General features: G+C 40.4%; 1 protein-coding gene and 1 long non-coding RNA gene across 5 annotated transcripts; one reads left to right on the forward strand and one right to left on the reverse strand.

Annotated features, from left to right (window-relative positions):
- The first annotated feature begins 40741 nt into the window (after positions 1-40741).
- On the forward strand, positions 40742-180118 carry IGSF11 (immunoglobulin superfamily member 11). 4 transcript variants are annotated; one of them, XM_043875168.1, is made up of 7 exons: positions 40742-41157; positions 162306-162469; positions 164436-164643; positions 167181-167336; positions 175066-175188; positions 176220-176370; positions 177799-180118. In XM_043875168.1, exons 1-7 carry the CDS (start codon positions 41106-41108, stop codon positions 178256-178258), a joined length of 1314 nt encoding a protein of 437 aa, XP_043731103.1. In that variant the 5' UTR covers positions 40742-41105; the 3' UTR covers positions 178259-180118. The 4 variants fall into 4 exon arrangements, with proteins under 4 accessions (XP_043731103.1, XP_043731105.1, XP_043731104.1 ...); XM_043875170.1 differs by having other exon boundaries at positions 176304-176370; XM_043875169.1 differs by lacking the exon at positions 40742-41157 and adding an exon at positions 65367-65458.
- Positions 158952-168384, reverse strand: LOC122675950. The gene is made up of 3 exons (XR_006335374.1): positions 167492-168384; positions 163058-163062; positions 158952-158963 (listed from the first exon to the last, which is right to left on the reverse strand). It is a non-coding gene; the product is annotated as an uncharacterized LOC122675950 (long non-coding RNA).
- Positions 180119-288358: the final 108240 nt, after the last annotated feature.

Raw genomic sequence — 288358 nt, forward strand, 5'->3', positions numbered from 1 at the left:
CTAATTAATAAATCTCCTGGATGCTGGTACCCTATGAAGGGGCCAGGGATGAAGGAAATGCTTCAGTTCAAACCCTTTAGCTGGCATTCTGGCTTGTTTGATAAATGTGTGCTCTCATTGCACAAAATGCTCATGATTGTTCTAAACATCCTAAACATAGTACGCTAACAAAAGAAACTATTAAGCATAGGCCCCTTCGCGGGGTGAGAAAAGCTCCACAAATATTATAGCCACAAATGTGCCTAATAGAAAATAGATTAGATAGAGATTAGCTGGCGACTTCTTGCAGGTAATTAACTTTTAGACTAAGAGCCTGTTTTGTGCCACATCTGCTGTTTTTGAAATCCTTTGCATTTCTGTTCTGTAAAAAATGTAATCCTATCTAGTTCCCTTGGAGATGACACCTAACAGAAAGAAAATAGATTAACCACAAATAAGACAGGGTCGGCTACTGAAGTTGCTTAAAGTTGCACCAGGTCCAAGCCATAAATTGTCAACAGGCCTGAAAGCCAAAAGATATTATACATAGAGATTAACCATAAAAAAGGCCCTAATAGGCACAGAGCCCTTTGGGGGGTGAGGAAGCCCTATTAGAGAATACAAAAAATATTGTTCTAAAAGTTGTTATTAGATCAACATTTGATTGATGTTAATGTGCTGAGGTTGTGCAGTGGAAACTATTGTTAATATAGTTAAAGATATAGTAAAATAAGAGTTTAGCCCTAGTGTAAAAACAATAAGATAATTGTTAGTTTTAACCAGGAGTGCTAAACAGGGGCTGCCACTCCAGAGCCACAGAGTCTTTGTGTGTTAAACTTTTTAGATAAATTTAGCTGAGAATTTCTGCAAAAAGACTGACTTTATGTTAACAGGATTGTATTTCTATTATGTTACAACTTGCTGTACCATGAGACTGCCACTTTTCTGTTTTCTGCTAACCTCAAGGACAGAAGATAATGTACAAAAAATCTATGGGAAAAGACTCTCATAAACAAAAATATACAGAACACACCTGGTTTCCTGAAGGACAAGCTGATATAATGTTAAACTAAGTCTGTATGCTTATCTGCCCCTTAGAAATGTACCAACTTAGGGTATAAAGGCTATGGTGAAAAATAAAGCAACTGCCAGACTCTGCTGCATATTCCTGGTCTGGTCTCTTTTTTTCTCTCTCTCTCTCTCTCTCCCTCGCAGACTTGGCCCTATCAAGGCCGGTCCTACGTGTCTCTCTCTCGCCGACGCCGTTCATCCTGAGGGTTCCCCTGGATCCTGCTGGGGCTGGACCCTGGCACTACAAGGTCAGGAGAAGAATATTCCAGGCACAGAGAAGAGAACGTGGCTTGCCTGGAGAACAGATCATGGAGAGTTTGAGTAACTAAAAGAAACTCATTATGCTGTAATATTAGGTATGAGAGATTGGAGAAAAACGGACAAGGCAGGAGACGTGGACAGAGGCCTGATCATAGGCATGTTTGGCCCTTATCTCCAGAGTATACAGTCATGAAAGGGTTTCTTGCAGGACACTGATAGGATCTGATCTGAATTTTAGGTCATTCTTATTATAATTGAAAAATGGGTTTAAGGATAAGATCAGAAGTAGGGAGACTAATAAAACTTTATTATAGAGGCTTCTGTTATGGCCAAGTAAAGATGGCACTAAACTCTTCTTCTGTCAGAAATCAATGCAAGATAAGAACAAAAAACAGAAATGCAAATGAAATCTTTGAAAAAAAATTAGATGAAATCTCTAGCCCTGAACCATAATATATGAGGAAAAGTTACTGAGAACAGCTGTGGCCAAGTAAGAATATGAATAGCTATAGAAAATTGCTGCATCTACATATTTCAGACAAAAATGACAAAATTTTCCAGAAAACACGCTATACCCTACGGGGAAAAAGCCCCCAATATTTCTGTAGTTTAAGTAATGGGAATGTGCTGTTATTGGGGTAAAGAGTAAAGAGGAGCATGAAAAAGAAATGGAAATATATAAATGTAATAGTTGCTGATATTATGGAGTAATAGATACTGTTCAATAAAATAGATGATTAAATACATTACAAGTTTGTAGTTATCCCACAGATACACTTGCAAATGTGAAAAATAAAGTTTGTGTTATTGAGGGGCAAAACAAGGTCCCGAACAGAGTGAACAGAGGGGAAAGAAAACCAACATGAATACATACATGCTTGTGTATGGATAAAATGTCTTTGAAAGGACTTACACAACTTTGGTTAGCTGGGTCTCCTCTTTTTAAGAGAATTATGTCCCTGGGGGCCTGGGATGGGAGAGAAATGTTTATTGTACACCTTTGGGAAAGTTTTGAATTTTTTAACATTACTTTCAAAAAATAACATTTCTTAAAAGGAAATATTTAATACATTTTTTTAAACTTGAATATAGTTGTTTTACAGTGTTGTATTAGTTTCTGCTGCACAGTGAAGTGAATCAGACATTTGTGTACATAAATCCGCTCCCTCCCACCCAACTCCCATCCCACCTCTCTAGGTCATCACAAAGCACCAAGCTGAGCATCCTGTGTTTTATAACACGTTCTCCCTAGCTATTTATTTTACACACAGTAGTGTACATATGCCAATTTCAATCTTTCATGTCATCCCACCCCCCTCCCCCCTTGTATCTGTATGTCTTGTTTCTACATATTAAAAATAAAAGAGAGAGAGAGTATTTAAGTCACGTGTGTAAGAGAAGATGGTAGCCTGAGCTGGCAAAATGGCAGTGAGGATGGAGAGAAGTAGATGGAGTGGCAGTGTTATCAGTTGGCATGGTGGGTGGTGAGGAAGAGAGGTCAAAGATGGCACCTGAGTTTCTGCTAGCTTGGTAACTGGATAGGTGTGCCATTCCACAAGATGAGATACTCAGGTTCCCTAAAGATCTGTCCACAGGCTTTGTCCTTCATTTTTATCTGTAGAGTTCTGTTATGTCATGCCTTTCTGCCTCCCACCACTTCAATTTGCATGTCTTTGTGAACAATTTTTGTATCTTTTATAAATTCTACATTACTTGGATTGAAGGTGTTGTCACTCAGTTGTGTCCCACTCTTTGCGACCCCATAGACTGTAACCCAACAGGCTCCTCTGTCCATGGGGATTCTCTGGGCAGGAATACTGGAGTGGGTTGTCATGCCCTCTTCCAGGAGATCTTCCCAACCCAAGGATTGAACCCGGGTCTCCTGCATTGCAGGCAAACTGTTTACCATCTGAACCACCAGGGAAGCCCTTTACCTGGATTATCAAGTGCCAACTAGATGTTAATTCAAATACATATCCTTAACTAATTTTTGGACTAAAGAGCCATCAAATTTAGATCTAAAAAGGACCCTAGAAATTCATCCTGATCTCATCATTTTATTCTACCAATGAAAACCCTAAGGCACAGAAGCAATATGTGACTTAGATTTTTGTTAAAAATTTCCTTATTTAGAACATGAATTTGCATGCTTCTGATCTCTTCTCTTTATCTTTCTTCTTTTAATTTTATTGAAAATAGTTGACATACAATATTGTATTAGTTGCAGGTGTACAACATAATGATTCAACATTTATATACATTACAAATTGATCACCATAAGTCTAGTAACTCTCTGTCACCATGCACATATATTGCAATATTATTAACTATAGTCTCTATCCCCATGACCTACTTATTTTATAATTGCAAGTTTGCATCTCTTAATCCTTATCACCTGTTTTGTTGAAACTTCAAGCCCTTTCCCCTCTGGTGACCACAGTTTTTTCTCTGTCTATGAACCTGTTTCTGTTTTGTTTTTTAGACCCCACATCTACATGAAATCATGCAGTATTTGTCTTTCTCCATCTAACACATTTTTCTTAGAATAATACCTTTTATGTCCATTCATGTCACATAGTCAGAGCTATGGTTTTTCCAGTGGTCATGTATAGATGTGAGAGTTGCTCTATAAAGAAAGTTGAGCGTCAAAGAACTGACACTTTTGAACTGTGGTGTTGGAGAAGACTTTTGAGAGTCCCTTGGACTGCAAGGAAATCAAACCAGTCAACCCTAAAGGAAATCAGTCCTGAATATTCATTGGAAGGATTGATGCTGAAGCTGAAACTCCAATACTTTGGCCACCTGTTGCGAAGAACTGACTCGCTGGAAAAGACCCTGAGGCTGGGAAAGATTGAAGGCAGGAGGAGAAGGGGATGACAGAGGATGAGATGGTTGGATGACACCACCGAGTCGATGGACATGAGTTTGAGCAAGTTCTGGGAGTTGGTGATGGACAGGGAAGCCTGGTGTGCTGCAGTCCATGGGGTCACAAAGAGTTGGGCAAGACTGAGTCACTGAACTGAGCTGCACTGAACTGATATCACAAATGGCAAGATTTCATTTTTTTTCTTTAATGGGTGCCTAATATTCCATTGTATATGTACCACATCTTTATCCACTTATCTATTGATGAACATTTAGGTTCCTTCCATAAATAATGCTGTTATGAACATTTTAGTGTATATGTCCTTTTCAAATTAGCATTTTCAGTTTTTTTTTTTTTTTTTTGTATAAATACTCAGAAGTGGAATTGCTGGATTGTATGCCATTTCTATTTTTAATTTTTTTTAGGAACCACCATACTGTTTTCTGTAGTGGCTGTGCCAATTTACATTCTTGCTAACAGTATACAAGGGTTCCCTTTTCTTCCCAACCTTATCAACACTTGTTTTTCATTGTCTTTTTGATGATAGTCATTCTGATAAGTGTTAGGTGATATCTCACTGTGGTTTTGATTTGCATTTCCCTGATAATTAGTGACAGTGAGTATCTTTTCATGTGTCTGCTGCTCTGTTTGGGTGAATTCCATTATTCTGACTTCCAGATCACTTACGCATTCTTCTGTGTTACTTAGTCTGCTATTCATTCCTTCTAGTGTGTTTTAAAAATTTCTGACATTGAATCATTTATTTTTGATTCGGTCATTTTTATATTTTCTAGATCCTTGTTCACATGATCAGTGTTTAGCTCAACTCTTTCCCCTAAATCAGTTAACATTTTTACTATCAATGTTTTGAATTCTTTTTCTGGCAAATTGTTTCCGTTTCATTATCTGTCTCTTCATGGATTTTATTTTGTTCTTTCAATTGAGAGAAGTTCCCCTGGCTTTTCATTTTACTTGACCCTCTCTGATTCTGTGAATTAGGTGAAACCGTCACCTACTGTGGACTTGAAGAGGTGTTCTTATGTGGAATGGCTCTATACAGACTGTGTGCCCAGGGCCTTTGGTGGGAGGGCTGTATTAGATGTGGACATCAGTTGCGTCTTTCCTCAGGGTGTGCTGGCAGCTGTCACCTTGGTAGGAGGTGGGCTGGAGGTGGAGAGGCTAGAGCTGGCACCGAGTGTGAGGAGCGACTTCCTCTCTTCACAGGAGTCGTCACCACCCTGTGAAATTGCTGGAGCAGAAGCCCTGAAGGCCAGGCTTGAGCTGGCTCCACTCCCCATCCCCCGCTCCCCCCGCTTGTTTTCATGGTGTGTGTTCTTAGTCGCTCAGTCATGTCCAACTCTTTGTAACCCCATGGGCTGTAACCCACCAGGCTCTGTCCATGGAATTCTCCAGGCAAGAATACTGGAGTGGGTTGCCATGTCCAGGCGATCTTCCCAACCCAGGGATCGAACCCAGGTCTCCTGTATTGCAGGCGAATTCTTTACCATCTGAGCCACAAGGAAAGCCCTTTTTCATGGTAGTCATTTTATTTATTTATTTTTTTTGCTTAAATTTTTCTTGCACTGGATTTTTAAAAATCCTTTTATTTTGTATTAGAGTATACCTGATTAACAGTATTGTGATGGTTTCAGATGAATGGCAAAGGGACTCAGCCATACATACACATGTATCCATTTTCCCCTGAACTTCCCTCCCATCCAGGCTGCCACATAACAGTGAACAGAGTTCCCTGTGCTGTATAGTAGGTCCTTGCTGGTTATCGAGCATGTGTTTTCCCCTCTCCCTGCCCTTTCCTCAGAGGAGGGCAGTGCTGAAGCAAATGGGGCTCCTGGGCATACAGAGGTCCTCTGCGCTGCCTGTGTAGGCGACTGTGGTTCCACCTAGACACAGCTTACAGCGGAGTCTTCCCCCAGTCCTAGCTGCCCCAGATCCAGTGCCTCAGCGCTGGAGTGTTCACTGGGCTTGGGCTGGGGCAGGAAATTCGGCAGCTGCAGGACAGATGTCTGTCTGCCCTGCCTTGGGGACAAGACCCCTTTGTGTCTCCCAGCTGGTCCTTGTTTGCAGCCTCTGCTGTTGCTGATTGTCTTGAACCTGCTCTGCATGGGAGGTGAGGTCTGTGTGGTTTCTCTGTATTAGGGAGTGAGCTGTGACAAAGTGGCTGCTCCCAGAAATCTGGACTGCCTCTAGGGTGCTGCTTGAAGAAGCGCCAACAGTGGCCACTGCGGCCCCACCTAGGTTCCACCATGGGACTACGTTGCCTCCTCTGAGTCCCAGGATTGAGTATTTCTCCCTAGTTCTCGCTGCCTCAGGTCCAGCGCTGCACTGTGGCGTGAAGTGAGCAGGGCAGGAGCGTTCAGTCAGTTCAGGCTGGGGCTGGAGGTGGAGGTGGGAAGCCCATCACCTGCTGGAGCAGACCTCTCTTGTCAAGTCGTCTTGTGCACACTCTTCACAGGTAGAGCTTAGGCTTCTCCAGCCTCTCTCTCTGTCCCAACAATTCTCTGACCAGACAAGGGGGCTTGTCTCCTTCACACAGGACCCCAGGACTGGGATGCCCAGTCTGTGGCTTGACCCACTCACTCCCTGGGGTGAGTCTCAGCCCATCTGATCTCCCTTTTCCTCTGAGACCCCTCCTAGGGGCACAGGTCCTGACTCGTCTCTTCTTCTGTCCTACCCAATTACATGTGTATCTTTCTTACAGACTTGATTGTATAGCAGCCCTTCTGTCAGTTTGCGGTTGGAATTGCTCCACCTGTAGATGTAGCTCCGATGTGCTGTTTGTGGGGGTGACCTCCATGTCCTCTTGCTCTGCCATCTTGATAGCTCTTTTCCTGAAACATCTTGGGTCAGTGTCTCTTTCTCTATTGCCGTTATTCCAGCTGGAGTCCAGATTCTTTGGCCTGGACTCTAGTGGTGGCCTTAAAACTGATCTCCTTAGCTTTAGACTTTCTCTTTTTTATCTTCTGAATTATAGTGAAATGTTTATTTCTAAAAACGTGAGTCTTATTGTGACCTCTTAATTTTTTCACTAACTGTTCTTGGAGATATATAAAAAGTACAAATTTCTTGGAAGGCATTCACAGCTTGCATAATTTGTAACTAATTCATGTTTCTGATTTCATTTCTGAATATATCTGCCATTGCATCCATACCTGACTACTCATCTTTTCCAAAATTCAATCTGTGCTTTTCCATTAATGTTTATTAGTTCACTTTTCCCTTCCACCTGAGGTAACTTTTCCCTTGTTTATTTTTATTGAAGATTTATTTGTCTTTCAAGAGCCTATTCATTTACTACTTACTTTAGGAAGATTTCAGGGCAAAGTTTTCCCTTACTTTCATGTCTTTGAGTTTGTACCACCAACAGAACAGTATTCTGACAGATTTCTTTCCAGTTTAGTGGTATATGTGTATATGTACTTCTCTCTTTACATGCAGAGACTATTTCTTTTTCATTTTGGTATACTCCACCAACTTTTTCTCTTTCCTAACTTTTGCACATTCTAGATGCCCAGAAAAAAATTTGGATTAAATTTGAGGCTATTTGTGTCTCCTCTGCAGAGCTTCAGTGATCTGGAACTGGTTTGAAAACTGAGGTTAGAAACTGGAGGGATTAATCATGAGTATTTAAGTAATAACAGACTAGAAGTACTCTTGAGTGACTTGTTATACTTCTAAATGGCATTCTTCACTTTCGGCTTTTTGTTGAAATTTTCATATGTCTACTTATTTTGAAATGTATTACACTTGGTGCAAATTTTTAAAAAGTGAAACATATTTAATATGACTGACTTCCCAGATTGACTAAATTACAAATGCAAATAAGTTTGCTACAGTAGATATTAATATAAAATTTGAAATAAAATGATGAGTATTTAGAAAAATATTTGAATGAAAAATTGTTTTATTGTTTAAGAGGATGAGTCATTTAGCTGATAAGAATATGGCCTTTATGTACACTACATAACTTTTTCCACTAGAGGGCAGGAGTGACTTATGATTGCACCAGTTCAGTTCAGTTCAGTCACTCAGTCATGTCCGACTCTGTGATCCCATGATCTACAGCAAGCCAGGCTTCCCTGTCCATCACCAACACCCGGAGCTTACTCAAACTCATGTCCATCGAGTCGGTGATGCCATCCAACCATCTCATGCTCTGTCATCCTCTTCTCCTCCTGCCTTCAATCTTTCCCAGCATCAGGGTCTTTTCCAATGAGTCAGTTCTTCGCATCAGGTGTCCGAAGTATTGGAGTTTCAGCTTCAGCTGAAAATGATTGCACCAGGCAATAGTAAAATGCTTTGGGATTATCTTGAAAGACAGTTTCCAATGCAAAACTGGACAAAATGCATTTGCAATTAATTTAAAAACCACATATTCTGTTGACTTTCTGGTTAAGTGGAAATTAATCTCTAGTATTAGCTGTTAAGCTTAGTAGACAAATTGTGCTTTATTTTAGAACATTTCTCTCACCTTAGTTTTCAGTTTTATTTCTCATTTCATATATTGATGTGTTAAGTTCTGTTCTGTGGTAGGCTCTGTGCTTTTCCTGGGAATATAAAGTCAATTAAGACATACCCTAGCTTCAGAAAACCCCGTTTCATTAAAAAAAGTTTTGAGGTACAAATATGTATATGACATAATGCATTGAATGCGTACAATGAATGAGGCACTGTTCTATGTGTTTTACTTCTGTTGTCTGACTTACTACTCACAACAATTCTGAGAAGTATTAGGCATTAGTATTCCTGTTTACAGGTGTAAATGGAGGCTCAAAGAGGTTAAGTACCTTGCTAAGTATCACACAACATTTAAATGGTGGGGCCAGTGTTTGAATTTAGGTAATATAACATGACACCTGGGCTCCTAATCATTGTGCTACTAAAGTATTTCCCGCAATAAGTTCTATTCTCAGAAAATAATCACTTGTGGAGAAATGAGACATCCTGGGGAAATAAATAGTGTCTTATGAATTAAGTGCTTCCTCTTGAGGTCTATGATAGAGTGTCAATAAAGGTACTTATCTTTCTCACCTGGATTCTGAAGTTTAATGAATAAGACGAGAGTAGGGGCCAAATAAGACAAAAGATGAGGCCAAAATATCACCATTATCACTGATAGAAACCAAATTGCAGGATTTGGCTTTAGGTCTCTTTGCCAGGTGGGCCTGCTGATGCTGAGCTCAGGACTGGCAGTTTCTCCTTAGCCCTCTACGAAGGGGAGCCCAGGCTTAGTAAGCCTCACCCGAAGCCTTCCAGTCAGTGCTTGCTCCCAGAAGAACAGAGTCCCTAAAGGAGCAGTGATGAGTTTTTCCTATAGATACCTCATACCCCCCAAAAGAAGGCAGACTCCAGTTCAAGCATGCCTAATTTATTCTTCCCAAATTGTCTAACAGATAAATCACTCCATCTCCTTGGAGCAGAGAGACACCAGTAATTACAGTGAGTGAATTTTTTTCTGGGAAGTAAATACCAGAAGTAGTGGCAATGCATGCCTCTAATATTTTCTACCTCCTGTCAGCGACTTACTAGTTACTTTTTTTGTGTGAAAACCATTGAGTTCCCCCAAATATGTATACATCCCAGTCCTCAAGCCTGTGAATGTTAGGTTATACACGGCCCAGTGGTAAAGAATCTGCCTGCCAATGCAGGAGACATGGGTCCAATCCCTGGTCCAGGAAGATCCCACATGCCATGGAGCAACTAAGCCCGTGTGCCACAGCTTTTGAGCCTGTGCTGTAGAGCCTGGGCGCTGCAACTACTGAAGCCCACACGCTAGAGCCTGTGCTCTGCAATGAGAAGCCAGGGCAATGAGAAGCCAGTGCACTGCAACTACAGTGGGGCCCGCATTTGTTGCAACTAGAGAAAGAGTCACACAACAGTGAAGATCCAATGCCAAAAATAAATAAATAAATACATCTTTTTATTTATTTATTTATTTATTAGTTGGAGGCTAATTACTTCACAAAATACATCTTTTTAAAAGGAGGAATTATTATTTTTTTTTTAAATTTTTTTATTAGTTGGAGGCTAATTACTTCACAACATTTCAGTGGGTTTTGTCATACATTGATATGAATCAGCCATAGATTTACACTTATTCCCCATCCCGAACCCCCCTCCCACCTCCCTCTCCACCCGATTCCTCTGGGTCTTCCCAGTGCACCAGGCCCGAGCACTTGTCTCATGCATCCCACCTGGGCTGGTGATCTGTTTCACCATAGATAATATACATGCTGTTCTTTTGAAACATCCCACCCTCACCTTCTCCCACAGAGTTCAAAAGTCTGTTCTGTATTTCTGTGTCTCTTTTTCTGTTTTGCATATAGGGTTATCGTTACCATCTTTCTAAATTCCATATATATGTGTTAGTATGCTGTAATGTTCTTTATCTTTCTGGCTTACTTCACTCTGTATAAGGGGCTCCAGTTTCATCCATCTCACTAGGACTGATTCAAATGAATTCTTTTTGACGGCTGAGTAATATTCCATGGTGTATATGTACCACAGCTTCCTTATCCATTCGTCTGCTGATGGGCATCTAGGTTGCTTCCATGTCCTGGCTATTATAAACAGTGCTGTGATGAACATTGGGGTGCACGTGTCTCTTTCAGATCTAGTTTCCTCAGTGTGTATGCCCAGAAGTGGGATTGCTGGGTCATATGGCAGTTCTATTTCCAGTTTTTTAAGGAATCTCCACACTGTTTTCCATAGTGGCTGTACTAGTTTGCATTCCCACCAACAGTGTAAGAGGGTTCCCTTTTCTCCACACCCTCTCCAGCATTTATTGCTTGTAGACTTTTGGATAGCAGCCATCCTGACTGGCATGTAATGGTACCTCATTGTGGTTTTGATTTGCATTTCTCTGATAATGAGTGATGTTGAGCATCTTTTCATGTGTTTGTTAGCCATCTGTATGTCTTCTTTGGAGAAATGTCTGTTTAGTTCTTTGGCTCATTTTTTGATTGGGTCATTTATTTTTCTGAAATTGAGCTGCAGGAGTTGCTTGTATATTTTTGAGATTAATCCTTTGTCTGTTTCTTCATTTGCTATTATTTTCTCCCAATCTGAGGGCTGTCTTTTCACCTTACTTATAGTTTCCTAAAAGGAGGAATTATGATGCAGGTGGAATTAAGTTTGCTAATCAGCTGACTGTAAAATGGGAGATTATCCTGGTTTATCCAGGTGTGGTACGGACTGAGTGTGTTCCTCCACAATTCCTGTGCTGAAGCCTTAACCACTAATGTGATAGTATTTGAAGGGGCCTTTAGGCAGTAATTGGTTTTAGATTAGGCCATGAAAGTGAGGCCCTCATGATGGGATTAATGCTCTTGGAAGAAGAGGAGTATCTCTCTATGAGCACCCATGGAAGAAAGGCCCTGTGAGCATAAAACAAGAAGGCAGCTGTCTGCAGGCCAGGAAGAGAACTCTCATAGGAGCTCAGCTGCACTGGCACCTGATTTTAGGCTTCCAGCCTCCAGAGCTGCGAGAAAACAAATGTCTTTTGTTTGCGTCACATAGTGCACATATTTGGCTGCACTGCTCAGCTTGTGAGATCTTAATCCCTCAAGCAGGGATCGAACCCATGCTCCCTGAAGTAGAAGCATGGAGTCCTATCCACTGGACTGCCAGGGAAGTCCCTGTGGTACTTTGTCACCACAGCTCAAGCTACGACAAATGGGTACGGTTACCCTTAAATGTCGAAGCATCACACAGATGGCAATGTGACAGAGTATAGGCCTCCTAATTGTGGAAAAATAGACTTTTTGACAAAACAGTGTTTGATGCAAGTGGGACTCCTGGTCCAGAGGAGGGTATGGTGTGGATCGGAAGGAGTGAAGCTCAGTGAATTAAAAAGCAGGAACTCCACAGCTGTCTGCCTTACCTGAGGCCCCAGGAGACGAAATGAGGCCTGTGTGACACAAACTTGTAGCCCACCAAGGTAGATGCCACTTTCTCTGTTTCCCTATTATATGCCCTGGCATTTAACAAAGGCCCAAATATCCAGTCTTTCCCAGCTATGCTCATGGGCATAAAGAAAAGAGACATTGTGCAGCTTGGAAATATAAAGTAGCACAACTTTACTAGCACAACCTAGAGGCAAATGTGACTAGGGCATTAGTCATCTACAAGGAGACCCAAAGGGAAGAAAGAATTTCATACAGGGTCAGGAAATCTGATCTATCTAGTCCCTTTCTCCATTCGGAGAGTCCTCGGAGTTTCTGGACTTTATTATCATCAATAAAAGTTGTGTTTCCTTTTATGAAGGGAAAGCCATCTATGTGTTCATTTGTTCTAGTGGCATATTTATGCCCAAGAGCTTGGGCCATGAGGAGTAGGCCAGTTAAGAAAGCCTTGGGGACAAGCATGTCCACCAAGAGGTACTTTCTCACCAAGATGAGTGCTTGAGAGATATGACCGTTTAACCATGGTAGGTTTAATTTAATACATCCATTGCTCATTTGGTGACTCCTTTTTAAGTACTAAACATTGCACTTAGGTAATTGCTAGAGATAAAATATGTAAACATATAGTTCCTGTCCTTAATAAGCTCAAAGTGTACTTTGAAAAAAAGACATGTACATGGATAGCTAGAACACAGTATGATATAAGTAAAAAATAAAGATGTTTATGAAGCAATCTTCAATGACTCAGAGCATCTCCGTGTGCTCTTGGGGATATGCCAAGAATACAAGGCTCTGAGTTCCCTTTCCTCAGGATTGCGTTTGCAGCAGGCAATCTTGAGCATAAAGGAATGTCTCCCCGAGACAAAAAAATAGGCTTGCTGCCTACTCACTGTAAAAGTGGTGAGTCTCTGAGTGTAGTGTTCCTGTCCTGTGATGCAGCCCACTGCATATGTGAATGACTCTCCAGACCATCCTGTGTCATCCCTGTGAGCCTTGGAGGACCCAAGGACCCAGCACATGGGAAGCTTTGGCTACCACTTCTGTCGTCATGAAGTCCTCTGTCTTTGATCTAGACATCTCATGTCTTCTGCCAGCACCATGAAATAGTAATAAGCTAGTTTGTCAGCTTGTATGTAGACACTTCGCAATTTCTTACTGCCTTGGGGAAGTAACCTGAGACTTGAAGAATGAATATGCATTGTCTAGGTTGACAAGAAGGTCACATGTACCACTTAGATTAGTGAGTCAGGCAGAGCTGCCCTATGATGGCTTTCGCTCTCTTTAACTCTGAGCCTCATAGATCTACCTGGTTCATTGGTTCTGTTCTTGGAAAAATGATGTGCGTATTCTCCTTGCAATAGATCTTTAATAGTTCATGGTTCCTAGTGTAAGGGAGAGGGTATCTCTGATCTAGGCATGAGCCACAATCTGAAGTGTGTGTGTGTGTCTGTGTGTGTGTGTCTGTGTGTGTGTGAGAGAGAGAGAGAGAGAGAGAGAGAGAGAGAGAGAGAGAGAGAGAGAGAGGTTGATTCAGATCCTTGCTTTTTCAAATAATTCTGTTTGTTTTGACTTTGATACTTTTCTTTGGCTCATTTTAATGTGAAAATTTCCTGAACCTTTAGAATGAAGAGGGTTTGGGGAAGAGTTTTTGTTTGTTTGTTTAATTTCACAGAACTTTGTCTTTTGTGTGGTGTTAAAAATATGGTGGCTTGCATTCCAGGGTTTTCTGGCTTTGTTTACCTGTACTACTTTGGCCCAGACATTCTTACTCCTTTTCTCACATTCGGCTCCAGTTTGATTGCACCCCCATCTGTTCTCATTGTTCTGCCCTTCCCTTGCACTCCTGACTCTGTAACAACTTCTCCTTCCTGAAGGATCTGACTGATAAAGGGGTTCTGTTGTCAAATCCATCAGAAGATGCCTTTGTTTCCTCCACAAAACAGGCACCAGTACCATACAAGTTTTGTGGCTATTAAACACAGCCATTTGTGTTTTGCGGTTTGTAAGCAGTATCTTGTTATTCAACTTTCAAATAAATGTTGTTCTTGGGTTTTTGACTTTGCTATCTAGTTGCCTTCCAGTTTTCATGTGAAGATTTGAAAAAATGAAAAAATTATGCTGCCTCTGCCCCTTCTTCTTAGGATCCATATTAAAATTCTTATCAAGTGTAACTATTTATAGCATTAGCTGGGCCACTGTAATCATGCCACATGCTGTCCCTGACGCATCTACCTGAGGCATTTTACAAGAATACTTCAGCTTTATGAAGCTATCCTTGAAAATGTCTTCAGATCATTTTCCCTATTGTATCTAGTATATCTTCTGATCTTAATTTGATTCCTCTCTTGGAGGCAATCTTGTTAATTAGCTGACATGAATAAATACCCTTGGTAGTTCTACTTATCATGATAAATTATTTACATATTCAGTTCAGATTAACCCTTATTTTGGTCCCATTGTTTGTGCCAGGCACTGTTAGCTAGGCATCAGAGACACAGAGTTGAATAAGCTGTAGACCCTGCACTGAAGGAGCTCACAGGTACATTTGTTTGCTGGTGTTAGGGATGTGTCCTCACCTCAGATGATGTCAGACCCCTAAAAGCAACCTCTGATGTGGAGAAGAAATTTGGACATTCTATTATAACTAGTAAAATTTCCGGGAGGCAAAAGAAACAAAGAATGTTACTGAACCTCGCGTTATTGTGGAGGACAAGACTCTGAGTACTGATATTAAAAGCTCCTGGTGTTTGTTAATAATCTCAAAATATATTATGAACACATACACCTGGAGAAGGAAATGGCAACCCACTCCAATATTCCTTCTTGGGAAATCCCATGGATAGAGGAGCTTAGTGGGCTACAGTCCATGGGGTCACAAGAGTCAGACACGACTTAGTGATTAAACAAAAAATACATACACACACGCATATATATGATTGAATGTTTATGTTCCTCCAAAATGCATAGGTTAAAACCTTAATTCCCAAGGTGATGGTATTAGGAAGTGGGATCTTTGGGAGATAATCAGGTTGTGAAGGTGAAACCCTCATGAATGGGATCAGTGCCCTTGTAAGAGAGGCCCCAGAAGAGATCTCTTGCCTCATCTACCACTGAGGATACATAGTGAGGGATGACAGTCTACAAGGAAGGGGTCTCACCAGACACTGAATCTGCTGACACCTTGATCTCTGACTTCCCAACCTCTAGGCCTGGGAGAAAAAAATTTCTGTTGTTTATAAGCCACCTAATCTATGTTTAAAAAAAAATTTATTGGAGTATAGTTGCTTTACAATGTTGTGTTAGTTCTGCTGTACAGCAGACTTGAATCAGCTAATGTATTCACATGTATCCCCTCTTTTTTGGATTTACTTCCCATTTAGGTCACCAAAGAGCATTGAGTAGAGTTCCCTGTGTGATACAGTAGGTTCACATTGGTTATCTATTTTTTACATAGTAGCATATAGATGTCAATCCCAATCTCCCAATCCATCCCACCCCCTTTCCCCGCATGGTGTCGATACATTTGTCCTCTGTGTCTGTGTATGGTGTTTTATTATAGCCTTCCAAGCAAAGACTATATATATATATACATGTAAAATTTTTGTGATGAGAGTGCTTATCCTAAAGATCAGTTAGATCACTTATTCCCAGGAAGACTAGGAAGGGATCTGGGAATAAACAATAGAGAAATAGTCCATGAAGTTAACTCAAGGAATTAGAAAAATAATCCACAATTTATAGTGCTACATTTGTGTTTAAATTGTCAATTGAGACTTCGTGATTATAGTTTTATCTTAAAACACAATACTAACAATTTACTTTGAAGCTGTGTTATCCTTACCTGGTACTCTTCTTTTTATACCCCCTTGAGGCAGGATAGTTTTGTTTGTTTACCTTTGAGAACCCTGATTGTTTTTGAAGTTTTAGTCACAGAGGCATGCTAAGTTGACATTTTCAGTGAAAGTTTATCATATCTTCCAGATCCTTCTCTTAGGATTTCAGTAAAATTTAGTTTTCTATGGTTATAAATATTTGAACATACAAACTCTGAAGACTAAACACAGATGAACAGAATTTTATGTTCTGAACAATGAAACTTAAAACTGTTGGTCCTTTAATGGACCGGAACCCAGTGGTCCGGAGTCGACGATGAGAGAGTGAAAGAAGGAGAGAGGCTAGTATTCCTTGAGTTATGCAGCTGGCTTCAGCGCTCCAGGGAATCAGCCAGAAATAGAGAGAGAGAGAGAGAGAAAAGAAAGAAAGACATGGGGACCAAAGCTCTGATGGAGCAAAGGTGTTTTAATCAACATGGTGTGGGTATATATACTGTAGTTATTCTCAGCAAAGATAAAGATTAAAATTCCAAACTTACAAAACACAAGGCGATCCCTATTAAAGAGAGAAGAGGGTACTTATCACCATAATGAGAAACTAACAAAGGAAATGCCTGGATTCCTCAGCCCAGGGAAAGGCGTGCCTCTCCTCTTAATTCCTGAATATTCAGGAATTAATAAGGGCCAAAGGTTTCCTGACAGATCCATAACAGCACATGGGAAGCCTCCTGTTAAATGCTTCCTGACAAAAACAATATCAATTAAACTGAAATATTAAATGATGAGCATGATTACTACTGTGCTTCATGAAATTTAAGGACATATAATAAGTAGTGAAATTTGTCACTGAAGTATTATCTGTTGAAGAATAGTATAGACATAATCCATAAAACATATTATTGTATTAACTGTAAGGATGATGTTGAGATTATGAGATTTAATACATTATACACTATTTTCTGTATTAGTACTCCTAGAAGAAATTTTTCTTTGTTTTTGGCACCTGGAATAGTTATGCTGCTCCTAAACCACTGTTTTGTTTAACTTGTAGGCACTATGGTCTTTCTAACTGATCATGTTTCTATTTGCATTACCTGTCAGGAAGTTCAGAGTCAAATCTGTGGCTGACCCATAGTAAGTTTGAGGGCTCTTCTGGCATATGTTATCTATCCTAATCTGACACCTCATCTTACTTTCACCCTGCCATTATTTCTTTCCATTAATTTCTATTATAACATATTCAGTCAGTTCAGTTCAGTCGCTCAGTCATGTCCGACTCTTTGCAACCCCATGGACTGCACCCTGCCAGGCCTCCCAGTCCATTGCCAACTTCTGGAGTTTACTCAAACTCATGTCCATTAAGACGGTGATGCCATCCAACCATCTCATCCTCAGTTGTCCCCTTCTTCTCCCACCTTCAATCTTTCCCAGCATCAGGGTCTTTTCAAATGAGTCAGTTCTTCACATCAGGTGACAAAAGTATTGGAGTTTCAGCTTCAGCATCAGCCCTTCAAATGAATAGTCAGGACTGATTTCCTTTAGGATGGACTGGTTGGATCTCCTTGCAGCCCAAGGGGCTCTCAAGAGTCTTCTCCAATACCACAGTTCAAAAGCATCAATTCTTTGGGACTCAGCTTTCATTATAGTCCAACTCTCACATCCATACATGACTACTGGAAAAACCATAGCTTTGACTAGAGAGACCTTTGTTGACAAAGTAATGTCTCTGCTTTTTAATATGCTGTCTAGGTTGGCCATAACTTTTTTTCCCAAGGAGTAAGCATCTTTTAATTTCATGGCTGCAGTCACCATCTGCAGTGATTTTGGAGCCAAAACAAATAAAGTCTCTCACTGTTTCCACTGTTTCCCCATCTATTTGCCATGAAGTGATGGGACAAGATGCCATGATCTTAGTTTTCTGAACGTTGAATTTTAAGCCAACTTTTTCACTCTCCTCTTTCACTTTCATCAAGAGGCTCTTTAGTTCTTCACTTTCTGTCATAAGGGTGGTGTCATCTGCATATCTGAGGTTATTGATATTTCTCCCAGCAATCTTGATTCCAGCTTGTGCTTCATCCAGCCCAGCGTTTCTCATGATGTACTCTGCATTTAAGTTAAGTAAGCAGGGTGACAATATACAGCCTTGACGTACTCTTTCCCAATTTGGAACCAGTCTGTTGTTCCATGTCCAGTTCTAACTGTTGCTTCCTGACCTGCACACAGATTTCTCAGGTGGCAGGTCAGGTGGTCTGGTATTCCCATCTCTTTAAGAATTTTCCATAGTTTGTCATGATCCACACAGTCAAAGGCTTTGGCATAGTCAACAAAGCAGAAATAGATGTTTTTCTGGAACTCTCTTGCTTTTTTGATGATCTAGCGGATGTTGGCAATTTGATCTCTGGTTCCTGTGCCGTTTCTAAATCCAGCTTGAACATCTGGAAGTATATGGTTCACGTACTGTTGAAGCCTGGCTTGGAGAATTTTGAGCATTACTTTACTAGCATGTAAGATATTGTTTTAATTCTTTGATGAGCCTCTAAATTTTAATTAAGAGATTCAAATAAACAAAGTGAACAGCTCACATAAATAATTATAAGTGGTAAGTATTTACACAATCTAGCTCAGTTGTGCTGTGTTGGTACTGAATATGAGGAAGCAGGAAATTTCTCTAAACTCTATATGAAGAATTCAGACCCATAATGTAGAAGGAAACAGGAAGTCAGGTTTAATAACTTCTCTCATTGGAGCATCTCACACCTTGTATGTTCTGAGGACTGTGACTTCAAGCTCTCTTCCTTTTCTTCGCTGGTCTCCGTGTTCAGTGCTTGCCTTACAGTACAGATTCAAGAAATGTTACAAAGGGAGACTTCTTGCCCCCACATATCTTCCTTGTTGCCTAAAATTCTACCAGACATAGGTTTATTTGGACAGCCAGCAAATGCCTGTGGATGAGTACAGCTTTATAAAACTAACAGAACTTTAGAGAGCCCAAACAATTCTCTTTTTTATAAATGAGGAAATTGAGGCTCCTTGAGGTAAAGCAATTTGCCCAAAGGTGTACAGTTTATAAATGGTAAAAACCAGGAGTGGAAGTCTTGACCCAAAACCCAAAGTGTATCAGAAAATAGATTTTTAAAAGAACTGTATGGCATGGTATAGTTCGTTATATACATTTGGTGTATACTTGGGCTTCCCTGGTAGCTCAGTCCGTAAAGACTCTACTTAGCATTTGTTACATTCTCTACTGAATGAGTGTTGCCTCTGGAGCTGGTGGGGAACCACCTAGCTCTTACGGATTCAGTATTCATCTAGGTATGAAGGTCATGAAAATGAGAATGGAAATCCAATAGAGCAGGAAGAGGCAGACTGGAAAAATGAATATGTGAGAACAAGAAGCAATAAACCAGAGAGGGAAAAGAAATAAGGGATAAGACTGTGAGGAAAAGCAGAGGCAAATGGAAAAGATAGAGACAAAAACAGCAGTGAAAGAGACAGAAGAAGGAGAATAAAAGGAAGCAAAATAAAAACAGACCAGAAAATGGGACTATGAGAATGAAAAGTGAGTAAGAAAGACACAGTGAAGACTTATAAATGAAAGCGATGAGGAAAGCCCCCCATAGGCAGTCAGATGTTCAACCAGATGTTGTAAATAGCAGATGGAACAGCACATTTAATGCTTAATACTAAAAGAAATTGGATATTTATTGTACTTTCTAAGTTGTGGAAAGGCACCAATATGTTGCCCTAAAATGAAATCAATCCAACGGTTAAAAAAGTAAACCAATAAATAAAAACCAAAACTTTCTGGATAAAATTTTAGAAGGAGGAACTTCATTAATATATTAATAGATTTTTGGTCTACAGGGAAGTAGTTACACTAGGCTATTAAAAACAACTGTCACCCTAGGTAGGGTCTATCTTCCTTTAAAGATGCAAATTAGGCAAGGATTCTCAAATGTTACTTTGGATAAGAAAGTTACAATTATCTGCTATAATAATGTGCTCTTTGGTTCTTGCTTTATTTCACAGTGGCTTTAATTAAAGGCCTAGTGATGTCGGAAAGTCACATTAATTATTCATCTGCAAACATTTACATAGACTTCCCTGCTCCCCTTCAATAAATTATCAACTTCACATCTCCATAATTTAATCAAAATGACTAAAAATACACCATCTCCAGTCCCTGCCCCTCCTCTCTGGGCTTTGTCTCTTTAGCATTATTTGTTACTGGAGAAGACTTCCCACTGTTATGAAGAAAGAAGAGAAGAAAATCTGTCTGCTGAAATTGTGTGGCTAGTGTTTAGTTTTTTTCCCCACACTGTCATATTGATTGGAATAAAGCTGTGGTTTGCAAACGTCCGTAATTTTTTTGGAGCAAGATAAGAGGTACTGTGGAATCATGCTATTATTAAAAGACAACATGATGTTGGGATATATTAATAGAAGCATAATAATTCAAGAATAAAGCAGCAGTTTCTCCTATAATTCTCTGAGTGTGAAGAATCAAAGCTTCAGCCACTAAGCATGTAGAAAACTCTTAAAAAGGGAAACTTCTAGGGGTTACAGTTGAAGGACAAGAATAAGTACAGTTAGACAGCCAAATGTAAAATTAGAAATACCACTTAAACTTTTCTCAAGAAGGCAAAATGTGTGATTTGATAAGTAGTTACTTAGTAGGTCTACAGTTTGGTCTAACTCTTAAAGGTATGTTGGCAAATGGTTAATTCCAAGGACTCACAAAGGATGGTAACGGGAAGAACATGGACTTTGGAGTCAGCTGGACCTGAGTTCAAATCTGAACTCGGCCATTTATGAGTGCTCTGATTTCAGACACTTATTGAACTTTTCAAAGTCTTATTGATAATGCCTTGGCCCAGAAGCATTTACTTGATCACAAGGAGCAGAAATCCATTCAAGCCCAATTAAGTATAGCAGATTTACTAAAAGGAAACAAAGGAATCCCATGAAACACACATACACTAAATAGAGCCCAGCTTTATAGAATTGGAAAGTTTACAGACAGCTTTTATTTTTCTCTGGATATTCTCCTAGATTCTCTTATTTATGATTCCTGTCTTAAGATTTGTACTTCCTGAACTAAAAAGGATCTAGATAAACGGAAGTACATGTTTGTGGATCCAAAAACTTAATATTGTTGAGAGAACCATACTTCATAAATTGATCTGGAGAGTCATACAGTCCCTATCAAAATTCCAGCTCTTTTTTTTTTCCTTATGTACATTGTTAAGCTGACTCTAAAATTCACATAGAAATCCCAGGAGAACTAGAATGATCTTGAAAACAAAGTTGGAAGACTCACACTTCCTGATTTTAAAACTTAATACAAAGCTACAGGAATCAAGACAGTGCGGTTATGGTGTGAAAATAGACCTATCCAGTGGAATATAATTGAGAGTCCCAAATAGATCCGTACATTTAAGGTCAGTTTATTTTTGACAAAGATGCCAGAATATTCAATGGTAAAGAATAGTCTTCTCAATAGGGGGCACTGAAGCAACTGGATATTCATATACCAAAGAATGAAGTTGGACCTTTACCTGTAGCACATGCAAAAATTAACTTAAAATGGATCAAAGACAGAAAGTTAAAAGTGCAAAACTCTCAGAAAGGAAATTAGTCTATATCATTATGACCTTGGAGAAGGCAATGGTTTCTGAAATATGACACCAAAAGTGCAGGCAATAAAAGCAAAAGCAGATAAATTGGATTACATCAAAACAAAAATATTTGTATATCAAAGGACACTATCAAAAGACTGAAAAGACAATCCAAAGAATGGGAGGATATGCTTGCAAATAATTTATCTGATAAGGGTCTAGTATTCAGAATATATAAAGGACTCCTACAGCTCAGAAAGAGAAAAAGGCTCAAAATGAAAAGCAACACAATTTAAAAATAGGCTAAGGACTTGAATAAACATTTCTCTGAAGAAGATACACAATTAGCCAATAAATACGTTAAGATGCTCAGTATCATTAAGAATTAGGAAAACACGTGTCAAAACCACAAGGAAATACCACTTCACACCTACTAGGAACTATAATCAAAGAGGTAATAATAATAAATGAGATGATAATAAATGTTGGTTAATATGTAAGGAAACTAGAAACTTGAAACACTGTTAGGGAGAGTGTAAAATGGTATAGCCACTTTAGAAACAGTCTGGCAGTTCCTCAAAATGTTAAACACAGAGTTTGCTATATGACCCAGCAATTCTACTACCAAAATACAAAAACTTGTACATGAGTGGTCACGAAAGCATTATTAGTAATAGCCTAACATGGAAACAGTTGACATATCCATCAACTGAAGGATGGATAAACAAAATATTGTATATCTATACAATGATTTCATAAGAGGAATAAAGTTCTGATACATATTAGAACATGGATGAGCCTTGAAATAAACTACTAAGTGTAAGAAAACTGCCATGGAAAACCACAGACTATATGATTCTGAGTATATGAAATGTCCAGAGTAGAAAAATGGATAGAGACAGAAAGTATATTAGTGGTTACCTAGGCATTGGAATTGGAGAGTGACTGCAGATAAATATGGAATGTCTTTGGAGAGATGAAAATGTTCTAAAATTTACAGTGGTGATGATTGTACAACTTTGTGACTATACTAAATATCATTGAGTTATACACCTTAAATTGGTGAATAATGTGATAGATGAATTCTCAATAAGGCTTTTTAAAAAAATTCATATTTTCTGACCAGCGGTGACTCTAGCTTACTTACTGGGAGCCATGGGGGAAGGATTTAATGTGACATCTAAGGCTCCCAAGCCAGGCTTCAACAGTACGTGAACTGTGATCTTCCAGATGTTCAAGCTGGATTTAGAAAAGGCAGACGAACAAGAGATCAAATTGCCAACATCTGTTGGATCATCAAAAAAGTGAGAGAGTTCCAGAAAAACATCTACTTCTGCTTTGTTGGCTGTGCCAAAGTCTTTGACTGTGTGGACCACAATAAACCATAGAAAATTCCTCAAGAGATGAGAATACCAGACCACCTGATCTGCCGCCTGAGAAACCTGTATGCAGGTCAGGAAGCAACAGTTAGAACTGGACATGAAACAACAGACTGGTTCCAAATTGGGAAAAGAGTACATCAAGACTGTATATTGTCATTCTGCAATAATATATTATTAATAATAAACAATATATTATTTAACTTATATGCAGAGTACATCATGAGAAACGTTGGGCTGGATGAAGCACAAGCTGGAATCAAGATTGCTGGGAGAAATATCAATAACCTCAGATATGCAGATGACACCACACTTATGGCAGAAAATGAAGAAGAACTAAAGAGCCTCTTGATGAAAGTGAAAGAGGAGAGTGAAAAAGTTGGCTTAAAGTTCAACATTCAGAAAACTAAGATCATGGCATCCAGTCCCATCATGTCATGGCAAATAGATGGGGAAACAAAGGAAACAGTGAGAGACTTTATTTTTCTGGGCTCCAACATCACTGCAGATGATGACTGCAGCCATGAAATTAAAAGACGCTTTTCCTTGGAAGAAAAGCTATGACCAACCTAGACAGCATACTAAAAAGTGGAGACATTCTTTTGCCAACAAAGGTCCATCTAGTCAAAGCTTTGGTCCTTCCAATAGTCATGTATAGATGTGAGAGTTGGACTATAATGAAAGCTGAGTCCCAAAGAATTGATGCTTTTGAACAGTGGTGTTGGAGAGGAGTCTTGAGAGTCCCTTGGAGTCCCAAGGAGATCCAACCAGTCCATCCTAAAGGAAATCAGTCCTGAATATTCATTGGAAGGACTGATACTGAAGTTGAAGCTCCAATACTTTTGTCACTTGATGTGAAGAACTGACTCCTTGGAAAAGACCCTGCTGCTGGGAAAGATTGAAGGTAGGAGGAGAAGGGGATGACAGAGGATGAGATGGTTGGATGGCATCACTGACTCGATGGACATGAGTTTTAGAAAGCTCCGAGAGTTGGTGATGGACAGGGAAGGCTGGATTGCTGCAGTCCATGGGGTCACAAAGAGTCAGACATTACTGAGCGACTGAACTGAACTGAAGTCTCCCAAACTGTGTCACAGCTTCTCAAAAATGTAATTTGAGAGTAATTGATGATTATTTTCTAATACAAAAATACCCTGTATATCTCAATATTGGGAGAATTCAATGAGATATAAGAAACACCAAGAAAAGTGCCTAATTATGTTCTCCTTTACCAAACTGATTTACCTTTCACTTCTTGAAAGATTGAAACTACCGTGGTTAGATATATTACAATTCTTTGTGGCATGGTTACCTGGGAAGATGAAGCAAGCTGAATCTATGAAAGTGACAAGGTGAAAGTGAAAGTGTATTCGCTCAGTTGTGTCTGACTCTTTGTGATTCTATCGACTGTATGTAGCCGCCATGATCCTCAGTCCATGGGATTTTCCAGGCAAGAATACTGGAGTGGGTTGCCATTTCCTTCTCCAGGGGATCTTCTGGACCCAGCGATTGAACTCAGGCCTCCCGCATTGCAGGCAGGCTCTTTACCATCTGACATGGCAAATGGTTTTTACATTTGGTATTCTTAGTTTTGAACTTTTGATAGGTGGTGACCTACTGAGTTTATGTAGTTAAATTTGATACTCTGGATTTCTAATAAAACTTTTGCTATATGAGTGTGGTTTTTCAGATAAGGGTTAGTCTGTGGCCTCAGTCTTAATCAGATCTCTCATTCGACTGTGGCATTGTGCTGGCCACGAATAACCATCAGTGTTTCATGTTTTCTTGAACGTTTCCTCTGAGAGAGCAGCCATCAACAGGTAACAACTCCTGCATGGTCACCTCGGGGACTTCTGATTATGCAAACTAAGCCTTTCTCAGAAGTATGAACATTTATTTTGGTATCAGTTTCTTTATATCCCCAGATAGTATAAACTAGATTAAGTAGATCAGATCTTTTTATAATTACACAGTTTTGCTTGGCTCCATTGGTGATGGAGAGCAGAATGCATTGGCACTGGTTACTTTGACATAGCCAGAAGTATCTCTGAATCCTGCACAGTCTCAGAATATACAAAATTGCTTAGCAGTTTGAGAGCCAGGATCCGGATGATACTAAACACTTATGCTGTAGATAAATATAGGGCAGTACTGCTGATACTTCTGCATCTGTTTTATACATGGTTTATTTTTAATAGGCCACTTTCACACTACTTGTTGTCACCACTTCGTGTTATAATAGGTAGAGTGGGAAAGTGGATAGAAGATGGAATTTATAGTCAGACAGACATGTCAACTCCCCATTATTTCTACAAGTAGGAATTACATTCCCTGTATATGTCACTTCACCTTTATGTGATGAACATAATTCTTCTTCCTGAGCTGTGGTGAGGAATAAATCGTGTATGTAGAACCATCCTGCACATATTCTTGTTGAGGACCTAGGGTTAAAAGTTAGACTATTTATTTCTTTGGTCTAGAAGAACTGTAATATAGCGTGTGCTCTAAAGTCAGAACATCTGAATGCCAACTTCACAACATACGTATTCTAGTCTTGGTTAAGGTGCCTTATGGACCTCAGTTTCTGCCTTTGTAAATGGAAGATACTTCCTAGTAGTATTGCTGTCAGGGTTAAAGGAGACAATGCAAAATGCCCTGCACCCAGCAGAGGCTCAACAACGATCACTCCTCCTACCCAGTGCTTTTTCTCCCAGAGTTGTCTCCTACTTTAGAGAATCATTGCTCTATGGAATTGCAGTGCTGGGAAGATAGAGATCTCCATTGCCATTGCCATGACAACAGAATCAGAGACGTGAAAAATTTCCTCCGAAAGCAGTGAGCAACTGTTAACAAATAGCACCTTTTTAATCGGTAGCAAATATGTGATTTCTTTCCTCCTCTTTCCCTCTTTGCTTTAACTAGTGCCACCAATCCTAGTTGTTTACTGTGAAAGGATCAAAAGGAAAGGATGGAGATTGATTTTCTGATTGGGTAAATGTTAGCAGTGCTATCTAATACATTACTATCACCTACATGTTAATTGCTGGCTTCAGAATACTGTAGAATATACCTGGGGTTTTATTATTGTCTGAAATTTAGACCTTTGCAAAGTTAGTATCTACATTTTCAGATGTATTTAAATTATACTTTACAATATTTACAAGTTAAAATAGTTGTCTAGTCTTTCTTTCACCCTCCAAATAGGATTATTTCTAAGAGGAATTTTTCTCCTCTTTGATTTGACATACCTAAAGTTGATTCAGTTAATTTCTGCAGTAATATATTTCACTCCCTCACAGTTGTTATGGCTTTAATTAGCAACCCTGTCTACTAAAACTTAAGCCTCTTCTCTCTCTTACCAATGATACAGATATATTGATAGACTGTCATCACTAATAAAATATATATTTATATGCTCCATTAAGAAATATTACAATTAGAATCTCTTCTCTAAGATGAATAGACTTTTGTCCTTTTATTATGTTACATAGTATAATGCTATTTTAAAACAATATATTCTACATAAAACATATTTTAAAAGATTGCACTGAAAGCCTACTTCCTTAAAAGCAGTTTGGTAGAACTGTGACCAAGGTCAAGTTTCAGGGATCAGTAAAGAAGTTATTTCACAAAGAAGGTTAGATGGCAAATAGTTCTGTCTTAGAAAGCAGAGAGTGTGTCCCTGTATGTTATGGCCCAGCATTCTTGCATCAAACTGATGAAACAAGTGCCAATTCATTGTTCCTGAAATCACCAAGGGTGTCCAATCAATACAGGACCCAAGAAACATTCCCAATAGCTGAGCTTTAGTTTGAAGTACCACCAGGTGGTGCTAAACCACAGCTAGGACAGGAATAGATATGGATCTAGCAAGAGGACCTCTGGAATTCCTGGCCAGTTAGTCAATGTATTGACCCCAGTTTTTTTTTTTTTTTTTTTTAAAACCTCATACTACTGTTGCTATGCATTTTGCATGCTATAATTCTTTATTTTACACTCAACAATTATGCCTGGATTTTTCTATGCCTGTTAAATTGGTGAGGGACTGCATGGAAGCTCTGCACTTTTAGTAGTTGGGGGACAGGGTAGGTTTGGTTGTGAGATAAAAGTATTTGTTAAAGCAAAAGAGCCTTGAAGTCTCTCATTTCAAAGATCCATACACAAGTTTTCTCAGTTTGTTCTATGGATATATCTTGATTCCAAACACTAAATGAATTCAAATATTTGCTTATGGCTGCAAAAAGTTTTTGGTGAAAATATAAACTCCACAAAATGGATATTTTATCCCCATGATGGCAGACTTTCAAATAGAGTCAGTGATCTACACTAATGATAACAAGAACGGCAGATAACATTACTTGCCAGGCCAATTATTTGCCAGCCCCTAGTAGTAGTGGTAGTGTTAATCACTCAGTCGTGTCTGATTCTTTGTGACCCCATGGACTGTATGTAGCCTTCCAGGTTCCTCTGTCCATGGGATTCTCCAGGTAAGAATACTGGAGTGGGTTGCCATTCACTTCTCCAGAGGATCTTCCCGACCCAGGGATCATACATGGGTCTCTTGCTTTGCTGGCAGATTCTTTACCATCTGAGCCACCAGGGAAGTCCCTATAATAGGCATTTTCACATATGTTACCTCATTGAATCCTTACGATAACCATGAAGTAGGAAATAAGACAATTTTTGTAAAGGACACAGTTGAGGCATAGAGAGGTTAAGTGGCTTTCTAAAAATTATTAAAAAATAAAGCAGAGTTGAAACTGAGCAAACCTTTTGTCATTTAGAAGTTCAAATGCAAACTCTACATTTGCATGTGCCATGTTTGATTTTAGATATCAAAAAGGCATATGATAGAAACCTGCCAAGACCCACAGGACAAGAAGAAGTGTATTATTTCCAGAAATTTGATATATAATGTAAAAATATCTGCCTATTTAAAAAGCTACAGTAAAATCTTAGTAAGAGCCATAGTACAGACATATAAAATTTACTTAAGAGTAGGTCTCTTAGCCTGGGTTCCCATGAATATTTGTTTTGAGTCAAAGGCATATTTAGAGTTGGTTTATTTAAAAAGTAACTTCAGAAGAGAGGGTTAATTGATAAGGAAGTGAAAAGGGAGGGAGGAAAAGCCAGTTAGGTTGTGTTCATTGTCAGCTGGTTACTACTGATCATGCCAGGACCTTCTGAGGAGCTTTCGAACTGTAGCTTGTATGCAAGGAAGAAGGATTATCTGTTGGCTCCATCCCACATTGGTCAAGTGTCCCTGTAAGTGTGGGCATTCTTGTGCTGCCAGATTCCTCCTGGTGTCCCAGGCAACAGTGTCAGAGATGCTCCCGAGTAGGAAGGGGTACTTGGTATAGGCCACTGTGAAGCAAGTCACTGTTAGGTTATTCAGTGGGAAGCTGAGCTAAGCCTCCAGCAAGGCTGGAATGAGAGGCAGGGCTGAGAAGATCTAACACAGTGCACGGGAAAGGTCCCTAATACTGGGGGACATTTCCCTTAGAATTATAGAGTGTTAACATGTGGGTTTTGGTAATAATGAGTAAATACATGTTAATTTTTCTAAAATGGTATTAAGGCTATGAACCAATTTATTAGAAGTAAAATATCTTTTAGGCCATCTAACTTTTTCCTTATTGTGTTACTATAAACATTAGTGTGCCTCACTGTTTTTTAATTTGAATTCTATTTTTATGGTTGCTTCTGATTTTACTATTAATGGTACACAAAATCCAGATATTATTGATTCCTTCAAGCTCATTAACTATAAAAGTTTAGATTAATTTTTAAGCAGGATGTTTAACTATGTAAGTTAACTATGTAAGTCTATATCTTTTAAAGGAGAATATTCATGAACAGATTCAGAAAACAGGATAACATCTAAATCAACAATTTTTTAACATTAAAAAGTAGCAGAAGTATTATCAGTTCCGATAGTTAATCAGGTTGCTAATTCAAATAGAGATATCAAGGTCTAGTGGAAAGAACAGTGGCCTTTGAGTCCGAAATGTTGGGTTTTACTATGTGGTTTTTACTACTTAAAGAGTTGAGTGATCTTGACAAAGCAGTTCAAAGCATCTCTGAATCTCGGTTTTCCTCAGTTGAAAACATGAGTAAAACCATGTATCTCACAGGGTTTTTAGTGAGGATTTGTATGAGACTACATACCCTGAAATACATAACATGGTGCCTAGCATATACTAAGTATGCCATAAATATAGATGAAATTAAATCTGAAATGTATGCCCAACTGAGTATACCAATCCATATACTGATATGCATGTTACCAGACCAGAGGCTATCTTTTTGAAATATCTGGTTCTTGTTATGGCTTGTTTCTTCATATCTTTTGAGTACTAGTCTAGAAAGATCTCTGATGGCTCTCATCAAGTACGACTTTCCCCATTTGAAGTATGTTAGTGAGTATCTCTAATGCCCTTCTAGAAAGGAAAAAACCTCAGAACACTTTAATCCTAAAGACAGTGTTCTTTGTGGCAAGCGACAGAAATGGATGGTGATTAGTTAAAGCAGAGAAAGCCTAGGATGTTGGGTAACTGGTGGAAAAGATGGGAAGTCTAAAGGATCAGAAAGGAAGCTAGGGAGCCAAAACGACACTGTGGGAACAATCCAGTGAGGTCTCACTGGGCAGTTCCTGGCACCACCACCACTGCTGGTGCCCTGTACTGGATGCCCCACCTGGCTGCCCTGACTACACGCTGGTTGCTAGGAGGCGGGGAAGCACTTCTGGCTTCTGCAGTGGAAAGTGTGCTCTGCTTCCCATTGAGAATCAAACTTTGGGGAATTCTATGAACACTGGAAGAGGGTCTTCATGCTTAACAGTCAAAAAATGTTAATAATCAAAACATTTGAGTCTATCCCTTCTGATACCCAACATCTGCCCATACATTTTTCTTTATGTTTACACTTAAAAATGGGCTTCCCTGGTAGCTCAGTTGGTAAAGAATCCGCCTGCAATTTAGGAGACCTTGGTTCAATTTCTGGGTGAGGAGGTTCCCCTGGAGAGAGATAGGCTACCCACTCCAGTATTCTTGCGTTTCCCTGGTGGCTCAGACGGTAAAGAATCCACTCGCAATGCAGGAGACCTGGGTTCGATCTCTGGGTTGGGAATTCCCCTAGAGGAAGACATGGCAAGCCACTCCAGTATTCTTACCTGGAGAATCCCCATGGACAGAGGAGCTTGGCGGGCTACAGTCCATGGCGTCGCAGAGTCAGACACGACTGAGCGACTAAGCACAGCACACACTTAAAAACTAGAATCCCCATGGACAGAGGAGCCTAGCGTCCTACACTTCATGGCATCTCAGAATCAGACATGACGGAGCGACTAAGCACAGCACATATTTAAAAACATTCCCAATAGCTGAACTTTAATTGAGGTACTACCAGGTGGCAATAAACCACAGCCAGTTCAGGAATAGATAAGGATCTAGCAACAGGACCCCTGGAATTCCTGGCCAGCTATTAATCCAGGAGAAGAGGGCAGCAGAGGATGAGATGGTTGGGTGTCATCTCGGACTCAATGGACATTGTTGTTCATTTGCTCAGTCGTGTCTGACTCTTTGCAACCCCATGGACTGCAACACTCCAGGTTTCCCTGTCCATCACCATCTCCCCTGAGCTTGTTCAGACTCATCCAGTTGTCATCCAGTTGTCTCCTTCAGTGGACATGAACTTGGGCAAACAGCAGGAGATAGTGAGGGACAGGGAGCCCTGGTGGGCTGCAGTCCATGAGATCTCAAAGAGTTGGACATTACTTAGTGACTGAAAAACAATACTTAAAAAATATATAATGTGCGTTATCTTCCTTACATTCGAAATATAACCCAATTCTTCTCTTCCATTTTAGAAGACAACCCAAAGTCTAATATTAGTTACATTTTCCAGATTTAAGTTCAATGGGTTGTTCTTCTGTCTTGATATTATTCAGTCTGTGGACTGACTGTAAAGTTACCTGCCACCATCACGTCTAAATTGGAATAGTAAAGGAAAAGGAAAGAAACAGAAAGCTAGTTAAAATTGTAACTATATAAATAACACAGGAAAAAATAATGAGATTATTGTGGTTACAGACCTTATTTCTGAAATGAATCTTTATCAACCCTAAAACAGTATTTTAGTACACTCTTAGAAAGCATCTGAGTTTCATTCCATGCCTTGAGCCCAGAATTTAAGAATTTAAGCATGTTATTTTCTTACTTTAAGCAGTCTAGTGCCATTAAAAGTAGTCCTACCCTGTAGTTCTTTATGCTGAGTTTACTGTCCTCCAAGAGTGAGAACCAGCTTTCTCAAAGCCTTGCTTTCATAGGAATTTAATGAAATGGTTGTATAATTTTTTCTCCTTTCATCTCTTAATGTAGTGAATAGCACTATTTTTCAGATAACCCAATCCTACATTCCTGAAATAAATCCAATTGGTGTGATGTATTATCCTTTTCATATTTCACTGGACTTGATTGCTAATATGGATTTGCATCTCTTGAGATGATGAAAGTTGGACCCTTTTCCTTTCTCCCACTATATTTGCCAATATTTGATATTCAGTATAATACTAGCATCATAAAATCAGTTGAGGAGTGTTTCCTATTTTTTCTGTATTCTCATAGTTTGCAAAAGATTGGAAATTTAAATTTCCTGAATATATGATAAAAAGTGCTATTAAAATTGTCTGGATCTGAAGATTTATTCATAGGAAGATTTTAAACTATTATTTTAATTACCTTATTCATATGAGATTATTCAGTTTTTCTCTGCATTTTTGAGCACGAGTTTATAAGTTATATTTTTCTAGGAATTTATTCATTTCTTCCAAGTTTTCACATTTATTGGCATAAAATTATTCATTATTCTTCTTATTTTTAAATGTTTGCAGCATCTATAGTGATGTCTCTCCTTTTTTATTATGACGTTATTTGAGAGCTCTCCCTCTCTTATTTTAATTTTTGATTAGTCTCACTAGTCTAGTTAATTTAATTAAACTTCTCAAGGTACCAACTTTTGACTGAGTTTATCTTCTCTATATGTTTGTTTAATATTTTATTAATTTTACCCTTTTATTATCTTATTCCTTCTAATTTCTTTGGATATATTTTATTTTCCTTGTCAAACTTCTTAAGCTGTATCTTAATTCATTAGTGTTTAGGCTTTCATCCTTTTTTTAAAAAATCAAAGTATAGTTGATTTACAATACTATGTTAGGTTCAGGTGTATAACAAAATGATTCAGTTACATATACTATGGTTTTCAGATTATTTTTCTTATAGGTTATTATAAGATATTGAATATTGTTTCCTGTTTTATTTATATTTTTGACAGTCTCTCAGTCATGTCCGACTCTTTGCGACCCCATGGACTTTATAGCCCATGGATTTCTCCAGGCCAGAATACTGGAGTGGGTGGCCTTTCCCTTCTCCAGGGGATATTCCCAACCCAGGGATCAAACCCAGCTCTCCTGCATTGCAGGTGGATTATTTACCTGCTGAGCCACCAGGGAAGCCCATTTCCTATGTTATACCTTGTGGCTTATTTATTTTATATATGGTATTGTGTATCTGTTAATCCCATATTCCCAAATTATTCCCCTCCCTCTCTTTCCTTTTTGGCAACCATAGGTTTGTTTTCTAAGACTGTGAGTTTGCTTCTGTTTTGTAAATAGATTCATTTGTATTATTTTTAGATTCCATGTATAAGTGATATCTACAATATTTGTCTTTCTCTGTCTGAATTTCGCTCAGTATTATAAGCTCTAAATTCTTCCATGTTGCTGCAAAAGGCATTATTTTATTCTTTTTCATGACTAATAGTCCATCGTGTATATATATATATATACATAGTACTTCTTTATCCAGTCATCTGTTGATGGACATTTAAGTTGCTGCCTTGTCTTGGCTATTGTAAATAGTGCTGCTATAGTCATTGGGGTGCACGTATCTTTTTGCTTTAGAATTTTTGTCTTTTCTGAATATACACCCAGGAGTAGGACTACTAGATAATATGGTAGCTCTATTTTTATTTAAGAACCCTCCATACTGCTCTCCACAGGGCTTGTACTAGTTTACATTCCCACCAGCAGTATAGGAGAATTCTCTTTTCTCTACACCCTCCCCAGCATTCATTATTTGTAGACTTTTTGATGATAGCCATTCAGACGTGAGTGTGGTGCATTATAGCTTTGATTTGCATTTCTCTAATAATTAGTGACACTGAGCATCTTTTCATGTGCATGTTTGTCAACTGTATATTTTCTTTGGAGAAACGTCTATTTAGGTCTTCTGCCCATTTTTTGATTGGGTTGTGCTTTTGTTTTATTTTTGATGTTGAGTTGTATGAGGTATTTCTATATTTTGGAAATTAACCCCATATTGGGTGCAACATTTGCAACTATTTTCTCCCAATTTGTAGGTTTTTTTTTTTTTTTTTTTTCATTTTATGTATGGTCTCTATTGCTATGCAAAAGCCTTTAACTTTGATTAGGTCCCATTTGCTTATTTTTGCTTTTATATCTTTTGCCTAGGGAAGCAGATCTAAGAAAATATTGCTACAATTTATGTCAGAGAATGTTTTTAGGCTTTCATCTTTTTTCATGTAAACATTTAAGGCTCTAAGTTTCCCTCCAAATATATATTCTAGCTGTGTTGGACAGGCTTTGATATCTTTATTATTGTTTTCTTCTAAATGCTTTCGCTTCCTTTATGACTTAATTTTGGGTTTTGAATTATTTAGAGGTGGCTTTATTAGCATCCAAATGTGCGTGTGTATGTGTGTGTATACATCCTGTTATTGATATACAGCTTAATATAATTGTGACCAGGGAATGCATTCTGATTAGTTTCAATCCTGTGAAATTTTGCTTCAATCACTGATCTATCTATTAGAATGGTTATTCAGTGTCAGGTGGCTCCATGTTAAAGAATCTGCCTGCCAAGGAAGGAGATGCACGTTTGATCCCTGGGTCGGGAAGATTCCCTGGGGAAGGAAATGGCAACTCACTCCAGTATTCTTGCCTGGGAAATACCAATGGACAGAGAAACTTGGTGGGCTACAGTTCATGGGGTCGCAAAAGAGTCATATACAACTTAGCATACATTTCTTAGTGATTAAACAAGTGTGTAACAAGCACTGTTAAGGTACCAATATTTCAGCTATAAATGAGACAGATCAAAGTCCCAGTCCTCTTTGGTTCTATTGAGTGACACAGACAATAAGCAAACATGATTATTAAGTAAACTGTAGTGTATTAGAGATGGAGTGCTGAAAAAAGTACAATAGGGAAGGGTATTTTAAAATGTCTTTAAAACTTTATTTTACATAGAAGGGTCAGCTAAGGCCTCACTTCAGGTGACATGTAGGACTTAAAGGAAGTGAAAGGAGAGGTATGCAAAAATCTAGTGAAAGAGCAATTTCAGTGGCCCTGAGGTAAACATTTCCCGACAAAGGTCTGTCTAATGAAAGTCATGGGTTTTCCAGTAGTCATGTATGGATGTGAGAGTTGGACTATAAAGAAAGCTGAGCGCCGAAGAACTGATGCTTTTGAACTGTGGTGTTGGAGAAGACTCTTGAGAGTCCCTTGGACAGAAAGGAGATCAAACGAGTCTATCCTAAAGGAAGTAAGTCCTGATTATTCACTGGAAAGACTGATGCTGAAGCTGAAGCTCTAATAGTTTTGTCACCTGATGTGAAGAACTGACTCCTTGGAAAAGACCCTGCTGCTGGGAAAGATTGAAGGCGGGAGAAGAAGGGGACGACAGAGGATGAGATGGTTGGATGGCATCACTGACTCGAAGGATATGAGTTTGAGTAAGCTCTGGGAGTTGGTGATGGACAGAGAAGCCTGGTGTGCTGCAGTCCATGGGGTAACCAAGAGTTGGACACGACTAAGTGACTGAACTGAACTGAGGTAAACATGTTCCTGCTTATTCAAGAAACACTGGGGAGATCACTGTAGTGAGAGCTGAATGAGCCAGGGGAAAACAGAAGAAGAGATTAGAGAGATAATAGGGGACTAGATCACACAAGGCCTTGTGGTAAACAGAATAACGTCCCTCTCCCCACCAAAGATGCCTACTTCCTAAGCCCTAGAGCCCATGGATATGTTGCCTTACATGGCAAAGGAGAATTACGGTTGCAGATGGAGATAAGATCTTTCTTCAACTGAACTAGAGATGAGGAGATTATCCAAGTGGGCCCACTCAAATCACAAGAGTCCTCAAGTGTGGAGGGAAGCAGGAGAGAGAGTCAGAGGGATGGCAGTGAGAGGTGAGAGGTCTATGTTGATGGCTCTGAAGGTGGAGGAAGGGGGCTGTGAGCCACGGAAAACAGGTAGACTCTAGAAGCTGAAGAGGTAAGGAAATGGATTCTCCAGAAAGGAATACAGCCCTGCTGCCCTCTGTAGATGAGAAAGCTACTGTATGAGACTTTGGACTTTTGACTTCAGAACTATCAGATAATAATTTGTGTGATTGCATGCCATTACGTTTACACTGATTTGTCACAGCAGCAATAGGAATCTAACACAAGCCCTTTTGTTTATAGCAAGGACTTGTACTTTCACTCTCAGTGAGACAGGAAGCCATTGGCAGGACTCGGGTCGAGGAGTGACTTGACCTGACCTAATAGGGTAACTCTGGATGCTCTGTTGAGAATAGCACATACTATTAATAGAGGATTCCTTCTTTCTTCTAGATTTTAGCTTGACTTTTCTATATTTTATTGAGAGCTCATCAATTCATGTAAGATTAAAAAAATAATTTCACCTTTTTTGTAAGCCGAGGTCTCTCATCTATTTTGTTGTCAGCAATTAAAGTCTGATCTATACTTTAAACTTCTATGAAAAACTCATCGAATTTGAAAAACATAATATTATTGGTTGCTAATACCCCAATGTATAGAATCAAGTGACAGAGGTTGAAACAGATTATTTTAGATTCGTGAAAACTGGTAAAGAGAATTTGAAGAATACTTCAAAACTATTTTCCTTATAAGAAAGAATACAAAAAATTTTCAGGTGTCATAAAATGCTTCTTATGCTCCCTTTCCAAGTCCTAAAAAACCTAGTAGTTCTGTTTAAAATTTGCCATTACAATGAATTCAATAGCACTGTTAAACTGAACCCTACTGAGAGAATGACTTTGTCTAAACACAAATGTGTTCATACTAAAATAGTTTCAGGGAAAAGAGCTAACTTTTCTCAAGATGAATAAAGATGTGGAACTTCACTTCGGCAATACTCACCATAGTGATAGGGATTGGCTACAGTGAGGGGGTGGGGGGCGGAGATGCTATTTGCCCTCCTGTAAGTCTTGTCTAGCAAGCATTAATAGAGGCGTAGGCAAAAACAGATATAAGAAAGACTAACCTATTTATCTAGGTTATAAATTGATCCAAAATTTGAGGAGGATGTTTTAAAATAATAAATGATCTATTTATGTCTTAACATACAGTAGACACTTATTAGTTTGCTTGTTGTTTTACTCTAATGATTCCACTGTTATCTTCTCTTCTCCTTTATTATTATTTCAGAGACTTTACTGCCTCTTCACAAAGGGGAATGGGAAAGAATTCCTCTTAAACTTTACTTTTAAAAGGATCAGGCTCATAAGAAAAGAACTAAACAGTGCCATTTGCAGCAACATGGACAGACCTAGAGATTATCTACTGAGGGAAGGAAATCAGAGAAAGACAAATATCATACGATATTACTTATAGGGAAAGTGAAAGTTGCTCAGTTGTGACCAACTCTTTTCAACCCCATGGACTGTAGCCTGCCAGGCTCCTCTGTCCATGGAATTCTCCTGGCCAGAATACTGGAGTGGGTAGTGTATCCCTTCTCTAGGGGGTCTTCCCAACCCAGGAATCGAACCAGGGTCTCCCGAATTGCAGGCGGACTCTTTACCAGCTGAGCTACCAAAGAAGTGCTTCACTTATATGTGAACTCTAAAAAAAATGTACAAATGCACTTATTTACAAAACAGAAATAGAGTCACAGACATAGAACAAGCTTATGGTTGCCAGGGAGAAAGTAGGGAGGGGGGATGAACCGGGAGATTGGGAATGACATATACGCAGAACCGTATTTAAAATAGGAACAAGTAAGGACCTGCTGTGTAGCACAGGGAACTCCACTCAGCACTCTAATTGCCTATATGGGAAAAGAATCTAAAAAAGAGTGGAGATATACATCTATATATCTACATGTATAACTGATTCACTTTGTTGTATAGCAGAAACTAATACAACACTGTAAATAAACTACACTCCAATAAAAATTGGAAAAAAAAAAGGACCAGGCTCTGCTCTAGACTATATATGGTTATAAGCAGTGAGGTTAAAATAGTTACACAATGAGTTATGGGCTCAAACAAGGATCAAAAGGAAATTTTCTAACTTTATGAATGATATTCTTATAAAACATTCCATAGACATTCTCAAAACATAAATTAACCTTTAATTACATACATGAATGAAGAGGAATAGGTGGTATTAATAATTTAAAATAGCTAATTAAAATAATTTATATTTAGCTTTGTAAAGCCTTTTAATTCCCTCCACAGTTTTTCTTTTCTAATTATGTTTCTCCTAAACTAATCATAAATTTAATTTTCTCTTCTTGAATGCAGAGTAACTGACTGTGGAAAGAGATGGTCTTGAATTTTGATGGGTGGAGGAGAAAAACTGGTGTAGGACTAAAATTTGAATTTGGATAACTCCTATTTAAATATTGACAGGTTGACTATATTTGAAGGTCATCAGTGTTTTTTTTTTTTAAGATTTTGTTTTTTAATGTGGACCATTTTTAAAGTCTTTATTGAATTTGTTACAACATTGCTTCTGTTGTTTTATGTTTTGGTCTTTTGGTCATGAGGCACGTGACATCTTAGCTCCCCAACCAGGGATTGAACCTACCCTCCCTGCATTTGAAGGCAAAGTCCCAACCACTGTAAAAAGACCACCAGGGAAGACTAGGTCATCAGTGGTTTTGATCCAAGGTTAATATTCACTATAACATAGTCCCTTGCCCCAGTTGCTTCTCTCTGCATTTCTTCCTTGGTCAGATAGAACCCTATCTGAGTTCCAGAGGTGAGGGCGGTGCTTGTCTTATTCAAATTTTACAGCTATTCCTGTGCTGGTGGGGGGTGGTGGTAGTGGGGTGAATGTTGGGGAGGCAACAGCAGCATTAAGCTTTAAGAAAAATAGCTTTAAGACATTATGGTGGATATAGAATTTTTTAGATGTTGGTCTATAAAGAGATTAAAGAAAGACTCTGTGGTGTGGTTGAAAACTTTTGGGTTGGTTCTGGCTCTGCCCATTGGTGTTCATTGATCTTTTGGAGACTTAGTGTCTTAGTTGAGTGAAGAAGGGGTGATACTACTTGCCTTACATACTCCCTGGGGTTGCCATGAAGATTAAATCAGACAATATATGTGTAAGCACTTTGAAATTTATAAAGTATTATACAAATGAAAGATGCTGTCTGTTGCTTTAGCACTCAGAATAATTAAGAGATTTAAAGAAATCCTACTGTGGTTATAAGGCAGACTAGAATAAAAGAGTTGGTAAAACTCATTACTAATAAAAAATTTACTCAGAGCACATGCCAGGAGAATAAGCTCTGTGAATTAAATAGCACATCTTTTTTTCTTTGTTTCCTGTGAGAGTGTCCTTTTGAACGCCTCTGTGTGCAGCACTTGGAGTTTCCAGTACTCTGATCTGCTTCCTTTGAGTCCACCATCTACCATCTGCCCCCATGCTTCTGGGCAGCCAGATTGCCTCCTGAAATCTGATCGGTCCCAGTCTCCCTTCAGAAGCCACGCTTCTTTTTCAATTAGAAGGACTGCTCCACGGAACTGTGAGCTCTCTCTCCTCTCAGTAACACAGTAGCTCCTGTTTGGGAAGGCAGAAGTACGCTATGGTGACAAAGAGGCAGGACAGTTCTCTTCTGTGCTGATTCATGACACTGTAGATGTATCCCAAGTGCAACTGGAAGCCATGTAAGGGTAAGGGTCATATATTTTGTGTTCAGCCTTCAACCCAGTGCCTTACACAGTGTGCTCAGTAAATATTTACTGAACTGAATTGCTAAAAAAGTGTATCATATCAGGTAACTTGCTTTTCAAGGCTTTTCAGCCTCAATTACTAGATTATTTAATTATAGAATAAGTAGTTTATCTCTGTATTTAAATATAGGATTATAGTGAAGCAAAGTTCTGCCCCAAGTAACACCTTGCTCTTCTCCTTATATTACTGACTCTTTTTTTTTCCATATATTTTTATTAGTTGGAGGCTAATTACTTTACAATATTGTAGTGGTTTTTGTCAATATTACTGACTCTTATACCCTACTTGGGGCTGGGTTAGAATGTAGGAATAAGCACAAGACAAAGTCAGGAACTGAACTGGACGGATTAAAAAGAAATCTAGTCCTTACTCTGGAGTTTAAAAGAATGAAGCAAGTGATGAAATATTTAAAATGTTAGATTTCTGTTAATATAAAAAATTCTACACTGTCATATCATTCATTTCTTGCCATTAGAGATCTAGTCATGGATTCTAGCAAGCTGGAAATAGTTAGCAAAATTGAGGCATTTAAAATTCATAAACAAACTATCTTTTCAGGGTATTCTTGTTAAAAGTGATTGGTATTTCTTAATGTGGTTCTTTTTTAAACTTGAAATTGTAATAGCAACATTTTCAGAAGAGAAAAAATGCATCCCTAATTCCACCATCTTGATACTAATTTTTATGTATGCCTCCCAATCTTTGTCCAAATGTATAGGCATTTTTTTTCGTTTTGTCTTTCTTCTGTGCTTTCTATTTTCGTTTCTGAGTTGCCCTGGGAGGACTGTATCTGCCAGATGGGGGCTCAGAATTTCTGAATGGCTCCAAGAATTCTAATCTATGCTGCTGAAGAAATTAGCCAGGACAGTCTTACATTACAGAGGGCGTTATGTATGTCCTCAAATCTAGAAGGCTTGGGTGAGAGACTGAAGTAGAATGGGACTATGGGCTTTAAGAAAGAGAGCAGCAACCTCATTGTTAGAGAAATGAAGATAAGGTTTTATAAGGAAAGATACAGGTAGATATTTAAGTAAAATAATTTCAGATGCCATGAAGGTCTCTCTTCCCACCCAACCAAAACAATAAACAAAAAAATAGAAACCCAACCAAAGTGATCAACTACCACAACAAAAACATCTCTAGTTAACATGAAAAGAAATTTTTCTAGTTTTACTACTCAACAAATACTTGAAATTAGTTTAAGAAAGCAAAAAGGTTTAAAACAAAAATTTTAAATACTGTTAAGTTGACCTAAGTCTTCCATGGTACAGCCCCTATGCTCCTTTGAAGGGAAAAAAAGGGGTAGTTAGAAAAATAAAAGATATAGGACAAACTTCATCAACTCTTAACTTTGCCAGGGTCAGGTTTTTTTGGACTATTTAGGCTACAAAAGAAAGGACCGGGAGAAAGTGAAAGGGCGAAACAAATGTGAAAATAATCTTGGAGGTTGGGACGCAGGCGGTGGTGAAGTGCCTCGTGGAGCTCTCTGGGGCTCAGGACTGTCACCACGGGTCCTGGGAGTGGATCCGGGCGGGAGAGGGGCCCTGGCTGCCTGCGAGGAGGACGCCCGCCTTCGGTCCCCGGCGCTCGCGGAGGCGTGCGGGGAGCGGGCGTTTCAGCTCACAGGTGGCCACAGCCGCGCCAGCTGCGCGCCGCGCCCGCTCCGCGGGTGGGCCGCCAGGCGTCGCGCTGGAGCCGCGGTTGCCCGGGAGACCGAGAGGGGCGAGTGGGCGGCGCGGAGCCGAGCCGCAGCCGGGCTGCCGCCCGAGTAGCCGGGCGAGAGTTGGGGGGAGTGGCTGTCCCCAGGCGGCGCGAGGGGCCGGCGGGTCCTGGGGCAGTGCGAGGTGGCCGTGGCGCCGCGGGGCGAGGCCGGCGAGCCCGGGACGCACCTGCGCGCAGCTCAGCCTCTGTGAAGCCCGGCGGCGCGGGAGCCGCGCTTGCCTGGTCTGCAGGTCCCACCGTCCCAGCCCCGCCGGGCGGACTGCGGCCAGGAGGCTAGTCTGGGAGGTCCGGGCTGCCCCAAGAGCGCCGCGAGCCCGGCCCGCGCCTCGGCTGCCGCGACGAGGAGCCGGGCGGGCGGCGGGCGCGCTCCCCGCGGCCCCGGGATGACTTGTCGCGGCTCCCCTCTGGCGCCTTTGCTGCTCTTCTCTCTGCACGGTGAGTGGCCCTCCCATCCTCTCCCCTCCTGGTGGGGCCAGGCGGGGCCGGCGGGCCGGGGAAGGCTGTCTCGCCGGGGCGGGTCTTGGGAACCCAACTTTCTCGGGGGCCATATTCGTGACTGTCGGCGAGGCCCCCGCACGGCTCAGGCTCAGGTGTTAACGATCCGAGAGGTGACTGCGCCCCCCGCCCGGTTACCGCTGGTCCTGACAGGACTCCGACCGTGACCGCGCTCTTTGCCCCTTCTAGATAACGAACTCCCTTACTTTCTGGGTCCAGGGAGAAACGGGTTTTAGAATCGTTTCCGTTACCAGGCGGCTGCGGGAACATTGGAAATGTTTTTAAAATAATTGGAACACTTTAAGTTGCGGTTTTCACAAGATCTTTAAAGAGCATGTGCCGGTTATGACTGAAAATGTGATCTTTATTAAAACACACACACAAAAACTCTACAGTACGTACACGAGATTTGAAAACAATTTATTTTTTAATGGTCGAGCTTCTTCCCCAAGGAATTTAAGTCGATTTACAAAAATACATAAAACATAGCCATATTAGAACAAAAGAAATAAACATGTTTAATTTTCTTGTTAACTGTCTTCTAAAAATATCCATTTACATTTTGATTTCTACATTATCTTCTTAAATTTTACGTTCTATGACTAGCTGTCGTGTTGAGACCCTGTTTTCATTTTAGACAAGTGACTTTTTTTTTGTGTGTGTGTGTTTCCTGTCCTGTGGAATCAAGTTTTCTGTTCCATTTAATTCATTGTTGAGATTTACTGAGATTTATTCTGAAGGCTTTTATTTAAAAAGCAGGATAACTGGTTTATGGAGTTTTGTGGTTAATACTGTTTCTTTTTGAAGATACTGGTATGTTTCCCATAATTTATAACCTTATTTGAACTGTTAATGTACTCATAGATCTTGAAGTAACTTAATTTTAGCCGACTTAAATTTGTACAGATTCAGTTTAAGGGCAGGGAGAAATACAAAACTGCATATCTTTTCCATAGGAGCGAGAGAAGGAAATGTTCAAAATTACAGATAACTTTTCAGGACCTCAGTAGGTATATATTTGGTGATGATGTACAAAGTGACATTTGTATGTGCTTTATATAAACATGTACTTCCCAATTAACTTTGTCTGGTCACTACTTTGAGAGGGCCAATATTTTTCTCTGTCCTACTTTCTTTAAGCGTGAAATGAGATAGAGCAAGCGAACTTTTAAATAATCCCTCGGACATAACTGAAACTGTTTTAAATATTACTGTAAGAACAGCTGACTTTTTTGGTAAAAAATACGTTGTTAGCCTTCATCTATTACAATAAATGCCACCTCTTCTTATAAATGGCGTTTGTGTATGGTTGGGTTTTGAATTATTAGGCAGTACTTTTAAAAAATTTTATTTATTTATTTTTTCATTTATTTTTATTAGTTGGAGGCTAATTACTTTACAATATTGTAGTGGGTTTTGTCATACATTGACATGAATCAGCCATGGATTTACATGTATTCCCCATCCCCATCCCCCCTCCCACCTCCCTCTCTACCCAATCCCTCTAGGCAGTACTTTTTAAAAGAGTTGGTGAAATTTTCAGAATCAGCCTTACAAGGTCATCTGATGTGTTTTTTTTCCTTCAGCAGATCTATTCCTAAACATACTGGGATGTTTTTAAAGACTTCCAAGGACATTTCAGCCTTTGTGATAATCTATTTTGTAGAGGTATTTGTGTGCCTCAAGAAACTGTGTTCATTTGTTCAACGAGTGTTTACTGAGCCTCCACTCTGGGCACTTGGGTGGGGCAGGATGGTGTTGGGAGACAAAGATGCACAAGTTTCTCCACCTTCTGTAAAAAATACCTTGTCCACCTCCTGTAAGGAGTTTGCAGTTTTCAGACAAGCTGCAAGCATGCACAAGTGAGTTATGATACAAGGAATGTATGAGTGCCATTTGTTGGTGGTGGTGGTGATATCAAGGGAGACTTCATGGAAAAGTTTACTTTTGATCTGGACTTTGAGTAGGGTTTGAATTGGCTGAGATGGGGGTGTTTGGTTTTCTAAGCCAAAGGAACAGCCTGGCTGTAGGATATGAAGTAGAAAGTGCCCGGGCATATTCTGGAAAGGCCAGGCTATAGCTGCTGGTGCAGGAGATATGTATGCAAAGCAGGAAGGGCTAAAAAGGTAGTAAAAGGATGATAGAGAATGTTGACTGCTGAGTTTAGGTTTTATTCAGTGGGCCATGGACACGACACTGATACTGTTTGCTTAAGAGGGGGAGGGGATAAGGATGAACAGCTGCTGAGTGCCCAGCATAACAGTCTCCAGGAGAGTACCAGGTCCTGACTGCATATTAAATTCTTGAGCCAGGCAATGGCAGTGTTGGCATGGATGGACTAGGGCCCATTCCTAGAATTTACAGTGTGGAAGGAGGGGGAAAGGTAGATTTCAGGTGCAACAAAGTTGGCTCCATTACAGAAGGGCAAAAGGGAAATGGATGCCAGATAAATAACCATGATGGCAGTGGCCACTACAATGGGAGAATAAAGGTAGAAATAGTCTTTTACATTTTTGAAAGAAAATGATTGTCAAGAAATTTCTGTTTTTTTTTTTTAATTTCATTCTCTGTGGAGTAACTTCAAAGGCAATTTAAGTTGAAAAGTTGACTTCTGTTATGTTCTACCAGTGGGTTTAGTTCAGTTCAGTTGCTCAGTCATGTCCGACTCTTTGCGACTCCATGGACTGCAGCACACCAGACCTCCCTGTCTATCACCAACTCCCGGATGCCCTCTAGCCATCCCATCCTCTGTTGTCCCCTTCTCCTCCTGCCCTCAATCTTTCGCAGTATCAGGGGCTTTTCACCTAAGTCAGCTCTTCTCATCAGGTGGCCAAAGTATTGGAGTTTCAGCTTCAGCATCAGTCCTTCAAATGAATATTTAGGACTGATCTCCTTTAGGATGGTCTGGTTGGATCTCCTTGCAGTCCAAGGGACTCTCAAGAGTCTTCTCCAGCTCCACAGTTCAAAAGCATCAATTCTTTGGGACTCAGCTGTCTTTATAGACCAGCTCTCACATCCATACATGACTACTGGAAAAACCATAGCTTTGACTAAATGGACCTTTGTTGGCAAAATAATGTCTCTGCTTTTTAATCTGCTGTCTAGGTTGGTCATAACTTTTCTTCCAGGGAACAAGCATCTTTTAATTTCATGGCTGCAGTCACCATCTGCAATGATTTAGGAGCCCCCCAACATAAAGTCAGTCACTGTTTCCACTGTTTCCCTATCTGTTTGCCATGAAGTGATGCGACCATCGAGGCTATGGTTTTTCCAGTAGTCATGTATGGATGTGAGAGTTGGACTGTAAAGAAAGCTGAGCGCCGAAGAATTGATACTTTTGAACTGTGGTGTTGGAGAAGACTCTTGAGAGTCCCTTGGACTGCAAGGAGATCCAACCAGTCCATCCTAAATGAGATCAGTCCTGAATGTTCATTGGAAGGACTGATGTTGAAGCTGAAACTCTAATACTTTGGCCACCTGATGCTAAGAGCTGACTTATTTGAAAAGACCCTGATGCTGGGAGAGATTGAGGGCAGGAGGAGAAGGGGACGACAGAGGATGAGATGGTTGGATGGCATCACCGACTCAATGGACATGAGTTTGGGTAAACTCCAGGAGTTGGTGATGGACAGGGAGGCCTGGTGTGCTGTGGTCCACGAGGTCACAAGGAGTCGGACACGACTGAGCAACTGAACTGAACTGATGGGACCAGATGCCATGATCTTAGTTTTCCGAATGTTGAGTTTTAAGACAACTTTTTCACACTCCTCTTTCACTTTCATCAAGAGGCTCTTTAGTTCTTCTCATTCTGCTGTTAAGTGTGGTGTCATCTGCGTATCTGAGGTTATTGATGTTTGTCCTGGCAATCTTGATTCCAGCTTGTGCTTCATCCAGTCCAGCATTTCTCATTATGTACTCTTCATATAAGTTAAATAAGCAGGGTGACAATATACAACCTTGACGTACTCCTTTCCCAATTTGGAACCAGACCACCTGACCTGCCTCCTGAGAAATCTGTATGCAGGTCAAGAAGCAACAGTTAGAACTGGACATGGAACAACAGACTGTTTCCAAATTAGGAAAGGAGTACCAGTGGGTTAGGTATATCTAAAGTGGTTTTGTTTTTTTTTTTTCATTTATTTTTATTAGTTGGAGGCTAATTACTTTATAGTATTGTAGTGGATTTTGTCATACATTGACATGAATCAGCCATGGATTTACATGTATTCCCCATCCCGATCCCCCCTCCTACCTCCCTCTCTACCCGATCCCTCTGGGTCTTCCCAGTGCACCAGGCCCCAGCACTTATCTCATGCATCCAACCTGGGCTGGTGATCTGTTTCACCATAGATAATATACATGTTTTGATGCTTTTCTCTCGAAACATCCCACCCTCACCTTCTCCCACAGAGTCCAAAAGTCTGTTCTGTACATCTGTGTCTCTTTTTCTGTTTTGCATATAGGGTTATCATTAACATCTTTCTAAATTCCATATATATGTGTTAGTATGGTGTAGTGTTCTTTATCTTTCTGGCTTACTTCACTCTGTATAATGGGCTCCAGTTTCATCCATCTCATTAGAACTGATTCAAATGAATTCTTTTTAATGGCTGAGTAATATTCCAAAGAAGACATACAGATGGCTAACAAACACATGAAAAGATGCTCAACATCATTCATTATCAGAGAAATGCAAATCAAAACCACAATGAGGTACCATTACACGCCAGTCAGGATGGCTGCTATCCAAAAGTCTACAAGCAATAAATGCTGGAGAGGGTGTGGAGAAAAGGGAACCCTCTTACACTGTTGGTGGGAATGTGAACTAGTACAGCCACTATGGAAAACAGTGTGGAGATTTCTTAAAAAACTGGAAATAGAACTGCCATATGACCCAGCAATCCCACTCCTGGGCATACACACTGAGGAAACCAGATCTGAAAGAGACACGTGCACCCCAGTGTTCATCGCAGCACTGTTTATAATAGCCAGGACATGGAAGCAACCTAGATGCCCATCAGCAGATGAATGGATAAGGAAGCTGTGGTACATATACACCGTGGAATATTACTCAGCCGTTAAAAAGAATTCATTTGAATCAGTCCTAGTGAGATGGATGAAACTGGAGCCCCTTATACAGAGTGAAGTAAGCCAGAAAGATAAAGAACATTACAGCATACTAACACATATATATGGAATTTAGAAAGATGGTAACGATAACCCTATACGCAAAACAGAAAAAGAGACACAGAAATACAGAACAGACTTTTGAACTCTGTGGGAGAATGTGAGGGTGGGATATTCCAAAAGAACAGCATGTATACTATCTATGGTGAAACAGATCACCAGCCCAGGTGTGATGCATGAGACAAGTGCTCGGGCCTGGTGCACTGGGAAGACCCAGAGGAATCGGGTGGAGAGGGAGGTGGGAGGGGGGATCGGGATGGGGAATACGTGTAAATCTATGGCTGATTCATATCAATGTATGACAAAACCCACTGAAATGTTGTGAAGTAATTAGCCTCCAACTAATAAAAAAAAAAAAAAAAAGAACTGCCATATGACCCAGCAATCCCACTTCTGGGCATACACACCGAGGAAACCAGATCTGAAAGAGACACGTGCACCCCAGTGTTCATCGCAGCACTGTTTATAATAGCCAGGACATGGAAGCAACCTAGATGCCCATCAGCAGACGAATGGATAAGGAAGCTGTGGTATATAAAGTGTTTTTTGTATTACTTGTGGTTCCTTAAAATAGCAGGTAAGCTTCCAGAATCTGGAGAAAATATGTAAAAGACAACATGAAATGAAAATGAGAAGAATTATGAGCCTGAGTGTTAGCATTATGAAACATTTACTGTGAATTTCCGCTGCCTACCTTTAACTTTAATTATGGAACTTTTTGGAAGGATTCACTTTTTAGTAAAAATTTGTAGTTTGACCTACATGAAAGGTGACAGCCACTGGGTGAAAATTTTAGAGAAATTAAGTTCAGTATTCAACATGGACTCCTCAGGAAGCAGTTTACCTATTAAATCAGCAAGTGCTTCAAAAATGTGATGCTTAGAACTGTTGTCAGACCCAAGGTAGTGATGCAGTGGGTAAAGACTGCCCCCCCACCCCCAGTAACAATATGTGGCACATTTTCAAATGTGTTTTCACACTTGGACAGAGGAAGCATTTATAATGCAAAGCCTCATCTGAATCTTCATGCTTAAGCCATGTGACTTAGTGTCACACCAGGCAGTTGCTGGTGCACAAGGTTCTTTAGTTGCTCTGTTACACAGAACACCATTCTGGAAGTGAAAATTGGGAAAATTGTGGCGTTCCCCTAAAATTCTCACCTGTAACTGGGTTATTTAGAAAAGGGATTCTGATCTGTTATCTACACCTGTGTATCAGTATATATTTTAGGCAGTTTGAGGAAGGATTGCTGACTTTCTGGTAGTCTGATGACCTCAGGTGAACACGGTCCCCTCAGTTTCCTCCTCCCTTGTTCGATGAGGACTCTCTGGCACTTACACATCTAACTCTGTGTTTTGAGAGCAGCTTCAGAACATCTGGAGGCTCTGAAGTCCTCCCTTGATTGTACTTGGAGAGAAGCTAGTTTAAGAGAGGTTGTCAGTTCTTGGGTGGTATTCAACATACCATCCGATTTGAGCTGATTTTGGTCTTAAAAGTGGAAAGTTAATTAGTTTACTTATTAGTTAAGCTGATCTTACTAAACTGGAAGGATTTCTTTCCATTACTGTTTGGGTAATTGATTTCCTCTGTGCCTGGTTTCCTACCACGTAACAAGGACTGTAGTAGTAATTTGCATCTGTGATGGTTTTAAAATTGCAGAAATGTGAAGTCAAAGAAAGAAAAATCTGTTTCCTAATTTCATAAATCACAGACTCAGTCATTGATCTGATATCAGTTCATTGTTATCATTATTAGGTACTATGTAGAATGCTGTATGGTGTGGTTCTGCCTCATTGATGTGTTATAGGGAGATCATGTTTTCATAAATATCATTAATTTTTTATTTTTGTAGAACAAGATTAAACTAATGCAATTTACCAGTGTGAACAAGAAGTCTATTCAATAAAACATTCTTAGAAGTAGTCTACCTACTGGTTTCTCTTCATTTAGTATTTTCATCTTAAGAGAGGTAACAAACTGACAGATTAGATGCACACTTAATTAGAAGAGCATTGCCTGTGAGGAAGTTGAGGTCTCAGAAGTGCTGAGTTAGGAAACTCTTTTATCACAGAAAGTTCTTTGGGAGAATCTTCAGAGAATTAGGTTAACGTTGTTGTTGTTTTCCAGTAGCTAAGTCATGTCTGACTCTTTGCGACCCCGTGGACTGCAGCATGCTAGACTTCCCTGTCCTTCACTAGGTTAACGTTAGTGGCTAAGAAAGATAGTGGCGGGGGGAGGGAAGGAAGATAGTGGGTCAGGGTTTAGAGTTGGGACGATGGTTAAAGTAGGTTTGTGGGAAATTCAAAATTTTTTTCGTGGTGGATCACAACTATGTAATAATGCAATCTGACATTGTGAATGTAACTCTAATGTAATGGCGCCACTTCTGAGCCATTCTTTTTTTTTTTTTTAAATTTAGTTTTTTATTTTAATTAGCAGGTAGTTACTTTACAGTATTGTGATGGCCTCTGCCGTACATCAGCATGAATCGGCCGTAGGTGTACACGTGTCCTCTCTCTCCTGAATCCCCCTCCCACTTCCCTCCCCACCCCATCCCTCCAGGTTGTTACAGAGCACCTGCTTTGGGTTCCCAACGTCATACATCAGACTCGCAGTGGCTATCTGTTTCACTTGTGGTAATGTATATGTTTCAGTGCTGTCCTCTCAAATCATCCCACCCTCTCCTTCTCCCACTGAAAGACATAAAGTCTGTTCTCTATGTCTGTCTCCTTTGCTGCCCTTCATAGAGGATCGTTGGTATTATCTTTCTCAATTCCATATATATGCGTTAATATACGATATTTGCCTTTCTCTTTCTGACTTACTTCACTCTGTATAAGAGGGTCTAGATTCATCCACCTCATTAGAACTGACTCAAATGCTTTCCTTTTTATAGGTGAGTAATATTCCGTTGTGTGTATGTACCACAACTTTCTTATCCATTCATCTGCTATTGGACATCTAGGTTACTTCCATGTCCTGGCTATTATAAACAGTGCTGCGGTGAACATTGGGGTACATGTGTCTTTTTCAGTTATGGTTTCCTTAGTGTGTATGCCCAGTATGGGGTTGTTGGGCTGTATGGTAGTTTTAGTCCTAGTTTTTAAAGGAATCTCCCTACTGTTCTCCATAGTGGTTGTACCAGTTTGCATTCCTACCAACAGTATAAGAGGGTTTCTTTTTTTCCACACCCTCTCCAATGTTTATTATTTGTAGACTTTTTGATGATGGCCATTCTGAATGAGATGATACCTGATTGTTGTTTTGATTTGCATTTCTCTAATAATGAACAATGTTGAGCATCTTTTCATGTGTTTATTTAGCCATCTATAGGTCTTTATTGGAGAAATGTCTGTTTAGGTCTTCTGCCCACTTTTTGATTGGGTCATTTGTTTTTCTGGTATTGAGCTGCATGAGCTGCTTGTATATTTTGGAGATTAATTTTGACAGTTCTTTCATTTGCTATTATTTTCTTCCATTCTGAGGGTTGTCTTTTCACCTTGCCTATAGTTTTCTTCATTGTGCAAAAGCTTTTAAGTTTAATTAAGTCTCATTTGTTTATTTTTGTTATTTCTGTTACTCTAGGAAGTGGATCATTGAGGATCTTGCTGTGATTTATTAGAAGACTCGTTAATCTGAAGTTTTTTAAATGAAAAGAAATTTAAAATTTCACCAAAGTCTATTGAAGATCACATCAGTGGAAGCTTAAGACATATTCACATTTGTTTTGTCATTAATGTTGTTTCTTTTCTCTCTTTCCTTCCCATCTTCTCCTTCCATTTTGGAGAATGTTATGTTCTGTTAGTAGCATCAGATTCTTCTTAAGTAAATATATCTAGCTACTGGATGTTGTAGTTGCTTCCAGTTATTCTGTTTTACCTATTCCAGGATTGATATCAACAAATAAAACCCCTGTAGCCAACCAGGCAGACCCAGAAATCACCTTAGAAGCTAGAATTGGTGGGTGTGTATGAGATTGTGGACCTGGTTCTACAGTTTCCCCTTGTTCCATGAGGTTAATTTTATCATATAATTGTGTGTGCGTGTATATGTGTGTATATACATTTTCCCTAAAAGACAGTACCATGCCTGGCATAGAGTAAGTGCTCAGTAAATAATTGTGACTGAATGAATGAGTGGTTACTAAAGCAGATGGTACTTCCCTGTGTTTGGATTGCCTGAAAAACATGCTTTTTTTTCTGTTAAAGAAAAATAATTTCTTTAAAATTTTCCTCAGGGATTTGGTTTGTCAGCTTCAGCTGATCCTTAAACCTTGCTATGTGTTTTGTGAAATAGAGGTGAAAGAGTTCTATTTTCACAGTCTTTTCAAATTCTGTGACTTTACAAGTTTATGTAGAAATGCTGTATTTATATACCTTTTTAAAATTGCTTCTTAGCTTCTCTTTAGTCCTAAAACTTTGAAGTTGTCCATCTCAAGAATTTTTTTTCCCCTAAAGAATTTCTAAACATTTTGCTCCATGTACTGAAGAGTGATGTTGGACTTTTGGGAATCCGTTTAGAACCTCGAAGTTTCCCATTCATATAGCTGGTGTTCTTAGTCCTGAAGGCCTGTATGTTGGAACTAATCTCCCAAGAATGGAGATAATTAATTAACATCTCACATGGTCTAAGCTTCCCAGGTGGCGCAGTGGTAAAGAATCTGGCTGCCAACTTGGGAGAGGTGTGTTTGATCCTTTGGCGGGGAGGATTCCCTGGAGGAGGAAATGGCAACCCACTTAAGTATTTTTGCCTGGAAAATCCTACGGGCAGAGGAGCATGGTGGGCTACAGTCCACGGGGGTCTCAAAGAGTCAGACATGACTGAGCGATGAGCATGCACATGGCATGGTCTGAGCCCTCTCTCCCCTTTCCCACGTGCATCCAGTGCTAGAAAAGCTTTTTAGGAATTCGGAGCATTAGCTCAGTCGGCCTCAGTGGGAGGCATTATAACCTCCCCCTGGTGGGGCTTGCTAGTTGTTCTCCCCTCTCATTCCCTTTCCTTCTCCTGAAGTCTATGTACTTTAAGCCACAGTTTCTTCCTGCTGTGATTCATTCCTTTAGGGACCATCCTTTCAGTCTGCAGTGATGTTTATATCTCTCAAAATGTCCAAAGTTGTTTTCTAATCATAACTGCATCCTCTGCAATGTGCTTGCAAATGCCTTGATGTTATCATCATTTAAATTTAAGTATCAACAGTTTTAAGTATCATTATACTAATCTTTGTTTCTTTGGACCAGGCACATCACTGTCAGCTACACAACTTCTGTCAGTCATCATTGGTCAAGATCATTTGCCAGAACACAAAATTTGTGGCAAATGAAAAGGCTGAAGTGTAGTGAACATCACTTATTGCAAAACATATTCAAATCAGGCTGATTAGCATTTGATGTTTTTATTGGTTAAGAAAGTTTGTAGTACAGTTAATTTATGTGTATTGTCCGTGTGTAAATACAGATTGCTGTACTTGTACTTGTTGGCCAAGACTTAAGACAGTATGAAGAACACATGAAAAATATGTTAACAGTACACTACAAAGATTCTCAGACTTTTTGGTGTTAAGGATTATTGGGACCTTAAAGACTATTAAGGGCCAGGAGTGCTTTGTTTATGTGGGTTATGTCTGTCGATATTTACCATGTGCTGTGCTTAGTTGCTCAGTTGTGTCTGACTCTTTGTGACACCATGGACTGTAGCCCGCCAGGCTCCTCTGTCCATGGAATTTTCCAGGCAAGAATACTGGAGTGGGTTGCCATTTCCTACTCAGGGGATCTTCCCAACCCAGGGAAGACACATCTCTTGTGTCTCCTGCATTGGCAGGCTTATTTACCACTAGCATCACCCGGGAAGCCCACAAATTTACTATATTAGAAGCCAAAAGTGAGAAAATTAAAAAATATGTATTAATCAATTAAAAAATAACAGTAATATATTCATTATATGTTGACATAATACATTTCTGTGACACATATGGGTTTTTCTCAAGCCAAAAAATATTAGCAAGAAGAGTGGCTTGTTTTACATTTTTAGAAATCTCTTAAATGTCAGGCTCACTGGAAGACAGCTAGATTCTCCTATCTGCTTTTGTATTCAATTTATTATGATGTTTTGGTTTGGTTGAACGACATGAAGAATATCTGGCCTCTTACAACTATGTATTTGGAAAAGGAAGGAGTATGTTGATAACATTTTCAGATAATTTTATTTATTCTTTGATATTCCACCAAAACACTTTAAGTGGTAGTATCTAAAAGATTGGGCTTCCCAGGTGGCTCACTGGTAAAGAACCCACATGCCAATGCAGGAGACACAAGAGACAGGGTTTCATCCCTGAGTCGAGAAGATCTCCTGGAAGAGGAAATGGCAACCCACTCCAGTATTCTTGCCTGGAAAATTCCACGGACAGAGAAGCCTGATGGGCTACAGTCCATGGGGTAGCAAAGAGTCAGAAACGACTTAGCAACTGAGCACGCATACATCTTAAAGACTGGCTGCAGTGAAGATTCTGAAACCATATCAGTAAATGTTTTTTACTCCGTTATATTAAAGTTCACTTTAATAGATTTTAAACATTGCACTTTAAATGGATCTTATACTCATGTGTTTTTTTTTTGTAACATTATTCATTGATTGTTTGAAAAATGTTGGTTCACTGATGCAGATCTTGCAGATGTTGACATGTATTGCATTTTATGAAACATAAAAATATAATCACATTTAATACCGCCATTGACCTCATCAGCACAGCCTTTTAGTGTTGGGAAACTGTTAAAGTTCACAGTGGCAGATACAAGCTTTCCAAAATTTTAATATTTATTCCAGCTTTATCACTGGCAACAGATAGTTGTTGGTTACTTCCCTCAAAATGAGAGTTTTGCTTTGTTCGGTTTTGAGAAAATGTCATCCAGCTTCCTAAGTCTGACTGATTAGTCTGTGAGTTGTTCTTTCAAGTACAAGGGCTAATTCAGGGGAAAGGGGATGGTTGAGTGAGCCTTGAGCTCTAACTGCTGGCCCAGCGCTTCTCCTTAGGACCCTACTTGACTCTATAGCCGCATATGGGATTCCTATTTCATGGTGCCCATTCTGTCACACAGAATACTAGAAAAGGTCAGGATGCAATGAAACTGCTGTTGTTGCTTCACAAAGACATTAAAAAAAACTGGATTTCCTTTTTTAACCGTGAGTGCGTGATGGTGACGACTGCAGCCTTCTCCCGCGGTTTCGTGACAGCGCCGTGACTTATGCCAAGGTGCCAACAGTTTCACCCACCACTGCTTCTGCACCATGAGTGCAAATGTCAACTCGGGCAAGAAGGCAGATAATACTTTACCAGTATTAAGAAAAAAGCTTTTACCTCTTGGACCTTCTGACAGGATCTTGGAGACCCCCATGGGTCTATTGACTAGTCTTGAAATGCTGGTATAGTGTAATGAGATGTTAGTCTTTTTTTTTTTGAAAAAGGTTTTAGGCACAAATAGCTGCACAATTATTCTATGTTATGGGGGATGGCATTAAATGGAGTATGTATGCATTTTAAAAAATAAATACTATAGTGTAAAAATTCTTTATTTTTGTATAATTTTTTAAATTATAAAAGTAGCATATCTTAGCTGTAAAAATTCAAACATTGCAGAAATGTTTAAGAATTGACTCAAACCCACCTCCACCCACTGAATTCTCTGCTTTTACTGTGCATTGTTCCAGCCCTTTCTTGAGCCACAAACAAAGCCTGCATGTGTATGTATTTTTTTTTTAATAATGCCATAAATACTCTTCTGTAACTTATTTTTAAACCATAACAATTTAATATGGGTATCTTACCACATCTATTACATTATCCTTAGTGATCATTTGGTATTTCACAGCATGTATAATTTATTTAACTGTTTCTCCATTATTGGATATTTATGTTTCTTATTTTTTATATTAACTATGTAGCAGACATCTTTGGACATATAACCTATAAATTTGTGTTGAAATTTTTATCGTCTGGGTTGCCCAAAGTGAAATTTTTTGGTTGTACACGTTTAGCATCACATAAAATAGCATCATGTAAAAGTTTATGGGTTTGTAGAGTCAGCTCAGATTTGAATTCTTGACTTGTCATTTATTTGTTCTGTGACTTTGGGAATGTTATTGATGTCCTGAGCTTGGGCTTGATTATCTTGTAAAGTGGAAATAACCTTCTCAGTGTGTTGAGAAGTACTCAATTAAGTGAAATGACACATCTCTAAACTGTGTAGCACAGTGCCTGGCAAGTAGGAAATGAAAATGCTTGGTTAGTGGCAGTTAGTAATAAGAATTGCTAAGCTCCAGTTTGAGTCAGGAAGCAAGAGTCCTAACCAGGGTTATCAGTGGAGGTGTGACCTGGGACCCATCAAACTGCTAGCTCTCCAGGCCTGCTTGCTTTTGCAAAATGAGGGATTAGGTGGTTAGGTGATCTCTTCTTTTCCAGCTCTGTGTCTTCATCGTTCTTTAACTTGGCTTTCAAGTATTGAGAATATCGGCAATAAGGTATGCTGGAGAAAGCATATGACTGGTGTTAACATATTTATAAAGCTTTTCCTAAAATAGTTAATTGACTTACCTTGCCCTCTCCCCCTATCAATTTAATAAGACTTTTTGGTGATACCTATTCTAGGAAATAAAACCATCTTCATCTGTTGTAGAAAGATTATAAAAAGTGGTTTCAAATATAAAGAATTATATTTTAAAATTAGCTTCTGTTCACTTTAGCTCAGGCTATGTACATACATCTTTATTTTCTTAAATCCTTTGTAGCATAGATAGGTATTGTATGTGCCAGGAGAGGGTTAGTTGCGAACAGACTTATGAAAAAACATTTTACCGTAATCACTGTATCCTGGTCCTTTAACTTGATTTTTAGGACCTTTCTCTGCTTTTATCACATAATGACTGCTCTTGGTCTAAGCCAGGCATTTGTGGTTATTTAGTTGCTGAGTTGTGTCCAATTCTTTGTGACCTCATGGACTGTGGCCCACCAGGCTTCGCTGTCCATGGGATTCCCCAGGCAAGAATACTGGAGTGGTTTGTCATTTCCTTCTCCAGGGGTCTTCCTGACTCAGGGATTGAACCCACATCTCTTGTGTTGTCGTGTGAATTCTCTGTCACTGAGCCACCAGTGTCTAAAATGTATCTGGACTGGGTTACATGATGTATATAGACATTTTTGTAGTGCTGCTATTGATTAAAAGTGAAAAGCCTGTGAGAGTTTTAGTCAAGGAGGTAGTGATGAAAGCTTTGGAGGGGTGTGGTTGGACACGTCTTAACTTTGACTTATGTCATTGATAGTGTTTCCCAGCTGTTCTTTGTGAATTTTCATGAAAGAGGATGTTTGTATACAAAACCAGGTGGTCTCCCAAATGGACAGTTGGTCACATTGACAGAACTTCCAAAATAATTCTAAGATTTTGTAAACTCACTGCCTACTGTGTTTTCTTGGTATGATTTGTTTTCAGATTAAATTGTTTTCTGAAACTAAAACACACTAGTAGAGAAGATTCTTAAGGTTTGTCCTCCAAAATAGTTTTAGAAACAAACATGATTCGTTTTCATAAAAATACTTTCTGAAAATGTGACTTTGAATTCTTGCTAATTTGTGATTTTATTGTCCTCAGAGCAAAGCATGTTTCAATTGCCCTTTGATATCTCCAGTTTCCATGTTAACATTTGCACTTCTTTGGACAAATAAATTGTGCTCTTCCCTCCTCCCTTCCTAGTTACTTTGGATTCACGTGGTTCTCATTAGTAAGAAAGTGTAACGTTGTGAGCCATGGGGAACTGGACCATTGAGGCCTCTTAGAGCCCTTTAATTCCATAATGTCCTTGATCTGACGAAGCCGCTCAGCAAATCTCTTCACAATTTCCACGACCAAGCCATCTGCCTGTATTGAAATAAATCAAATCTGCTTACTCCGTCAGTGTCTAACGAGTTTTCTATAAACTGATGATGTTGACCATGAGCACGGAAATAATTTGCAATCTTGAGCACTTCCTCTTGAATTCTCATCTAAGATTCTCTTGACAAAGTGGAAGTTGGCCTGCCAGCTTTGTCTTTGACTTGAGTCAGAGGGTAACGGATCTGTTCCCCCACTCCCCGTGGTGTAGTTACTCACTCAGGGGCAGTGAGTAAATTTCTTCTTCAGTTTTTCCACATCCAGGTTAAACTTCACAAAACCTGTACTTGCCCTTTTACTTTATATATACTTGCTAATATAGAAACATACACACAGTTATCTAATTTTACATGTTGCAGTTTGCGCGCACACACACACACACACACACACACACATTTATGTTTAGATCTCAGGCAGACTGATTTTGTATGTTGCCCAAGCTTCTGATATTGTCTGGACTTTGGACACTGTGGCAGCATCACACTGGGCAAGTGTATAATCCCATGGCCTGTGCCTAGGCAAAATAATAATAATTATTATTTTTTTCACATCTGAGAACCACCAAATCTAAACTGTTTCTTCTTAGTGTTCTTAATTTCTTGCTCTCCTTTCTTTTCTCACTACCTTCATTAATTTATATCCTTAAGTTTACATTATTCTGACACTTTTCTAGTGGTTCTTTATTTCGCCTTTCTTCTCTTTGATCCATCCTTTATTCTGTGCCAGGTTGCTTTCCTGTCAAACACTGTTTTCATTATATCCCTCCCTTCCTTCAATAGCAATAACAACTGCATACTCTGAAAATCTTTAATATAGTCATTCAGCCTTTTCCTTTATGTGAGCTAAGTTTACAGTAGCTTCCCACTTTCTTCTAACATGTTCCTGCTGCCTTTCTAAAATTCGTACTTTGTTCAGTTTACTGAGGAATGACATACATAATCATTTTGGGGATTATATTTTGAAGTTGCTGTATTTATTAGAAAAGAGCATAGTGACCAGGACTAAAATTTGTTAAACCATAATATACACAAAATAGTGTAGTAACATTGAGTAGTACTTAGTGGATATTAGTTATGTCATACTTAGGTATCATATCATACTTAGGTATCATATCATACTTAGGTATCATATTATACTTAGTGAATAAGTCATATCATACTTAGGTAACCATCATCTAGATCCAAAGGCAGTGCATTGCCCACATCCAATAGCCCCCAGAGACCCTCTCAATCATTCTGTCATTCCCTGCTCCCCCAAGGTAACCACCTTTTAAAAAATTTATTGAAAGTATAGCTGGTTTACAATGTTGTGTTAATTTCTGCCTACAGCAAAGTGATTGAGTTATACATGTATATTCTTTTTATTATTCTTTTCCATTATGGTTTATCACAGGATATTGACTGTACTTCCCTGTGCTATACAATAGGGCCTTATTATTTATCCATCCTATATTAGATAGTTTGCATCTGTGAATTCCAAACTCTTGATCCTTCCATCTCCATCTGTCCTCCCTGTTGGTAACCACAAATCTATTCTTTATGTCTGTGAGTCTGTTTATTTTTTATAGATATGTTCATTTGTGTCATATTTTAGATTTTGCACATAAGTGATGTCATATGGTGTTTGTCTTTCTCTGACTTTGCTTAGTATGATAACCTCTGGATCCATCCATGTTGCTACAAATGGCATGATTTCATTCTTTTCTGTGACTAATACTCCATTGTATATACCTCATCTTCTTTACCTGTTTATCTGTTGATGGGCATTTAGGTTTTTTCATGTCTTGGCTATTGTGAATAGTGCTACTTTGAACATAGGGTTGCGTGTATCTTCCCAAATTATAATTTTGTCTGGGAATATGCTCAGGAGTGGGATTGCTAGGTCATAGGGCAATTCTGTTTTTAGTTTTTTGAAGCATCTCCACACTGTTTTCCATAATGGTTGCACCAGTTTACATTCTCACCAACAGTGTAGGACGGTTTCCTTTTTTCCATACCTTCTCCAGCATTTATTATTTGTAGACTTTATAATGATGGCTGTTCTGATTGGTGTGAGGTGATACCTCATTGTAGAGTTGATTTGCATTTCTCTAATAATTAGCAATGATGAGCATCTTTTCATGTGTCTATTGGCCATCAGTATAGCTTCTTTGGAAAAATGTCTATTGAGGTCTTCTGCCCATTTTTTGATTGAATTGTTTGTTTTTATTTGTTACCAGGTTGTATGGGCTGTTTGTATATTTTGGAAATTAAGCACTTGTTAGGCACATCATTTGCAGGTGTTTTCTCCCAGTTTGTAGGTTGTCTTGTTGTTGTTGTTAGTGGTTTCCTTTGTTGTACAGAAGCTTATAAATTTGATTAGGTCCCATTTGTTTAGTTTTGCTTTTATTTCTATTACTTTTGGAGACTGACAAAGGTAACCACTTTTTGACTTCTAATACCAGAAATTAGTCTGTTTTTAAATTTATATAAGTAGAATAATTCTTATTCAGTATATATTCCTTTGTGTCTGGCTTTGAAAATTCACCACTGATTATGTGATTTATCCACACTGCCACATGTAGCTGTAATTTCTTCACCTCTGTTACAGTATAGCACTTTAGTTTGTGAATATACCACTATATGGATTTATCCATCCTACTGCTCATAGACATTTGGGTGGTTTCTAGTTTTGACAATGAACAGCACTGCTGTGAGCATTCTTGTATGTGTCTTTGGACACATAATCAGAGTTAGGAATACACCTAAGAAACAAATTGCACGTATTCAGCCTTAGTAGATACTGTCATTTTCCCAAAGTGACTGTGCTGATCTTTACACCCTCCTAGCAGTTTATCCATTTTCTCTACATCCTGGTGAATATCAAGTACTGTCAACTTGTTTTACTTTAGTCCTTCTGATGGGCAAATAAAGGTATCACACTGTGTGTGCCTAGTTTGCAGGTATTTTGTACTTGGTTGATTACTAATGAGGTTGCTCACCTTTTCCCCTTCTTATAGGCCATTTAGGTATCTTCTTTTGTGAACTGTCTGTTCAAGTCTTTTGCCAGTTTAAAAAAAATAGCTTTATTGAGATATAATTAGCATACCATATTTTTCACTTGTTTAAAGTATACAGTGATTTTTGGTGTATTAAATTGGTAATTTTTAGGAATTGTGGTAAAATGTTACATAAAATTAGCCATTTTAAATTGCCGACATAGATTGTTGGATCATAGAAGAAGCAAGGGAATTCCAGAAAAACTTCTGCTTCATTGACTATGCTAAAGCGTTTGACTCTGGATCACAACAAACTGTGGAAAATTCTTAAAAGAGATGGGAATATCCAACCACCTTACCGTATCCTGAGAAACCTGTATGCAGGTCAAAAAGCAAAAGTTAAAACTGGTTCCAAATTGGGAAAGGAGTATGTTAAGGCTGTGTATTGTCACCCTGCTTATTTAACTTATATGCAGAGTACACCATGCAAAATGCTGGACTGGATGAAGCACAAACCGGAATCAAGATTACCAGGAGAAATATCAACAACCTCAGATATGCAGATGATACCACTCACATGGCAGAAAGTGAAGAGGAATTAAAGGGCATCTTGATGAAAGTGAAAGAGGAGAGTGAAAAGGCTGGCATAAAATTCAACATTCAAAAAGTGAAGATCATGGCCTCTGGTCCCATCACTTCATGGCAAATAAATGAGGAAACAGTGACAGACTTTATTTTCTTGGGCTCCAAAATTGCTGTCTATGGTGACTGCAGCATTAAATTAAGACACTTGCTCCTTGGAAGAAAAGCTATGACAAACCTAGATAGCATATGAAAAAGCAGAGACATCACTTTGCCAGCAAAGGTCCATACAGTCAAAGCTATGGTTTTTCCAGTAATCATGTCTGGATGTGAGAGTTGGACCACAAAGAAGTCTGAGCACTGAAGAATTGATGTTTTCAAATTCTTCTCCAGAATTGGTGCTGGAGAAGTCTCTTGAGAATCCCTTGGACAGCAAGGAGATCAAACCAGTCAATCCTAAAGGAAATCAACCCTGAATATTCATTGGAAGGACTGATGCTGAAGCTCCAATACTTTGGCCACATGATGCTAACTCACTGGAAAAGACCCTGATGCTGGGAAAGATTGAGGACAGGAGGAGAAGGGGACGACAGAGGCTGAGATGGTTGGTTGACATCACCAAGTCAATGGATATGAGTCTGAGCAGATTCTAGGAGATAGTGAAGGACTGGGAAGCCTGGCGTGCTGAAGTCCATGGGGTCGCAAAGAACAGGACACAACTGAGCGACTGAACCATAGCAAACCTTTTGCCATTCAGTGTGAAATTCAGTGGCATGAACACTTTCACAGTGTTGTACAACCATCATTACTGTCTGTTTCTGAAACATTTTTATCATCCCAAACAGAAATTCAATAAATATTAATAATAGCTGCCTGTTTCTGCTTCCTCCAGGCCCTGGTAACATCTGGTCTATTTAGATATCTTTGAATTTGCCTATCCTAGGTATCTCATATAGATGGAGTCATACAGTATTTGTCCTTTTGTGACTGACTGACTTCACTTAGCATGGTTTCAGGGTTCATCCATGTTGCAGCAGGTATCAGAACTTCATCCCTTTTTGTGACTGAATAATATTTCATTGTTATATATGTGCTACTTTTGTTTCTTTACCTTTTGACAAACCCTTGGGTTTTTGCCAGTTTTTTTTTTTTTTTTTGAGTAAGGCAATCACTTTTTATTATATAATACCAAAGGCATGATCTATGAAAGAAATATTGATAAGCTGAAATTTTAATTCAAAATTTCTGCTCTATAAAAGACAATATTAAGAGAATGAGAAGAAAAAAACACAGACTAAGAGAAATACTTGTGAAAGACACTTCTGATAATGGACTATTGTCCAATATGTAATACAACTCTTAAAACTCAATAATAAAAAAAACAACTGCCTAATTCAAGATGGGCCCAAAACCTTAAAAGACATTTCACCAAAAAGACATTCAGATAGCAAATATACACATAAAAAGATGTTCCACATCATATGTCATTAGGGAAATGGAAATTAATACAGCAATAACATATCCACTACACACCTACCTGAATGGCCAAAATCCAAAACACTGAAACACCAAATGCTGATGGGGATGTAAAGCAACAGGAATTATCTGTCATTGCTATTGGGAATGCAAAATGACATAGCTACTTTGGAAGACAAGTTGTCTGTTTCTTACAAAACTAAGCATACTCTTATATGATGCAGGAATAGTGCTATTTGGGACTTACTCAAAGGAGTTGAAAACTTAGGTAGACACAAAAACTTTCACACAAATGTTTTTGGCAGCCTTGTTTACAAACTCCAAACTGGAAATAACCAAGATGTCTTTCTTTAGGTGAACAGATAAATAAATGGTGGTACATGAAGACAATGGTATATTATTCAGTACTGAAGAAACATGAACTATCAAATCGTGAAAAGATATGGAGGAAACTTGAATGCATATTACTATGTGAAAGAAGTGAATCTGAAAAGGCTCAGTTCAGTTCAGTTCAGTCTCTCAGTTGTGTCCGACTCTTTGTGACCCCATGGACCGCAGCATGCCAGGCCTCCCTGTCCATCACCAACTCCCAAAGATTACTCAAACTCATGTCCATTGTGTCGGTGATGCCATCCAGCCATCCCATCACCATCCAACCATCCAAGCCAGGTTTTAAACTTTGAAAGTCTGTGTGTCTTTTTTCCCCTTGATTTGTTTAGGTTTTAAAAATACTTTTGCCGAAATACAGGCACTTTATTGGTTATATGGGTCACAAAATCTTTTACCTGTGACTTGCCTTTTCACCTTCATACTTTAGTATCTTTAAAGAACAGTTCTTAATTGTAATTTATTTGGTTTTGACACTTTTTTCTTTTTGACTAACACTTTTTGTGTCTTGGCTAAGATATCTCTGCCTGTAATCTTCTAAAAGCTGTACTGTTTATCTTTTATATTTTGACCTGTAGTCCCACTGAAATTGGTTTTTCATGTGTGTGATGAGAATTGGGAGTCAAGGACTAAAGCTTACTTTTTGTGGTAGTTTACTTTTGTACATTTATGTCTAGTCTTCTTGGTTAAATAAGTGCTTTGAGTTGGTCTTATATTTCATTTTACCTCCAGGAGCTAGTATATTGCCTTGCACCTGGTAAAAGATAAGTAAATGGTTATTAATAATGGTCAGGTTGTAAAGGCTCATTTCCCAAAAACACATAGGGACCCATACAGAACAGTATGAAATCTAACTTCTTAAATTGATGTTGTTGTTGTTTAGTTGCTAAATCATGTCTGATTCTTTTGTGATCCCATGTACTATAGCCTGCCCAGTTTCACTGTTGTGGGATTTCCCAGGCAAGAATCCTGGAGTGGAGTGCCATTTCCCTCTCCAGGGGATCTTCCTGACCCAGGGACCGAACCCACATCTCCTGCAGACAGGGAGGTTCTTTGCCACTGAGCCACCAAGGAAGCCCACTTCTTAAATAGCATTCATATGTAAGTTTCCAGCGTTAATTTCTTCTCGCTGTGTTTTGGAGACCTGTCTCCCGCTGCCTCCTCTGTCGCCACTGCTGTCTTGACCACCGTCATCCTTCTCCTTCGTTAATACCATCCTCAGCATCTGGAACTGAAGCTGAGTTCTAAATCTCATGATCTTAATTTCCCCATTATGTGGTACTCTCCTTTTAAGGTAATAATTTTAGTTTTATAATAGTATTTTATATTGTTGAGTACCTTGCATCATAACAACGTCACCTTCCATTTGTTTTGTCCCAGGAATTTTAATCCGTGGTCCAAAAATCGTTTTCAGAGATGTCACAGAAATTTTTGTGTTGTGTTTGGTATTTTCAATGAGAATGTCTCAGCCTTTAAAAGTTTATTCTTTAATTTTCCAATAAACTGTTCATAAACCCATGCTATATACACCACTGTACTTAGGCATTGTGGGTCATATAGAGTATTTGATATGGTACCTGGTCTTAAAGAACCTAACACATGTGTTCAGTTCAGTCGCTCAGTTGTGTCCGACTCTTTGCGACCCCATGGATTGCAGCACCCCAGGCCTCCCTGTCTATCACCAACTCCCAGAGTTTACTCAAACTCATGTCTATTGAGTTGGTGATGCCATCCAACCATCTCATCCTCTGTCGTCCCCTTCTCCTCCCGTCTTCAATCTTTCCCAGCATCTGGGTCTTTCCAGATGAGTCAGTTCTTCGCATCAGGTGACCAAAGCATTGGAGTGTCAGCTTTAGCATCAGTCTTTCCAGTGAATATTCAGGACTGATTTCCTTTATGATGGACTGGTAGCTATGGTTAGAATTGTAAGCACAGTTACAACTTGGAGATTTATGTGAATCAGAAAAGGAATAATTGTGGAACACGCCAGAATCAGGTGAAGAACTGAAGTGCAGATATGTAGTAAAGTGTCAGGTGGAAGAAGATAGAGGCGGGTAGTTAATGGCCGTGTGCACTGCCCATCTGGTCTTCATCCCAGTTGATGAGGCAGAACACCCTTGTGTTTTCTGTACTCAGCAGTTTTTAAAGAGAAAAACAAACTAGAAAAGGGTTTATTATGGTTCAGGCATCTGAGGATAGAAAGATGAAAAAGTATACAGTCTAGTCTTTAGGACTCCATGAGTTTAGTCTAAAAGACAACATTATTATTTAATTTGTTACATTAATGGTATGAATGCAGTCTTGTCTTCTGCTCAGTCCTCATTGTTGTTTTGGCAAACCAAGTCATTTTCTTAGGTGGTATGGTTCTTGTGGTCTGCCAGCTCTGCAGTAAGCCACTTTCAACATGCACTGGAGTGATGGCTTAGAGGCTTTGGCAGAAGGCAGGAGGCCTCTGGGGCAGTGCTCCTGGTCCCCAGGGGCCTGCATGAAGTATGAGAGAGACCTGGTAGTACTTGTGCATCCTGGTGAGGGGACCTTGGAGGTCCTAGGTTAGAATGAAGAGACCTGCATGTGCAGGAATTTCAGCATCAGAGACCAGTGGCCAGTACCCCTGTGTAAGGATGGGAACCAGCACACACGCAGCACTGGTCCCCATTCAGCACCACCACTGGAAAGAATACCCCGCAGAGCATCAGTCTTAACCTGCTACTCCTAGGCTAATAAACAGTGAGTTAAGATACTTTATAGGAGAGAGGCCAGTAAAGACCCAGAGGACTTTGTGTGGCTATGAGGGTCAGCTCTCTTCTCTGCCATGGGGTAGTTTGAGAACTCTCTCCTTCATGCAGTCAGACAGCATCTTGAAGAAAAGCAGGATGAGGGGAAGGAAATCTAAAAGACAGCGTTTATGTGAGCCATCTAAAAGAGACATTTGTAAGATTACTTAAAGAAGTTGTTCAGATTATTGGATCAGCCTTAGAGGAGTAGATTGGGCTGAATTTGGTTCTTCTCTTCATGCCCACTATCCATCCTGTTTTGGGGTGAGTTATTGGGAAGTGAGAAGTGGTAAGAAGATCATCTTAGTTTGAGAGAAAATGTACTTTTTTTTTGCATATGCTTGTTTATTAACAAAGAAATGCAAATTTACTTATTGCTGTCCTCTTGATAACATTAGGTTTAGATGCGTGGCCAATCCCACAGAATCTAATGGCCTCCTCTGGCCAGATGCGCTGGTATTGAGATTTGTCCTAGTTTTTAACTTAAGCTGATGTACCAACATGGTAGCAAATGTGTAAGCAATTGCAGGAACCATACTACAGTGGTTTATTGAATCTCAATAAATGATCTTTTCTTTGAAGAAAAGCCTCTTTATTTGCTTGATCACTTGGAGTGCTTTTTAAAAATACTTGGATTTGGCAGGCTTTTTGGATACTGAGGTGCCCACAGTGAACTGAATGTGGTTAAACAGCTTGGAACGTTGGAGCTGAATAGGCTCTGGGCACATGTGCCAAGGGGTAGCAAGCCAAGCCGTCCTGTCTCCAGAGCCAGCCCTGCCAGGCTTCAGCTCTGCTGCTCCACCACTTCTGGATGCCTCTCTAAGTCAGCACGTTTCTCCTGCTTTTAGTGTCCAAGTTTCCAGTCTAGATGTCAAGTTTCCATTAAGGTTGTAGCTGCCATGATTGGGGACCCTGTGCCATGCGCCATTGCCCAGGCATTTTAGGTATGTTTACTTGGTAATCCTTAAGACAAGCCTGTGAAATAGATGGATATTAACCCTGTTTCCAAGCAAGAAAGTTGATTGTGTGGTTGGAGAGTGAATGAATTTCAGTACGTAGGAGAGTAAGTGCCTAGAAGAGTAAGTAAGATAATATGTAAAGTGCTTAGTACTGTGTCAGGCTCAGACAGTGATTGGATTACATTTTCTCTTTTAAACTGACTTTGTGGTGGTGAAGTCCCCATTCTGTGACTTCACTGGACAAGAAGTTGGGGAACCTCTATTTGAGCTGTGTGAGCAGGACTTAAAACACCGTTAGAACCTAAGCATGTGGAGATTGTGGTGCTCCAGCCTGTGAAAGTCAAAATGAAACCTAAACTGTGACGCAGGCATAAGCAAGTCCAGCACAGCTGTGTTTTTTCCTTCAAGAGGACTGCTTTAGTCTTTGCTCTCATGGATCAGATACCAACCTTAAAAACCCCTTTTTCTGCCTCCTTCCCTCTGTCTCTCTCCCCTCCTACCTTGCTGGTGCCTTATGGATTTGCTTGGTGTGCTGGGTGAATAGTACAGCATGAGCCGTAAGAGTTTAGAATTTTGTTTTTATGTATTTCACATAAGTTGGCATGATGGAAGATTTGTAAGTTCTCGAATTCAAAGGGGAATGATTAAAAAATTATTATTCCAAGAAGAAACTGTGCTTGGCCTGTGGGTTAGACACTGCAGCTGGTAGAAGTACACAACTCCACTCCTGCCTACATTGAGCTGACAGTTTCCAAGGAGGGGAGGGAGGAAACATTTTTTTGAATGCTTACTAGATACTTGCCCTTCAAATATACATGATAAAATTAGTTTTTACTACACTCTTGAATATTTCCATTTTATAAACAAGGAAAGGTTAAATAAGGCCACAGCTCTTATGTCTTTGGTATCCAAAACCTACTCTCTTCTCACTTCAGGAAAAGGAGAGCAAGAAAACACAGTCATTTCAGCTTGAAATCCCCTTTGCTCCTCTTCCTTCTGGGCCTGGAAAATAAGGCTTGTGCTTCTGGACCCAGGTTGGATGTCACCTCCCACGTGGTCTCCTAGAGTTGGCTTTTTCCCTCCCTAAATCCATAGCGTGTCGTTCAGACTTTAGCCCGTCCTGTTATCCTGTTCTCTGTAATCTGCACACTTACTTCTTTGTTTTACCCTCTTCCTTCCTTACCTTTAGGCACTGCACCTGGCACACAGCTAGTGCTTAATAGATATTTGCTTTATAAAAACGAAGTGATGATTGTACAGTTCAAGCTGTACAGACAACTGAACTTTCGAGAGACTTTATGGAGCAACTGGGAACTAGCAGTCTCTCCCAGCGTCTGAGAAGGATTTAGCTGAGCCCAGGGGAGGTGGGGCCCAGTGGATTGGGGAGGGTGGGAATGGGGTGGGGGGACAGCCTTGGAAGTGGTCCCATGTAGAGGAGCATTGATGGCTCCTGTCAGGAAGCAATGTGAGTTAAATTTGGATGCCACATTTATTATTTCAGCTCTTTGAAAACTGCCCCTAATGATATCTCTTTTCTTTTGTTTCCTCAAAATTAATTATCTTTTTGTAGCTATGGCAACTCATTTGAAACTCTATTATGCTTGTAATCTGTACCCATTGAACTATTTGCTTCAGCATTCTAAACATTTTCCTGCATAGTCAATAGTTCTATATTTACAGCGTTCTCTTCCTTCTGGTGAAAATTGGCTTTTCCCTTTAGATTTCTAAAGATGATTTAAAAAAGAATTAGGAATGACAGCCTGACTAATAAATTACCATAAATGACCATCATCTTTGTCACTAATGTTCATGCCATTATCTGCTCCTACTGACATATTTCTAGGTCGTCTTTACTTTGAGGAGCTTTGAACGCATGGCACACACCACCCTGGTTTCCCTGATTTCCCTGGTTCTCAGGGCCCCTATACCCTCACCCCTGGGAGTCACCTCCCACCCTCCCTCGCGGGCTGCAGCAGTGCAGCGGGACACCCTTCGTGCCTCCTTGCCTAGCTTTGGTCCAGCTGGTGACACTGTGTGTGTGTGTGCACACGCGCTTGTTCTCTTCCTGTGTACTGTTCATTCTGTTGCTAGCCTTCCCAGCTCCGCCTTTCTCTTGGTTTCAGACAACTTGTCTTTTAATGTTCTGCCTGCAGGACTTTTGCACCTGCAGCCTAGCTCTCGTGTGTAGACTAGATGGTCAGAGGGTTCCCTGTTTCCTTCTCTTTTTAGGTCAAGTTTGTTTAGCCTTCAAATCTTTTTCTTCATTGGAATGTGAGGCACAAACCAACTCCACCATTGAGTGGCTGACTTAGATGAAGAGATGGCCCTAATGCATGTGGTGCATAGACAGAGTCTGTAACACTGAGTCCCCTTGTCATCTTAAAATGCCTTTTCACTTATAATGCATTGGTAGGCTAAGAATAATGTATTAGTAACTAACAGGGAAAGAAATTATGTTAAGAACTTCAGTCTCCTTAGATCACAGTAAACGTGCTTTTAAAGCTTTTACAACCTTGTGATTGGTGTTTGCGCCCTCCCAATAGATCAGTTTCCTTAGTGAAGTTACACAGTGGTGGTGGTTACAGTCTGTGCTGGGTCTCTGTCTCTGAAACACTTGTAGTTGCGTTAGATAAGCCGAATCTTAACATAAGAATTTGAAGCTGACTCCCGTTAGTTGTATGGTTTTTATCTCTAATTAAGTGACTCCCTGTTGCTAAGAGCAGTAATAAAAATGTTAACAATTTCGTCTGAGACTGTCATTGCTATAGTGTTACTTATACCACAGTAGCTTATGCTGGGAAGATATTCAGGAAAGGTTAATGGACCCAGAAAATGGTTATTTCTCTGAGAAATAAGCTTAGGGGGCTTTATCAACAGTTATATCTGATGTTTATCATCAGTTGTAAACAGCGTCTTGGAGAATGCTTGTTTCTCTTGTCCTCTTACCTTGTTTTTTACTTTAGAAATGTAAAATCATTCTGTTTCAATTGTGTTTATTTTAAAAATGCTTTTAAGCTATTTTAGTATTTGCTGAATATTTACCTTCCAACATATGTGACTTATACTTTAATGGTAATAAAAAAGCATATAAATAAATATTGATTGATCTGCTCTGGAGTTTACTGTTGAACGTTTCATACTAGAAGGGGAGACTTCTTATGCTTTCAGGGGCTTTTTGAGAACATTTCTGCAGCCGTCATACAGTCCCAGAGTGGTAGATCCAGAAAGCATCATCAGCCCCTGGTTTCTTTTCTTTGCTCACCTCTTTCTTCCTTCCCCTCCTGCCTCTATTCTGGCACTATTCAGGTTGTATAATAAGGAACAATAAAGTGTAAGTGGCAGAGTTGAGACCAGAATCTGGGTTAATGCTCTTTCCAATAAAGGCCAAGCAATGTTTCAGTTACTTTTTCTGTCTTGTTCACACTAATTTTAGCTGCTGTAAAGTCAAACGTCATCTCTTCCTAGTGTCTGTCTCTATCACACCACCACCTCAACAAAATATTACACAAGAAAATTGTACATATACCATGAGTGTACACAGGTGCGAATAAATAGCACATGTGTTTGTGTGATTGTGGTAGGGTCATTTAAACACAATGCAGGTGTTGTGTGCACTGTATATAAATGTACATATATATGTGTCTGTATATATATTTTTATATATATATATATATGTATATATTAGATTCCCTGCCCTTAGCTAGTATTATGCTTCTGTCATGTCTTCCTATTCTAGACTGGGTAAGAGGAAGCAGACAAGAAAATACGCAAATTTCATTTCAGAATCTGTAGCAGCTGGAGTGAACGTCAAACAGATGGGCTTTTCCACCCTGATTATCCTAACTTCCTAAATTTAGAAATACATGCTTTAAAAAAATGTAAATTACCCGAGGGGGTGGTGTAGCACATGCCAGGCAGTGCTAACGAGTGCAAATAGATGTCATCTGCTGACTTAGATGAATCTCATCTCTACTTCTGGGTCTCTGTTATTTCATTCCCTTTGGATTTGTTTTATGTCACTGCTTTCCTTTCTGAAAGTGTAGTGTCAAGACTCTTTTCACTATATATATATATATATATAGGTGAATATTATTTTAAAATGGTGAAATTTATATAGTGTCTTAAACCAAAATAGTGTTTAATCTGTTTTATTGCTCAAAATTCTTTCTAACTGGTGGGAAGGGATAGGCAAGAGATGTTAGGTGAGCAGTTTCTTGTATCTTAACTTTGCAGCTAATTAGCCAGGTGAATTTGGACAAGATACTCTGCTATCAAATGGGTGAACTGGCTGGCCTCAGTGGTCCCTTAATGTACCTTTCAGTTATAATGTTCTTTGTTTCTGAAAATTATCTGTATCTAAATTATTTTGTGCAGTGTTGTGGCTGAAAAGTCTAGCTCAGTGCCTGGCAGATAGTAGGTATTTAATAAACATTATCAAAAAAATCAATACAGTCTTACATTTTCAATGTACAAAATTCATTGGGCAAATTATTTCATAGCTAAGTGTTTTATAGCCACCTGTCCCTATTAGAATAACTATATATATTTCTCTTCTTGTGTCTTATAGTTGAGGAGATCAGCAGTCATCCAGGGACATAAAAAGCAATGTCCAAATAAGTGAGGAGGTTTGAATATACACATAACCTCCATTGGAATGTGAGTTGAATGGGGAATCATATTTTATGCAAGTTAAGATGTCGATGGAATCTCCTTTATTCCAAAATTACAGGAGGGAAAGCAGAAGATGATCTGTAAGTCCGCCACCAAGGAAGGTGAATGATCGTTATCAGAAACGACCCAAAAGCTTCACATTCGGGGGTGAGTGGGAGCTCAGGAAGTAGGGGGTAGTGTTGAAGGGAGGGGCACGAGGGAGCCAGCCCTTCTGGCGGAGAGAGTGGCTGAGCAGAGTTACAGAGGCATAGCGTAGCCTGAGCCGCCCGCAGTTCTGCGTGCCCGGAGGGTAGGGTTCCACGGGAGCAGGGGCCAGAGGTGGGCCAGAAGGTTAGGCCGGCCGAGGGATCTGGGCTACCCGGAGAGCAGCGGGAAGCCGTCCCACGTTCTTTAGGAGGAATAACTTGTTCAGCTTTGTTCTTGTGACAGTTTGACTTTAGCAGCAGGGTGGAGGATGGGTTGGAAGTGGACCCGAAGAGAGATGGTGAGGTCAGCTAACAGGTTGTTGTGGTAACTCAGGATCATGTGAGCTTCCTCATGGAGGCTGATAGATGACGTCCAAGAAGAGAGGCACGCTCTCGGTGAATCTTTAACATAAAGTCGACGTTGATCGCTGTTTCAAGCTGTCCGCCTCCCGAAGTGAAGATTTGTAGAGAGAATATTTTTCTGCTCAGAATGATGAAAATGTAAGGAGGAAAAATGTGTTAAGTTTGTGAGAGTTTCATTGGTATATGGATAAATGTGAGTAATTGAAGTATGGAGCCTGAAATGTAGCCATTTGCGACTATGTTCTAGTTCTGTAGTGGGCGCCCAGGCTAGACCTTGGAAATCTAGATAGCATGGTAGACAAAGAAATTCAGTTTCAGTTAAAACAGTATTCATCTGAGCATAAACTAAACCAAATCAGTGATCTCACCTTGCAAATGATCACTCACCTCCCTTGGTGATGGACTTACAGATCATTTCCTGCTTTGCCTCCTGTAACTTTGGAATAAAGGAGATTTCCATTGACATGTTAACTTGCATAAAATGTGATCCCCCTTTTAGCGGGGAGGTACACAATTATGAGGGCTTCCCAGGTGGCACTAGTTGTAAAGAACCTGCCTGCCAATGCAGGAGACATAAGAGACATTGGTTTGATGTTTGAGTCAAGCAGATCCCCTGAAGGAGGGCATGGCAACCCACTCCAGTGTTCTTGCCTGGAGAATCCCATGGACAGAGGAGCCTTGCAGGCTACAGGCCATGGGGTTACAAAAGAATCTGACACAACTGAGGCAACTTAGCATGCACGCACACAGTTATGAGTACATTGAATAAAGCATGTAGAGCCATAGTGTAGCCCTTATTTGGGAATTCTGTAAGGTTTGGGAAATGTCATAGTGAATAATCCTGAGAAATGGCAGGTCTTTGTGGTTTTTCTTTTCTTGAATTTGCCTGGAGAGACTAATCACTGATGGTTTGCCAGGTTCTCTGAATCTCTGACAATCTGTAGGCCTCAAGGCTCTTTTTAAAGATTCTGATTAAGTTGTATCTTGCACTTCCTGGAATGGGTCCTCTCCCATGGTCCCAGGAGGAGGGAGCAGTGTCTCCTCTTTCTTTTTACCTTCGACTCCCCAGTAGTAGTACATTAAACTAAAGTAGGCTTATTAACTCTAGCTTCCCTCCCACACACCACAGTGAAATGGTTTTTAAAAATTTACGTCCCATTTACTTAGGGTATTTTTGGTATGGAAATGGAACATGATTTATTTGTTTAGTTTGGTTGAGGTAATTACAGCCTTTACTGAACCATGATTTTGTGGAAGGTAGTAAGATGGTGAGTTGCCTGTGACTAGGTCACTCATCTTACTGTAGAAGATGAGTGGACATTGATTTTGTTTTTTTAAATCCTCTTTGATATGGTATAGTTTGAGTACAAAAATCTGCATCCATTTTAAAGTATACAGTTTGATGACAGTTGTATATATCTCTGTGGACCCACCACTGAAGTCAGGATATGGAACATTTCTACTGCCCCCTGTAGATTATCTGTCTCATTTTGCATCCCTCCCTCACTCCCTCTGTCTCTTGCCTCAGGAAACTATTGATCTGCTTGCTGCCCCTGTGTATAGGTGTGCATTTCCCGGAATTGTTGTAAATGGGATAAAGCAGTATGTGCTCCTTTGTGTCTAGATTCTTTCACTCAGTGTGGTAATTTTGCCATGTGTTTGCATGCATCGATTTATTGCTTTTTATTGCTGAGTGGAACCCTTTTGCAGGGGTATACTACAACTTGCTTTTCCATTCTCCTATGGAGGAACATTTCAGTTATTTTCCAGTTTGGGGGCTATTCTTGTATGAATCTTTGTGTGAACACAGTCCTTTGGGGTAAATAATTTTTAGTGGAATGGTTGATGTTTAACTTTCTAAGGAAACTGCCAAACTGTTTTCTAAAGCAGTTGAGTCTTTTTTTTTTTTTTCACCCCAACTACTAGTGTGTGAGTTTTAGTTGTTTTCCATTATTGCCAAGACTTGTTGTGGTCAGTGTTTTAAAATTTTAGCCATTCTAGTGGATGTGTAGTGTGTTCTCATGGTTTCAGTTTGTATTTCTACGATGACTAGTGATGTTGAGCATCTCTTCATTTGCTTAATAGTCATTTGTATAATTTCTTTAGGGAAGTGAAAGCGAAAGTCGCTCAGTCATGTCTGACTCTTTGCAACCTCAAGGACTATACAGTCCATGGGATTCTCCAGGCCAGAATACTGAAGTGGGTAACCTTTCCCTTCTCCAGGGGATCTTCCCAACCCAGGGATCAAACCCATTTGTATTAGTTCTTTAGGGAAATGTTTGTTCAAATTCTATTGCCAATTTTTAAAAAAGGGTTTGTTTGTCTTACTATTGAGTTTTAAGAGTTATTTGTGTACTCTGGATACCATTTTTTTTGGTCAAATGTAAGTATTGCGAATATTTTCTGCCTTTTTGTGGATTGCTTTTTTACTTTATTAGTGGTGTCTTTCGAAGAGCAGAAGAATTTTGAAAAGTCCTCTATAATTTTTTTCTTTTATAGTGTTTGTGTTTTGTGTCCTGTCTAAGAAATGTTTACCAAAAGGTGCAGGTATTTTCTCCTCTGTTTTCATCTATGAGATTTATAGTTTTAGCTTTTACATAAATGTCTATGTAATACTTGGAGTTGACTTTTTGTAATTCAAGGTGAGTTAAGGGTAGATATTTACTTTTTTAAAATGCAAATATTCAGTTGTTCCCAATACTTTTTGTTTAAATGATGTTCTTTTCCTCTGTTGACTTATCTGATATCCTTATTATTTCTTTCACTCTATTTAATTAGTCTTTACTCTTCTTTTTCTAGCTTCTTTCAGTGGAACCTTAAGTTACTATTTTAGACCTTTTTTCCTCTCCAACATAGGCAGGTATAGCTTTAACTACTTCCTAGTTAAAGGAGTAACTAAACTAGGCTAAACTCTCTGGCTTCTAAACTGCTTCTCTGAACTGCTAGGGCTTCCTATTGCAGTAGCATCTCTTGTTGCAGAGCAGGGGTGCATGGACTTCAGTAATTGTGGCACATGGGCTCAGTAGTTGCAAGTCTCAGGCTGTAGAGCATAGGCTTAATAGTTGTGGCTTACAGGCTTAGTTGCTCCACAGTATGTGCAATCTTCCTGGACCAGGGGTCAGACTTGTGTCTCCTGCATTGGCAGATTCTTTACCATTGAATTATTAGGGAAGCCATTCCTTTTAAGCTGATTGCAACTTGTTTTATGGGGAACACATGCTAGCTTTTTGCAAATGTACAATGTGCACTTGAAAATAATGTATATTTTGAAATTATTGGAGGTCATGGTGGTTGATAATGCTATTCCAGTTCTCTTTTTTTCATTATTAATATTTTGTTATGTCTTTGAATTGCTGAAAGATGGGTGTTAAAATCTTCTATTGTTGTGGAATTATTTGTTTCACTCTAATTCTGTCTGTTTTTGCTCGTGCTTTTCAGCGTCTGTTATGAAGCTCTTACACAGTTAGATTGTGATGTCCTTCTGATGATTATCTGTTGATCTGATGATTATCCATTATTATCTGTAATAATGTTATCCATTAGCATCCATGCTAGGTTGCTCAACTGTGTCCTATTCTCTGCAACCACACAGAGTATACCCACCAGTCTCCTTTGTCCGTGGGACTTTCCAGGCAAGAATACTGGAGTGTATTGCTATTTCTTCATCCAGGGGATCTTCCCAAGTCAGGGATCGAACCCATGTCTCAGGCATCTCCTGCATTAGCAGGCTAATTCTTTACCACTGAGCCATCTGGGAATCCCACTTATGAGCTATTCTTCTTTATTCTTTTTTTGGTGATTGCTCTAGAGATTATAATATGCATTCTTAACTTGTAGTACATTTAAATTCAATATTGTACCATTTTACCTAAAATATGAAATCCTTACAAACATAAAAATCCATCTACTATAATTCTCATTGTCCTTTATATATTATTGACATATGTCTTGCATCTACATGTGTTATAAGCCTAAAAGGCAATTTTTGTGTCAAATGGTCATACTTATTTTAAAGAAATTCAGAGAAAAATATTGTTTTATGTTTACCTAGATAATAGACATTTCTGATACTTTTCATTCATTCATGAAGATTCAGCTTTTCCTCTGTCTCAATTTCCCTTCAGCCTGAAGAACTTCCTTTAGCGTTTCTTAATGTGCAAGTCTGCTCATGACAAATTTTCTTAGGTCCCTTTATCTGAAAATGTCTGTCAGTCTTTCATTCTTCAGGGGTATTTTTGCTGAATATCTTATTGCTAGATTGGCAATTCAAAAAATTATGTTTCTTTGGCTGCACTGTGGGGTGTTAGTTGTGGCATGCAGGGTCTTTAGTTGTGGCATGTGAACTCCTAGTTGTGGCCTGTGGAATATAGTCCCCTGACCAGGAATCAAAGCAGGACCCCCTGCATTGTAAGCACCGAATCTTAGCCACTGGACCACCAGGGAAATACCATAGGTTGGCAGTTTTTAGAATTTATTTTTCTCTTTTGCAAAGAATAGTGTTCAGTTGTCTTCTGCCTTCTGTGATTTTGGATAAGAAGTCTGTAGTCACTGAGATCAGTTCTTCTCTGTATGTAAATATTTTCCTTTTCTCTGACTGACTTTAAAATTTTTCTCTTAGGTCCCCGCCCAACCCCCCCCCGCCCCCCCCCACCCCGCGCCAAGCATTTTGACTGTGACTTAGGTGTAGTTTTCTTTGAATTTATCCTGTTTGGGTTTTACCGAACTTCTCGAATCTACAAATTTATGCCATTTACTGCATTTGGGGAGTTTGTGGTCATTATTTCTTCATATATTTTTCTCTGCCCCATTTGTTCTCTCTTCTCTTTCTTGGAATACAGTTACTGTAAGCCAGCATTCTGAAATTGGTACACATTACCTATTTCTTAGATTCTGTTCCTGTTTTTTAAATCTTTTATTTCTTCTTGAGTGTAGATAGTTTCTACTACTCTGTTCTCAAGTTCATTTTTTTTCTTCCTTTATTTCCTATTCTGCTTTAAGCTTATACAGTGAGCTTTTAAATTTCAGATTTTTTTCCAAGTTCTAAAATTTTCATTTTGTTCTTAAAATGTTTATTTGCCAAAATTTCCTTTATTTTCATTCATTACAAGTATACATTCATTGTCTTTGTTGAACGTTCTTGTTAAAGCTAATTTAAAATCCTTGTCTGCTTCATTTTGAGATTAGCATCTGTCAGTTATTTTTTTGAGAATGGATCAGATTTTCTTAACTTTTTATATGTGGGTAATTTTAGAGTGTATTTTTGACATTGTGAATGTTACATTGTGGAGACTGTTTCTCTTATCCCTCTCTGAGGTTTATTGATTATTTTTTTCTATTGTAAGCAGATATTTAAGTTGGTTAGATTCAAATTGCAAACTCTGCCATCCCTGTGGTGACGACAATGGCACCGGTCTCATTTCAGGCTGTCTTAGCTTTGCCTTGTACATACGTGGTTTGGGTGTCAGCCACAGACTTGTACAGTACCTGTACAAAACTTTGGACTGTCTTCCTCTGTCCTCTGCAGGGTTTCTCCCTCACTGTCTGATTTCCTTTGTTGCTTTGGGCTGTGATTTCTTCTGCCAGAAAGATGATGAATTTTTCAGTGGGATTTTTAACCTCCACATGTTGTGGCCATGATGAGTGGCGGCTCATTTCATAGTTTAGACTAATTTTGGTTGGGTCCCACACAGATATGCTTCAGAAGTCTGCCAGAGACTAGGGCAGTTTTTGTTAAGAGTTTCATGTTCTGCTTGTCTGGCTCTCTCCTTATCAGGGTCTTCCCTCACGGTCTGATCGCTCTGGTTTCCCTGAACTTCTGTCCCTGGTTCTTCGGGTCATTAAGAGGGATAGGTTTCTTGAAGTGATAGTTTAGTGGTTCGGCTCCACCACCACCCCTGTGGCTGTTTTCAGGGCAAAGTTGCAGACTTGAAACTCACATCACACCATCGCTTCTTCCAAGGTTAGACTTCCCTTCCAGACACGTTTTCTTTTGTTCACTTGCCAGAGTCCTCAGGTAGTTGTTTTCTCATATGTTGTCCAGAGCTTTAGTTGCTATTTGTGGGAGGATTAATTTATAGAGGTTTATTCTTCCAAACTGGAAATAGGCCTCACAATGATTCTTTTTTTCCCCAAGTACCTTTATCTCAATAACCTCTTAAGCAGGAAGGTTGGGTTGAATCACTTCTTAGTTCATTTTTAGCTAGTATCATTCCTTGAGTTCAAAATTATATTTTCTTAAGGTGACCTGGTGGCCTGTTCTTGGCTACTGTTCTTGAGTATTCAAGTATTAAGAGAAGCATCTTGGTGTTTGCTCCCATCTTTCTTGCCTATCCCTTTCTTGCTGTGTTCATTATCTTTATTCCTTTTAACCAGGGCTGCTGGGAATCCCGGGCGGATCTCCGTGACCTCATGCATACCGCTTTGCTAGAGGAAGCCCAGTACTTGGATATACTCTGTGCGTGGATGTCCCCTGGTTCTAAGTCCAGTTGGCTCTGAAATCGGAGTCTGAGGAAGGGAGACTGGCTGAGGACATGCAGAGCCCCTGAGGGCAGCCTCTGGGATGACTCTTCCCTTCCTAACTTCCTCTGCTTTCCCTTTATCCCTTATGCCTCCATCTCTTCTTTCCCCTTGCTTGCTCATTCTTCTCCCTCCTCTCCTCATTCTTCTGATTAATTTTACTAAATTAATATTCAAAATCATATCAAAATAGTATCTTATGTTTCCTAGCCAGTAAAACATTATCTTTTTAAATTGTCTGTTTCATTTGAAATCTAGGTATTATATATTTTAAGGTAGATGTTAGGTCTTTTATAGAACCTAGCCTTCCTCACTTTGTAGATTAGCTGAAAATAGTGTGACAGAACAGTCGGAAGTGGAGCAAGAAAGTCCATGAACTCCCAATTCTCTGGGAATGGAATTACCTGGAAAGGCTGAGTGTAAACAAAATAATCTTTTTATCTGTTAATTCCTATCGATTCTCTGTTCAAACTCCTAACTTATTATTAATATTAGCTTTTCTTTTGGTGGTGTTATGCATGTTTCAAAGGGTGTGTTATGGAAGAAGGTGTGAGATGGGGAGAAAGCTTTGGTAGAAGAATTTCAAATATCTTACTCGAACACTGTTGGTTGGCCTGTAGAATTTACAGTCTGAGAGACTGAGCACAAGTGATTACAAGTAGATTAAGGAATGTATACTCTTCATGCTCATGGGCATGTTTATTTGTAAAAAAGGCTAAGCTCTACTTCAAGAAAACTTCAGAGACTTATTTAGAATGACCAACATTATCTGAAAGAGGTCTTTTAGGGGACGATGTGCACCATTAACATTCAGCACAGCTTCCTCATCCTGGAAACTCTTTGATTCTTTTCTTTTCTTTCTCTTTCTTCTATTCTGATTTCAGTTTCTATGCAGGATCTTTCAGCACTCAGATTTAGACTGTGAATTGCAGACAAATGCATGGCAGAGAGAGGAATAGAGAAAAGTAGGAGAAAGGTTGACTTTCCTGAAAAGATTTCACAGTGAAACTTTATTTTTGGTTTAGATGTTTAGGAATTGATTGAGTTTAAGGCCACATTCCAAAGCTTACTGTAACAAACTTTGAACTATCTGTTTCTGTACTTGTTTTGACCTTCATTGCAGATTATAAATGTTGCTCTTTCTTTTTCTTTCTTGGAGGTACCTGAAATAAGTAATCTTGAGTAGGGGTCATCTTGCTTTAGTTATTTTTTTTAAAACCAATAAATGAAAAAAAAAAAACAAACAAACCAAGAAATGTGTATTCTTCTGGATGGAAGACTGTCAAGATTCCAGTGCACAGTGATTCACTGTATGACATTGGTCAAATTAATCACTCGTGAGTGTCAGCTTCCTCATCCATATAATGAGCTAAATGGAGAAGATAAACTTGAAAGTCTGTGTCAGTTTTGACTCAATGATTGGGAGGACATTTGGGAACTTTGAGGAGGGCATGGCAACCCACTCCAGTATTCTTGCCTGCAGAATCCCATGGACAGAGTAGCCTGGCAGGCTACAGTCCACAGGGTCGCAAAGGGTCGGACACGGCTGAAGCGACTTAGTACAGCACAGCAGGGAACTTTGATGAGGCTGTTTTAGTAGAGGGTTTGAAACTGAAGCATCCTGAAAGAAAAAGGAGGAGGTAGTGGATGTGAATTACATATTTGGGCAGCTTGACCAGAAAAAGGAGAGAAATATGACAGAAATTAGAAGAGTCAGCAGGGTCAAAAGAAATTTTTCAACAAAACAAAAATTTTTGTTTTTTTGAAGCCGTGAAAGGAGGGAGCCTAAAAAAGGGTGCACCTGAAATGTGAAGTGGATGGCTGATGAAACAAACAAGATCTTGGTGGAGGCTGAGAGATGCTCTAAGTCAAGGAAGGAGTTACCCTACCTCCTGTGGGATAGGAGAGAAGGGCAAAAACTGAAAAGATGGACACCACAGTGTGGTAGAGAGACCGTCTTGAATTTCTTCTAGAAAAGGTGAAAAGTGAAGTGTTTGCCAGGAGTTGGAAGAGTAGGATGAGAAAGGAATTAAGAAAGATGAATCTTTGGAAGAGCTGTTAAAGACTATCTGCTATGAACTCAGTCAGAGATGAATAATGGGAATATCCATCTGAAGTTGCATAGTGAATCAAAAAGCAACTTTTCAAACAAACTTTTCTGTTCATTTTGTCTTATATTTTTAGATTTGTGATTTTTGTTCCCCAACAACTCTGGGTGTCAGTTGGTCACTGGTAGTGTACGCACCTTGCTGTGTTTCTCACCTTTTATTTTTTTTTAACCTGAGACCCTGTTTCTTAAGAACCTCCTTATGAATTAATTTTTACAAAGCATTAAGTAATTTTGGGCCAGTACAAGCTAATGTGGTTAAAATAAAAGTGATCTTAAATGAACATTGTTATTAAGTAGTATTGTTGTAAAGTTTATGTTTAATTTATGTTTTGATTTAGCATTATAAATGAAGAGACATTTTGACTTTTTTACTTAACAAGTGATATGCAGTATGATTAGAAAAATTAAACATTCTCATAACATTTTGCTTAATCATTTCTAATGAGAATTTTTCAACAGCTCATGTTTCTACTGCCTTTTCCTTGTAGTCCTGAAGGAAACCCATTGTAATGAAATGAAGGAACCCATTGTAGCTGCTGTTTCAGCCATTGGTGGGACATAGAAAGGATCTGAGACAAAATTAATTCTTTAAGATTGCTGTATTCCATGTGATTCAAACAGGCATGCATTGAGCAGTTTTAAGTTACAGATGTGATTGTGATAGTTCCTTTACAAAATGGTTTTATCACTGTGATTATTGAGTATCACATTTTTGAAAGTGCTCATTTCTTTTAAAATAATCTTAGAAATGGTTTACTTTTTAAAAAATGTTACTAAACATTTTTTTCTTGGAATAAGGTTATGCATTCACATAGCTCACATTTCAAAAAAATAAATAAAGGAATGGTGGTGGTTTAGTCGCTGTCATGTCTGACTCTTGCGACCTCGTGGGCAGTAGCTTGCCAGACCCCTCTGTCCATGGGATTTTCCAGGCAGGAATACTGGAGTGAGTTATCATTTCCTTCTCCATGGGATCTTCCAGACCCAGGAATCGAACCCGGGTCTCCTGCATTGCAGGCAGATTCTTTGCTGACTGAGCTATGAGGGAAGCCCTAAATAAATAAAATAAAAGAATAAAAATAAAAGTAAATGAATGCTTCATTGAAAGGTTTTCCTTGACTCCACTCCTCCAGTATGTCTCCTCCACAGGGCAACCTGTGTATTGTTAGCTGTGTGGTTTTTTTTTTTTTTAGAGTTACTTAAAGCATATACAAGTACACGTACAGCCCCCCTCCTTTTCCCCTACATAAGTAGTAGTACATTTCCTGTATGTGTTTTCATTTTTTTTTGGTCTGCATAATGTTTTGCTGTGTTAGTGTTCCATAACTTGTCTTCCCTGTTGATGAATACTTAGGTGGTTTCTAATCTTTTACTATTATAAAAAATGCTAAGATGAATAAATTTATACACATACACATACATTATTTTCCATGTGTAAGAAGGTTGCTGAATTAATTTAATCACATTAAATAAAGCACCATTTGTCAGATTTTAAGATTACACGCTTTGGGACATGAATAGAAAATACAGATTGAAATACAGTGTTGTACTGAGGCATCAAAAATAAATAAAAATCTTACTTTGTCACCCCATGTAGTATTTTGTCTTATTTTTAAAAAATTATTTTGAGGCTTTCATTTTGAATACAGTAATAATAAATATTTCAAGCTTACAAATATTTCAAGCTATTTGAAAGTACTTTTTGGGCAGATAACACATTGTGGTGGCTATCTTTACTCTATGTTGATGGAAAGTCACTTTTGATGTTGTATTTTCTGTATCTTCCCTTTTTTTTCCCAGTGGATTTTGAAGTATTGGAGACATTTTGCAAGGTGTAAGAAACTTGACCAAATAGTGCAATATATAGAACTGGTAAAAATTATCTTGAGTTGAAGTTGCAGGATTTAATGTTTGCATTTTTATTGACATATTTCAATAATTCTTATGTTTTTTGTAGTTAACCAATGGTTCTTAATAGATATCAATAAACGATATATGACTAAACAGAAATCAGTTTAAAACCTTAGTACTGTCAAAGTCACCAGGCTGTTGTCTGTGGTCGCCTGAACAGACAGCCAAATGAGTAGTAGGTCATAAGCTGAACCCTTCTTCCATTATAGCCATATGTGCTCCCTGAATATGTAGAAAGAGGTTCTCAAAAGTTCTGTTTTAAAAGTTTAGATATTTGAATACCTATTTTATTATTGACTTAAAAACTGAATACTGTCTCATTGAACTTGAAGGGTTTGTTTACAGTAGTTAAGAAACACTGAAATTGGGAAAAGTCAAAGAAGAAAAAGGATTTGGAAGTTGTGATCAGTGTCTCCTCACCTGCATTTGAAACAATAATTGTTACTTAAATTCTCTGGAAGCTTTTCATGTTTATTTGTCACGTACAATACCTTATGTTAAATGCTTTGCACAGTACCATAGGAAGCCCACGTAAGTCATAATTCAATTATTATTGTCTAAATATCCTTGTAGCAGCCACATTCTGAGTCAGCTCTCTAGGGTTAGTAGGAGAGAGGAAGGGAGGTAGCTCTTGTATTTGTTCCCTAAATCGTTAACTTAGTCACATCCTCAGACTGAGAAATTGCCTGGAGTAGTTGTCAGAATATGAACTTCCAGGCACTGCCCCAGATGTACTGTCTGAGAGCCAGGAATGATTTATGATTAACTCATTGAAAAGGCATTTGGAAATTGGTGAGGGCATCAGATAACAGAGTTATTGCAAAAACAGTTTGAAGGAAGTGCCCAAATCATAGACTTTGCCACCAAATCACTCCTTGTAAAGATCCTACCACAACTCCAGTGCTATCTCAGTGGTTTCTCTTGTCCTTGAAATGCTAACCTAGACCTGACCTGGAGCTGCAGAATTTCAGATTAGAGAGACACTTTAATCTTTTCTAAGAAGCTGAGCTTGCTTCAAGCTTTATTAACTTAGTTCATGATTATCTAAAATAGTCTTAGTCCTGTTTACCATAGATAACTCTACTTCTGTTAGTTCTGAAATAGTGAAGCCAAATGTCACTGGGATCCAGGCCCAGGAGGGGAACTCTGCTTAGATGTCCCATAGGCGCCTCAAACCCAGCTTCCTAAGGACCTGATAGTCTTTCTCTCATTTTTTCACTGTAGTAGGCCCTGAGTACCCTAAGATGAATAAAGACACGTTCTCTGTCTTGGACATTGAATGCAAGGGGAGATTTATGGAAGGCTTTGCACTTTAAAAATATTATCCTGTGCGTAGACTGGATCACAGTGAGTCAAGGATAGTGGTGAGCAGGCTATGTTTGGAGAAATCAAGGAGTGAGATGGTGATGGCATGAACCAGAGTGGCAACAGTGGTGATAGAAGTGGTGGATAAATGAAACAAATTTTGGAATTAGAATCAGTGGCACTTGGTGATGGACTGAATGTGGGGAGTTGGGGGGGTGGGGCGGGGCGGCTCTGGTGATCCGATCAAAGGTGATTCCCAGCTTTCTGACTCGAGCACTAGCATTAGCCTGGTGCCATGTACTGAGATCGGAAACCCCACACTGGAGAACAGGTTAGGTGGGGGCAAGAGTTCAATTTTGAGAATTATTAGACTTGAGATATCTTTAGGAAAGTCAACTGTCTCTTGTACATTTCCTCTTATCAATGACATTAATTCTCTTCATTCAGGCTAGAAGTCCAGAAATTATCCATAATTCTTTCATTTTCCTGACTCTCTACATTCAGTAGAAATCTTGTCAACTCTATACCTCTTGAGAGCTTTCTGGACTCTTTTTTCCCCTTTCGCCATTACTAGTGCTTATTTTAAGCATTGGTCATTTCCCCCTGGAGTGTTGCACTAGCTTCCTAATAATCTCCAGTTTCCTATGATCCTCTTTTCAGTCCAGAGTTCTCCATACCTTCTTCTGCCAGATCACAAAGGATTCTTCTGTGCTTGGGGAGAGGGGGTGGGGATTGAGGGGCAGTGTCCAGCCACTGTTTCAACTGGAAGAGCTTTGCTTTTTTAACATCTTGGGTTTCTTTGTAAAATTTCATTTGAAAGTACGTTTAAATTAATAACATAGGTCAGTCAAAACTGGAAAACCTCTTCGCCTATTGACTTTTCATTCTACAGACAGTTACTTGAATGATATTTCTAAAATGAATCTGATCATCTCATTCACTGCTTAAAACCTTTCAATGACTGACAACCTGTAGGGTAAGGTTTAAAATTTATAGCATATCTGTAAGACCTCTTGTGCTTCATCTTCGAACATTTTCACCGGTTCTGTTCCCAGTTTCTTTCAGTTCCCTGAGCCTCTTTGGCTTGGTTCTGGTTTGCTTCCTTTCTTCCACCCCCTTTCCCACACCACTGCCTTTGACAAGTCCTTTGATGCCCTTCTCAGATGTTGTCATTCCTATGAAACAGTTATGGGTCATCTCTGGACATAATTAACTACACCCTTCTCTGTACCATTTCTCTGCCCCTATACTTATACTAGTTTGCACCACGGGCATTGGACCTGAACATGTGCATACATGTCTGTCTTAGACTAACAGGCTATAAACCCCTTGGGCATTGGGCCCACGGTATCCTTTGTCTGTGTATTGTAAACACAGTCCTTGGCCTGTGGTGGATTTCCGTCAATGTTTGTTGATGTAAATGCAGCCAAAATTGGTAGCAAGAGCTGCTAGCTTTTGTTAATTCTTAGAGATTCAAGGTGTTTGGAATGTAAATATTGGGTCCTTTGGTGCCCCCAGAGCCAACCCTATTCTAGACAAATACTTGGGATATGAACACATGTTGGTTGGTGTGATAATTGTTCTACTTCAATTGTGCCAGGCCCCACCTGATATCATGTAGCTTGTGGGGTGACTTTTAGGAGTGCATAAAGTTTTGCAGTTTGGCATATTAAAAAAAAGCTTTATTGCAGTATAGTTTACTTACCATGGTTGAGTTCAGTTCAGTTGCTCAGTCATGTCTGACTCTTTGTGACCCCATGAATCGCAGCACGCCAGGCCTCCCTGTCCATCACCAACTCCCAGAGTCCATCCAAACCCATGTTCATTGAGTTGGTGATGCCATCCAACCATCTCATCCTCTGTCATCCCCTTCTCCTCTTGCCCCCAATCCTTCCCAGCATCAGGGTCTTTTCCAATGAGTCAGCTCTTCGCATGAGGTGGACAAAGTACTGGAGTTTCAGCTTCAGCATCAGTCCTTCCAATGAACACCCAGGACTGACCTCCTTTAGGATGGACTGGTTGGATCTCCTTGCAGTCCAAGGGACTCTCAAGAGTCTTCTCCAATACCACAGTTCAAAAGCATCAATTCTTCAGTGCTCAGCTTTGTTTACAGTCCAACCCTCACATCCGTACATGACCACTGGAAAAACCATAGTCTTGACTAGATGGACCTTTGTTGACTAAATAATGTCTCTGCTTTTTAATATGCTATCTAGGTTGGTCATAACTTTCCTTCCAAGGAGTAAGCGTCTTTTAATTTCATGGCTGCAATCACCATCTGCAGTGATTTTGGAGCCCCCAAAAATAAAGCCAGCCACTGTTTCCACTGTTTCCCCATCTATTTGCCATGAAGTGATGGGAATGGATGCCAGTTTCTGATCCAGGAACTGGATATTAGTTTTCTGAATGTTGCACTTTAAGCCAACTTTTTCACTCTCCTCTTTCACTTTCATCAAGAGGCTCTTTAGTTCCTCTTCACTTTCTGCCATAAGGGTGGTGTCATCTGCATATCTGAGGTTATTGATATTTCTCCCAGCAATCTTGATTCCAGCTTGTGCTTCATCTAGCCCAGCATTTCTCATGATGTACTCTGCATATAAGTTAAATAAGCAGGGTGACAATGTACAGCCTTGGCGTACTCCTTTTCCTATTTGGAACCAGTCTGTTGTTCCATGTCCAGTTCTAACTGTTGCTTCCTGACCTGCGTACAGGTTTCTCAAGAGGCAGGTCAGGTGGTCTGGTATTCCCCTCTCTTTCAGAATTTTCCACAGTTTATTGTGATCCACATAGTCAAAGGCTTTGCCATAGTCAATAAAGCAGAAATAGATGTTTTTCTGGAACTCTCTTGCTTTTTCGATGGTCCGGAGGATGTTGCCAATTTGATCTCTGGTTCCTGTGCCTTTTCTAAAACCAGCTTGAACATCTGGAAGTTCACGGTTCACGTATTGCTGAAGCCTGGCTTGGAGAATTTTGAGCACTACTTTACTAGCGTGTGAGATGAGTGCAATTGTGTGGTAGTTTGGGCATTCTTTGGCATTGCCTTTCCTTGGGATTGGAATGAAAACTGACCTTTTCCAGTCCTGTGGCCACTGCTGAGTTTTTCAAATGTGCTGGCAAATTGAGTGCAGCACTTTCACAGCATTCTTCTTTCAGGATTTGAAATGGCTGAACTGGAATTCCATCACCTCCACTAGCTTTTTTCATTGTGATGCTTTCTAAGGCCCACTTGACTTCACATTCTAACATTTACCCATTTAGACAGTGCTTTTCAGTATACAGATTTGTGTATCCATCACCATAGTGTAATTTTAGAATGTTTTCAGCCTGCCAGAAAGAAAACTTATGTCCATTAGCAGTCATTCTCCCCTCTCTCACACCCCTTCCTCGTACTGGGCAGCCTCTAGCCTATTTTCCGTCTCTATACAGTTACCTGTCTAAACATTTTATATCAGTAGAATCCTACAATATGTGGTCTTTTATGAATGCCTTGTTTCCCTTAGCATAGTGTTTTTGAGGTTGGTTCATATTTTAGCATGTATCAGTACTTCATTCCATTTGTTTAGTGCTGAATAATATTACACGTGTGGATATACAAACTTCTGTATATCCATTCATCAGTTTGTGGACATTTGGATTGTTTCCATTTTTTGGCTTTTATAAATACTGCTTATGAACATTGACGTACAGGTTTTATGTGGACATGTGTTTTCATTTTTCTTGGATGTATATCCAGTAAAATGTCTGGATCTTGAGGCAACCCTCTGTTTAACTGCCAAACTATTTTCCAGAGTGGCTGTTCCAAAGTGGTTGCATCATTTTACATTCTCCCCAGCAGTGTGTCAGTTTCTCCACCTCTTCACCATTACTTGTTGCTATCTTTTTTTCAGGAACATGACATTTTTTAAAATTAGAGAATTGTTTTACAATGTTGTGTTGGTTTCTGCCATACAGCAACGTAAATCAGTCCTAAGTATACATATATCCTCTCCCTCTTGAGCTTCCCTCCCACCCCACCATCCCAGCCCTCCAGGATCGTCACAGAGCACTGAGCTGAGCTCCGTGCGTTGTAGCTATTCTAGTAGGTTTGAAGTGGTATCTTATTGTGGTTTTGCATTTTCCTAATAACACTAGGCATATTTTCATGTGCTCATTGGCCATTTGTATGTTTTCTTTGAAGAAATGTTTTATTTAAACCCTTTGTCAGTTCTTTTAATTATTTTTTGTCTTTTTATTATTAAATTTTAAGATTTCTTTGTAGATGTTGGATGCAAGTTCCTTATCAGACATGTGATTTATAAATATCTTCTCTCACTCTGTTGATTGCCTTTTCACTTTATTGGTGGTGTTAAGCACAAGCATTTTAAATTTTGATCAAGTTTAATTTATCAGTTCTTCCCTTTTTTGCCTGTGCTTTTGGTACATATCTAAGAAATCGTTGCTTAACTCTGGTGCAATTTCTTAAACTTCTCTTTTTCCATTGAACTTTTTTCTTCACTCCCAAAGTGGCTATGGAATCTTTGTAGTTTATCTGACAGCCTGTGACTTTTTATAGCCCCAGTTTCACAATGCTGGGTCCATAAATCAGGTAGACCAAAATTGCATGAGTGCTTGGAGGTAGGGGTGAGGATGGTAACTATTTGTCTTGCTTTCTGGAAGAGGTATTTGCTAGAATCTTTTAATCTGGTGAATAAAAGCTTTTAAAATGTAGATCCAAATGTTGTATAAACAGGCTTTGCAATCTTTCACTAAATGTTTAAGGAATACTATCTAAATTAACTGTGTGCTGGAATCTTGGACTGTGGTTTACACTTGTATGTATGTAGTAAGATATTTACAAAAGGGGAGTATTTGGGTGAAGTCTACCAGTGTAAGTTAACAACTGGGAGACCCATAACACCAGATTCATGTCTGCTATGTGAAATTATTCAAAATGTGAGTAACCTTCATAGTCTTTATTGTTTATTTCACATTTTGGAATATGTTTGTGATGATTCTGGTGCAATTCCCTGTTCTTCCTTTTAGTGCCAGTTTAAGGAATTGCTAATTGTCCATTCTTGCTGGAAAGTGCTGATTTCCATTTGAATATCACAGTCTTTTTTGCTAAAACTTTCCTATGGTTGATTCGAGCAAATACAACAAGCCTTCTGTTTGTGGACTGAATGTTCAGCCAGCCGTGACGTGGCCACTATTCTCAATGAAGCTTATTCATCACTTTCTGTGCTGGTGCATTGTATGGGCCTTGCCGAGGATCCTGGGGACTTTGAATGGAGAGCTTCTCCTCTGCTTACCTCCATACCCTGTTGGTATTAGGCAGTTCTGCTCTCGATCTTTTCCAGAGCTTGTGGATAATTAGGTCTTTTTGTTTTCCATTGATTCCCAATAGTGTCATGGAGATGATAGGCACTGATTGAGAATCTGTTCTTTTTCTAATAAGAGAATGACAGCTGATGCTCTGAGAGGGAGTTTCGTGTTTTCTTTTTGTATACTTGAATATTTGTCTTGGACTCAGTGTCGTTTTACATATAGACAATATTATATTTCTACAAAATAAAATGAAATGCCTGTTGATCTTAGATTCAGAGCTTATTACTCTCTAGGTAAACTAAACTTTTTTATATTTAATCTTGTATACTTGTTGAATAATTAGATTAAATTTGCGGATTAATTGTGGAATTTCACATGTAGATAGAGATGTTCAGATAGAAAAGGAGTTTTTTTGTTCTAGCCCATGACTAGAAGGTAGTTGCAGTTGTTATAAAACTAAGCATATTATATACTTTGGAAAAATAATGTGCCCTGAAACGTAGCAGGCACTTATTATGAGAGCCTGATAGAACACAGTCAGATCACTGTATCATGGATATTGGGACTGTTTCACAGCAGCAGTGTTAGGATAGTGCTGTTCCCTGTGTGTTGGTTATGACCAAATGGGGGTATACGTATCCATGATAGAATATCCGTGATAGAATAATATTTGAATTGTTTTGACTACATCTTACAACAGGCTTATTTTTTTCAAAATATATATTTTAAAAATTTTATTTTATATTGGAGCATAGTTGATTAGCAATGTTATATTTACTGTATCACAGCAAAGTGATGCAGTTATACATACACATGTATTTTGAATTCTTTTCCCATTTAGATTATTACAGAATATTGAGCAGAATTCCCTGTGCTATACAGTAGATGCTGTGTGTACATGTCAACCCCAAATGCCCAATCTATACCTTTCCGTCTAGTAATCACAACTTCATTCTCTAAGTCTGTATGTTTCTGTTTTGTAAATAAGTTCATTTGCATCATTTTTAAAGTGATATTAAATGATATCTGTCTGACTTATTCACTTGGTATGATAATCTCCAGGTCTATCCTTGTTGCTGCAAGTAGCATTATTTCATTCTTTTTAATGGCTGAGTAATATTCCATTGTATATATGTACCACATCTCCTTTATCCATTCATCTGTTATGGACATTTAGGTTGCTTCCATGTCTTGGCTATTGTCAACAGCACTCCAGTAAACATTGGGGTGCCTGTGTCCTTTTGAACCATGTTTTTCTCTGGATCCATGCCCAGGAATGGGATCGCTGGATCATGTGGTAGCTCTGTGTTTAGTTTTTAAAGAAACCTCCATATGCTACTTCATAGTGACTGTACCAATTTACATTCTCACCAACAGTGTAGGAGGGTTCCCTTTTCTTCACACCCTCTCCAGCATTTATTGTTTGTAGACTTTTTGATGATGGCCATTTTGACTGTTGTGAGGTGGTATCTCATTGTAGTTTTGATTTGCATTTCTCTAATAATTAGCAGAAAATTAGAGATACCAAGGGAACATGTCATGCAAAAATGGGCTCAATAAAGGACAGAAATGGTATGGACCTAACAAAAGCAGAAGATATTAAGAAGAGGTGGCAAGAATGCACAGAAGAATTGTACAAAAAAGATCTTCATGACCCAGATAATCACAATGGTGTGATCACTCCCCTAGAGCCAGACATCCTGGAATGTGAAGTCAAGTGGGCCTTAGAAAGCATCACTACGAACAAAGCTGGTGGCTGTGATGAAATTCCAGTTGAGCTATTTCAAATCCTGAAAGATGATGCTGTGAAAGTGCTGCACTCAATATGCCAGCAAAATTTGGAAAATTCAGCAGTGGCCACAGGACTGGAAAAGGTCAGTTTTCATCGCAATCCCTAACGAAGGCAATGCCAAAGAATGCTCAAACTACCGCACAATTGCACTCATCTCACACGCTAGTAAAGTAATGCTCAAAATTCTCCAAGCCAGACTTCAGCAATACGTGAACCGTGAACTTCCAGATGTTCAAGCTGGTTTTAGAAAAGGCACAGGAACCAGAGATCAAATTGGCAACATCCTCTGGACCATCGAAAAAGCAAGAGAGTTCCAGAAAAACATCTATTTCTGCTTTATTGACTATGGCAAAGCCTTTGACTATGTGGATCACAATAAACTGTGGAAAATTCTGAAAGAGAGGGGAATACCAGACCACCTGACCTGCCTCTTGAGAAACCTGTATGCAGGTCGGGAAGCAACAGTTAGAACTGGACATGGGACAACAGACTGGTTCCAAATTGGGAAAGGAGTACGCCAAGGCTGTATATTGTCACCCTGCTTATGTAACTTATATGCAGAGTACATCATGAGAAATGCTGGGATGGAGGAAGCACAAGCTGGGATTAAGATTGCTGGGAGAAATATCAATAACCTCAGATATGCAGATGACACCACCCTTATGGCAGAAAGTGAAGAGGAACTAAAAAGCCTCTTGATGAAAGTGAAAGAGGAAAGTGAAAAAGTTGACTTAAAGCTTAACATTCAGAAAACTAAGATCATGGCGTCTGGTCCCATCACCTCATGGGAAATAGATGGGGAGACAGTGGAAACAGTGTCAGACTTTATTTTTTGGGGCTCCAAAATCACTGCAGATGGTGACTGCAGCCATGAAATTAAAAGATGCTTACTCCTTGGAAGGAAAGTTATGACCAATCTAGATAGCATATTAAAAAACAGACACATTACTTTGCCAACAAAGGTCTGTCTGGTCAAGGCTATGGTTTTTCCAGTGGTCATGTGTGGATGTGAGAGTTGGACTGTGAAGAAAGCTGAGCGCCGAAGAATTGATGCTTTTGAACTGTGGTGTTGGAGAAGACTCTTGAGAGTCCCTTGGACTGCAAGGAGATCCAACCAGTCCATCCTGAAGGAGATCAGTCCTGGATATTCATTGGAAGGACTGATGCTGAAGCAGAAACTCCAGTACTCTGGCCACCTCATGCGAAGAGTTGACTCATTGGAAAAGACCCTGATGCTGGGAGGGATTGGGGGCAGGAGGAGAAGGGGATGACAGAGGATGAGATGGCTGGATGGCATCACCGACTCAATGCTGTGATTCATGGGGTTGCAAAGAATCGGACAGGACTGAGTGACTGAACTGAACTGAACTGAACTGATGGGTTGTCTTGGTATATACTTGCTCTGCATTCTCCACTCCTGTTGCTTTCTCTCAGCAGTCACTGAGTTTCAGGGACTCACTGAATAAGCCTGTGACCTCTGTTCTAAGAGGAAGCCTGGCTCTTGATCTCTGTGGAGTTTACAGTGAGTTTGGGAGAGCTGCTCTTGCCCTGAAGACTGGGTGCTTCCAGAGGAGCTGGCTGGTTCAACAGTTTTCATTTGAGGGACTCAGTCTTGCCCCAGGCACACTTCAGGAAACACTTATCTTCATAAGGTTTCGATTGTCTGCGTTATCTCTCTTGGTAGCCCACAAACAGATGAAGGCTTGGCAGAGCTTCTCCTCTGCTTATCTCCATACACTGTTGGTATTAAGCAGTTCCATTCTTGATCTTTTCCAGACCTTGTAGATCATTTTTGTAGACCTCTTTGTTTTCCATTGGTTCCCAGTAGTGTCGTGGAGATGATAAGACTGATTGAGAATCTGGTCTTTTTTTTAATAACAAAATGGCAATTAATGCTCTTAGAGGTAGTTTTATGTTTTCTTCTTGTATACTTGAATGTTTATCTTAAATCCAGTGTCATTTTACACAGACGTACACGATATTACATTTCTACTAATTCCTCCCCACCTACCACCACAGACAGACAGACAGACAGACACACACACACTATACCCTTACACATTAAAAACAACTCTTCCCACCAAGAAATAGGATGTGGCTCTGAATTCCTTGATTTACCTACTTTAATTCTAATCTAAATTTATGTGTAATAGTTGATAATGATTTACTTATTTGAGTATGATCTGTGATATAAGTGATTTTTTTTCCTTGAAAATAGTTCTGATTCCAACAGGTCAACACATTCTAGTTGTATTCTGCTGAATAAAAATGACTTATCGTCTGCTACTTAAAAAAATAAAAAATTAAATGTTTCTCTAAGTCATTCTGTCTTGCTGGTTTTCCTTGACGTGATGCGGGTTTTCTTCACTTCCCACCTAGATTATTTTCTAGTATGTTCATAACTGGTCTCTATTCCTCCCTGTTCTCTCTCCCTTCAAATCTACCTACTGCACTTCTGAAAGAATGACTTTAATGACAATGCAAGCTCTTCTCCTGGTTAGAAAAATGGCCAGTGGTTCCCATGTGTTTTGGGTAAAGTCTAACCTATAAAGTCATTCTTTAAATCTTCGTGGCTTAACTTTCCGCACTTTTACTGTTTACTGCTTTGTCTCAGAGTCTGTGTGGTAAACATACTGCCTACTTTTATGACCCCCCGATTCCTTTCATGTCCCACTGTGTCTGGCATATCTTTTGTACTCAAAGGTTATCTCCTCTCTGGAGCCTCTCTGAACAGGCCATCTGTCTTCATCTGTGCTCACACAGTATCGTATTGTATATAGCACTTCTGATATATCACTTTATTGCTCTGTGTACCAGTACTTCTGTAAAATGTAATAAAAATGAAATAGAAAAGTGAGGTATAAAGAAGACTGAGACTAGAAAACCTCATTTCAAAATTATTAGATTCAACAGACCTAAAATTACTAAGTTTCTAAATGTTTATGCTCAGTTTTTGAATTTAACCAAGTTGCATTTTGAGCAGCACTGTTTTATAACTTATCAGTTTTGCAGTTCTCTGCAGGTGTGTTTGCTTCCCTGACTAATCTGGGGCTGCATCTTGTTTGTCTTGTGTTTCCTTTGTCTGGCTTTCCCTCATTTGTCCCCTGGTCCTTTCCCCCACCTCCCAACCTCCCGCCAACCCCAAACTAGGTCTTAAAATAGTACATGACACAATCAGTGAATGTTGAGTGAATTAAGTGTAGCAGTGGTTTCATTACCTTTTGGTCACAACTGGCTTGCGCTTCAGTTTGCAAAGTCACGTGGGTAGAGCTTTGTGTTCATTCATGCAGGTAGTACTTGGAACTTGGTGATGCCGTAGTGAAGTTCTGTTGGGGAAAGGGCTTGCTGACTCAGTTTGCAGTACATGCAGTCGTGTTGCACTCTGCCTAATTTCAGTTGTCTCTGCGTGCACGTAGGACATCTCCACATTCTTAGCACAAGTGATAAAATAGTTCTCTGCTGTAGAGGAGGAGTAGAGAACTAGTAACACCACTGAAGCAACCTTTTAGCAAATAGTTGCTTTGAGGAGAATGTTTGCTGCCAGTTACAAATGGAATGCTTCTAATTTTTCTGGTTTTGCTGACATATCACGTGCACATGCCAGGTCTTCTGGGATGATCCTTGGGGACCTCCAGCCCTCACACCTGGTTCACAGTTCATTAATCTGTTTGTCTTCAGGATCTGCCTTTTTTTTTGAAAGTTGTGGTTACCCAGCTTCAGAAGCTGAGAGCTTGCTGCATATCTGTGATTTTGAAACAGGGTTCTACTGTGGTGGAAAGCCCTGGAAGCCTGAGTTCCAGCCCAGGCCTCACTTCTAGTGGATCATGTGACTCTGGCAGGTCATACCCCCCTTATAACTTGTGTCCTTGTTTGAAAATCCAGACTAGATTATTTGTAGGGTTTGTCCTTTAACGCTTCCCTTTGGTTCCTGTGGGAATTGATGTTTGCCTGCTTCGATTTTTGTCATTTAGCTCTGGCTGGTGACTGTCATATACTGTTATATATGTACTGTGGCAGCATTTACCATATTATATTGGCATTCTCTTTGCTTTTTTCCCTCCCCTAGCACACTGTAGTTTCTTCAAAGACATCTTATTCATCTTCGTGTTACCTATTCTTGGCCCAGTGTCTCAGTTCATGCCCATTAATGTTGGTTGACTAGTTAAGCTGCACTCTGTCCTTTGTTTTTGCTACAGAGCTTTGTTTAGCACTGTGCCTACTAGGGAAGGAACCTTGCATTGGTTGCATATTTGATATCCAGTTAATATATTGCAGAGCTGTTCCAGGTTGTGGATGTCATGAAACGCAACTGGAGTGATGCTGATCAGTCACATGACTGTGTACAGCAGGTGAGAGCTGTGGTTATTCTTTGACTGTTCTCCTCTGGAGGGTTTCGGTGATTATTAGCTTGATGAAGGGTTTTGAGTTGGTAGTCCACTGTCTGGTCTGTCTTGGTCTCTGGAAACTGAGAGAAAGATGTGAGTTCTCTGCCCACAGCCTGCCCAGCCCTGCGTGACAGCCTGCCAAGAATCTCAAGTCACATGCCCAGAGAGTGGCTGCTACATTTTTCCTTGCTCATCTTTTTCAAGGCTGCTATTGTCGGGCTCTTTGCCTGGTGTCCCTGAATTGTAGCTCTTTTAGTTCTCTGGGTGGTGAACTCCAAACATTGTTGAGCAGCTGATGCAGTCTTTACTGGGGCTGGATTACCTCCACTGAGTAGGCTAAGCATGTGTCTCTGCCACCACATTCCCTGGCAGGATTTGCAGCCATGACCTGAACACTGAGCCCATGGTCCTCAGTCCCCACGACGTTCCGCAGAATGCCCCGAGCCCACAGAGTGCGCCAGTGTGGCACGTGCAGCAGCCTGTCCTCACCCCTGTCCTGGAGGAGAGAACCCCTCGTCCTGTTTGGTGAGCTCATGGACTAACCCTCGTGCTCATTAGCTTCTCTAGGTAGGTATCCATTGCGCGTCCTGTTTGCAGAACCGAGCCCTGTGCCTCTCAGTAAGAGCTCTCATACACCAAAGTGTTCAGGTGCCATGAGGAAGATTTGTACTTTGAGTTATATTGCGATGGTGGTAATAGATTAAAACTGAGCCTCTACACACATTTTCTTGATCCACGTGTTTGCAAAATGGTTCACAAGGTTAGAAATTTAATAGATGGAATCTAGTGGAATGACAACACTAATTAAGCTCAAGTTTGTAGAACCAGTAGCCTTAAGTTTCCTTAACACAGTGCTCTAAGTAATAGCTGTGGTCTTAGAAGAACCCCATTGCCCTGAGTCACCTATTCTGATGAGAAACGTGGAGAAAAGAGACAATTGTGAGTCTGGAGGAGAACTTTGAAAATTTCCCTTTGTTTCATCCTTATATGGCCTTTTCTTTCCAATTAATTTCTGTGTTGCTTTGGGAGAATTTATTATCTGAGCTGCAGTTTCCTTCTTTGTAAAAACAAGATACTGTCACTACTCACTTATGTGGCAATATTAAACATTAAGCGTCATGTGAAGGTGTGTACTTGGTGTGGTGTCCGGCTGATCAGTGGAAATCTAATAAAGGTTCCTTGTCATTTCCCGTGAAATTGAACATACAAATCCCTCATGTATATTTATGCTGAAAACTAGGAGAAGATGTTACAAATAGCATCAAGTAGAAATTGAGGCACTTAATGAAAAAAATGTAGTGAGTATTTCTTAGGCACCAGGCACTGTGAGTGGAGGAGAAGACGGCTTCCTCGAGCTGCTGGCGGTCTTAACGGGTAATACAGAGAAACAGGCAGGCGTTTGCAGAGGGTGTGCTGCGGGGGTGTGGAGGGAGGGCACTCGTTCCTGCGGCGAGAAGAGCAGAAGCGGTGGCAAAAGGTCAGGCAGGGTTCCTGAGGGAATGTTCTTTTAAAAGTTTTTGTTGGAATATAGTTGATTTACAGTATTGTGTTAGCTTCAGGTGTCAGCAAAGTAAATCAGTTATACATATACCCAGTCTTTTTAAAAAAATTCTTTTCCCATATAGGCCATTGCAGAATATTGAGTAGAGTCCTCTGTATACAGCAGGTTCTTATTAGTTATCTACTTTATAGACAGTAGTGTGTTTATGTCGATCCCAGACTTCCTCTGTGGTCCGGTGGTTAGTTCAGACTGCCCTGGACATTCGTTTGATCCCTGGTGGGGAAGTTTCATGTGCCTTGCAGCGTGGCCAAAAAAAAAAAAAAGTATTTGAACTGTGGCTTGTTGACAAGGGGAAGGAGGTTTCAGGCAGAGGGGACTACACGGGGAATACACCAGAAAGACAAAAAAGTGCAAAGTAGCATGGAGCGTGCATCAAGTTATTCAGGCTTACTTCATTGTGATGATGTGGCCAGTGCTGGGAGAGGAAGCTGTTGATGGCAGACCCACAGAAGGCTGTCATGCTGTGAAACTTGATTTGTGTCTTATGGAGAAAGGGCTCGTCATCCCAAGGCCCTGTTCTGGGGTGTGGCATGCTCAAATCTGCATTTTATTTTTTTGTACTTGAAGTATAGTTAATTTACAATGTTGTGCCAATCTCTGCTATATAACAAAGTGACTTAATTATACACACATAGACAGCCTTTTTTTAAAATATTTTTTCCATTATGGTTTCAAATTTGCATGTTAGAAGTATCCCTCCAGTTCAAGAGCATAGAATCTACTGGTGAGAGATACACTGTGGAGAAGGTGGGGCAGATGCTAAGAGGCTGGTGTAGGAGTTCAGAGGAGAGACGATGAGAGTCTGAACTGAGAGAGCATGTGGCAGGAGGGATGAAAAGGAGGACACCAATAGAGGAGGTGAAACCTGTGATTTCTTCATCTTAAAGGATGAAAATGAACCTGGGGGAATCGTCTAGGTTCTTGCTTCAGTTGCACAGGAATGGAGAATAAAGGAGGAAGGTCAGATTTTGGAAAAAGACGTTAAGTTCAGTTCTGGACAGATTGAATTGGTGCTGTTTGTAAAATGTGACCCAAGGGAAGGGAGAATTAGGAAACAGTTCAATATGTGGGTCTAGGGCTTAAGGGAGGTCAGAGCCAGAGATGTAGCTTTTCATCTTGATCAATAATGATGATGTAACATGCAAGTAAAATGGTTCCTTTGTTCAGGTACTGTGACAGAGGGACAGGCATTTGTAATATTGAATATATCACAAATGAAGCTGTCAGTAAAAATGTCTGGTAGATACCCCTCTCTTCCTACTTCAGTTCTCTTGTTTGTAGAAATAGGATCCCGTTATCTCCCTTTTCTTGCTCAGTCCCCATAGTGCCTTTTCATTTGAAATACTGCTTCGAAATTAAATAAGATTGAACTTTGAAGAGTCTTAAATTTTAATGTGATACTTTGCATAACTCCAAGCTGCATTTTAATGTGGCTTCGCATAACGTCTGATACCTCTGGGAGTCCTTATCAGCAATTTATTATTATTATTACTATCATTAGCTCTCAGAAAAAAAGTTGAGAGAAAATTATTAGGACAACCGGATGCATTCTCTAGTCTATAGAAGGGGTAAGTGTGATGTCTGGCTGCCGTGGCCTTTTGTCCTCTCACTTGGCACACCCTGCTGCTGTCTCCTGGGGGCTCTGCAGATTTAGGTCAGAAGCAAGGTGTCACTGAGAGGCAGTGCTCAGTGACAAAGTGCTCGTAGCTCCTACTTTCTTGGAGAATCTTCCACATCCTCACCTTTCTTCCTTCCATTCTCTCTTCTTTTCTTCATCCTACTTCAGTAAACTTAGGAAATCTTACTCTTGGATATTTTCATTCTATTTGTTTGTGGTCTATACATATTTTCCTTAGTTTTCTTCTTGTTGGTGTTGAGATTGAGGGCAACCTGTCCCGTTACTATCCTCTTCCGTTTGAATATGCATAGAAAATCAGCCATGCTGCTCTGCTTTCCTCGAAATTATAGCTTTACCTGTTTTAAATTTTTCTTTCCCTCTCTCCTACTGTCCATTAAGATGACAAGTACTCTAGGTTCAATTACTGCTGCTTCCCCTGCCCCCGCCTTCCAGATACACCTCTTAAGGTTCTGTGCTGTGTTGCTCTACCTCCATGACAAACCACATTGCCTTAAATACCTCTTATACTGGGATGTTCACTGTCTCATATGGCTCATTTCATCTTCAGCTTCAGTTGTCAAAACACCTTCTTTATATAACACGTGATATTGTGATATAGTAACCAGTGTACTTTCTCTTCCTGGTATTCCCTGCTGCCCTCTGACAGTTTTACTTTCCCTGGTTAGCAGTGGAGGGAAGAGACACATCAGCAGAGAAGAGGCAAGTGTCTGGTTGTTGAGTTTCAGAAATTTACAGTGTCTGGGTCTGACTGTAAAACTATATTTGGAAAACTCAGGAGAAAAGATTTTTGTAGACAAGTTGAGAAAGAGCCTTCTGGAGGAGGGCATGGCAACCCGCTCCAGTATTCTAGCCTGGAGGATCCCCATGGACAGAGAAGCCTGGAGGGCTACAGTCCATGGGGTCACAAAGAGTTGGACATGACTGAGCAGCTAAGCTCACAGGAGTTGAGAGAGCCCAGATACTGGCCTTGTACTTGAGAGGACCTCTGGGAAGGGTTGATGAAATCTAGAGGAAGGTGGACTTCTCCTTAAGACTTCGCAGCAGAACTGCAAAGATTACGTTTCTGCCCCTCGGCAAGATGGGGACTCATGATCAAAATTAAGTTACTGAAAAAAATGTAGAGAATGAAGTTATCACATTTCTTGCACATTTCTGATCTGTAGACTGAGATTTGTATATATTATCTCTATTTTGAATAACAGTGAGATGCAGTGGAAAATTGCACAGGCTTAAAAACCAGTTTAATTTGGGTTTAAATCATGTAATATCCTAGTCAAGTTACTTAATCTCTCTGAGTCTATTTTTTTCATTCGTGTAACTGGAATAAAAATACCCACTTCGTGGGAGTGTTTTGATGCTTAGATGAAAGATACATATAGTCTCTAGAGTGATGTCTGGCTTAGTAATAGGCACTCAAAAATATTCTTTTCATTTAATTTTTTCTCTCAGTATTGCCTCTTATTTTGTCCTCTCAAGACTTAATAGAACATATCTAAATACTTCTTTCATCTTATGGGCTTACATATACTTGAAGACGAGTATCCTTAACAGTGCCTCACACTGTCTTGCATATTTGAGAAGCAGTGTGACGTATTGCATTCTGGAGTCCGTTGCCTGGATTTGAATCCCAGCTAGGCCTCTTACGAGCTTTGGTAAGCTACCTAACTTCTTTGGCCCTCAATTTCCTTGTTTGTAAAATGGCATAATGATAATATTACCTATCTAGAGGTGGTTTTGGATATTAAAGATGTTAATACATATGAAGACTTCCAGATGCATGGTAGTTAATTAGGCATAGAATAAGTAGCTCTTGGTGACAGAGACAGTGGTACATGGTTACCTAGTCCTGTTTTATTTTCCTCTTTAGAGCCATGCCAAGGCTGCTCTTTCTTACCTTCCTGGCAGTTAGGTTGGGGCCGCTTATTTATTCTAAATAGTAGATTATAAGTGGAGGTGACAGGTGTCATTTATGAGCCAAAGCACTTTGCCATATGGGTTGTAGAGACCCGCGTGTTGAGTTGATGGTATCACAAGGTGATACTAGACTGGATGCCTGAGTCACCATTTAGTAGAGGACTTTTGCATCTACAGAAAATATTGTGTGAGCAAGAAGTAAACTTTGTTTAAAGCTGTCAAGAATTCAGGGTTAATTTGCCTAACCATGAAGCATGATGTACTCTATGAAGATTAATATATTGTGGCTATTATGATTACTGACTAGTTGAATACTAAATGAAAGAAACTGTCAAGAGGCCTTTTCATTGAAGGCATTAAGGAGAGAGGAGGGGATTTTATTAAGGAAACAGGGCTAAGAGAGGGACATTAATTTTTCTGTTTGACAGAGGTTACATGAAAGTTTATGTCTGGGTGATAAAATTCTTTGGCCTTCTTCTTCTTGCTCCATATCCTATAATAGAAATTTACTTGTTTTAAAGGTTCTTGTATCTTGTTAAACTTCAAACAGTTGTGTTTTGGAATGGTAATTGATAATTTTATTAGTCAGTGAGTTAGCTCAGCTTGTAAAGAATCTGCCTGCAATGCAGGAGACCCTGTTTGATTCCTGGGCTAGGAAGACCCCCTGGAGAAGGGATAGGCTACCCACTCCAGTAGTCATGGGCTTCCCTGGTGGCTTAGATGGTAAAGAATCCACCTGCAATGTGGGGGGCCTGGATTCAATCCCTGGGTCAGGAAGATCTCTGGAGGAGGGCATGGCAACCCACTCTAGTATTCTTGCCTGGAGAATCCCTATGGACAGAAGAGCCTGCAGGGCTACAGTCCATGGGGTTGCAAAGAGTCAGACACGACTGAGCGACTTAAGCACGTTATCAGATACCACTTGATAGTACTGACATCAGCACGAGAGGAGTTTGAAGAGATAGCGCCAAAGTTAGAGCTGCTTGTTACCACTAGCCAGAGAAAAAAGTTGGGAAAATAAACTTATTTATAAGGAGAAGATAGTGACTTCACTTTTGGACATTGAGTTTGAAGGGTATTAACATGGTAGTTGGAAGTGTGACATTCCACTTCTCTTTGAAAGCTGGGCTAAGAGTGCTTTAGGTGAAGACTTTTTGTTGTTACCCTCAAATAACCCCAGTCCCTGATTTTATACTTGATAGAACATATCTTAGAGATTTTAGAACAAGTTTGTGGAAATATATGATTTATTATATAAACTTTGGGGAAACTTTCTGTGAGTACATCTTTTGTTCAGTGAGAGGTACAAATTTATCTGCTATATGTAATAATGAAAGCTATATGAAATGAGTAAAAATTTTTTTTAAGGAAAGGCACTACTGATGAAAATAGAAAAGTAGAATGGCACTTTAAAAAATATATATTTGGCATTGTGAACAAAATAATTTTTCTTTTTCAGGGCAAAGTTTCTTCAATAAAAAGATAAAGAGATGAGAATTTCTTCTCTGTCAAATTTAATCTGTAGCCATCTGCTGCTGTATCTCATTATGTTCTTCTGTAATTAGAGCAATTAGGATGAGGCTTGTACTATATATCGGTCTTGGAAAGAGGGTTGATCTATTTGCAGGCTTATTTTGAGAGACTGGAGATTAATGGCCTAATCTTTTTTGTAAACTGATGGAAACTGAGAAATGTTTACTCAAAGAAGGGCAATTTTTTCTCTTCTCTGTAGTGTTGCTTTCTTATCACTATGGTGATGAGGTATCTTGATAAATATGTTTTTTAATGAGATTAACTCAAAAGATAATAGAGAAGAAAGATTGTAGAAGAGTGGAGAGGAGATGAGCTCTGTGGAGTGCTGATTGTGGTAGAAGCCTCTCCCCCAATCTGAGCTGCTTGTTCAAAGAAAGGAATGGAGAATAGGAGGAGAATTGAAAGGAGACATGTTAGAGAAGTGCTGAAGTCTCTTTGGGGGAGTCAGACACATGAATGTGGTTTGTGTGCTGAATAAGAGCACTTGGATCAGGTGCTGTAACAAGATGTGTTAAAGAGTTGTGGGACCCCTTGGATAGGACCGCAGGCCCCTCAACATACACAGCTAGAATTAGTGTTAGTGTGCCTTTCCATGTCCTGGAAGGGACTGAGAGCTCTTCCTCGCTGCTCCGTTTCCCTCCTCGCTCTTTCATCTTCATTGCAGTTACTAATACATTAGTGGTGATTCTCATTACCAACAACTGAACTGTTGCGTTATTTTCCAACTGATCTTTGTTAAACCATTATCTACTACCACTCAGTCTACCTGTGGCCACCAAATACAGTTTTATGAAACATCATTTCTGTCTCTCTTTTTATTGACATGCTTTCTGCATTGTCCAAAATGCCACGCTTCTTATCCTGGTACTCAAGGATATGAATCCTAGCGTTCATGTCTCCTGAAAGGAGACTGACCCATGTTATCATCCATAGATCTTCTGCATGAATCCTACTATTTGAAGCTAGTTTAGTGTCTTCCTTGTCTTAGGAATGTTTCATGTTCATGTCTGTTCCTGATTCTCCACATGAGCTGTTTTTCTTTCTGAAACCCTCCTTGTTTCTCCAAGTCCTAATCCGTGGTCCACCTCAGTACTTAAATATCCTCAATATTCTCTACCACTATTGTCTTTTATGTTTTTATTTAATAGTTTGTACAGTGCTCAGAATAATTGTTCATAATGTAATGGAGGCTGAAAAGTTGGTGGTGATTGAACCATGCACCTTTAAAGGAAGTGGAAGAACTTTAGAGATTGAGATGGCCCTTCTTGTTCTGAATTTCAAGTGGTTGTGGCACCAGGTCTCTGGGGACTCAGACAGATGAGTCAGCTGAAAGAAATGAATTGGGTCTTTATTTCGTTTATTCGTTTAACCTTCTGTCAGAGCCCTGGTGGCACTGAATTCCACTATGCTCAGACAGTTGACAGAGACGACCATTTTCTCTAGTTTTAAGGGGACTTATCCTGGATGCACTGAGTGTGTTTAGCTTCTGGGTGGGTGCCCAGGGCTGCATGCATGGAACAGTTAATTCTAGGGGCTGTCCGTGCTCCGCTCTATTCAGATCAGAGCTTATTTATGAGTGCCAGGCCACTGCTGAGCTTGGCACATGCTGGTGGGCAGGGGAGGCCTGCTGGCTCTGCACATATGACAAGTTCTGCTCCTGCTGCGTGGGGCATATGCTGGGGTGAGAGAGCAGCAGAGGGGCAAAACACTGGGAGTGAGAGACTGGGAGTGAGCAGTAGGAGAAGAAAGAAAAGGAGGTATTAAAACACACACACACACAAACACACAAAAACAGAGGGGATTGGCACCACGTTCCAAGTCGAAGCGGCCAGGGAGAGCAGGATTGTCTTTCTTAGTATCTTGCATCTTTATCTGGATCCTACTATCACCTGGAGGTAACTGACTCCAACCTTTTCTTCATTTACATTGTCATCTATGCCTTATCCCAACTCTCCTTTAAAAAGGTGTTAACTCTGTAATAAAGGTGTCCATATTTTAGTTCTGCAGAGTTACCAATGTCTGTATTTTAGTTATACCAGTGAGACACTGATCTGCATTTCTGAAACTGTTTCATTTATCCTTGAATTATACCTCCAAAGCATTAAGCTATAGGTTTTACAGTCATGGCATCTGCCCAGAGTGACCAGGACACAGCTGTTCAGCATTATAACCATACTTTATATTTCCAGCACATAGATTTTATTGCTTCAAAATGGCAAATTAAGAGTGATAGTGGTAAAGAACCCACCTGCCAATGCAGGAGACGTAAGAGACGTGGGTTTGATCCCTGGGTCAGGAAGATCCCTTGGAGGAGGACATGGCAACCCACTGTAGTATTCTTGCTTGGAGAATCCCATGGACAGAGGAGCCTGGCAGGTTACAGTCCATACGGTCGCAAAGAGTCCATACGGTTACAGTCCATATGGTCGCATATGGACTCGACTGAAGTGACTTAGCATGCCACAGGAATTGCACATCTGTGCAAATGCATCCATTCAACAGCTACTTATTAAGCAAGTATTCTCTGATGTGAAAAATGTGAAGATCCTTGTCCTCACAGAACCTCCATTTTGGCAAAGAGAGACAGACAATAAACAGTAAAAAAAAAAAAAAAAAAAGATAATATATGCTATGTTAGGAGGTGGTGTGTGCACTGAGCAACAGAGAAAGGAGAGAATGGCAAGGAAGTAATGAGCATACATATAGATTACTATTTTCTATTTTTACATTTAAACATTACATTAAAAAATATATATATAATTTGAAGAGATTGTACCTTTTCATGGGTTTTTAGGGCTAGGAGGAGTTGGGCATTCAGATCCTGGTTTCTGGACCCTATAGGAATAATTGGTTGTTTAGTCCTGTCCACTTGGGACTGGAAAGGACAGGAATAACCACCACTTCTCCCAACTGAAGTCTGTGGACCAAAATTTAGTGAGAAGAGGCTCCAAAGCAGAGAAAACAATGAATTTTCCCTTTCTGTTCTCACAGACTTGTTCCTTAAAGGTAGAAAGTCACCTTGTTCTAATATTTGTCTTCAATGTACAGCAATAATAATTTGAGTTTTAGGTATTTTTGATTAAATGCTTTTTGATTGAATAGATTTAAGTATGAGTTTGGGAATACGTCTTCCTGAAAATACCATTCTTCATTCTTTATTTACACACTGAAATATTCACGTGCAAAGAAGGGCTTAAAATGGTGAGTGGGGAAAGCGTGTGTTTCCTTTATCAACCGACTCTGCTTTCAACCTCCTATTCTCCCCTTTTCTTCCTATCACTTCTCTTTAGGAGATTCAGTGTTACTAAAATGAGGAGCTGTATTTCAGAGTCAAGATCAAACCACATGGCCTGGCATAATCCTCAGTTTTTGATGTTCTGTTTTCCATGTGCACACATTAAACTTTTTCCCTTAGGTATTTATTTTCTGTTGCCGAATTTTCACTCCCCAAAGTTCGCTAATCTGACTGGAGCTGACCTAGTAATTTACAACGTGCAAGCCGCTCTCTGCTGTAGGCCCCGTCTGTGTCAATGCCCAGGGTGCCTGTATGTACTTCAGTTATTCAGTGCTTTTTGCTCTCCAACACTGTAATTGACTCTGCTTCTGTTTCTTCAGGTTGTCCTCTGAGGTAGCCGTCGGTACATCTTCCAGTGCCAAGGCTTGCCAGGATGCTCCTCCAGGCTTTGGTGGGGTGTGCAGAGCTGGGCCAGGCTCCGTTGTGTCAGCCTGTTTGCCTGTTCTGCTTCAGCTGCCCAGCTGTGTGTGTGTGGAGGCAGCACAGCATTATTCTTGGTTTCTTTTTCAGGTACCTTTCCACCCCCCCCCCCCCCCCCCCAGATAAATAACCTATGTGCCAATACCTGCAAAAGAAGAGGCTGTTTAATAGAGAAGTGAGATGGAAAGGCAGATTTTAGGGTTTAAAGATTTTAAAAACTTTTTTTAAAAGATCAGTTGTACTCTTTCATAAAACTTGTGTATCTATTTGAAATCTGACAGTAGTTTTGAAAACCATAGTAATGAATGTATTGCTGAGAAACAACTTAATGGTACTAATACTACTAATAATATAGTATTCTAGTACTAGATTTTAAGTATCAAATCCCTTTCTGCTGGCATTTAAACTGTCACCTTGAACCAGAAAAACTTATGTGAATGTGATTCAAAACCAGAGTCAGAACCCTTTCACCCTAAACAGGCATCTGTTTTGATAATGCCATTATTTTCCTAATCTCAAAGGCTAGAAAAACCATGGGTTGATTTTCTTTCTTACTCAGTATCCTCTATTTCTGTCAAACATTCCCATCAGTTTTTCCTTCTGATGTTTCTCACCTTACTTATGTACTCTACATTTCCACAGATCCCCTGGTATAGGTCCTCTTTCCCTCCCACTTGGTTTGATGTGATGATGTTTGCAGTATTGGCCAGTGCCCGCCTCCTCCCTGCTGTTTCTCTTATGCTTGCCCTCTTTTCATTTGGCGATCTGTCTTTATTGTTTTTAATGAAAAGGTTAAACACAGCATAGTCCATACAATATAAGATTCAAGTTCTTAACTTTTCAGTTTTAGAAATCAAGCTCGAGGCATAAAGGGAATTGGTGAGGAAGATGCCAGATCTGCTCTTCCAGTCCTCAGAAAAGTAGAGCTTGGCATGGTGGCATAGAGTTCCCCTATGCCCAGCAAGGGAGGGGGACCTGAGACAGCTCTGCTAGTGTCCATGGCCGGGATAACTTAGGAGGCAACACGGAGACGCCTGTGTGCAGGGAGGGGTGTGCATGTGGCCAGGAGAGAGCCAGACTTGCAGAAGGCTTGTGGGAGGGATGAGGACGATGAGGGCACGATCTGGGTAGACCTGTTGGTGGAAGAGCCTCAGGGGTTTGCAGGGATCAAGGCAAGTGATGCTCTTCACCCATCCTGTCTCCAGATCCCCCAAATCTAGTGTTTTGTAATACTTTCAGAATGTAGATGTAACCTCTGAGAAAGAAGAAACCAGAAATCAGTTGCAATTACCCTGAATTAACTGAAATTTAGTTTGACCATTCAGTGGAATGGTGGCCCCCAGACAGTCATTCAGTTCAGTTATACAGAAATAGGCTCCAGTGTCTTGCATGCTTGAAGTGCTGCTTGGCAGTGTGTGTACCTGTTACTCTAGCTCTTTTCCAGTGCCACCTTCCTAATCTTGCTCTTTCCACGGAGGAGTCCACCTGGCTGTTTGTAATGTGTGGCTTGGATTTCCAGGTTCTTCATAGTCCGTTTCCGCCCTATCATTTCCCACTGTTTTCCAAATCGACCCTCTCATTTTTGCAGGCCTGTCTCTTGATTAGTCTCATATCTGCCAGAGAATTTAGCTTCCCACCCAGCTGATCTGTATTTGCTTATATTTTTCCTCTTTATATTCAGACAAGGGTGGTGCCTCTCCTCTCTTACGCCAGTCTAAATCCTATCCATTTTCAAGGTTCAGCCCAGATTGCACTACTTGTTTCAAAGGTTTTTTTTTTTTTAATTTCAAAGTCACAACCCTGGTTTAAAAAACAATTACAGTACTGCCTAGCACTTAGTTACATAGTGCTACTTGTGTCTTGATTTTTGTTTTGCAGTCATTAATTTTTATTTATCAAACTAGAAGATATGCTTCTTGGGAATATCAGTTGTATGCCACCATATTTTTCTTATATTCTCTTGAATATAATACTCTGTGCACATAATGGGCATAGAGTAGTTGATGAAAAATTACTCATTAGTTAGCAGGGTAGAAGCCATTGCTTCTGCATCATACACATTTTGTATGTGAGATGAATTTTATCTGTTTTACTCTGTGTATTTCTACATCTCTGCCACTCTTGCAGTTAAATTAAAGAAGCAACAGTGGGTGGATGCACTGTGCATGTCTCTGACAAGTAAACAAAACTGATTTACTATATTTTTAGAAAGCTTGGTGGTGTTCTTTTTTCAAGTGTCACCTAAAAATAGGTAGCTGAAATAAGTACTCTGAGTGTTTTAATGCAGTAATACTTTGGTACAAAGACTTTTGGAATATGGCCACCTATAGGTTTAACCTCTTTAGTTATTACTTTCTCAGAGTCATTGAAGTATCTTATTTAATTTTTTTTAATTATGAAAAATTAAGGCTTTCCAGGTGGCATTAGTGGTAAAGAACCCACCTGCTAATGCAGGAGATAAAAGAGACACAGGTTTGATCCCTGGGTTGGGAAGATCCCCTGGAGAAGGAAATGGCAACCACTCCAGTATTCTTGACTGGAGAAGCCCGTGGACAGAGGAGCCTGGCGGGCTACAGTCCGAGGGGTTTCAAAGAGTCGGACACGACTGAAGCAACTTAGCACTATGAAAAATTACCTGACATTAATTAGCATCCCTTGTAGATACAACCTCAAAAGAATAATTTTATCATGGATTTCAGTTCTGTGTTTTATTTGTTTGAAAGAAGCTCCGCTGCTTTCCTGCCCTGTTCTGTATTCCTTTTTTATTCAATGTTTAGAGCCTCTTTGTTGGAGGATCATCTTCCATTAGGTTTTGGAGAGGTTGGCTCTTCCTTTCCCATATTACCTCTCTGGCTGTAATAATTCCCTGGAGTCCCAGGGCAGGCAAGACCTGAGAAAGGAAGGAAGGAGCTGAAAGCTGAGAGGCTTCAGGCATGCAGGACATGATCCCCCTCTCACTCTCACTGGCTGTGCATCTGTTTTCCCCAGGTCCACAGGAGAACTCAGAACCCATTTTGTAGAAGTTGGTCAGCTGTCCCTCTTTCAGTTCAGTTCAGTTCAGTCACTCAGTCGTGCCCGACTCTTTGTGACCCCATGAACCGTAGCACGCCAGGTCTCCCTGTCCATCACCAACTCCCGGAGTTTACCCAAACTCATGTCCATTGAGTTGGTGATGCCATCCAACCACCTCATCCTCTATTGTCCCCTTCTCCTGCCTTCAATCTTTCCCAACATCAGGGTCTTTTCAAATGAGTCAGCTCTTCACATCAGGTGGCCAAAATATTGGCGTTTCAGCTTCAACATCAGTCCTTCCAATGAACACCCAGGATTAATCTCCTTTAGGGTGGACTGATTGGATCTCCTTGCAGTCCAAGGGACTCTCAAGAGTCTTCTCCAACACCACAGTTCAAAAGCATCAATTCTTCTGTGCTCATCTTTATAGTCCAACTCTCACATCCATACATGACTACTGGAAAAACCATAGCCTTGACTAGACTTTGTTGACAAAGTAATGTTTCTGCTTTTTAATATGCTATCTAGCTTGGTCATAACTTTCCTTCCAAAGAGTAAGCGTCTTTTAATTTCATGGTTACAGTCACCATCTGCAGTGATTTTGGAGCCCAGAAAAATACAGTCAGCCACTGTTTCCACTGTTTCCTCATCTATTTGCCACAAAGTGAAGGGACCAGATGCCAAGATCTTAGTTTTCTGAATGTTGAGCTTTAAGCCACCTTTTTCACTCTCCTCTTTCACTTTCATCAAGACGCTCTTTAGTTCTTCTTCACTTTTTGCCATAAGGGTGGTGTCATCTGCATATCTGAGGTTATTGATATTTCTCCCAGAAATCTTGATTCCAGCTTGTGTACTTTGATATAAGTTAAATAAGCAGGGTGACAATATACAGCCTTGACATACTCCTTTCCCAATTTGGAACCAGTCTGTTGTTCCATGTCCAGTTCTAACTGTTGCTTCCTGACCTGCATACAGGTTTCTCAAGAGGCAGGTCGAGTGGTCTGGTATGCCCATCTCTTTCAGAATTTTCCACAGTTTATTGTGATCCACACAGTCAAAGGATTTGATATAGTCAATAAAGCAGACGTAGATGTTTTTCTGGAACTTTCTTACTTTTTCTATGATCCAGTGGATGTTTATAATTTGATTTCTTGTTCCTGTGCCTTTTCTAAAACCAGCTTGAACATCTGGAAGTTCACGGTTCATGTATTGCTGAAGCTGGGCTTGGAGAATTTTGAGCATTACTTGACTAGCGTGTGAGATGAGTGCAAATAGGAAGGACCTATAAAACATGTATCCTTTTTCACATGTAAAAGGAGGTAGTACATCTAATATTTTTTAAAATTTCAAATGACCCCTTAGAATTTGAGTTTTGTAATACTCTGCTTTTGATGGAATCTTATCTGAGTTTTTTTAATTAGGCAACTTTAAAAAAATGATAGCATCACCAACTCAATGAACATTAATTTGACCAAACTGCAGGAGATAGTGGACAGAGCAGTCTGGGTATTATAGTCCATGGGGTCTCAAAAGAGTTGGACATGACTCAGCAACTGGACAGCAAACAAAAAAATGGTGTGATGTGTGTGTGCACAAACACATATGTGCATGCATGCATACATACAAACACACACACACACACACATACACTCTTTCCTACCCAGTAATAACATTGGTAATAGCCTGTCACAGTAGGGTTATTAGGAATTGTCCCTTATTGTGAGAGTAAGGAAGAAGATGAATTAACTTTGGGAAGAATCTTTCCCCATTCAGTGATAACTGCTTGTCAGTGACTAGTTAAAAATAACTAAATAAAATAAATAGAAAATCCTCTACAAAGAAAAGGAGTACAACTACATTTATTCACTTGCTTGCTTATGCACTTATTTAACATGTTTCAGTAGATGGTGTTAAGGAAAAGCACTTGGTACCATGAGAAAGAATGTACAGGAAAGGCAGCCTTTCTGAGAAGGGCTCTTTAAGGAACTGATGTCTCAGTTGACACTTGAAAAGCTAATAGGAATCAGGGTAAAGGGTGGAAGAAGGGGTTGTTGCCTTGAAGGTTGGAAATGGCTGTGTGTGTTGGAGGACCTGAGGGCTGGACATTTGGCACAGCAACTGAGGGGCTGAGTGGCAGGTGCTAGAATGCAGCTTCATTTAGAAATGCTTATGTTTAGCTTTTAAAAGATGATTCTTAGGTTCAGGATTGACAAATAGCTGTGGAAAGTGAAATAGTTTGTTTTGGATCATCAGTTTGCCAAAACAGTAGATTCTTATACAGTCATGTCTGAATCTTATTAGAGAATGTAAAGCAAGCCTAGAGGAGAGATTTAACACAGGTCATACTGTGGTCAGTAGCCTTTATAAACCTTTTACTTTAATGAGTGGAATACCTAGACATTTACTTGATATATATATATGTGTTATTCTGTTGCTGAATTGTGTCCTACTCTTTGCAACTCCATGGACTGTGGCACGCCAGGCTCCCCGTCCTGCGCTGTCTCCCAGAGTTTGCTCAGACTCATGCCCGTTGAGTCTGTGCTGCCATCTGACCATCTCATCCTCTGCTGCTCCCTTTTCCTTTTGCCTTTGATCTTTCCCAGCATCAGGGTCTTTTCCAGTGAGTCGGCTTTTTGCATTAGGTGGCCAGAGTATTGGAGCTTCAGCTTCATTATCAGTCCTTCCAATAAAGATTTAGGGTTGATTTCTTTTAGGATTGACTGTTTTGATCTCCTTGCAGTCCAAGGGACTCTCAAGTCTTCCCTAGCACCACAATTTGAAAGCATCAGTTCTTCAGTGCTCAGTCTTCTTTATGCTCCAGCTCTCACGTCCATACCTGACTACTGGAAAAACCAAAGCTTTTGACTATACAGACATCTGTTGGCAAAGTAATCTCTCTGCTTTATAATACACTGTCTAGGTTTGTCATAGCTTTCCTTCCAAGGAGCAGATGTCTTTTAATTTCATGGCTGCAGTCACTATGTTTCTGCCTCTATCTATCTATCTATATTTATCTATATGTATATCAGTTCAGTTCAGTCGCTCAGTCGTGTCTGACTCTTTGCGACCCCATGAATCGCAGCACACCAGGCCTCCCTGTCCATCACAAACTCCTGGAGTTTACTCAGACTCATGCCCAATCCAGTCGGTGATGCCATCCAGCCATCTCATCCTCTGTCATCCCCTTATCCTGCCCCCAATCCCTCCCAGCATCAGGGTCTTTTCCAATAAGTCACCTCTTCGCATGAGGTGGCCAAAGTATTGGAGTTTCAGCTTCAGCATCAGTCCTTCCAGTGAACACCCAGGACTGATCTCCTGATGGACTGGTTGGATCTCCTTGCAGTCCAAGGGACTCTCGAGTCTTCTCTAACACCACAGTTCAAAAGCATCAATTTTCCGGCGCTCAGCTTTCTTCACAGTCCAACTCTCACATCCATACATGACCACTGGAAAAACCATAGCCTTGACCAGACGGACCTTTGTTGGCAAAGTAATGTCTCTGCTGGCATTAATTCTTGAAACTTAGTTTTCTTGGCTTCCCCATGTGTTTAGTAACCTTTAGAACTTGGATTACTTCACTGAGAGTATAACAATATGTTTGTGTTAGAACCCTTCTTTCAGTACTTAGTTAACTTTAGAATGTGTATCTTTTTTTCCCCTCTCTCCTTTCCCTTCCCCAGCTTATCTGTTAGGTAGAATTACAGAAGGCAACAGGAGCAGTTGTCTCTTCCAGACGTGGTGCTGTGTTACCAACTCCTGTGCAGACAGAGCCCCCCACATTCCAGAGATATCCTGGGCATGGAAGTGAGATGAAAGGAGAGGAAGGAGCTCTGGGTAGGCGGGTTAAGATGTGGGTGTTCACTTTATGAAATAATAAACTGGATATAGAGATTAGGAAGCAGTGAATATTTTTTTACTTGGCTATCTTAAATTTAAGTCTATATTTGGCCCTTACTAGGGAGAAATATCAATAACCTCAGATATGCAGATTACACTACCCTTATGGCAGAGAGGGAAGAGGAACTGAAAAGCCTCTTGATGAAAGTGAAAGAGGAGAGTGAAAAAGTTGGCTTAAAGCTTAACATTCAGAAAACTAAGATCATGGCATCTGGTTCCTTCACTTTATGGCAAATAGATGGGGAGACAGTAGAAACAGTGTAAGACTATTTTTTTGGGCTCCAAAATCACTGCAGATGGTGACTGCAGCCATGAAATTAAAAGATGCTTACTCCTTGGAAGGGAATTTATGACCAACCTAGATAGCATATTAAAAAGCAGAGACATTACTTTGCCAACAAAGGTCCGTCTGGTCAAGGCTATGGTTTTTCCAGTGGTCATGTATGGATGTGAGAGTTGGACTGTGAAGAAAGCTGAGCGCCGAAAAATTGATGCTTTTGAACTGTGGTGTTAGAAAAGACTCTTGAGAGTCCCTTGGACTGCAAGGAGATCCAACCAGTCCATCCTGAAGGAGATCAGTCCTGGATGTTCATTGAAAGGACTGATGCTGAAGCTGAAACTCCAATACTTTGGCTATCTCATGCGAAGAGTTGACTCATTGGAAAAGACCCTGATGCTGGGAAGGACTGGGGGCAGGAGGAGAAGGGGATGACAGAGGATGAGATGGCTGGATGGCATCACTGACTGGACTGGGCATGAGTTTGAGTAAACTCCAGGAGTTTGTGATGGACAGGGAGGCCTGGCGTGCTGCGATTCATGGGGTCGCAAAGAGTCGGACATGACTGAGCGACTGAACTGAACTGAACTGAGTATAATCCAACTGCTTTTCATTTGGGTAAAAATATGCTCCTTTGATATTGGGCTTCCTTGGTGGCTCAGATGGTAAAGAATCCCCCTGCAGTACAGGAGACCTGGGTTCAATTTCTGAGTTGGGAAGATTCCCCTGGAGAAGGAAATGGCAACCCACTCCAGTATTCTTACCTGGAGAATTCCATGGACAGAAGAGCCTGGTGGACTACAGCCCATGTGGTCTCGAAGAGTTGGACATGACTGAGTGACTAACACTTTCACTTTTTCATAGTCTTTTGATGTACTGTCTTGGTGCTACCTTTGTACTAATCTAAGTCTGGAGGTCCTTTTGTATGTAATTGGAGATTTGTGATAAGGAAGTGGAAGTTGCCTACAAGAATGAGTTTGTGTAATCTTCTATAAGCCCTCATAAATAAGACAAATTTTTATTTGTGTGGGGTGTTTAGGAGTGATCTTATTTGGAGTTATATTGTATTACCTGTGAAAGAGCCATATGCTCAGTCTTAAAAGACAAAATCTAATAGCTTAAAAGTATAAAATGTCTTTTCTTCTTTTTGTTTGCACCTTCTCTCTCGCTTTGTTTTTCTTCTGCAAGTAACTTGTGTATTTGCTGTTATATGTACACTTACCTTAAGTTAGTGTTTTCAAACCCTTTTCTCAGCCTGTGACATACTGAGAGGAAGTCCACAACACTGACCCCCTTCCCTTCCTCTTCAGTACTGCCCATTCTTTAACCCACCCTCATCATCTGTGTGTATGTTAACTGTTTATGAAATGCTGTGTTATGTTGACACTTTATGAAATGCTGTAGTTAGTACACCATCACAGCTCATTCAACTTTCTGAAAATTTTCCCACTTACTTGCTATTTTACTTACAAATCTGCAAAGAAAGTATGCAAACCCAGAATGTAAGGATGCCCAAGACCATCTTCCCAAGGTCCCCCAGTATACAGAATGCCACAGATGAGTCAAGAGGTAGCAACTGGAAGAACTCAAGAGAAGTGAGTGCATCCTTTAGGCTTCGGCAGGGCTGGGGGTGGGGGAGTTGGTGGAGTGTTGGAGTGATTGTAGAAAACTGTGGAAGTCTGACCGAGAGGGCCTCTCAAGGATCTTTCTGGCTCTAATATTCTGAGACCTAAAAAATGTTGCCTAGCCAGGGACCACTGAAAACAAAAGATTTCTGTGCATAGTGGAGCTCACTGTGCTCCTGACCCAGGAAACCTGGCAGTGATGCCCATCATAAGACTGTCATTAGTCAATTCAAATCAATACCAATTAGTGAGTATTAATTAAAATTACTCCCTCCCTAAGGAAAAAGACATTGATTCTTTGTTTCTATATATAGATAAAAACATTGACTCTCTTTCTATATTTAAATAAATATAAATATAGTTTTTCTTCCCCAAATCAGAAGAAAAGTAATAACACTGAATATCTTTAATGTATCTAATAATAGTAATCTTGTGCTTTTAGGTTGCATGACTTATAGCACCTCAGCACCATCAAACAGAGCTTTGTCTTTCATTCTTGTTTCACGTAGTTCATCTGGCCCTCATCGCCCATCTCCATGGTCCCCTGTCTACTCAGGAACATAATTCTCCCCCACGGCTAGTGTACTTCCTCAACCCTCGTTAGACTGATGGTGCCACAGAATCAAAACAGCTGATGTAAATGAAGAGAAGTGTTATTTCTGTCACAAGTACTTTGATTATTGTATGTTTATTGTGTAGTTTTTGACTTCTGGGTGAATGCTAGTGATCATTGTTGTAGCATCCTATTTTCAGAGAAACAAACCACCGAATTACAGAATGTCAGTGGTAGAATGGGCCGTGACGAGCATATAGTCCGGCGACCTTCAAGTTTCAGCATGCATGGATTCCCTGTGAAGCTTATTAGAGATACCTAGGGTTTGAGTTTTTACCACCTCAGGTTCTGATTCTGAAGTTCGGTCCTTGAATCAGCAGTTTTAAACACACACCTCAGATGATCCTGGTGCGTGTGGCCCAGGGACCTTGTCTCTGTAGGTCGCCAGAGCCCAGTGAGTCCCTCTCTAGCACACCTAGGTTAGGAATATGGGCTTGTCATTCTGCAGTTTTATAATTTAGCAAAGTGGCCACAAATCTGCTACTTTTGTGGGCTGCTTTTGTAAAGACCACCAAAGACCTGGTTGCCAAATCCAGTGTGGTTGACTTGCAGGTTTCATAATATATTGACTTTAAAATACAAATTGATTTTGTGGTTTTTTTTTTTGTGTGTGTGCCTATGTTACTCTCCCCCTGACTCCCCTGTCCCCTTATTTTTACCTTCTCCTGATAATTGCCTTACCCTTCTTCATTCATCCTTACTCTCTTTCTCCAGTTCCCCTTTCTCTGCCTGCCCCTGAAACATGGTGTGCTATGAAGTTCTGGCTTTTGTTTTTGTCTTTTCTTGAATGACCTTTTGTTCATTGTTATGACCTCATGGCCCCTTTGTTCGTCTATGACTCTTAAACCTTGCCCTTGACCTGTGTTTCCCAGCTGCCTCCTGAGCATTTTCATTTGCTTGTCCCTTAGAATTTTCAAACTCAGTGTCTAAAATTGAACCCCAAATCATTTCCCCCCAAACCCTTCTTCTACCTATCTTTCATGTTTTAGTAAGTGATCCCACCAGTGGCCTACCCAAAGTACTTGATAACCAGAGTAGATTATTTTTTGACACCTTTCCTTTTTTATATAAAATTATTTTCAGTAATAAGCACGAAATGAAATAAATTATAATGGCCAGGAAATAAATTTTTCTCATTTTGAAATTTGTATAAATATAGTCATGCCAATAACAAAGTAAATACTACAATACAAAATGAAAACTTCTGAATCACAGTAATAAGATTATATTGATATAATAATTGAAAAAAGAGGGAAACTATGTGAAAAAACACTTCCAGAAGAAGTGTTTCAGAGAGTGATTTGCAGGTAGAAGCACAAAATTGAAATAATTCAAGTCGTATTTCTTCCCTTAAAATCACTGTGCTAATTGATGTTTACTAGGACTCTACTCTTCAAACACAGGACCGTGTAGTTGGAGACATTCGTGGGTTGGAGACAGGAACTGCACGTGAAGAGAGCTCCAGTTGTTTAAAATAAGTGTGTGTCGGAGGCCAGGCCATAAAATTACATAGATGTAAATCCTGTATAATTTGTGATTTCTATAAAATAACTTCTATGTGGAATGTAATGTTTATTAAAGGTTAAGTAATAAAAATGTGCCAATTCAGTGTTTCCATACGTATTATATTACTAAAACTAAAACTTAGTCATGGCAGTTGTTTAGACCAGCACATCTTCTCAGGGAATAGTTTATCAATGATAACATTGTTTAGAATTACTGGTTCGTGGTGAAAAGAAGCTGACTCTCGTCTACTTTGTTATTACCACTGTTTTTATTTTTTTCAAATTTTTTATTTTATTTTATTTTATTTATTTATTTATTTTTTATTGGTTGGAGGCTAATTACTTCACAACATTTCAGTGGGTTTTGTCATACATTGATATGAATCAGCCATAGAGTTATACGCATTCCCCATCCCGATCCCCCCTCCCACCTCCCTCTCCACCCGATTCCTCTGGGTCTTCCCAGTGCACCAGGCCCGAGCACTTGTCTCATGCATCCCACCTGGGCTGGTGATCTGTTTCACCATAGATAGTATACATGCTGTTCTTTTGAAATATCCCACCCTCACCTTCTCCCACAGAGTTCAAAAGTCTGTTCTGTATTTCTGTGTCTCTTTTTCTGTTTTGCGTATAGGGTTATCGTTACCATCTTTCTAAATTCCATATATATGTGTTAGTATGCTGTAATGTTCTTTATCTTTCTGGCTTACTTCACTCTGTATAAGGGGCTCCAGTTTCATCCATCTCATTAGGACTGATTCAAATGAATTCTTTTTAACAGCTGAGTAATATTCCATGGTGTATATGTACCACAGCTTCCTTATCTATTCATCTGCTGATGGGCATCTAGGTTGCTTCCATGTCCTGGCTATTATAAACAGTGCTGTGATGAACATTGAGGTGCACGTGTCTCTTTCAGATCTGGTTTCCTCAGTGTGTATGCCCAGAAGTGGGATTGCTGGGTCATATGGCAGTTCTATTTCCAGTTTTTTAAGAAATCTCCACACTGTTTTCCATAGTGGCTGTACTAGTTTGCATTCCCACCAACAGTACCACTGTTTTTAAATTGGCTGTAAACGGTGCACCGCAGTGCTGTCCAGCTCACTCTGCACTGTGCTCAGCTGCTCTGTTGTGTCCGACTCTTTGTGACCCCATGGACCGTAGCCCGCCAGGCTCCTCTGTCCAGGGGGATCTCTAGGGAAGAATACTGGAGTGGGTTGCTATGCCCTCCTCTTGGGGATTTTCCCGACCCAGGGATCCAACCGAGGTCTCCTGTGTTGCAGATGGATTCTTTACCAGCTGAGCTGCCAGGGAAGCCCCCAGCTCATTTCTGTGTCCTTACTGTTCCACTGGATCCTGCCATCACATGTTCACCTCAAGCCAGATGCCTTAGAATCACATTCAAAAATTTCTTTTTTTTTTTTTTTGAGTTTATTTTGTTTGTCTTTTTTAAACTTTTCCATTATATGGTTAATTCATTAATTGAGATTTTCTTTTTCCTAACATGAACATTTTTGTCAAATTTCCCTTTACCACTTAATAAAATAGCTTTTTTTTTGAGCAGTGACTTACATACAGTAAAATTGACCCTTTTTCTAGTGTGCGGTGCTGTGAGTTTTGAGAAATGGATATGGTGTATGAGTGTGAGAGAGGCTGTGGGCCTGCGGACACCTAGTCCTAGAGTCTCGAGGTCTCTGTGCAGGGCTTCATCACCATAGCCAGCTTTTAGGACCACAGGCCCCATAGTAAGTGTCAGCAGTGCTTTCCAGACTAGCCCAGGACCAGCCACATCTCAGCAAGAACCAGTCGAAGGAAGAGAGCCACCAGTACTTCAATACACAGATCAAGGCCCTCTTCCCCCCCTCACTGGAAAGATCTTGTGAGCCCCTGTATATGGTATTCCTTTTTTCCTCCTTTATCATCTGAATTGCTAGGAGAAACAAATGCTATTAAATATAGTAAATCAGTCATCAGAACTAATAATTTCTTTGTTGGATGTGGATGTATATGCATTATTACACAGCCTTATGGTATACATTTTATATGTACAAATTTAGCACACTGCTTTTTATAGAATTACATATTCTGTTTTTTATCACCTAATATTAGAACATGATCATTTTCCCTCTTCCCTAAATGTTTTTCAGAAGCATTTTTTTAAAAAGTTTTATAAGTTTGTTGAGGCAGGATTTCTTTGGATTATTGCTGGACATCGAGATTGTTTTAAAATGTTCACCATTTTAAATAATCATGTGATAAAATTCTTTGTAAATCTTTGCATCTTTGATTGTTTCCTTGAGATAGATTCCTTGAACTGGTATTACTGGGCCAGGAAATAGGAACAGTTTCAAAATACTAGGTAGTAGATAATTTTAGTGATCCTTTAAGCCGGTGGCTCAGTCGGTAGTCTGCCTGCAATGCAGGAGACCTGGGTTTGATCCCTGGTCTGGGAAGATCTCCTGGAGAAGGTAATGGCAACCCCCGCATTCCCTCCAGTATTCTTGCCTGGGAAATCCCATGGACAGAGGAACCTGGTGGGCTACAGTCCATGAACTGCAAGAGTTGGACACAACTGAGCGATTAAACCTATCTATCTAAGCCTTGACTAAGGGCTGAGCTACATTACCTGAATAAAGCCTTTTCATTCCACACACGTTATTTCTTAATAGTAAAAAAAAAAAGCAGCAACAATTAAAATACCAACCTGTGTGCACACATGTATGTGTATGCATACACATATCACATCACATCACACACACAGACAACTGTTCTATCTAATCAAGGTTTTCCAATCCATCCTCTCCTAAAAAATGAGGACACCTACTGTCTGTCTTTTCTCTCTGAGGGACCTCTCACTTCTGATATTAATTACTTTTCTCTGTGAATTCAGATGGCCAGCTAAGAATAGCTTTGGTAGTCACTTCTTGGGCAGAGTCACATATCTTGGAATATTATTCCTCACCTATTACTCATGAAGAGTAACATATTTCTTTGAGGAATTTATTGCTGTTTCCCTTGTCTGGAGTATGGTCCTACCTCTTTGCTGTTGAATTGTTCTTCTCCCTGTATTTTTTAAGTCCTGTCAGTTTTCTCCTTTTCTGACATCTGGCAGCGTATGTAATCTGAGTTAGACATCTTAACCTAGTGGCTTTGATCTTCTCTAAGCAGAGCCCTATCACCTACAGTTCACGATAGATAACCAAATAGAATAAAAATTGACTCCTTGTTTTTTTTGCTTTTATTATTTTTTTTTCATTTGTTTATATTAGTTGGAGGCTAATTACTTTACAGTATTGTAGTGGTTTTTGCCATACATTGACATGAATCAGCCATGGATTTACATGTGTTCCCCATCCTGAACCCCCCTCCCACCTCCCTCCCCATCCCATCCCTCTGGGTCATTCCAGTGCACCAGCCCCGAGCACTTGTCTCATGCATGAAACCTGGACTGGCGATCTGTTTCACGCGTGATAGTATACATGTTTCAGTGCTGTTCTCTCAGATCATCCCACCCTCGCCTTCTCCCACAGAGTCCAAAAGTCTCTTCTGTACATCTGTGTTTCTTTTTCTGTCTTGCATATAGGGTTTATCGGAGGGCAGATAGCCTGTTTTCATTTCTTACCTAATCCAGATATCGCCTCCAAAGTGCAGTCTTTAACATCCAGTGAAATCTGGTATATCCAACTTTATTTTTTAGTAAAGTGGAGTTCTCTCTCAGCACACGTTTTGCAGGTGTCTCTGCAGTCCATAGCATTCAGCAGAAGTAAAATTACTGCTGGGAGGAAAGAGGGGAGTTAGCACTTGGAACATCTGAAATGGGATGTTGGCTTTTGTTGCTTTTGTGTTCCTCACCATGCTCAACTCAGCGCTAGGGACAAAATTTACCCTGATAAATATCTGTTCCCTGTCCATCTGTACTTCATTTTACTGTTATAATAATGTCTTTTGTAATAGTGAAGTGTTGAAGAATATTTGTTTTAAAGTATGCTTATTAATCCTTCAGGTCAACATCTGATCTCGTCATTAACTCAGCTTTTTACTCACTGCACTTAAATCTAGTGTTCTTAATTTTTGAATCATTCCAGTGGCAGAAGAAATCATGGCTATCACATGTTTTCATTTCTTGAGGTTACTGTTGTGAATATGCACATATGCCTTTGTAATAATGTTCTTTATTTTGCTCCTTTTTTGCCATTTTTTTAAGATTAATTTTTAATTGGAAGAAAATTGCTTTATAATGTTGTGTTGGTTTCTGCCATACAACAATGCAAATCAGCCATGATTGTACATATATCGCCTCCCTCCCCTCTCCCCCCACCCCACCTGTCTAGGTCATCACAGAAATCCAGGCTGGGCTCCCTGTGTCATATAGCAACTTCTCACCAGCTCTTTATTTTACACATGGTAGTGTACATATGTTGATGCTACTTTCTTCCATTCATCCCACTCTCTCCTTCCCCCACTGTGTCCACAAGTCCACTCTCCCATATCTGAGTCTCATTCCTTCCCTGCAAGTAGGTTTACCAGTACCATTTTTCTAGATCCCACATACATGCATTAATATACAGTATTTGTTTTTCTGTTTCTGACTTACTTTACTCTGTATAACAGGCTCTAGGTTTATCCACCTCGCTAGAACTGACTCAAATTTGTTCATTTTATGGCTGAGTAATATTCCATTGTATATATGAACCACAATTTCTTTATCCATTCATCTATTGATGGACGTCTAGCTTACTTCCATGTCCTAGCTATTGTAAATAGTGCTGCTATGTACGTTGGAGTAAATGTGTCTTTTTCATTTATGTTTTCTCAAGGTATGTGCCCAGTAGTAAGATTGCTGGGTCATATGGTAGTTTATTTCTAGTTTTTTAGGAATCTCCATGCTGTTCTCCATAGTGGCTGTATCAATTTACATTCCCACCAACAGTGCAGAGGGTTCCCTTTTATCCACCTCCTCTCTAGCATTTATCATTTGCAGATCTTTTTAATGATGACCTTTCTGACTGGTGTGAGGTGATTCCTCTTGTAACACCAGTTTTGTTGTTTTCACTGATTTGGAATGTTGGAGATTAATGCACTGCTTACTGCAAGATCCCTAGGCTCTCATATGAGACACCTATGCGTACATTGTGATAAAGTAAGGAACGGGAAAAATTAAGTTTACCAAGTTTAGTCACAAAATATACCTACATTCCCTCTTGCTTTTCCCTCTTAAAAGTGTGAGTAGTGATCACAGTGTTGTTGGCTTATGATGGCTTCTGGATTCTGGTCCACTGCCACATTTATCAGCTTTTCTCTCTTCTTCCTTCATTAAAGAACAGCAATGGTATTCATCAGTGGCAAGGTTAGTTGTGAACTTTAACCCTTCTTTTATGCAACTTTGAATTTTTTAAAAGTTCCATATCTTGTGAAATATTATAGAGGAGTTTGCAGAAATATTTCTGATTCTGAGGAAAGAAGTGACTTGCAAGTGATTGTAGAATAAGTAATGTTAAGTTTATGATTCCCATTTTGTTTTGGATTCCCATTTTGTTTTGGATTTCCAGTTTTGGACTTCAGTACCTTTGGCTTTAGGAAAAAAGCTGTACAGCTACTATGAACATCACTCATTTTGCTAATGTCTCCTAATCAAACCAGAAATATTTAACAGGCTCAGTAGCCCAGAGAGAGTAGGAAGGTAAGGAAATTTGGGAGGTGATGTCCTTTCTTGGAGATAAAAAAGGGAATAATGGTTTTTTGAGTCCTGTTCTGGTTGGTAACAGAACCGCCTGTTCTTTACTCTGCTGGTAGAGAAGGCACTTTCCTCTGAAACCTCTCCTAGAAGTTGCTTGCTATTTCAAAGTAGAAATTACTTTTACTCTGTAAAACAGAGGTGACTAGTAACTGCATTGAAAACTTCATTTGAAATATGTTGCTTGTAAAATAAGTGATGATTGGAGGAAATAAACTTATCTGTAAGGCATGAAGAGCATGGTGGTTAGGAGCATGCTTAGATTCTGGAGGCAGACTTCTTATGTTCAGAATTTGGCTCTGTCATTTATTTGCAGTAAATTGCAAATTACTTAAGCCCTCTTTGTCTCACTTTTCTTATCTGTATATTAATAGTAGCAATACTTATTTAAAGGTTGTAAAGATTGATCTATTACATGTGAACTTAGGATGGTTCTTAATACATTTTAAGTGTTCATTAAAGGGCTAGATGATATTAAAAATATCATTATTTTAAACAGAAACATCACTTGAAGCTTTCTAATACATAAATGTGCAGTGCTTTGTGAAAAGAAATCAGAAAAATAATACCACTCCATTTTGTAGAAGTAGCAAAGTCTAATGCTTGTGTGTATGTGTCTAGGGAAATCAAGAAATGTTAGCTATAATGGCCAACTGGAGAGTACCCTGTCTGAAAGTGTTTAATTTAGATTAAGAGCATAAAATACTGTGATCACCAAACCAAACCCATTTTCAGCCAAGTTTGGTCTATGGCTCACTTGTTTGCAATCTCTTGGTATGGAGGAAATATGCATGGTGAATAGTTTAGCTTTACAGAAGGACATAAGAGCCTAAAACTGTGCTACCCGTTGGTCATACGTGGACATTAAATTAGTTAAAATTCAGTTCCTCAGTCTCACTAGCTACAATTCAGGTGCTCAGTAGTGACATGTGTCTAGTAATATATCAGATAATGTGTATATAGAACAGTTTTATCATTACAGAAAGTTCTGTTGTGTAGAATGATCTAATGGTTTATAAAAATATTCACACATTACTTTCCACCAATTCATATGTACCTTCATGAGAAATGGTCAGGTCAAAGGCAGTGGACCAGTAGTTTACAGTAGTATGGAACTGGGAAGATTTGTTTTCTGGTTGATGTTTACATTATAGCTACTAATCCACTCCTTAGCAGAAGTCTATAAGTTTGTTTTAGAAGTATTTTTAAGAAAGTGTTTTGGTGATTGTGGGCTTTGGACATTAGTGAATCTTGTTTGAGGAGAAAATTCTATAGGGTTAGGGGAATGGAAAGGGTGGTTTTTCCCACTGGACTTCAAAGAATACATTACCAATGTCTTTCTAGGGATGAATGGCAAAATTGAGTTGGGGTATATATGTGTTTGCGTTTAGGTGTACTTCCCACTAACTCAGAAAAATACATCAGTGAGAAACTTAAATATTCTTCATAGAATTTATAAAATGCTTATTGCCTTGTACGTTTTTACTGTCATAATGATAATGGTGCATCTCTTATTGGTAATCAGTGTTTACTATTGCCAAAATAATGCTTTACCATGTACAATGGGAAATAGAACATTTTTAATCATTTAATGATGATTTGAAAAATTTTCACTGCATTAAACAACTGGAGGAAGCTTAAACAGGTGATGGGGTGATGTAACAGATCAGATTCCTTAGGGCTCTTCAGCTTAGTGGATGGGATTATATCTCTATTTCCAGTCATGATAGAGCCCATGTGTTATTCCCTAAACAAAAGAAGAATATAGAGGGCGCATGTGTATGGCTATGGTTTCTTTAGAAAGAGCTGGTAGCCTCAAATATATGTGCCTCGGGTGGGGGACTACCAGTTTTTCCTGAACGAATCTGTACTCCCATTCCTGACTCAATAAATATATGGAACAACAGACTGGTTCCAAATGGGGAAAGGAGTACATCAAAGTTATACATTGTCACCCTGCTTATTTAACCTATAGGTAGAGTATGTCATGCGAAATGCCAGGCTGGATGAAACACAACCTGGAATCAAGATTGCCAGGAGAAATATCAATAACCTCAGATACACAGATGATACCACCCTTATGGCAGAAAGTGAAGAAGAACTAAAGAGCCTCTTGATGAAAGTGAAAGAGAAAAGTGAAAAATTTGGCTCAAAACTAAATTTGGTTCAGAAAACTAAGATCATGTCATCTGGTCCCATCACTTTATGGCAAATAGATGGTGAAACAATGGAACAGTGAGAGACTTGTTTTTTTGCACTCCAAAATCACTGCAGATGGTGATTGCAGGCACGAAATTAAAAGATGCTTGCTCCTTGGAAGAAAAGCTATGACTAACCTAGACAGCATATTAAAAAGTAGAGACTTTACTTTGCCAACAAAGGTCCGTCTAGTCAAAGTTATGGTTTTTCTAGTAGTCATGTATGGATGTGAAAGTTGGACTATACAGAAAGCTGAGTGCCAAAGAATGGATGCTTTTGAACTGTGGTGTTGGAGAAGACTCTTGAGAGTCCCTTGGACTGCATGGAGATCCAAACAGTCAATCCTAAAGGAAATCAGTCCTGAATATTCATTGGAAGGACTGATGTTGAAGCTGAAACTCCAGTACTTTGGCCATCTGATGCGAAGAACTGACTCATTGGAAGAGACCCTGATGCTGGGAAAGATTGAACCCCAGAGAGGGGGACGACAGAAGATGAGATGGTTGGATGGCATCACCAACTCGATGGACATGAGTCTGAGCAAGCTCCGGGAGTTATTTTGAACCTTGGGTTTGAGGACCGTAACACATATACCTATTTTTATTGGTGAATTAATTTCAGATCGTGAAAGTGAAAGTCACTCAGTCATGTCCGACTCTTTGCAACCCCATGGAACAGTCCATGGAATTCTCCAGGCCAGAATACTGGAGTGGGTGGCTGTTCCCTTTTCCAGGGGGTCTTCCAAACCCAGATCTCCCGCTTTGCAGGCGGATTCTTTGCCAGCTGAGCCACCAGGGAAGCCCCAATTTCATATATTACACTCACATTAAGTGACTATATCCCTTCTCTAAGAGGTGAAGTATGCAGAGGCATATATTTGAGATATGTGCATTTTTCTGTATATTTATGTTTCAAAAGTTTTACATTAAAATATGAAGTATAGCTAATTTTATCTTATTTGTAAGTGTTGGATTTATTTACTTTTGGTAAATAATTTTTCTTGCTAATCTGTCAATTTAAAGAAATTTATTGTTCTTTAATTTTGTTTCTGATTATAAACATAACTATTACAGAGGATGAGATGATTGGATGGCATCACTGACACAATGGACATGAGTTTGAGTAAACTCCAGGAATTGGTGATGGACAGGGAGGCCTGGTGTGCTGCAGTCCATGGGGTCGCAAAGAGTTGGACACAACTGAGTGACTTTCACTTTCACTGAAAGTGAAACTGAACTGAACTGATTATAAATTTTATTTATTTTGTTATTTGCTGATAACACATAAGCATTCAGAGCTATACATTTTCTTGTAAGCGCTAGTTTGGCTGCATTCCAAATATGTCAGGATTATAGAGAAAAACATCTATGGCATTCCATGACAAAGCCAAGAGGTTAATTCAAATCTGACCCATCATTGCCATGGCGAAGACCCCTCACCTTGATTATACTTTTTTAAAGGCACTCTGGGGGAAGAAACTTCGAGCAGCATGGAGAGAATCTCCCTGAAGTCTGTTAGGAATCACTGAAAAAAGTCATTAAGCAGATACCTGGATACATGGGAAAGAAATAAAAAACTGAATCAGAGATCCTCAGTTTGGCCCAATTGGAAATCCAAAGTTTACTGAAAGAATTTAATGAAAAGATAAAAAGGCTGATTGACTTTTGCACCTCTACAACATAAATTCTGAATTAACTTTAATATCTGCTGAAAGGCACCTTCACTTCATGTCTTAATCAATGCTGGGGCTCAAGTTATGGTTATTCCTGAGGATTCTAATAAATTTAAACAAGGTAACCCTGAATATGGGGATCCTATTAAATTTTAATAAGGTACCCCCTATACTCTTAGAGAAATTACCAGATATATAGTAGAGAAAGAACAGGCATGTCTTACTGTACTCATTGGAATTAATGTCTTGCCTAAATTCCCCATGGTCATAGCATTTATTGCCCCCAGATACCCTGAGGTTAGCATGAATGCTGTGACCCAATGAATGATACATTGAATTATATCTTTGGCACTTACAGTTGGCTTGGAAACATAGGATTTCCTTGAATTTTTCCCCACTCCTTGATTAAAATAGCTAATATTGCCCAATGTAAATGAGAATAAAGCCCTCAAGAACTAAAACCCATATATAAGACCTTTTAAGAGAAAGGGTGATGATTTGTACCTTTTTTGTTAACACATTTTAACAGCGCAACCTGACCTGTTTTTAAACTCAGATAGAATGAATGGTGCCTCTCAGTATATTGCCATAACCTTTGAACCATGATCCTACCTATTAAGTTCTCCCTAATATTATGGAGATTACTGACTCCGTCTAATCAGCAGCTTACAGTCGTAGATTTGGCTAATATGTGTTTAACAACAGAGTCTGTTTAGTTTAGTTTAGTCTGTTGTTTAACAACAACATTGAAACAGAGTCTGTTTCAATAGCCTCTGCAGTGAAGTCTGCCTCTGTCTTTGAAAGGAGATAGTACACCTTTGGCCAGCTCTCCTTGGGGTCCATCATTAGTCCTATTATTGCACACAGACTTTGTGGGCAAGATCGTAACCACATCCAGCTTTCTACAAAAGCACAAGTATGACATTGCCTTGGTGACATTCTCCTCCAGGGAGATCCACTTCACGCACTTATTCAGGACAAAGGACATGCGCCATTGCCCCACAAACAGTACAGGGCCCTGCGGTTAACAGTCCTGAAAATTGTTTGATAAGCTGAGAGCCACTCTGTCTCTGACACTGTCAAGAAGCAGCTCATGGCTCTTTCCGCACCCACAAATGTTCAAATAGGCTAAACATCTTTCTGGGCTTTGGAGACAACATATTTTTCATTAAAGAATTTTACTTAAGCGAATATATGCTGTTACTTGCAAACCAGCCCATCTGAAATGGGACTCTGTACAACAAAAGGCTGTGAAATCTGTCCAGATGGCAACACAGTGGCACTCCTGTTGGTGCCTCTCCTCCCACCCCAAGACTTCTTAATTGCAGGGGCTTTAGCAACCTCCTCTCATGCCTCCTAGAATCTCTGGATCACCCAAACTGCCCACTATTGTCTGTTGACTTTTGGTTCTATCAGCTGGCCTCCTGGGCTCCACGCTGTTTGCCCTTAGATTCAGAGATCTGGAAACAGGCTCTTCCAGGCCTGAGCCATAACGTTCTGGACTGTCTCAGCCTGCAGAATCTCTTTTTGTCTCCCCAGAAGCTCTTCTCTGTTGAGCTGCAATGAAACACGCCTTTTGTATGCACACTCGTCTTCAGCCGAAGACTTAAGGGGAACCCTGTGTAGAATCTGGAACTCATTATTTTTACAGCTTTACTCTCTTTTTACAGCTTTTAAAGACTTATTCCACAAATTCCACCCACCTCAGCAGCCCCGAATTTGAATTTCTGCCTTTTTAGCTTAGGGAGTGTGCTGTGTTCTGCTTGAACTCAACTTGTCTTCACTAAGTCTAGGATGAGCCTCCAGGAAGGAGACTGGGATCGTCATGGGACTCACTTTGCTATAGTTCTGATGCCCCTTTTCCAAGTTCTGAAAACAACTGCTTCATGTATTTTGCTCTGTTTTATAGCTATTTGTGCACAATGAGAGGGAGAGTATGATACTGTTTGGTCTTTTATGGCTGGTAGTAGAAGTTATATATATATGTATATATATATATATATATATATATATACACACACACAATTTTTTTTTTTTACTAATAGTTGGTAACAGCTTTATCCTAACCATTTCAAGTAGTATCATTGGCTTTATCCAATATTATGCTATGTTTTAATTGTACATTATACTAAGCTTCATTTACAGAATCTAGACCAGATGTTGATCTAGATAGTATAATCATACTTTTATTTCTTAAATAGCTGTTGAGTTACTTGTAGGTTTTTTACAGAACTTATCTTTACAGTAATATGACCAGATTCAGCTGCATATAATTATGGTACATGGTTTATATATTTTATGCTTTACACTTTTTACTGAATTCAACTCTCAAAATAGTTATAGAACTTTTAAAAATACTTTTGAATTTTTATACAGTGTAATGAGATTATCATAAATGGAATATTCTGGTATTAATTATAGCCTAAAAGCTTTTGTATTTTCCTTATGATAGAGTAAGTTTTCAAACATCTGTTTAGTTTTAATTCATGCAGAAACATTAATACTAATGTTTGATTTTCTAATTTAGAGAATATTTAATAATGTTTTCATGGGGATTCTGGCCTGATATGTTAGAAGGTGGGGAGACATGAAACATAGATAATTGAAATTATTTAAACTACCAATTTTAATGTTGTCTCTATAATTTTAATCTTTTTTCATCCGAAAACTTTAAAATAACTAAGTTTCCTAAAAATTATTAGAATGGGCTGATTTCACAGTCATTTTCTTTCTCTCTATCACCCATCATTTGGCAAATGTCCAAATGAATAGTGGAATAAATAACAGTGCAAAAGATAAAGAATCATGAATTTCAGACTTCTTATTTATAAATATTTGAGATTTATTCCTGGGCATTTGCTTTTCTGTCTTTTGTACAGTAAGTCTGATACAGTGGAAAAGGCACTGAACTGGGCCTTGAGGTCTAGTACTAACGGTGATTTCAGACCTGTGATTTCCCTGTTGTGGGGGAAGTTTTTCATTTATGAAATAAATGAATTGGATTAGATGATATTTAAGATCACTTTCTACTCTTAAATTCTGAAAAACTTCAAATGAAAAATTAAACATTAAAATGACACTATGATCTAGGATTTACCTTTACTTTTACATGAAAAGTTAAAGAACCTGTGAGCTCTGTAGGGAATGGCACATAAAGTCATCCAAAATAAATACTTTCAAAGAGACTATTAATGAAAGAAGACAGAAGAGCCACGATGGCAAATGCCATCTGGTCACTGATTTGGTTTCCGAATACAGTTTGGGTGACTGATACTTGAAGGAATAGAAAATTCACTGTAGGCAGGAATAGCAGTCTCAGAGTTCCCTAAGCTTAATACAGCTGGGAAATGAGAGCTGGTAAATAAGGGAAGATTGAAGCAATCTGTACAGCTTAAACGCTGTTTTTCTTTAAGCTTCAGTTTATAAAATTGAGAAACTATTTCTCGACCACTCTCTGATTTAAAAGCCACCTGAGTAAGTGTACCACCCCACCACTAGATTGGTGGGAGTTTGTCATTTTTGTCAGACCTCGAAGATATTGCCTGAATTGATTGTTTTTTCTTCCAGACCGTGTTCCCATCTCCGTTGGCACAGTTACAGTTTTGCCTAAGAACATTTGCCACTAAATATTGGTGTGTGGGCATCTGGAGAAGGCTATTCCTATCACCTCCTAATTAAAAAATAGGAAATACTCTCCTACACTGTTGGTGGAAATGTAAATTGGCACAGCCAGTATAGAGAACAGTATGGAGGTTCCTTAAAAAAAACTAAAAATAGAGCTACCATATGACCCTGCAGTCCCACTTTTGGGCATATACCCAGAGAAAAACGTAGTCTGAAAGAATACATGCACCCCAGTGTTCATTTCAGCACTGTTTACAATAGCCAAGACATGGAAGCAGTCTCAATGTCCATCCACAGAGGAATTGGTAAAGAAGATAGTATACATATGTATATAAAATAGAGTATTACTCAGCCATTAAAAGAGAAAGAAATAATGCCATTTGCAGCAACATGGGATGGACCTAGATATTGTCATGCTGGAGTGAGGTCAGACAGAGAAAGAAATACCATATGACATCTCTCTTACATGCTGAGTCTAAAATGACACAAATGAAATTATTTACAAAACAGAAACAGACTCACAGACTTAGAGGATTTATGGTTGCCATGGGTGAAAGAATGGGGGTGGGAGAGATTGGGAGTTTGGAATTGACAGGTACACCCTACTCTATATAAAATGGATAACCAACAAGGTCCTACTATATGGCACAGGGAACTCTGCTCAATGTTATGTGGCAGCCTGGTGGGAGAGGAGTTTGGGGAAGAATGGATAGATGTATATATATGACTGAGTCCCTATGCTGTCTACCTGAAACTGTCATGACATTGTTCTTTGGCTATACTCCAGTATAAAATAAAAAGTTTAAAAAGCAAGGAAATGATTGTCTTAAGTAGAACAACTAATGAATTTTAAATTGAGTTGCTTATCTGATTCAGCCTTCATTCTTCAGGCATTTTTGTCTGTTGTTAGTGCTTTATACACATACACATAACTTGAGATGTAATGTTGAGACTGGTCATTACCTTGTAATTGAGGAGTGGATTACTCAGATTGGGGATTGTGTGGACCTCTGGCCTCAGAGTCACTTTCCCCTTTATTGATCACTTTGGAGTCTGGCTTCAAGGAGAGAAGTGAGATAAAAGATGTTTCCTTTGAGGATATTTTCATTAGGAAACTAGGTTGAGAATGGCCTCCAATTTCTCCTTTTTATGTGCCATGGAAAAAAATTTAATCATTTGAAAATTGTAGCTAATGTGGCAGTCTTATTTTTCTCCTAATCTTCAGCTCAGCAGCTACTTTATTCATGCAGTTTTATTAATACTGTTCCTTTTTCTTTTTTTGGGGTATCCAACCCAACTGATTTTTATCTCCAGATTTTCAGGTTGTTTATGTGTGTATATGTATATGTTTGTCTGTATGTATGTGTATAGACACACAGGTACACCAGTGCTTCTATGGTTTTTAATTATTCAGTCAAAAGCCATTTTGCTTCTAGTAGTCTCCTTTTGTGTGGCTGAATCTGAAAATCATAGACAAATTTGAATAGCCATGGAATTGTCTGAAGAATTACATTGGAATGATGTGAGACTCTTTGTCCAGCTCATAGAGCATTGTGGGAGTGGCCTTCTTGGGTTTGGGGCTTAAGATGGTATGTAGTGTACAAGGACAAGTTGTTAGGGCCTAGAACTGCTGCTGCTTCTAGTATCCAACCGGAAGCTGTTTGGGGAAGGGAGAAAAGGAGTGAAGAACTTGTAAGATTCACATGGAAGGAACGTATTACTCAGGTTGTAAAAGTAATTGTATTACCTCACATCTGAGAGTGCTTTATAATTTTCAAAGCCCTTTGCCTCAGAAGTCAGTGAAAGCAGCTTCTCTTGTTATGACTGCAGTGGGGCTGGAGAAATTTCACTCTAAAGCCATTATTCTCAGGGACCGCTTAGTTTTTGCAGAGAAGCGGCAGCTGTGCAGAAAGTTCTCACCTGCTCGGAATCTCCAGTTCCCCATCATTTTTTCTCATGCCAAAGAAAACACCCCTCGACCAGCCTGTCTGGGCTTCCTCTGAAGGTCATTTGATCAAAATTCAACTGAAATCGTCTCTGAACCTGAGGCAGCTCTGGAAGGGCTGGATAACCAGAGTGGGCGCCCACACACCGTCTGCGCTGGGCACATAGTCCTAGGATGCCAGGGAAGAGTCGTGCCCTCCGGTTTACCATTTGGGCTCTTGTGAGGCAGTTGCAGACCATGAGTCAGCCCTGCTTCCATGGTATTTCTCCTGAGACCCAAGGACTCAGCACTGTACTTAGGCTGAGAGAATTAAAAGTGCGTATCTTCTGTATACCATTTATCACTGTTGTGTTTGATTGATTAACAGCTATATTTCTGCTAAATTGTAGATTCCTTGAGGGTAGAAACTGTGTCTCCTGTTTGCCACTCGTCCTGGTGCCTGGCATTTGGTTGGCTGCCTGAATTAACGTGTAAAATGTGATGAGCCAGGGCTCACATGAGCCTCGGGGCCGAAGTGGAAGCATGAAGAGTATGGTTCTCCTGTGCTTCCCAGACCCTGGCCCCCAGCCAGTGCCTCTTCCTTCTCTCCCCCTCCTCCCCTGTCTTCTGCTCACCACACACACCGGTACTCTGGCTTAGTTCCCTTCTCATGCTAGAAAGAATTAGCGATATTCTTTCCTATTAAATAATAATATACCTGTCATTAGCATATTTTCTCCCTATTCCTCATCCATTTAACCTGTTTTGTCCAAATCCTTTATTGCCTTTCCTTTCCCTATATTTTAATAAGGGGACCCATAGAAATTTATCTTCCTGTGACATGCAAATTACCGGATGTAAATATATGAACTGAGCCAGTAATAAGACTTCACCGTTTAGTCAGAGAACCTACTGGTGAGAAAACATCCCAGAATTCCTCGTGGGGAGACCTGCTGGATTCTAGTGTAGGTTTTAACAGGCACCCAGAGAGTAGGAATGGCAGCAGTGAGAAGATGTATAATACAGTCTGTTCCTCAAAAGAGTAGGTCTTGCAGGGGAACACTCATTCATCTAATGTTGTCATCCCCATTGCAACCCTAAAACTTCTTTTCCTTTCTAGGCAGTGGTGCTCTGGGGTGCCATGCTTTTTCTGATGACATCATGCTTCACGACAACCTCCTGGGTGTAGGAGCTCTTCATGACGAAACCTGATGTTTTATGTGCCTCTGTTAATCCTAAACTTGAATGTCAAAGTTAAGCCAGAACAAGGGAACAGTGACTGCAAACTAGGGCAAGTTGGTTCCCAAAGAATGACTATAGTCCTTTCTTGCTTTTACCTGACATAAGAGCCCTTGTCAGTGGAGTAAACTTTTCTCATTTTCTGGTTTTTCTAGTTTTAAACTTTTCACTCCGGTATAATGTGCAATGGACACGAAGTCACAATCTTACACTACTGTCATAGCACTCTTATTTAGGAATAGTAGGTGAGGTAAATGCTGTTCTTCTGGACCAAACATTGGGACATCTGTTAAGCCTCAAAAGATTTTTTTTTTTTAGTTAAATAGGCTCATTTTAGAGATTAAATCTGTTGTGAAGTGCTATAAATATGTTGCCAAATATAAGTGCCAAAGAAAAACAAGCATACCAGACTTGCTTAGTTCTATTTTTTAGTGGTTAATCTTCCACAGAAATATGAGATTATAAAGGACTGTGTAATATTTTTAAGAACCATTACTGAATTCTGCAGTTTTGTAGGATTTATATGTAAGAGTGTGTGTGCGCACACACACACACGCATATATAACATAATATGTGTATTTTTTATCTTCTCATCTGTCTCTTGCCACTGCAGTTCAGTGGTTGCTATGGAGAAGGTTATGATAAGGAAAAGCATCAGAAGGTTAAAAGTTCTTCCTGCCTCTGGGACAGAAATAACCATCCTCCCCGCCCCATCTCTTTACGCCCTCCCACTCCTGTGATGATCTCCAGTACTGCACCACCTATTGCTGACAGAGGATGGCTTCATGCTGTAGTTTAAAAATTACACAGAAGAGCTAATTCTCCTCTTTTTTTACTTGTCAGCTTTGTCGTGTTATCATTTTAGTAGAGGCACAGAATGAAAGGAAAGAATAGGAACATTAGGGTGAATTGTCACTTCGTACATTTCTGTTTTGTGTGGGTGGGCCTTTTTCTTCTGTTTTATTTGTGTGTTTAAAATTTTAATTTATTCTTATATTTGCTGGTCAGAGGGAGGACAGGCTTAGAGAAAGGACCTGATGTAGAACAGTTGGGATTTGGTTAATCTGCTTAGAAATAACATTAATCAGTGGCTCAGATACTGTCAACAATACAGGGCCTTCTAGCCCCATTACCTTCCCTGTTCGTTCTCTTCTTGCTTGTCCTTCCTGTGCAGTCTTTGGTTTCATTTAGATTTGCCTTTTTATTTCTACTGGGTTGTTTCCTACTCTTTCTTTGATATTTTTATTTCATATTTAAATTTTTGAACTTCACTCCTGCTTTGTTATGTGAATGTATTCAGTCTTTTACCTTTTTACTTGGGTCATGGAGGATATGAATATGCAGTAATCCATTTACCAAAAGCATTTTTCTCTTAAATATATGCTTAAGCATAACTTTATATATATAAAAAACTAAGATCATGGCTCTGGCCTAACTTTGTATAGCTCTTAATAATTAAAATAACACAGCTGTAGGTATATGTAAAAAATAAGTATATGACCATAATTTTCTTGGGAAATTTCATGCCATTGGGACAATTGTGATTCTAGGTGAATATATACTTTCTTCTTTTTTATTACTTAGTACTACTAAGATAACTTTGGTTATCTTCCTGAGATCAGATTCAATTATTATGCATTAAGGGATTCCTTTAAACCAGGTCCTTAAGGTACCCTTCATCCAAGTGACTTTGTGAAGCTGATATTTTTGTCCCTTTTCTTAAAAATGCAAGAAAACTTAAGACTCAAAGGGTTTAACGTGTCCTGAGTTACACAGCTAGTAAGTAGCTGTCCCTGGATTCTAAGTCCTGCTCCCTTTCCATTGCTACTAGGAGGCTGTATGAAGTAGTGGTTAGGAAAGGCCCTGGAGTCAGACTAGACACTGATTTGAATCCCAGTTCTATCTGGGAATTTTTTTTTTTTTTAGTTTTTTTTAGCATCTTTGGACCTTGGCATCTTATGTTTAAAATATGATTACTAATCCTCTCACTTCCCAGTCTTGTTTGTTGCTAGGCTTATAAAAGTACTTAGAATATTTGGCATATAAATTCTTGATGAATATTATCAAACACATATTGAACATTTGCTGTGTTATTGACCTGGGCATATAGTTTCTACTCAGAATCTGTCGAGGAAGTCTTCTGACAGTTTTAAGGAGGTACAGAGTGCTGTGAAATACAACAGTTCTGGAGGCCAGGGAAGATTTGAAATCTGAATGATAGCTAGGAATTAGAAGGATCGTTATGGGGTATATGTGTGAGTATTTCAAGCTATGGGAAGAGAACATAATAAATCCAGGTGAGACACTGTATTCCTGGACCTGAGAAAAGTCCATGAGGGAGAAAGGGCTGTGAGACTGGTTAGAAAAACAGGCAAAGGCCATATTCAGCAGGGTCTGAAGGTCATGGAAAGTACTTAGACACATTGTGTCAGGATGTAATTCTGATGTCATATTGCCTCTGTCTGCATTCTTAGATTTCTAAGTTTCTATTAGGATAGATAACAAAATTCTCTATTTTCACATTTTTTAGTTGCAGTATAATTGATATAAACAACACATTAAAGTGTGCAACATACTGATTTGATATTTGTGTACTGCAAAATGAAGGGGCTTCCCAGATGGCTCAGTGGTAAAGAATCTGCCTGCCAATGCAGGAGTTGTATGTTTGACCCCTGGGTCTGGAAGATCCCCTGGAGAAGGAAATGGCAACCCATTCCAGCATTCTTGCCTGGAAAATCCCATGGACAGAGAGAGGAGCCTGGTGGGCTACACAGTCCACAGGGGCACAAAGAGTTGGGTACAACTGAGTGACTGAGCACACACAAGAGCACATTGCAAAATGATCACCACAGTATGTCCAGTTAACATCTGTCACCATACATAAAATTTATTTTTCTTGTGGTCAGAACTTTTAAGATTTTTTCACCTAGCTAATTTATTTGAAATTTGAAATATGCAAAAAGTTTATTAACTCTAGTCATCATGCTGCGCATTGCATCCTCATGACTTTAGAAGTAGAAATTTGTGTCTCTAGACCCCCTATTTGGACCACCCTCTTGCCTTAGACAGGTAATAATCTGTTCTCTATATCCTTGACCTTGGTGTTTCTGTTTTTTTTTGTTCCACATATAAGTAAGATAATATGATATTTATCATTTTCTGTCTGATTCTACTTGGCATAATGTTTTCATGGCCCATTCACGTTATTGCAAGTGGTGAGATTTCATTCTCTATGGCTGAGTAATATTCTACTGTACATATATATCACATTTTCATTATCTGTTCATCCATCTGTGGACCTTTGGTTGTTTCCATGACTTAGCTATTGTAAGTAATATTGAAACAAGCATGGGGGTACAGAAATCTTTTCAGATTAGTGTTTTCATCTTCTTAAGGTAAATACTGAGAAGTGGAATTGTTGGATCATATGTTAGTTCTAGTTTTTAATTTTTTGAGGAGGCTCTATATTGTTTTTCATAGTGACTGTACCAGTGTATCAACATATCCCCACAAACAGTACAGACATGGATTCTCTTGTCTCCACATCCTTGCCAACAGTTTTTATTTCTAGACTTTTTCACACAGCCATTCTGACAGGTGTGAGGTGATATCTCATTGTGGTTTTGATTTGCATTTCCCTGGTGATTAATGAAAGGTGAGGTTGAACATTTTTCATATACCTGTTGGCCATCTGTATATCATTTTTGGAAAGATCCTCCGCCCCTTTTTCAGTTGGACTGTTTGTTTATTTTTTACTGTTGAATTACATGAGTTCTTTTTATATTTTGTATGTTAACCCCTTATCAGATATTTTTTCCATTCTGTAGGTTGCCTGTTTGTTTTGCTGATCTTACTTCCTCCACATTTTAAATCTCTTATCTTTTCACGTTGTACACACTGAAGAATGCTTTAAACTAGTTAGATAAGCTGTTACTGACACATATTCTGCAAATTAAGAAAATTTAAAAAAAAGTAGTGTTTAGTTTGGAAAGAGGCAGTGTTATTGGTGAACAAGAATAAAATTTCAGTTGAGTCGTTTTTTAAAAAAGAATTTAATTGGTTTCAGAATATAACATCCTTCCTGATGGTTTCAGATGGCTTTATTTGTTCATAAATAACTCGACTTTTGATTTAGCCTCTTTTATCATATGAATGCTTCATTAAACAAATGGAGCTCGCTCATTATAGCCAAGTGGGGCCGTATTCAACCACATGGTAAAGTTGAGAGTACGTGGTTGTATTTAACAGTAAAGGCCATTTATCTGGCCTTTTGCCATCTGGAAACTCTAGTTAGTATTCCCAATATAAATCTTTAATCTGCTAACCAGATTGATACTGGTGTTTAGCTATAGTATCACAATATCAGAGAGGCCTATAAAAATATAAACTAAAGAACTCTGTAATTTCTTTAGGGAACACAACAAAACTACACCAGGAAAGAAAAGTACATTCTTCCCACCCTAGTTATTGTCTGGGTTAAAAGCCTACATTTTAGAAGTTCTTTAGAAAGCTAAACAGTAAAAACATTTTTACTTTCCACTGCCTGGAAAAGGTCAGTGACTTGCATGTTCAGATTTGGCAAAAGGTTGCCCCTGTTAGTAAAAAGCAACCCTGAAACCCTGAAAACACTGAATAAAATAGCTCATAGACTGTCAGTTTTCTCTCTCTGTGCCCTGCCCTCTGTGTAAATAGTGATTTCTGAAATTTGAAAGCATGGAGATTAAAAAAAAAAAAAAAGCCTATCATATAATCCTTGGGTCATTCAGATTTACTTTTAAATCATTCTTATTCCTAGGACCTGTAGAGGTGTGCAAGAAATGCTATTCATCTATTTAAGTTAAATTCAAATTTGAAGCTCTCTTCTTATCAAGCTGGCAGTAAATTTAATATCACTTATTATTGGGGCTCCCTCCTTCATACTGCAAGGGCTTGTATAGAGCCAAAACACTGGCAGAGGGACCCCTCTGGTCCTCTATGGCGTAATTACTAACATTCGCCATGTTTGAGCTGCAGGGTTAGCTAAAGTTTTGCTCTGCAACTCTGTGCTGTGTAGAACACAGGGCATCTTGTGGTGCAGAGGCCCAGTGTCCAGGGGCAGCCATCTTTTCTGAGGCACTGTGGTTTCCCTTGGCCTCTGAGGTAACAGAGCTTGGAACCCCTCTTCTCTGGGAAGTTGGCCAGGCATCCACGGCCTTCCTACCAGCCCCATTTCTCCTCTCTCAAGCTCAGAGAGAGCCCTTCCTGCCTCTTCTTCCTCAGGACAGTTTCCTCAGTGAGTCCAGGCTTTCCCTAGAGATAGGAAGCCTATTTGTCTTTGCTAGTTCCAGCTTTCCACCTTTCAAACGCTTCTGAAGTGAGGAAATACAGAGTGCTTAATTAACAAAGAAAGGCTTAGAAGAGGTAGGGGAGAAGAAAGAGAAAGAGCTTTCAGTGTTTTCATTTACTGCCTATTGTTATCAACATCTGCCCTATTCATATCTGATCATTATATATTGAGCATCATTTCTGCATTTGGAGAAGTGTCCACATCATGAATCCATCTTCCCTGGGTCAGAAATAGAACTCAAATTTCTAGCCTCTTCTGCCGCTTAGACGTCGTTCTCCAGTTGGAGGCACTGAGGTGAAACCGTGAGTTGGACAAGAACCATGTGCAGAACAGGCTCTGTGCTGAGCATGGACCACGGCAGAGAGTGTGGCTCTGGCGGAGGAGGTGGTGTAGGGTTGAGTGCGTGGTGGAGACCCGGCATTAGTATTAGTTGCGGGAGGATTCTGACATTTGGGGTTTGGTGACAGGAACAGATACAGCAGTTTTCTTATCAAGCCAGTTTTAGAACATAGTTTTGGGTGTTTTCCAAGAAATTTAGCCCTGAGCTTGTTTTTCTGGATGTCTCAATGATTGTGTGAACTCATGAAAATCAGATTAATCTTGAATCTCTTCACTGCAAGGAGATCCAACCAGTCAATCCTAAAGGAAATCAGTCCTGAATATTCACTGGAAGGACTGATGCTGAAGCTGAAACTCTTAATACTTTGGCCACCTGATGCAAAGAACTGACTCACTGGAAAAGACCCTGATGCTGCGAAAGATTGAAGGCGGGAGGAGAAGAGGATGACAGAGGATGAGATGGCTGGATGGCATCACTGACTCAATGGACATGAGTTTGAGTAGGCTCTGGGAATTGGTGATGGATAGGGAGACCTGGTGTGCTGCAGTCCAACTCACAGAGAGTTGGACACGACTGAGCGACTGAGCTGAACTGAACTGATCACCCAAAGAAGTTAGGCCCCCATGTAGTCTTCCCAATGCCCTCTTTCCTCTCTGCCCAAGCTCTAGCCCATTTTCTGCCCCCATGGTTTTCCTTTTACCACAATTACAATTTTTTTAAAAATGTGAATACGTACTGTATATAGTTTTTGTTTCTGTGTTCTTTTGCTTAGCTTACTGCCTTTGATATTTATCCATGTTGTATGTGTCAGAAGTTGGTTCCTTTCTGTTAATGAGTAATTTTCCAGTGTATAGCTATGCCACAATTATTTTTTTCATTCTTGAGTTGGTGTGCATTTGAGTTTTTCCCAATTTTTCTTGGCTATTGTGAGTAAAAATGCTATGAACATTTGCATATAAGATTTTTTTGTGTGGATGTATGTTTTTACATCTCTTGGAGAAATACCTAGGATTAGAATTTTCGGATATTATGGTTAAATACTAACTGCAGTATGCCAGGCTCCTCTGTCCTCCACTATCCCCTGGAGTTTGCTCAAATTCACGTCCATTGAGTTAGTGATACTGTCTAACCTTATTATACCTCTTCTGCCTTGTTCCCCTTTTGCCTTCAGGCTTTCCCAGCATCAGAGTCTTTTCCAGTGAATCAGCTCTTCACATCAGGTGGCCAAAGTATTGGAGCTTCAGTATCAGTCCTTCCAAAGAATATTCTGGGTTGATTTCTTCTAGGATTGACTGGTTGGATCTCTTTGCTGTCGAAGGGACTCTCAGGAGTCTTCTCTACAGCAATTCAAAAGCATCAATTCTTCGGTAGTCAGCCTTCTTTATGGTCCAACTCTCACATCCATACATGACTACTGGAAAAACCACAGCTTTGACCAAATGGATCCTTGTCGGCAAACTCATGTCTCTGCTTTCTCATATGTTGCCTAGGTTTGTCATAGCTTTCCTTCCAAGGAGCAAATGTCTTTTAATTTCATGGTTGCAGTCACCGTCTTCAGTGGTTTTGGAGCCCCAAAAAATAAATTCTGTCATTGCTCCCCCATTTCCCCCTCCCATTTGCCATGAAGTAGTAAGACTGGATATCATGATCTTAGTTTTTTGAATGTTGAGTTTTAAGTCAGCTTATTCACTCTTCTCTTTCACCCTCATCAAGAGCTCTTTAGTTCCTCTTCACATTCTGCCATTAGAGTGGTATCTGCATATCTGAGGTTGTTGCTGTTTCTTCCAACAGTCTTGATTCCTACCTATGAATTATCCAGCCCGGCATTTCACATGAGGTACTCTGCGTATAAGTTAAATAAGCAAGGTGACAATATACAGCCTTGTCATACTCCCTTCCAAGTTTTGAATGAGTCAGTTGTTCCTTGTAAGGTTCTAACTTGCTTCTTGACCCACATACAGGTTTCTCATGAGGACAGGTAAGGTAGTCTGGTCTTTCCATCTCTTTAAGGATTTTCCACAGTTTGTTGTGATCCACTTAGTCAAAAGCTTTAGCATAGTCAATGAAGCAGAAGTAAATGTTTTTTAGGAACTCCCTTACTTTTTCCATGATCCATCAAATGTTGGCAATTTGATTTCTAGTTCCTTTATCTTTTCTAAACCCAGTTTGTACATCTGGAAGTTCTCAGTTTATGTACTACTGAAGCCTTGCTTGAAGGATTTTGAGCATAACCTTATTGGCATGTGAAATGAGTGCAAATGGTACAGTAGTTTCATTCTTTGGCATTGCCCTTCTTTGGGATTGAAATGAAAACTGACCTTTTCCAATCCTATGGCCACTGCTGAGTTTTCCAAATTTGCTGACATAGTGAGTGCAACACTTTAACAGCATCATCATTTAGTATTTGAACTAGCTCAACTGGTCCTATTCTTTTGTTTTTTTTTCTTTTTTTATTTTTTTTATCATACATTGATATGAATCAGCCATAGATTTACACGTATTCCCCATCCCGATCCCCCCTCCCACCTCCCTCTCCACCCGATTCCTCTGGGTCTTCCCAGTGCACCAGGCCCGAGCACTTGTCTCATGCATCCCACCTGGGCTGGTGATCTGTTTCACCATAGATAGTATACATGCTGTTCTTTCGAAATATCCCACCCTCACATTCTCCCACAGAGTTCAAAAGTCTGTTCTGTATTTCTGTGTCTCTTTTTCTGTTTTGCATATAGGGTTATCGTTACCACCTTTCTAAATTCCATATATATGTGTTAGTATGCTGTAATGTTCTTTATCTTTCTGGCTTACTTCACTCCGTATAAGGGGCTCCAGTTTCATCCATCTCATTAGGACTGGTTCAAATGAATTATTTTTAATGGCTGAGTAATATTCCATGGTGTATATGTACCACAGCTTCCTTATCCATTCGTCTGCTGATGGGCATCTAGGTTGCTTCCATGTCCTGGCTATTATAAACAGTGCTGCGATGAACACTGGGGTGCACGTGTCTCTTTCAGATCTGGTTTCCTCAGTGTGTATGCCCAGAAGTGGGATTGCTGGGTCATATGGCAGTTCTATTTCCAGTTTTTTAAGAAATCTCCACACTGTTTTCCATAGCGGCTGTACTAGTTTGCATTCCCACCAACAGTGTAAGAGGGTTCCCTTTTCTCCACAGCCTCTCCAGCATTTATTGCTTGTAGACTTTTGGATAGCAGCCATCCTGACTGGCGTGTAATGGTACCTCATTGTGGTTTTGATTTGCATTTCTCTGATAATGAGTGATGTTGAGCATCTTTTCATGTGTTTGTTAGCCATCTGTATGTCTTCTTTGGAGAAATGTCTGTTTAGTTCTCTGGCCCATTTTTTGATTGGGTCATTTATTTTTCTGGAATTGAGCTGCAGGAGTTGCTTGTATATTTTTGAGATTAATCCTTTGTCTGTTTCTTCATTTGCTATTATTTTCTCCCATACTGAGGGCTGTCTTTTCACCTTACTTATAGTTTCCTTTGTAGTGCAAAAGCTTTTAAGTTTCATTAGGTCCCATTTGTTTAGTTTTGCTTTTATTTCCAGTATTCTGGGAGGTGGGTCATAGAGGATCTTGCTGTGATTTATGTCGGAGAGTGTTTTGCCTATGTTCTCCTCTAGGAGTTTTATAGTTTCTGGTCTTACATTTAGATCTTTAATCCATTTTGAGTTTATTTTTGTGTATGGTGTTAGAAAGTGTTCTAGTTTCATTCTTTTACAAGTGGTTGACCAGTTATCCCAGCACCACTTGTTAAAGAGGTTGTCTTTTTTCCATTGTATATCCTTGCCTCCTTTGTCAAAGATAAGGTGCCCATAGGTCCGTGGATTTATCTCTGGGCTTTCTATTCTGTTCCATTGATCTATATTTCTGTCTTTGTGCCAGTACCATACTGTCTTGATGACTGTGGCTTTGTAGTAGAGTCTGAAGTCAGGCAGGTTGATTCCTCCAGTTCCATTCTTCTTTCTCAAGATTACTTTGGCTATTCGAGGTTTTTTGTATTTCCATACAAATTGTGAAATTATTTGTTCTAGTTCTGTGAAAAATACCGTTGGTAACTTGATAGGGATTGAATTGAATCTATAGATTGCTTTAGGTAGAATAGCCATTTTGACAATATTGATTCTTCCAATCCATGAACACGGTATGTTTCTCCATCTGTTTGTGTCCTCTTTGATTTCTTTCATCAGTGTTTTATAGTTTTCTATGTATAGGTCTTTTGTTTCTTTAGGTAGATATACTCCTAAGTATTTTATTCTTTTTGTTGCAATGGTGAATGGTATTGTTTCCTTAATTTCTCTTTCTGTTTTTTCATTGTTAGTATATAGGAATGCAAGGGATTTCTGTGTGTTAATTTTATATCCTGCAACTTTACTATATTCATTGATCAGCTCTAGTAATTTTCTGGTAGAGTCTTTAGGGTTTTCTATGTAGAGGATCATGTCATCTGCAAACAGTGAGAGTTTCACTTCTTCTTTTCCTATCTGGATTCCTTTTACTTCTTTTTCTGCTCTGATTGCTGTGGCCAGAACTTCCAACACTATGTTGAATAGTAGTGGTGAGAGTGGGCACCCTTGTCTTGTTCCTGATTTCAGGGGAAATGCCTTCAATTTTTCACCATTGAGGGTGATGCTTGCTGTGGGTTTGTCATATATAGCTTTTATTATGTTGAGGTATGTTCCTTCTATTCCTGCTTTTTGGAGAGTTTTAATCATAAATGAGTGTTGAATTTTGTCAAAGGCTTTCTCTGCATCTATTGAGATAATCATATGGTTTTTATCTTTCAATTTGTTAATGTGGTGTATTACATTGATTGATTTGCGGATATTAAAGAATCCTTGCATTCCTGGGATAAAGCCCACTTGGTCATGGTGTATGATTTTTTTAATATGTTGTTGGATTCTGTTTGCTAGAATTTTGTTAAGGATTTTTGCATCTATGTTCATCAGTGATATTGGCCTGTAGTTTTCTTTTTTTGTGGCATCTTTGTCTGGTTTTGGAATTAGGGTGATGGTGGCCTCATAGAATGAGTTTGGAAGCTTACCTTCATCTGCAATTTTCTGGAAGAGTTTGAGTAAGATAGGTGTTAGCTCTTCTCTAAATTTTTGGTAGAATTCAGCTGTGAAGCCATCTGGTCCTGGGCTTTTGTTTGCTGGAAGATTTTTGATGACAGTTTCGATTTCCTTGCTTGTGATGGGTCTGTTAAGATCTTCTATTTCTTCCTGGTTCAGTTTTGGAAAGTTATACTTTTCTAAGAATTTGTCCATTTCATCCAAGTTGTCCATTTTATTGGCATAGAGCTGCTGGTAGTAGTCTCTTATGATCCTTTGTATTTCAGTGTTGTCTGTTGTGATCTTTCCATTCTCATTTCTAATTTTGTTAATTTGGTTCTTCTCTCTTTGTTTCTTAATGAGTCTTGCTAATGGTTTGTCAATTTTGTTTATTTTTTCAAAAAACCAGCTTTTAGCTTTGTTGATTTTTGCTATGGTCTCTTTAGTTTCTTTTGCATTTATTTCTGCCCTGATTTTTAAGATTTCTTTCCTTCTGCTAACTCTGGGGTTCTTCATTTCTTCCTTCTCTAATTGCTTTAGGTGTAGAGTTAGGTTATTTATTTGGTTTTTTTCTTGTTTCTTGATGTAAGCCTGTAATGCTATGAACCTTCCCCTTAGCACTGCTTTTACAGTGTCCCATAGGTTTTGGGTTGTTGTGTTTTCATTTTCATTCATTTCTATACATATTTTGATTTCTTTTTTGATTTCTTCTATGATTTGTTGGTTATTCAGAAGTGTGTTATTTAGCCTCCATATGTTTGAATTTTTAACAATTTTTTTCCTGTAATTGAGATCTAATCTTACTGCACTGTGGTCAGAAAAGATGACTGGAATGATTTCAATTTTTTTGAATTTTCCAAGACCAGATTTATGGCCCAGGATGTGATCTATTCTGGAGAAGGTTCCGTGTGCACTTGAGAAAAAGGTGAAGTTGATTGTTTTGGGGTGAAATGTCCTATAGATATCAATTAGGTCTAGCTGGTCCATTGTGTCATTTAAGGTTTGTGTTTCCTTGTTAATTTTCTGTTTAGTTGATCTATCCATAGTTGTGAGTGGGGTATTAAAGTCTCCCACTATTATTGTGTTACTATTAATTTCCTCTTTCATACTCGTTAGTGTTTGCTGTACATATTGCGGTGCTCCTATGTTGGGTGCATATATATTTATAATTGTTATATCTTCTTCTTGGATTGATCCTTTGATCATTATATAGTGTCCTTCTTTGTCTCTTTTCACATCCTTTATTTGAAAGTCTATTTTATCTGATATGAGTATTGCGACTCCTGCTTTCTTTTGGTCTCCGTTTGCATGAAATATTTTTTTCCAGCCCTTCACTTTTAGTCTGTATGTGTCTCTTGCTTTGAGGTGGGTCTCTTGTAGACAGCATATATAGGGGTCTTGTTTTTGTATCCATTCAGCCAATCTTTGTCTTTTGGTTGGGGCATTCAACCTATTTACATTTAGGGTAATTATTGATAGGTGTGGTCCCGTTGCCATTTACTTTGTTGTTTTGGGTTCACGTTTATACAACCTTTCTGTATTTCCTGTCTAGAGAAGATCCTTTAGCATTTGTTGAAGAGCTGGTTTGGTGGTGCTGAATTCTCTCAGCTTTTGCTTATCTGTAAAGCTTTTGAATTCTCCTTCATATCTGAATGAGATCCTTGCTGGATACAGTAATCTAGGTTGTAGGTTATTCTCTTTCATTACTTTCAGTACGTCCTGCCATTCCCTTCTGGCCTGGAGGGTTTCTATTGATAGATCAGCTGTTATCCTTATGGGGATCCCTTTGTGTGTTATTTGTTGTTTCTCCCTTGTTGCTTTTAATATTTGTTCTTTGTGTTTGATCTTTGTTAGTTTGATTAATATGTGTCTTGGGGTGTTTCGCCTTGGGTTTATCCTGTTTGGGACTCTCTGGGCTTCTTGGACTTGGGTGGCTATTTCCTTCCCCATTTTAGGGAAGTTTTCAGCTATTATCTCCTCGAGTATTTTCTCATGGCCTTTCTTTTTGTCTTCTTCTGGAACTCCTATGATTCGAATGTTGGGGCGTTTCACATTGTCCCAGAGGTCCCTGAGGTTGTCCTCATTTCTTTTGATCCTTTTTTCTTTTTTCCTTTCTGCTTCATTTATTTCCACCATTTTATCTTCTATCTCACTTATCCTATCTTCTGCTTCCGTTAGTCTACTCTTGGTTCCCTCCAAAGTGTTTTTGATCTCATTCATTGCATTATTCATTTTTAATCGACTCTTTTTTATTTCTTCTAGGTCTTTATTAAACATTTCTTGTATCTTTTCAATCTTTGTCTCCAGGCTATTTATCTGTAACTCCATTTTGTTTTCAAGATTTTGGATCATTTTTATTATCATTATTCTAAATTCTTTTTCAGGTAGATTCCCTATCTCCTCCTCTTTTGTTTTGACTTGGTGGGCATTTTTCATGTTCCTTTACCTGTTGGGTATTTCTTTGCCTTTTCATCTTGTTTAGATTGTTGTGTCTGGAGTGGGCTTTCTGTATTCTGGAGGTCTGTGGTTCCTTTTTATTGTGGAGGATTTACCCCGTGGGTGGGGTTAGATGATTGGCTTGTCAAGGTTTCCTGGTTAGGGAAGCTTGCGTCAGTGTTCTGGTGCTGGTGCGTGGAATTTGATTTCTTCTCTTTGGAGAGCAATGGAGTGCCCAGTAATGAGTTTTGAGATGGGTCTATGTGTTAGGTGTGTCCTTGGGCAGCCTGTATGTTGACATTCACGGCTATGTTCCTGCATTGCTGGAGAATTTGCGTGGTATGTCTTGCTCTAAAACTTATTGGCTCTTGGGTGGTGGTTGGTTTCAGTGTAGGTATGGAGGCTTTTGGACAGTCACTTATTACTTAAAGTTCCATGTAGTCAGGAGTTTTCTGGTGTTCTCAGGTTTTGGGCTTAAGTCTCCTGCCTCTGGATTTCAGTTTTATTCTTCCTGTAGTCTCAGGACTTCTCCAACTATACAGCACTGATAAGAAAACTTCTAGGTTAATGGCGAAAAGATTCTCCCCTGTGAGGGACACCCAGAGAGGTTCACAGAGTTACATGAAGAAGAGGAGAGGGAGGAGGGAGATAGAGATGAGCAGGAGGAGAAAAAGGGGGACTCAAGAGGAGAGAGACAGATCTACGCAGCTGTCTGTTCCCAGAGTGTTCTCCGTAGCCCAGTCACCTACAAAGATTCACAGAATTGGATTGGGAAGAGAAGGGGAAAGGAGGAAATAGAGGTGTTCTGAGGTAGAAAACAGAGAGTCAAGATTGGGAGAGAATAATCTTCGGTTTAAAAATAGGGCTTGTCTTTTTTTTTTTTTTTTGTAAGGTTATAGTGTATTGAAAATGAAAATTAAGGAGTAGTAGAGGAGTACTAGAGGACTTTAAAAGAAATAAGAGAAAAAGAAAAATAGAAAATAGAAGAGAAAAGGAAAGAAAGAAAAAAGAGAAAAAAAAAAAAGAAAAAAAAATTTTTTTTTCCCCCTAATTAAAAAAATCATAAAAATCTATGGAAATGAAAGTTAAGGAGTAATGGGGGAGTAATAGGGGATTTTAAAGGAAAATAAAAGAGAAAAAATAAAAAAAAAATAAAAAAAGAGAAAAAAGTAAAATTATATCTAGGAGTTTCTCTGGAGCTGTTGCGGTCAGTGTGGGTTCGGCTCAGTTTCAGATAGCTCCTCGTTCCAGCTTACACTTCTCGATATCTACAGGCCCCTTCCGCTGTAGTCGGTGTTTTCTAGAGGGATTTTAATCTGTTGCACCAGTCCCTTCTGAGGCGGTTCCCTTTGCTTATTTGGCTTCTGTTTGCCGGTCTCTTCAGAGCCTCATTTCCACCCTGACGCAGGCGGGCAGAGGTGGACTCTTATTCAGGTAGCTAGTTCCGTCGCTCTGCGGGGAGGGGCTGGCGCTGCGGGGAGGGGCTGACGCTGCTTTCTCCGTCTGCGCTGCTCAGGCTCCCGGCTGTTCTATATGGAGCGCGCCCCGCGCTGCGCTAGGTTCCAGCCCTCGGGTGTTCCACAAAAGCGCGGAACGAAAAGCTGCGCCTGCTCTCAGTGCCTTCCCCGTCAGAGCGGTCCAGGCAGCCAGGGGCTTGGTGGGCGCACTCTCCCCAGGTGTGGCGCGCCCACTCCCTTCCACGGACCCAGTTTCAGTTTCCTCTGGCGCCAGTCGGGTGCCTGCGCCTTCCGCCCTCCGCATCCCCAGCCCCAGTCCCCGCCCGCGCCGGTCAGGTGCCCGCGCCCTGTGTCTCGCCGCGACCTTCCCCTCCCCGCTGCCTCCTGCCTCCGGCGGGGCTGGGCCGGTCCGCAGCCTGCGAGCTCTTCTCTGGATTTTCTTGGTCTCTTTGTTCTGCGAACGGCCGGCAGTGTGTTCGGGCCGGTTAATTTACTCTCTCTCCTTTGGTCTCCCCCAGTTCAAGTTGGCAACTCACAGAAGCTCCCTCTGATTGTCCTCAGGGCACTCAGGCCCGGACCCTACTCCAAGCAATACCGCCTAAGATTCCCTTCCCGGGACGGATCTCCGTCCTTAGCTCTTTTGTCTCACTTTTAATCTTTTATATTTTGTCCTACCTCCTTTCGAAGACAATGGGCTGCTTTTCTGGGCGCCTGATGACCTCAGCTAGCGATCAGAAGTTGTTTTGTGAAGTTTGCTCTGCGTTCAGTTATTCTTTTGATGAATTTGTAGGAGAGAAAGTGGTCTCTCTGTCCTACTCCTCCGCTGTCTTGGCTCCTCCTCTGGTCCTATTCTTAAATGCTGTAGCTTATGGTATATTTTAACAATCATATATTGCAAGTTCTCAAACTTCTTTCTTTTTCAGAGTTTGGCTGTTTTAATCTTCACTTTTACGCATACATTCTAGAAGCAGTTGATTTATTTCTACAAAGCAGTTAACTGGAATTTTGATTAGGGTTGTATTAAATCAATAAATGAATTTGGAGAGACTTGACATCTTAACATTATTAAAATTAATGGCCATGGCTTGTCTTTTTATTTAGGTCCTTAAATTTTTCTCAGGAACATTTTATAATTTTCATTGTATAGGTCATACAGATAGTTTGTTAAAGTTCTTCCCAAGTGTTTCATCTTTTTGGTGCTATTGTAAAAGTGATATTATTTTAAATTTTAATTTCCAAATATTCACTGCTATTGCATAGAAATATAGTTGGTATTTGAATACTGACTTTGACTTCTGCAGCCTTGGTCAACTGATTTATTAATTAAAGTTAGAGTTTGTTACATTTTAGTAGGTTCATTTGAATTTTTAATGAAGATGATTGTGTTATCTACAAATAATTTGTATAATTTTTCTTTTCCAGTCTATATGCCTTTTGTTTCTTATCCTTGCCTTATTGCAATGGCTGGGACCTCTATGTTGAAAGGATGTGGTGAGAGCAGATATCCTTGCCTTGTTTCTGATCATAGGAGGAAAGCAGGTTTAGCCATTAAGTGAGAGTTGTCTTTTGTCATTAAATATAATGTTATCTCTCTTTTTTTGTAGATTCTTGTTACCAATTTATGGAAGTTTATACTCTTCCTTGTTTGAAGAGAATTTTTATAATAAGTAAATATTTTTGTCATTTTTTCTGTACTCATTGAAAAGACTACATGCACACATACACACACATTTATATTTTTTAGTATATTGGCTTGATAAATTATGTTGATTTCAAATACTGAATGAATGTTGCATTTAAAGGGTAAATATCACTTTTGTCATGATTAATTATTTTTCTATATATTGCTGGATTCAATTTGCTAATAATTTGTTAAAGGCTTTATGCCTATATTTAGAAGAGATGTTAGTCTGTAATTTTCTTAGCATATATTGTCTTTGTTGGATTTTGGTATCAGGGTAGTTTCAGCCTCATGAAATGAGTTGGGGAGTGTTCCCTTTTTATTCTGGAAGAATTTATATATAGAATTGGCATTATTTTTTCATTAATCATTTGACAGAGTTCACAATTGAAGCCATTTGGACCTGGTATTATCTTGGTCAGTGGATTCTTAAATGCAAATTAACTCATTGTTTTAAATGAACATAGGGCTAGTCAGGTTATATGTTTTATAGAGAGCTTTGGTAGTTTCTGTCTTTCAAGGGATTTGTTCATTTCATCTGTATTTCCAAATATATATTAGCACAAAGTTATTTGTAATATCCCTTTGTTATTCTTTCAGTGTCTCTAGGATCTGTAACTACGTCCCTTCTTTCATAATGGTAATTTATATCTTCTCTTAATCAGTTTGGCTAAAGATTCATCAATTATTGACTTCTCAGAGAACCAGCTGGTGATTTTAGTGATTTAATTCATTAATAATTTTCCTGTCTTCATTTTTAAAATTTCATATTATCTTTCAAAAATAATAATTCTATTAATTATTTATTTTTGGCTGTGCTGGTTCTTTGTCACTGTGCGTGGCTTTTCTGTAGTTGCAGAGAGTGGGGGCTACTCTGTTGCAGTACGTGGCTTCTCATTGTGGTGGCTTCTCTCATTACAGAGCATGTGCTCCAGGGTGTGTGGGCCTCAGCAGTGACAGCACATGGGCTCAATAGGTGCAGCTCCTGGGCCCTAGAGCACAGGCTCCATAACTGTGGTGCACAAGCTTAGTTGCTCCATGCCATGTGGGATCTTCCTGGACCAGGGATCAAACCTCTGTCTCCTGTATTGGCAGAGGCATTCTTTATCACTGAGCCACCAGGGAGGCTCTGAATTCTATATTATTTTATACTTTTCTTCTTTTGACTTGCTTCTGATTTTTGTTCATTTCTTAAGGTAGGTGCTAAGATTGTTGATTATAAACCTTTCTTCTTTTATACTATGAGCATTTAGATGCTATTAATTTTCCTCTGACCTCAGACATGGAGTAGCTCCTCTCAGCTGCTGCCCCTGACCTTGGATGTGGGGTAGCTCCTCTCGGCCGCTCCTGCGCCATTGCAGCCTGGCGCTCTCGGTTACAATGGTGTGATCACTCACCTAGAGCCAGACATGCTGGAATGTGAAGTCAAGTGGGCCTTAAAAAGCATCACTATGAACAAAGCTAGTGGATGTGATGGAATTCCAGTTGAGCTGTTTCAAATCGTGAAAGATGATGCTGTGAAAGTGCTGCACTCAATATGCCAGGAAATTTGGAAAACTCAGCAGTGGCCACAGGACTGGAAAAGGTCAGTTTTCATTCCATTCCCTAACAATGGCAATGCCAAAGAATTCTCAAACTACCACACAAGTGCACTCATCTCACATGCTAGTAAAGTAATGGTCAAAATTCTCCAAGCCAGGCTTCAGCAATACATGAACCATGAACTTCCAGATGTTCAAGCTGGTTTAGAAAAGGCAGAGGAACCAGAGATCAAATTGCCAACATCTGCTGGATCATCGAAAAAGCAAGAGAGTTCCAGAAAAAACATCTATCTATTTCTGCTTTATTGACTACGCCAAAGCCTTTGTGTGGATCACAATAAGCTGTGTAAAATTCTGAAAGAGATGGGACTACCAGACCACCTGACCTGTCTCTTGAGAAATCTGTATGCAGGTCAGGAAGCAACAGATAGAACTGGACATAGAACAACAGACTGGATCCAAATTGGGAAAGGAGTACGTCAAGGTTGTATATTGTCACCCTGCTTATTTAACTTATATGCAGAGTGCGTCATGAGAAATGCTGGGATGGAAGAAGCACAAGCTGGAATCAAGATTGCCGGGAGAAATATCAATAACGTCAGATATGCAGATGACACCACCGTTATGGCAGAAAGTGAAGAAGAACTAAAGAGCCTCTTGATGAACATGAAAGAGGAAAGCGAAAAGGTTGGCTTAAAGCTTAACATTCAGAAAACTAAGATCATGGCATCTGGTCCCATCACTTCATGGCAAATAGATGGGGAGACAGTGGAAACAGTGTCATACTTTATTTGGGGGGGCTCCAAAATCACTGCAGATGGTGATTGCAGCCATGAAATTAAAAGACGCTTACTCCTTGGAAGGAAAGTTATGACCAACCTAGATAACATGTTAAAAAGCAGAGACATTGCTTTGCCAACAAAGGTCTGTCTAGTCAAGGCTATGGTTTTTCTAGTGGTCATGTATGGATGTGAGAGTTGGACTGTGAAGAAAGCTGAGCGCCAAAGAATTGATGCTTTTGAACTGTGGTGTTGGAGAAGACTCTTGAGAGTCCCTTGGACTGCAAGGAGAGCCAACCAGTCCATCCTGAAGGAGATCAGTCCCGGGTGCTCATTGGAAGGACTGATGCTGAAGCAGAAACTCCAGTACTTTGGCCACCTCATGCAAAGAGTTAACTCATTGGAAAAGACCCTGATGCTGGGAGGGATTGGGGGCAGGAGGAGAAGGAGACGACAGAGGATGACATGGCTGGATGACATCACCGACTCGATGGACATGAATTTGGGTAAACTCCAGGAGTTGGTGGTGGACAGGAGGCCTGGCGTGCTGCGATTCATGAGGTCACAGAGTCGGACATGGCTGAACGACTCAACTGAACTGAATTTTCCTCAAAATAGTGCTTCGTTGCCTCCCATAAAATTTTATATTTTGTGTTTTAAATTTTATGCAATTCAAAAAATTTTCTGATTTTTCTTGAAATTTGACCTTTGACCCATGAATTATTTAGAAGTGGATTTTTATAAACATTGGATGATTTTCTGGATTTCTTTCTGTTATTGTGTTCTAATTTATTTCATATTCTTTGTGTGATTTTTAATTATTTTATGTTTGTTAAAGTTTATTTTATAGCTCAGAATATGACCTGTCTTGGTGAATGTTACATGTGCACTTGAAATACTATGTATTTCATGATGTTGGGTAGTATGTCCTAAAAAAATCTCAGTTATGTTAAGTTCATTGGTAGTGTTTGGTCAGTTAGTTCAGTTGCTCAGTCGTGTCCAACTCTTTGTGACCCCAAGGACTGCAGCACGCCAGGGTTCCCTGTCCATCACCAACTCCTGGAGCCTACTCAAATTTGTGTCCATCGAGTTGGTGATGCCATCCAGCCATCTATCCTCTGTCGTCCCCTTCTCCTCCTGCCCCCAATCCCTCCCAGCATCAGGGTCTTTTCCAATGAGTCAACTCTTTGCATGAGGTGGCCAAAGTATTGGAGTTTCAGCTTCAGCATCAGTCCTTCCAATGAGCACCCGGGACTGATCTCCTTTAGGATGGACTGGTTGGCTCTCCTTGCAGTCCAAGGGACTCTCAAGAGTTCTTCTTTTGAACACAGTCCAAAAGCATGAATTCTTCGGCACTCAGCTTTCTTCATAGTCCAACTCTCACATCCATACATGACCACTGGAAAAACCATAGCCTTGACTAGACAGACCTTTGTTGGCAAAGTAATGTCTCTGCTTTTTAATGTGCTATCTAGGTTGGTCATAACTTTCCTTCCAAGGAGTAAGCGTCTTTTAATTTCATGGCTGCAATCACCATCTGCAGTGATTTTGGAGCCCCCAAAAATAAAGTATGACACTGTTTCCACTGTTTCCCTATCTATTTCCCATGAAGTGATGGGACCAGATGCCATGACTGTAGTAGCAATCATATTATCACGTTCATCATAACATTGCAAAACCGGGTCTATCTTTGTGGCTTGCTTCTTTATACATATCATTTTAATCACATTACTCAGTTTTACAAAAGGATTTACAAACCCAGATATTCATAGCAGATAGGCGGGTATCCTGACTGAGTAAAGTGGACCATATTGTAAACAGCAGGGAGTGGTGGGGACTATGGCAATGGGGCGAACTCATAATTTGTCTGAAAAGGCAGGACTAATCAAGTGCCATGAGAAATAGAGGCCCAATATTACTAACACCTACAGTTTTTAAAGATAAGTTGGTAATCTAGAGTTTTATATTATTTAGTTGTAATTGAAGGTACTTAAAAATGCTGAGTGGGTCATATAATATAAGCTGAACAGAATATCTGTGTAAATCATATCTAACCTTGCTAGTCTGTAGTCAGTCTTGTAAGGGAATTCCTAAATGGAGTAGGACATCTGTGCCCTAAGCCAGGTGTAAAATCAGAAGAGGGTGATTGAAGTGAGAGACTTGCTGTAGAAGATTCCTGTAAGGTCACATCACGTTCTAGGAATTATCGCTGAGTAGAAGTCACCCATGTAATAGATATGCCATGTCATGAAGGGGCCAAATAGGCATGTGTGTATACTTTTGATTGCTTGTGAAGTCACAGAGGGGCATGCAAGTTAATGTAGAGTATGAGCATTGATTCAGTACAAGGCCTTGGCCTCCCTCTGGACCTCTGTCTCATCTCTGGGCCTGCTCTAAGGAAATAGTTTCACTGTTTGGGTTCCCTGGCATGCTGTTTGCCCTTGGCATGTTTCTTGAGGAATGCTTGTTGTTGTTAAGGGGAAGTCAGTGAGAAGGCACTGCTGTGACCTTTAAAGAGATACCGTAATATCATGGAATTATAACACTGTAATACCATGGGACATGTATACAGTCAGAAGATGAAGATGTGTACTTTCATGGTAGCCTGCCTTGGTATACCAACAATCAAGTATGCATGTTGTTTAATATGGCATAAAATGAAGTAGAGACTTGGCAGTGGTCCTATAAATTGATTAATGTTGATGACCTGTGCATAATAGAGCCATCTACATTGATCAAATTAACCAAATATTTACTCTTCATTTAGTTTAGTGCTGTGTTAATGGCCAACACCTAATTTAATGTCAGTTAACACATTGTTTTCTAGTTAAGATTGCAGTTAATATTATGTAATGAACATCTGGTGGCTCAGATGTAAAGAATCTCCTTACAGTGCAGGAGACCTGGGTTCAAGCCTTGGGTCAGGAAGATCCCCTGGAGTAGGAAATGGCAACCCACTCCAGTATTCTTGCCTAGAGAATTCCGTGGACAGAGGAACCTGGTGGATTACAGTGTATAGGGTTGCAAAGAATTGGACACGACTGAGCGAGTTAGACTTTCACTTTAACATTATATAATAATAATAGTTGTAAAGATAGATTATTTCATCTGATTAAAAATTGCTTGAAATATGAAGAGAAAATGATTTCTTTAAAAATCCCTACAATGTTAGAGACTTGTGTTATTCCATAATTTCTTCTGGGAAATGAGTATAGCATAAAATTTTCATTTTTTTGAAATTTATTTCAGTTTGATGGAACTAAAAAACTGAATTTGAAAAAACTAAGTGAATTTTATAACTTTTATATCCATGAAATAACACTTAAATCATGTGGGAATCACATAAGCCAATACACATTATGTGACAGGTAACTGTCACTAACTGATACTAACATTTTGGGTGAAAGGACAGCATAGGTCTCCCCAAGTACCATAAGATCCTTTGATGCTTTGCTAACCATATTCCCAGAGCAGTGTTCTGGGAGTTGGGCTCATCCTGAAATAGGAAAACATGCTCTGTAGACATTGGCAAACACTATTTCAACATCTCAGTTGGAATGCTGTGCCAATGCTGCTTCTGAACTTCGAGTGTTCTGGCTTTCATGGAGTTGTAGGGGAGGCCTTGTGTCCTTTGAGTCCAGCCCATCACTGTCAAATTCCTTTGTTCTCTTGGCTGTGTAGTGTGGATGATCCTTCTTCAGATTCCTAAGGATTCTTTGCTGCCAGCTTTTTTTCCCTCTAACATGTACCTCTTAGTCTGAAAAAAAAAAAAGTGAATCTTTCTGTTTTAAATCTTGAGAAATAGAGGTTTAAAGAAAGAGTATAGACAACTGTTATTTATGGTTTCAACTCTTGGGAGGAAACAGGGCCATGTGCTTTATGTCTTTCTTGTTTAATTGCTAAGAGTCATTCAGAATTCATGAGTTGACTTAATTTTTCTTGGGCAAAAGTACTAAGAAAAGATTCAAGTCTGCAAAATGCTGCCAATTCAACTCTTAAATTATGCATTTTACATGTAAACATTGCAAATTGTAAGATATTTTAAATGAATTTTTAATTCAGTTATTTAACATTAAAGTTTAAATTCTTGCCTAGAGTCTCAAACATGGAAGTACACTCTAAAAGAAAGTATTTCATTAAAAAAAAATAAAATAGAAAAAAATTAGTTATTTAAATCTTGAAACACACTCATTTCCTTCCTTCTTTACTCTTTTGAAGAAATTTTCATTTTTATTCAGTATGTTAAATAGGAATCTTGAGACACAATCACAAAGCAACTTTTTGTTTTCCAAGAGTCTGTTTAAATTTATTCAAGATCCACTTTTTTTTTTCCTAGATGAAAATTTAAGCAGGTTACACATTTTTTTCTGATCACTCTGAGTTTAAAAATAAAGCGAGAAAATCTCAATTTATATACAGATATATATGTGTAGTTCTCAGAATGCTAGTGATCCACCCAGTAGTCCAGAGGTCAGCCTCCAGCTTCCTTCTGTGAGTAGTCTCATTAGATAGCCCTTTCAGACAGAATCTAAGGCAACCCTGAACCAGCTTTTACGTGTGTTCACTTCTCATCCACTCAGATGTCCTTTGCCGTGACAGATTCAGGGAAAGTAGGCCCTTTTGCTGGGTAGGAGTGGAATGGACTGAGTGCACACCACACCTCTCCACAAAGTCTCTTTACTGACATTCACACCTCAGCAATTTATTCTCTGTGTAGTCCTAAAAGTTACATTGTCAGGTTTCAGCCATCTTTGTGCAAATCCTTCAGTACAGTCAGTCTTAAAATTTGTTTTGATATCTTGTATCTTATATCTGACATTTTAGGGTGTTGTATGACTTGCCAAATTCTGTTCATAGAGAATTCTGATAGCTCAGAAACATAACAGACTGTTTATGTTAAGTTCTGTATGTGAGGCTGACAGCAGAGAAGATACATTAATGTTTACAAATAAATTGAGTTTTTAATTGTTCAGTTTTGGTCTTCTTGGTAAAGAAGTGCCCCATCACCTTAATCATACTACGAGTGATAATATCATTTGCTTTGGAGATATGGTCTGGGGAAGAGTTTGAAATGGTAGAAAATATACTCCATCAAAAGTCAGAAGAAATAGGTCCTAGTTTTAAGACCTTTGGCAAGACTATCTCTTTGGACCATAGTATTTTCATGTGCAAATTGACTTGTTGAGTTTTTATGGTGGGCTTACTGTATTGGAGTTATTCGTGTACCTCACAGTATTCTAATGAAATTATCTTAAGTAATTACACTGATCAAAGTATGATTACAAGTTGAATATGTTCAAAATGAAAGAACACTGCTTTACAAGACCCTGATCTTTCCCTGAGGGGCTAGGAAAGGCTTTTCTGTTAGAAGATAACACTTGAGTTGATAGGAAGAATGAGTAGGAGGTTATTAAGTAAAGCATTGAGTGTGGAACAGAGCAAATCAGAGGAAAAGCAGAAGACAGAGCAAAGGCTCTGACTGAAGAAGTCAAGAGAAATTTAATTGGTAAAATGGATCAGATTTGATCATGGATTGGGTTTGCGTGATGGTAAGAGAATAGAAATAATCAATGAAGATTTATAAACTTCTGACTTGTCCAACTTGATTGCTAGTTGAGCCCTTTGCTAGCACAGGGAACTCTAGAAAGGAGCAGATAGGTATATAGGGGATGCAGGCATAGAGATGAAGATCAAGAATTTGATCTTGGACAAGTTGACTTGAGGTACCTTTGAGATAGCTACTTGGAGATATGAGAAGTATTCAGATATGGAAAGAAAACCAGAGATAAATTGTATCACCGAAGCTACAGGAAAACTGTGTTTCAAGGAGAGGGCAATAGTCATTACTGTTAGATGCTCCTGAGGGTCCAAGAATGAATTCAAGAGTTTTGGAGCCATCAGGAGATCTCTGGGAAACCTAGGGAGAACTGTTGTTAAGAAGTCATGGTGGCCAGAGTGGATTAAAGACTGAATGGTAGAAGAGTCTGGAGAGAGTGGGTATAGGCCACTCTTTCAAACAGATCAATGGTGAGGTATCAGAGAGAGGGCAGCTCCTGGAGGAAACTATGGGCTGGAGGGAGGGAGGAGTTTTGCACTAAGTGGAAATACTTGAGTATGTTTAAATGCTGTCAGAAAGTCTTAAGTGTAGAAGGGGGAGGTTGAGATTACATGAGAGGGAACAGTCTGTGATAAGGTTACTGAGAGGGCCAGGAGGATGGAATATAAATTATGCTCAGATGAGGGGGCGGGGTTCGCCTTAGATGAGCTTCTTTAAGAGGAGAGAGGAAAAAGAGGACTAGGCAGATCGAAGCTGACTTGTAGGTTTGGAAGCAGATGAGGGAGTTTTCATCTGATGACTTTATGCAAAAATCCATACTAATTTAAAGTTTTGTGATTCTGTAATAGAGTAGTGATAATAATAATAAACATTTATGGACTGATCTCTATGTGCTATGTGGTGGTTAATTAATTAAGTATGGTAGTTAAGTATACATTCTCTGTAGATAAAATGTCTGGATTTGAATCCAAGGTTTACTACTTTCTATGTGACCCTGGGTGTTCACTGGAAGGACTGATGCTAAAACTGAAACTCCAATACTTTGGCCACCTCATGCGAAGAGTTGACTCATTGGAAAAGACCCTGATGCTGGGAGGGATTGGGGGCAGGAGGAGAAGGGGACGACAGAGGATGAGATGGCTGGATGGCATCACCGACTCGATGAACTTGAGTTTGAGTAAACTCCGGGAGTTGGTGATGGACAGGGAGGCCTGGCGTGCTGTGATTCATGGGGTCGCAAAGAGTTGGACACGACTGAGCGACTGAACTGAACTGAACTGATGTGACCCTGAACTATGTGACTTAGAACTGGTTGTTATTCTCTCTGGGCCTCAATATCTTATATATAAGCTATAAAATATATAAGATCTCCAGGGGATCTTCCCAATCCAGGGATCAAACCCAGGTCTCCCACGTTGCAGGAGGATTGTTTACCAGTTGAGCTACCTGGGAAGCCATAAAATACTTTATGGTATTAAATGAGAGAGAGAGTGTGTGTATGTGTATGCACATGTGTATGTTTATATATCCAGTTCCAGTTCAGTCACTCAGTCGTGTCCGACTGTTTGCGATCCCATGAACCGCAGTGCACCAGGCCTCCCTGTCCGTCACCAACTCCCGGAGTTTACCCAAACTCATGTCCATTGAGTCGGTGATGCCATCACCCATTTCATCCTCTGTCGTCCCCTTCTCCTCCTGTCCTCAATCTCTCCCAGCATCAGGGTCTTTTCAAACGAGTCAGCTCTTCGCATCAGGTGGCCAAAGTATTGGAGTTTCAGCTTCAACATCAGTCCTTCCAATGAACACCCAGGACTGATCTCCTTTAGGATGGACTGGTTGGATCTCCTTGCAGTCCAAGGGACTCTCAAGAGTCTTCTCCAACACCACAGTTCAAAAGCATCAAGTCTTTGGTGCTCAGCTTTCTTTATAGTCCAACTCTCAAATCCATACCTGACTACTGGAAAAACCATAGCCTTGACTAGATGGACCTTTGTTGACAAAGTAATATCTCTGCTTTTTAATATGCTGTCCAAGTTGATCATAACTTTCCTTCCAAGGAGCAAGTATCTTTTAATTTCATGGCTGCAATCACCATCTGCAGTGAATTTGGAGCCCCCCAAAATAAAGTCAGTCACTGTTCCCACTGTTTCCCTATCTCTTTGCCATGAAGTGATGGGACCGGATGCCATGATGTTAGTTTTCTGAATGTTGAGCTTTAAGCCAACTTTTCCACTCTCCCCTTTAACTTTCATCAAGAGGCTCTTTAGTTCTTCTTCACTTTAGTGCTTAATTGAATAGTCATTGGAAGGACTGATGCTGAAGTTGACGCTCCAGTACTTTGGCCACCTGATGCAAAGAGCTGACTCATTATAGAAGAACCTGATACTGAAAACGATTGAGGGCAGGAGGAGAAGGGGGCGACAGAAGATGAGATGGTTGGATGACATCACTGATTCAATGGATATGGGTTTGAACAAACTCTGGGAGATAGTAAAGGACCTGGGAGCCTGGCGTGCTGCAGTCCATGGGGTCAAAAAGAGTTGGACACAAATTAGTGACTGATTAACAGCAATGTGGACTTGCTATGTGTGTTGTCAGCTAAAGTAGTGACTGAGGGAGCGGTCATCATCAGCCATCAGCATCAGATACCGCCTTCATTACATTCTTCTGATGATGAAAGTATTAGCCTTATTTTACAAATAAGCGATGTAATCAGAGAATAACTGACTTATTTGAGGCCCCACAGCAAAGCAGATGAAAGAGTCAGATTTCAAACTAGGCCTTATCCAGCTTCAAATCTATGCTTTTACGAGTTTTGAAAGCAGCTTATATAGAATATTTCTTCTGTAGTTATCTCAGTGCCTGAGATTTCATTGTTAACCTTATGTAAAAATGAGAAGTATACAGCATTATAATTCAACTATACTTCAGTAAAAAAAAAAAAAAAAAATTAAAAGACGGGAGGTAAATGAAGTCAGTCTTGCACAGCTGCTGCCACCCCGGAGTCTGCCGTCTGCCAGCAGTCCTGCTCCTGCCTCTCATCCCCAACCCTGGTCCTGCCAGTCTCCTCTTCCTCTACTGGAATCCTGCCATATTTTGGTAGTTTTCCCACCTACATCTCTGTCTTTCATTCTTTACCTTTCACTGCCTCCCCCCCTTTTTCTCATTTGTGTCAAAGATTGTGTAACTTCAGCTTGAAGTTAGTGATTTGAGGGTTGAGGGTGTATGTTATCCTGTACAGTTAAAGGGGATGGGGCACATCCCCTGTGCTGCTTCTTTGGAGTGATATCTGAAGAATGAAGTGATGGAGGTTTTGTGCCAGTTTGCTGTCCACAGTTACTTTAAAAATTTTATTTTATTTTATTTATTTATCTATTTTTGGCTTTGCTGGTTCTTCATTGCTGCACAGGCTTTTCTCTAGTTGTGGTGAGTGGAGGCTGCTCTCTAGTTGTGGTGTGTGGACTTCTCATGGCAGCGGTTTCTCTTGTGGAGCATGGGCTTTAGGGCATGTGGGCTGAGTAGTTACAGCTCTCAGGCTCTAGAGCACATGCTCAGTAGTTGTGATGCATGAGCTTTGTTGCTCTGTGGCATGAGGTATCTTCTTGGACTAGGGATTGAACTTGTGTCTTCTGTATTGGCAAACCAATTCTTTACCGCTGAGCCGCCAGGGAAGCACCCACATTTACTTTTGAAAACATCTCCACTACATTTATAATAATCATTGGAACAAATACCCTCCCTTTACCTATTTCTACCCAGGAGGTGGCTTTTTCCTGCCATTGCCTATTCTGTGATCAAATGACCTTTGCTGTTTGCCTCTTAGGTTCTTTCAATTTTCCTTTTTAAAATTGAGAGACTTTCCCTAAAGTTATTTAACTTAAAAACTTTTCCTGATGTTATCAAGTGCTTTATATTCTACCACAGATGGCTCATTTTATGAAACATTTTATCCTGCAAATTTAACTCCCCAGAGTTTCATCAGACTATATGTAATGAACAGGAAGTTTTATAGAATAAAGGTGCTATGAACATTTATTTTTTATACTAATTGTAATCATAGAAGTATGTTATTTTGTTACTTTTTGGGGAGAACTGAGATAATATCACTTCAAAATAAAACAGTTTGAGATAGTGCCATGGACATAATGTATTTTTCATAGTTAGAATAACTTCTTTGTTGGATTCCTCTCACTTAACCTCCTGTTATTCCCATACTGTTCTACAGTCCCAGGGGGCAGGCATTCTTTTCAGAAGAGATAACAGTTGATTTTGACTTGCCAGGAGTTAGCTCTGGTAAGTTACTGTTTTCTTTTTTTTAATTTTAATAACGATACTGGGGTATAATTTATACTACAAAGAACTCACCCATTTAAAATATAAAATTAAGTTATTTTTAGTAGACTTGTAGGGTTACACAGCTATCAGAATAAATCAGTTTTAGTTTTCCATTGCCCTGGAAAGTTCCGTTGAACCTATTTGCATCAGTCTCTTTTCCTTTCTCTCTAGTCCGTGCAGCCAAGCCACTGATTTGCCTCTTCTCACTATAGATTTGCCTTTTCTGAACTTTTCATATTAGTGGAATAGTACAGTGTGTATAAAGAGTTGGACACTACTGAGCGACTGAACTGAACTGAACTGAGGCTTTTGAATCTGGGGTCCTTTTACTTAGCAAAATTTTTTTGAGAGGCTCATCCATGTTGTAACATGTATCAGTAGCTTGTTGCTTTTTATTTATGCATAGTATTTCATTGTATGGATATGCAACATTTTGTTTATTCATCAGCTAATGGATATTTATATTTTTTCCATTCACAAGTATGAGATAAATAATGCTGTTATAAGCATTCATAGTCTTTGCATGGACATATATTTTCATTTTCAATCTACTTCCGTAGATTCCTAGGAATGAAATTTCTGGGTTGTATGGTAAGTTTACTCCATGTCTATGTTAAATTTTTTTAAGGAACTGAAACTATTTTCTGAAGTTATTGTACCATTTTACATTCCCAGTAGCAGTAAATGAGGAGGATTCCAGTTTCTCTATACCCTCATCAGTGCTTCATATTGTCTGGATTATAGCCGTTCCAGTGGCTGTGTGATAGCCTTATTATGGTTTCAGTTTGCCGTTTCCTAGTGAGCATCTTTCCATGTGTTTACTGATTACCTTTGTTAAAATACTTACTTAGATTTTTGCCCATTTTAATATTAGGCTGTCTTACTGTTGAGCTGTAATAATTATTTATATTCTATAGACAAATCCTTTGTCAGGGGTGTAGTTTACAGATATGTTTCTCAGTCTATACTTTGATTTTTTATCTTCTTAATTAAACCTTTTGAAGTACAAACTTTCAAAAAATTTTAATGAAGTCTAGATTATTGTTTTCTTTTACGATTTATGGTCCTGGTGACACATCTAAGACCTCTTTGACTAACCCAAGGCCACAAAAATTTTCTCCTATATTTATATCTAGAAGTTTTATAGCTTTAATGCTTTCATTCAGGTTTATGATATATTTTTGAACTGATTTTTGTGTATGTGGTGACGTAAGGTCTGAGTTAAACTTTTTGCATATTAATATTGAACTGTTCCAGTATGATTTGTTGAAAAGACTATTTTTCCCCATTTAATTGTCTTCTGCCTCTGTTGAAAGCATTTGATCATAAATACAGGGTTTATTTCAGAACTGTCAATCCTGTGCCATTTGTCTGGGAATCTGTTCTTATGCCAGTACTGCACTGTCTTGATTGCTATGGCCAATTTATAGCAAATTTTGAAATCAGATAGTGTAACTTTTCCAAATTTATTCTTCTTTTTTGGTATTCTTTTGGCTGTTCTAGTTCTTTGCCTTTTCATGTGTTTTATAATTAGTATCCACAGGAAGTCTGCTTCAATTTTTATTGGTTTTACTCTCTATCTGTAGACCAGTTAGGGTAGGATTGGTGTCTAACAATACTAAATCTTCCAACTCATGAGGGTTGCATATCTGTCCTTTTATTTAGTCTTTTTAAAATTTCTTTCATTGAATTTTATAGTTTTCAGGGTATAGATCCTGGACATATTTTGTGAATTTACAGTGTTGTGCAATGATGCTTTAAAATATTTTCAGTCTATGTCTCATCCCTCATCACCATTAAAACTTTGCTCAAATGCTTTCGGTTAATTTCTCCCAGTTTGTATTCGAATCTGGCAAATATAAGATAGTGTCTTATAAAATAAATCAGTAGCCTCTAAAATTTTTATTTATGGTTTTTAAAAGTAAAGGGATGACCAATTTTTATTACTTTGACTTAGTGAATGGCCAGTAGATGTTTAATAAGTACTGTCGTGGCAGTCTGTCTACATTACTTGATAATATAAAACACAAGCTTTCTCTGAAGGGATTTGGTCTATCACATGACCTCCTGTTCCTTCTTCTCTAGGTGTTGCAGCTTCCCTGGAAGTCTCTGAGAGCCCTGGGAGTGTTCAAGTTGCCCGGGGTCAGACAGCAGTCCTGCCCTGTACTTTCACCACCAGCGCCGCCCTCATTAACCTCAATGTCATTTGGATGGTCATTCCTCTCTCCAATGCAAACCAGCCTGAGCAGGTACTTCTGTTCCATCCTGTGCTGCCACTGAGATTTTAATCTTTTTATAAGAGGTGGGTAGGAAAGTGTCTTGAATACATATTTGATTTCTAGAATAAGGTGATACTTTCAGTATGCCTGTGCTGTTTTAAGTCCTATTCCTACATTGTTAGCCAACTATCAAAAGAAGCTATCCTCTTTGTGAAAGACTTTAAAAAAAATTAAGACATGTCAAGAGGATCCTTCTGAGGAATATGTAGGAATCTGGAATCTTATCAGAAGACATTGTTGATAGGAAATACTGAGACAGTAAAAGAAAGGTATATTTTGACAGGAAGGGACTGGCACTGACATAGGTGGATGAGCAAGTACTTTTTAAAGGTAGTGATAATAGTATTAAGGAAGTAACTTTAGATAGTATTAATAGTACTTGATTTATTTGGTTAATTGCAGAAGTATTTTAAAATAAAGCCAGGCACACTAGTCATCTTCCAAGATGTTCAAATAGAAGCTACTACCTCATAAGCTATATCAGTTATAGGTAAAAGACCCCATTACATGTGATACCCATTACAGAAAATAATGCTCAGAAAATTAGTGACTCGTGACCATGACTATACCTTTCCTTCCCAAAGTTAACTTATTTCTGTTATGAAGTTTTTCTGCTTCAGTAGAATTTTTACTGCCTAAAAATATTTGATAAGCCAAGTTTTCTGATAAGAAATTTAAATAGATGTGTTTGACAGTAACTTCTTCTAGTTCTTTAGTCCATGGGCCTTTTATAATTAGACTGAGATCATTTTGTTCAACCTCATCATTTGAGGAGTCAATGATAGAGGCAAGGAAAGACTTGACTACACCCAAATATTTACAGGTAAAGCTTGGATAAAACCAGGTACCTCACTGTCAGCCTAAAGAGCTTTTTGCAACTTCATTCTGAGTCCTCTCTCATGAATTCAGTTCAGTTCAGTTCAGTCACTCAGTCGTGTCCAACTCTTTGTGACCCCATGAATTGCAGGATGCCAGGCCTCCCTGTCCATCACCAACTCCCAGCGTTTACTCAAACTCATGCCCAGTCGGTGATGCCATCCAGCCATCTCATCCTCTGTCGTCCTCTTCTCCTCCTGCCCCCAATCCATCCCAGCATCAGGGTCTTTTCCAATGAGTCAGTTCTTTGCATCAGGTGGCCAAAGTACTGGAGTTTCAGCTTCAGCATCAGTCCTTCCAATGAACACCTGGGACTGATCTCCTTCAGGATGGACTGGTTGGATCTCCTTGCAGTCCAAGGGACTCTCAAGAGTCTTTTCTAACACCACAGTTCAAAAGCATCAATTCTTCGGTGCTCAGCTTTCCTCACAGGCCAACTCTCACATCCATACATGACCACTGGAAAAACCATAGCCTTGACTAGACAGACCTTTGTTGGCAAAGTAATGTCTCTGCTTTTTAATATGCTATCTAGGTTGGTCGTGACTTTCCTTCCAAGGAGTAAGCATCTTTTAATTTCATGGCTGCAATCACCAGAATAGTTGGCTTTAATAAATAAATTGACGTAAGAAAAGCAGTCATGGATTGTAACTCTTCTTCCCTTTTTTGACATTCATTTATATCCAGTCTATAACTTGATCTTATCATTTTGTGACCTAGTAAGCATGAGAATGTCAGTGCTAGTTTAACTTTTTATTTTGAAATTAATTTTTTGAACTGGTAAAAATATTTATGGACCAAAAGTAAGGTATCATAAAATGCACTTTATATATTCTGATGAGTTAGCTAAAGATACAGTGTTGTTCCAGTTTGGTATGTAGAAATTTAAAACCCCTGGATACCTACAAATAGGTGCTATGGTAAAAAGTTGGTGACAACTCTAAGATTAGAAATAAAATTTTCCAATGTTTGGTATAGTCTGCTCTTTACTGTATAGTTCCTGTTATGTGTCTAGAAGGAGATGCATTGGCCAAATGATTTCTTTTGCTTTCCTTTGCAGGTCATTCTCTATCAAGGTGGACAGATGTTTGATGGTGCCCCCCGATTCCATGGTCGGGTAGGATTTACAGGCACCATGCCAGCCACCAATGTCTCCATCTTCATTAACAACACTCAGCTGTCAGATACAGGCACCTACCAGTGTTTGGTTAACAACCTTCCAGATAGAGGTGGCAGGAATATTGGGGTCACTGGTCTCACAGTTTTGGGTGAGTGACAGGGCATGTTCCAGGTACTCTGGCTTTACTTACAAATTTACTTCCAGGCACATTTACTTCTGCCATTTCTTCTGCACACTCTGACTGCTTGTGTCTTTTTCCTGTCCTCTCTCCTTGTAGCCATATCTGGACTCTGCTTCTCTGTGCTTCTTCATATAGTCTCTGCACCCATTACTCCATTTCAGGTGGTTCTCAAAAGCTTACTTCTTAAATGACTTTTCCTGAAGGTGGAGAAAGACAGTAAAAATACCATCAAAAGTAGCCCCTCACTTTTCCTAAGCTTTTATGTGTGTGCCCAGTCACTTCAGTCATGTCCTACTCTTTGCAGCCCTGTGGACTGTAGCACCAGGCTCCTCTACCCATTGGATTCTTCAGGCAAGAATACTGGAGTTGGTTGCCATGCCCTCCTCCATTTGATATTCCCAACCCAGGGAGTGAACCCATGTCTGTTTTATCTCCTGCATTGGCAGGAGGGTTCTTTACCATTAGTGCTACCTGGGAAGCCCAAGCTTTTATAGGATAAGACATTGTTGGATGCAAATTAAATCATGGATGTTTGATAATGTGTAGGGAGCAGGGAGCTTCGCACACATGAGAATAAATTTGCTACTACTTACTATTTATGAGATGCTAAATAGGCCCACGACTCTTCTAAGCTTTAACTCTTGTTCTGGCAGAATTTTAATAATACCTCCTTTTACTTTCAAAACTATCATTGTTTGGATGATAAATTATATGATCAACTCAGTCTTAATACTGAGACCAAATAGATTCAGAGCCTTTTCCAAGGTTATGTGGGCTTCCCTGGTGGCTCAGTTGGTAAGGAATCTGCCTGCAACACAGGAGACCCGGGTTTGATCCTTGGGTCGGGAAGATCCCCTGGAGAAGGACATGGCTACTCACTCCAGTATTCTTGTTTGGTAAATCCCATGAACAGAGGAGCATGGTGGTCCATGGAGTTGCAAGAGTTGAACACGACTTATTAACTAAACCACCAACAGCCACCAATATCAAGGTTGTGTAGACTTTGAATGACAGTAAAGCTCAGATTACAATGTAGATCTCTTTGCTCAAACCAGTATTCTTTCCATTATACCAAGCAGGTAGACTTAATTTATCTCATGCTAAATTAACTTCATCCTAAACATGTTTTGTTTCTCAGTTCTGCTGCTTCTGAGATAAAGTGCTGCCTCATAAATGGATGTTTGTGGTAGAAGTGGCTACATTGAGCTCTTTTGGGGAGACTGAGAAATACTTAGAGAAGGCTGATGCTCTGGACTGTCCTCCATCCTACTCAGGTCTCAGAATCGACTCCAGGATTCCTTGGCACATGCTCCCGCTTTTCCCTTCCACTGTTGAATCACTTGGGGATACCAGTGTTTTTTACTATAAACTACCACCTCCTTCCTTTAGTGTTCTTTCTTGGAAAAGTTTGTGTTTCACATCCTTTGTGTCCTTATCTTTCTTAATGATAATAAAATGTCCATGTGTTACTATCAAGTAGTAGATATACTTGAACCTCATTCTAACTCCCCCTACTAGAGAATAGAAGTTGGTATAAAGTTAGTGTGTCTGGTTTTGTTAGTAGAGTTAACTGTGTTCTTAAGTAGAGTTAAGACCAATGTTAAGGTGGTTTTAGCAAAGAGTAGCTGGCAGGGTAAGTGGGTACTGTTCCTTGAAATATCTTCTTTACAAATGGGCTCTTTCATAATTAATTAAAAAATTTTAATTATGGTAAAATATAACAAAAATTTACCATCTTAGCCAGTTTTTAAGTGAGCAATTCAGTGGTGTTTGGACTAATCTCCAGAACTTTCTTCAACTTGCAAAGATAAAACTCCACCCATTAAATGACATTTTTGTGTCCCCTCAGCTGCTGGAAATCACTGTTCTGTTTTCTTTTTCTGTGAATTTGAGTACCCTAGGGACCGCATATAAGTGGAGTCATACATTATTTGTCTTTTTATAACTGAATTTTTTCACTTAACATGATATTCTCTGGCTACCTCCATGTTGTAGCCTGTGTCAGAATTTCCTTACTTACCAAGGCTAAATAATACTCCATTGTATGTCCATACTATATTTTGTTCATCCATCCATCTATAGACACTTGGGTTATTTCCACCTTTTAGCTATTGTGAATAATGCCGCTGTGAACTTGTGTGAATTCGGTAATGCTTTTAAAAGCAATAGGTTGACAGAGGATTTTAAAAATAATATGAGTACAGATCTTTGGAGGAAAAAAACAAGTTAAACTAAAACCATAAGGTATCTTGAAAATGTAGTCAGAAGCTGTTGCCCTTTTTACATACTTGCTCCCTGCCAGCTGAAGCTGTCGGCCCTGCACTCGTGACCAAGTCCTGTGAACAGTACACACCATTCACTGGCTTTGCTCACGAGGAGGTCTTCTGGTATGTGCTCCCCAACAGTGCCCTCTGAGGTTCCAGTGTGCTGAATGTTGATGTGTCTTCTGTCATCCTCTGGCTCATGGTAAATGTATCCTCTGTTACTTACTCTTCCTGTTACAGTTCCCCCTTCTGCCCCACACTGCCAAATCCAAGGGTCACAGGATATCGGCAGCGATGTCATCCTGCTCTGTAGCTCAGAGGAAGGCATTCCTCGACCAACTTACCTTTGGGAGAAGTTAGACAATACCCTCAAACTACCTCCAACAGCGACTCAGGGTATGTATGGTGTTGCTTTGTCCATTTGATTCATTATCATGGAAAATTTCATTTCACAGGTGATTCACAAAGTAATTAACTTTAATAGATTTTGAGAGCTTGTTTGGAGGTTCTAGCAGGGGAGCACAGCTACTCATATACCCTTGACTGAAGACCGGTCCTCCTCTATCGGGGATGGTCGTCCTCTTCGACAGAGCGCGCAGCTTCGGGAGGGACACACATGGAGCCGTGAGGGAGGAAGGGGACACCCGCCTAGCCAGCCAGATCAGCCGAATCAACCCTGGCGATCAATGGGGTGACAGATGTGGCAACCAGATCGCCCTGACATCCAAAGAACACACTGTATTTGTAACTGCTGAAAAGCTCTCAGGATTGTTTTGTGTTTTCAGCTCTAAAGAGAATAAAACTATTTTCTTTCATCTTCTCATTGCTGACTTTATGAAATGTATCTTATCCAGTGGTAACTATATATGGAAATTCTGTTTCTTTGTAGTGAAGATTTAAAATAGCTAATCGGTAGTTTCTTTGAATTGCTAACTGTAAAATAATCCTTAAAGTTTGTAACTGAGAATCTACTTTCTACTTAAGAAACAATTGCCTGTGTTAGTATGAGAAACATCCACATAGTTACGAGACGGTTAATCATCCTTTTCAGCCTCAAGTCTAATGAGAGGAGGAAGATGGGAAAGAGATCAGGAAAAGGCCTCAGATCATGGGAGATTAAGGAGTTAATCACAGCAGACAGGTAAAGATGGAGGAGGCATGAGTATCATTGAGGGCTTACTGCATATAAATCCAACTGCTTAGATTTGATATTAAAGGAAACATCCTTGAAAACTGAGGAAAATGTATGAAATGAGGGAAATTCTACAATTATATATATAATTCTATTTCAAGGAGATACATTTTTGCTATCTTGTGTGTTACATCATCTCTAATACAGATCATATCTCTTCTAGCATTCTCAGGGAAGATTTACAGATCTTAAGGAGCTGGCAATTAATGGAGAGGTCCCAAACAACCTTAGTTATGCTTGATAAGTTTGAATCATATTAATGGTGTATACTTGTCATGGGAAGGAAAGTCCTAAGTTCTATGGTGAAGTTGGACATGAAAGAACCAGGATCACCAGCCTCTTAAGAGCGTTTCAGTTTCCTTTAAGAATCCCCACAGAAATTATTAATGGATCTTCCCATCACTTTTTAATTAACCTATCCCAGTATTATTTTAAAAACCAATTTTTCACCATAATAACTTCTGGGTTATTCTAATTATGATTACTACAATGCTGTTGTTCCTTACTGATTGTTTATTGCTAGATGTTTTAACCATACAGTGAGGCTAAATAGCTTTTTTTTTTTTTTTCTTTTGTGGCCTGATTTATTAATCTTAATGTTATAAGTGGCATGTTTAGAATAGCTCTTATCTTTAAATCCTGAAAACTATATTCAAGTTCTAGATTGTCCAGTAACTATTTCTATGACAGTTCACCTCTTTGGGCCTGTGTTATCCTTTTTGTGTGTGTGTTGTCTTTTTGTAAAATAAAGGGATTTAGCAGTATCATCTCCAACTCTTCTGTATCAGCATTAAGATTCTATGATTTATAACATTTCTTTGAAATATTGGTCTGAGTTTGGAATTGCAAATAAAGTTTAAAAATGGTTGTATGTAACCTGTGAGTATCTGTAGAAAGAGCCTTCCATACCTACTTGTTTCTGAATAAATAGATATTAGTCAAATTTCTTGATATCTTCTTTGCAACTTGCATATTCTTTGTTACTTGAGGTGTAAAAGTGAACATTAATGCCAAAGATGACAGCATGTGTCTTGTAATTCCAACTCTGGATTGGTTGTCAGACTTAACTTTGGATAACTTTGTCTATTATAATAATACACATTAAATGAGTCTGATTTTTAATTAAATTTACCTCTTAATATCTGCATTAATACAATAGACAAAATAGCATATAATCTCAAAATAACTTAGAATTCTTTTAGAAGATTTATTTTACTAATCTGTATACATTTGCTTAATATAAATTCAGTATGCATTCCTGAGAAAAGAATAACTGCCACCAGAAGAGGGCACCCCAGAAGCCTGAGTAGTGACAGAGCATAATATGTGGGGATTAGAATTGTCCTTGTATAGGAGCTAGCTTGAAGGAGCTCCTTCTGGGACAAATCTGGGACAGTGTGAACATTGAAATAATAATGTAATCCACTGAACACAATGAGAATCCCTGAATCCCTGCTGATAGACATAAATAAATGGGGGAGAAAGGAGAGCCTTTTCTTACATTAGAATGGCTACCAGTGTTGGTAGAAGGAATGACAGTTAGAAAATCATCCCTAATGTCAAAATAGGAGCTGTCGTTTGATGAGAAACATGTTTACTAGTTCCAAAGTATTTCCCCACAAATAACTTACTAATCACGAAGAGTAAATTAGTAACTTACTAATCACGAAGAGTAAATAGTAGAGAGGCCTGGTGGACACCACTGTAACCACACAACCAGTGTTGTGACAAACTGCTGTTGTGTGCCTCATGTCTTACACACTGAGGACACAGCATCGCTGCTTCAGTGTTTCTGTCAAAGCGCATCACCTGAGTCCAGTCACGAGGAAATACCCAGCAGGGAATGAGGACACAGGCAACTGTCCTAGACTGAAAGAGACTGAGGAGTCAGAGAACAAACTTAGTGGTTGCTAGGCAGGGGCGAGGAAGAATGGGGGAAGGGATAGTTAGGGAGTGTGGGATGGGCGGGTACACACAGCTGTATGTAAAATGGATAACCATCAAGGACCTACTGTATAGCACAGGGAACTCTGCTTAATATTATGTGGCAGCCTGTATAGGAGGGGAGTTTGGGGGAGAATGGATACATGTATATGTATGGCTGAGTCACGTTGCTGTTCCCCTGAAACTATCACAACTTTGTTAATTGGCTATGGATGGAGGTTCGTGACATTGTACAGGAGACAGGGATCAAGACCATCCCCATGGAAAAGAAATGCAAAAAGGCAAAATGGTTGTCTGAGGAGGCCTTACAAATAGCTGTGAAAAGAAGAGAAGCGAAAAGCAAAGAAGAAAAGGAAAGATATTCCCATTTGAATGCAGAGTTCCAAAGAAGAGCCAGGAGAGATTAGAAAGCCTTCCTCAGCGATCAATGCAAAGAAAAAGAGGAAAACAACAGAATGGGAAAGACTAGAGATCTCTTCAGGAAAATCAGAGATACCAAGGGAACATTTCATGCAAAGATGGGTTCGATAAAGGACAGAAATGGTATGGACCTAACAGAAGCAGAAGATATTAAGAAGAGATGGCGAAAATACACAGAAGAACTGTACAAAAAAGATCTGCATGACCCAGATAAATCACAATGGTGTGATCACTCACCTAGAGCCAGACATCCTGGAATGTGAAGTCAAGTGGGCCTTAGAAAGCATCACTGTGAACAAAGCTAGTGGATGTGATGGAATTCCAGTGGAGCTATTTCAAATCCTGAAAGATGATGCTGTGAAAGTGCTGCACTCAATATGCCAGGAAATTTGGAAAACTCAGCAGTGGCCACAGGACTGGAAAAGGTCTGTTTTCATTCCAATCACTAACAAAGGCAATGCCAAAGAATGCTCAAACCTCCGCACAATTGCACTCATCTCACATGCTAGTAAAGTGATGGTCAAAATTCTCCAAGCCAGGCTTCAGCAATACGTGAACCAAGAACTTCCAGATGTTCAAGCTGGTTTTACAAAAGGCAGAGGAAGCAGAGATCAAATTGCCAATATCCGCTGGATCATTGAAAAACCAAGAGAGTTCCAGAAAAACATCTATTTCTGCTTTATTGACTGTGCCAAAGCCTTTGACTGTGTGGATCACAATAAACTGTGGAAAATTCTGAAAGAGATGGGACTGTCAGACCACCTGACCTGCCTCTTGAGAAACCTGTATGCAGGTCAGAAAGCAACATTTAGAACTGGACATGGAACAACAGTTTGGTTCCAAATTGAGAAAGGAGTACGTCAAGGCTATATATTGTCACCCTGCTTATTTAACTTATATGCAGAGTACATCCTGAGAAATGCTGGGCTGGATGAAGCACAAGCTGGAATCAAGATTGCTGGGAGAAATATCAATAACCTCAGATATGCAGATGACACCACCCTTATGGCAGAAAGTGAAGAGGAACTAAAGAGCCTCTTGATGAAAGTGAAAGAGGAGAGCGAAAAGGTTGGCTTAAAGCTTAACATTCAGAAAACTAGGATCATGGCATCTGGTCCCATCACTTCATGGGAAATAGATGGGGAGACAGTGGAAACAGTGTCAGACTTTATTTTTGGGGGCTCCAAAATCACTGCAGATGGTGATTGCAGCCATGAAATTAAAAGATGCTTACTCCTTGGAAGGAAAGTCATGACCAACCTAGATAGCATATTAAAAAGCAGAGACATTACTTTCCAACAAAGGTCCGTCTAGTCAAGGCTATGGTTTTTCTAGTGGTCATGTATGGATGTGAGAGTTGGCCTGTGAGGAAAGCTGAGCACCGAAGAATTGATGCTTTTGAACTGTGGTGTTGGAGAAGACTCTTGAGAGTCCCTTGGACTGCAAGGAGATCCAACCAGTCCATCCTAAAGGAGATCAGTCCTGGGTGTTCATTGGAAGGACTGATGCTGAAGCTGAAACTCCAGTACCTTGGCCACCTCATGCGAAGAGCTGACTCATTGGAAAAGACCCTGATGTTGGGAGGGATTGGGGGCAGGAGGAAAAGGGGACGACAGAGGATGAGATGGCTGAATGGCATCACCAACTCGATGAGCATGAGTTTGAGTAATCTCCAGGAGTTGGTGATGGACAGGGAGGCCTGGCGTGCTGCGATTCATGGGGTCACAAAGAGTCGGACATGACTTAGCAGCCGAACTGACTGACTGAGTGGTCCAAAAATTATGGTTTTCTTGAATGATGACATTTGTTAATGTATTGAAGATGGATTTCCACAGATGGCTTAGTTTAAGACTAACGGCATTGGGACATTGATTGCAAAGTTAGAAAATATCCTATAGATGTACCCCAGAGAATATTATGGTATTAAATATCTTACTAGAAAGCCAAGTAGGGATATGGTGATTATGAGCTTTGGACACAGACAACCTCATTTTTTGTGTTGCTACTTGTGTACTGTGTGATCTTGGACCAATTGCATAGCTACTCTGAACTTTTCACTTTTGAAAAGTACAGAATATAAAACTTAAGGTTTGTAAAATTAAAGAGACATGTAAAACTCTTAGTATAGTGCATGTGGTACACAATAGACACTCAAGAGAATATAGTCCATTTATATCTTTGTTGCGTAACTTTCCGTGTGCTGGGTAATTTCTGAGGATGGTGATACCGTGATAAACAAGAAAAACCCAGTCCATTATCCTAATGAGACAAGTAAGTCAGAAATTATAATAAATGCGGTAAGTTCCAGCACTAGAGAATACAGGGAGCTGGAAAACACATGGGAGAGACGTTTATGAGAGCCTGGGAAATCAAATAGAACATAGAGGAGGAGAAAACAAGTTTCCCTTCAGACTGGCCCAACTCTCTGAGTTCACTGAAAAGCCCAGACATTGGTAGCCATCAGAATCGTGTGTTCTTAAGGAAAAGGAAATAACATACAAGTGTGAACCAAATAACTGCCGGGTATATTGACTTGGGTGTGTACAGTACAATTCAAATGTCTTAAGTAGGATACCCATTTAGTAAGAATATCCATATAGTATGGGTTGGATCATTTACATTCTTCCACTGAAAAGCAATAGCAAAAACAAAAAAAAAAAAACCCTCCTTTTCCTGGCCTGTATACTGATGTTAATTTCCGTGTGTGTTTGATGATTCAGTCCTTGTTAACACTACCCACTGTATTATGTTAGAATGCAGTGAGATAACCCTGAGGGCTGTTGCTGTCTCATTAAAGTACTTGTCTCATTAAAGTACAGGGCTGCGTTTGTCTGGTTCATCATTGTATCCCCATCCTCAGAAATTAACTGGTACACAGAAAGGTGCTCAATAAATATTTATTTCTTCAATGACTCTGCTTCTGCCTTTGATCTATGAAGATTGCCAGCAGGAACTAGGTAATTCAGTCTTAGTTTCATGTCAGGGTTGTCAGCACAGGGTAGCGAGAGCCCCAGGTGTTGCCCGAGGAGTGTGGACTTTGCACCAGAAGTGTGCAGTCAGGAGCCTTTCCTGATGTGCTGCTGTTCTGAGGAGCTGAGGTGACGGATGGTTATGTTCTGCCTAAGGGAGGCAGTGAAACCCTGAACTGAGAGGTAAGACAGCCCTCCATCCAGCTGTAATTCCTGTTGCCCAGTTGTGTAATCTTATTACTTTTCTGAAGCCTCAGTTTCCTTATCTGTTCAATGGGATTAATAATAATACTACCTCTAAGAGTGATTTTAACGATAAGGATAATAGCGTATAAAAGCGTAGCCAGTACTTGGCACATAGTAATAACTATTAACTTTGGTTTTTATCAGGTCATTTACATTTTGTTTATGAGGAATAAATAAACTATCCTCATGTTGATAAATGACTGAAATGTGAAGCCCTGAAACAGTTCTTTGTAATATCATTGTGATCACCTTGAACATGCCGGGCTGAGAGCTCCTGCTGTGGGGAGCATGACTGACTGACAGCCTCAGCAGCTTCCTCCAGCATCCAGCACTGCTTCCCAGCCAGGCAGGCTTTGCCTGGACTGCTCCCAGCCAGTCACCAGGCTCAGGGGGGCTGCTAATACAGGCCTGTTCCTGCAAGGAGCGAGATGCCTGGAACAGGTGACTTTGTCTCCAGGACTCCCCATCAGCCTGGCGGAAACTTCAGCAACATTGTGTTGCAGTCTGAAAACGCCCCCTCCTTTCTTTTCTCTCCCCTTCATGGTGGTCAGACCTGTACTGCAGTCCGAGCCTCTCCGTTTGTTTCTCCAGGTTCCTCTCTGCTTCCTTTACTGCTGTTGCCTCCAGTAAACCTCTTGCTTGCCTTGGTGTCCACCTTGTGGAGGAGCTGGACTGAGGAATGGTTATAATCATTATTGAAAGCGAGTAACAGTCTACACCTTGGAGCACAGAGTGGATATTTTCCCCATTAAGAATGAAGCAAACATTAGCATAATGGGTTTAACCTCAGTTTTGTATTATAGCATTTCCTCAGAATTAAAATTCAGTATTTATGATCGTAGATTCTCTAAAACAGGCATTAGCCAACATTTCCTCAAGGAAGGCTACTCACCTTTAGGACCTCATGTTAATCTGCAGATTAGGCTGTGAGACTGCCCTTATTTAGGAGAGTCCTTTGTAGCTCTTCCTGGTGGCTCAGCTATTAAAGAATCTGCCTGCAACGTGGGAGACCTAGGCTCACTCCCTGGATTGGAGATCCCCTGGAGGAGGGCATGGCAACCCACTCCATTATTCTTGCATGGAGAATCCCATGGATAGAGGAGCCTGGTGGGCAACAGTCCATGGGGTCACAGAGTCAGACATGACTGACCAACTAATTTCACTTTTTTCTGTAGCTCTAGATCTTTAACTTTATTTTATGATATAGTCTTTAACATTCATAAACCAAAAACTCTCTCTAGAAAAACAATATTGATAGTTCCTCACTGTTCATTTTTTTTATAGCTTTCTGCTGATTTCTTTGGTTTCCTGTTTTCTTTCCAAAAGCCTCACTTGACTGTTATTTTTGTGACAGACCAGGTCCAGGGAACAGTCACCATCCGGAATATCAGCGCCTTGTCGTCAGGTTTGTACCAGTGTGTGGCTTCTAACGCCATTGGGACCAGCACCTGTCTTTTGGATCTCCAGGTCATTTCTCGTAAGTATGTGAAATTCTGGTGTCCACTCTGTTTCTGAAATGCCAAGATCTTCATTAAACCAGGGAATGAAGAGTTTCGAGTAATGAGACTTAGGTCATTTGAAGAGAAAATAGAAGTTGTTTTGATTTTAATCATTAGTGAAAATGTTACAGAAATATACTAGTGTACTTTTCAGCCTCAGCAATATGACTTGTTCTTTATGGTAAAATGTCTTCTCCTCAGGATCATTAGAATCAAATCAGTTCTGATTGTGTAGCGCTGGAGACATATAAAAATTTGGAGTTACCTTCTGGTCGTGGCAAGACCTTTTTGTATTTTCTCCTAATCCCTTATGTCTGCTAAAATGTTGGGTGCCCAGGTCATACCTAAGTAGTGCAGATGTTTTTTCTCTAGTTGAGAATCCTGGGTTACTTGAATTCCAGCTGCAAAAGGGAATGATCTGACTAAGAGGAAGTGATAAGTTATCCCACTGCTTGCTGGGTTCATTGTGGGCAGGTTAGGCAGGCAGTCGGCTTCCTGGGTAGCTCAGTGGTAAAGAATCCACCTGTAGTGCAGGTGACCTGGGTTCAATCCTTGGGTCGGGAAGATGCCCTGGAGGAGGGCATGGCAGTTCACTTCAGTATTCTTGCCTGGAGAATCCCATGGACAGAGTAGTCTGGCGGGCCATAGTCCATAGGTTGTAGAGAGTTGGACACAACAGAAGCGACTTAGCATGCACGCACATAGACAGGTAGTCAGGTATGGTCTTTTTCCTGCTCTGCTATGGTGGTGACTCTCCTGCAGCTGTGAGTTGTGTAAATGTTTATTCATTCAATAAATGTTTGTGAGCCTGTTGTTTTAGTCCTAGCCACTGGGGATACAGAAAGTTAAGCAAGATTTAACTTTAGATGGATGCAATACTGTAGGCAATTTTGTGCATTTTAAGAAGATTCTTGGGTATTTTAAACTATTTATGAAGTTGTATGAGCATATTCTATTTCTCTCTCTCTCTCCTTTTTTTCTTTAAATATACCTTAAATATATTTTGCAGCCCAGCCCAGGAGCATTGGACTAATAGCTGGAGCCATTGGCACTGGTGCAGTTATTATCATTTTTTGCATTGCACTAATTTTAGGGGCATTCTTTTACTGGAGAAGCAAAAATAAAGAGGAGGAGGAAGAAGAAATTCCTAATGAAATAAGGTTTGTGTGTCAGATAATTTATCCTGACATTGGTATATCCAGTGTCTGTGTTTCTATTATATTTCTATTTGGCAGCTAAGGTTTGTTTGCTAATAGTATGACTTTAACCAAGACAGTTAAAGTGGCCAAATGATCGTTTCTTGTATGTTACATCGCTCTTTCTCATTGACTGCTCAGCTTTATTTACTGGATCATGGATGGGGAGCAGTGGCTAGTCTAGCGTGTGCCCAACGAGGAGGACACAAGTGAAGAATCTCCTCATTTCCTCCCATAGCTTCAGGGTGGGTGGGATTAGGTGGCTGCCATAGTGGAAAAATTACTTTAGAATGTGTATTTAATATTGGCATTTATAAATGATGAGTTCATAAACAAGAAAGAACACCACCTGTACACATAGACCAAACCAGTATGACTTGGTTGAAAACAATTGAGTCAAGAATGTGAACATCATCAGCAAAGAATGTCAAATGATATTGAGAGAAAGGTGACCCTTGGTGTATTGTGCGAGTATGGGGGTTCAGGCTCAGTCTTAGATGGCATCACATCAATATCCTTATTAAAAATGACATACACAGCTCCAGTCTAGTCTGTCTTCCCTCGTGCCTCGAGGCTTTTCCTTTAGCTCCCACCCTCTTCCTGGACCATACTTCCCGTCCCTCTTCATCCATCTCTTCAATACATTCTTTGGTCAGGTCTAAGATTAGTCCAGGCACCACATTCTCACATAAGTTGACTTAGGCCCTGGTCTTGGGTAGAAGAGCTGTCTTTTTTTTTTTTTTTATATGAAACATCTAATAAAATGCCTGATACTCAAGAAATGTTAAGTGAATTAGTTAGCATCTTAGATTAACTTAACAACTTGTCTTAGGCTCTTATAATTCTTAAGGGTTTGGACAGATTTCATCCCAGTGTAAGATTAATGGGAAAAACCTCTCATCAGCACACCATAGGAATTTCTCAAATACCCCCAAATGCAAATCAAGCCAACCCTAGTAGTTTTTTGAAGTTGCTACATCCATAGGATGGTTTCCTAGCTATTTTATAGCAGCTAGCTCAGTGGATTTCTTCATGGACTATTTTCCTATTTAGAGCACTATATATATATACACACACATATATATGCATGTATATATAATATTTCAATTACATTGGAAGACATAGTCTTTGGAAGATTTGATACTACTTTTTTTCCCTTGGAGACTGAGATGCTGAGGGAGAATTTTTCTTAAGCATTGTCTTAAAGGGAATGAACGTCAGCACCGAGGCCTGGTGTTTGCCATGTTTGCTTTCATGAGAAAGTGGTCTGTTCTGAGGGGGTGAATTTCACAGACATGTTAGCCTGAATATGAGAAGAAAGAGTCCTGGGCAGAAGGGTAAGGTGGACATCAAGTAAATTCTGACAACAGCTTTACTTTTGTTCATTTTCAGAGAGGATGATCTTCCACCCAAATGTTCTTCTTCTGCCAAAGCATTTCACACGGAGATATCCTCCTCGGAGAACAACACACTGACCTCTTCCAATACCTACAACAGCCGCTACTGGAGCAGCAACCCCAAAGTGCACAGAAACACGGAGGCGTTCAGCCACTTTGGTGACTTGCGCCAGTCCTTCTCCCTCCACTCGGGCAACGCCAGCATTCCAGCCATCTATGCCAACGGCAGCCATCTGGCCCCAGCCCCGCAGAAGACCCTGGTAGTGACGGCCAGCAGAGGGTCGTCACCGCAGGCCGTGTCCAAGAGCAATGGTTCTGTCAGCAGGAAGGCCCGGCCTCCGCCCGTACCGTCACTGCACACACACTCCTACACTGTCAGCCAAGCCACCCTGGAGCGCATCGGTGCTGTCCCTGTCATGGTGCCAGCCCAGAGTCGGGCCGGGTCCCTGGTATAGGACACCGGCGGAGGGCATGTGCAGAAAAAAAGCTAAGGATGCCCTCATTCCAGGGGGAGGGTGGGGTGGCAGAGCTGGGAAGGACAATTTCCTGACAATGATTCTAGTAAAAAGCACAAAGGAGGAGGCCGTGCTGTGACCTGGCCACTGAGATTTGTAAACCGAACTGGAATGTTCCGGCATGAAGACATGTTCCCCCACCCGAGCGGTCTCAGGATTCCATTCAGAAAGCTGGATCTCACAGATGTGCCAAGCCAAGGAAGGAGGTGTAAGAGCAGAGTAGCACTGAAAACCCATCTGCAGTCCAGACGGGCTTGTTTTTTTAATTCACGCCTAACGTAATAATTTTTCAAGAGAATAAAGTGCCACATGGAGTTTAAATAATGAAATTATTTAAAAAGATAGGTGTCTTTAGAAAACATACTGAGCACCCCTGTGCATCGTCTGGCCTCTCTCCATCCCCTCCCGCTGTATGGGCCAAATGGCATAAATGGCGAGTATTGGTCTTCACAGGGCTGGCTCTTGTATCATAGAATCAAAACTTTTTACACCAACAAAAGTCAGTAAGGAATGGGTGAAAACTAGAAACTTCTTGGAGAAGCCCCGTCATATTTATTTATTTATCTCTTCCTGGACCATGAATTTCATATTTGGAGTATTGACAGATTATTGCCTGTGTTTTTCTGGGGTCTGTTGTAGGTCAATGACAATTACTGTTCCTTATTTCCTGGGAAAATATTTTTAAAAAGAAAACTTGTTTTTTTTTTAAGGAAAATAAGTGAGAGGCATTGGGTTAGGAAAGTAAAGACTACTGTTAACACCATGTTCATTGAGAATACGCGGATTGAACCCGGCAGGAGGCCCTTCATAAAAGACCTAGGTCATGCAGGCGCGTGGAGAGGAATTCCTGGCAGCCTGTCGGCAGGGCCGTCCAGGTCTCCCTGCTGTCACGCCAGGCCGCTCTTAATGAGGGCAGCACCCCATGCCTTTGTACTGTGGGAGGTGAATTTTCCTTGTTTGACAAGTCCAGATTTCTAGGTTGTTAAAGGGAGGGCAGGAGTTGCTTTGTCTTGTTTTTTTTTTTTTTGTTTCCATAATGATTAGATTTGCAAAAGAGATAAGACTGAGACAAAAGGAATGTCTTCAGATAGGCTCCTGGGAGGCTCTGCCCCGTACTTGTCACAGCCCAGGGTTGCAATTTTGCCCAAATGCGTTTTGCACCATGTAAAGAGACCCTCTGTGATCAGTTACCTAGCCTGGAGCCCACCAGGCAATCCACAGACTCGCCACTGGGTGTGCTCTGTAGATCTGTCCATGCTTGTCCCGGTGACAGTCTCGCCTTAATCACACTTAAAGCAACACACGAATGGTTTCGTCCCAGATTTGTTTCCTAAATTTTTTATGATTCTGACCCTGTGGTGCGATCAGGCCATCTTTTCTTTCCCCCTTATTGTCTTTCATTCTGTCATCCCACTATGCTTTTTGCTCTCTTTTCCTGAAAGAACAGTCGTCACAGGAAGTGGCCTCCTGGTTTTAAGACGTATTTGAATAATGGAAACCAACAGCTGCTGCATACATTATTTTTCCAAGAGGGCTAAGTTCTGAACCTAACCACTGCAACCATCCCAATATTGATGAAAAGCTGAATTTACTCTAGCATTACTTATATTTTCCATTTGATGGTTCTTGACTTTGTAAAAATTTAAATAAATGAATGTCTATACTTTTTATAAAGAAAAGTGAAAATACCAATGACAAAAAAGATGATACTGTCAGATGTTGTTTCAAAAACATTTATCTTGCATTTCTTTATTCTTTCTAATTATCTAAAATTCAATAAAAGTTTATTCATATAAAAAATTGTTTTTACTTATATTAATGATGCATGATTTTGTATTTAACGTACTCTTGATGTTATAAGCATTTTCCCATTCTGTTAAATTTTAATGAGCTTATAGTATTCCAAAAATTACCTAGCTCCACTCTTTTTTTTCCCCTGGCTGTGCTAGATCTTTGCTGCCACATGGGCTTTCCTCTAATTTCTGAGTGTGGGGGCTACTCTCTATTTTCGGTGTGCAGGCTTCTCGTTGCTGTGGCTTCTCTCGTTGCAGAGCATGGGCTCAGGGTGCACAGGCTTCAGTAGTTGTGACACATGGGCTCACTAGTTGTGTCTCCCAGCCTCTAGAGCACAGCCTCAACAGTTGGACGCTTTGTTGCTCTGGGGCATGTGGGATCTTCTTGGACCAGGGATTGAACCCGTGTCTCCTGCATTTGCAGACAGATTCTTTACCACCGAGCCACCAGTCAAGCCCAGCTCCATTCTTTATCATTAGAAGTTTGACACTGATTCAATGGACATGAATTTGAGAAAACTCTGGGAGATGGTGAAAGAAAGAGGAGCCTGGTGTGCTGCAGTCGTTGGGGTTGCAAAGAGTCGGACACGACTTAGCAACTGGTTAACAACTCTTACAACATAACTGTTATTGTATTTGAAGGGAGTTTCTTACAGACAGCACATTGTTGAATCATATTTTTGTATCTACAAATACCTATCTTTTAATTGGTGTATTTAGACCATTTACATTTAAGGTAATTGTTGATATATTTAGGGATTAAAGCTGCTAATTTTTTTTCCTCCTTTTTTTCTCCTCGATTTCCTATTACTTGCTTCTCTTTTTTTACCTTCTTGTGGATGACTTGAATAATTTTTAGGATTTCTCCTCTATATTTTAGTGCTTTTGAGTATATCACTTTGTACATTTTCTACAGTGTTTATTCTAGGAATTATAATAAGCATATATAAAATCACAGCCTACTTGTATCAACATTTTACCACTTCCAGTGAAGTGTGAACACTGATTCCACATATATCCTTTTTCTGTCCCCACTTTAAAATATCTTTTTCTTGATCATAAGATGGTGTATGATTTTCATTTCAATCATCAAACACAATTTAAAAACTTATGAGAAACTCATTGTATATACTCATGCATGTGGTTTTTCATTTTTCTTTTTTCCTTTTGGTCCAATATTCTTTTTTAAAAATCATTCTTTTTCTGTTTAAAGAACTCCTGTTAGCCAATTTGTAAGGGTAGGTCTGCAAGCAACAAATTCTGTTAGTTTTCTTTTGTCCAAAAAATGCCTTTATTTCCCTTTCATTCCTCACTGGGTATAGAATTCATGGTTGGTAGTTCTTTTCTTTCAACCCTTGAAAAATCTGGAAAGTATTCAGCCATTATTTCCTAAAATACTCTTTGAGCCCCACTGTCTCTCTCAGATCTTTCTGAGACTCTGATGATGAATCTTTTGTTTCACAGGTTCCAAAGGCCCTCTTCATTTTTTCAGTCTATTTTCTCTGTTGTTCAGAGTAAATCCTCCTGATCTGTCTTCAGGTTTACTGATTTCTGTCCTCTGTTGTTTCCATTCTTCTATGGAGCTCAGCCATCAAGTCTTTTAGTTACTGTATTTTATTTTTTAGTTTAATAACTTACATTTGATTTCTTTTTAAAAGTAAATTGTTAATTTAAATCTCAATCTATATTATATTGAGATGTAATTTACGCAACAAAGTTTACTTATCTAAAGTTTACAATTCAGTGTGTTTTTAGTATGTTTACAGAGTTGCACAAACATCACCTAAATCTAATTTTAGTACGATTTTCATCACTCCCAAAAGAACCTGTAGCCACTGAGTCACTCCTTATTCCGCACCACCTTCAGCCTCAGGCAACCACTGATTTACCTTCTGTTTCAACAGATTTGCCTACTCTGGAGATTTCATATAAATGATGTCATACAGTGTGTGTATATGTGTGACTGACTTAATTTACTTGATATATTTTACATTCATCCACATTGTAGCATGTATTATAACTTCATTCCTTTTTTTTTTTTTTTTGGCAAGATTTTCTAGTTTTTCAGTTAGTTTCAAGAGAATTCATAATTGCTCATTGAAGAATTATTGAAATATTTTTATCATGACTGTTAAAAAATCTTGTCAGATAATTCCAACCTCTGATTCATCTTGATGTTGGCATTTATTGATCACCTTTCCTCATTCAGGTTATGATTTTCTTGGTTCTTGGGGTAATGTGTGATTTTTTTCTTGGACAATTTTGGATATTATGAGATTCTAGAACTTCTTTTTAGTATTTTGTTTTTTAGCAGGCATTCTCTTTGTTGAGGTGTGGCACCAGAGCCAGATGAGTGTATGTGTTGTCTGCTGGGCCCCGTATCAGTGAAAGTGTTGACGGGGTCTCTCTGCAGACGGATGGGGTAGAAGGACGCTCCCCCTCAGCCCACTTTTGCCCTCTTGCTGAAAGCAGAGCACGGACTTCAAGTAGGAGTGTACGCTCAGCTCCTGCTGGGCCAGCTGGCACCCAGGAAGGGGGAGGCAGAGTGCTGACTCACTCCACTTGTTGCCTCGGGTGGCAACAAACTCAGCTCTGCCCTGCCTCCATCAGTGGAGGCGGAGGGACTGGGAGTGCTCCCCACTCTGCCTCACTGGTGGGGTGGAGGCTACCCTGCCCTGTTGGGCCTGCTGAAACTGGGGGGGGGGGCGGGGGTAGGGAGAAGTGGAGTGTCAAGTAACCTGCTTTGTATCACCTCGTCTCACCTTGTTGGTGCTAGGTGTGAATGTAGGCTCAGCTTCCCACCTGGGGGGTACTGAGAGTTGTCTTCCCACTTGACAGCGTTGCTGTGCTTGTTTGTTGTTTTATGTCCAGGTTTCTTTTCATTGTAAGTAGGAAAACTTATCTTACAATAGGACTTGTAATGGTGCTACTCCATTTTGGTTGGAACCAGAAATCCTAGAACTTTACTTTTTAAAATAATCAACAGTTAAACACATCTTATAGTACTCTACTGTTTGATAGCTTTAAGGATTCTCAATTGTGTACTGAATAAAATTCTTACTCCTCAGCGTGACTCATCCCATTCATTCCACTAGTGGTTCACTATCTTTCCACTCTCAATGTCTGCTAGTCTTCTACATGCAAATTTTGCTCCAGGTCTGTTTATCTTTTCTTGAATTAGCTTGTTCTTTTCTTTTTTTTTTCCCTCTTTTTTTTTTCCTACTCCCTTTTTTCCTGCATCGTCCACCTGCCTACATGCTAAGTCACTTCAGTAGTGTCTGACTCTGTGTGACCCCATGGACTGTTGCCTGCCAGGCTCTTCTGTCCATAGGATTCTCCAGGCAAGAATACTAGAGTCGGTTGCCATGCCCTCCTCCAGGGTATCTTCCTGCCCCAGGGATCGAACCTATGTCTTAGTCTCCTGCATTGACAGGCAGGTTCTTTACTACTAGTGCCACCTGGGAAGCCCCCATCTTCCACTTATCCCCACCCAAATCTTCCTGAACCACAAGTACAAATACTATGTGTTTCATAGAAAACCCTTTTTCAGTCTAGTGAGAAGTAACTGCTACTTCTCATTGTTTGTATAGCATTTACAACCCATGAGGAAATTATCACAGTCTGTATTACATTCCTGTTTTTGTATGCATATATTCATGTATTTGCATACAAGATTGAACTCCTCTGCTAGACTACAACTTGAGTTATGCCAGAATCAGTTTTGATCCCTTATTGAGTGCTAAACACTGTTGTAGGAGTTGGAGGTAAAAGAGAAAATCAGTGACCCCAGCTGTCCTTGAGGAGCTCATGTTACAGGAGGAATCAGACCTATAAGCAAATAATTACAGTTAGTATTGTAATTATATGAATATATTTATACACACACAATCTTAAGCAGACAGGAGGATTTATTCTGTCTTCTCTAGAAGAGGATTTCTTCTGGATCTTTGTTGTGGTCACAACACTTGGCACATTGCTTTGCTCAGAGAAAGTACTTCAAGGATATGTTAACTTGATGAAACCAAACATATAGGATTGGTCTCTTAATCTCAGGTGTTAAAAGTAGTAGTCAAGTATCAGTAAATTCCTTAAGTAATTGTGCATCAGAGTCATTCGCCCAAGGGGCAAATGATTGTATCACTTTCCTTGGTGGTATTTGCTGTTACACTAGGGATGCAGTATTCTTTGCAAAAGCTGTAGAGATAACATAATAAATATGTTGATTAGGAAGAAACCCATGTAAATTAGCTATGAAGTGTTTTACATAATAATAGCTACTACTTGTTTTGTGCTTTCTACATGGCTGGCACTTTTAAAAATGCATGCATGCATTAGTTCATTTCACCTTATCATAATCCTATGTATAAGATAACCATCACTTATATTTTACAATTGCAGAAGCTGAGGCTATGAGAGGTTAAGCAGTTTGGCCAAACTCGTCAGTAATCCGCCAGGAACCCATGTCTGGAGGAGAGATCTGGGGTCCTAGTTGTTTTGCCTTCTAAGGGCCCTTTTTCAGATAGCTATCTAACGTGTTTGGTAAAATAATGCTCAATCTTACAGTAAAATATGGAGAAGTGAATGCAATGCAGACTTGTAAATTTTATGTGTATATAGTTATTTATAGCTTTCCCTCACAGCTCCCTTGTGAATAAGGTATTCATCCCTATTTTAAGTAAAGGCAGGGTATAGAATTCTGACTTAATCATAAGACATTAATGATAGAGACAAAAGTATTAAAGCAATAAGTGTGAGTGCCTGCTGTGTATTTAACACTGAGTTCAGTTGATATCTAATTTTGGCAGGTTGGATAACTAGATAATTTAGACTAAAAAAATTCCATTGAAGCATCCATCAATGCTCCCTACGTACATCAGATTTACAGATTTGTATTTTAGGCTTGAACAAATTTTACGTCTCTGCATAAGTACATGGATGCATTATAGTTGTCCATTTTATAGGACAAATTAAAAAATTCTTGAAGGATCAAATTCTTCTACAAAATAGAGATAACAGTAGCTACTCCAGGTGGCGCTAGTGATAAAGAACCCACCTGCAAATGCAGGAGACATTAGAGACATGGGTTCTATCCTTGGGTTGGGAAGATCCCCAATTAACCCAGACTAACACACACAAATACTCATTGAGTGTTTACTATAGCCAGACACTATGCTATTCACTTTACATTCATTATTTCATCAGTCTTCACAATCTTAAAGGTGTGTGCTAAATCGCTTCAGTTGTGTCTGACTCTTTGCGACTCCATGGACTGTAGCCCTCCAGGCTCCTCTGTCCATGGGATTTTCCAGGCAGGGTTACTGGAGTGGGTAGCTATTCCCTTCTCCAGGCGTTTTTCCCGACCCAGGGATCGAACCTAGGTCTCCTGCATTGCGGGCAGATTCTTGACTGTCTGAGCCACCAGTGAAGCCCAAACACTCAATATTAGCCATTATTAGTAGTAGCTTAGAAGTTTAAGTTTGTAGGTGATAGTTAGGTCTTTTACCTACTTTTGCCTGGAATACCTACTCAGTATTCCAACTCTTCTTGCCAGAGGTGCTATTTGAGTGCTGGTGCATATAAACTAGCCCTTTGAGATTCTTTTTGTTTTAAGAGAAAGGAAAAGACTCGGCAGTCTGGCTAAATAAATGCTTGTTTCCTAGCTTCCCATATTTTAATAGAAAATAGATCTATATTCTGGTTACCATCAATTTTAAATTACTGAGACTAATTAAAAGGGAGGGTGGGGAAACAGCAGTTATAGAGCACCAACTGTATGCCAGACAGCATGCTAATCACACTGTGTGCATCCTATTTAATCATCACAACACACTTACACGTTCAGTGTTATTCTAATTATACACATGAGGAAACCAAGGCTTTGGGTTAAGTAATTGGCTCACGGTCACAAAGCCAGTAAGTTGTAGAGCCCATAGTATTGCTCATGTATCTTCATAGACTGTTCCTCCATCAAGATAGCTGATAAATGTTAAAAGTCTTGGCATTGCCTCAAATTTGACATGGCATAGACAGGACTCTCAATTCCTTTTAATCATTCTTCACCCAAGTGTTTTTAATGGTTGGAGATTTCCATCTCTGACCTTCTAAAAATTATTATTCTCTACAGAGTCAAGTTTTTGAGTCTTCCTTTTTAACTTGTATGCATTAGGGAGTTCCATAGCCTTTTATTTTTTTTTCCATTGGTCTCCTAGTGTATTTGCATTTTACATAAAATATTGATCCCCTCACCACCTTTGCTCTCCACAGAACTGTTATGAGAGTAAGATGATTTGAGGAACTTCTCTTAGAGGAGAAGATTTGAGGGGGGACAAAATGTCCTTAAAGGTGCTGGGGGAGTGTGTAGTTTCCTCAGTTCTGTCTTGCTGCAGCAAAAATTTAAAGCGATGGACGGACTGATGTTACAGTTCAGTTTTATTTGGCAAGCAAAGGAAAATACATCTTTGAGGCATGAGGGCAGGCCGACCCAAAAGATGAGGAGAGAAGAGAAGCCCCCAGCTCAATTTTGTCTCCTTTTTTTATATGTATTTTTCCCCTCCCCCTGAGCCTGCCCTATGCAAATTGGGCTAGCCCGGAGGCTGTTTGGTTTACCTGAGGTTCTCACTCTGGTCCTGGGACCTTCCTTTGTTCTATTTTTGCGGGCTTTTTCCTTTCTTTGTCCTTTAGCCACTGCCATTATGGACTCCTTTTTCCTATTCTAACTACCTACCAAAGGCACTGGGTGAATTTGATAGACATTGCTAACTGTTTGTATAGATTGATTACCCTGGACCCTGAGTTTCATCACTTTGTAACTGAATTTAGTTAAAGTTATTTAGTCTTTCTAGCCTTATCTTCATCTTTAAAATGAGGATCATCATGGTTCTGAGGATTTGATTAGATAATGCATGTAAAATGGCGTAGTCAACAAATTGGAGCTGTTGATATTTTAACTTTGTAAGTCATTTATTTGAATTTTATAAGGAAGGGGAGAAAAGTTCCAGTGGAGAGGCTTCAGAAGACCTGAGTCTCATGTACAACCAGCTAGTCATGCTCCATCTTCTTCGTTTTCTTTTCCCCAATCATCAGGTTGCTAGGCCATGTCCCCCCCTCCAACCTCACAGAGCCATTCCTTTACGATGATGTTGGTAGAGGCTGTGCTTTTCCAAGCTGCAGTCCCTTTAGTGTTGACATGACAACTGCAAATGCCCAGAGAGTTTAGGGCAGTGAGAGAATTGGACCAGATGGGGGATAGTGGCTGGAGACTTCAGCCAGCCCGGAGACTGGCTCTGTGCCCACAGTTTAGCAGCTACTCAACCCCCACCGAGACTTGCCAGGAGACCCCAAGGCCCAGGGTGGTCAAATCTCTGGAATCTTCAAGAGAAGCAGGAAGTACTGATTTGTTTATCTCCTAAATCGTATAAGTTGACAATGAAGTATTTAGAAAGTTAAACCTTGTTCAAGTTAACGATGCCTGTCTGTGGGTGTTAGTTGGCCTGTGGTCCAATATTTAGGATCTCTGTCACACGAACAAACCATTTCTAGTAGCTCCATGAATTAAGTAGCCCCAGGGTACTTAGTAGCAGTGCTGGGACCAAGATTCAAATGGTAGGCAACCGGGCTCTTAATTGCTAGGTTTTCTTATGTATAGCGCTTTATGATATTGATGCTTCCAGAAGGAGAAATGTGCCTTTGTGATCATTTTTAAATTAAGAGAAAAATTTGAATGATTTAGATCAGCACACCCCTCTCCCCAGTTCTTAAAAAATCTGGGCTTCACACTTGGAAAGGAGGGGACACGGCTGATGTGGGCATCTTGACTTCTTGGGCTCGGTTCTTCTGAAATAGTTGAACTGAAAGCCCCCATTGTGTAAACTCCCAACCCCCCTGCCCCCAGTGAGAAGTCATGAGCAAGTCTTGAGTCTCCACATCTCCAAAGGCCTATGGAGGAAAACTCTTCATTAACAATGCATTGATTTGTGACTGCACTTTTATAAAAAGAACAGCTTTAATAGAGGCCTCTGCAGCCTTTTTTTTTTTTGAAGTGCAGTGTGTTGGGTTACTTGCAAAGCACTGAGGAGGAATTAACTTTTAGATGGGTACAAGGAATCTTCCGATGTGTTGCTGCTAGCACTTTTTTTTTTTCATTGAGTATATAAGTGAAAAGAATGTTACATTTCAGGGAGGATTATCAGGAAAGAGAAGAAAATTTCTTCTCAGTTGATGAAACACAGCCCTAAGGGGGGAAAATCTTTCACCTAGCTGACTTTAATTATTCCATATGATGAAAAAAGTTGCTGTTTCTGCCTGAAAAAGAGAGTGAAAACTTGCCATTTTAGTCTTGCACTAGAAAATTTATAAATATGCTTAAGAGAGGAAAGCAGAGCTAGGTAGAAATTTTCATCAGACAAGAGGAGGACTGAAGCCTTAGTCACTCCTGTCCAGGAAAAGGAAATGACTTATCAAGAGCTTACCATGTGCCAGACACAGTCCATACATTTTCTTATTTATTCTCACTTTGAATCCATGAGGTAAGTATTATTTTCCCCAAGGTGTTAGAAAAGGCAGTCATCCTAATTTCCCTCGACCTCCTGTCTCCCTTCTCTACCCCCAGACACTTAGTGGCTTCAGGAAGAGGAGCTACTTGGGGCTGGTAATCTATTGGAAAGTAGGAAAGGGGGAGAAGGGAAAGTGGAAGATTTTTCCTATAATTTTGATAGCATAGTAAATACCTGGTTTCATTTCACCTGTTTATTTAGGAGGGCTGCAGGAGATTGTGAGGGAGCTAAACCTCCCAGCCGCCAACCTGCCCTTTGCCATTACTGCCTGCATAGAAGCCCAGGCTGTGAACTTGGCATTTCAATATCCTTCTCCTCCTCTTTTTCCCAGCTGCTTTTCCTTTAGCCTCTGTTTCCCTCCTTATTCACTTGGACTATCATGATGGTCTCTTTAGCTGGGCTTCCAGCCTTCAATTTGTCCATTTCCAATCCACTCTCTACACTGTTGCTGGTTGGAAATGTGATATAACACCTCTGCTTATTACACTCCTTAAATAGCCTCTCATTGCCTACAGAAAGAGATTGAACAAAAAGTAAAAGATGGTAGATCTCATGAAGGACCAACGAATTACCCCAGGGTTCCTGGGGGTGAGTCAGGCATCTGCAGCTTTTGAAGCTACACAGGTGATGAAACTGCATCCTTGTTAAGATCCTGGGACCCAGATGCCAAGGCCCTTGGCATGGCACACAGGCCCTCTGGGGCCTTGCCCTTGCTCAGCTCTTCAGCCTCACTCCTCACCGCAACCCCTACCTTACCCTATGCTCCTGCCATACCAAGATGCCCCACACCTCACAATTCCCTCTGCAGAGTCACCCTGCCCTGTTCTGCACTGCCCTGCTCCGTTCTTCTATCTAGAATGCTCTTCTTTTCTCCCTTGCTCCTTGGGGGCAAACTCATCCTTAACCTCAGCTCAGGAATCACCTCTCAGCAGAAATGAGGACTCTCTCTTTTGGACCTCCATTGTACATCTCATGTCCATCTGCAGCACCAGCACATTCATTTCTTCCAATGTCTGCCATTCCCAGGGTAGATTTCCTCCCGTGTCTGCCGTCCCCCAGGTAGATTTGCAGCACCTTTGCTTTTGAGTCCTCAGCCTGTAATGTTTATGGCTAATAAATGTCTCCTAAAAAAAAAGAATCTAGTTTGCAGTTAATTTGAGGTCACATAGGATTTCAGTGAAAGTGCTGCACGCAATATGCCAGCAAATTTGGAAAATTCAGCAGTGGCCACAGGACTGGAAAAGGTCAGTTTTCATTCCAATGCTAAAGAAAGGCAATCCCAAAGAAAGCTCAAACTACCGCACAATTGCACTCATCTCACATGCTAGTAAAGTAATGCTCAAAATTCTCCAAGCCAGGCTTCAGCAATACGTGAACCAAGAACTTCCAGATGTTCAAGCTGGTTTTGGAAAAGGCAGAGGAACCAGAGATCAAATTGCCAACATCCGCTGGATCATCGAAAAAGCAAGAGAGTTCCAGAAAAACGTATATTTCTGCTTTATTGACTGTGCCAAAGCCTTTGACTGTGTGGATCACAATAAACTGTGGAAAATTCTGAAAGAGATGGGAATAGCAGACCATCTGACCTGCCTCTTGAGAAACCTATATGCAGGTCAGGAAGCAACATTTAGAACTGGACATGGAACAACAGACTGGTTCTAAATAGGAAAAGGAGTACGCCAAGGCTGTACATTGTCACCCTGCTTATTTAACTTATATGCAGAGTACATCCTGAGAAATGCTGGGCTAGATGAAGCACAAGCTGGAATCAAGATTGCCAGGAGAAATATCAATAACCTCAGATATGCAGATGACACCACCCTTATGGCAGAAAGTGAAGAGGAACTAAAAGCCTCTTGATGAAAGTGAAAGAGGAGAGTGAAAAAGTTGGCTTAAAGCTCAACATTCAGAAAACTAAGATCACGGCATCCGGTCCCATCACTTCATGGGAAATAGATGGGGAGACAGTGGAAACAGTGTCAGACTTTATTTTTGGGGGCTCCAAAATCACTGCAGATGGTGACTGCAGCCATGAAATTAAAAGACGCTTACTCCTTGGAAGGAAAGTTATGACCAACCTAGATAGCATATTAAAAAGCAGAGACATTACTTTGCCAACAAAGGTCCATCTAGTCAAGGCCATGGTTTTTCCAGTAGTCATGTATGGATGTGAGAGTTGGCCTGTGAGGAAAGCTGAGCACCGAAGAATTGATGCTTTTGAACTGTGGTGTTGGAGAAGACTCTTGAGAGTCCCTTGGACTGCAAGGAGATCCAACCAGTCCATCCTGAAGGAGATCAGTCCCGGGTGCTCATTGGAAGGACTGATGCTGAAGCTGAAACTCCAATACTTTGGCCACCTCATGCGAAGAGTTGACTCATTGGAAAAGACCCTGATGCTGGGAGGGCTTGGGGGCAGGAGGAGAAGGGGATGACAGAGGATGGGATGGCTGGATGGCATCACCGACTCACTGAACATGAGTTTGAGTAAACTCCAGGAGTTTGTGATGGACAGGGAGGCCTGTGTGCTGCGATTCGTGGGGTCACAAAGAGTTGGACACGACTGAGAGACTGAACTGAACTGAACTGAACCGAGGACTCCAGGACTGTAAATCATAGGCTCTTCTGTTCTGCTTCCTGCAAGAAACTATGGCAGAGAAATATTAGGTAAATTGTGGATGCAGTGAAGTACTCTATCTCTTATCTATGGCCCCAGAGAACCATCCCAATGCACATGTGCTTAAAAAATATTAAAATCAGGCTGTATGGATAATTGGTAACTTGTTTTTTAATCACTTATATTAATCGATTCTTATTCAGTGGTTTTTAAGAAATATTTATGTAGCTAAATATTATTCCACTATAGTGTTGTCACATTTTTAATCTAGTGTTTCTCAGATTATAGATCACAACTCACTAATATGTTAGGTGAGTTGCAATCAATACTTTAAAAATGAAATCGAATGTATTGTATGTAGTAAAGACATGTATTGTCTCATGAAGCTTTTGTTTCAGATTATATGTATATCTGTATATAAACATGCAAATGTATGTTTGGTGTCTGAATATATATACAATAGTCAAAACATTTTAAAAGCTACTGTCTTTAACATTCTCCAAAAGCAGGACATTTCGGTTACTTATACTTTTTATAGTTGTAAGTAATACTGTAATGGCTTTTTCTGTGGATAATTTTTTTGTTGTTGTTGCATTGGATTTTAGTTCCCTGACCAGGGGTTGAACAGGGGACCTCAGCAGTTTGAGTGTGAAATCCTAACTACTGGACTGCCAGATAATTCCCTCTTGATAATTTTTTGAGTTTGTTCCCCTCAGAACATACAGATATGGCAAATAATTGGGTAAAAAATATTCATTTTCAGCCTCTTGATTTTTTTTTTTTTGGCCAAGTTGTTATCCAGATAGCTTACAGCAAGTTACCCCATTAGCAATAATATATGATACATTGAAGTGATTTTTTAGAACTGGGACCTGAGTAATGAGCATCCCAGGCCTTCAATGAGGGAGGAAAGCATATTCTAGGCACCAAAAGCAGAATAATCAAATGAATTGGGCCAGAAGTCCTAGAAGTACCTATTAATTTTGATGAATAGTAGGTAGTGCTGTGTATGGGTGGTTGTTGAAAAAGACCAGGAATTAGGTCAAATAGCTTGGGGCCAGGGTTCAAGGGGTTTATATGCCTTGCAGAGGTTTGGGTCTTTATTCTTTAAGAACTGGAGCACCGTAAGATTCAAAAGCAGAAAAAGAAGTGAAAAGACCTATATAGAAAGACAAAATGGTGGAGAAACTAAGCTTTAGAAATGAGTTAGGGTTTGGTTATTTCAACGATTCAGATAAGAAATGCCAGGAAATTGAACTAGCGTCAGGAAAATGGAGTTAGAAAAGAGGATCCCGCTTTGAAAGACACTCCTGCACTTAGCACACTGCTTTGTCCTAGAAACACTTCCTGATTGATACTTTTGGGGGGTGGGGGTGGGGGGCGGCAGGGGGAGGGGGTCGATGTGCATGCGAGCTAAGTCGCTTCAGTAGTAGCTTCTTGTGCGACCCTATGGACTGTAGCCCGCCAGGCTAGTCTTGTCCATGGGATTTTCCAAGCAAGAATACTGGAGTGGGTTGCCATTTCCTCCTCCAGGGAATCTTCCTGACCCAGGGATCGAACCGTGTCTCTTACATCTCCTGCACTGGCAGGCACGTTCTTTACAACTAGCGCCACCTGGGAGACGCTTCCTGATTGAAACTTGGGAAGGGGGTAATGTAGGATGGGTTATACCTAATCTCCTTAAAAGCTGTCGTTTGCATTGGTACAATGTTTTCTCTTTCTTTTCTAGTATTGTTCAGTCCGGTTGATACGTACCGGTGTCCTGTATTACACGATACGCACGACACCAGTTCTCTCTCTTTAAACTTTTAGGTCTCAGGCATATGGGTGACCTGGGTTGTTCAGTAGCTCTCGGATGACCCTTGCTGCAAACTGTAGGAACTGCATCTCTTTAAAATTCCACACTTGGGTTTCTGCGGGGTCTGAGGTGTAATGGGTTAGTAATAACACTAATCCCATCAACCTCCCATGAAAACCAGCTTCACTGTGCCGCAGCACACCACATTCTGGCTTAATTGTCCATCTCGGAATTCTAAGCGAGTTAATAGACATTGTCCCGCGATCACACTGCGCTCTGTGCTGCCACCGTGTGGCGAGAGAGGCGTAGGGCGTAATGCGGTGCCCTGGTCTTGGAATCAGGCGACCTACAGCTCCGTTACCTTTCTGTGGGTCATAAGACCTCCTTTGCCTATGCAACTGGTTTGTTATGTGGCTTAAATAACGCCTATGTGACAACATGTGTAAATTATGCATAATGCGGTTGTCCTAAGACCTCCTCAGGGACTTTCACTCTAGTGGGGTGTAATATAAGCAGTAAACGATAACGACACAAAAGACCTATTATATGCATATGCCAGCAGGAATAACACCACCAGCTAACACTCTGTGGTAGTGGTACCCTGGGAAAATTGAGTTCAGCTGGGATCCTCTCTCCCAGGCTTCCTTCCAGGGGAAATCCACGCCCATAAACAGGTCCATTTTATCCACGTTTTGAAGATGAGAAAATTGAGGCATAGAAAGGCTATATAACTTGCTCAATGTCATAGGTTCACTAAGGGACAGAGCTGGGATTTGAACCCCAGCTTCAGTTTGGCTCCAGAGCCCTCGCTCTTATCCTTTACCCTACAGTCTGCCTTGGTATTATTTTCATTGCTGCTACTGCTCAGTGTCAGGAGAGAAACATGAGAACTGAGGTTTTCTGTCAGGGGCAACAAGAGTTGCCAGAAAAAGCTGAGCCTGAAAGTGCTGGTTCTCAGCACCAAAGCAAAGGTGAGCTCCAAACTGGGGCACCAGTCCACGTGGAGAAAGGACAGGCAAATGGTCAGAATTCAATCCAAGGTTCCAGGGCTGCATGGAGGAACACGTTTGTTTAGGTCCTCAGAGGAACCCCAGGCAGGTTGGCAGGGGAGAGATCCAGCTACAGGTCTTGAGAAGCTGCATAAAAGGACCTGCAGATCAGGAGCGGGAATCCAGTGGGAATTCATCTTCCTGACTTGATGATTATGGTGTAGGTAGAAAGAGAGGAACTGGTAGTCGAATCAGCTATTAATACCAACTTCCCTGGTTCCACTTGCTTTGTCACTGGGTCCAAGGTCTCAGGCAGTTTAAGCCCACAGTGGTGGTTAAATGGATATATGTGATTTGTGCCACATCCCTTCATTTGGGGACCCATCTTCCTTGATTCTCTGTGTTTCATGTGGGTCTGATCGGTCCCCTCACTCCTCGTGCAGCTCCAGAGAGGAGCATGACTAGGCGTGAGCAGTCAGAGATTGGTTTGCCAAAGCTGCAGAAGACGAAGAAGGCGGGTTGGAGTTGGTTCTGTTCTGCTGGCCTCAGTGACTGGTTCATGGATTATGCGCTGTCACCAAGACCAGTCAGTGCTGTCAGAACAGTATTGTCCCTTCCTCTGACACCATGAGCTACATACACAGTGTAAGTTGAAACTACTCTTGGGCCATCTTGCCTGGCCAAATGAAGGTATCTCTTTTTGGAGAGGATGAGCCCAATGTGCAGAGAAAGCAAACTGAGAGAGAGCCCAGAGCACACTATGGAATGCCTGAGTCTGGCTGTACGTGAAGGTCTAGCTCTAGGCCTGTGCTAATACGGTAGCCGCTAGCACCTGTGGCTAGTGAGTACTTGAAATATGGTTAGTCCAATCTGAAACACCCTGGGATGTTTCAAGATGTCGAAGATGGAGATGTTGAAGACATTGTGTGTAAAAAAAGTATGAGCAACAGTTAATGGCCACAAAGGAAGCCAACATTCTGTGTAATAACAAAGTAAAGAAAATGTTTCAATAATTTTAATTTTCTGATTACATATTGAAAGTAGAATAGTTATAGATGTATTGGATTCCTAAAATATACTATTAAAATGAATTTCACTTGGATCTTTTAATTTTTAAAATGTCTCTTTAACAGTTTAAAAAATGTATGTCTTACATTCTACTTCTGTTGCTTAGTACTTCTCTAGACTGTTTACTTGTAGTAGCCAATAGATTCCCTTTTTGTGTGTGTATGTGTTCGTAATAAAATCTATCAGAAAACACTGACACATTACAGGGGCAGGTATCACATTTATTGATTCTAATTTGGATTGAATTTTTGTCCTTGCAAGTGAGAGTTAGGGCAGGCTCATATTGGATCCCAACTTGGGAGGACAGGGAAACAGAAGTGCCACCACAGAGAACCCTATGTACATCACCAGGATGGAGACCACAGAACATGAAGCTCTCCATGTATGTGGCTCCTCTGCCCTCTCAAATTACATCTGTTTTCCTTATTTCTGAGCACTGGACACAAACCTATAGATGAGAGTTAGACATTTCCCTTTGGGCAGTCCCTACCACAAAATCATCATCTTTACAACCAAATTATCAGGTGTTTCTGGTCAACCATGTTCAAAGATTTGAAGTTGTTCTTGATCACACCACCATTCCCTACTTCTTATTTTCAGCAAAACAGACTTTTGAGCCAGATGAGCTTTAAGGTCTTGTATCTGTATATAAATTCAATTCATCGATATGAAAATTGATTAGTCAGGAAGCTTGTTGGATCTTTTCATGCTCTTTGTCTGTCAAAATTCTTCCCAAGTGATGGGAGCAAGCGATTGATATATCCTGGCCCTCCCTTTCTTTAGGAGAAAGCCCCTGGTCACCTCTTCCCATTCTTGGCATTTTAACTGCTTGGGTTAAATGATCTGCTTGATTGCACTGCCCTCTTGTGGTAACAACAAATGTTGGTTAATAATGCAATCTATAAAAAAGAATAGTGAAGGATTAGAAAAGTTCTATTAATTTGGTTTTCATTTACTTACTTTTTTCATATGTCTCAAGAAGAGACACATCATTTGACTAATTTACGTATTAAATTAATGCTTGATAACAGATCTTATTCATTAAGTTAAAAATAATTAAAAAGCATACTTCAGTATTAAGGATGAAAGAGAAAAAGAGCAGAAAGGGGACTGATAAGGATAAGAGACAAAGACAGACCTCAAGAATAAGGTAGAGAGAGAATAAAGACAATATTTTTAAAAAATAAAGAGACACTGCAAGATAGAATGAGAAACACAGAAAGAGATGTAGAGGAAAAGAGACCTTTAAATGAGAAAAGACATCCCTGTGGAAATGAGGCTTTAGTAGAGTGCAATAGTATCTTCCACAGGATTGTTAGCAGTTCAGTACAAGGACAGGGGCCGTTTCTGGATGATGACTAAGTGGGCCTTCTGAGGAAAATCTTCAAGAGGCATCAGGGTGCTGCCAGCTGAGACTCTGTTCAGGGCTGAGCAGGTAGGGTACAGTGGACAGCTGAAGATACAACATTTGATGTTTCTCCCTTAGTGCCTCTGAGTTTGCTTCCAGTTCATTTCAGTTCAGTCACTCAGTCGTGTCCGACTCTTTGTGACCCCATGAACCACAGCACACCAGGCCTTCCTGTCCATCACCAACTCCTGGAGTTTACCCAAACTCATGTCCATTGAGTTGGTGATACCATCCATCCACCTCATCCTCTGTTGTCCCCTTCTCCTCCTGCCCTCAATATTTCCCAGCATCAGGGTCTTTTCAAATGAGTTAGCTCTTTGCATCAGGTGGCCAAAATATTGGAGTTTCAGCTTCAACATCAGTCCTTCCAATGAGCACCCAGGACTGATCTCCTTTAGGATGGACTGGTTGGATCTCCTTGCAGTCCAAGGGACTCTCAAGAGTCTTCTCCAACACCACAGTTCAAAAGCATCAATTCTTCGGCACTCAGCTTTCTTCATAGTCCAGCTCTCACATCCATACATGACCACTGGAAAAACCATAGCCTTGACTAGACAGACCTTTGTTGGCAAAGTAATGTCTCTGCTTTTTAATATGCTGTGTAGGTTGGTCATAACTTTCCTTCCAAGGAGTAAACGTCATTTAATTTCATGGCTGCAGTCACCATCTACAGTGATTTTGGAGCCCCCCAAAATAAAGTCAGTCACTGTTTCCACTGTTTCCACATCTATTTGCCATGAAGTGATGGGACCAGATGCCATGATCTTTGTTTTCTGAATGTTGAGCTTTAAGCCAATTTTTTTCAGTCTCCTCTTTCACTTTCATCAAGAGGCTCTTTAGTTCTTCTTCACTTTCTGCCATAAGGGTGGTGTCATCTGCATATCTGAGGTTATTGATATTTCTCCTGGCAATCTTGATTCCAGCTGTGCTTCTTCCTGCCCAGCATTTCTCATGATGTACTCTGTGTATAAGTTAAATAAGCAGGGTGACAATATACAGCCTTGATGTACTCCTTTTCCTATTTGGAACCAGTCTGTTGTTCCATGTCCAGTTCTAACTGTTGCTTCCTGACCTGTGTACAGGTTTCTCAAGAGGCAGGTCAGGTGGCCTGGTATTCCTATCTCTTTCAGAATTTTCCACAGTTTATTGTGATCCACACAGTCAAAGGCTTTGGTTCCAGTGGGCATCTCTAAATGTCCTATAGGAAGGACTGTAGGGAAATGAGGACGGAGGGCCACAAACATAACAAGTGACAAGGCAAGTATATCTTGTTTGGGAGTGTATTAGCTCAAGCTGCTGTAACAAAATGCCACAGCCTGGATGGCTTAACCAGCAGAAATTAATTTTCTCACAGTTCTGGAGGTTAGAAGTCCAAGATCAAGGTGCCAGCAGGGCTGGTTTCTGATGAGACCTTTCTTCGAGGATTGCAAGCAGCTGCCTTCTCACTGTGTCCTCACATGGTGGAGGGAGGGAGAGAGAGAGTTCTGCTGGCTCTTTCTCTTGTAAAGCCACCAGTCCTATCAAATTAGGACCTCGATCCTATGGTCCTTATGACCTCATTTAACCTTAATTAAAATGGGGCTTCTCTGGTAGCTCAGTTGGTAAAGAATCCACCTGCAATGCAGGAGACCCAGGTTCAACCCCTGGGTTGGGAAGATTCCCCTGGAGAAGGAAACGGTGACCCACTCCAGTATTCTTGCCTAGGAAATCTCATGGACGGAAGAGCCTGGAAGGCTACAGCCCTTGGGGTCACAAGAGTCAGACACGACTTAGCGACTAAACCACCAACACCACCTCCGCCTCCTCAAAGTCCTTTCTTTAAATATAGAAGTATTGAGGACTTCAACATATGGACTTTAGAGGGGCCAAGTTAGAGTGTTGGAACATTAATAGTGAGAAACTCCTCTCCCATCTCAGCAGTGTGGTTGGCCTGGGGAGAGGTGAGGAAGGTACTACAGAGTGGAGGGATGGTGGGCAGTGTGGGGATGATGAGGTCGGAAGGCTTGGCCAGGGGGATGAGGCCTTCTACATCTGTGATGGTCATGTCCTCACATCACCTGCCATGTATCAGAGACAGGGAGAAAATAGTAACTTCAGCCCCAAGAGGACCAGAGGAGAATTTGCTATTTGATCATGAAGATGAACTTGTAATCACTCTCAAGTGTAATGACCCACTCAAGAACCATGTCAGGAAAAGGGAGCAGGACTGGGGTCTAATGTTTTCACCGGCAGGGGCTTGGTTTCATTATTTAAAACTGCCCACACCTCTCTCAGTCTTGTGATTGCTAGGAGACATACAGGTAATGGTGCCAAGGGAGATAGCAAGGGGTGTGGGCTGATATACACATGAGGACTGACTGAGGGCAGTGGAGAGAGACTGAGCCACACACTGCTGAACTCCACATGTACTAGTAAACCCAGAGGTGCTTTCTTTAGCAGAGAACCATTATTAGCTGGCCTTCTGGTTTACTACAAAGACCACAGACAGTGTATTAAAAAGCAGATTTTACTTTGCTGACAAAGGTCCGTATAGTCAAAGCTATGGTTTTACCAGCAGTCATAAACAGATGTGAGCGTTGGGCAATAAAGAAGGCTGAGCTCTGAAGAATTGATGCTTTTGAGCTGTGGTGCTGGAGAAGACTCTTGAGAGTCCCTTGGACTAAAAGGAGATCAAACCAGTCAATACTAAAGGAAATCAATCCTGAATATTCATTGGAAGGACTGAAGCTGAAGCTCCAATACTTTGGCCAACTGATGCAAAGAGCTGACTCACTGGAAAGGACTTTGATGCTGGGGAAGATTGAAGGTAGGAGGAGAAGGGGACGACAGAGGATGAAATGGCTGGATGGCCAATTAACTCAATTAACATGAGTTTGAGCAAACTCTGGGAGATGGTCAAGGACAGGGGAGCCTGGTGTGCTACAGTCTGTAGGGTGGCAAAGAGTTGGACAGCGCTTAGTAACTGAACAACAACAACAGAAGTCCTTAATTCAAGGGCATGTTTTCTCAGTTACAGGCATGGGGGAAAATGTGATCCTTGGACCTTGCTGTTGAGATGGACGGCATTGAACCAAAGGCTGGGATCTGGTTTGGGGAGCAGAGGTCCCTTTGTATTCACTTCCTGCAGAGTGGTGCTGGCGGAAAGCCAGCCACAGGACTCCTCTCCCATGGTGTCCTCATAATGAAGCAGACGTGGTTAGTCCCTAGCTTATCCTGCAGCCAGCCTGTCCTCGAGTCAGGAAAGAGTGTAGAGCAGAGTCATAATCAGCACGTTCACACGTCCGTTAGGGGTGTTACAAGAGGAGAAGCCGGGGTGACTAGGAGCTCACACTCAGAAGGCTGGGCCGTTTTGCTGTTGCTAGAGAAAAGGCACCCAAGGGACAGGGAACTAATGAAACCATGTGAGTTCAGGTAGCTTGAAGATCTTGCCTAAGTCTGTTAGAAAGTGGGGCACACCTGGGCCAGTTTCACAGAGCTCAGTATCCCCAGACCAGTGGCCGGCTGTGGTAGGTGGACACAGCCACCTCATCAGAGGCAAGGATAGCAGAGGCCAAGGGCGGCCCCCCGGGGAGCCGCACATCCAGGGCCGAGAACCCCCAGAGCCCTGGCCCAGCACCTGGGGAAGTGACTCGGCTCTGAAGGCTTCCCTCTTGCCTCCCTTGCGTGCAGATCCGTGAGCTAGCATGCAGGCAGAGCAGGTTCGGCAGCATAGTGACCAAGATAGGAGGAATCCTCTGGGGGCTTTGTGTCCAGGAGACTGAAGGCCAGTGACAAGCTCAGCCAGCAGGTGGAAGAGACAGCAGTTGAGAGATGGGTGTGAGAGGAAGTTGAGGGACTCACTGGTGTCTAGGGGAGAGGGCTGTGTGTGTGTGTGTGTGTGTGTGTGTGTGTGTGTGTGTGTAGAGCTGCTAGCCAGAGTGCAGGGTGTCACATGGGGAAAATAAATAAGACCTTTCTGCCTCAGTCAACAAGCTCAGAGGAGAAGCTTCTGTGTCGGGTCACCTGCCTCCTGGTTCTCACATTCCCGAAGTCCTGTGTATTTGCTGTTGTATTTACTCCTTCTGGGATACAGTCGAAAGCCCAGTCTCTTGGAGAGGAGGGTATTCCTTTGCAAGGTCTATTTCAGTGAGTTATATGGTTGGTAATATAACTGCCCCTGTGTTCAGGGATCCAAGGTTGACAGTCCCCAGGATCACATCTTGTTAGGAGGACAGGAGCCAGTGTTGGGTGTCTGAGTTATGACTGGTGCCTCCTGAGATTCTGCTGGCTGGTGACTCTGCTTTGACCTCTCAAACCCTAGAGACCCGCCTGACCTTTGGTTGCCTCCTGATATCATGATAGTAGGAGGAGCAGAGGACCTGCTTGCAGAACTGAACTGTTCCAGGATTTTATAAAGTTCAAATCCCTCCTTTAGAGGAGGGGTTGACCTACTTTTTCTGTGACGGACCAGGTAGTAAACATTTTAGGCTTTGTGGATTGGTTTCTGTTACAGCCACTTAATTCTGCCATAAAAGCAGCCGTAAACAGTGTGTAAACAAATGAGCGTGGCTGTGCTCCAGTAAAACTCTCTTTACAAAAATGAGGGGCAAGCTACTGCTTGTAGTTAGCCCACAGGTCATAGTTCACCGGTCCCTGATGTAAAACACCTTTATAATCCTCTTCATGCTTACACTCCTGCCATCACCATAACAACCTATTTTCCATAGTTAGCAGGAAAGATGGGAGGAACTTGAAAATCCAGGATATTTGTTTTGACTCTTCTCTCTCGGGTCTTGGCCTTTGATAAGCTCAGGTATGTACCACTGGTCAATTAGCATCTGAAAACCATCTGGGCATGAGTTACTATGCAGAGTTCTGAGTGTCTTCCCCATTGTCCTGTAGCAATAGACAAGTCAAATAATATGATTCTATTGCTTCCACCTAGAAAGTGAGGGGAATATGGAGCAGTCCAACTCTAATTGTTGTTGTTTAGTCGCTAAGTTGTGTCCAGCTCTTTTGGAACCCCATGGACTGTAGCCCACCAGGCTCCTTCTGCTCATGGGATTTCCCAGGCAAGAATACTGGAGTGTGTTGCCATCTCCTTCTCTAGAGGATCTTCCTGACCCACTGATTGAACCTCATCTCTTGAGTCTTCTGGCTTGGCAGGCAGGTTCCTTACCACCGTAGCACCTGGGAAGCCCAACTCCAACTGTACCCCAATGATAAAAGGAGTCTCTAAAGTATTTTCCTGGTGGCTCAGACAGTAAAGAATCTGTCTTCAATGCAGGAGATCTGGATTCGATCCCTGGGTCAGGATGGCAACCCACTCCAGTATTCTTGCCTGGAGAATTCCATGGACAGAGGAGACTGGCGGGCACAGTCCATGGGGTACCAAAAAGTTGGACACTACTGAGTGACGAAAACTTCCACACTTTCACAAACTGTTTCCATCTAAAAATAGAATTCAGGATAAAGTTAAGAAAACTTGGGTGCTATAAGTGCAAACATAATTTTACTGGAGGTTGCCATTTTCCCCGTCTGCCAGCTAAGAACAAGAACAAATGTTTTCCTGTAGCCTCATGCAAAGGATTTATGACTAGACTCATGGATTTTGTTGGGAAATAAGTAAGAAATAGTGTATCAGGGTTGTTTTAATTTGTGTTTCTCCCATTAAGACTGAGGTAAAGATCATTTCATATGTTTATGAAACGTTTCTTTATCTGTGAATTTGTTACCATCTGCTGCCCTTTATTTTATTAGGTTATTTGTCTTTTGTGCTACAGTTTTTTTGAAGAGCCCTTTTATACTTATGGAGGCTGGTGGTTTTTTTTTTTTTTTCAATATAAGTTGCATTTCTTTCAGTGTGTTCCTTTGTTTTTTAGCTTTTCTTATTTTTTAATGTAAACATTTTTTTTCTCTTTTTAAAAAGTATTTTATGTAGTCAAATAGAGCCATCTTTCTCTTTCTTGCTTCTGAAACTTGTCATGTAGGAAGCTTTTCCTTTTTTCCAAGTTAAAAAGAATATACCAGTTTTTCTTTTAGTTCATATATGACTTCATTGTTTGCATTTAAATCTCCAGTTTGGAAATTATCTTGGTGGGTGATGTGAAGGCAGACTCAGTTTTGTTTTCTCTCTTGTTAACTCAATATTAAAAAGTCATTTTCATATGATTTGAGATGCCATTTTTTATATATCAAATTATCATATGTGCTTGGGTCTGTTTCTAGGCATTCTATTCTGTCTACTCATATGTCAATATTACACAATTTTAATTTTAAAGGATCATAATATGCTCTAATATCTCATAGGCTAGCCTCTCCCCCTTGGCTTTTCTTCTGTCAGGTTGTTTCTGGCTGGTTTTTCTTGTTTCTTCTTCCAATTGAACGTTATAATTTATTTGTCTAACTATAGAAAACAATTCTATTGGTATTTTTGCTAGAGTTCCATTTGTGGGTTAACTCAGAATTAAGATCTTTATGATGTTGCATCTTCTTGTCGAAAGATGTGGTAAGTTTCTATTTATTCACATCTACTTTAGTGTCTTTGTGAATATTTATAATTTTTACTATATTACTTCAGTTCAGAGAACTTCTTGAAAAACTGCTTGTTGAACAGGTTTGCTGGTGATGAGTTATCTCAGACTTTATCTGAAAATGTCTTTAAATGCTTTCACTTGTGAAGAATATTTTCACTGTATATAGATTTCTAGATTTACCATGTATATTTTTCCTTTAAGCATTATAAACGTGTCATTTCATTAGTTTCTGGATTGCACTGTTTCTAATGACAAGTCAGTGATAATTCTTAGAATTTTGGAGTCTTTTTTATATGATTGCATTTCTTTTTGTCATTGATTTTCAGAAATTTGACTTAGTGAGCTTATGTGTCATTTTCTTTGGTTTATTTGGATTGTGGTATATTGAACCTCTCTAGTCTGTGGGTTGATGTTTTTCATTAAGTTTGGAAAATTTTCAACCATTATTTCTTCAAATATTTTTTGTTGTGTTTTATTTATTATCGTTATTATTTTACTGTAACATTGCTCTCCCCTCCCACTAGAAATTGTCACATTTACATCAGTCTCCTTGATATTACCCAGTAGCCACTGAGGTTCTATTCACTTTCCCAGCTACCCCCACCCCCCACCCCACTCCCCAGCCCCATGCCTGTGATTCTGTTTGGATAGTTTTTATTGTCCTGTCTTTATATTCACTGATGGTTTTCTCTTCAGTGTTCAGTCTTCTATGTCCATCTAGAACATTTTTCGTTTCTGTTTATCAATTTTAAGTTATGTAATTTCTGTTTGGTTCTTTTGTGTAGGGTCCACTTATCTCTTGATTCAATATATCTATTCTCATAAATCCTTAAACTTATGTGTGTATGTGTGTGTGTGTATCTGTGTATTCAGTTGCATTTGACTCTTTGCAACCCCATGGACTATAGCCTGTCCATGGGGTTCCTCTGTACCTGGGATTTTCCAGGTGAGAATACTGGAGCAGGTTGCCACTTCCTAGTCCAGGGGATCTTCTCTACTCAGGGACTGAACCCTTACCTCGTTCGTCTCCTGCATTGGCAGGCAGATTCTTTACCAAAACATATTTATATTAGCTATTTAAAGTAGTTATTTGCTAATTGTAACACATCTGTCATCTCTGTATCTGTTTCTATTGTTTTCTTTTTTAATGGATCACATTTTCTTACTTTTCATGTCTGGTAATTTTTGATTGTGTACAAGACATTTTAGGTACTTTTTAAAAAGCCTGACTTTTGTTGTCTTCTTTTATAGAGTGTTGGGTTCTGTTCAGTCAGTTAATTTAATGGAGGATCATTTGATGATTTCAGGACATATTTGTAAGCTGTATTATGATAGATTTATAGTAGACTTTACAGTATGGTTAGAATAAGGAGATTCATTTCGGGCTTTTATGAACTCTCAGTTGAATTCTTGGAGTGTATAGCGAGGTTTCTTTGCACTGAGTATTCCAATACTCAATTCCAATACCCATGTTTCAGTGCCTTCTTTGACTTTTGCAATCTCTACTCAACCACTCAATCAATACACAGGTCTCATCCCCAGTAACTGTTCTCTGTTACACCTCGTTTACTCTCATCTTGTGCATCATAATCTTTGTTGAAAATGCTAAGAACTGTTTGCAGAGTTCTTGTTATTCTCCTCTGTGAAGCATTTTTCTTTCTAGAACAAGCTTCCACAAATTCCATTCCCTTGAGGTCCTGATCTTCAAGCTCTGTTTCTTCAGGTAATAAACACAATTTTCTCTGCATGAACTTACCTCTCTGAACTATGGCCCAGAAATTGCTTTCACACAGAAAGTCAAGGAGAGCATACAGTTTACCTCATTGCTTCTTTTATGTGATTCTTATGGTCCAGCATCTGAAAATATTTACTTCATAGATTTGTCCAATTTTATGGTTAATTCAGTTCAGTTCAGTCGCTCAGTTGTGTCCAGCTCTTTGCAACTCCATGGACTGCAGTATGCCAGGCCTCCCTGTCTATCACCAACTCCTGGAGTTTACTCAAACTCATGTCCATTGAGTTGGTGATGCCCTCCAACCATCTCATCCTCTGTTGTCCCCTTCTCCTCCTGCCTTCAGTCTTTCCCAGCATCAGGGTCTTTTCAAATGAGTCAGTTCTTCGCATCAGGTGACCAAAGTATTGGAGTTTCAGCTTCAGCATCAGTCCTTCCAATGAATATTCAGGACTGATTTCCTTTAGAATGGACTGGTTGGATCTCCTTACTGCCCAAGGGACTCTCAAGAGTTCTCTCCAACACCACAGTTCAAAAACATAAGTTCTTCAGTGCTCAGCTTTCTTTATAGTTGAACTCTCACATCCATACATGACTACTGGAAAAACCATAGCTTTAGATGGACATTTGTTGACAAAGTAATATCTCTGCTTTTTAATTTGCTGTCTAGATTGGTCATAGCTTTTCTTTCAAGGAGCAAGCATCTTTTAATTTCATGGCTGCAGTCACCATCTACAGTGATTTTGGAGCCAAAGAAAATAAAGTCTGTCACTGTTTCCACTGTTTCCACATCTATTTGCCATGAAGTGATGGGACCAGAGGCCATGATCTTAGTTCTCTGAATGTTGAGGTTAAGCCAACTTTTTCAGTCTCCTCTTTCACTTTCATCAAGAGGCTCTTTAGTTCTTCTTCACTTTCTGCCATAAGGGTGGTGTCATCTGCATATCTGAGGTTATTGATATATCTCCTGGAAATCTTGAATCCAGCTTGTGCTTCTTCCATCCCAGCATTTCGCATGATGTACTCTGCATATAATTTAAATAAGCAGGGTGACAATGTACAGCCTTGATCTACTCCTTTCCCAATTTGGAACCAGTCTGTTGATCCATGTCCAGTTCTAACTGTTGCTTCTTGACCTGCATACAGATTCCTCAGGAGTCAGGTCAGGTAGTCTGGTATTCTCATCTGTTGAAAAATTTTCCAGTCTGTTGTGATCCACACAGTCAAAGGCTTTGACATAGTCAATAAAGCAGAAGTAGGTGTTTTTCTGGAACTCTCTTGCTTTTTCGATGATCCAACGATGTTGGCAATTTGATCTCTGGTTCCTTTGCCTTTTTTATGGTTAATTACTGTGGGAATATTAGTTTAATATCAGTTACTATCAAGGTCAGAAGCAGAGATACGATCTGCACTTTTTTTTCTTGTTCTTGTTATGTGATGTTCAGGAGGAAACTTTGTAGATTAAATAAGCAAGAAATGTCCTGCTTCCATTTTCCTGCAGATCCTGAAATCTTCATCCATGGACTATAAATATGTCCTTATCTCTAGAGCAACTCTCTAAACCAATCTAGCTATCACATTCTGCCTTTGGAGTTTTTACTCTTTGGAGTTTGTCACATTTGCCTCTGAGGTTGTCAGTATGTTGACCCTCAACTCTTGAGGGACTCTTTCCTGGCCTGAACTCCTTCTGTATCCTCAGGAACTTTAAATCTCATGCCACAGCTGTGTCCTTGCCTAGTCCTTGTGTTTGGGTATCCCTTCAGCTGAGGGAGAATTCAGTTCTTTATAAAATGATAAGAGAAGCATGCATCACCAGTCTCTAGAGCCACAGTAAGTACAAAGACACCCCAGTTCACGTGAGCATGGCCTGAGAACTCAAGCCAGCAACCCCTGGGGTGGTTGTTGCCAACAGCACACTCTTTGCTGCAAACCTCATAGGGATTAGTAGTGATTTTGCCTCTGAAGCTTCTATCCTTTGTGGCAATGAGGTTGACACATCCCTGGAATTATAGATTCATATGGCACAGCTGCTTAATTCCCATAGAGAACTAACAGTTTCTCACTGTCATGCTGAGATGCTCTTTCCAAAGTCTTTTTCCAAAGGCAGCATCCCCACTCCCAGCCTTTCCATCTCTTCTGCCAGGTAGCCTGGTGAAGACATGCAACTCATCTAGCAAAGGGCGTAAGGATGCTGATTTCTTTTATTAATTCATCCTGGGCTGCAACTGCACTTGTATGACATCCGGGCACAATTTTATTTTGTCTTCTTTGACCTACAAGAAGCTTAGCTTCTCCAAATTTATTTATAGAAACCCATATATCAAAGAAGAGAATAGGGAGTTTTTCTATGATGTGTCTCTTAGCAAGAATCTGCAGATGTTACATGCATCTCTCCCTCATTGCAGATATGCAATCTCTCTTTGGAAAGGCCACACCTTTCCAACAAGTAACAATCATAGGCTATTTGTTTAGTCCTGTGAAGAGAAAAAAACTCCTTCTGTGGTGATGCCAGGAAATTGAGACCCCATTTAGGACATCTTCTGGGGAATATCTGATACATCACTTAATATAAATGTTCGTAACTTGATTCAGATCCCTCCTCCAAAAAAGTCTCAGGCAGCTTATTTCATTGACCATGGATTGTGTTGCTTTATTTCCTCTCAACACTTCATGAATTAAGGAGATTTTTTTTTAAAATCAAAGAATGAGTGAGAAATGTAATTTGGAAACAACACACAATAAACATTAATTTCACATAGAAGCCAACATATCTTGTGTTGCTGACTGTGATGTTCCTCCCTTCATCTGTGTGGCTGTAGTCTCGGGGCATATTTCCTGGGTCTCAGGGAGGGGCGTCATCTCCTGAGCCCACTCTTTCCCCCCAACTCTACTGCTGAGAGTGTGTCTTTCCTTATTTGGACCCTTGGTGAGACAGAAACCTACTACCTCCCTCACATGACCTTCTATAAGGGACTTAAAAGAGAAAGGCACTGCAGTTCCTTTTCTCTGTGTGACGCTGTCTTTGATTCTTCTGGTTTTCCTCCGGCTGTTCCCTCCCAGTCTCCTACTTCAGTGTTTCCTTTACTGGCCATTGTGGTCCTGCTGGTCTTTAGCTGAGAGGCTTTTCCCGGTCAATTATTCAGCCCTTGCCCCTCCCGATGGTGCATTCCCATATCGCAGGCACGTTGCATTATTAAACATTTTCATGATAAACAATTCAGAGCAGCATTCAAAATTAAAAACATTCATCCCGAGGCAAATAAGAGCTCTAGTTTATTGGACTGTGCTTTCACAATAATCTGATATTCCTCCGAAGCAGGTTCTCAAATTACAGTCTGAGTTGCTGGGTGACAGGATATCTTTTTAGAGTCCCAGGCCCTAGTGACCCTCTCTGAATCTGCCCTTGGTTGTCAGTAAGACAGTTCTCTCTGAAGCTTTCCTCACCGAGCTGGTTTTCTACTGGAAAGTTTCCCCTGACTTCTGCCATCCCTCTTTGAGAAGTAGGAGCTGGTTTGCCTCCTCCATCACTCATTAATTCTAGGTGAACTACATTGTATTATTGTCTTAATTAAGTGTGCCAAGCTCAGCATCATGTAAATGAACAGACCTTTAACATTCTCACCATTTCTGGAGGAATTTTCTTTATTTTATGAACTCTCTAGTAGGGTAATCTCAAGTTCTACCTCATATGTTCCTTAAATAGGTGGCATTTCCTTTAAAGAGCTATTCAAATCTGTGTTTACAGAGGCAGAACTGCCGAAATGGCGGTTGCACTGCTTCCTCTAAGACTTCACAGCTCAGATCTCTGTACTGGTTCTCAAGTGCAAAATGATGATCATAGTAGTGTCCAGCATTTAAGGCTATTGTGAAAATACAGTGAGCTGATAAATGTGAAGCACTTTGAACAGTGACTGAAACATTATTCTGTGTGTTAGCTACTATCACTTTTATTTGAAAGGATTTCTTATAAATATATACTTTAAATGTGTATCAAATCCATGTTGTATTTAATGCTATTCTATCCCTCCAGTGCCTCAGGACCACAGCTTGTATACACTAAATCGTCTTAGCAGAAGATCATATATATATATATACACACACGTGTGTGTGTGTGTGTTCAGTTGCTGAGTCATGTTCGACCCCATGGACTGTAGCCTGCCAGGCTTCTCTGCCCATGGGATGGATTTCCAAGGCAAGAATACTGGAGTGGGTTGCCATTTCCTTCTCCAGGGGATCTTCCCAACCCAGGAATGGAACCTGCATCTCTGGTGTCTCCTGCCTTGCAGGTAGATTCTTTACCCGCTGAACCATTTGATTTGGGAGGACCACTGATTAGATTTGTGGTTAGGTTTCTCCAGGCAGAACCTGAAAGAACTCCAGGTTGCGGCTGGGCTTTACCACCTCGTGGACCATCTAGGTGTTGCATTCCTGCCCTAACTTGCTAAGTTTCATCCTTTCTTTCAGTCTCTGCCAACTAAGATAGCCCCAATTTTACCTTTGCTCCTCCTCCTTTTCCTCTCTCCCCAGAATCAGTGAGTATTTACATGGCCCAAGATTAGAGAATGATAGAAATCAGGAACCTCAGTGTCATTTGCAGCTGAGTCTGTTTCCCCAGGGCCTGTCCCCTGTAATTGGATGGAGTGCCTTCCTGGCCCCTCTCCTCTCATCAGTCCTATTTTAAGTGATTCATTTAGCTGTGATCCTACTGTTACTATGAAAAATTTGCCTGTTTTCGAGGCAAATAATTGATTGCGTTTCCCTGGGCACTATTGGAATCCTTTAGAAGCAGTTCACCTCAACATGATGTAGGAAGACCAGTGGTGATGGCAACATATGTTGTTTGGGGCATTTATTATTTACCAGATATTAGAGACTGGATGTGTGTGTTCCTATAAAATTCATATTTTGAAATCTAACCTCTTGAGGTGATGGTATTTGGAGATGGGGTATCAGGAGGCAGTTGGGTCATGAGGGCAGAGCCCTCAGGAATGGCTTTAGGGCCTTTAAAGAAGAGATGCCACAGAGCTCCTTTGCCTCTCCTGCCAGGTGAAGTTACAGTAAGAAGATGGTTTGTGAACCAGGAAGTGGGCCTTCACTAGACGCCAGTCTTAGACTCGCCAGACTCTAGACTGTCAGAAATAAGTTTCTGTTGTTTATAAACCAACCAGTCCATGGTAGTTTTGTCATAGCAGCCTAAGATACAAGATGACTGGAAATGTGACCTTACACCAGGGTAACCCTATTATCAGTTCATCCAAGTTCAGTTCAGTTCAGTTCAGTCGCTCAGTCATGTCCAACTCTTTGCGACCCGGTGAATCGCAGCACGCCAGGCCTCCCTGTCCATCACCAACTCCCGGAGTTTACTCAAACTCATGTCCATTGAGTTGGTGATGCCATCCAGCCATCTCTCTCAGGTAAAATATATAGTCCTGAAAATTATTATTGTTTTTTGTAGAGATATAATTGACATGTAATAGATTACTAGTTTCAGATGTATAACATAATAATTTGACCTATGTTTGTACTGTGAAATGATCACAGTAAAGATAGTTAACATACATCACCACACATAAATTTTTTCTTCTGTGATGAGATCTTTTAAAATCTATTCTGTTAGTGACTTTCAAATATATGATACTATATATATATATATGTATATATATATATATATATATATATATATATATATATAATTACTTTTTTATTTTGTATCAGACAGGTGCTAGGTCCTGGGGTATAGAAAGCTGAACAACAGAGGCTTGTTTTCTGCCCTTATGTAGTTTATATATTGGTGGTAGAGACAGTACATAAATAAGAAAATAAAAGTAATTAACATAACATATTAACACATAATATAATATATATTATATATATATTATAATATAACCATAACACCAATTTCCCATAGATCTCTACCTCTGTCTTGCAGACTGGAGGGGTCTACAGGCTCCTCTGTTTTAACAACTCTGTTACAAAGCTTCCAGGAGAGTTATGTTGAGAATTACATTAGAAAACCTAAGTATATTCATGGTGAAAAGTATGACGAAATAGGACATCAGTCTCTACCACAGTAGAACAGGAAAATCTCTTCTCAGGTGGTACCTCCTCCTGAAGCCTTCCTTGATTGCCCAAGACAGGCAAAGAAATCTCTGCTTACTCTTTTACTCTATATATACCCTGTGCTTATATTGATTTTAGGACTTACCCTATAATACTCAAAAGTTATGACCAACCTAGACAGCATATCAAAAAGCAGAGACATTACTTTGCCACCAAAGTCTGTCTAGTCAAGGCTATGGTTTTTCCAGTAGTCACGTACGGATGTGAGAGTTCGGCTATAAAGAAAGCTGAGTGCCGAAGAATTGATGCTTTTGAACTGTGTTGTTGGAGAAGACTCTTGAGAGTTCCTTGAACTGCAAGGAGATCCAACCAGTCCATCCTAAAGGAGATCAATCCTGAGTGTTCATTGGTAGGACTGACGTTGAAGCTGAAACTCCAATACTTTGGTCACCTGATGCTAAGAACGGACTCATTTGAAAAGATCCTGATGTTGGGAAAGATTGAAGGCAGGAGAAGGGGACGATAGGGAATGAGATGGTTGGGTGGCATCACTGACTCAATGGACATGAGTTTGAGTAAACCCCGGGAGTTGGTGATGGACAGGGAGACCTGGCATGGTGCAGTCCATGGGGTCGCAAAGAGTCGGACACGACTGAGCGACTGAACTGAATTATAATACTCAAGTTAAGTCTGTCCTGTGACTATACCCCTTGAAGGCAGGAGGTTGCAATTATTTGTACTTTCCCAGGGTCTGGTGCGACGCTTGGCACTAACATCTGCTGAAAAAACGTTTTTGTTGAGAACATTGATCATGCTAATTGAACTCAAAGCTATCAGCTCTTCTCTTGATTGAAGTTGGGTTAGTGCCTACTAGAAGCCGCTGTGGATGTACCTAATAAAACAGGTTAACCTAATGTGTTATCATTATGCAGGCCACTCCCCATGCCCCACTCCAGTCTTCCATGTCTGGAATATTGTCTTGCTTCTGCCTCATGGAAGCAGGTGAATCCCTTTCACTTCTCCCTAGTCTCAGTAACTCTGATGACACCCCATGTTCCTGCTTACCTGATCCTAAATCACCAAAATTAGGAACTTTAAACTGAAGCAACAGTTACCTCAGCCAAGAATTTCTTAGTAAGAACCCATCAGAGACTATAGACAGTCCCAGAGGAACATGGCCACAAAACCCACAAGTAAAGCCAGTGACCCAGGTGAGGAAGGCATGGCCAAAGTCATGTCTGGAGTCTGAGATCAGAGCTGATCTTGACAAGAGATTGTGGATAAAAGGAAGAGAAACCAGTTAGAATAATTCTCATTTTCTGCCTGTGATTCTGGTAAAACATATGAAAGTCGTGGTTCACATATGGTGTTTACACTGTGGATTTGAATGACCTAAGTTATTATTATCTTGCTTTACAATGAATAATTGAGATTTGGGCTTTGTAGGATGAAAAAAAAAAAAAAAAGAGTGTTTCAAATTCCAAAGGGATTATAACAGTATCTGCCTTTCAAGTGGAATAGGGGTGACATATTTCATATCAGAGGAAAATCTGTTTATACATCTGTATGACTTCCTTCTAGTCACAAAGGCTGGAAGGGGAGAAAGAGGAAAGCATAAAACTTCAAAGTCTTTCCTGTTCTTTCTTTTGCTAATCTGCATAATGCTGCAAGTTTTTTGGGGGTGGGGGTACTGAAGGTTGAGATAACCCATTGTTTTATCAAAGGACATAAAGGAGGTTTTTTTTTTTTTTTAAATGTATGCCAACATGGGGCTTCCCTGGTGGCTCAGATGTTAAAGAAGCTACCTGCAATGCAGGAGACCCGGGTTCAATCCCTGGGTCAGGAAGGTCCCCTGGAGAAGGGAATGGGAACCCACTCTAGTATTCTTGCCTGAGAATCTCATGGACAGAAGAGCCTGGTGGGCTATAGTCCATGGGGTCACAAAGAGTTGGAAATGACTGAGTGACTAACATTTTCACACATGCCAGTGTGAGCACAAGGCTACATTGGAGTGGGAACCAAATTACTCTGAATAATAAAATGAGGGGAACCGAGGTGTGAGATTTGAGGTATGAGGTATAGGCATGTCTGTTGTGCTGACTCCTGCATAGCCCCAGATCTGTAATAAAGTCAGTTATTTTCTTCATGCTTTTTGAGGAAATCAAGGAGCAACTGAGTTCTACATCCATAGTGTCCGCATTGGGTATAGCAGAGCTTCTCGAATACCCATATACATGCAGATCACTGGGGAGCTTGTTAAATTTGAAGATTGTGATCCAGCTGGTCAAGATTCTGAATTACTAACAAATGTCCAGGTGTTACCAATACCCCTAGTCTCGAAACCACACTTTGAAGAAGTGCAAGTGGACTTAAACTTAGAAAAACCTTGAGAACATAAACCTTTGAGCTCCTCAGATATCTTAGGGGAAAGTACTAGACTGCCCACTGAACACAGGAAATAAAAAAAGATGGAGTCAGTTTTGTTAAATCTCAAATGACAAGGAGAGTGCAGCTGATAACTGAGTTACAGGATCCTGAATTTTTGGATTTGGGGGTTTCAGGATTGAAAGCTTCCTGATTTGCTTTTCATGGTCCCTTTTCTTCCTTTTTTCTTTCTTTCTTTTTTAAAAAATTCTTCTCTGTTTCTTCTTTTCCTTTCTCATTCTTATTTGCATTTTGCTCTCATCACATGGTATCCACTGGAATCCTAGGAAGAAAAATCAAGCTTGCCCTGAAAGTGTCACGCCTAATTAGTGTCCTAGAAGTCCACCCTTTCATTAGTATTCGGACCTGGTTTCAGCCCAGGTCATTAATGGACTCTTTTCTCTGAGGATGATAATTATGTGTGACGCTGATGTTCCCTGCCAGTCTGGGGATATGTTATCACTGTGGTGGGCTCATCACAGAGTTCAGTGGGCTGGATGAAAGCTGTTCCACCAAGGAAACATCTCTGGACATTGCAAGCAAAGTTTCAGTCATTATCAAACCTGATGCTGCTGCTTGACTTCATGTGGGGTTTGTGTAGTTGCTGAAGGATGAGAGCATGAACACTGCTAGATACCTGTGTACTGTTGAGTCTCCCGTAGGTAGTTAAATGCAACAGAAACAAGACTTCCTTCTTTGAAATCAGCTCTAATCTAGGACACTCCCTATTCTGACTTAGTTAATATGAACAGTGAAATTGTGTATTCGTATAACATTTTCAAACAGCTCATATGTTCTCAGTCTTTCGTTCTGTTGATGATTCTCCAATCTAGTCTTTTATAGCTTTGTGTTTATCAAAGAACCCCTGCATATATTCCTTTTAGATGCATATGCCCTTATTGCTTTCTAATTCACTTTTATTGCTTCATCACCTTCCCAGTGGAAGATGACTTGTCACTTCCCCTGGCTCATTCACAGGGCAGTGTGTTCTACAATACTATATACAAGCATTTCCCTCCCTCAGAGCTGATATTTCTCCTGATACTTCTCAGAGTCCTGGCCAAATAGACACATTGGAGTATGGACAGTGACTCTTCTTGTGCAGCAGGTGATTGACTAAGCTGGGCCGTGGAGGGTAGTGCCAGGAATGAGAACCAGGCCAACAAGTGGCTAAAGAACCAAGCAGACAGGCTAGAGCCTGGGGCCACAGTTTCCTGGCAAGCAATGCCGTGAAGGTAGCCTACTGTCCAGGGAAGGGGTTAGGACCTGTAGTTCTGTAGAAGCTAAAGAGAGAGAGAGAGAAGCGAACCAGAAAACTGAGGTTCCTGAGAACAGTTGCAAAATCAGGTTGTTTACTGACGCCATCTTCCGTCCCAGACATTGACAGATGCTTCTTGCCAGGGTTGAATCTGTTCCTTGGAGTGGCCGCCTCTCGCTCTGCAGGTGGAAAAGAGTGAAATAACTTGCTTGGGTGGAGGATGGAGTGGGAATCGAGGCCACAGAGAGAAAGTTCCTGTTGTAGACACTGTTGTTCATGCAATTTTGCACACTCAGGTATCCAGAATTACAGGATGACCCAGGAATACTGCGGTCTGGAAGGAACAACACCAATCATACTGCAGTCTAGATTTTAGGAACAGTTATATGGCACTTGTGTGAGCTTTACTGCCAGCACAAAGCCTAGCACCCAGTACATAATAGGTACTCTTAATAAAGTTTGCTGCACTCAGCTGGATGAAGTGTAACCAGACTCAGGTTTGTCCAAATGAAGGCTCTGGCTGTGTGAATCGGGTAGCAGAGAAATAACATGAGTTAAACAGGGCAGAGATATTGAGAAAATGGAACAGAGCGACAAGAGGAAGGCTGCATGTTGGGAGAAGGGCTGTCAGAAAAAGAATGCGGTGTGAGAAGACCAGAGGTGAGCATCCCCAGAGTGGCTTAGTTCAGCCTCACTAATGACTTAGAGGGCTGGCTGCTTCTGTCCTGATCTCCGTGCACATGGGATGCTTTCCCTCAGGATGGGCCTCCCCATGGTGATGAGATGGCCACCTCCTTCCCATGGTTGCATAGTTATTGTTGTTCAGCTGCCAAGTTGTGTCTGACTCTTCTTGACTGCATGGACTGTGGCACGCCAGGCTTCCCTGTCCTTCCCTATCTCAGAGTTTATCCAAGTTCTTGTCCATTGAATTGGTAATGCCATTCAACCATCTCATCCTCTGTCATCCCCTTCTCTTCCTGTCCTCAATCTTCTTGCAGACCCTGCATGTAAGAAGGGTAATAAAGGGATGGAAGGTGAGAGGCTGTGTTCCCAGTCTTGGTCTTTAGAAGTGGAACTGACCTGCTCTGTTTGGTGCTGAAGGTGTGTGTCAGAAGCCTTCTTTTAGGAGATTTCCTTTAGCCTGGTTTACTGCATAGCTCTACTTATCCACAAGAGAAGTTGTTTCTCTCTCTCTCTCTTTTAAATGTGTGTTTTTTTTTTTTTATCATGGTAAAAGTCACATAACATAAAGCATACTGTTCTAACCATATTCAACTACACAGTCCAGGGGCACTAAGTACCTTCACATTGTCGTGCAGCTCTCAACATCATCCCTCTCCTGAGTTTTCACATTCCTAAACTGAAACTGTTCCCATTAAACACTAATGCCCCATTCCTCGACCCCACCCCTTTACCTGCTGGCCCCTGGCATCTACCCGTGTACTTTTTGACTCTGAATTTGATTATTCTAGGTACTTCTTGTAAGTGGAATCAAACAGTGCTTGTCTGCATCTAATGTATATTGGAATGCATTTTTAAGGTTAGGCAAGTTGTTTCACTTGGTTTGGTCCTGTGGCTATTCTGCATCGTTCAAGTTTAAAGACTGACAGTGTGGATGTTCATTCCCCAAATCCCTCTCTCCTTACCAGCTAGATGTCTTGTCACAGCTTTCTTCGCCCTTCCAGACCCTGCTTCCCTTGCTATAAGCCCCGGCTCATCTACTTTCCAAGGCCAAATTTGAACCAATGGGGAAATGAATTTCTGAGATTTTTAGATAGCCATGTGGGGGAAGTTAGGAGAAGGGCACACCTTTAATAGTGTCCCTTGTTTGACTAGATAGCTGTTCTGTCCAATCTGCCTTCTCTTTAAGCTCATTCTTACAGATGTATTTCAGATTCAGAGAGGCCAGAGTGAATGTCGCTTTCCTCCTAACCAACTCGTAATGTAACCAACTTGGTGCTAACCAACTTGTAATCATGTTTTCTAGTTACCACTAAGGTGCTTGCCACATTCATGACATTATAGTTTTAGATTTGGAGCTTGTCCTTTACTCCCTGGTAGCACTTAGTTATAAATTCCTTGGCTAAATTCAATTGGAAAATGAGATTCTCCTTATCTCAGTCTCAATTTCCTTATGTGAGAAAAGCACAAAAGTTACTTTTTATGCTCTGTCTCCTGAGGTTTAAATGCCAGTCTCACCTCTTGTACCCTTGACACATTGTCCCAAGATGGTCTGACAATCGAGACATTTTAGATGCCATAGGATATTTCATAACTTTAAATATTTTATAGCAAGTTAAATGTTAATTATATGCTGGTCAGGGAAGAAAATCGCTGAAGTATTTAATTAACATTTAATTTATTAGTCATCAAATATTTAAGTAGTTCCTATCTGAGGGACTTTTCCTCTTCATTAGTTGCAAGTTGGCAACAAGTTACCATTGTTAGTTGCTGCAGCTCCTACTAATCCAAGTGTGATTGCCTTTCTGTGTGCATGCTCAGTTGTGTCCAACTCTTTGTGACCCCATGGTCTGTAGCCTGCCAGGCTCCTCTGTTCTTGGGATTCTCCAGGCAAGAATACTGGAGTGGGTTGCAATTTCCTTCTCCAGGGGGTCTTTCCAACCCAGCGATTGAACCTGTGTCTCTTGCATTGGCAGACAGATTCTTTACCACTGGGAAGCCTGATGACCTTTCTAGATTTCTTTAAAATACCTCTGTATACACATCCAGGTAGACCAAATATAGAAGGACATATTTCTAAAGCCCCTTCCCCCCATTTTTGTGAGTCCAGTTGATTGCTACTTAGACATATTTTCTTGTAGAAACCCTGTGTTTTTATGGGACTTAACAGTTTGAAAACTGCCTTAAAATTTTCATGATTTCAGTTCACCTTGATACGAGCAAAAACTTTCATGAAATTTGTAGAGTGGGTAGGAGCACTGATATCTTATGGAGTTGGATTCTCAAAGGGTTTGTGTAACCTCCCAGTGTCACTGTGGCATAGGTGGAATTTGGTCTGAGATTTTCTGCCTGTAAGTTTAGCCTATTTTGTGATCAATGTGATTAAGATGGTATTTCAGCTTTGAAAAAGTCCTGACAGTTATTTCATTGACCAAATTCATCTTCTAACTTATTATGAGTGGAAAATGTGGCCTATATATGTTTATTGATTATATATTTGAATATATGTTTATTTAAGTACTGTGTATTTTTCAATTTATTGTTTGCATGATTCAGTTCCTTTAGATTTTTGCTAATTTTTGGTCTAGTAGGTTGACCCATTTCTCAAAGTATATTGAATCTTCCTAGTATATTTGTTGTTTATTTAGTAAGTTCTGTTTGCATTTCTAATACTTTTTGCCTTACATCTGCTGTGTTATTTGGTGACTGTGGTATCTTCTTTATAAATAGTGCAAAATACCTCTTTGATGTGTTTGATGTTTTCATAACCTTGCTGATTTTAAAGTGTTCCATTCAACTTACCTTTTATTTATATTTTCCTAGGTTCTGTTTGTATAGTTCTTTATTTTTAGCCTTTCATTATCACTTTAAGTATTTCTTGTAAGCTTAGGGTTTTTTTGTTTTTTATTTTTTATTTTTTTTGTTTTTGTTTTTTAATAAACAAGTCTGAGTTTTGTCTTTTGTCTTTAATGGGAGAATTCTGTCATGCCCAGAACAAGGACTGGTATGCTTGATGTTCTATCTCTCTTTTTTGGTTTCTATTCATTTACATAGTTGCATCCTCATTTTATTTATATGGCTGGTTGAGATATTGAAGCATATAAGTGAACATATTTTAGGTGTTCTACTTGGTTATTTTGATATATTTATACATTTGTAAAATCATATCTTCAATCAAGATAACAAGCATTCCTATCACCTGCAAAACTTCCTTGTGTTTCTTTGTAATCCATCCCTCTCTTCACCTCTGGTTTCAGGCAAACACTTCTGCTTTTTACTAATATAAATTAGTTTGAATCTTCTAGAATTTTACATGAATTGAATCATAGAATACGTACTTTTTTTTGCCTCACTTCTTTCAAATGGCATAAAGATTTTGATTCATCCACTTTGTGTAACAGTTGTTTTTAATAGTCTATAGTATGGATATAGGATAATTTGCTTATCCAGTGACCTGTTGCTGAATATTTGGGTGGTTTCCAGTTTTTGGACTTTATGAAGAATGTTGCGATGAACATTCATGTACAAGTCTTTGTATGGACCTATGCTTTCATTTCTCTTGAGTAAATATGTAGTAGCAAAATAGGTGGGTTATATGGTAGGTACACATTTAATTTTATAAGACTCTGCCAAACTATTTTCCAAAGTGGTTAAACCATTTTACATTCTGACCAGCAGTATATGAGAGTTCCATTGTTTCATGTCCTCACCAACACAGAGGATTATAATAGGACCCGGAGTCTACATAATATTCTGTGTCGAGTTATTTGATATACAGAGAACCAGAGAAAGGCAACCAATATTGAAGGGAAAAGACAGTAAATAGATGCCAACCCTGAAATGGCCCAGATGTTGGAATTATCAAAGTCTTTTACCATGTGTTGTAACTCTGCTCCATGAAGTCAAGCTAAACACATTGAAAATGAATGGGAAAATAGGAGCTTTCTACAGAGAAATAAAACTATAAAGAAGAATCCAATGGAAATTTTAGAAGTGAAAAAATATAAAATAGAAAAGTTCACCATATGAACTCAATAGTATAGTGAAGACATAGAAACAGGTCCATAAATTTGAAGGGAACCTGAGAACAAAGGAATAAAAGATTTAAAAAGTTAACAGAACCTCAGAGACTCATGGAACGATATCAAAAGTCCTAGGAACGATACATGTCCTAGGATGAGAAGAAACAGATACTGAGGCAGAAAGCGCATTTAAAGAAATAATGGCCAAAATTTCCTAAGTATGGAGAAGATATACCCATATGTTTGCAGATTCAGGAAGCTTGGTGAAACTTGAACAGCACAAAGTCAAAAAAGTTGTAACCAGATGCATCATAGTCAATCTGATGAAATAAAGTCTTGAAGGCAGCTAGAGAAAAGTGACATTATGTAGAGGGAAACAGTGATTAGAACAACCATGGATTTCTCATCAAAAACCACGGAGTGCAGGAGAGGGTCAAACAACTTTAAGTGCTTTAAAGAAATGAACTGTCAACCTCAAATTCTACATCCAGTGAAAATATCCACCAGGAATGAAAACAAAATAAAGACATTTTTTCTCAGATGAAGGAAAGCTAAGAGAATTCATCAGGAGCAGAACTGCTTCTTAAGAAATACCAAGGAAATTTTTCAGCTGAAAGGGTCCTCAGGGTTAAAGGCAGAACAACAGAAATGGCAAGTCTCTGGCTGAATAGAAAAAACTATTTTTTTTTTCTCTTAAGGTTTTTAAAGTATGTATGACCGAAAAAAGCAAAAACTTGTAAGATTTTTAGTATATGAAGATACAATATGAAGGACCATTATAACATGAATTTTGGTGGAAGGACCTTTTTGGTTGGAAGGCTTTTACCTTTAATATGGAGTGGAACAAAATTAGCTCCAATTAGATTAAGAAGGTTCCAGAGCAGCCACCAACAAACAAGACAAAACAAAAGATATAGAGCCAAAAAGCCAATAGATAAGTTACAGTGGAATAGTAGAAATATTTAATAATCCAAGTGAATATCTTTTCTTTTCTTTTTTTTGGTGTTGATTTGTTAAAGTTGACGTTCATTTCATTTGTTAATCTGGAAGTTGTACTTTTCTTCTTGTTCCATTTTCTGCTATTCAAACTCATATATTTATTTCTCTACTATTTATTTTAAAGTATCTTGCCTATTTCCCTCATCAAGACCCATATCTTCCCTTTATTTTTCCTCTCATTATCCCAATAAAATAAATCTGTATACTTTCACTATCCCCATCTCATTAGCTCCCAGCCTCAACCCAGATGAGACTTTTGGAAGACATCTTTTTTCCTCAAGCCCAACCTCAAAAGTTTTGCGGAAATAGTTTAGTACTTATAATTCTTGAATATTATCAGCATGTTAAGTGAACAGCAGAGCAATGGTAATGACCATAATAGACAGTCTCTAAGCATTTGATGGTTTGTTTTGTTTTTTTGGCCATGCGGCACATGAGATCTTCCTTCCCTGGCTAGGGATCAAACCTGTGCCCCCTGCATTGGAAGCACAGAGTCCTAACCACTGGATTGTCAGAGAAGTCCCAGTCTCTCAGTATTTGTGGACATTGGGAATTTGGTCATTCTTTTTAGTCTCTCCTTTGAAACATGGTTTGTAACCTAGGAACCGAGTTAGATCTGGTGTGGGCAGTTAAAGGACCTTTAAACCTTTCATATCCTTAGGAAATCCCTGCCTTCCTCAGTCTACTCGAGTTAAGCGGGGAGATCCTCTTAAGTAGAGAAGAGCAGAGTGGTTGCCTCTGAACCCTCCGGTGGTTTCACAGTGTGGGACATCTCTGGTCAAGGGGCCAGATAGAAGCATTGTGTTAATTATTAAGCTGTTGTCTGTCACCTACAAAGCCACCCTTCTTCACTTTGCTTTGTGATAACCTGTCAACTGCACTTATACTTGGCTAACTGGTTCCTGATTAGAATTTGCCAGGAGGGGGGTACTAAAAGGGTACTAAGGCTAGAGGAGGAAGATGGGGTTTATTGCTTTCTGTTTACTTTTGAGTGTCCCCAGTAAAGCTTCTTCACTCCGGCAGCAGAACTTCCTTTCTGTCACAGCAGCTGAATTTGGTTTGCAGTTTTTTCCAGCACCTGGAGAATCAATCTCATTGCCCCTCTCAGAGACCCCACATCAGCTGGTACTCCCTCCTCAGTACACGGTGTCCCTCTGGAGGTTTTGTTTTCCTTCTCTAAATTGTAATAATTACACACTCTTCCATTGTTCCTCCAGCCCCAGGAGTGTGGCAATTTCTTGTACTTGCTGCCTCCATGTTTCCCTACTGTTGTTTTATTCTTTCATTTTCCTTACAAGTGACTTTATACAATTCTTTAAAGTCTCTCTATTCACATTTCTTCTGTGGTTTTCCTGACTGCCTTAATTGATACAAGACCTCATGTGAGCTCATACCTGGAACCACAGAAATGATATTTAGGCAAGGCCACCGTGGGGGCCCTTGAGATTCATAATCTTTGTAGAAATAGGAAGAGGCACGAACATTCTCATTTTTTAGTTCCCCAGGCCCTGTGTGAAAAGGATGACATGGACTATGGCTTCTATAGTCAAGAGCCACCCCTTTCCAGAGCTGGAAGTTACATCTTTCTAGAGCTGACAAGACTGAGCAGGAGTGCCCAGATGCCCAGGAAGCTTGGCAGTTATGTAGAAGCATGATCTTCAGCCCTATAGAGAGTCTGCAAAGCCAGCCAAGAAGGGATGGTCCTGAGAGGGATAGAGTTCATGTTGCAGAACTCCATGGAGTCTGTGGCCAGAGCCTGTAGGAGAGCTTATGGTAACCATGCTCTGGTAGCTGCTATAGGTCACATTATCAGGATTTGGGGAAGCCAGGGGAGACTTGATCTGCAATGAGGAATCTGGGCAAAGTTTTGAAGACTGTTTGGCATGTGACTAATACTCATATCTTCAGTTTATGGAATACTCTAAGACATGTTATATGTATTATGTTCATTAGTCCTTATGAGAACCCATTTTGTGAGGATGGAAGTAGCTTTAAATAGGTTCAGTATTTTACTCAGTCGTATAGTCATGTGGTTAGTAATGGTTGGGCGTGCACTTCAGGTCCAGGTCTGTCTTGAACCTAGAACTCCTAAGTGTTAATTCTTTTTAAAAAATATTTATTTATATTTATTTCTTTATTAATTATTTGACTGTGCTGGGTCTCAGTTGTGGCATATGGGATCCTCAATCTTCACTGTGGCATGTAGGATCTTTAGTTGTGGCATGCAGACTCTTAGTTGTGACATGTGGGATCCAGTTCCTCAGCTAAGGAGCAAACCTGAGTCCCCTGCATTGGGACTGTGGAGTCTTAGCCCCTGGACCAACAGAGCAGTCCTGTAAGTGTTATTCTTTACCTTCTCACTCTGCAGAAGTTTTGATAGGTGAGAAGTCAGTATTCCAAGTGGGAGAAAGAGCATCATGCTTTTTTGGCTGTACCTGCCTAGTTCCCACTCCTCTCTGTCAGGTTAGTTTTAAAATAATAATTGATGTCTGCTTTATCTCTAGGCAGTTTGAATTTTTCTCCTCTGGTTCAAGTTGTGTTTGCTCTTTGTTAACCCAACGTAGCTCTTGAGAGAACAAATCACTTTTCTTTTCTCTAATTGTTCTCTCTGTCCCTCCAGCCTGGACTTGCTTTCATGTAACTAATTGATTCTTAAGCTATATTGGGTACTTTCCCTTGAGTATAGAAAGATTGTTGATTCTCCTATAGCTATTTAGCCTGCATGTGCAGAGAGTTAATATCACATCAGGGCAGTGGGAAAGAAGTGTAGTCGAGAAGCAGAGACGGGAAGGATCACTGTCTTCCCTCTCATTAGATAACAGATTCCTGAAAGGCAGAGCTCTGTTTACTATTACTGTCACATTGTTAAACTGCATTAAATAACGGACCCAGGGATTTTGTTTTAAAGTATTTTATAGCCTGTCCAGGGCTTCCCAGATGGCTCAGTGGTAAAGAATCCACCTGCCAATGCAGCAGCTGCTGGAAACGTGTTTGATCCCTGGGTCCGGAAGATCCCTTGGAGGAGGAAGTGGCAACCAACTCCAGAATTCTTGCTTGTGATATCCCATGGACAGAGGAGCCTGGTGGGCTATAGTCCATGGGGTTGCAAAGAATTGGACACGAATGAGCATGCATGCATAGCCTGTCCGATAAGAAGGGCATGACTAGTCATCTGCATGTACTTTTGCCAGGTTGTCCTCAGGTCTGATATTATTGGTAGTGATGTGAATGAAGCTGTTTGATGGGTTTGCTGCCACAAGAGAGTGGTGACTCTTTGTTATTAACAAACAAACACTGCTACTCTTTAAAAGGCAAAACTATTTTGAACCAACACTCTACATTTTTATTTTAATTGTGTAATATCAGAATATTTAAATTCAAACTTAGTGTGGGAATCGTAAATCTGAAAAGGGAGTTTCTAGGACCACATCATGGAGGTAGCATGTGGCAATGGAAAGAGCACTGGTTTTGGAGTCAGAAGACTTGATGCTTGGCTTCATCACTTACTAGTGGTGTGCTCTTGTGTCACATAAGATCTTGAAAGTTCATCCTTCTTATTTCTAAAACAGAGATAGAACCCGCAACTATATCATATCACATAATACCGGTATCAGTTAGGGTGAGGTCAGCTGCAAGTAACAGAAAATTAAAGTTAAATTGACTTAAGTAACAGTGAGACTTTATTAGAGTATATAATTGGAAGGCTAGGGCCTCAGGTTTGGTGGGATTCAGCAGACCAGTAGGGTCATCAGGAATTTTGTTTCCTTTCAGCTCTGTCCTTTTTGCCTTTCCTGAGAATATGCCCCATTGCTGTCACTACTCCAGGCTATGAGCTTCCTTGTCCACGTTTGGAGTGTGGACATAAGGAAACTGTCTGGAAGTTTTTCAGAAGAGAGATGATACATCTCCTTACAGATCTCTGGAAAATTCAGTGTGCAGTCTCATTGACCCAAATTGTGTCATGTTCCTATGCTTGAACCAATAACTCTAGCCTGGGGTCGGGATAATAATTCTTTTCCTGCATGTTCCATGTCTAGAACCAGGTGTGGCATGAAGCATGCAGGCCATAGTGGGCAGGATGTAAATTCTAGGATGGGACTCTTGGCAGCTACCAAGAGACCAAGAGATGGGGAAATGGAAGTTAGGGTAGTAACCACAATTTCTATGAAAATAACATTGAGGATAAAATCAGGCAGCTTGTGACTGTGGTTATTCAAGTTCTGTGTCCCAGAGATCCTTAGGAAGCACTTCTGAGGGTGTGAGCAGGACACTCAGCCCCAACCTGTGCTCAACACACACACCTTCAACAAAGGCAGCTCTGACTGGTGAACTCCGGAAAAATATTAGATACTTATAAAGCACTCTATATGGTATTATTATTATTAATAATGTAACAAAACTATTATCTTAATTGGTTTGGTTTGTATCCTATAGACTTCGCTATTCACTTTCTGTTTTGCCGAGAGAAGAAACAGATCATTTTGTATCTTGCCAAGGTCCAAAGAGTGTTGAGTAATGCTGATGCCAATAAGCTTATGTCATTTTCTGCTTGTAATATATTTGAAAGCACCTTTTCTGCACCTGCAAATGCAGATTGGTTTCTGTTTACTGTTGCAAGAGACACCTTTTATTAAGATGTAAGCAGAGCGGAAATAAAATTATAGAAGGAGTCTTCAGTTTTGACCTTCTTGACTTTGTTGCTAATAAACTGTCAAGATAACACATTACCTTATACAGAACACCTTAAAATATTCAAGACTCCACTGGTCAGATTCCTTAACCAAAGGAAAGATAAATCTATGTATAAACAGGTAGATTACCAATTTATATTGTCTCCTTCTTGTTTATCAGTCTTTGAAGTTCAAGGCCACAGTGGCTTGAATTTTTCCTGTCTGAAAGGTTAACTTGGTGTTTTTGGATAAGGACTCTTAGCTCTTCAGTCTTCTGACCTTGGAATGTCATTCAAACTAGAGTCTCCCTCTAATGTGGCCTCAATTATTCAATATGCCTTTAATCTTACAAATTAACCAAATCCCTTCCACTGCCCTTGCCTGAGGCTCAGAGTAGACCTTTATCAGTTAATGAAATTTGACTTGAAAATTTTGAGGTTTTTATCATTTATGTTTAATTTTAAACTCGATTTTCCCCTTTATTATAAGAGTTAAAGCTGTACGAAGAGCCGTTTCCCCCAAAGTTTGAGAGTATTGTTTTAAAACAATAGATTTTATTCAAATCCTGAGGATAAAACGGTCCCATCACATATGGGCTGGCATTGGATATAAAATTTCTTCATCTAGCATTTGACCTGAATTTAGGAGCTCCTGTCTTCTGCCTTCTTCTCTCTCTACTTTCCTCCCTGCTTTTCTTTCTTTTCCTCTCCTCTCTTCCTTCCCCCTCCCTCACCTCCTTCGCTCAAGAGCTGTAGGACTGAGAGCTTTGTCCTGCTCTGCCAACATTCCTTGGCTTAAGCACCTGCTCCATAAGTTACTAAACTAACGTGTAGTTTTGCTCATGAGATAAACTTTTCTATCCTGAATTTTATGACCCAAATGGGACTTGGGGCAGGGGCATAATATTCCCTCGTGTTCCCTGCACCCCAGCCTCAAGTCCACTTAAGGCCCCCACTCCGCCCTTCTGACTTTGCCCAGGGCTGTGATTCATCTCTGGGTTCACGTGACATCCTTCTAGGGCTCCTCTCCATCTACCTTGGCAGGGAATCCTGGAACATTGAGGACCGGCCCTTCTTTACTGGAGCAGTTCTGGTCAACAAAACTCCGAGGACTGCCTGCTGGTCGGGTGCCGGCTGGCGATGTCAAGGTCACTTCCACCCTGTCCCTTGAAAGCTTTCCTTCCTTGAAACCCCCACCAACTTCCTTCAGAGATCTCTCAGGAGTGACTGCGTGTGTCCCTCAGATTCCCAATGGGAGAATCTCTCTCCCGTGATTTAATCTCCACCTTGGAGCTTTTGCCTCTGGATGGCCAAGGAATGTTGCATCAACCAGGCTGGGCGGGCTGCCGTGAGTCCTGTGCCTGCTCACCCCTGACGAGGCTGAGGCGGGGGCCTCCACTGCTGGCTCTGCTCACAATGTACCCTCTGTCTGCACGTGGGGCTCATCGGGGGGAGGCGGTGTGTCCTGGACACCACGGCCACCCCTGGCGCTGGCACACACCTCCCTGGCCGCTGCCACCCACGTGGGCTCTCCTGCCCTCCCCAGGAAGGACTGAATCCCCTTGACAGGATTTCTAGTTCTTTCTCTGTCTCAGGCAGAGGGTACACATTGTCATCAAAAGATTATGCTTGTTAAATTAACCCCAGGAGGGGCCGTTGTCTGTCACCACATTTGCAGCCCCTTTGGTTAAGCTGAGCTGGCTCCTAGGAACTCACCTGTCCTTCTCTCTGCCTCATTCCCACACCAACGTTTGCAGACTGGAAATGTTTTCTATACTCAGATTGTCAACATTCAGATGCAAACTCCGCTGCCTTCCGTGTGCCTCTGGGCAAGTAAATTCATTTTCCTGGATTTCAGGTTCTTCAGCTGTAAAACTGAGACTGCACTTTTATCTGCCTCAGAGGCCTCCTCGAAGGCTCAGACAACCTATTGTTTGTGAAAATCTTAACCCAGTGCTCAGTGCATTGTTGGTGCTCAGTAAACACCCTTAATGTTTATTTTAATCACACCTATATTTGGTGGCACTTCTGTTATCTGTCAGTATTTCCATATTCATTATCTGATTTAAACCACCCAGTATTTCTGGAAGGCAGAAGTTACTGTGTCTGTTTTCCATATGCAGAAACCGAGGCTCAGAGGAATTGAATAATTTGTTCAAAGTCAAGCGGCTAAAACCTCAGAAACTTGCTCCTTGGGACTTTGGTCTGTGCGAGTTCCAGAATGTCGGCTCCCCTCCTCAATGTCCCCACCTCACAGGGATGACCGACCCAGTGCAGCCAAGCTCCCAGGGTCTTGTCCAGGCACATCCCCATTAGAGGGGGCATTATCCGTGTGCACCCTCCTAATTCAGAATCTCACGTTTCTGAGAGCTCTTCTTCCCTGGGTTCCTGAGTCAGCCTCAAGGCTGCCCAGGCCCCCATTGCCTCTGGGTCAGGGATCCCCGAGCACTGGGCACCCTTCGACCTCCCTCCTTATCCCTGCCCTGACCATCCTAGTTGTTCATCACTGTTCACCACCTCCTCTTGGCCATAAGATGGTTCTTCCTTCCAGAACACATACATGCTGTGGCCTCGTGGTTGGAGAGGGAAGCTGGGTCATGCAGGATTTCAGAGTGCAGGGGTCAGGCCTGGGAAGCCCCCGTCCAGAGTGCACAGGGACACATAAAGTGAGGGGCAGCCTAGAGGGGCAGCTGATGTTACGTCCCCTGGGATAGCTCAGTGCCTTCAGTGTGAGCCCAGCCGGCTGCTTAGTACAGCCATTTAAAGGTCTCAGAGTGTGGATAAACATGACAGAGACTCCAAGGCTTCTATGAGTATATGAAAAATTCAGATGTAACCTTTAGATTGGGATTAACATTTCTTTCTTTCCTATCTCTCAGTCTTAGCATGTATGGTCAGGGGTGTTCCTGGATGTTATGAAGCTGCTCAGGACGATGGGACACCATGGTCCGCTGTGCTGGAGACACGCTGGACTAAACTGGTTTCTTCACTGGAAGCCTTTCCACAGTCCTAGTATAGCATGGACTCACATTCTCCAGGGAGCACTGGTAGCAGCGTTCCCAAACCTGTTGGACCCTGGGGTTTTCTCTTTTCCTCCCACCGAGTGCCCACTGCAGCAAGTATTTCACTGGACTTGGAGGTGGAACCTGGGACCTGGTCCTGATGGCCACCAGCAGCCGTGTGACCTGAATAAGCCGCTTCCACTGTGTGGGCTGCAGCCCTCTCAGCCTCCTAATAAAGATGTGGGGCCCCTTAATGATGTCTTCCACATCTGCCATTCCGTCCTTGGGATGGCACACATTTCACATGTTTCCTCGGAGATGGAGAGGGGGAGGAAGTTTAAGGGGAGCGAGGAAAGGGCCCAGTGTGATCACTCCTGGGTAAAGCAGTCTGTTTGCCTTTTATTGTCCTACTTCCTTTACTTGGAGCCCAGTATGCTTGTGAACCCCCCTTTCCACTCCCTGCACCCCTGTCATGGCTTTACTTGCTGTTAAGTCACTCAGTGGTATCTGACTCTCTGCACATGGACTGCAGCTCACCAGGCTTCCCTGTCCCTCACCACATGGCTTTACCAACCCCTCCTGTCCCCCCTAACTATGAGTAGTCATCAAGTCCTGATGCCTGGGCCTCTGAGATCCATCATGCAGTTCACCTCCCTCTGTCCATATCCCCTGCCATCAGCATCTCTCAGCTTTACCCCTGCAACAGGCTCCTAGCTGATATCTCAGTTTATGTCTTGCTCCCTAAAATCCATTCTCTATGATGCCAGCTTGAAACTTCCTCACTGGAAAAAAAATTTATGTGAGATTTCTTTTTCAGGTGGCCCTTTTCCAAGTATGCTAATGGCTCTAGGATGGAATAGTGGTTGGAATGTGAAAATTGGTCTTTTGTTGCTATTTAGCTGCATAGTTGTGTCTGACTCTTTGTGACCCCATGGCCACCAGGCTCCTCTGTCTATGGGATTCTCTAGGCAAGAATACTGGAGTGGGTTGCCATTTCCTTCTCCAGAGGATCTTCCTGACCCAGGAATCGAACCCAGGTCTCCTGCATTGCAGGCAGATTCTTTACTGATAAGCCACCAGGAAAGGAAGATTGGCCTAATGAGACTTATTTGTCCATTCATTAAAAAAAAAATTTCCAAATATCTTCTATAAGCACTATTCTTGGTACTGGGCACATAATGACAGACAAGTTTACCCCTACAGTGGTTATAGTCCCGTGCATTGGTCCTCAAATGTCCGCATGAGTCCATCCACAAGGAGGGCTTGCTAAAACCAAGTCTGGGTCCAACCTTCAGAGTCTCCCAGGTGGTGCTGGTGTGACTTTTCCAGGGACCACACTTTGAGCACCAATGATGTAATGAAAGGGAGAGAAAAGTACATGAGTAAGTAAGTGAAATAATTGTCAGTTATAACTCCTGCCATAAAGGAACACCCAGGGTCTAGAGAGGGTCTTACTTAAGGTGAGATGGGCAGAAGTTCCCTCTGAGAAGGCAATACTCAGGCCTAGACCTAAAGGAAGGGTGGGGGTCTTGCTCTGTCTGGAAAAGAATATTCAACAAAAATGAGCCTGTCCAAAGACTGTGTGGTGGGAAAGAGCTTGGCATGTTTAGGAAACACACGGAAGGCCAGTGAGGCTGGAGCATAGAGAGAAAGGTGAGGCTCAAGGGAGATGGAGGGATAATCACGTGGGGGCATTCAGGCTTCAGTGAAGGTCTCATCCTGGATGCAGTAGGATGCCTCTGAAGGAGTTTCAGGCCAGCTGTGGAGTAGAGAGTAAATGTCAGGGAGCAAGTTGGTAGTTGGGAAACCAGCCTCAAGATTGGTTGCTGTGATCCAGGGGAGAGAAGACAGTAGCTGAGAGTAGAATGCAGCAGTGGACCTGGAGAGGAGGAGATGGGTGAGAGGATGGATCTTAGAGGCTGAGCCATCAGGACTTGGTAGCTGGGTGTGGGTGGAAGGGCGTGGGGAGAGAGCAGAGTTAAAGATGGCTGTCGAAATGAATAGGGCCCTCTGATGGGATTAGTGTTTTAAAGATCTGCTCAGGAAGATGTAGCCATTGCATACATTGAGCATTGTGTACATTGCAGCCATTGAGTGTCTGCCCTCATGCATGTACCTGGTGCCCAGAGAGAGGGTTCCTGGCATGGCTTATTGTCCACACACTCACTGCTAAATCCCTGAGGGGAGCCCCTCCCCACCTCCTCACATCAGTCTCCATTCTACCTGTTGACTGGTTGCTCACCTTCTTGTCTCCTAATCATTTCTGTAGAGAAATCCATGTTACACATCACCAGGGATTTGTCTGGCATGTGGAAGAGAAGGCAGGCACATCAATGTGGGAGCTTGATAAGCCTGCACATTATCAGATGACATCCCTGGAGGTGCAGGGTGGGACTCAGGCATCTGAGCTATGGCTGGTTTGCATGATGCTGACGTAGAGGAGAAAAACCACTGGCTTACATGCTGCTCTGCACAGTGCGGTCCCCGGAACCACAGCATCAGCGTCACTTCCAAGGCCGCTGGAAATGCAGAGTCCGGCCCCCTCCAGACCTTGTGAATCATAATCTGTATTTTAATAAGACCTCTTGTGGTTCAGTTGCACAGTCAAGGTCAGTAAGCTATGCTCCAGATGGTGTAGCCAAACTGACCTCCATGGTCTCTAATAATGATCTTTGGAGAGGTCAAGAGCCTGCCTCGGGCTTTGGGGGCTCTGGCTGTTCCTGTTTTATGACTTTGTTCAGTGTTATTTGCACAAATAGCTCAGAATCTGCCTCTCGTTTTTGCTGTGTCCTGGGCAGGACTGGGTACATCCTAGTCCAAGGTGAGTGGCTGGGGGCTGGGCCCCTCTGTGTCCTGGGTCCTCTTTCTCCTGGGGGTGTGTTCCTACATGTCCCTGCTTCTCTGTGCCCCTGAGGAGACCACTCTGTTGGCTGCAGTTTTATTGCTTTTAAAATCTGTTTTATATTCCATTATGCAATTTCACTGTCCTCCCTCTCATTCAGCTGGAGTGCATGTTCCATTCCAGTCTAAGTGCTGAACATTTCATCAGATGGTCTCCGATTAAAATCCAATAAAATGTAAAGCAAGAGAAAGGCCAGAATAAAGAAGATGCCATACAACACATGAGGTCTGAATGAAATTCTGTTTCAGGCCTTCCAAACACATTTAAGGAACCAACCTCCAGGGGCCTTAAAAGGAAACAAAATGACAAGAAAAGAACTCCCTCCTCCTGCTTCCTGCCACTAGAAAGGCAACCTGTTTTGTGTCTAACCTGAGAAATGAAATATTGTGTCTGAGGACCTCCAGAGTTGGGTAATTTATTAGGTATGCTCCATGTGGGTAACAGATATTATTATTTGTGTCTGTCTACCTGTACATTTATCTGTCATCTGTCTACCTACCTACCTACCTATCCATCTATCTGTCTATATCTGTTTTGTACCAGAACTGCAGCTTCCGGACTCTAGGAGCCAGTTTTCCCAGGCCACACACCGCTTGCCCGACTCCCTTTCTTGTCCACTCTCTTGCTCACGGCTGTCTGTCTACATGACTCTTGGCCTCCTTGAGTGGTACTTTCTCTGCTGGGCACCATCTCTCTCCTCCCACAGGCAGCTCTTCCATCCAGGGCAAAAACTGACACCAGGGAGTCAGAAAAGCTTTGCTCTGTTTATCCCTGACAAAGTGCCTGTTATGGAAAATGGACTGTCAACTCGTTTCCAATATATGTTTTCTTGTCACGGTTCTCATATATGTAATTAGATGCATCCAGGGTATATTTACTCTCTGCCCCTTCATAATTGTGCTCCCCACCATCCTGCAAAGGAAAATGTTTCTTCTACATAATTCCCCTTACGTTAAAACATCAGACAAAGCTGCAGCCAGACACACTGTCATACACACGCTGACACCTCTACTTAGAATCTCCATTATCATTCTTAGCGGAAAGAATATTTTGCTTTGTGCAGCATTTTTTCTCTAGGAACTTAAGGAATTGTCATAATTGCCTGGGACAAAGCCTGGGTAATGCGGTCAGAGAGACAGAGTGCAATTAATTTTGTCATTGATTTGGGGATGGTCTGTCTTCCATGGTAAAGCAGGCTCACTCATCTCTCCATTTTGTGCTAATGTACATTGTACATTAAGAGATAGAGTGGGTAGGGGTGAGGTGGGGGGTGGGGAGGAGGCAGCTATGCACATGAATAGATCCTACTGTTTATGTGCAATTTTTTTCTGTCCTGGTTCCCAGAGAGGGAGTGGGAGAAGGGAGCTGAGCTAAAACTCAAGTCGCTTGTTTTCGTTGTTTGTTAAACCGGAGGAGGAGAAGAACGGCAGGGAGGTTCTGTGTTATCTGTTATTCAGTTTTAAATATTTCAATTATGCTTCTCCATTGGTATGGAAAATTGAGAGTTGGCTATAAAATGCTTGTAAAAATAACCGTACTTGAAGCCGTTTAATTACTTTAATGAAATGAAGACAAATATTTGTGAGTGAAGAGCATGCTCGTAGATAATGCAAGTAGAGAACATGTATTATTCAGCAAATGACTTAATTAGTTTTTAATTAGTAGAAATTGCAATAATTTTTCAGCATATCTTTTATTGGAATGGTTTTTAATAATAAAGTAGCATGTGGGTATCCTTTGTAGAAAGCCATTTGCTGTAGAGCAGGATAACAGATTTGTTGTTTCAACTAGAAAAATTTCAATTCTATTATAAGCTCATTATAGCGCCACTTGTCTGAGCAGTGCTCGAGGTGGTGCTTCTAGGGCTTCCTGTGTGTGTCGTCTGCAGCATGCACACGTCTGACTATGTGAAGTGACTTGAAGATGATTTAGTTTCTAGATCCTTTCACCCTTTGAAAACCTAGAGGTTTTTCATTTAGCCATTCATCCATCCATCCTTCCATTTATCACTCATTCATCCATATGTTTAATATTTATGGCATGCCAGGGATGATGGTACTAGGTGTTAGATATTTAAAGGTTTCTAAGACCCAGGGCCTTTGAAAAGTTCAGAGTCCATGAGGGGAGCGAGACACATAAAATGAATAATTAGAATTGATCTGGTGAATGGCATCCTACAACCAAGTATCAAGTTGTTTTAAAACAAAGATGAGGGAATTCTTACTGAGGGCTTCAGAGACTGTCACCCGGAAGAACTGACTTTCAAGTTCTTGGAAGGATGTCCAGACAGTAGGAACTTTAAGAAGAGAAGCAGGTAGGTGTGGAAATGCCTGATGTGTTGAGAAGACAGTCGCTGAGAGAAGAGAGAGCAGCTGGAATGGAGGTTTTCCTGGGCCTGAAACGCCATGCTATGGAAGGTACTTGAAATGAATATCTTCTCTGATTGTTAAAGTAGTACATGCTCATTATGGAAAATCTGGAAAACACAAAGAAGTATTATAAAGAGTAAAATAAAAATCGCTTGTAATCTTACACGTTGTTTGTGCTTTGGTACTTTCTTTTTCTTTATCTTTGCAAACAAGCTCACTTAAAAAAAATAAAGATGAGATTGTGCTTTAGAAACAGCCAGCTTTATATCCTATTTCTTTCACTTAGTGCACTATAAGCATTTTCCCATGTCATTCAAAATTCCTTGTAAATGTAATTTTTAATGGCTATGTAACACTCTACAATATGCATGTTTGTATGGCCTATGATTTATTTAAGCAGTTCTCTCTTGTTGGGCATTTTTATTGATTCCATTTATTACTATAATAAATAATGCTATAATAAACATATTTGTACATAAATTTGCCTGAACTTCTGATTACTTCCTTAGGGTAGTTATCTAGAATTGAAATTACTAGGTCAAAAGCTGTAAGAATTTTAAGACTTTTGGTGCATATTGTCTCAGTGATTTCAGAGTGGAAGAGGATTAGCAATATAAAAGTTATACGTCTTACTGGACAGTAGGGAGTTTTTTTTTAGTGTTCTTAACCATCGCTAGCTTGATAGAGAGAAAATAGTATCTTTTTGTTGAGGTAATTTACATTTCCTTATGGTTATTTTTATTTAATATGTATATTAATCAATTGCTAGTGATAGGTTCTATGGTTTCAGCAGCCATTTGCATTTTTTTCCTTAGAACTGTCTAATCCTTTGCCTCTTTTTCTAGGGTTTTAATATTTTCATTATTAATTTTATGAATAGGTAAAATATAGTGAAATCTATCAAAAGTGTCCTTTGAGATTTCTTCCATTCCTTAATGTTTTTAATGTCATTTTACTTGGCATTCTTGGGGATTATAGAGGTAAATCTACTGTCATATCCCAGCCTATGCAGTGAAAATACAGCTTTCATCTGTGAGCAGTGAGGGCTAGGTTGTTCACACTTATACATATATATATATATATATAATATAATTTACATGTATCTGTATGTGTGTGGGTATCTATATATACATGTACACATATATGTGAATTAAACATTGGAAAGGAATGAATACTTCATTCATTAGCTTTATGTTGTATTATGTACCAAAATGTTTTCATATTGCTACTTTATAATATCTTTTCAGAGAATGGGATGCCCACCTCTTGGAGCCCTAATGAAAAAAGAAAAGTTGTGATTGGGTGTTGTTACCATCAATCATGTTTAGATTATACTAGAGGAGGCTGTGACTTCTGAAAGGAGAGAGAGAAGAATCAGGTCATGTTCTGGGAACTTGACTGTGGCATCTAAGCCAGTGAATGTGGTGTGTGTGTGCGTGTCTAGTTTGGCTCAGGCCTTTGAAGCGGTTCAAGGAGAAGTGATATCTGATGATTTCTTAATGTTATCTTGAATAGAAAATAAAGGGACTTTGTTGAAAAAAGTGTCGATTGTTATCTTGGTCTTTCACTCACTGCCTTAAAAAAGAACTGATTAATTAATTTGTGACCAACCAAGGAGAGATTATACTGAACCCTGGCCAAAAATTCTTCTGAATCCTCCAGTTCATGTAATCTGTGTCAAATAACCTCATCAGCAACTTAGAAGGCAAACAACAAACAAAGAAAGCTATTTAAAATGACTATATATTAAACATGTCTTGGAGAGTTCCTCATTCCTCTTTTAGGGTATTTCAAAAAGATATTCTTGTCTGTTTTAGAGTACCTTTGTCAAGTTCTACACCCCTCCCTTCAAAGAATACTCCATTAGAAACAATTAGAAATGCAGGCAAAGATAGATGTACATATATATTTTCACAGTATGTTTATTAGTAGATTTGATGAATTGACATTTGAGATCAATAAGATGAATGGTGAATGAACATATCACCCTTGAATTTCTCAAAACACCACATAAAAATAGGAATTGAGGGAGTCCCACTCCCACGTGGGGTATGGGAGCATCCCATCCCAACACAGACCCAGCAAAACTGGCATCTAAAAATATTGCCAAACATATGCTATCCCACTATGAACATGACTATAGTAGGAAGATTACATGTAGGACCATTCTCTGTTAAATGAGTTCCTTGGCTCAGTCCAAGCAGAGGGATAGAAGTAATTTCTTTGAAGTTCTGTAGACAAGAAAGGACAAGCAGATTTTGGACAACCTGGGGATGGGGTGAAGTGGTCTAGTTAAGATGATGCTTAATTGAATTATTTCCACAGCAGTGTGGTGAGGCCAGGTTGGTGGGAATGTCCTTCTGCGTTAGTACATTGGTCCTAGGGACTTCAGTGACAGGCAGCACGTGGACATGGCACAGGGCTGCCTCTCTCAGAGGGCATCTGTTGCTTAGGTCCTGTTTATTTTCAAACTTGAGAAAGGCACATCTTTGCTGAGAAATCAGCCTTTTAGAAGTCATTTCAAAGTGAATGAAACATTTACTCAACTGACTCTTGTTTTTCATCCTCTGGCCTTTTCAGCCTGCTCATCTTAACAGTACTCTCAGTGTCTGCAAGCTTCCTCACCTCTGACTCATCTCTGGAAGCTCTACACATGACTCCACACTTAACACAAATGAACCTCAATTTCCTCCACTGTAAAATGGATCCAATGCATTGTACACCTAGCTCGGTGTTTTGATAACAAAATAAAAATTGTGTACGTGAAAGTGTCATGCAAATATGAGGTATTATCATACCTCCACACGTTTTAGCGTTCATCAATAAAGCCATGATATGCCCTGAAGATACGAGAACGAGTCTCATTTTGCATTTTGCCTTCTCTGGGGCAAAACAGGCTTTCCCCAAAGCAGGCTGTTTGGTCAAAATAGCTGTCATGATTTATTGAATGAAATTATGGAACCTTGTTATTTGTATCCAACATCGTTTTACCCCCCAGGAGCAAAGGCATGTTTTATTTAGTACAGATCAGGTAGAACCTTGTAAATTCCTCTTCTGCACCACAAGGTGGTGCTCGTGTATCCAATAAAACAGTTTGCCTCGCCACCGAATCCAAAATCCTCTTTATTTCAGCCCTAATTTATGATCAGAATTTACAACCCAGTGCCATAACTTTACCTTACCTAAGCCATCAATTCTCTGTTCTTCTTTTAAAAATTCTCTTCCTATGAAATTACTAGTCTTTTTTTTGAGGGTTAAGTTTGCTTTTGGGACAAATCCATGTCTACTTTTTGAATTATTGACTCACGATTTCCACAGGGGCTAGTTCTGCCCTGTCTTCAGTGGGATACTACAAGATCCAGTCTTGAGCTTATTTGCCGAATGTCACTGTTAGGTTCTGATGTTTCAGTGTTTTCTGATGGGTAGTCTAGTAGGAGGAGGACGTGAGGGCCTTTTCTGTATTGTTGAGATAGTGCTCTGTAGAAGGAGTTTGCACCCCATTTTGGGGGATCTGTGTAACCTGTGGGCAAGTTACCTGACCTATCTGACCTTGCCTGACCATTTTATCCTCTCTAAAATGATAATAAAGGAGAGGGCAATTTCTTTGGAGTGTTATGGAGATTAAAGATAGATTATAATGTAGTTTTATCTTATCTATAAAATGAAATGATAATCATAGTTATCTCTCAGGGTTGTAGACTAAGTAAACTAGAGAAAACATGTGAAACTCATAAGCACAGGGCTTGGGATTTACAGAGTGCTCAATGAATGTTCATGATTATTGTCATGATCATCAGGGATGCCATAGAGTCTGTGCAAGGGGCTGGGGGTCGGGCTGATGGGCCCTGCTCTTAGATTCCTTGGCTCTGTGTGACTGTGCATCGCTGCTTCCCTGGCCATACGTGAAGTTGGTCATAATTGCCTGAAGTGGTAGGAGGTTTTGTCTCTTTTCTTTCCTTTTCCGATTCCTCTCACCCCTTTTTTACTTAAGGGGAGAATAAATTATTTCCATTTAAACTGCCCACCCCCAGTTCCTTTGGAATATGAATTTGTATTTCTGTAAAAGCGACCTGAGTGAGAGTATAGGAGTCCTAGTTTTCTTCCTGCAGTGCTGTCAAGGAGCCGTGTGGGATTAGAGACAGCGGACCGGAAGCTAGGGGGCTCCGGATCTGCAGACTTGGAAATAAAATTCCTTGTGAATTTAATGATAGCCATTCTCTGATCTGATGATTCTTTAAAATGGGAATGGTAAAAATTTTTTTCCTATCAGACAGGATTATTGTGAAGATAAAATGAACTTGTAAGATGTGAATGATAATATTGGGTTCTAGACATCACCACTACAAATAGAGGCTATCAGGTATCTGATGATGCATTTGTGTGGGGGTTAAAAGAGGTCATACTTTTGGAAAGCTGAGTGGACAACATGTGACTGACCTGGCAGTTTTCAATTATAAAATCAGGAAGTGAGAGTATTACATATTTTCTCTTCCCACCCCCCCTCACACACGCGTACATACTCCCACACTCCAGTTCCAGTTTAAAATATAGGACAATTATTTGTCCCAGTGGAGTTGAAAATGGAACAAACAGTAAAATATGGGTCACTCCCAACTCTGTTTGGGATATCTAGTAATTTTGCCTTTGGGGGGAATGTGAACATTTATTTTCTAGGGCAGGGATCAGCCTCGGCATCTCCTTAAGAACCCTAGTGGACAAGGACTGCCTAGACATGAGTAGGCATAGGGCATCAATAGGGAAGAAGGCAAAGAGTGGATCACAGAACAGGAGTGGGGGTGGGAAAGAGAAAGAGAGGAGGAAGACAGAGAAGGATAAAGGGGTCCTACATTTCTGGGAGTGAAGGCAGTTCAGATGTAGGGTTGAGGAAAAGGGGAAAGACTGGAAGTTCGTGTGTTAGGAAAGTCACGGCTGGAATCCCAGTGGTACTGCTGGCTGAACCTGTGACCCTAAGTTCAGTTCAGTTCAGTTCAGCTGCTTAGTCATGTCCGACTCTGTGACCCTATGAACTGCAGCACACCAGGCTTCCCTGCCCATCACCAACTCCTGGGGTTTACCCAAGCTCATGTCCATTGAGTCGGTGATGCCATCCAACCATCTCATCCTCTGTCATCCCCTTCTTCTTCAGCCTTCAATCTTTCCCAGCATCAGGGTCTTTTTAAAATGAGTCAGCTCTTCACATCAGGTGACCAAAGTATTGGAGCTTCAGCTTGAGCATCGGTCCTTCCAATGAACACTCAGGACTGACCTCCTTTAGGATGGACTCGTTGGATCTCCTTGCAGTCCAAGGGACTCTCAAGAGTCTTCTCCGACATCACAGTTCAAAAGCATCAGTTCTTTGGTGCTCAGCTTTCTTTATAGTCCAACTCTCACATCCATACATGACTATTGGAAAAACCATAGCCTTGACTAGATGGACCTTTGTTGACAAAGTGATGTCTCTGCTTTTTAACATGCTGTCTAGGTTAGTCATAACTTTCCTTCCAAGGAGCAAGTGTCTTTTAATTTCATGGCTGCAATCACCATCTGCAGTGATTTTGGAGCCCCAAAAAATTAAGTCAGCCACTGTTTCCACTGTTTCCCCATCTATTTGCCATGAAATGATGGGACCAGATGCCATGATCTTAGTTTTCTAAATGTTCAGTTTTAAGCCAACTTTTTCACTCCCCTCTCTCACTTTCATCAAGAGGCTCTTTAGTTCTTCTTCACTTTCTGCCATAAGGGTGATGTCATCTGCATATCTGGGGTTTTTGATACTTTTCCTGGCAATCTTGATTCCAGCTTGTGCTTCTTCCAGCCCAGCATTTCTCATGATGTTCTCTGCATATAATTTAATACAACCTTGATGTACTCCTTTTCCTATTTGGAACCAGTCTGTTTTTCCATGTCCAGTTCTAACTGTTGCTTCCTGACCTGCATGCAGGTTTCTGACCCTAAGGGATTATGTTAATTCCTCTGATTCTCAGTTTCCCTAGTTCTGAAGTGGGGTCACTAATATCTATCTTTGCATGGTTGTAGTTAGTTTAGCAGCACAAAATATCCACTGTGTATGTGTGTGTGTTCTTGCCCAGAGTTGCAGCTGCCTGCCTGCCACACTCTTCTAAAGAACATCCCTTCATAGCCTTCCCTGTTGAAGCTCAGGCAAATTGTTCTGTGTTGTTCCCTATGCAAAGACTCCCCTTGAGAGCATCCATCATTGTCAAAAATGTGCAACAGAATGCCTCTGAGGATGATATTCTCAGGCCTCTCTTTCCAGCCCAACTCTGAATATATAATCAACACTACTTGGGGGTAGTTTTTCAAACACACATTATTATACCTAATCACACTGCCTGTTAATCTTCATTTCACCATTCTAATCACAGAGATATATTGGGGGAATGTTAAATACTTTGCTGAAATCAAGGTTTAGTATATTTGCCACATCCCTCAAGTTATTCCTTGGTAAGGCATTCTAACAACTATGTCTTGTGAATATTTCAGAAGGTTTTGTTAAAGTGTGCTAAATGTCCTCACAATTGCAAACTAATGTGTTGGACTATAGTTGGTACAGGAACTATTTCCCCCTTGCTTTTAAAAACTCAAGAATTATTCTGTCTTCAGCCATCTAATATTGATACCTTCTTTATTCTTCATGATTTCATCATGATAACATAGATTAACTCTGAGATACAGGTGCAAATTCCTTCAGCGCTGGAGATTAAGTAGTCTGAATTCTGCTACATGTGTTTTTTTTTTTTTTTTTTTCTTTTAAAAATAAAGTAATGCTTTGTCAGTTTGGGCTCTTATCACAGAATACCATAGACTGAGTAGTTTAAATAACAGAAATTTACTTCCCACAGTTCTGGAGGCTGGGAGGTTCAAGGTCAAGACACTGGCCGATTCGGTTTCTGGTGAGAACCCATTTCTTGGTCCAGAGATGGGAATCTTCTTATGGGTCTTCACATGGTGAAAGGGGCAAGGACATTCTGTGGGGTCTCATGTATAAAACCCCTAATCCCATTCATGATGGCTCCACTCTCATGACCTAATCTCTTCCCCAAACCCCCACATACTAGTACTGTTACACTAGGGAGTTAAGATTGCCATATCTGAATTTTGGGGTGACACAAATGTTCATTTTGTAGCATGGTTCTTTTTTTAATTAAACTTTTTATTTTGTGTTGGGGTTTAGCCAATTGACAGTGCTGTGATTGTTTCTTTCAGGTAGACAGAAAAGGGACTCAGCCATGCGTATACATGTATTCATTCTCCCCCAAACTCCCCTCCCATCCAGGTTGCCCCATAACATTGAGCAGAGTTCCCTATGCTATATAGTAGGTCCCTGTTGGTTACCCATTTTAAATATAGTATCATGATTCTTTTATAGTACAGTAAGTCCCCTACACATGAACCTTCAAGTTGTGAACTTTCAAAGATGCAAACGTGCGTTTGCTCATGTTTTGTGTACCTTACTGTACGGTACTGCTGCTGTGCAACATCAGGGAAAGAATGAAGAGAGACAAGAGGAAGAAGATGTAACTGAAGAACTGAAGTGATTCGCAGTGCAGGAAATGGCAAGGGGATTTTCTTTATTTGAGAAGGCACTGTTAGTTTTGAGGTACGGGACTCGAATGTAGAAAGGTATACGAAGGTTGCAGCAGCCGTTCAGAATGCAGTCCAGTGGTACCATGTCATCTATGATGAGAAAAACAGAGCTACTACCCAGATATCACTGGATTGTTTTTTAAGGAAGGTAGATAGAATTGAATCCAGCAACGAACCAGAACCTGTGCCATCATCGTCAGGCATGAGTGAAACTGCAGCGTGCTCTCCATCTCCTACTGTTGACAATCCTCAGCTCCGCCATCTCCCACCTCCTCTTCCCACTCCAGTCAGTAACTATTCTTGCCTGTTCACTTGGTGCCAGCCCCTGTATGCCAGCTCTTGTACAGTACTACTGTACCTTTCAAGGTACTGTGCTGTAAGATTGAAAATATTTTTTTGTGTGTATTTGTTTTTAATGTATTATTTGTGTGGAAAATATTATAAACCCATTACAGTTCAGTTCAGTCACTCAGTCGTGTCCGACTCTTTGCGACCCCATGAACTGCAGCATGCCAGGCCTCCCTGTCTATCACCAACTCCTGGAGTTTACCCAAACTCATGTCCATTGAGTCGGTGATGCCATCCAACCATCCCATCCTCTGTCATCCCCTTCTCCTCCTGCCCTCAATCTTTCCCAGCGTCAGGGTCTTTTCCCATGAGTCAGCTCTTCGCATCGGGTGGCCAAAGTATTGGAGTTTCAGCTTCAACGTCAGTCCTTCCAATGAACACTCAGGACTGATCTCCTTTAGGATGGACTGGTTGGATCTCCTTGCAGTCCAAGGGACTCTCAAGAGTCTTCTCTAACACCACAGTTCAAAAGCATCAATTCTTTAGCACTCAGCTTTCTTCACAGTCCAACTGTCCCATCTATACATGACCACTGGAAACACCGTCGCCTTGACTAGACGGACCTTTGTTGACAAAGTAATGTCTCTGCTTTTTAACATGCTGTCTAGGTTAGTCATAACTTTCCTTCCAAGGAGTAAGCGTCTTTTAATTTCATGGCTGCAATCACCATCTGCAGTGATTTTGGAGCCCAAAAAAATTAAGTCAGCCACTGTTTCCACTGTTTCCCCATCTATTTGCCATAAAGTGATGGGACCAGATGCCATGATCTTAGTTCTCTGAATGTTGAGTTTAAGCCAACTTTTTCACTCTCCTCTTTCACTTTCATCAAGAGGCTCTTTAGTTCTTCTTCACTTTCTGCCATAAGGATGGTGTCATCTGCATATCTGAGGTTATTGATATTTCTCCCGGCAATCTTGATTCCAGCTTGTGCTTCTTCCATCCCAGCATTTCTCATGATGTACTCTGCATATAAGTTAAATAAGCAGGGTGACAGTATACAGCCTTGATGTATTCCTTTTCCTATTTGGAACCAGTTTGTTGTTCCATGTCCTGTTCAGTACAGTACTATATAACTGATTGTGTTGGTTGAGTACCTAGGCTAACTTTGACTAAATGAACATGCTCTCAGAACTTACTCTGTAGGAAAAACAGTGACTCAATTTGGATGTTTTTCTTAGAAATTTGCAAGTACTTTCACATGCTTTATCTCATGTGATTGTTACAACCACTTGAGAGGTCGGTTGGACTAGTTGTTCTAGTATATCCATTTTAAAGACCAGAAAACTGACACACAGGCGGTTAAGTAATTCATTCACTATCCCACCAGACCTGTTGGCAGAGTTGTGCTCTACAAAGCATGGGACTTCTGACTCAGATTTTGAATGTCTTGTTACATATGTACTTTATTGTATGTGTATTATTTTTAGAAGAAAGTAAGCTACAATTGGGCTTCCCTCATGGCTCAGCTGGTAAAGAATTCACCTGCAATGTGGGAGATCTGGGTTCAATCCCTGGGTTGGGAAGATCCCCTGGAGAAGGGAAAGGCTACCCTCTCCAGTATTCTGGCCTGGAGAATTCCATGGGATGTATAGTCCATGGGGTTGCAAAGAGTCAGACACAACTGAGCAGCTTTTACTTTCAGACTTTCAGAAGCTACAAATAGGCAAGAATACACACACATATGTATATATAGTACTGTCCAATAGCATATTCCAAAATGATGGCAGCGTTCTATCTGTGTTTACCCAGTTATGGTAGCCACTCACCATACGTGGCCATGGAGCACTGGAAATGTGGCCAGTGTGAATGGGGAAATGAGTTTTAAATGTTATTTAATGTTAACCGAAGTGTCCACATCCTACAGAGCCCCATGCCCAGGAGTAAGCGGGCAGCATCTATCAGCCTGAAACCCTTTCCCAGAGCCAAGAGAGTTGGTAAGTCTACTCTCTTAAAGGGGTGACTCCTGGATGCACTGAGCATTCACCCCAAGGAGACAGTTTGGAGCCCCAGTGGTTGCTTGGAAGCTTTGCAGGGTCAGCCACATGGACTTGGGGGCTCAAGTGCATGGGGAATTAAGCTCCATCTCTGCACATCTGAGTCATAGTGTATAAATTTTAATTCACTGCATGAGCAAACCTCAGGCCCTTGGGGGCTTTTGCCCTGCTGAATTAATCTTACAGGGTTGTGCCATCCTGCATATAATTCTTCGGTTATGTGCTCCGCTTTCCAGTTCTACACATTTCAAAGTTTGGATCTCTGCTTAGGTAATTGGTTCTGTTGGTTCTGCTTAGAAAGAACATAGAGTTCCACCACCTCCCTTGGAGTCCTGCAATCAGGGGCCCTAATAGGCAGCAGGTCTAGTGTTTAGACACTCCAGTACTCTTGCCTGGAAAATCCCATGGACAGAGGAGTCTGGTAGGCTGCAGTCCACAGGGTCGCTAAGAGTTGGACACAACTGAGCGACTTCACTTTCCCTTTTCTCTTTCATGAATTGGAGAAGGAAATGGCAACCCACTCCAGTGTTCTTGCCGGGAGAATCCCACGGACGGGGGAGCCTGGTGGGCTGCCGTCTATGGGGTTGCACAGAGTTGGACACGACTGAAGCGACTTAGCAGCAGCTAGTGTTTAGAGCATGGTCTCTGGTGCCAGGCTGCCCGGATTCAGATCCCTGCTATGCCACTTATCAGCTGTAAGACCTTAGACAAGCATATAAGTGCTCTGGGCCTTCCCTCCTCTATAAAATGGACATGATAATAGTCTTGCCTACTTCAGAAGGTTGGGGAGAAGATTAGATGAGTGACTCAGTTTAATAGTACCCAGCATAGTGGACATATTGGTGTTTGCTGTTGATACCGTTATAGGCACACGCCCACTCTGGTCTCAAACACCAAGACCAAGGGAGATTTAAGGAACATTAGGCTTGCTTTCTGCAGCTGTGCTATGAGAGTGTTTCTGTTAATCCTGCCTAAACAGTAGGGTACTTACCTAGTTTCTGGAGTCCTATCTGTGACCCCTAGACTCCACAAGGCAGTCTCTAGTTGCCACTAGACTTTCCCAGGACTGAGTCCTGTCTGCCTGCTGGTGGCCCATGCCAAACTTTTGCTTATGGTTCTCAAACCACCTGCCTGTACTTCTGTTGTGAAGTGCTAGGAGCTTGAGGGACCTCCTGTCCCACTCTGGTGGGTTTGTGCATTTCCCAGGTTCTAACCCCTTTGTTGTCCTGCTCCTCTTCCTTTCATCATGTCTCCCTTTTATTTCTCATCAGGCATTGTTTTGAAGGCCACATTAGACTTTTTTAAAAAATACTTTTTTTTCTTTTGTAATTGCCTCTCATGAATTCTGTATTTGTTTTTGGCAATAAGATCAAAGCCTATCTTTAAATTTTGAAATCTGTTGATACAAATTCAAGCATTAACTTCTTTTTTGAAATCTAGGACAAGTACAAATTAGTTAATAAATTAAACAAACATTATTTAGTGTCTGCTATGCATGAGGCCCTGTGCTTGGTGCTGGAGATACAGGGTTTTGCATAATTTTAGGCCTACAGGAGAGTCTCCAAAAATGGTTGCTCAGTTATACTCTGTAGAATTTTAAACCCAAATTCACACTTTCCTGGATGACTACTGTACCTTCAGAGAGACATGCCTCAGTGACTATAGATGGGAAGGAAAAGTGCAGCTCAGATAAAAGGACTGAAGAAGACAATGGCGTTATTACAGGGTCTTCTGTCTCTCAGTTCATGGTCATCCTGCTCCATGGATGTATCTACCTGTCCATTGCAAAGGATGGCAATGGGTCAAGAAGAGACAAATCCCTAACCTTATCTATAGCAACTCACTAGTGTGCTGCAAAATGGAAATGGCAAGGTTATCAGATCTCCCCAGATCTGAAAATGTGTTTGGAACTGTAAATCTGAATTCACATATCTCATTTTTTTTCAGATCTAAGACTGTTTGTCCCTGGTCTAATCAGTTATTCAAGAGGAATTTACAGAGCAAAGCACTGAGACACACACCCACAAACATGCCTTTTGGGTTTATTTGCCTTTTCAAATACAGGCAGTTTAACCTGGGTGCTATTTACCATGTACTGTCTTAGAGGAGAGAGATATAAGTACTTATGTCAGGTTTACTGGCTCAAGAAGTCCAGGTGCTACTGGAGGAACCCAGAAGGACCCCCCGGGCAGGGGCTGAGGCCTCAGGGTTAGAAGGCCATGGCGAGTGCAAGCACATGTAAACGGTTCTTAATGTTATGCTACTAAGACATGGTTGGTGCTTGGAACAGAGTAGGGAAACAGAGAGAAGGAATAACGAGAAATCCCTGCTTGTTAATATGTGTATTTTACATGGCATCTTTAAAGATGAAACTCTGCTTACACCACTTTACTCCAATTCAGTGAGTTTTACAGGACCACAGGGGAACGTGTTCCAGTTTGAGCAAGCTGAAATTGTCTTAGAGCTGACAGAATAACGAGTGTTTTTTCTTTGTTTAATATTTTTGATCCAGATCAGATAACTGTGGTTTCTGTCATTTCTACCCACTATCTCTTTTGCTGTTTTCTGACTTTGTTTCTTTCACTTACTAGAGGAGGATTTCTAATTTCTTGTGTGTATAAGAAAGTCAAATACAGTTTTTCTTAAGAATTTTCCAAAATTATTTAATGACTATTTGATGCTCTGGTTAGTTAATTTAAAAACTGATGAGAAAACAGAATATGTTTTCTCTTCCTTTTCTATTTTGTGCTAGTTGGTATATTTCTAGCCCTGAGTTGAAGATTCACCCATGACTAAGGTTTGGCTTTCCAAACCCCTGGGCTATAAGGACAAAGGGAAACTTTTTCCAGACAAAGGTGTGTCTAGACAAGCTCAACTGGAATTAGATTTGCAGTTAGTAATTGCATGAATATTTAGAAGAAAGATTTTGTGTTGTCCCTGAGATTGATTCTTCCTCAGGGAGAGGTTTATTAACATCTTTTTTTCCCCCCATTTATTTTTTATTAGTTGGAGACTAATTACTTTACAATATTGTAGTGGTTTTTGTCATACATTGACATGAATCAGCCATGGATTTACATGTATTCCTCATCCCGATCCCCCCTCCCACCTCCCTCTTTACCCGATCCCTCTGGGTCTTTCCAGTGCACCAGGCCCGAGCACTTGTCTCATGCATCCAACCTGGGCTGGTGATCTGTTTCATCCTAGATAATATACATGTTTCAATGCTGTTCTCTCCAAACATCCCATCCTCGCCTTCTCCCTAGAGTCCAAAAGTCTTTTCCGTACATCTGTGTCTCTTTTTTTGTTTTGCATTTAAGGTTATCATTACCATCTTTCTAAATTCCATATATATGCGTTAGCATACTGTATTGGTCTTTATCTTTCTGGCTTACTTCACTCTGTATAATGGGCTCCAGTTTCATCCATCTCACTAGAACTGATTCAAATGAATTCTTTTTAATGGCTGAGTAATATTCCATGGTGTATATGTACCACAGCTTTCTTATCCATTCGTCTGCTGATGGGCATCTAGGTTGCTTCCATGTCCTGGCTATTAAAAACAGTGCTGTGATGAACACTGGGGTGCATGTGTCTCTTTCAGATCTGGTTTCCTTGGTGTGTATGCCCAGGAGTGGGATTGCTGGGTCATATGGCAGTTCTATTTCCAGTTTTTAAGAAATCTCCACACTGTTCTCCATAGTGGCTGTACTAGTTTGCATTCCCACCAACAGTGTAAGAGGGTTCCCTTTTCTCCACACTCTCTCCAGCATTTATTGCTTGTAGACTTTTGGATAGCAGCCATCCTGACTGGCGTGTAATGGTACCTCATTGTGGTTTTGATTTGCATTTCTCTGATAATGAGTGATGTTGAGCATCTTTTTCATGTGTTTGTTAGCCATCTGTATGTCTTCTTTGGAGAAATGTCTGTTTAGTTCTTTGGTCCATTTTTTGATTGGGTCATTTATTTTTCTGGAATTGAGCTGCAGGAGTTGTTTGTATATTTTTGAGATTAATCCTTTGTCTGTTGCTTCATTATTGTTATTTTCTCCCATACTGAGGGCTGTCTTTTCACATTGCTTATAGTTTCCTTTGTTGTACAAAAGCTTTTAAGTTTAATTAGGTCCCATTTGTTTAGTTTTGCTTTTATTTCCAATATTCTGGGAGGTGGGTCATAGAGGATCCTGCTGAGATTTATGTCGGAGAGTGTTTTGCCTATGTTCTCCTCTAGGAGTTTTATAGTTTCTAGTCTTACATTTAGATCTTTAATCCATACCCCACTCACAACTATGGATAGATCAACTAAACAGAAAATTAACAAGGAAACACAAACTTTAAATGACACAATGGACCAGCTAGACCTAATTGATATCTATAGGAAATTTCACCCCAAAACAATCAATTTCACCTTTTTCTCAAGTGCACACAGAACCTTCTCCAGAATAGATCACATCCTGGGCCATAAATCTAGCCTTGGTAAATTCAAAAAAATTGAAATCATTCCAGTTATCTTTTCTGACCACAGTGCAGTAAGATTAGATCTCGATTACAGGAAAAAAATAATTAAAAATTCAAACATATGGAGGCTAAATAACACACTTCTGAATAACCAACAAATCATAGAAGAAATCAAAAAAGAAATCAAAATATGCATAGAAATGAATGAAAATGAAAACACAACAACCCAAAACCTATGGGACGCTGTAAAAGCAGTGCTAAGGGGAAGGTTCATAGCATTACAGGCTTACCTCAAGAAACAAGAAAAAAGTCAAATAAATAACCTAACTCTACACCTAAAGTAACTAGAGAAGGAAGAAATGAAGAACCCCAGGGTTAGTAGAAGGAAAGAAATCTTAAAAATTAGGGCAGAAATAAATGCAAAAGAAACTAGAGACCATAGCAAAAATCAACAAAGCTAAAAGCTGGTTTTTTGAAAAAATAAACAAAATTGACAAACCGTTAACAAGACTCATAAAGAAACAAAGGGAGAAGAACCAAATTAACAAAATTAGAAATGAGAATGGAAAGATCACAACAGACAACACTGAAATACAAGGGATCATAAGAGACTACTACCAGCAGCTCTATGCCAATAAAATGGACAACTTGGAAGAAACGGACAAATTCTTAGAAAAGTATAACTTTCCAAAACTGAACCAGAAAGAAATAGAAGATCTTAACAGACCCATCACAAGCAAGGAAATCGAAACTGTAATCAGAAATCTTCCAGCAAACAAAAGCCCAGGACCAGATGCCTTCACAGCTGAATTCTACCAAAAATTTAAAGAGCTAACACCTATCTTACTCAAACTCTTCCAGAAAATTGCAGATGAAGGTAAACTTCCAAACTCATTCTATGAGGCCACCATCACCCTAATTCCAAGACCAGACAAAAATGCCACAAAAAAAAGAAAACTACAGGCCAATATTAACATCTTTTTATTATTATCTTTCCCTCTCCCTCTCTCTCTTCTTCCCTTCCTCCTCCTCTTCTTTTCTGGTATGAGATACTAATTTCCTAGTATGCACTAGGAAATAGGTTTGGAGAAGTTAAGGAATTTGTTTAATTCAGCTGCTGTGTAAACCCAGTCCTGTTTGTTTTCCAAAGTTTGTTCTCATTTCACTACATATTTACTTTCTCCATCTCTAAATCTAGGGACTCTATTAGAAATTCCTAAAGGCCTAGTATTTTTTGCCCCTGAGATAGTAGGGATTGTGATGATAAGTAAAAGTGATATCTCACCCTCTTTTATAATTGACATGTGTGTTGTGTGCTAAGTTGCCTCAGTCTTGTCCAACTCTTTGTAACCCCATGGATGGTAGCCCACCAGGCTCTTCTGTCCCTGGGATTCTCCAGGTTAGAATACTGGAGTGGGTTCCCATTCCCTTCTCCAGGGAATCTTCCCAACCCAGGGATTGAACCTGGGCCTCCCACATTGCAAGCGGATTCTTTACTGTCTGAGCCACCAGGGAAGCCCTAGGTAACTTACATACAAGTAATAATTTACATACAAGTTCACATACCTCACTTCTTCTTTTTTTTTTTTTTTTAAAGGTGGGGATAATCTCATTTTACAGATAAGGACACGGAAGCTAAAATCAATTTTCTAGAGTACCTCCCTGGGTGCAAGCAAGAATACATGTGTCAGACCTTATATCTTGTAGCTGTCCAGAGCATCAGTGCAGAAGAGACACACCAGGAGGGTCTGTGCCCTAGCCCAGGCTCTGTGGGTATCCTCTGGCACTCTCTGCTTACCTCACCCAGCCCTCACGGGTGGCGGTGGTATTATCTGCTTCCGTGGCTTCCCTATGAGTCAAAGACCTGCTCCAAGTCTGCTCGCTGCCTCCTGTGTGTACATCCTCATCAGGTGTCAAGTCTTCATTCCCATCCCACTAGATTTCATTCTGTTTCCTTTATTATTTTGCTGGTGGCAGTAGCAGCTCTCAGCCCTGCTGTGCTCTGGGGCATTCAGGGGAGTGGGGAGGTGAACTGGGAGGAAAATTGAGCTGAACTGGGAGACTTGGGACGCTGGTCGCCTTGGCCATGTGGCCCTGAGAGGCCGTCTTTCCTCCCCCTCATTGTTACCACGGAGGCCGGACTAGGGGTGGGTTCTAATATGCCGTGGCTCCAAGTGCAGTCTTTGTGGAAAGTGAGCAGCTTACCCCTGCAACTTTCTGCAAAAGGGATATGCTTATTTTATTGCTGAGAGTGTTTAGTACTAAGGCTAGTTATTTATATTTTGATCTTTCTTGACAGAGAGAGAAACCTCACTTCTCTAAAATATTGACAAACCCAAAGGGAGCCATGTTTATCCGGGCTGCCGTCTGCACTGGATGAAGCTCCGCAGAAGTGAGAAGGCCCCAAATGTGGTGCCGTGTGCTGGTGCCTGAAGCCAGAGCTACCGGAGATACACCCCAAAGCGCCAATTCCCCAAGCTCAAACTTGGTTAGAAGAAGGAGAGGCTGGGAGACAAGACCAGCTCGGTGGAGAATTTTATTTCCCTTTTATGGTAAAAGCTCTGAGGAGCAGCTTTCTATTTTTCACCTCGAGGACTGTGAAAAGACTGAGCAATAAGCCCTTTGGGTGTTATAAATGTGTAAATATGACACCAGAATTCTGTACGAAATGCTGACGTTTCTCCTGGAGGGTGCATTCTTGATTTGGGTTTTTGTCATTCCTTCTCCCCTCTCCTCTCTCATTCTTCTGGGAGAGGGTGAGGGCGCCTTGTTTTCTCAAGCTTTTGCCTTGTAAGTTTCTACAAGTTTCTGCCATGAATCTCAATGTTGGAAACTCACCTCCTTTTTGCTTCCTGCCCTGTTTCTTTGTTTCTCTGCCACACAGTCCTCACTTGGTCCTGTCACAGGCTTCCTGGAGACAGATGTCTTCACCTGGAATGTCAGCCCCAGCCTCCATTCTCATTAAGAAAAGTTAAGGGGTTAGCTTTATTATCATTTCAAAGGTCTTCTGCATGACTCCCACCGTGAGAGCTCATGTATCAATCATGTTCAGTGGGGAAAAGCATCTTTTTCTCTTTATTTAACATTAGTGTCCAGTGGAATCCAAAGGATAAAGAGTGTTTGAAGGAGGAGAGATAGAATAATGGTTTTGAATAAATACACAGAAGAGAACTCAAGGGACAGTTCCTTCATTTACTTGTTTATATCTTTCTTTCAAAATAATTTCAGGCAGTTTTCAATAAAGTGAATATTTAGAATATTAATATATACATATATACAATGTCTGTGCCTTCCAGCCTTCCTGGAAGTGCTTCTAAAGGCAGAGGAGAGTAAATGGGCACTGTTCTTGGGAGACATGGGGGAGAGCCCAGAATGATCCAAATTTGCCTTCCAATTCATAATATGTATCTACACTTGTCCTAGTGTGTGTGATCTCTAGGTCAACATCAGGCATATGATGTGCATGATAAGTCACTCAGTTGTGTCTGACTCTTTGTGACCCTATGGACTGTAGCCTGCCAGGCTCTGTCCAAGGGGATTCTCCAAGCAATAATACTGGAGTGGGTTGCCATGCTCTCCTACAGGGAATCTTCCCGACCCAGGGATGGAACCCAGGTATCCTGCATTGCAGGCAGATTCTTCACCTTCTGAGCCACCAGGGAAGTCCTAGTATTAAGATGTCTTAAATGACCTGACTTTGATTAACTCGGAGCCTCCAGACACATGAGTCACCTTTATCCCTGGCTTCCTGGATACCCTGACAGATCCCTGGCTAGCTTGGGGATACACATTCCTGGCAACAGGATTTTCTCATAGGTATAAATGAGCAGGAGTCAGGTACTCTAAAAGGGAGACAGAAAATTCCAAAGGACAAAAAGTACTCTCTGAGTTCCTGAGCAGCAAGGACAAAACAGGAAATCTCAAACATAAATTTTAATAAATCAAGCCTAAGCCTTTTGTTGGAAAATTCACCATTATTTTCTTTTGTTAAAATATGATAAAAAAAAAAAGTTGTTGAGTCTATCGGTACAGATTATTTACTATACTTTGTAATCAGTAGCTTTGAATACCTGTTGACTACCTGTATGCTTTTTTGCCTCAGGTAAGAAAAGTTGTCTGTTGATGTTCATTTTCTGAGTGTGTTCTAGAGGTTTACAATCACTCTTGCATATCTGAATCAGCTGAGGAATTTTAAAATAATCCAGATGTCCAGGTTTCACCCGATGCTAGTTAACTGAAAGTGGGGTGGAGGTAGGAGCAAGGAGGAGGTGGAGGAAGAGGCATCAGCATTTTGCTTTTTGAAAAGGTTCCTAGGTGTTGGAGAAGACTCTTGAGAGTCCCTTGGACTGCAAGGAGATCCAACCAGTCCATCCTAAAGGAGATCTGTCCTGGGTGTTCATTGGAAGGACTGATGCTGAAGCTGAAACTCCAATACTTTGGCCACCTCATGTGAAGAGTTGACTCGTTGGAAAAGACCCTGATGCTGGGAGGGATTAGGGGCAGGAGGAGAAGGGGACAACAAAGGATGAGATGGCTGGATGGCATCACCGACTCGATGGACATGAGTTTGAGTAAACTCCGGGAGTTTGTGATGGACAGGGAGGCCTGGCATGCTGCGATTCATGGGGTCGCAAAGAGTCCGACACGACTGAGTGACTGAACTGAACTGAACTGAGGAGATTCTGGGCTTCCCCGGTGGAGATTTCAGTGCGTGGCCAAATTTAAGATCAGTGGTTCTCGAACTTGAGTATATATCAGAATCACCTGGAGGGCTTGTTAAACAGATTCTAGGTTCTAATCCCAAGTTTTCTTAGTAACTTGGTGTTAAGTGGAGCTTGAATGTTTGCATTGCTAACCAAAGAGTTCTCCTGTAATACTGATGTTACTGGTCTGGGGTGCAAACTGTGAGAAACATCCTTCTAGAGTTTCAAGTGGGTTAATATTACTAGAATGAATGGGACGGAAATCTTCAAAATCTAAACGTGAATTTGAGTTAGTTTAGTACAACAATGTAACATGGTTTGGGAAATATTTGTACAGCCATGCTCTTCTGCTGTGATGGGCATGCTTGAATTTGATTGACAGCATGTTTTGTTGCAGTTGGATTTAGCCCAGGTTTTTGAGACCTACCACAGTCCATTTCCTATGGGTTAACACCGTTTCCTAAATGCAAGTTAAGAAAAATGTCGTCCACTGCTGCTGTTAAACACTGGCGTCCTGTGAGGCTTTACGGTGCACTGTGACTGTCGTGTCATTACTCCCAGGGTTTGGCGGTTGCAGTGATGCTGTGATGTGGAAACCTGCAGAGCTGTGATAACTGTCCTTTCTCTAGCAGGGCTGCAGCTTTTTCTTTACTGGGCTGAACAGTGCCTAGTCTGGCCAGCTCTTGCTTCAGCTTAATAAGTAGTTTCTTTTTCTTCTATTATAAATATCATCTGCACAACTTTTTCTTCTATTATAAATATTATCTGCACAGCTCTCTTAGCTTTCCTCGACCCATTAAAAGGTCATTAGGTTTCCTATTAGCAGCTGCTGTTGATGGTTTCCCGCAGAGGCCTCAGCATGGACCAGCCTGCCTTGAATTTGAGCTGGGGTAGAACGAGAGGAAGGAGGGAAGTGTGGAGACCGCATTAATGCTTGCCTCCCGATTTTACACTGCAAAAGTTAGGCTGGAACCAGTCTATCTTCTTCAGCAGAGCTGGCTTCAGGTAAAACATAATTTGCATGTTTGTTCCTGAGGCCCCCAAACAGTAACTTTCATTTAATCTCTTTTCTTTTTTTTTGGGTTGTTGTTCCGTTGCTAAGTCTTGTCCGACTCTTTGTGACCCCATGAACTGTAGCATGCCAGGCTTTCCTGTCCTCCACTATCTCTTGGAATTTGCTCAAACTCCTGTCCATTGAGTAGGCAATGCCACCCAACCATCATCCTCTGTTCCCTCCTTCTCTTGCTCTCAACCTTTCCTGGCATCAGGATATTTTCCAATGAGTTAGCTCTTTGTATCAGATTACAACTTTTTAAATACAAAAACAAAACATCCAATTAACTTTGTCACTTTTTACATAGCCTGCCTCTGCCAGTTGCCAATTTTTGTTTTAAGAAAACAGTTCTCATTTTCAGTTTGCTGTTTGGTTTCCCTGTGGTTCTAGATCTGATTAATTAAACTTCCTTGGTTGTGGATTTCTAAGTGACCCATACGTGAGGTTGAGTTCCAGAGACGATGATACATGTGTGTGTGTGCCTGCTCAGTCATGTCTGACTCTGTGACTTCTGCGACCCCATGGACTGTAGCCCACCAAGCTTCTCTGTCCATGGGATTCTCCAGGCAAGAATACCAGAGTGAGTAGCCATTTCCTACTCCAGGGTATCTTCCTGACCCAGGATTTGAACCCACATCTCCTGCATTAGCAGGCGGATTCTTTACGTCTGCGCCACCTGGTAAGCCCTCAATAGTGTGTACACTTCTTTTACTCAATTTTACCTTTCTTATAAAAATAACAACCCTTTGTACTAAACTACCCATGTGTAAATGTAAAAGAAACATAAAACCTAGGTATGTTAGTAATCTTGCTTATTAAATGCTTATATAGTACTTAATGGCAATCCTTTAAAAAACCCATAACTTAAAGAAAGGATGCTGTCACTTTAGAATTTCTGACATCTGAAGTCCCTGTAAATTCATGCACTTCCTTGAGCTTTAGGTATTTTCAATTCTTCTTTAATAAAGACAGTTATCAAAGCTTAACCTATATCTATAATTAACTAAAGTCATCTTCCAGACATTTTAAACTTCCTTCTCCTCACATGCCCATCTTTCCTTTTTCATAGTTTGGAGGAAAAGAGAAAAGATCCTAATTATATACACCAGCTCCATTTACCTGCTCCACTTCACCGTGATTGTGCTTTTCTGATTAGGAGAAAATTTGCTTTTCTCTGACCACTTCTTAGATTTAGCTCTCTGCCCTTTCCAGGGGAAGAGAGTCCTAATTTACACTGAATACATGCGTTTAATCATTACCACTAAATGTTACACTTCTTATTGAGAGTCTCCTGGAACTGATCTGTCTGGCTTTTGGTACAGCATAGCTTCTTTTAAGGGACTTCACTGAGGGTTGAATGTATGTTGAATCCCACCACACAATAAGATTATTCAGTTAGAAATAGGAGTGATTTTTTCCCATGACAGGGGTGGTTGTTTTTCTTCTGAGCCAGGTCCATCCTACTGAATGGAGATCAGTAGGAGCAGCCCATGGAATGTCTGCAGGCTGACCAGGAGGCAGCCACTGGAGGGAGCAGGGCATGACCATTGTCCCCTGTGCTTTGCATTGGCAAGCTGTCAACTCTTCAGGAAAAGCAAGTGTACATCCTATAGAAACTTTAAAAACTTCAGCTCCATTTACTAAGCTCCTTGGAATAGTAGAGGTCTCTGCTTCCTCTGTAAAACATGGGGCACTGTGTTTTAAGAGTTGTGGTAAGTACCTAATGCTCTAATGTACCAATCACTTCTGCTCCCACGGATGACTTCACTTCTTAAGAGCCAGCTGCCTTTGTGCAAACTTGTTTATGCCCATTGTCGTTGTTACCATAATTATATAACTTTATTAAATATTATATAAGTAGATGGGACATTAATGCAAGAAGAAAGTGTTTCTATGAAAGCTAAGCTTCTTTGGAAAAGATTTGATAAAACAAGTAGCTAAGAAGAATTGTTATCAAATTAGGGATGGGCAAAACATCTGCAAAAGATTAGAAAATATTATAAATGTCTGGGAGAATTCTACATTTAGATTGTTTTGTTTCATCTAAAGAAATTAGATGCTGCATTATGGATGTGGTTTATGCAAGAAAGACAATAAAGAACTCCAATCAACAGGCTCAAAGTAGAAGCAGCAGCTTTGGCTCTGCATGAATACATTGATGAATAAATGTGCATCTATAGGTTTAGCTTTGAATAATATGTTTAAGGAATTTTAACTGCCTTTTCTGATTAGGCCAACTGTCAGTTCCCATTGTGTTTACTCCCAAGTGTGACCTGGATGTTCTTGCTCTATGAGAATCACAGGAAATTGTCCCAGAGCTCCATACTGGCTCTTGCGGATTTTGAGTTCTGGGAGGGCTCACATGGTCACCTCAGGCTTTGAACTTCTGCTTTTCTGTATTTTGGATTTTGCATCATCACCTGTCCCTTACGTACTATTTGTTCAGTGCCTTTTAGCCCTGCCTATATAACTTGGATTTCTTTAATTTCTATAAAATAAACTTACATAAAACATTTACATGTATAGTGATTGAAGTGGGGAAAAGGGAGGACAGGGCAAGGTTTTACAACTTAGAATGAAAAGAATTTCAAATTGGAAATGAGGTATCTTAAGGTCACCCTACTGCTGAGGATGTAACACCCTACAGTGTGCTAGGCTCACGTAATTTTCCTAGTTTCTTCCAGCTGCTTTCTTCTCTCTTCTGGCTCTTCTCTTCTTTCCTGTTTATGTTAGGGCATAACAGAGCAGCTTGGCCATCCCTTTGTTGCCTTGTTTCCTGCTGACCCTCCCTCTCTGGTGGGTTCTCAGCTCCCTCCCTGCCCAGATAGTCAGTAGGGTGACCACATCCTAGGACCTGGAATACCCTTGAAAGTACAGGTGCCTTTTCTCTAGGACAAAAGGCAGGAAATTGGGATTGTTCTGGGCAAACCACAATCTGCTGTTTATCAAAGTATCTTCCTAATTGCAGGCTGTTTTCTCCTTAAGAATCCTGGTGTTAACAGATAAAACTTTTTTCACCCCATTACATATACTGTCCAAATTTTGTTAAACTCAAAACAGTCAATTTTTTCTCTCCTCAGGGGAGTGTTATTCACTGAAACAAAGTGTGGTTTTTATTAGCCATCACTGTTTACTGTTTTGTTTTTTAACATGAGTCCCTTAGCAGACACCAATATTCTCCATTTCATAGAAGGAAAAACTGAGCTTGAGAGGGTGAGATATATAGGACAGTTAAGTGTTTTGCAGGAGATTAAGCTGTAGAAATGTAAGGTTTATTATAACTTTATAAATGTAAGACTTATGATATTTATTGTATGTATAATAAGAGTCAAAAGTCATAGGGGAGCTGTGAATGATATTACACTACATCAGCTTGATGGCTTTTCTGGATTTGAGCCTCTGAGCATCTTATTTGGTGCCATTTATTCTTGCTCCCTGACTCTAAACCTGGTTTTTGGAAATGGCTCTCCCAGTAATCCTGAATCCCGACTTTCAGCCTCCTTATTATTTCAGTCTTGGACCTCTACTCGGCAGAGTCGTCCAATCACCCTGAATTGTAAGTCCTTGAGTTGGGTTATTGTGATGCTGATAGATGAGAACTAAATTGAAGCCATCAGCCTCGTTTTCCTTACTCACCTATTTCCAGATGTGGAAGTTAATGGGCTTGGATTGGCTGCTAACACTGAGTCTCATCAAAGGCCATTTTCCCTACAGGCATTAACTGCAATTTATTGATTGGGTGGAGGCTGGAGGCATTTGGGGCATGGATTTGTATGAGGGTCTTGAAAATGATTGGAGCTGAAATCTAAGCCTGCCACCGAGTTTGTCAAATTGAACAGGAACACTGTGGCTTTGGATTCAGAAGCCAGGTAGGCTGAGAAAATGAGCAGTTAAAAATGTCTTATCTCATTACAAAGAGATAAGCAGCTCTTTCCTTCCTCTGAGAGTAAACCATGGGCCTGCTTTATATGTGTCAATTTCTACTTCTGAAATCAGGGGATATGTCTAGTTCTTTGTTGGCTCCTATAGTCAGTCACTGAGGTCTACTTAGACTATCTGCATCTGCTGTTTCTATTCCAGTTCCTGCCTTGTTTTTAACATTTAAGTATAGTTGATCTACAGTATTGTGGTGGTTTCAGGTATATTGCATATTGATTCAGTATTTCTGCAGAAGATATTTTATTATAGGTTATTATAAGATAATACATATAATTCCCTATGATATACAGTATATCTTTGTTGCTTATCTATTTTATAAATAGTAGTTTGTGTCTTTTGTCTTTCTCAAACTATTCCAAAAAACTGAAGTGAAAGCAACACTCCCAAATTCTTTATATATTTGGTAGAATTCCCCTGTGAAGCTGTCTGGTCCTGGACTTTTGTTTGCTGGGATTTTTGTTTTTTTTTAATACTTTAAAAAATTACAAATTTAATTTCACTTTTGATCCATCTGTTCAAATTGTCTATTTCTTCTTGACTCAGTCTTTGCATACTGTGTTTCTAGAAATTTGTTTATTCCTTCTAGGCTGTCTGATTTGTTGGCATGTGACTGTTCACAGTATTCTTTCATGATTTTTTAATACTTCTGTGATATTGATTGTTATTTATCCTATTTCACTTCTTATTTTGTTTATTTGGGTTCCCTCTCTTTTCTTCTTGGTGAGTCTGGCTAAAGGTTTATCAATTTTATCTTTTCAAAAAGCCAGTTCTTGGTTTCATTGATTTTTTTATTGTTTTTTAATCTCTGTTTTATAAATTTCTTCTCTAATCTTTATTATTTCCTTCCTTCTGCTGATTTTGGGTTTTGTTTATCTTCTTATTCTTTTAAGTAATAGGTAGGTTATGTATTTGAGATATGTCTTGTTTCTTGAGGAAGGGCTGTGTCACTATGAACTTCACTCTTAAAACTGCTTTTGCTGCCTCCCATAGATTTTGTAAGGTTGTGTTTTCACTGTCATTTGTCTTGAGGAATTACCTGATGTCCTTGTTGAGTCATTGATTCTTTTTAGTAGCGTGTGGTCTGATTTCTTCATTGATTTTTTTTTAGTAGCATGTTGTTTAGTCTCCATATGTTTGTTCTTTTCCTGTTTTTCTTCCTATAGTTGATTTCTAGTTTCATACTGTTGTAATCAGAAAAGATACTTGATGTAATTTCTGTCCTCATAAATTTGTTAAGGCTTGTTTTGGGATTTAGTATGTGATATATTCTGAAGCAAATTCCCTGTGCACTTTAAAAGAACATGTATTCTGCTGTTTTTGGTTTTAGTGTCTTGTAGATATCAATTAAGTCCAACTGGTCTGTTTTATTATTTAGGATCTCTGTTACCTTATTGATTTTTGGTCTAGATGATCTGCCCATTGATGTCAGTAGGGTGTTAAAGCCTCCTACTAGTACTGTGTTATTGTCAATTTTTTTTCTTTATGTTTGCTATTATTTGCTTTGTATACTTAGGTGCTCTTGTATTGGGTATGTGTATGTTGATGAGTGTAATATCCTTTCCTTATATTGATCCCTTTATCATTATGTAATGCCTTTCTTTGTCTCTTTTTGTAGCCTTTGTTTTAAAGTCTATTTTTTCTGATGAGTATTGCTACCCCTGCTTTCTTGTCATTTCCATTTGCATGAAGTATATTTTTTCAGTCCTCTCACTCTCAGTCTGTGTGTGTCTTTCACCCTGAAGTGAGTCTCTCGTAAGCAGTATACTGAATAGCCCCCCCCCCTTTTTTTTAAACCCAGTTAGCCATCGATTGGAGCATTTAGTACACTATCATGTAAAATAATTATTGATAGGTATGTACTTATTACAACTTTATTCCTTTTTTTTTCAATTGTTTTTATAGTTCTTCTTTCTTCATTTTTCATTCTTTTTGTTTTTCCCATTGTGGTTTGAGTACTTTTTATCTCAGGAATTGAACTACCTATTTTTGATTGAGATCTGTTTATAGTTTCTTTTTAAAATGATTTTGTGTTTAGATTGATTCTCTTTATTAATTCAGTTAGTGTTTTTTTTTTTTTTTTTTTTTACTAGCTTTGGAAGTGTCTTTACTAGCTTTTTACTAGTGTCTGATAGACTGATTTTCTCTGTTTTATTATTTTTTAAGAGGTTTTCTCTTTCTCTTTCAGTTGGGAGTATTCCTCTGCCCTTTCATTTTATTTAATTTCCTCTGTTTTTATGAATTTAGGTGAAACAGTTATCTATTGTGATCTTGAAGGGCTACTTTTATGTGTGAGGGCTGTCTGTAGACTTGGTGTACCCAGGTTCTTTGGTTGTGATGGCTGTAGTTATTGTGGATACCAGCCACATCTTTCCCCAGAGTGTGCTGGCTGCTATCACATTGATAAGGAGTGTGATTGGTGTTGGAGAAGCTAAAGCCCAAGCCCAGAGTGTGAGGCAGGACTTCCTGTCTGCTTAGTGGCTATCACTTCCTGTCAGGATTGAGGTCTGCCCCCCATACTGGTGGAACAGATGCCCTGAGGGTCAGACTCAGATTGACTATATTCTCTTTAAGTGTGTCTTTTCTTCTCCCTGCCCTGAGGCCTTTGCCCCAAAGGAGGGGAGTAGCTGTAGTGAGTGTGGATTGTGTACTTTCAGAGGTCTTATGCACAGCTTGTGTAGGCATCTGTGACTCCACTCAGATGCAATCCAAGGTCATATTTTTTCCCTCTTGGGGCTGTTCCATATCTAGTGCAAGGTAATTGTATAGAGTGGACTGGGCTGGAATGTTTGCTCAGCTGGGACTGGGGATCTTGATGTGTTGGTTGTAGGGGTTTGAGTAACTGAGCTGCTGTCAGATGTCTGCGCTGCTTCTGGGGTGCTTTTTGAGTCACTGCCAATATTGCCTGCCATTGCCCATCTGGACCACACTTCAGGTCCCGAGTTGTCTTAACATCCATAGATTGAGTCTTTTCCTAGGACCTGGCTGCCTTAGATCTGGTGCCAAGGTGTGGTGTGGGGTGAGCAAGGCTGGGGTATTCACTCAACTTGGTTTGGGGAATGTGATGAGGTGGCATCCGCTAGGGCAGACCTCTCTGTGCTCCGTCTGGTTGCAAGCTACCACCTGCGCATTCCTTGTGATTGGAGTTCCAGGCTTCTCCAGCCCTTTTCTCTATCCTAGCAGTTTTCTAACCAGCCAAGGTAGCCTGTATCCTCTGTGAAGGACCCCGGGACTGGGACACCCTGTCTGTGGTCTGACTTACTCATTCTCCAGGATGAGAATACATCTGTGTGGCCTTCCTTTTCCTCTTAGTTCTCTCTTAGGGACATGGGTCCTGCTTCAGTACTTTTCCCCTATCCTACCCAATTCCATAGGAATCTTTCTTGCAGCCTTGGTTTTGTAGGAGTTTTTGTGCTAGTTTCCAATTAGTTTTCCATGAGAATTGTCCCAAATGTAGATGTATTTTTGTTCTGTTTGTTGGTGGAGGTGAGCCCCATGTCCTTTTATCTACCATCTTGAGCCCCTTCTCTTTCCTCCTGTCATAAATCCACTCCACTCAGGCTTCTCACCTCTTCCACTCCAACCTATTTGCTCTTCCAGTGACCATCAGTGTCTTTCCCATTGCTAAAAAGAGTTCTCAACTCTAATTCTAATTGCTCTATCACAGCATTTAACATGTTTGGTTATAATCTTATATTCTTGAAACAGTTTCTTCCTTTGGGTTCCAGAACATCACACTCTTCTGGTTTCCTCACACCTCCATGGCCACTCCACATCTCATTGCCTTTGGTTGGTGCAACCTGAACTTCTTGACCTCTAATTATAGGATTCTCTAGAGTACAGTCCTTGGATGTCTTCCTTGTTCTGACTACACCCACATCTATCCAGACTCATGTATTAAATATTATATGTCTGATGATGACTCCCAAATTTTTATCTTTGGCCTGAAACTCTCCCATGGACTTGAAATGCATATAATCATATGCTTACCCAACTCTCTACTTAAATTTTAATAGGCATTTTAAAAATTAATATCTCACACTGAACCTCTGCTCTCCCCTTAATGATTTTCCTAATTTTTCTTTATCAATAAAGGGCAACTCCTCCCTTTCAGTTTCTTGGGCTCAAGTGCTGGAAGTCATCCCTAATTTATCTTTTTATCTGACCTTCTACTTTCAGTGGATCAGCGTAGTATATTGGCTTTATTTTCAAGATGCTGAAATACCCATAATCTGACCACTGCTTATCACCTCTCCTACTATCACCCTGGTCCCATATGCCATCCTCTTTCACCTGGTTTATTGCGGTATCATCCCTGAATGGTCTCCACGCTTCTGCCTTGGCTGCCCGCTGTGGTGAAGTTTCAACGTGGCAGCCAGAATGATTCTTTAAAAACCAAGGTCAAATTGTATTACCCCTCTGCTCAAAACCTTGAATGGATCCACGTTTCACTCAGAGTAACAGCCAGAGTCCTTAATAAAGCTCTTACTACAAGACTCTTCACACCTATTTCAGCCAATGTCCTAATAGTTGCCTCCTTTCTTACTATGTGTCAGTGACCACTTTGGCTTCCAATATTCCAGTCATTCATGCCTCATGAGGTTTTCACTTGTTCTCTCCTCCTGGAACTTTCTCATTCCACATGTGTGCATAGTTGTCTCACTTTCTTAGGGTCTTTGCTCCAATGTTACATTTTTGGTAAGACCTTCCCTGTTCATCCTATTTGAAATTGAAAACCTCACTCACCCAGAACTTCCTACCCCAATTCCTCTTGTTTTATAGAACTTACTTTACATGAAACAGAATATAAAAAGACAGTAGTGGTATAGATAAAATTATTTGTCCATGAATTTTAGTACCAGATGGGATTTTTATTCTTGAAGGTAATAATGTTTTCTGTTTCTGAGGCTTCTTGCCACAAATACAGTAATCATTCCTAACCACTCTGTTTAAACAGTAGTGGTTTAAAAAGTAGTATCTATGTTGCTTGAATAGTAGCCATCACATACCTGTCTCTGCTTGAAGAACTGACCTTCAATCTCTGCCTTACATTAAGCATGTTTGAATGCCAATTAGTGACATGGCATTGTGCCTTTTCACCCCTAACTTTCTTTGTTGGAAATTAATTATATTTGTCTAAGCATATTTTTAAGATGCTTATGTCTTAATGACACAAATTTATTCTAAAATTATGGTCTTGTCTATGAATGTAAGTCTAGATAAATTGAATCCTCAATCATAGGGAACCACAGGTAGTGGCAACTAAGTACTGAACAGGCGGGTGGTAAAATCGGGATCTGGGAAGCTAAGTTAAAGGAACCCTGAAACTGTGAACACTATCCAATGGAATTTGCCTCCTGTTATTGGATTGAAGAAAAGGGACCAGTGCCCATCCCATCTCCATTTTAGTAGGTGCACAGCTGACTGGCTGCTTCTGTCTAGAGCAGCACTCCAAACCACTTCTAAACCTATTAAGAAGTGATAACATTATTTAAATATATCTTAGCCTGCTTTCAAATGGGATGCATTTAAAATACATTTGAAATATAAGTGAATTATTCATTTACCAAAGAGCAGACTTTTACTAAAATAGTTCAGGATGAAAAGCAGCATATGAAATTATCTGATTGTCACCTACTTGCATTCTAACAACCATATGTACTCTTCCATTCACTTCGGGTATTTTCAGTCTTCAGGCTGAAAGGTCAAATAGCATTTTGAGATTTTAGAATTTTGAGGCCTCTGATTAAATCCACACCTACTGGTGATCCAACTGGTGATGCTTCCATATCAGGAAACATCAGGAGAAGAACTTCTCATGTTTGGACAGCCAGCACTTTCTGAAATTTTGATAAAGTGCAAATTCAATTATTTAGAAGTCACAAACTACAAATTAAGATATATGCTTTAATACAGCTTGCTCTACCCCCTCCCTCTCTCTGTCTCCTCTCCCCTGCTCTCCCTTTCTTTCCCTCTCTTTCTCTGGCCAATTTTCTGTCCTTCTGTTTGGAATATTGCTTTAGATGCCTCATTAGTTTAATCAGTGTTAGAGAACATCTAATGAGTTAGGCAGTCAGTCAAAATTGGACTATTTTGAGTGGAAGCTCCCATTTCCTGAGATGGAGAATCACAGAATCTAAGTTTGGAGGCAATCTTAAATTTTCATCTAGACTAATGATTCTCAACTGCAGTTGCACAGTAGAATCATCTGGGAGTATTTTAAAATCTTCATGCCCTAGACCAATGGAAATCAAGTTTCTTGGGATTGTGCCTAGGTGTCCGTATTAAAACAAAAACAAAACCCTAACTTTCTACTTCACAGCCAAGTTTGAGAGCCATGACCTAAGTAAACTCACTTGATGCTTAAATCTCCTTTGCATTGTTGGAACTGCCCCAGACATGGCTGATCTCTGTTAAGATACTTCCAAGGAAGAAAGTGCTCAATCCCTAAATAAGAGGTCTGTAGGAAGGTCTTTTTTATACAGTAAGTCCCCTACATAAGAACCTTCAGGTTGTGAACCTTCAAAGACACGAATGTTGCCCGCATGTCCAAGTATGTAAGTTAGTTATATGAGGAGGCACTGTTACTTTTTGAGACACAGGGCCCAAACATAGAAAGGTACATGAATATTGCAGCAGTCATTCAGAATGGAGTCCAGGGCTACTGCGTCATCCACGGTGAGAAAAAAGAACCACTATCCAGACATCACTGGATCATTTTTTCAAGAGGGTAGCTAGAATTGAATCCAGCAAGGAACCAGAACCTGTGCCATCACCGTCAGATGTGAGTGAAACTGCAGCTTCCCCTCTGTCTCCTGTTGCTGATGGTCCTTCAGCTCTGCCATCTGCCACCTCCTCTCCCTTCTCCAGTCAGTAACTCTTTTGCCTATTCGCTCAATGCCAGCCCCTGTATGCCAGCTGTTATGTTGCACTATGATACTTTTCAAGGTACTGTACTGTGAGATTAAAAATGTTTTACTTTTCTTGTTTGTTTTTAAAGATTTTTTTTTTTTTTTTTTTGATGTGGGCCATTTTAAAATTCTTTACTGAACTTGTTACAGTACTGCTTCTGTGTTATGTTTTGGTTTTTTGGCTATGAGGCATATGAGATCTTAGCTTCCTGACCAAGGGTTGAACCTGTACCCCTGGCATTGTAAGGCGAAGTTTTAATCACTAAACCCTCAGGGAAGGCCCTTGTTTGTTTTTCATGTATTATTTGTGTGAAAAGTATTATAAACCTATTACAGTACAGTATTATATAGTCAATTGTGTTAGCTGGGTATCTAGCTTAAATTTGTTGGACTTACAAATACACTCATGAAATGGAGCTTGTTCATATGTGGGGGACTTACTGTATTAATATGAAAGCTTCCTCCTTATACCTTCTCTACTCATTATTTTTGGTTCTATCATTTGGGACCACAAAGAACAAATTTCACCTTTCTGCATCACAGTTCTTTGAAAACTAGAAGGCAGTTATCATTTGTTTACTTTTTTAAAAAGCCAAATATTTATTGAATATTTTGTTTAGGCCCAGACCTACCTTGGAGCCCTAGTACACTGAAAAATGGTTACTGCACTTATTATGCTCACAGTATAGTGGGGAAGATTGAAAAATCAGTGATTTTGGTGGACAGCTCAACAATGCACTGTTACCCTCTTATCTCCCCATCTGTATCTCACCCTGTCTTACCCATCTCTGAGAAAAATAGCCTCAACTTCAACTTGTTTTCATAGGACATTATTTGAGGTTGTCTGTCTACTGAGGTTTAGACTTAACTTCAGGTTGCCTACATCCCTAATAATGTATGGCTCCAAGAGTGGATTACAGATGTCAGGTGTGGTCTGCACGTACTGACAAGAGAGAGGGACTACAGAATGTTTCCTTACACTTCTAGAGGATATGCTGATGACTCATCATGAAATTGTGGACAATTAAATCCATTCTTCATATATCTGGGGCTATTTATAATGAACGCATCTATCCTTTGGGTGAATAGGAGGGTTGGGGACACAAGGCTGATGATGTCAAAAAGGGGTTTTGGTTGGAGGAGTTTAACTTCCCTTTTTTGTCTATCTTAATCATCAGTCTCTTAAGTTCACATGTGAACATTCTGATAATTGATTATGCCACTCGTCCTAGAAGTACATAGATGGGGTTTGTCTGCTTGTGGGCATATTTGCCAAGTGAACTGGACCTAGAGAGAGATGTTGGGTGGGGAGCAACACTTTGGTAAAACTCTTCTTTTTTAGATTTTCCTCTGTCTGCTAATCAATATTAGAAGAAAGTGGCTTTCTTAGTGGTCACTTCTAGATGCAAATTGATCAAATCTATTTTTTTTAGCTCTTTTTTTCCCTCTGCTCTAAGATAGATGATGGAGTACATATGTTGATTTCCAGTATTACCTTATGGTTTTATGGGAAATCTTGAATTAGTAACTTCTTTGAATTTTATCTGATTCATCTTTTACATACTTTAGGGTGTCAGGGTTATGATAGACCAGTAGAAACTCCCATCAACTGACACTTTCAGTATTTTTCCCAAACCAGTCTCTCCCTTTGTGTTTGCTAGTTAGCGTCTCAAGAAGGTATGCTGCTATATATTTGGAATTTTGCATTCACATTTAATAAAATGTTTCACAGATATTTATAACACAACAGATTCTGCTCTGCTGAGATAAAAAATGAGTACATTGAAGACAGATCAATGGCCATAACGTCAACCATAGGATCAGTAAACTTTCATTGAGAATGTGTCATATAATTGGTTCCAATTAGAACCAATTCTGAGTTCTAATCTGGGGAAGATTTGGGCAGGTTCCTTCACTATGGGTGCCTTCTTCATTATCTTCACAATGACGATGAGATGCCACTATCCAGAAGGGAATGGGAAGGCATGGTGAACAACCATGCCTAACCACACAGTGTGTGCTAGGCTGGAAAAGCTTCCGAACAGATGTTGTTGAACAAGGTGGAAATAGAGCTCAGGTCTGAATGACAGTGGAAAAGTGAGGAAGGAACTCACACAAGAGCTTTCAATATGCCTGCTGTGGGCACGATTCAAGCGGCTGGGACTGCATTTGCAGATGTATATAGGGAAGTGTTTGAAAATAGGCTTTTTAAAATCTATCTGCCCACTTCTTTGCCCAAGCTCCAAGACAGTTTCAAGTGCTCAGCATTTCAAAGAGCAGATTTGTGCCAGAAGAAACAGCCTGTTCAATCCTTACTGTCTTGTCTTCTCGGCCACGTTTGACTTCACTGAGCTCTCTACTCATGCCCTGGCTGGGTGTGTCCATCTGGTTCATCCTTCTCTCACTTGGTCCTTCCACTCCCTAACCATGGGTGATCCTTTAGATTCCATATTTGGTCCTCTGTTATTGTTTATGTGTACCTTTTCGTTTGGATTTCTCAGGATTCAACTACCACTTAAATGACTATATGTTCCAAGTTTTTATTTTCAGCCTTACAGTACAACATACATTATCAATTATCTGTTAAAGTCAAATGTCATTGTAATAACACTTACTATCTTTTGCTTAAAGACCACCTGCATTTACTGCCATCAAATATTCTCAGTACTTGAAATCAAATGATTCTTTTTTTTTTTCTTTCTTGGCTTTCCTATCTCTTCAGTGGTACTCTGATTCTCCCAGCCATCCAAGTACATTGGGTTTCTATTTTTTTTCCTAGTAAAACAAATATTATAGTTGAGACACTATTCTAGATGTTGGGCAGATTATGGACTGAGAGATAAAGTTTCTGCTTTAGTGGAGTTTGAATTTCCATAGGAGAGTTAGACATTAATCATATAATCACAAAAATATACTTTACTACTGATGAAAAGAGCAACATAGGACAAGTACAAGGAGCCACGAGAGTGTATAACAAGGGACCTGACTTAGACTGGAGCGTGAGGGGTGTCTTCCCTACAGAAGTGATACTTGACCTGGGATCTGAGTAATGAGTCAGCCTTGAGAAGGACAGACATCTCAGGCAGTGAGAGGAAACTGTGCAAGTCAAAGAAAATGATGTGGGTGGGAAAGTGATGTGGAAGGGAGAGTGGAAAGGGGTGAGGCTGAGTCAGATCATGAGGGGCCTAGAGGCCAGGTTAAGTAAGGGGAAAAATGATCTCATTTATATTTTTGGGTGACCGTGATCTGTGAGGAAGATAATGGGTTGTCAGGGAATGGGGCCCCTGGTCTGGAGGCTATTGCAGTGGTGAGAATAAGAGCAGGATGGTGGTTGTGGAGTACTCAGAAAATGTTGGCTCTGGGACACACATCCAAACCTCAGAATCACTGTGTCTGAACATACCTCATATTCAATTAGTCCACACGTTGCATTACATTTTCCTAACACCTTCTGCATCTATATTTTCCTTTGCATTCCTGCTCTTGCCACTGAATTCCAGAGCTGTGAATGAATGTCTAAATTATAATATATCCATCTCCTGTTATGGTTTGCTCAATGAGAACTGCTGTTCCTCTGTCCCCAAACATTTTAGGGACAGTTTACTTCCCCACACTAAACAGGGTCTCAGGGGTCCCAGTAACCTGTCCCCACTTCAGGATCTTTGTCAGCTTCTAATTGGACAAGAGAGAGTGTGTCTGTGTGTCTTAAAAAGCCATGGTTCCAAACTTGAATGAACTCCCATCATCTGGTGCACTTTGAAAACATACAGATTTTTAGGCTCCATGCCCAGAGGTTTCGATTCAACAGCTTTTGGGTGGCACCCAGGAACCTGTATTTTTTTGAAGCTCGTTTGTAAGGACCAGGCAGGATTGATTTGCTCTGTGGCACCACTTATCTGCATTTCCCTTTATCCTGAAGAGGACACTTGGCATTTGGGTCTGGTTCCCGTCTCCTCTGAGCTCTCTTCCTCCCCTAACTGAAACAACCTTTCTCATTGAAATCTTGATTTGATTTTAAAGGCTTCTGTTTTGTGGTTTTTCTTCTCACTGGGGACTCTCTGATGTCTTCTCAGCAGGCGTAGCCACCTGTGATGGGACGTGCCATGCCATGGAGGACTGCTCCCTGGATGGCTGAGTGACAGGCAGGGTTTCCTGAGATTCATTATAAAACAGGCCCTGTATTTGCAGAGATGAGGTGTTGGATAGAGCAAGAGAGGAAAGTCAGAGACAAGAAAATAATCTTTTTGAAAATACAGCTCTGATTCATGTATCCACCAATTAGATTTGCTTCCTTTTGGTCTTTAGATAAAAAAACCCAAATAAACATGACTGTGGTGCATCTGTTTTACTGCTTCCAATCTTCTGACTACTAGAGCAAAAAATTAATATCTTCTTTCCTCGGTAACGGTAAAAACTTAGATACCAATGAAAGGAGAGGGTGAACAGATGCAGTTTATCTCTGGGTGAGGACTGTGTGTATGTTTACTCATATATATTTGCACATATATATGTGATTAGCATCGATTTATATTTTTATGGAACTGTAGCAGTAGATCATGTTAGGTAAATGAAAAGAAAATCGAAATTGAATCCCTGACCTAATATACCTAACTTTAGAGGCACAAGTGCATTATCAGATATACATGAGCCAAAGAAATAACAGGAAGAGAAGTTTACTTGGTGTCCAAATATGGATTTGTTACTTTTTAATACTCTCTAATGTCTATTCTTAGAACTGCTGGCCTTTTCAAAAGTCCTTTAATTTCATGTATATTCATATAGAGTCAGTTTACTGACAAGTGATCACTGAGCCAGGGCAGGTGGCATGAGAACATGGATTTGCATTCCCTAAAATTGAGTCACTGAAACCTGAATGAAGAGGAACACCAATGAATTACAGATTTAAATTGATTGTGTTTGTGTGTGTGTGTGCATGCATGCATGCATGCGCACATGTACAAGTTGGGAAGGAGGTGAAATTGGGAGGAGGCGAGGAGAATGCCTTACTTCCATTCTCAGCACAGGGGTAGATAAATCAACACAGAAGATTAAAAACTGTGAAAGGCTTTTCCCATTCGCCTCGCTTCCTTGTGGGGTCTTTGAATGTGTTTGGCAGCAGGGGCCATGCAAGGCCACCTGTGCAGCCAGCAAGATGCTCCTGGTGTTTTCAGGGCTCCCGATGAATCTCCTCCAGCAGCTCTTGGGGAAGCTGGACGCTTCCTTTGGGATGTCCCCTGTCTTTTTTAACCTTTCTTGAGGAGTTATTATGACTACAATGACTTTTTGCTGTAAGCTTAGTGAGGATTTTCTCTATCCCCAAAATTGAAAATGAGCGTCTTCCTGTTTTGTATCATTCAGGATGCCTTGTCCAATGGTGCCGGAGCCTGTAAGTCGTGCAGTCCTGGGGCACCAGCCACGTTGTGCTGGGAGGAAGAGGTTACTGGGGGGATATTTCGCGATCGGTGACCCTTGAAGTCATGCAGCGTGGTGGTCAATATTCTTTACAAAATCAGTCAAATTAATAAGCAACTGAGTGAGGAAATGCCTTTATTTTCATTTTTCATAGACAGTTTAGTGTAGTTTATGTTGAATCCAGATGAAACTAGACATACAGAGACTACGGATTAAGAGAGACTGGGGTTCAATCCTGGCTCCCTTGTTTGCTTACTGTGTGATTTGGGCACGTTTACTTAATTTTTTGAACCTCAGTTTGTAATATCTGTAAAATAGGTAGAGTAATACCTACCCTGTAGAGTTATAAAAATATATATAAATATATATGTACTATATATATATATAAAACAATGCAATCCCTGGCATAGAGTATTAATAATATTCTGAATATTATTACTGAATATTACTACTATACTATAGTAATATTCAATATTACAACTGAATATTAATAATGATAATCATGGTTCTATGGTTTTCAATCCAATGTGAGTTATATTAGTAGCTGTGAGTGGAGTATCAGCAGAGCATGAACACAGGATGGAGCTAAAACCTGTATCCACTAAGGGCAGGGCTTGTTTCTTATCACATGTGTAGCTTCCAGTCTGTTCCTATCCTAGTGATGATCACTGCATGGATTATTAAATAAGTTACCATTATGAGCTTGCAACAGAAATATTTGTTGAAACATAAAAACATCTAGTTGAGAATTACTGGTTCAGTGTTGTTTTGTGTAATGTGAAGGATGTGCATTTTGTCACACATTAGCTCTGGCCTGTGGTAATACAACCAACTGGAAAGAAGGCACAATGGGGTTCTGATATTAAATTCTGAATGTGCCACACAAGTATGGCCGAGAGAACAGCCCTGTTCTGGCCGGCCTGGATTCCTCTTTTTGGTTCTATTTCTCCTCTGCCATGTCCCACTTTCTCTCCTGCTGTAATAAATTACTTATCAAGCCTGCTGCCTGCCCTGTAGGATTTATCAGATCTATTCCTTTCTATTATTATTGCCTCCTTCTTGCTGCTTTTTTTCATTATTTGTGCCTTTGCTCTTTCCATGCATTTATTAACTGAATTAGCACATTTCCAGTGTTTGTTCACATTTAATGAGGTATTGGTATTTTGACGGCGGAAATGAAGAAGTGAGACCCACGGGTGAGAATGTTATTGAACTTCATGGTATTTTATTTTCCAAGATGTGCAATTCACAAAGTCATAATCTTTTGTGAAATGCGAAGTGATACATGTCCCTACAGTATCTGATATTTTTATGGGTGAAAATATAACACTTTTAAGGAAAGTTCCTCAGACAAACTGACTATATCTTCAAGAGTTCAGATTTATTTCATAGAAAACAAAAAAGAATCTTACAGTCACAGAACACATCAAATAAATTTAAGAAGTAATTAGAAATTCAAAATCAAGTTGGAAATGCCTCTGGATTAACTTGATTAAATAGTCTTAGTCAAGGTTCTTTTGGTGCAGATAACAGAAATCTACACAAACTGGCTGGAGCAGAAAGGTGGGGGAGTGGGGTGGGGTTATTCTAAGAACACATAGATGTCCCGGAGTTTTCAAGGGCAGAAAATAGGACTGCAGCCTGGAGCTAGGAATCCATCAGAACCAAGGCACAGATATGCTGTCAGCCTCCAGTTCTCCCCACTACTTCATTTCTCTCTCGCTGCGGTTGTTTGTTTCCTTTTGCCAGTGGAATTTGGCTGTACCCTAAGGGCAAATGCAGCTCCTGAGTTTGAGTAAAAAGCCCAAGCTGCCCAGCATCTCTGAATCCCAAGTTCTGATTCCTAGGAGAAAGAAAGTGATTGGTCAGGAAAGTAGGACTCCTACAGTGAATACACGGCTGCCTGGAGACCGGAGCTGGGCTGAGCTGGGCTGGGGAAGAGAAGTCCTCAGTGTAGTTGGCTTCTAGCACTAGCATTGTCTGTGGCACATTTTGTCTTGCTCCATCCTTTTCCTGTGCCACATTGAAATCCAGTTTAATGGGGGCACAAAACAGTTGTAGCTGAAGTATTTTGTGACATTTGCTTACTGGTAAAAGCCTGGATATATACATATGCATGCCCAAGAGACCTATTAGAGAAGCTGTCTGTAGAACTTAAGCTCTAATAACTTTTATCTGACATAAGTAGGAAATTATGGAGAGGGTGTGTATATTTGATTTTGTATTTTGCTTTCTTTGAGTTGGATTAGACTGTGTTTAATCATCATTATAAGCTCATTTCAGCGGTAGCTGGTATTTAATCACTCAAAAGTGTTTATTACTCATTGATATTTTCCTTTACTGAGCTTCATTCTCTCCTTTGCTCCATTTTCTCCCCTACTTCCTTCTTATCTTGTTCTTTCTTTCTTCCCCTGTTTTTCCTCACTGTCTTTCTCCTGAGGAAGGAGTAGGTATGTGTGGGTGTTGCTGCAAGGGGGAGAAGAAAAATTGAGCAATGACAAGTTAGAAAGTAGCAAAATTATTTTAGTAACTCACTGTCTTGGGAGGATACATATTGATGTATAATTTATACACAAATGCAAATCACCATGTAAATTGGGTCCGTGTTTTAGCTCTTAGAAAGTGCTGCCCACACGTTCTGTGTCGTCCTTTCTGGGCCTTGGCTTCAAGCGGCTGCTTTGGAGTCACGAGGGGTCAGAGTTAAGAGGACCTGGTGTAACTCACGATGAAATGTGTGGCCTTTATATTTCCATACAAAAACCAAGGCGTGTGAAAGGATGGCAGGGGAGTGGGGAAGGCAGGGGGAACGCTGGGGGAGGGCAGTCAAGGGAAGGAGAAGGGGGCCCCACCTGAGCAGAAGGTCGGTGATGGATCAGAGCTGGGCAGGATGCGGGGAGCTGCCTGGAGAACACTGACTTGGTCAGGAAAGGGGCAGCTGCTGGCACATCTGGTGTGTGTGTGCAATTTAGGAAAAGACACTAGTCTGCAGTTGTGTGACTGTAGTGGTGTGCCGTCCTCAACCGGGCAGGGCACATCTGTGCGGGACCACCCACTGTAACGTCAGGCAGCATCCCTGAAGGTGAGAGGCAGGATCTCAGCTTTGTAGCTCACTACGCACTTCTGCCGCCTGCCCCCGGTAAGGACCCCTGCCTGTGCCACAGGGGTTGTGTGGGTCAGAGGTTTTCTTTGGTATTACAGCTCAGAGACCCTGGAGCAGGGGGAGTCAATGGGAGACTAATCAGAGGAGACAAGGGTTCAGGTGTGGGTCATGCTGCAAATGCAGGTGGCAGAGGGGCACGTGTGGCTGTTGGCAGGAAGTGACCCTTGGGTGGGCAAGGCCATGGGCACCTGTGTGTCACCTATTGGATGACATGCTCCAGCTGCTGGGGGAGAACCTGCTGGCTCCATTTCACCCCCGGGTGAAGGAGGAAGAGCACTTTGATGGGTGAAGACCAGCTCAGTGGAAGGCAGTTCCCTGGCTTGTAGGCAGTAGAGCTGGGATTTGGGTTTAGGCCTGTCTGTCTGCAAAGTCCATATGCTTTGTGTCCTCTTCAGCCTCTCTGTCACCTCTCCTGCCCTTCCTAAGGGCAAGGTGACCTCCAGTTTTCAGCCAATAGGAACACAGTCATTGCAAACACCTCCCATTCTAGACAGCCTTGAAGTAGGGAAGCTGTTGCAGCAAATGTAAGGACATACAAACTGTCACAGGAGACAAGGTTCCTTGAATTTGGTCTTCAGACTGTCTGAAGCAAAAACTGTGTATGACACATGGTCTAACAAAAGAATTTTGTGCTGTTTCATGCTGTGCGATCGGAATGGGAGACAGAGATAGGAGATGAAATATTCAAACTTCAGGGACTTTGAGAGTGTTTGAAATAAACATTGTCTTGGAAAATTCTGGATGTAAGTTCATGCTACCTAGGGAAATACACATAGTAGTATACAGTATCTAATGGGTCCTATGGAGCAATTCATGATGCATTTAGAATGAAAGTACATTTTTGCCCTAACATATACCTGGTGCGGAATGACCTCAAACAATTGTGATAAGACAGTAACTAAGGAGTACACAAAGGAGGGAGCTGGCAGTAGGAAGAATGAGTAGACACTTGAGGGACCAGTTAGGGCAAAGTGGCATAAGAGAGACAGGAAGCAACTCAATGGTAAGAACAGAAAAAGGCATCAAGAGGAAAAACAAAATATTGAACCACACATGAAAGAATTAAATCAGCCTTCCTACTGATAATATGAGAAAGGGCTTTTGCGAATGACTTGTGCTTGCTCAAAATTTAATTCTTGAAGGTTTAGCGTTCTTTCTCACCTCTGTACTTCAAATACATGGCTGTTTCTATCCAGTGCTGATTCCATCCTTGTCCGCTACAGAATATCTGTTTTCCTTGAAGGCCTGGTGTACCACCCTCTCCTCAATGAAGCCTTCATTTATTTGCCGCCTTTACCTTGTACCACAGCAAAGGGATCATGCAATGATTTAACAACAGCTGCTTTGAAGGTAAGTGGGGTTCTGTGCTAGCACTGACAATAAAACAGCAAACAAAAACAGATCCAGTGTTTGCTCTTGTGATCTTTTTTTCCCCATCTGGTGCCACTGCTGAGCCTTTTTTAAAAATTTAATAAATGCATGCTACTATTATTTGTAATAGTTTCACACTGTTTTGAAATTACTTATTTATGTGTCTCTGTATCCTATTAGATGTGAGTCCTTGAGGGCAAACACTATGTCTTAATCAAGTTTTTTATCCTCAGTACCTACCCGAGCCTAGAATATAGTAGTAACTATACTTGTGTGTGTATCATGAATGAATGCTCTTTGTATTTTTATGTTTTATAAATTTGCAGACTTTGAATATGTTCTTACTCATCCTTCATCTTCCAATATTTCCATTTTCATAAAAAAGAAACTACTGGGGAAATTATTTAGTTCCTTTCTACAGACTTTTTTGAGATCTAATATCTGTCTTGAGGAGATCCACCCAAACTGGGACAGAATGATAGTGGATGATGGCATTAAAGTGAGTTTGTTTTATTTCACATGGTCTTTATCTGAAGCCTAGGATTTACAAGAATATGCATTATTGAGAATTGTTGAATTTTTCATCAAAGGATTCTTTTATCTGGCAAGTTCTTCTAGTACATTTGAAATATAATTCCGTTTACAGAACATTGATTTACAAATAGCTTTATCAGCAATATATCTATTGTTTGAAACATACAACAGCAATATATGGTCACAGAATGAGTGATACGTTAATTAAGAACAGGGAACATAAAACTTTACTCAATAGACATCACAAATAAAATGTACTTCAAACTAATGTTACAGTCAGGCAAGTGGTGGCGAGAGGGACAGATGAAACATGGGGTGGGAGGAAGAGGTGCAAAGGGAGAAAGTCAAGATGAAGAAGGGGGTAATAGGAAATGAGTGGTTGGGGTAAAACAGAGGCATCAAAGGGAGTGAGAAGAAAAATCCAGAGAGTAGGATTAGAGAAGTCCAAGAAGGATTAGCCAGAGAGATGAGAGGCAGAGAAAACTGGGGCATCAACACAAAGGTAGATGTAACTGAAACTGATGTTAATAGAATAAAAGGAGAAAGGCAAAAGGGGAGAGAGTGTGGAGTTAAGTTTGTGTCCTCTTGTTAGACAAAACTCGATACTTGTAGGGTCATCTTGAAACTAATGGAGTTGGTGGAGTTGATGACTTCCTTCAGCCTTTCATCCCTTTGATAGAACTTTATGGAACATGAACCAAATATTGGGCACTCTTCCAGGTGTGGGAATAGAGTGATTAGCACAAGGAGAAGACCCCTGCCCTCTAAGGGTTCAAGTTTAGGGCTGGCGATGGTGATAGCTCTCTGGCTCCTCTCATCCCTCAGCCACTGCAGTGGGACTTGCATCCACATTCACAGGAGGGTGCATTGTTTTGCACCATATCTTATACTGCGGGTCTGCCCTGAAGTCATCTTTGAAATCCTCAGTGTATGTAACTCTCTGGGGTCACATCTGAGGCTTGGGATCCTCTTCCAAGGTCATGTGCTTGCAGGCAGAATTCATTTCCTTGTAAAGCTCACTGTGGCTTGCTTTCTCAAAACCAGCAGGAAGGAGCATCTCTGAGCTCTAGATGCTCTTTAGAAGGGCTCACCTGATTAGGGTCAGGCCAACACAGGAGAGTCTCCCTTTTGATTTCTGAAAGTCAGCTACTTAGGGATGTTAATCACATTTACAAAATCCCAATGCCTTTGCATATTCTGTTGGTTAGAATCAAGTCACAGTTCGTGTCTACACAAAGATGTGGCTACCAATGGGCAGGAATCATGGAGAGTGTCTTAGCAATCTGCCTCCCACAGGTGCAGAGAATATTTCCCGCCTGATAAATATTGCTGTGAACCAGTGTCAGTGTTTCTTGGGCTTGATAATGGTTTACTGTGCACTCTGTCTCTTTAGTCATCCGGATAGGTATTTTGGAACTGCCCCTAATGCCCTTTCCTGTCCTTTCACCAGAGGTTTCCTTATATATCCCAGTGTACCCATATTCCACTCAGGCCCCTGGCCTACAGCTGGCCACGTGCCCAGCCTCTCTTGAGAGGGTCCCTTTATCCCCCTCGGGGCTCTTGTCCATGAGGATCCACACAGGTGCAAGAGTAGATCACACCTGGCTCACCAGGAACACTCACATGTGTTTCCCTCACAAATACTGGGAATGCCGGGATCTCAGTGTGAGAAGCTCTCTTTCCCCTGTTGTGAGAGGCCAGCCATAACTTCCCTTACCTTTTGGGTCTCACAGGCATGAGTTAATCGCTGTTATTCTGTCCACCCAGCTGTAGAGAGAACACATTAAATTCTCTGAGAGCTTCTATTTGAGCTCTTTTCCCTTGGCTTGATGGGAGGAGGTGGCGTCAGATCACCTAGGGTAGATATTCTTGATCAAACTGCACTTAAAAAATACTCTCCTAATTTCCAGCTACCCCTTTATTCCCAGTTTTTTTCCCTTTCATCTCATAATCGGAAGTGGGCCCAGCCTCAGTCCAGGTGGTTGTAGAGTAGGATTCCATAACCAGAAAGACAGGAGGCCACTGAAAAGTGTAAGAGTTTGGTCTGTTCACTGGGAGGAAAGACACTTGGAGACCCGGCAACACAGAGCCATCATATTCAGAACAAGCAGCGGAAAGTCAGTCATGTAGAAGGATGCAGCTATTGCCAGCAGGGTCCAGAAAAGGATTCCAGGTTTAAGAAGGCCGTCCAGAGCCAGGGGGCCATGGTGAAAGGAGGGCCAGACAGGCAGCAGATGGCACTAAGATGACCTTGGCTCCTAGCCAAAACCTGTCCTGATTAGAGAGTGCACACATGAGGTGACTGGTGAAAGTTGAAAATTAGTAAGGTATATCATTATTCGTATCTTTGTATTTCTTTACAATTTTTGCTAGTAACCTTTTCAATTGAGCATAGTAATAAAAGTTCTGTGTTAATTACTATAATATGCAGATAAGCTTTCAAAGAGTTTACGGGTTTAAGACAAATATATAAAAAGCCTTGTGTGTGTGTGCTAAGTCTCTTCAGTCATGTCTGACTCTGTAATCCTATAGATCATAGCCCGCCAGGCTCCTCTGTCCATGGGATTTTCCAGGCAAGAATGCTGGAGTGGGTTGCCATGCCTTCCTCCAAGGATCTTCCTGACCCAGGAATCGAACCCATGTCTCCTGCTCTGGCAGATGTGTTCTTTACCACTGGTGCCACCTGGGAAGCCCATAAAAAAGCCATAATAAATATCAAATATACTTATTAAGAACCTCTATCCTATTTTTATGTGCTGATATTTAGTCTAAGGTTAAACATATTATTAATCATAATGGAAATAGGCACCAGGCCACCTGCCTACTCCACACAAGTAATTATTTTTTTCCTTAATTAACAGCCTCTACTTTTTAGGGTAGTTTTAGGCTTAACAGAAAAATTGAGCAGAAAATACAGAGAGTTCCCATAAACTCTCAGTAACTAGTTTCATAGTTTCTGATTCTTAGTTGTTCTGATGCTCATTATTATAATCTTAAATTATCACTAATACTTCCTTTTTTTGATTTATTAATGCTTGATTATATTTGCTGAGTCCTTGACAGAAGGATGTGGTATTTATTTCACTTACATTTTTTCCCCCAGTCTCTTTCCCTTTACCTCTCTCCAATTTTTGTTACAGTAGTATTTTTTCATTTGCATTCAATGCTTTATTCTGTAATGACATTTTTCTTATTTTGACTATAAGTTTATTAGAAAAATTAGCCATTCAAAAAGCGTTGGCAGTGGTCTGATTGCACATGTATTATCCATTGTCATACCAAGCTTAATGCCTGGTCGTAAAGAAGACAGTTTCATCCTGTGTCACTAAATCACCAGTGTTCCAAAGAGAATATCCCAAGTGTCAGGGTCCACTGGATCATTGTTTAATTTCATCTCTCTTCATTTCTTCTAGGTCGTAGTCAGCTGCCACCATTTCTTAAATTTTATATTGCCTTTATGTATCACTCTTTAATTGTGTTGAGATAGCTTTTAGTGTATTTTTTTTCACATGGGGCATGTGAATCTTCTGAACCCTCAGTGTCAGAAAATGACTTTATTTTGCCCAGTTTATGATTGTTGCTTTAAACACATCTGGGATTCTGGCCTTAAAAATCATTTTTTTAAAACAACTTTGAAGATATTTGTTGATTGTGTCCTAATACTCAGGTTTATTGGTGAGAAGAATTGTGATACTTTAATACTAAAGGAATTATTCTTTTTAAAATGCTTAGCAAACGGCCTGGGATTTAATAACCGCTGTGTGAAAGTGAAAGTGTTAGTCATGTCTGACTCTTTGAGATCCCATGGACTGTAGCCTACCAGCTTCCTCTGTCCACAGAATTCTCTAGGCAAGAATACTGGAGTGGGTAGCCATTCTGTTCTCCAGGGGATCTTCCCAACCCAGAGACTGAACCTGGGTCTCCGGCACTGCAGGCAAATTTTTACCTTCTGAGCTACCAGGGAAGCCCCAAATCAGTGCCATATAAGTGCTTGATAAATAAAACACTGAAAATATTGTTTAGTCCTTTTTTTATAAGTAACAGTGGAAGCAGTGTCAGACTTTATTTTTTTGGGCTCCAAAATCACTGCAGATGGTAATTGCAGCCATGAAATTAAAAGACGCTTACTCCTTGGAAGGAAAGTTATGACCAATCAAGATAGCAGAGACATTACTTTGCCAACAAAGGTCCATCTAGTCAAGGCTGTGGTTTCTCCAGTGGTCATGTATGGATGTGAGAGTTGTACTGTGAAGAAAGCTGAGTGCCGAAAAATGGATGCTTTTGAACTGCGGTGTTGGAGAAGACTCTCGAGAGTCCCTTGGACTGCAAGGAGATCCAACCAGTCCATCCTAAAGGAGATCAGTCCCAGATGTTCATTGGAAGGACTGATGCTGAGGCTGAAACTCCAATAATTTGGCCACCTCATGTGAAGAGTTGACTCATTATAAAAGATCCTGATGCTGGGAGGGATTGGGGGCAGGAGGAGAAGGGGACGACAGAAGATGAGATGGCTGTATGGCATCACTGACTCGATGGACATGAGTTTGAGTAAACTCTGGGATTTGGTGATGGACAGGGAGACCTGGCGTGCTGCGATTCATGGGGTTGCAAAGAGTCGGACATGACTGAGCAACTGAACTGAACTGAACTGATTTTCTCTTGGCAAACCTTTAAGATTTGTTTTCTTTATCTTTGGGATTCTGAAATTTCACTGAGCTCTATTACTAATCCTACTTGGCACTTGGGAGAATTTACTTAATCTGAAGATTCTTGTCTGTCTCAAACTTTGGAAAATTTTCTTTCATTCTATTTTATTTCCCCACGGGGATTGTATCAGTTTTCTCTTTCTGGAGCTTTTCTTAACTATGTGTTGGACTTCTTGACTCTTATCACCCATATCGCTTAACTTTTCCTTTCGTATTTTCCATTTTTGGGGTCCTCTTTCTTCATCTTTTGGATCAACACCTGTCTTGTTTTACAGAGATGTGAAATGATTTCAGCTATCACAGGGTGTGCAATCAGATCTCTTTCAGTCCTTGTGTGCTCCCTGGAATATCTGTTTCTTTTTGAGTCAGTTATCTGGTTTAATATCTGTGGTGGAGCTGCATTTTCTCTAGGTTTCACGCGGATGTCTAGAGAGTCCTGGTTATTGGTTAAGATGTGTGGTGAAGGGCCAGGTTGATTAGAGTAACTAGCGTGTATTCCTGATGTGGTTTCCTCTGTGGTTGTGCTGGTGTCTGTCAACAGGACTTTCTCTTGTGGGAGGGAAATGTGTGAGTGGGTGGGCCACATGCCGGGCACCGTGAGGGGCCACAGTGGCTGAAGTTAGAAGGGAGGACATTCTGAAGGTGAGCTCTTTTCTCTTCCCATTCTCCTTTTCTGATCCCCCCTCCTCCTCCTTTCCGTTGGGTCTATGTGAAATACAGACATACATGAGACAGTTCTCCTCTCTGCATAAACACCCACGCATCAACCCTTATCCAGATAACTGCCCATTTTTGTGGGAGTAGTTACAAAGCTTCACCCCAGCAGACAGAGGTTCTGTCCTTTGTGTTCTGTGATACCTGAGAGCAAAGTCAGCACTTTGCCGTCTTGTTGATCTAGAGAGTTCTTCAGGTAATTCACCTGATTGCTGCAGAGCCCCTCCCTGCTCTCTGCTGTTCATTGACACCAAAATGCCAAGCTTGTCTCCAGCTTGTCGTGGGAGCAGCATCTCTTATGTCTGGTGTTTAGGTGGTGAGACCCTTCCTATCCCACCTTCTGTCTTCCAGGATATCCTCACACTTTCTGATGCCCTAATCACTCTCTCTTCTTCTTCTTCTTTTTTTTAATGCTATCGCTGTTATGATTCATTCTTTAAACAATATCATTTGGTTATTTCAGTGAGAGTTGTGTTGGAAGAGAGGTGAGTGGGTGTGCTCATGAAACCTTCTTGAATTTGCAGGCTTTCTTTCAACATACTAGATTAATGGGGAAATCGTGTTGGTTGGTGGGCATGTGGTAATTGCTGCCCCACACTGATGGACCACAGGGCTCCTTTAACTCCTAAGCTTTACAAGTCATCACCTGGTCACATGTTCGAATTATGATTGAGTCCTTATGAGGAGCTGGAGAAGGAAACGGCAACCCACTCCAGTATTCTTGCCTGGAGAATCCCAGGGACGGAGGAGCCTGGTGGGCTGCCGTCTATGGGGTCGCACAGAGTTGGACACAACTGAAGTGACTTAGCAGCAGCAGCAGCTGCCTTATGAGGAACAAGGAGGCTTCACTATTAATAGCCCTGCTAACCCAAGTGTCTATAAAAGGATAGCAAAGATCACTGCCACTTGCAGGCACTGCTAACTCTCTCACCTTGGTGTCAAGGGCACCCACTCCCTCTTCTGCCACCTTGACTGCTGTTGCCCGGAGAGCATGAGGAGTCATTGAAGGCCAAAGACCTTCATACCCTAAGGTGGCTGTGGCTTCTACAGCTTTGGAGAAGGCACTCCTCATCAGGCCTTTTGAAAATATCCTTCTTCCTTCTGACTTAGAATAACACACATCTCTCTGCCTAAAGTATTCAGCTAGTAGATGATGGGGAACGGGGTTGTTCTTAAGGTTCAGGGAAATTTCAACACAGCAAACACGATTTCTAGTCTTTCAGAAAACCTTTTGATTACCAACTTGTGCTTGGAGGCATCCCTGAAAAAAAAATCCAATTTGGTATATTTTATGGATTTTATTATAGTGCTATTTATTCTCCATCCCAGATAGCTAAAGTCGGTGTTAAATAATGCAGGCTTTGTAGCTCTGAACCTCCAGTACAGACTGGGTTTGTGTGCTCTGCTTTCAGAGAATCAGAGGGCGGGGGAGAGGATGGCAGCTGTAGGCTCTGGCTCATAGCCCGCTGCTGTGCTGCGGGGCGCAGGGCCCGCCCAGAGGCTGGAGAAGCTGGCCCAGGAGTCAGGACACCTGGGGCTTCTGACTCAGCTCTGAGGCTGTAATTGAGTTGTGGCCCTGGGCAAGTCACTGAGCCCCTCTGGACCTCGGTTTTTTCTTGCATAAAATGTTTAGAGTTTATTCCCACCTCTTCAGGCACTTCATGCTAGATGCTCTCCAAGGTTTCTGTTGAATATCCGGAGTCTCTTTTAATAAGATTACCTTTAACAACCCCACAAGCATTTCTGTAAGCAGAAGGAACACACGGAGGTAGAATGCAGCATTAGCTTATTTCAGAGACAGTATTTCCCATGTTACAGGCTTATTCAGTCTGAGAAGGAGGGAAATGTCCATCAGTGGTAAGTGATTTAATGGGGGATTGTCATTACGACTGAAGACTTGACTGATGGGTAACTATTGTGAGGATCTAGGACCATATACCCCTCAAAGAGCATCTCCAGTATCCTGAGTGTTGACAGTGGGTGAGGTGATGTTCAGTTCTGGGTGCCTTGGTTTAAAAGTACATGGGTGAACGGGAGACGTGTTAAAAAGAGGAGTACATGAGTGTCAGGAAGAGTTGGGGGTGTAGGAGAGCTGGGGAGAGCGTGAGGAGAAACCATGGCAACGGGAAAAATGCTAAGTGGTGCACATAGAGACTCACATAGCTCTTAAGGCCTCCTGTTTGAGAATCAGAATGAGATATTGTACAATTCTGTTCACGTGAACTAAAAATATGTATTATATAAGACCATGGATAAACAATTTTAGGAGAACTTAGTAAAAAGAAGCATTTAAAGGACATGGGATTATTTAGCTTGAAGAACAAATGGTTAGTGATGTGGTGTGTATTTGTGGATATAAAAGACTGTCCTGTGGACAAGGGAAGGTACGTTCAGGGCAGCCGTTAAGAGCAGATGTGGGACTATCTGTTCTGCAGTTTGGGGAGCAGGCTTGGTTCAATGCCAAGGACCTTGTGTGTGCTAGTGAAACCTTACAAATTTGCCATTTAGCTTTGAATTGTGCAGTGTCACTTTTTAATGCAAATATAAGAGCATTTAACTCAAATATGGAATCACCAGAATTACAGAGTTCAGCTCCGTTGCTCATGCATGCATCCATATTTTGTTCTCATCTATGTCAATTATTGTCACCTCACTTCTTGGTGCACTCACAGTTCACAGCACTGTCCGCTTCCTCTCCTCATGGGTACGGAAGGACTAGACCAATGCAGAAAGAACTATGTGTTGTCCTACTTCTGTCTTTCCTTTTCCTTCCACATTATCATTTTTGGCATAAGTGGCTGATTAGCACAGGGATGTGATGTGATGTGAGGAAAGATAATAAGATGTGGTTCCTTGGTAGTTTGTGTTTCTTTGGTTAACGTTTCCAAAGTAGATCCATGTACAAAGGAAAGTGTGGTTTTTGGGGCTACTGGCACTCTGACTTGCTCAGTCATGGACTTAACCTGGTCACTTTGTACTTGTTTTGAGCCTTGTTGGATTCCTCCATTGGGGAACCCAGTGCTTACAGGTACCTCAAGCATCACATTTGAAGGAGCATCATGAAATGGGTAAATATATGTGTTACAGTATCTCTTCAGTTTATGAGCACACTCCATATCCCATTGGATTTCACTTACAAAGTGCAAGTTGAAAGGTAAAATTATTAAGCATTTCGAGTCAGCAGAGGACCAAATCAAATGTGATCATCATGAGTGAGGGCCCTGTGTGGTGGTACAGGTCTCATACTTGTGAAGCCAACCTTGGCCATGCTTTGAGCAGCAAGGATCTAGTGTCTGTACTGTTGTGCTCTGTTTCTCTAATGTGAGGATAGGCAAGTCATATCTGCATGGCAGGCATATATGGAAATAGTAAGGCTAGTCAGTAGTAGGGCTCAGCCAATATTCATTCTTTGACTTATTCTCTCTCTTTTCTCCTCTGAAGAAATAGCAGTTTAGTAGAGAAACTTTGGGATGCTCAGATGAGATTAACTGCAGGAGGTGGTGAAAAGGGTCATCTTCTTTGAACATACTCATGTTCTGATGAAAAAGTGAATGGCCCTGGGGCTGGGCTGGGCTTGGTCTCCAACCCTAGGAAGAAGATATGTGACTCTCCATGCCCAAGTTGGGCCACAGGCCTAGGAATTCCAGTCTTGGGGTGCCGAGGAAGGGAGAGGGCCAGTTTGCAGATCACCGAGTAGGAGGACTTCAGAACTTGCCTGTATTTGTCCCTTGTCTTCCTGCTGCTTTTGTTCTCTGAGCTAATTCCTGTTTGAAGAACTGATATTTAATTCAACAGCCCCCCATGGAGCCTTGTGCCTGTGATAGAAGTTTCTAAAAATCTCTCAGTCAACAAAATGATAACAGCTGGTCTTTGAAACTCTGGGAGCTCTAGACTGGGGAGGTGCTGGGGGAGGAAGAACTAAGGGAACCAGGGATTGGGGCTGGGGAATGCACTATTTGTTAAGGATAATGAGGCAAAAATGTGACAGAGGATTTTATTACAAATAATAGACAGAAGTCTTCAAACAACAGCAGAGAATCATTAAAAAAAGAAACAGAGTTAAATAATTGTCTAATTAGCAGGCACCAAGAAGGCAAAATTTATTCTATTAGAACTTCTTAAGGGAGAGTCAATAAATTCACAGCTGGGTGTTCATTTTGTCAGGAATACAGAGAATGTGGATTTTCCTGGTGCCAAGTTGTTCTTCGATCCCTTTGCCAAGCTTCCTTTCTAATTAACCCAAGGTGAGTCTTGCCTCAGAGAACTGCTAGGCTCAGTTGCTTTGCTTAGCCATGTCATTAAGCTGTGGCTCAAGGATTGAGCCTTCCAGAAATTGGTAACCGCAGGGACCTCTACTATTAGCAATGCTGCGAGCTAATGTTCACACAGTGCTCCACAGCTTACAAGACATTTTGACATACACCATCCTGTTGGATTCTTGCAGCCACTCAGCAAGGAAAGCTGAGGCTGTATAAGTGAATGTTTATGAGTATGGATGAAGTGTTAGCTAGCTTGCATGCCCATAACAAAGCACTGTGGACTGGATGGCTTCAACAACAGACATTTATTTTCTCGCAGTTCTGGAGAAAGAGATCAGGGTGCCAGCATGGTTGGGTTAGATCTCTCTTTTTGGCTTGCAGATAGCTGCCTTCTCTCTGTGTGCTCACATGGCCTTTCACATGGGGAGAGGTGTGGAGAGAGGGAGGGGGTAGGAAGAGAGCAGAGAGAGAGAGAGAGGGAGAAAGCGTGGGGGAGAGAGACACACAGAGAGAGTGAGGAAGAAGGAGAGAAAATAATATCTCTTTGTTTTCCTCTTCTAAGGCCACCAATCATATCTGGTTAGGACCTCACCCATGTTACCTCATTTAATCTAAATTCTCCAGATATAGTCACTTTGGGGAGTAGGGTGGGGTGGGGTGGGGATTAGGGCTTCACATATGGATTTGGAGGGGACTCATTTCAGTCCACACTGTGTGGCAACCACCTGGTGAGAACACAAACCATTTGCAAGCCACCCAGATTACTGTCTGTATTAAAATGACCTTATTTCAAGAGACTCTTGCCCAGAACAGGACATTGCAAATAATTATGATTTGGTTAAGAAACTTTCTGAAAAATCCATTTGTGTGAAAAAAAAAAAAAAAAGATAATTCAAGTATCTCTCAGTGGAGTAAATAACCCCCTTTTAGGACAATACAAATCACTTTACCAAACTCATCAAGTTGCTGTTGATGCTTTAGGACTCTTAGAACCATTACCTTGCTGTGTCAATCAAGCCGAAATAACTGTCAGGAAGTTGGGCCAATCTGAATCCAACCTCTACTTGCCTTAAACTAGACCCTCAAACCTCATAAATATCCCTCCTAGAAAATAAGAGTCTTGTCAAGGGAGTATTCTTCCTTAAGTTCAGTTCAGTCGCTCAGTCGTGTCCAACTCTTTGCAACCCCATGAATCACAGCATGCCAGGCCTCCCTGTCCATCACCAACTCCTGGAGTTTACTCAAACTCATGTCCATCGAGTCGGTGATGCCATACAGCCATCTCATCTTCTGTCATCCCCATCTCCTCCTGCCTCCAATCCCTCCCAGCATCAGGATCTTTTACAATGAGTCAACTCTTCGCATGAGGTGGCCAAAGTACTGGAGTTTCAGCCTCAGCATCAGTCCTTCCAGTGAACACCCAGGACTGATCTCCTTTAGGATGGACTGGTTGGATCTCCTTGCAGTCCAAGGGACTCTCGAGAGTGTTCTCCAACACAGTTCAAAAGCATCAATTTTTTGGCGCTCACCTTTCTTCACAGTCCAAATCTCACATCCATACATGACCACTGGAAAAACCATAGCCTTGACTAGATGGACCTTTGTTGGCAAAATAATGTCTCTGCTTTTTAATATGCTATCTAGGTTGGTCATAACTTTCCTTCCAAGGAGTAAGTGTCTTTTAATTTCATGGCTGCAATCACCATCTGCAGTGATTTTGGAGCCCCCGAAAATAAAGTCTGACACTGTTTCCATTGTTTCACCATCTATTTCCCATGAAGTGATGGGACCAGATGCCATGATCTTAGTTTTCTGAATGTTGAGCTTTAAGCCAACTTTTTCACTCTCCTCTTTCACTTTCATCAAGAGGCTTTTCAACTTTGCTTTATCAGTAAATTGATTAGGTAATTTTATTGGGAAGTCTGCAATCAACAGTGGTTTGAACCATCAGTCTGAACCTTAGCTCCAAAGCTTTCTAGCTGTATGATCTTGGGAAAAAAATTTAAGCTTTCTATGCCTCATTTTCCTCATCTGTAAAATGATCACCAACCATAGAAGATCATTATAAGGTTTAAATGAGTTAATATAGGTGAAGCTGTTACATAACTGACACATGGCAAGATCTCAATAAATATGAGGTCTTACTGTTGCTGAAATCTGTCAAATGTCCTGACCAGAGCCTTCATTTGTTTTCTTGGTGTATACTTCCCTAAAACAAAACTGTATGCTCAGTTGCATTTGACTGTTTGTGACCTCAGGAACTGTAGACCACCAGACTCCTTTGTCCATGGAATTTTCCAAGCAAGAATACTGGAGTAGGTAGCCATTCCTTTCTCCAGGGAATTTTCTCAACCCAGGGCTGGAACCTGAATCTTTTATTGTCTCCTGCATTGGCATGGTGGATTCTTTACCACTGTGCCACCTGGGAAGTCCTAAAACAATAAAGGAATTGTATAAATAATTTCCTCCATTTCAAAAATACCTTTAACTGTAAAATATCAATTGAAACATAAAAACAGGAGCAAAAAACTGGAATACTTGTTGCACTAAGGATACACATTGGCTATGTGACACACATGCCAATTTCAGAAATGATAAAATGTAGGATGGAATCTAGGAGGTTTTAGTAAATTTAGTTTTTTCCTGAAACACTCAGATTTGTGGGAAGGATGGGGGCTCCCCTGAGGTGCTTTCAAACGTGTCTCTACAGCTGAGTGATTTCTGATTCTCTTTTGGGGGCAGGCCAGGCCAGCTTGGGAAAGAAAGCAGTGAGCCTAAAACCATTTCACATATGTTTGAGTTCCTCGTGGATTTGGTCATGGGACCCTATGTTTGTAGACACTTAGAGTCTGTTTGCTGCAGCCTGGAGCTGGTGTTTGCTTACGGGAGGCCTGGGAGAGGGGCCTCCTTCTCACAGAGCTGGAATTCTGCTTGGCTGTGCTGACAGGTAATATTGATTCAGCCATATTTCCTCTCCCATAGGGAAACTTGGCTCTGTCTCCACTAAGTGGTCTTCCTTTTCTCCCTTCATCTCACCTCGTGGCATATTCATGGCCACTGAAAGTGACTCATATGGTTGATGAATATCTATACAGTTTCTCCTAAAGTGACATCTCTAGACCAGAGCCAGTATATGAACTGTTTCCAGTCTCTGGTGAGGATAATACAGAAATCAAGAGCATTTTGACATTTTATAACAATTGGACAGTTGCTCTGAAATCCAAGTAGATGATCTTTGACCTTGTTTCATTGAATAGTAGAGGGGTTGTTACACCCACAGTCTGTTGCATTTAGTGCAATATATCTACTGACCATGTGTGGTAGGATTATAGTGGGCTGAACATGAAAACTACAACAGCAGCAACCACAAAACTCTGTGCAATAGCCAGAGGTTTATTGAGAAATACCATTGTAATAACTAAGTATTTTTTATTTAGAAGCTATACCTGGCATTTCAGCAGCTGACTCCATGTCATACAAGATCTTGGAACAGTGACCTGAACACCATGAGTTCTTAGCCCAGCTGATTCAGAATGATTAAAGTATACAATTCATATGACTTTGTTCCGAGTACCAAAATATTTAATATGATGCTGTTTTAAAAACTGTCTAGATGTGGACAGATATGGATTGCTCTTTCTCCATTTCATGAAAATATAATTTGAAGCAAGTTTTAAAGAAACTGTAGACCTTAGACCGAGATCAGCATATTCTTTCTAACTTTAGTACTGATCAGAACATGACCTTGGACTGACCTCACTGCCAGAGTGAGGGGCCTTTCTGGGCTGTCCTTTCTGTAGTTAAAGGTACTTTTAAAGTTAACAATATAAGCATTTCCTGCCAGAGGCTTTTCTCTAGCAGTTTTGTTTTTTTTTTTTCAATTAAAGCAAGGGGATAAGATGTTCTGTTAACAGTCATTTGAAAACAAAACAAAACACAGACTTTTATCTACTTGGCCCTTCTTCAACTAGAGAGAAACAAACCATAGCAATGTACCATTGTTTAAAAAACAAACAAACA

This window comes from Cervus elaphus, chromosome 19, assembly GCF_910594005.1.
Source record: "Cervus elaphus chromosome 19, mCerEla1.1, whole genome shotgun sequence".
Lineage (NCBI taxonomy): Eukaryota > Metazoa > Chordata > Mammalia > Artiodactyla > Cervidae > Cervus > Cervus elaphus.

What these genes read in the sequence shown, in the direction of transcription:
- IGSF11 (XM_043875168.1), top strand. Translation starts at nt 41,106, where the DNA reads ATGACTTGTCGCGGCTCCCCTCTGGCGCCTTTGCTGCTCTTCTCTCTG. An exon ending in CACTGGTCTCACAGTTTTGG is followed by an intron (nt 164,644 to 167,180) that starts GTGAGTGACAGG and finishes TTCCTGTTACAG; the next exon opens with TTCCCCCTTCTGCCCCACAC. An exon ending in ACCTCCAACAGCGACTCAGG is followed by an intron (nt 167,337 to 175,065) that starts GTATGTATGGTG and finishes TTTTTGTGACAG; the next exon opens with ACCAGGTCCAGGGAACAGTC.